The 288,358-nt window shown below is 48.4% G+C and overlaps 1 protein-coding gene across 1 annotated transcript; it reads left to right on the plus strand.

The window, feature by feature from the left end:
• Positions 1 to 50,103: 50,103 nt before the first annotated feature.
• On the plus strand, positions 50,104 to 166,655 carry GRIK3 (glutamate ionotropic receptor kainate type subunit 3). Its single transcript, XM_033080564.1, has 16 exons — positions 50,104 to 50,292; positions 114,095 to 114,271; positions 115,030 to 115,287; positions 117,290 to 117,471; positions 121,252 to 121,305; positions 126,337 to 126,510; positions 128,284 to 128,427; positions 130,635 to 130,742; positions 134,322 to 134,435; positions 137,842 to 138,045; positions 147,180 to 147,403; positions 153,262 to 153,380; positions 155,900 to 156,117; positions 162,603 to 162,825; positions 163,936 to 164,186; positions 166,348 to 166,655. Exons 1-16 carry the CDS (start codon positions 50,178 to 50,180, stop codon positions 166,540 to 166,542), a joined length of 2,760 nt encoding a protein of 919 aa, XP_032936455.1. The 5' UTR covers positions 50,104 to 50,177; the 3' UTR covers positions 166,543 to 166,655.
• The last annotated feature ends 121,703 nt before the right edge of the window (positions 166,656 to 288,358 follow it).

Raw genomic sequence — 288,358 nt, forward strand, 5'->3', positions numbered from 1 at the left:
CCTACACAGGAATGTGTCTGAAATCAGCTATACAGGAATGTGTCTGAAATCACCCATACAGGAATGTGTCTGGAATCACCTATACAAGAATGTGTCCAAAATCAGCTATACAGGAATGTGTCTGAAATCACCTAGACAGGAATGTGTCTGAAATCACCCATACAGGAATGTGTCTGAAATCACCCATACAGGAATGTGTCTGAAATCACCTATAGGGGAATGTGTCTGAAATCACCCATACAGGAATGTGTCTGAAATCACCCATACAGGAATGTGTCTGAAATCACCCATACAGGAATGTGTCTGAAATCACCCATACAGAAATGTGTCTGAAATCACCCATACAGGAATGTGTCCGAAATCATCCATACAGGAATGTGTCCGAAATCACCCATACAGGAATGTGTCTGAAATCACCCATACAGGAATGTGTCTGAAATCACCTATACAAGAATGTGTCCGAAATCATCCATACAGGAATGTGTCCGAAATCACCAAACCTTTGCTTTTGGGGCTCTGGGAAACACCTCTGTGCGAATTTCTCTCAGTTGCTCTGAAGGATTTCCCTGTTCCAAATGCATCTATCTCCAGCTGTTTCCTTTCAGCTCAGCCTCTACACCCCTCTCTCATTCTTTATTTCTTCTACCCGCAATAATGGCACATTGCATTCACGCTAATGCCGAGTTAATTCCTCACTATCGGTATCCAGAGATTTAATGATTGGTTACTTGCATTAAAATGATTATTTTTATTGTCAATCACGCAAATGGATAAGGAGAGACTCAATGACATTTTTTCTGTAGCTCGCAGGCTGGCTGTGAGATGATCACCTCTGCAGCAGCTCCCTGCGAGCTCAGCTCTGCAGAAGGGATTGGAGCTGGGCAGGTTCAAGGGGAAACCCAAGCAGAGCCAATCTGCCTCCTCTGCCTCAAAAGGTTTGTGGTTTCTTTTAAAAAAACCCGTGGTCTTGGTAAAACGACCAGGCAACATAAAGTGCCCACAAAATCAAACCAGCCTGCAGGTCCATGTGTTCCCAACCAACCACTCCAGTCCCTCTGGGTGCTGGGATTGCAAGGCTGAAGTTTTGTGCAGTCAGAACACGGCAAGAACAAAGCAAGTGATGCTGGAGCTTAATGAAGAGCCGAGTGCTGCGTTAGGATCATTCACCGAGCGCTCAGCTCAGCCTGCGCTCTGGGAAATTAGCCACAGATTTCATTTTCTCTGGGAATGTCGCTTCAAATCTTTTCCCCTTTTCTGAGAAACAGTTTAATGTCCCACGGTGCCACTTAGAAGAAGCGGAGAACATTATTCCTTGAAAGCAGATGACAGGTCTGTGTGTGGCTCGTGTTAACAGCACCCAGAGGTGCCTGGGGATCCATCCCAGCCCTGGGGGAGCTGCTGAACCACTGTGCCCCATCCTAAAGCCCCATCCTGCACCCCTCAGCATGGCCAGGCACCCCCCTGTGCCCCCCACCCCTCTGTGCCCCCCACCCCACCATGCTCTTCACCTCTCCGTGCCCTCCACCCCGAAAGAAATTGGGGATTTGTCTTTACAAACTGTGGGGCTGCTGGTGGATAAAACTAGAACTGAGATAAAAGAAACACTGGGAAGGATTGCACTGACTGGTGAAGGGAATGAGAGGGATCTGTAGGTCTGCTGATAAATAAAATTGGATAAGGAGAGAAGAAAGAAGAGATGGAAAGAACTATAAATTCCATAGGAATTCCAGTGATTGACACAAGAAAAAAGGGAGGCAGGCATTCAAAGGGGGTCTGTATTGGGTGTTTGTGGAAGTCTCTACCTCTCAAGTACCTCAGTCAATGGGGAAAGAGAGGGGGACATGTCACCAGGAAATTGGGATAAAAAGCAGGCTGTGTCCTCCAAAAATTGGAAAGAACCCATGGCGAATGCCCCACGGCCTCTCCCTTCATTCCAATGAAATTACAGGGCTCCTCTGTCTCCTTTTTGGACACAAACCTCTGGTGTTAGTGGATGAATTCTCCTGACAACACCATGCCCTTCACCCCTCCATGCCCCCAGCACCATCCCACACATCCCCAGCTCCTCTCTGCTCAACAGCTCCAGCCTGTTCTAACCCTGCCACCCTCCAGCCCCGCTCCTTAAAGAGAGAAATTTCACTGCAAGGATCCTGACAGCCCCTTCCTCCCAGCCTGAAAGGGGGAGGAATCGCTGACCCTGACAGTAAAATGCTTAAATTCATTAGGCACTGCTCTGGTGGCAGCCGATTACACGCAAATTTCTGCTGGGTGATTAATTTAATGCAGTAAATGGTTCCGCTCTTCACTTTGGGGGAGCTGATGAAACAAGAGAATTCCGTTCTTTGCTGAGTTACATTCTTGAAAAGCAAATCTTTGGCTCAAAGTGAAAGTTTAATTTAATTACAAGATTAAATTCCCTTGTACTGGAAGAAGCAGGGCTTCCTTAAAAGTGTCAGGAGAGCAGGCATGGCAGAGAAACAGCCCTGTGGCTCCCTGGCTGCCAGTCCCAGAACCCAGCCCAGAATGGCAAGCACTGAATAAAATAAAAACCCTGCAGTCTGCTCCTGCTCTTTACTCATCAGCTTAATGTGACTGAACAAAGGAGTAAATTACCCCTTCCTTCTTAGAAATCTCTGTGGAGGAAAACTTCAATTTGCTGGATGAACTACACCTTACAGATTGCTGCTCTTTTAAATACTGGTTTGGATGCTCCTCTGGCATTTCTGAGGGTGGAGAGCAGATCTCAACACAGAAAGATCTCTGGCAGAAAATGGGTGAGGACAGCAGAATCAGCAGCTCATGGGTATTTTATGGGCACCTTTGCCTGTGGTTCCTGTCACTGCTGTGCTCTGGGGCTGGTAAGAGATTTTTTGGTTTTCTTTAAGGCTCCTCCTGTTCACATTAACCAGCCAGATAATGTGATGGATTTCAGGCCAAGCAAGCTGCACTCCTTCCCAAAATGCCTCAAAGCTACATAAAACCATCATCAGAAAATGGAAAAAAAAAGTCACAAATAATTATTTATTGACTTACAGTTTAAGAAAATGTTGTTTCCTCTCACTACCAGAATAGAACGAGATCCAGGCTCTAATGCTATTGCTCCCACTCTTCAATCAATAACTTCCACAAGAACTCAGCCTCACTCACCCCAGCCCACATTTCCAGCCTCATTTCTCAGTGCTTTTGATGAGACCTGGAGAATAAAAGGATGCAGAATTACCCTGACTGTATTATACACAAACGATGTGAAAAACGCCTCAGCCCCTGGCACCCAGCTGCTCACACAGTCAGTAAATCCAGCAGTGGTTTCTGTGGCTTCTGGGGGCCATGTAACACCTGGAAAGCCCCAGTGCCTTCCCCAGGGCAGGTGTCTGGTGGGAGGTGATGCCAGGAGAGCCCAGCTCCACCTGAGGAGGGTCCTCACCTCTAAATGCCACCCTTGGTGATTTCCTTCTCTCTTCTGTTTTCAAGCTCTTCACATTGCAGCAGGTCCTTGACTCACAGTGACATTTGCAGTTCTGCAGTGTCCCATCCTATCACACCTTCATTAATTTTTACTCTGAGCTGATCAGTGCTGGGATTCATTATTCCTCTGATAACCAAGATGCTGGCAGGAGAAATTCCCCTCCTGCCCCACTGCTCATTTTTGGAGTTCTGTCCAAACAGAACTCACCAGGGGTAATGTGGAAGCCTGTAATTAATAAGTTATTCCAATAATTTAGATTTTTTAAAAACACTTAACTCTGATTCTGGAAGTCTCCCAGGCCACACCAGAGTCAGACCTCATTGTACCCCCTGATCAAAGCCCATCATCACTGCCCTGGGTTTGGCTTACCAAAAAATGCATCCTCTCCTCTATGAATGTCATTAATAATTATGGAAAAAAATGCACCTCAGCTTGGGATAAAATAAATATGTGAATAAAAGACAGATCTGATAAACCTGGACAGAATTTATGATTTTCTCAGCCGTTGCTTTGCCAGAGATAATGTTGCGCAGTAAAGCTGATTTGCTGGATGAGAACCATATAATTTATCCTGTCAGGGAACATAAGAAATCTTGTCTATGAAGGGAGTGACTGATGGGCTCATGGAAACTGGCAGGGAAGCAAATAAAATAATTTTGTCTGTAAAAAATATCTAATTATAATGTCCTTGTTTATGACAACGCACGCGGGTGAGGACTGTGTCAATACCTATAAGAGAGATTTCTGCTTTATGCTAAAACTTTCTTTTCATTTCAAAGTTTGAGAATTTTTAAAGCTAATAATTACAGCTGTTAGCTCTTTGTGCTGATGTAAGAGCTCATCCCCAAGAAAAAGCTCTGGTACCTGAGCTGACACCACGTCCCTCTGCCAGCTCTGCTGGGAATTTGCTGTGTGAAAAGCACAAGTTCAGGTCAGCTCCTGTGGGAACCCAGCACATCCCTCTGGGTGCCCTGGGTGGTTCCAGACCCAGGCAGGGGCTCAGGAGCCTTGGCACAGTGCCCAGAACCCCTGTGCCTTGGATTTCTCTCCCTGGGAAAAATTACCACCCTTACATGAAGAATTACAAATGACAAAAAATAAGTAGAGTGTAAGTTAGATTATTATAAGGTGAAAAAGTAGGTTTTTAGGATTGTTTATAACAAGGGTCTGGGGTCAACATGGAGGAACCTGGGCGTGTTCTGTCCTTCTTTCTCCTTCTTCCTGCATCCATCTTCTGGGTGATGTTGGCACTTTTGGATTGGTTTAGAGCAGAACCAGACTGTACAATATAAGTGATAGGTATTGGAAGATAATTGTAAATAATGTTGATGTAGTTTATAGTATAAAAAGATAATCCCACCCCAGGGTGGGCAGTGTGCCTGGGGCTGAGCTGCTGAACAGACCTGGGCTGGGCAGGGAAAGAACTTTTAGATGAGATAAAATAAACAACTCTGGGAACAACAGAAGAGTCTCCTGACTCTTTCTCTGGTGCTCAGGCTGGGACACAGAGACTCTAAAACAACACAGATGGTCAGCTCAGGTTCTAGAGACACCACTGAGCACAAGCTCCAACCAGTCAAAGGCCATGGAGCAGCCTGTGCTCTGCTGGGGCTGGGCTGGCTGTGTCACACACACACACACAGGGCTGCTTGGCCATTCCCATCTCAGCACCTCCCAAAAGGCTTTCCCATTGTGGCTGCTTGTTTTGGCACCTCTGTCTGCTTGCTCTGCTGACCTGGAGTGAGCCACAGCACTGCCAGCACTCAAAGCTCCCCTGGGAAGGCGAGGATGTGTCCCTGAGCTTCAGGGTTCCCCTCTCCCTGCTCCTGTCCCCACTGCTCTGCTCCAGCTCACATGCTGCCCATGGTGCCACAAGAGCTGTGAGCAAGAGGGAGAGGAGAAGCAAACAGAAACAGAGAAGTAGAAAAATGATAACCTGATGAGAATAGCTGTAAAAATCAGGTTTTTTTGAATTCTGTGAAGAGAAATAAAAAATATGTCTTAAAAGCCGCTGCAGCTGAGAGCTGGAAAGGTCACAGGTTTGCATTTCCCTGCGCTGGGATCACTGCTAATCGCTGTTTAAAGGGGTACACTGGTGAGGAATGGTTTCAGTGGCAGGGCTCACTCCTCACTGGGAAGAGCAGATATGGGTTAATAACACCTCATCCTGCACGAACTTCCACTTCACTGGAGCATGTGTGAAAGGGGCTTTGATTTGAACGAGGATTGATACCAGTCCTGCAAGGCAGGGCTCCTGACCAGCCACTGGCCGAGGCATTTGTACCAAACTGTCTCCAGCTGAGGGCTAACTGCAGCTCTCACCAGGCTGATCATTCTGCAATAATCTGGGGGAGAGGGCTGGGCTCCTCTGCCACGTCCTAAAGCCTGCCTGAAGCTGGGGCCTCATGTGGGGGCTAATTGCAATGATGATGTTTGATGAGCTGCTCAGCTCAGAGCCACCTCTGTGCTCCAGGGGAGGATCCAGAGCATTCTGCTGCTGGGAGAGGGGGGGCTGGATGGGACAGAGGGCAGAACTCCTGGCTGGTGTCCTGGGGCGGCACTGGGGCACTCTGTACAGCTCTTGGCAGCCCCCCCTCACTGCCCTGTGGCTCCACCCTGGGGGAAGAGAGCTCAGTCCCAGGCAGGGCTGGGGGAGATGCTGCTGGCTCAGCTGATGCCTTGGAGTGGCTACCTAGAGCAGAGGCTGCACAAGATTAAGAGAATAAAGCAGGTATTTGTTAAAGGTCTCCAAACAGGTACAGCTTGGGCAGCCAAAGCCTTCCAGAAGCTACACCCCAAATGGACAAGGGTTATGAATTTTTCAGACAGATCTAAGTTTGGTCCATTTACTTATCTGGGGTTAATTTTCCAGTTACAGCTTCAGGTAATGAAGTCAGATACCCCCAGTTTGCTCCCCCCAATTCACTTTTGTTTACACTTTTTGGGACCTGAGGCTGTCGGGTGTCCTTGGATCTCAGGCCTGGAGGGATTGTTTTGTCTGACCACACTGTGAAGACACTTAACACCTCTTTATGTGGAATTTAGAGCTATACACGCAGTACAGCATTTGAAAAATATAAAAGCTAAAATCCTAAGGTACCACAGCCCTGGCCTGGGACCATGGGCACACACAGGCAGTGAGGGGGAGCCCATGCTGGCACTGACCTTGTGGGTCAGGGCAGGGCTGGTGGCTGCCCCCAGAGTCCTCCCTGCCAGCACTGTGAGGAGCTGTGGCACTATTTTTGGAAGGTGCATTTATTTTGGCTTCTATTTTCTGTGTGTTCCCTCTGCTGCTCTCACATCCAAGCTGAGAATGACACGGTGGTGCTGTGCTGCCCTCACCCAGATGTCCTGATAGGACAAAACACTGCAGCTGCCACGAGGTAAAATGCCAGAAGAGAAACTGAAAATCATAAACAGGTACAATGGTGCAATAAATAAAAGGAATTAAATCCAAGCAAAATCAGGTGGCATTTATGTAGAGCATCTTCTTTGCAGATTACTCATGTAGAAAATGTGTCCACATCAGCACAGACCTCAGTTTAGCTCCAAGATTAGATAATACTGAGGCAAACAACTCTCATAATTCTGTGTTATGTGCTCCAGAGTGAATTCTGTTGGCTTCCAGAGACACTTCTGCACACAGCTGCATGCAAGGACAGAAATAACTGCGTCCCCCCAGGTGGAGTCTGGGGTGGGCAGGAGCAGAGCACGCACAGCCCAGGTGTGGACATGGCCCAGAGTCCCCTGCCCAGCCCCAGGAGGGGAGGTGATCTCACCCCAGGTTATTTTACTCTGCTGAACACTCATTAGGGTTCAGTTTGTGCTAATTACTGAAGCACCACTTTCCAGTTTGGTGATGTCACCTCCCATGGCATCAGCACCCATCCCATCAGTCTGTCCTGGGCCTGGAGCCAAGCTCAGCTCAAGGTCAGGGCATGGACTTTCCCAGGGATTTTTTTAGTTATAATAATTTCACGATTATAAGCCGCACCATTTTGACTAAAATTTTGGTCCGAACCCGAAGTGCGGCTTATAATCAGGTGTGGCTGATATATGGACAAAGAATGAGAAGTTACTGTTTTAGTTTGGAGGACAGGTGTCTGCTGAGAAAGGCAGGAGCTTCTCTTTGAAATGGAGAATGTAAACCCCCTCCCTCCAAATTATTATAATTTTGAAATCAAGGGGCTTTCAGGCAAAAATATGGGAATAGGAATAACAGTTCTTTACTAGGGAAATTAAAATAGAAATACAGCACTACAAAGAACAAACCCCAAACCCTGACACAGTCAGAGTACAACCTGACACCCGTCAGTCAGGCAGGGTGTTGGCAGCAGTCCCATCCCATGGTGGCTGCATCCTCCTGCAGTGACAGATGTGGCTCAGCTGGAGCAGTGCTCCTGTACAAGGTGCAGTTTCCTCCCAAGCTCCAGTGGTGATGTGGAGGAATCCCGTTTCCCTCTGGAGTCCAGTGGAGAAAGGGCTCCCTTAGTGTCCCAAAACCTCTGTTTTTATCTTGGTAAGAAATGTTGGGCTCTTCCCCCTGGCTGGAGCAACTCCCAATGGGATGCAGTAATTTTATCAGTCCCACAGTGGGACTCAATGGCCATGAGCAGAAAATGACTGGCTGGAGGAAGGATGGGTTGTGAAAAGATAAAGAACACTGCCCCAGCTGGTTTATAAACCATGGCCATGAACAGGAGATATCCCATGAGATAAAGAACACTGCCCCAGCTGGTTTCAATGGATGCCCATTAGCAGAATATCTCCCACAGAGATCAGGATCACTGCCCCACCCTCAACAGATGCTGATAGAACAGACACCTTTTATCACACCCTGTATTGTAACGTGTGGCTTATAATCATGAAATTACTGTACATGGCTGCAGGGTTTAATGAGGCTGGAGCCTCATCAGGGTCTCCAAGCACCACCACGATGCTGAAGGTCTGGACGCTCTCTGAGCACAAACATCACCCCATCATGGCTGTCTGGCTCACAGCAACACAGTCCAGGCTATTCTTCTTGGGAATCTCTTTGGGAAGTGTACTTTGTGGTGATAAGGGCCATAACTGCTTCATTTCCCCCCTCTCCCTGCTGGTTTTGTCTCACACCCTGTGTGGTTCTTTGTGTCATTTTTATAGTGACTTCTAACAGCCTTAGTGGGGGGAGTGTGATTTACTGCTAGAGACAGGCTGGCTTTTGTCAGAGCTGAAGTGGAAATGTTCCCATTGTTGAGACTTGATGGCACTTAGCTAAATAAAATCATGTGGAAAACGAGGAAAACACAGATAGTCGCTTTGTATTAAATGATTATTTCTTCCTCAGAACACTGTTGCTGCTCAGCATTTATATCCTCCTGTGGTGGCTTGTGTGAGGGCTTCAAACCCTGCTGCACGTCCAGAGCCTCTGCTGGGGACACACCACCCTTGCTAAATGACAGACACACTCTGGCTGCACATCCCTGCTGCTTCCAGACAAATTCTGGGGACCAGCCCTCCCCTGCTGTGGGGGTCCCACCTGCCTGGGCCCCCTGAGCTCAGCCCTGCAGGACCTGGCCAGGCTCCAGCCTGGACCTTTGCCCCCAGTGTCAGAGCAGGGTGAGCTCTGGGGATGCTCATGTTGATGCCTTAGGATTTCAGCTTTTATATCTTCATCTATTTGTAACCCTGTAATTCTTTAGTGTGTAACTCTAAACCCCATATCCAGTGTGAGCTGCTGCTCTCCCATTTTGGGCAGACACAACAATTCCTCTCCAGGCTGGGAATCAAGGACACCTCACTGCCTCAGGCCCCCAGAGATGGAAACAAAAGTGAGTTGGGGGAGCAAACTTGGGGTAAATGACTTCATTACCTGGAGCTGTGATTGGAACATTAACCCCCAATGTGCAAATGGACCAAACTTATAAAAGTGTAAAAACCTGTGACCCATTGTCCATTTTGGGTGTAGCCCCTGGGGGGCTTTGTCTGCCTGAAATGTACCTGAAGGCCCTTCAATAAATAGAACTGCTTTTTTCCCTCTTAATTCTGTCTGGTCTGCTTTTAGGTAACCCAAAAAGGCACCAGTTCCCCCTTTTTGCACAGCCTGGGATGCTCCAGCAATCAGGACCCACTGACCCATCCCCTGTGGAACACAGCACGGGCTGGAGTCAGGGACCCAGGACAAGGAGAAAGAAAATCCAATTAAAAGATCCACTTGCAGGCAGACACTGAATCAGAGTTCCATAAATAAAATCTCCATTTCCCCTCCTGACCTGGCCTTGTGCCCCAGCTTAGCCATGACCCCTCAAGGCAGAGGCAAAGGCACATCTCCCTTTTGGCTGAGCTGGGCTGTCCCTGTCCCCTGGTTAGAGCTGGAGCTGTGTGTCAGAGGTGGCAGCTCCCTGCTGCTCAGTCCAGCCCTTGAGCACAGTTCCCCACCTGGTGATCCCTGTTCCTTTGCAAAGTCTCTGCAGCTCTCAGCAAATGCAAATGCCAGCTCTGCAAGAGATGAGGGGAAGATGGGGAAGATACCACCATCACACCCTGTTTAAAAATTGATAAAAATAAGATTAACAGATGCCTCTGGCTGTGAGGCTCCATGCTGGAGCATCATGCTCAGCACATCTCCATGGCAACTCGCAAATGTGGCCTGAATAGATGTGTCAGGAAATTCGGGGTTCTCCCGGACCTCCAGGGTGATGGGGTTTGCTCAGACCTTGCCCCCACAGCTGTGGGGATGGGGAGGTGGGCAGGGGAGCTGCCAGCATGGCCTCAAAGAGCAGTGTGGGTTTGAACACCACTGTTTGTGCTGGAATCAGCCGAGTAAATCAGGTTTGCAGGCTGGGAGCAGGGAGGTGTGTTGGGGAAGTGGCTTGGGGGTGGGATGGGGCAGGCAGGAGCAGCATGGTCAAATCCCAGACACAAACTGCAGTTCAGGGCTGGATAAATGAGAAGGGGATCCAAAGGAGCAGGGAGCCCAGAGCCCCAGGGTCCCTGCAGGGCTGTGGGTGCACCAAGGACCCTCCTCCCTCCCACCTCCATCCCCCAGCCAGCAGAGCCTGGCTGACTGCTGCTCTGCACCTGCACATGGCACAGCATGGACCCACCTGGCTGGAAATATTCCATTTGATGCTCCACATCCCCTTTTTAACATTTCATCTGCCTCCCTCCTGCTGCTCCCTGTGACTGGAGCAGTCCCCCACCTTCTCCAGCCCACACCAGCCCCTTCCCTTGGCTTGGCCCTGCACAGCCCTTGTTTTGAGATGCCTTTACCCCACAGGAACCCACGGCAGCACCTCAGGTGTGTTCCCTGCCATGAGCCCTCTGTCTCCAGCTCTGTCCACAGCAGGGATTTCTTTCCAGCTCCTTTTCCTGATGATGTTGTAGCTCTGCACCTGTGGCACAAGTGCAACAGCTCCTCTTTGGAGGGATATTTAGGGTCCAGATATTGAAGCAAGAACACTGGAAATTAGAGGAGCCACTTAATCCCCATGAAATTTCAAGTGCAAGACCAAATTTTTTGTCCCCAAGTGACAGAGCAAAGCTGTGGGAAAGCTTCCAAAATTACCCTCCCAGCTCAAACCAAGATTATTTCCTTCATCCCAGCCTTGGCCAGCACTATTTCCTTTGTTTAACATTCATGTCCCTCCAAACAGCCCTTTCCTCTGGAGGCTTTTCCTTCCTCCTGGTGATGATTCCTGCTCAGCTCAGCACATGCTAACGAGCTCAGATCCTGCTTCCACCCCCAGAGCTCAGACACTGACAGTGACCAAAGAGCAGAGCCACAGCTGAGCAAGCCAAGTTAATTCTGTTACAGAGAACAACATTGATTTGTTGTCACAAAACATTTGTTACCTGCACAGCGTTTCCAGCTGAAATGGGAGGACGGAAAAACCCTGCTGAAGTTTAAAGTTTTTGCAAATTAGCCAAACTTTGGTTTACAACTGAGAACAGGCTCTCCAGCAGAGAGAGACAGAATCTGCTGATGTTGGTGCATATTCCCCTGGTAATGAGGCATCCTTTGGTGAGGATGAGCACAGCAAAGCCAGTGTTCTCACACCAGGTGGTTTTCTTTTCCCTCTTTGCAGAGCCCTCACCAGTTTCTGTGTGTGGTCCCAGAGCAGTGAAAGGCACAGTAACCTGGCACTCTCTTACAGGAACAAGAAGGAGCATTATTCAAGGAAATCACGAGTTTAAATAGTATTCATTGTGCAAAACAATTTAGAGAAAGTTCATTGGGCAGAGGAGTGACACCCCTTTAGAAACACACTGTGTGAGTAGTGTCAGGTGTGTAATCTTTGTTTTGGGTTCCTGTTCTTGAGCAGCCTGAGAGCAAAGCTTGTCCAGCCTGAGAAGAATCCTGGCTGGACTTTCCTAAGCCTCAGACACTTACCCACAAGTTTCTGCCTGCCCATGGTGCTGATGGCACTGGGATGCCCCGGCCATGCCAGCAGCACTGACCATGCCCTGGGAAGGAGTCCCTGAGTGCCTTCTTGTGGGTGATACAATTCCTCCAAAGCCATCTTCCCCTGGCCCCTGGAACTTGCTATAATAGATAAGGTCTCCTATATACCAAGGCTGAGCCAAATTCCTTAAGAATTTGGTCACTCTCTAACACCTTGGAAGATAATTGGTTAGAAATTAGTTTGTGTAATTGGTCAGTTCACCTTTAGAACTTCTCACTCAGATTGAATGCTGTTCTTTGTATAAACTTTTTATTGGCTGTAGTTTGAATCCCCCCATAACCTATAAATGTGACTGACTGCCCTTTGTCTCTGAGAGAATCCTGCTGGACCACCCTTGGCATGAAATAAAGATTCTTGTGGAACACAAGCAAGGCTCCGGTCTTTCTCTGCTGGCTGATGTGAGCTCCTGAGAGATGGCTGATGGATATCAGCACTCTCAGCTCCTGGTAAAACAACTACCAGAGACAAAAAGAAAACTTACACCTTCTCCCCTCCCAGCAGGGACTGGCAGCAGAGCAAACTGCTCCTTTCAGACCAAGGGGCTGGGGAGGGGTGCAGAGCCCAGCACAGGGCACAGACTGTGAGAGCCTCCTTGGGAGAGGGGGAAATGCTGCCCCACTCCTGGCCCCGTGGTCCCCTGTGTTCTGCAGAGAAGTTACTTTTGCTTTTAAGTTACATTTATTTGAATGTAAAATCCTCAGCTTAAATTGCAGCAGGTTTTGTGATATTTAATATCCAAAGCTGGGAAAGGTCATGTCTGTCTGAAAATAAAATGAGGTTTAATCTGGAGATTTTGTGTGGCAGGTTTTTTATGAAAATTTGGTTTAGAAATAGATCTTAAATCCATAAGGTCACTGAGAGGATGGTTTTTCTTTCTCAAAGACTTATCACTCCCATGTCTCAGAGGAGCAGAGGATAATGCAAAGAGGAAAACAAAATCCTGTGACTTCCCTTCTCTTTACTTCTGCACCTGCACCCAGAACTCTTCCCTCCACATCCGTTCATCATACTCCTCCTCTCCTGTTTATTTGGGTATCTGTGTTTAGGGTGTGCCAGATATGACACTTTGGTTGCATTTCTCCAGGATTTTCATGCAATTTGCCAGTACCTTCAGGTTGAGTTCACGACAGCACATACCACAAAGCAACCTTAAGAGAACCCAAAGAGATTTTTTTCTAAAACCTCAAATGCTAAACTGCATTTTTTATCCTCAGTTGTACCCTGAATCCTCCTGCCTCCTGTCCCTCTCCAGAGGATCCATGTCCAGCAATTCCACGCTCTGCTCATGGCCATGGCATGGAAATGCTTCCACAGCTGCCAGCTCCACGCTGCTCTGCCTGCACGAGAGCTGAACTCTGCTCTAACTCTGCTTGCCTCACAGAATAACAGATATTTATGTATTTAACCACTGGTGTTTTCAACAGCAGAACCAGAGGAACATCAGGGTAAATCACAGGGCAGCATGAGGGTTCCCTGATACTTTAGGATTTTAGCCTTTCTATTTTTCAAATCCTGTACTGCTTCAGAGCATAGCTCTAAACTCCACATAAAGTGGAGTTAACTGATTTAACATTTAGGTCAGACACAACAATCCTCCAAGGAGATCCAAGGACACCCTGCAGCCTCAGGTCCCAAAAAATGTAAACAAATGGGAATTGGGGGGAGCAAACTGGGAATATCTGACTTCATCACCTGAAGGTATAATTGGAGAATTAACCCCTGATATGTAAATGGACCAAACTTATAATTGTTTGAAAAACTCATGACCACCATTTGTGGTGGGTGTAGCCCCTTGGGGAGGCTTTCACTGCCCAAAAAGTACCTGAAGGCCCTTCATTAGATAGATCTGATTTTATTCTTTTAACTTTGCCTGCCCTCTGTTTTAGGTAAGCCCTAAAAAGGCTCCCAGAGCACAGCTGGATGTGGGACCCCACTGTGCCAGCACCCATCACCTGTCCCAGCCTGGGGTCCCCAAAAGACAGACTGTGCCCAGGCCAGCCCTGGGTCACCTCCTGGGCTCTGCTGAGCCAGCAGCTGCCCCAGCTTTGCTGTGCACATGAGTGCACAGAATGCTGAAAGTTTTGAGTTTTCTGTGCATTCAGTCCTGACTCTGAGTGAAGGCAGAGGAAAAAAGAAGCAAGCCACTAATATGTGGAGCCACTAACACACCCTGACCCACCCAAAGCACTTGGGGAAGGAACCCTGCTCTGCTCTGCCCAAATTCGTGTTGGGGCTGCAGCCTCTCCTTTCCCACAGAGCATCCCCTTCAGCAGGCACAAATCTGCTCCCATAGCTGAGCACTTCATCAAACCTTCTCCTGGTGTTTCTGTCATTCCGTTTGATCTTGTTAAGAATCAAAGAAAGCAATTACATCCTTAATCTTGTTCTGTAAAACTGTAGCTACAGATAAAAACCACCGTGGGTAACACGTACCAGAGCACGAACGCAAACAAGAGAGTAAAAATGACAACTGATCTTTGATGCTTGACTCAAGACTCCTAGAAAGGAGCTTCAGAACTCCCAGGAACTTCAGATCCCTCTAAGACAGCTCGAGTGCAAGCTGCAGACTCACTGCCTTTTTTCTGGCAGTTGTGTACCAAGAACAGAAAGGATCAGCAAGGCCTGAAGATAAGGTTTGCTTCTGATTCTGGATACACTTACTAAGACAAGTAGAGATCTGTGAGATTTCAGGGCCCTAAGGGAAAGGAAAACAGAAGAAAAGCAAAAGCTAGGAAAGGAATCCCAGCTTCACAAGTACAGGGAAGAGATGAAGCTCAAGGAGTTATGTGCACAGCATTTGGTCTGCTGAAAAAAGCATTGTTCTCACCTTGGGAGAAATCCAGCACACTGGAAGCTCTGCCTGGGACTCAAAAATCTCACTTTAGCATTGCAAGTCCTATTCCAGTCCCACAGCAGAACTTGTTTGGCATCTATGTTGTTCTTTGGGGCTTGTGTGAAGTGGCTCCTGACACAGCCCCAGTGGGATCCAGGTGAGCAGCATCCATGATATTTACTTTCTACTGAGCATCTGAATCCTTGCAAAAATCTGCTCTAAAACAAGAATTACTGAAAAATAGGAACTCATTGCTGCAGGTGATTGCAGAGTCCCAGAGTCCTGGGAAGGGCATGTCCATGGGGAGGCACCAGTGCAGCCCTGTGCAGCCCTCTGGGTGCTCCTGTCCCTGCTGGGCTGACAGAGCAGGCACAAAGCCACAGCTGGACTGTTACAGGGGGAGGAAAGTGGGGCAGGTGTCCCCTTAAAAACAACCAGTGCAGATAGCTTCAACCCATTGCTGTTCCCAAGAGATCATGCATAATTCAGTGATAGTGGAGGCTACAGAGGACTTAAAACCAAATGTGCTCAGCCCTCAGATCTCAGAAATCACAGAGGGGCTGCTCCCCTCCAAGGAAGCCTTTGCCATGAGGAGCTGAGGCTGTTGGCACATGGACCAGGTCCAGGGAAGCCTGAGAGGCTTCAGAGCCTCCCCCGTCAGCTCTGTGTCCCTGGGACTGTGGGGATCAGGTCTGGCAGCACCACATCCAGCTCAGGGCTGCAATCCCATCCCTGGAGCCTCCTGACCCACACAGCCCCCCAGACCCCTTCTCCTCCTGGATCCTGCAGGGCAGAAGGGCAGCAGGAGGACCCCGTGCCATGGCTGAGCCAGGGAAGCATTAAAATCAGATTTGGAGAGGAAATGTGACACCTGGTTATTACACGACGTAATGGAACCAGCCAAGTGGTAAATGTAGCTTTTAAATAGGTTTTGTGCTCCCCATTAGCTGGTCTGATGCTGATTAGTTCTGACAGGGAAAGGGCTGGGCTGCAGCTTTCCCTGTTGCTGCTGCTGGGGAAGGTGTGGGGAGGTGTGGGGGACTCACCTGCACAGCCAAGGAGCTCCAGCAGCTCCAGAGCTGCCCCAGCTGCAGAGCTGCCTCCAGAACCCCCAATCCAGGCACAGCTCAGCACTCAGCACAGCAGGCACCAAAAGGGAGCAGCAGCAAACAGCAGACACAGTTCAGGAAAAACTTGTGGGGCTGTGTCATTTCAGTTAAGGGAAAGCACATGACAGGGAGCAGCAAACACCCAGCAGCAGCTCTGGAGGTTCCAGCCACCCACCACAAGTGATTAGTCTCAAATCACGAGTTTGTTTCATTTAAACAACTAAATATTATTTGTTAGTGTTTACAAAACACGAGCAGGTGGGAGGGAGCACATGGCAGCCTCAGAGATCCTGTCTACCCCCCCAGCCCTGCTGCTCACTCCCATCCTGGCCATCGTGTTTAGGATTTCAGCTTTTATATTTCTCATCTGTTTGTAACCCTGCAATTCTTTAGTGTGTAACTCCAAACTCCATATCCAGTGTGAGCTGCTGCTCTCCCATTTTGGGCAGACACAACAATTCCTCTCCAGGCTGGGAATCAAGGACACCTCACTGCCTCAGGCCCCCAGAGATGGAAACGAAAGTGAGTTGGGGGAGCAAACCTGGGGTAAATGACTTCATTACCTGGAGCTGTGATTGGAACATTAACCCCCAATGTGCAAATGGACGAAAATTATAAAAGTATTAAATCCCTGACCCATTGTCCATTTTGGGTGTAGCCCCTGGGGGGCTTTGTGTGCCCTAAATGTACCTGAAGACCCTTCAATAAATATAAATATAGCTGCTTTTTTTTTATCCTTAATTTTGTCTGGCCTCATTTTTAGGTAACCCAACAAGGCATCAAACAGGGGCTCACCCCTCGCCACAGCTCTGGGCTCCAGCCCATGGGTGCACAGCCTGGTGGGGAGGGGATGGGTGGGCTCAGACTCCCCAGAACCTTCTCTGCTCTGCTCCCAGTAACTCCCTGCCGTGCTCCCAGCACCCCCAGAGCACAGACTGGAGACAAACCCATCTGCTGGCCACCCTGGGCCCATCTGTGCTCCTTCAAGGAGAGCAGAAATGTAAATGGTGCATTCTGGAATCATCATCTCCATCACTGCTCTCTCCTTAAACATCTGGGTTTGGGGGGGATTTCTCCTCCCCTCCTCCTCAGGGGGGGATCAGCCAGTCCCAAACTCAGAGCTCTGAGATTTAGGGAGAGAATAAGGGCACTGAGGTCTCCTGGTGTTGATTCTGCTATCTGCACACATGTGAGCCCTGTCACAGGTTTATCTACTGCTGGTACTCTGCATTTTTTTTTTTCCTTCAGCTGAACAGAATTTGTGGAAGGTTTTATCTCCATTCACAGTTTCTAATAAAACCAGAGCTCAGATTTCCTCATTGCTTTACTTTGCCCCCCAATCTTCCCAGCACTCCTCAGATTTTCAGAGTGACCCAGCAACTGCTTTTATTCTTTTCACTTGCAGTCTGTGCTCTCATGTTTTCCTGGGATAAAGCTCATTAAAAATGCATAAAGAATAGAGGCTTATGGAGAAAAAAGGCAAAGCAAAATAATCTAGTTAATTGGAATTTGGAAAGTGTTGTACTATTACAGGTTTGAAATCCAAACCAGAATTCCAAACCCAAGCTGGTTCCCTTTGCTTTGGCCCAAGCCTTGTTTTTAAGAAAAGTGTTTAACAAAAGTGTGAAAGGAAACATCAAGTTTGAGTTTCTTAAAATTCTGCAGTAAAGATGTTCAAAATGAAAAAGCCATTTTGATTCAATTTGTCTGACTTCCAGGCTCAAGAATAAATCTTTATTTTCCATTTCCAGTGCAGGGACAGCTTTGTGCCTTCCCTGGAAAGGAGAATCCTCAAATGACAACAGTGGCAAGCTTGATATTTCCTTTATTCCATAAACAGTCCTTTGTTTCCCAGTAAGATTACACAAACCCCAATATTTTAATTGTGCTGTAAGATAATTCAAAATAATAATAAAAATTCATGGATTTATTTCTTTTTAAAATGAGAACATTTATTCAGAGCAAGTAAAAGCCCCGTTTGCCTAGCAGGGGGCTGAGCACAGAAATTGCTTTTTTAGGAGAGTAACTCCTGCTCTTTATGCAAACACTGATTATGGCTGAGGCACTGGCTATTTCCATTGTCTGTTTACGAACTTACAAACCTCAAATCTTTCTGTTCAATCCACTACAAGGCTCTGCCCTACAGGTGGGAACAGGATTTTAACTGGCTGCTAAACCAGCTCAGAGGAGAAATTCCAGCAATGCCCTGAGAGAGACCAGCCCTCAGAGCCAGATGTGCATTAACTCCTTTAGAGCCAGATGTGCACACACAGCCCTCAGAGCCAGATGTGCATTCACTCCTTTAGAGCCAGATGTGCCCACATCAACCTTCAGAGCCAGATGTGCATGCACAGCCTTCAGTGCCAGATGTGCACACATCAACTCTCAGAGCCAGATGTGCACACACACCCCCCTCAGAGCCAGATGTGCACACATCAACCCTCAGAGCCAGATGTGCACACACCCCCCCTCAGTGCCAGATGTGCACACCTCAACCCCAGTGCCAGATGTGCACACACCCCCTCACAGCCAGATATGCACATCAGCCCTCTGTGCCAGATGTGTCCACCCCAGCCCTCACAGCCAGATGTGCACACACAGCCTTCAGAGCCAGTTGTGCACACACCCCTCTCAGTGCCAGATGTGCACATCAACCCTCACAGCCAGATGTGCCCATCCCAGCCCTCAGTGCCAGATGTGCCCACCCCATCAGAACCAGATGTGCACATCCCAGGCACCCCAGCCAGAAGCCCCAAGTTCCCTGGGACGCTCTGGCTGATTTGCCAGTGCAGACAATTGTGAGACTTGAACAGAACAGAAGGAAATATCCAACAGTCCATGGGTTTTATTTCATTGTCCCTATAAACCATCTCTAGCAAAGCTCTGCAAGCAATAACCCCAAATTTCACAGATGTGCTGCACTTTTTAACCCTTGCTTACACAAACCAGAAAATGACACATGGTATTTATTACTCCCAAATTTATTCCTGAGCATCAAGATTCGCTCTGTGCTGACACAGGACCCTCTTCACTTCTACTCTAAATGTCACTTAGCTTCTGTGCTGGAGTTTCAAGTGCTCCCTGTAATTTATCATATTTGTGCACAATAATCACTGTTCCTACAGCACTTAGCAACACCCTTGGAGAATGAAGAAGCATAAGCCACTGTGTACTCACCAGAATAAATTTTTACCCAGGAATATTTGAGGTCTCCTGAAGTGCCAGTTGCTAAAACTCAGCCTAAATGTGCCAACACAGCAATCCCTGAGCAGAACTTACAGAAGCTGGAAATGCAAGGCTGCTGCAAGGAACACTGGGTTCAGCTGAGCAGCTCTGTTCCTTCTAGCTGCTTCCAGCAGCTTGTAGCACTGCACAAAAGAAATCAGAAGGACTGTTCCAGGCAGCGTGGCAGCCAGGAAACAATGGCATCCCAGGGAACAAACCCAAATCCTGCTTTGCAGGTGTGAGCAGAATTGCCTGAAGGGTTTCACACAATCAATAAAATTTCACTGCAGATGGATCCAAGCTGGAGCCTCTTCCTTCACTCCGAGTTCAGGTTATGTTTGGTGTTGAGGTTCTCACCAGGGCCTTGTTATTGGGGATTCCAGATGGGGCTCAGCCCCTGCTGCCCCAATCCTCCCCTGCCCCAATCCTCCCCTGCCCTTGCTCTGCCTTGGTGCAGTTTTCAAACTGGATCTTTAAAATGTCCCTTAAAAATCAAACCCTGCCACGGGAGGTGGATTTGGGATGGTTCATGGCCGTGTTCCCAGGGTGTCAGGAAGGACAGGGCAATCCTGGCTGTGCAGAGCCCCAGCAATCATCACACACATGGAAAACCATCGTGTCTCAAGCCTGAATTATTGAGCAGGGAGCCTTTTTATCGGAATAACAAACACAATTTTTCCAGGTCCCATGTTGCTTCAGAAGCCTGGAAGCATCACTGTGCCCTGGAGCCCTGAGTCTGAGCTGCACCAGGGTGAGCACCCAGAGGGGTCTGAGGCTCCTCTGGGTTGGTTCTGCTCTTCTGGAGGGATCTGCTCCCCCACCGTGCTGGCCCTGGCTCCTCTCCCTCCTTCCAGGACAGAAAATTTGGGGTCAGACAGCTCTGCCTTTGAACAAAGCCTGTGTCTCCATCCAGCTGCCAAACCCCAGGATTCTCCAGATAAAAAACAGCAGCCAAGTCTCTACTCTGACAAAATCCTCCTTTCCCAATGTGTTTATGTTAACCACAAATTGCCCCATTTTCTTTAATGTGGCAGCAGTCACCCTGACATGGCACATTTGGCTGAGGCTTCATGCTCTTAAAATCTGGAATCAGAAAGTTCTGGTTCCCACAGCAACCACAGGTAGCAATTATCCTGGTTCTGGAAATTTCTAGAATAGAAAGAATATTTGTTTTCTGCAGCTCTCTGTTAAGTGCAAAGGATATGTCTGTGTGCATCAAAATGAATTTATTTTTTCTTTTGCTGTGTTTGTAGCTCTGTTTACACTTTAGAAATCTTTTCTATATCAACATTTTTAGACAGTTTTTTATACCTGCTACAGAACACAGAACCTCCTAAAACACATCATGTGTAATTTATTTCCACTTAGCTCTAGTCATTGCAACAAATGCAATTCATTGCACTTTCTGCATCACGTTTTCCCTCTGTACATCACACATAATGAATATCACCACAATAAAATTCATAGTTTGTGACACCCCTGATTAATACCAGCTTTTCACGAAGAAGAAAGATTACTGCAGCCATTATGAATTTATACAGATCTTGCTTTTTCTATTAGAAGACACGCAGTGATGCAGGCTGCTCCCAGAAAGGGAAAACCCTTTCCTGCCTGCTGATGGAACAAAGACACAAACCCAGAGCACGAGGCCACTTTTGTCCCATCCCACACAGCTGGACAAGTGGCCACGGGTGTTTTCAGCAGATTAACACACTTTAAATGCCATGATCTCAACAAAGAAGGAAAGGAAGAGCAGTGTAGTGTTTCTGTTGGGATTTTTAAGGACTTGCACATCTCCCTGAATTCCTGAATTCCTCCCAGAATATTACTGTGATTAACAGACTGCTGCCTTGCTAGGGGTTTTGTGTTTTTTTAAAATTTTAATTAGCAAACCCTTCCTAATCAGTGTCATTCTTTATCTCCAGCACCTGATCTCCTGAGTGCAGAGCAGGAATTGCTGAGCTGCTCCCTGGCTCTGTTTGGCAGATGTGAACCACATCTTGCACCTGGAGAAGTTCAGTGATGCTGAACTGCCCTGAACACTCCCTGTCGCCTCCACTTCCCGCAGTTACACACTCACTCTGGGCTGCAAATTGCTTTTGGTTCCTCCCTCCCTGGCCTGCAGCACTGCTCAAATTACAAAGAAAATGACAAAGATGGAAGCCTGATTTCTAATCTACTTTTGCTTTTATCTTGGGTTACAGTACAGGATGTGATAAAAGGGATCTGTTCTGTCACCATCTGTTGAGGGTGGGGCAGTGATCCTGATCTCTGTGGGAGATATTCTGCTAATGGGCATCCATTGAAACCAGCTGGGGCAGTGTTCTTTATCTTTTCACAACCCATCCTTCCTCCAGCCAGTCATTTTCTGCTCATGGCCATTGAGTCCCACTGTGGGACTGATAAAATTACTGCATCCCATTGGGAGTTGCTCCAGCCAGGGGGAAGAGCCCAACATTTCTTACCAAGATAAAAACAGAGGTTTTGGGACACTAAGGGAGCCCCTTTCTCCACTGGACTCCAGAGGGAAACGGGATTGCTCCACATCACCCCTGGAGCTTGGGAGGAAACTGCACCTTGTACAGGAGCACTGCTCCAGCTGAGCCACATCTGTCACTGCAGGAGGATGCAGCCACCATGGGATGGGACTGCTGCCAACACCCTGCCTGACTGACGGGTGTCAGCTTGGATTCTGACTCTGTCAGGGTTTGGGGTTTGTTTCTTTGTAGTGCTGTATTTCTATTTTAATTTCCCTAGTAAAGAACTGTTATTCCTAATTCCCATATCTTTACCTGAGAGCTCCTTGATTTCAAAATGATAATAATTTGGAGGGAGGGGGTTTGCATTCTCCATTTCAAAGAGAAGCTCCTGCCTTTCTCAGCAGACATCTGTCCCCAAACCAGGACAGGTTTATGTTTGCAGCCAGGACTCTGCCAGCAGAGCAGCTCCAGTGCTGTGTCCATCGGGTCTGAGCCCTGAGCTGGTTCTGCCTTCCCAACCTCAGAGCTCGGCACAGCTGCTCCTCCCTGAAGCCTGGTGGGAGAAAAGGGATAATTTCTGCCTCCCACACAGCAGGCAGCCTACATCCAGTGAGTATCAGTGTTGCAAACTGTCCTGATCACTTTAGTGCGTTCATGATGTACTCGGCTCTCTCGGAGCCAAGATGCAGCACTTGATTTAAATTTTCGCTGTCAGATCCGATTAAAAATTAAGTTGAACACAGTTGTAGGAAAGCTAAATTAACATTCTTTTTGAGTAGCACCGTGTAATTTAATGCAACAACTCATACAATTGAGTCATGCAACTACTAATATATGTCTAGATGATCCAAAGGTTGGGAGCAGGCAGGGACACGGTGCTGGTTTTGCTCTCTGAAGGAGCTCAGGCAGAGATACAGATGTGACCAAAGGAGCATTTCACTACTCCAAACAGAGGAAAATAAACAGAATGTTGAGATTCCACAGGGTGGAGTTTCAAGAAGGCCATTCTAACTGGGCACTCCAGATGGAAATTTCCATCCTTACTTTTGATTTAGGATTTTTGGAGAATGCTTCCAGAATCTGTGTTGGAAAGGAGCACTGGGCTTTGCTGTTTGTTTTCAGCACAGCTCAGCTCTGTGGTGCCCTGTGGTGCCAGCCAGCCCCCAGCCTGTGACCCCTGTCAGAGTCAGGGAACACACTACACACACCTCATTTAACAACCCATTCCTAGTCCTGCTTTAATCTCAGCCTCCATATCTAAGAAATAGCCAAGAGGAGCCATGATCCAAGTGAAGAGAGGGGGGAACAGCCCATTTTCTGCCTAGGGCCATGCAGCTGCAGGGGCTGCACTCACCCACCATGGGCAGGTCCCACTCTGCACCCAGGGCAGCACCTGGACCCTGCCAGGGGAGCACACACCGACCCCACAGGGGTTACAGCTTGCACAGACAGTGCCCAAAGCCACCCAGGGCAGTGATGGAGCCAGAGGAAAAGCTCAATCCCCTCTGTCCCAACGTCATAAACATAAAACCATCACAGTTTCACAGAAAGGCAGTCACAGACATCCGCTGAGAAACACATCCCCTCTCCAGAGGCTGAGCAGTTCGGGACAGTTTCCATTTCTGTGCAGCTTTCACACTGAATGGAGACAGCTCTGACACTGGGATTCCAATTCAAGGGCCATTTAGGATTGAAAAATAGAGACAGGTTTATACACAAAATGGGAGCATTTCACAAAAACTCTGTCTCCTGCTCACTCTCTGAGAATTATTGTCCCTTATTATCCAGCAACAAAGGGAGGATTCGCTGCCTTGCCAAGGTGAGCACAATCAGTCCTCCTGTCATTCTGCAAAATGGAAAAGGAAAATAACATTGACCTGAAACCTGAGCTGCGGGGCTGAGGGTGCCATGGAGCTCTGCAGCTCTTTAGTGTGCTGCTCCGTGTCCCTCCCTTGGCAGATTTGTGCAGGGAGCAGGGAATGCACAGTGCCAGGGCCCAGCACCCAGCTCGGGGTCGTGAGGCTCAGGCAGGCAGGACAGGATGAGTCACTCTGTCACAGGGACTCTGCTCAATGTGGCAGCAATTTTTTGCCATTAGCGGCGTTCTGCGAATGTCACTCAAAGTGCCCATCATTCCTGCAGGTATTTTTGGCTCTGGGAGTGCTGAGGTTCATTGTATAAGCCACTCATGCCCTCAGCTCCGTGGCTATTTATACCCAGGGCAGGGCAGCAGCCAGCTGAGGGCTCAGCAGCTGCTGGTCAGCAGGATGCCCCTTCTTGCTGCCTGCTCCTTACCTTCACAGACTTGCTAGAAAGCAGCTTAACATCACAAATTCAGAGCCGTGGTCTGGGCCAGCAGCCTTGCTTTGATCCAGCTGTATGAGACAGAGGTTCAGGGATGGATCTGGGATGATTGATCTCGCTGTCCTGTTCCCCCCTGCAGTGCAGCTCTGTCAGTCCAGCCAGCCCATCTCCTTTCCTCTGCCAGATACAACTTCCCTTTGGGAAGTTCCAGGTTATGCCCTGCTGCCCCATCCATTTCTGCCCCCCCAGAAGGAGCCAGGTCCTGCCAGGCAGCTGCAGCCTCATGGGGCTGTGACAGAGATTCCAAAATTCTCCTGGGCATGGACACATCTCGTGGGAGGTGAGCACAAGAGTTACACCTGCACATGGGGAGTGGCACTGATGCCTTGGGATTTTAGGCATCACATTCTTCAAATCCTGTACTGCATTAGTGCATGACTCTAAACTCCTCATAAAGTGGAGTTAATTGTCTTCATGTTTTGGTCAGAAAAACAATCCCTCCAGGCCTGAGATTCAAGGACACCCTACAGCCTCAGGGCCAAAAAGTGTAAACAAATATGAACTGGGGAGAGAGGAGCAAACTGAGGATATCTGACCTCATTGCCTGAAGCTGTAAGTGGAGAATTAACCCCTGATATGCAAATAGACCAAATTTATCTCTGCCTGAAAAACTCGTGACCATTGTCCATCTTGGGTGCTGCCTCTGGAAAGCTTTTGTGTGTACTGTGTAGTGTACCTGTTTGAAGACCTTTAATTGAAGGCCTTCAATAAATATTTACTTTATTCTCTTATTCTTGTCTAGCCTGTGTTGCCACTCCAAGGCACCATCCCCAGTTTCTCTGCAGCCAGGGAGCTGAGTGGGGGTGACTGATGGGACTGGGGAGGAAACCTCCCACAGGCAGTGCCTGGGAGCAGCTGTTTGGGGCCCAGGTACCTGTCTCACACATTAGGGATGGTGATTTCTGTGCAGGTGAGTTATTACAGGTGTCAGCAATGCATTCCAGCCTCTGCTGAAGGGCACTGTGAGATCCTGTGCACTAATGCACAGAGACAAAGCAGAAACGATTTGGAATCACGACCCAAACCCTCAGCACAACTTTGGCACCGTCTCAGGACCACTGGACAGGAGAACAGAGGTGGTAAAACTGCAAATTTCTCCCCGTGCAGCAGCCCCACAGGGCTTTTCGTTCCATTTTCCACTGAATTGGCAATACCTGCATTAACAAACACACCTGGAGCTCACTGCTGTGGGCCAGCCCTGCCCCAGGGCAGCTGCAGAATGCCATGGCCAGAGGAGCAGCTCAGATCAGCTCTGCACCCAGTGCTGGGAGCCCTGGGAGGAGCAGACACTCGATATCCTGCTGCTCCAGCCCTGGGCATGCAGGCAGCCAGCAGAGCTGCCAGACTCTCTAAGTGCCTTATTAGGTTTTATTAATTCTTCTCTAGAAAGTGCTGCCAAGATAGGTGTTGGGCAATTATCTGCAGACAGAGCTGCCACCAGGAATCAGCATCTGCAGAGAGCCCTATTGAAGGAGCCCTCGTCCCTCTGGAAACGTTCAGTCAGGAGAATTTACAGTGAATGAAGGGGAAATGGGGAGGATTGCAGCATGAAGCAACTTTCTGTGCTCCCAGCAAACCGATGTGTTTGGAGCAGGGGGGAGTCCATGACCCCCACTCCACCAAGAGCCCCCAGCCCCAGAGGCTGCTCCCTGTGCACTGGGGCTGAGCACAGGGTGGGAATTACAGAGTTTCAACCCTAAGCCTGAAAAAGCAAAGAAATTCTGTCTCTTCACTGGGGTTTCAATGGGCATTTCTGCCAAACGAGGCTGAGGTGGGACACAGAGCTGCTAGCAGGTCACCTGCTAAAGAAAACACCTCACTCTGAATGCTTTCTACCTGTCAGCTCCAATTCTGACCCAGCTTCTCCCCTAATCCACAGGCTGCAAGGTTTTCGGATGAGAGGTGGCAGATTCTGTCTCCAGAAGCCTGGAGGATAATTTGGCTGGACTGGCCCCTCAAGACCTGTCACTGTCTGGACCCAAAAAGCAGCTCCTAAACAGGACTCCAGCCCTTCAATGCTGCAGCCACAGCCAGCTGCTCCCTCCCAGCTTCCCCAGTGCTGGAAGATGGATGCTGGGATGCTCAGGAATCATGAGCTGGAGTTCCTTGTGCCAGGGGCTGCAGCTTCACCCAGAGAATCCCCAGGGTGTGACCTGAGGAGCAGAACAGCTCATCCCACTGTAACAGGCATTACCCATTCACTGCTCAGCACAGACACTCAAATTCCTCATCCCTAAAATTAAAGCCTGGCTCTTTGAATCTTGCTCAAGGTGTCTTACCCTGTCTCCCTTCGCTCCCTGTGGTTCTCAGCTCCAGAATTCACACAGGCTGCACAGTTTTGCCTTAGGTCTTTAACAAGAGGAGTTTTGCCACTGCTTATTATTGCTGAAATTATGTGTCACCTTGGGTTTTCCTCGCTCGCTTTCGCGCATTCCGCTGCTGTCTCCTCCATCTATAAAAGGAAACTTTATGGCTCTTTGCTCTCCACTTCTTAAAAATTGCATGCAAAAAGAAAAATCTCTCTCTTCTTTTTTTTTTTCCTTCTTCTTTTTTTTTTTTTTGTTAATATGCAGAAATAGTTTGTGTTGCACATTCACTGCACAGTGACCTTGTGGCAGAACTGCACAACTGTTCATGGCCAGTGTGAACAAGGTTTTACAGTGGCAAGATAAATATTGGAGAAAAATGAAGATTGTGCATTGGCTTCTCACACCTCTGGGGTTTTGCTCCACTGCCTCATAAACAAAGGTTTTGACCTATAACATTCTGCACCCTGAGCTGCTTTTCATGCCTCAACCCCAAAATTAAAGACATGTTTGTCTGCAGTTGGGATGGAAGGGGGATCCCAGAGGTACCAGCTGAGCTCTGTAAGGACACAGGAATGTTGCCAGATGCAGATATTTAAACCCAAATTCCTTAACAGCTTTTCAGTGAGAAGTCTCATCCCACAAGACTGTTGAATTAACCTGACATGCCTCTTCTCTACTGGGGCAAGAAAAGCCACTAAATAACAGACCTACTCTTCCTTAAATCTAAGGGATACTCCAGGAAGAAAGCCAAGCCTAAATCCCAAAACAAGGAAGGAATGCAGAGAATCCCAGTCTCCATAACCCAATACAAAATTAATTTTTTTATTCTACTTGTTGGCTGCTCTGTCAAACCCCTAGTGGCCCAGCCTTGACTGATACAACATGGACTCTCCATAAACTCCTCCAGAATTTCCTTGTCTCTCATCATTAGTGCCATTTTCACAACTTTAATTAAAAAAAAAAAAATTGAGGTAAACTGAGTCCTGTCACTCCTGCTTGCAACAACAGCAAAAGTGAATGTATGGATTAAAACTAAAAGTATGTATGTGCAGACTGACATTTCCCACTTTCTGTACTTCCAGCTCTGGTGAGTGTCAGGAATTTCCTGGTTATCTGCCCCCCAAGGACCTGCCCCATCTCTTCCCCTCTACAGCATCCAGTACCAAATCCCTCCAATGCTCTGAAAACAGAATTTCCCTCTGTTTTACAGAGATGTCCATGGGTCCCTCCATGTGGGAGACACCAAACCCAAACCCTCTGCACACAACATTGCTGCTCCTACTCTCCTTCCCAGAGGCAACATCCAGCTCTGTGTGACCTCAGGGGCCACCCCCAAAATCCAGTGCCCATCCACGCTCCCCAAAATCCACCCCCAGATTCTCAGGCTGGCTCCAGGCAGGATCCCCAGGCAGCCTTCCCTGCACCTGGGACCAGGCCTGCCTTTAAACCACTCTCCAGTGGGTGCTTTCATCCTGAGAGAACACAGTTCCCTTCCCCTGGAGAAACTGGGAGACTTTTGAAGCTGTTTTGCCAGCACCCAGATCGAGCTGGGCTCGGTTTTAATGACATTGCCGTGCGCCTCTTACACAGCTACAAAGATTGTTTTGATACTTCAAGAATATTTGACTTGCTAGTCAAAGTAAAGTAGTAGAAATTGAATAAAAACTACCCTTGAATGCAGAAACAGCTGATTAACATGAGCTTGTTCTGTAGGATACGAGCTGGCCTGACTTCCCAATTAGCTCTGAACTGGAGTCTGCTCTTGGAGCCAACTGTGCGAGACACGGGGCTATTAATTAACTGCTGCCGTTTTCTTCAGCTTTTGTCAGCTCCTAAATAGATTTTTCCCTAAGTGACAGTCTAGAGTAAGGGCACGAGGAGCACTTCCTCACTCCAGAACCCAGCACATCCCCAGGGAGCAGCGTTATCACACAGCAGGGCTGGGAACCCCTGCCCAAGACCTTCCTCCAGCTCAGGGCTTTGGGACTTACCTGAACACAAAGCCCAAGGAGCTGCTACCAAGGGGACAAATTTTCCAAATAAAAAGAGGTGCAGCACCTTGATCCTACAGACTTGCAGCTGTTTTAACAGGCAGCCAAAAACTGGAGAACAGAGAGCATCCCATCCCTAGTGCAGCTCTGCACTGCCAAGCCAGCCTGTCTCATGCTATTTTTTATTATTACTATTATTGCTGAGATGCAGATGAATTAGTTCTCTCGGGGCTTTGCACAATTTTTTATTTTGCTAAGCTGCATTTTCTTTTCCAGAAACCTTATTTTGATGTAAATCTTGTAAACAGGGGACTGGTTCGTTGGAATGCCGAGCACAAAAACTCTTCCAAAGGAGTAGATCAAAAGTCTGCAGTTGGCTTAATGAAAGACAGACTGACAATTAGGCTGGGCAGAACTGCGTGCAAGCAGGGGAAAGACAGATTTAAGGGTTTAGTAACTGCCTGAGAGCACATGGAAGGATTGATGCAGAGCAGTGAGGAAGGGTGTGGAGGCTGAGCCTGTCTTCATTGTAGCTGCTCTAAATGCCCTCGATGTAAAATGTCCATTGTTAAGGCTCATACAAAACGGCTGTGTAGATGCTAAGTGCCGAGGCAGATAGAAAATTGAACAAAACTAAAAATATTGAACCATTTAGAAAAAATTGTTCAATATTTAAAGTGTTTTCTTTCAATCAGGTGTACCCATTGTGCTTTCTTTTCAAGCTGTTGCCATTCCCGAAATGACTACTGGGGGATAATTGTGGCACTTTTCGCAAATGAAGTGGAGATGACACAAGAAAAGCAGCAGAGCTGTCAATATCATGGCCAGAACACACAGCCATTGTTGTGCCCTGACACCAAAGGCATCGATCCTCCCTCTGCTGCCACTAAAAACAGGAAAGAGAAAGAGTGGAGGGATGAGCAGGGCTCCCTCTGGGAAAAGCTGGGCTGCCTGCACAGCTCAGGTGCAAGGGAATGCTCTTGGCTGGGGCTTGATGATTCCTGAAAGTTCTTCTTGCTTTGTTTTGAAGGATTCTACCATATAAAACATTGTCTTAGATTGGAGGACAGGTGTCTGCTGAGAAAGGCAGGAGCTTCTCTTTGAAATGGAGAATGTAAACCCCCTCCCTCCAAATTATTAGAATTTTGAAATCAAGGGGCTCTCTGGCAAAGATATGGGAATTAGGAATAACAGTTCTTTACTAGGGAAATTAAAATAGAAATACAGCACTACAAAGAACAAACCCCAAACCCTGACACAGTCAGAGTACAACCTGACACCTGTCAGTCAGGCAGGGTGTTGGCAGCAGTCCCATCCCATGGTGGCTGCATCCTCCTGCAGTGACAGATGTGGCTCAGTTGGAGCAGTGCTCCTGTACAAGGTGCAGTTTCCTCCCAAGCTCCAGTGGTGATGTGGAGCAATCCCGTTTCCCTCTGGAGTCCAGTGGAGAAAGGGCTCCCTTAGTGTCCCAAACCTCTGTTTTTATCTTGGTAAGAAATGTTGGGCTCTTCCCCCTGGCTGGAGCAACTCCCAATGGGATGCAGTAATTTTATCAGTCCCACAGTGGGACTCAATGGCCATGAGCAGAAAATGACTCCTGGAGGAAGGATGGGTTGTGAAAAGATAAAGAACACTGCCCCAGCTGGTTTATAAACCATGGCCATGAACAGGAGATATCCCATGAGATAAAGAACACTGCCCCAGCTGGTTTATAAACCATGGCCATGAACAGGAGATATCCCATGAGATAAAGAACACTGCCCCAGCTGGTTTCAATGGATGCCCATTAGCAGAGTATCTCCCACGGAGATCAGGATCACTGCCCCACCCTCAGCAGATGGTGATAGAACAGATACCTTTTATCACACCCTGGATTGTGACCCCAGACAAACATTCAAACAAAATTGGTAGATAAAGCCAGAATACAGGCAGAGCCCAGTTCATCATCACTGGAGCCCATCCTGGAGAAAGTTGGAAATGAATTGGTGCTGTCCCAAAGTTCCACAGTTCCTGTGGCCTGGAGGAGGTGCCCTATGTGGGAGCAGACTCACCAGCACTAAGTGTGTTCCAGGAGCTCCTGAAACAAGAAAGATTGCCATGGTATTAGAACCAAAAGTAGATTAAATGTAGGAAAAGAGAGGCCAGATCATATCAGTTTTACAGAAGTGTTTACTCCCTTTTGAGCCTGAGTAATTTGCAAAGAATTAAAAGCCTGATGAAACAAAATGGATTTTTAAAGATGCTTTGCACACTGCAAATGAGCTTTGCTGATGTTTGTGTGGAAGGCTCATTTGCACCCAGTGTGAGTAAATAAAAAGTTTTGGATGGAAACAGGCAGGGAGATGAAGCTGGGTGGCCCTTGGCCAGCAGCCTGGATCCCAGGAATGGGCTGGCCCAGGCAGCAGGGATGTGGCACACACCTCTTGCCACAAACATGATTGGGACCTGTTTATACCTTAGGATTTTAGCTTTTATATTTTTAGCTTTTATATTTTTCAAATCCTGTACTGCATTAGTGCATAGCTCTAAACTCCATATACAGTGGAGTTAAGTGTCTTCACATTTAGGTCAGACAAAACAATCCCTCCAGGCCTGAGATCCAAGGACACCCTGCAGCATCAGGACCCAAAAAGTTTAAACAAAAGTGAACTGTGGGGAGCAAACTGGGGGTATCTGACTCCATCACCTGAAGCTGTAACTGAGAAGTAAATGGACCAAACTTACATCTCTCTGAAGAACTCCTGACCCTTGTCCATCCTGGGTGTAGCTTCTGGAAGGATTTGACTGCCCAAGCTGTACCTGTATAAAGACCTTTAATAAATCCCCATTTTATTCCCTTAATCTCGTCTCTGCTCTAGATAGCCACTCCAAGGCATCAGCTGTGCCTGGATGATCCCTTGGGTCCCTTCCAACCCAAACCATCTCCTGATTCTACCAAGGCACCTTCCCAGCCCCCTGTCACATCACACAGGGACAACCATGAACAAAAAAAACAAACAACAAATCCCCCCCAAAAGTTTTATTTGAAAACAGGGCCCAGAGCATCCTGCATGTTCAATTCTGCAAGCTCATCTCTGGTAAAATCAAATGGTTAATGTCAGAAGGGAAAAAAGATCCTGCTTTGACTTTTATCTAATCTTAGCTGGACACAGCAGATTATGCAGAACACTACAGAAAGCAGCATAAGCATTTCCTTTGGTACTTGAAATTATTCACATTATCTTAAAAATAAATCATGCCTATTGCCCCTTTGAAGTTCTGTCACTATTTTTAATCGTGGAGCTGGGGCTTGGTTTTTGAGGTGAATTTGTCAGTAATTTATGCTAATAGGTTTCTGTGCTGATGCTGTGAGCATCTCTGGATCTGTGGAGATGCCAGAGCCACGATAACCACGGGAGCATCAGCACATCTGCACCAGCCTGAGACGGTGAGCAGAGCACTGCTGCTGCCAGGGTCTGTCCTGCCCCCACACAAACACCCTCCCTAGAGCCAAAAACATTGCACAAATGCATCAAAATCATAAATTTGTGGTTTTTTCCTGACAGATCTTTTCTGCCTGGGCTCCTGATATGAGTCTCACATCTTTAATTTTTTGGTTTTTAGCATCTGTAAATGCAACAGCTTTCATTGTCACTTGAATGTCACTGGCAGCCAACACAGATTTTCCACCTCTCATAATGCCCTGGCACAAGGCTGTGGCACACTCAGGGATCATTTGATCAGAGGCATAACACACTGATCTGCTCCACTCCAATTATTTAGCTGTATGATCTGTGTAAATCTTGCAGCTTGCAGCAGCTCCAGGTCTTGACGTGTTTGTGAGTAATTTTGATCCTGTGATTATTTTGCAGTTTTATATCTTTGCCATTAACAGGAGGGTGTGAATAACCAGCCCCTACAAACCAGGTGCTCCTGGAGAAGCTGCTGCTCCAAGGGCTGAGCTGAAGCACATCTGGTGCTCCAGGAAATCAGAAACACACAGATGTTATTCTAGACCTGGAATTTGATGCCCCAGCCAGACCTGCCAAGGACCATCCTGGCCCACAGAATTCTCTGATAGCCAGCACAATGGCAGATCAAGTGGCTCCCCTCCAGCAGGGCCACATCACCCTCCAGGTGATGCCAGGAGAGGAAAAATAACACTTGGTTTCCATCACATTGCCATGGGCAGCAGGGAAGTATTCCTCAAGGGAAAACATGAACACTTCAGAGCGACTCTGAACAAACCAGCTGCTTTGTTTTGGTTCACCAGAGCTGTGCAGGGCTCTGCAGCCTCACTCAGCCTTTGCAGGGAGCTCAAAAAGGGGCAATGCTCACCCACAGGTGCCTGGCTCAGCCCACCTGGCCAGACCTGTGGGAACCCAGCACATCCCTCTGGGTGCCCTGGATGGTTCAAGACCCAGCCTGGGCACAGAGCCCAGAACCCCTGTGCCTTGGATTTCTCTCCCTGGGAAAAATTACCACCCTTACATGAAGAATTACAAGTCACAAAAAATAAGTAGAGTATAAGTTAGATTATTATAAGGTGAAAAAGTAGAATTTTAAGATTGTTTATAATAAGGGTCTGGGGTCAAGGTGGAGGAACCTGGGCGTGTTCTGTCCTTCTTTCTCCTTCTTCCTGCATCCATCTTCTGGGTGATGTTGGCACTTTTAGATTGGTTTAGAGCAGAACCAGACTGTACAATATAAGTGATGGGTATTGGAAGATAATTGTAAATAATGTTGATGTAGTTTACAGTATAAAAAGATAATCCCAGCCCAGAGTGGGCAGTGTGCCTGGGGCTGAGCTGCTGAACGGACCTGGGCTGGGCAGGGAAAGAACTTTGAGATGAGATAAAATAAACAACTCTGGGAACAACAGAAGAGTCTCCTGACTCTTTCTCCAGTGCTTGGGCTGGAACAGAGACTCTAAAACAACACAGGTGGTTGGCTCAGGCTCCAGAGACACCACTGAGCACAAGACCCCACCTGGCCAGAGCCCACCTGGACACCCCCACTCCTCACAGCCAGCACAAAACACCTGCACTGAGCCAGCTTCATGTGGAATGGTGTGAACTGAATCCCCTCAGAACACCTCACCTGTGAAGGGTGATTACATCTCATTTTCATGTAAGAAGGACCTTAAATAACACTGGGTCTAACAGGCTTTGCCTGTGCCTCTGAGGAGGGAGGATGATGTGCAACCTTCATGGGTGAGGGGCTGTGTTTTTATTGTCATTGCAGTGGGGGAATGGAAGAGCAAATAGATCTGTTTAGAGGAAAGCAGGGGAGCTGAATCCCACACATAATTTTTGGCACTGGGAGGTGAACACCTCTGTGTGCCTCAGGAAGGAGCCCTGGTGTGCTGAGGACTCACAAACCCCCGTGAAACCAACACCTACAAACACAGGGCCTGTCACAAGGAAGGGCATTTTCACCTGAAAGCCTAATGATCATTTAGGAACTAGACATCTGAACTGTCTGTTTGCAAATACAACCTTCATATTTCAGAAATAAATGGTGTAATGGCAGTGCCTTTGCAGCAGAGGAAGGACAGTGAGGAGGAGCTGGTGATAATCCCAATATTTTGGCAGGGAAGCAGAAATCACAGAGCTGGCAGAAGCACATCCTGGAATCAGCACTCTCTGGTCTGTAAGCTTTATTTTGGACCCTGCATTTAATTTTTCACTCTCTACAGGACCAGTGAAATATCCAGTTTCAGTGGACTTTGTGTCCTATGGCACCAATTTTCCCCAAGTTCTAGTTCAGGTCCTGTTCCTTCAAACCTACAGCAACAGAGATGTGAAAGAGAAAAGAAAAGCATTCATAAATCCTACATTAATAACCAATATCAAATTGTACTAGAATTAGCTCAAAAGGAAAGAGAATCAATTGCAGTCTGTTCTCAGTTCTTTAAGGCAGCCTTATATTGTTTCTAACGAAACAAAAATCGATACGAAATTCTTCTTATGGTTCATTTTTTAAAGCTCAATACCAGCTGGGCAATTTGGCTGACAATTATGAGTGATCTGTTGTGTCACCAGCCCGGGCTCTGCGGCCCAGCCTGCAATCATGTGTTATTGCTTGCAGGTACATCTCTCACTATTGGTTTGCTTTCCACTTTTCTACAATGATCATTCAGAAATAAAGGGAATTTGCTAATCAATCCCATTGACTTGAAAGCAGCAGTTATTAATGCCTTCAGTTTGTTGCTGGCTTCTAAACTCTTTGAATCCATTTGCTATGAGCCCCCATTGATTACAAGCACACCCCCACACAGCATTGGCTTTCCAAGAAAAAAAACCAGAGCTTTTCAAGCCCTGTTCCACTGGAGGCTCAGCATGGTGGGAAAGCAGCACGAGATGAGCAGGTAATTTCACCACAATGACTTCCTTTGTGAATAAAAGTGACAAAGCTATTTTTGAAGTGCCTCATTAAAGATGACTTCATTTCATTTCCAAATAATGTGTTGTTCTCTTTCCCCTCCTGCCTGTGCTTCCACAGCTCGGATCATTACTTGGCTCCACAGCTCCTTTCTCCTCAAGGTTTCCAGAACCACCAGAGATTCTCCTGCCTCTGTGTCCTGGCAGACTGAGGTTCCAGTGCTGGCCAAGCCCTGAGCAAGCCAGGTTTGCTCAGGACCTGCCTTGGGCCCCATCCCAGCAGCTTTTGGCTGTGCTCCAGCTGCCCCTGGCACTGTGAATTAGGGGCTGCATGAGACAGCACCCACAGGGTCAGAGCATCCACCACCCTGAAGGCAGCCCAGGGAGACTGGGCTCAAAAAATCCCTTTTCTCCTTTCTGGGGAGCCCAGTGTCCCCAAAGCCATCCCAGCCACACTGGGAACTGTGCCAGAACAGCCTCTCCCACACTGGCATCACTGCATCTTCTGCTGTTCTGTGAAAAATGCATCATGGCCATTTTCACTTTCGGATACAGACACAGCTTCACTTGAAAAAATAAAAATTAGAGTTGTTTCCCCCAGTACAAACATCCTCCAACTCCCAATCTACCTCAGCCCTTTTGGATCAATAGGAAATCTGGAATACATCAATTTTGGAGCACCACATAATGAAATGCTACGTGTCACCACTGAGATGCTTGGTAAGCACAGTCCTGGTTCTGTCCCTGGTCAGGCAGATTTGTCCACATAAGATGAGGAGGGAGGGAGAGGAAACACTCTCCTTTTTCAGGCTGGAACAGAGGTTTGATGCCTGCCACTGTTAAAAGATGCTTTTCCTGTGAATTTGCCCCATTTACACGACACTGATTAATTTTTTTCCCCTAACAGGAAAATTACATTCAAGTGGTCTGCACTTAGAGAGACACTGTCAGTCAGCACAGTTATGGGATAAAATCCCCAGTCTGTGCTCTGAAGTAGGTCACAGCAACTGTCACAGAATCCCTTCAAACCCGTAAAAATCCAATAAGTCTAAGGAAAAAGACCCGTGGAAAAGTATCTAATTTGAAAATCACATTGGCTGGGTTCAAGTCTGCAAATCATCCAAACACGTTCTTAACTTGACACTAATGAATCAGCTCACAGAAGTCAAAGATACTTGAAGATCAGATCTGAAGTGCTCAGAATCTTGCACCATCACATCCCAGGAGAGGCCACGGTGGTGGCAGCAGCTCCAGAGGACACTGGTGGCACCAGTCACACCAGTTTACACCAGTCACACCAGTTTACACCAGTTTACACCAGTTTACACCAGTCACACCAGCACAGTTACACCCCACGCTCCCCCAGCTGTTTCAGCCTCTCAAGGTTCACCAGTGGCCAATTAAAAAATAAAAATTTAAGTCTCCAAATGGGGAACTTTGCCATTTTTCAAGTAGAATTTACATTTTGTGAGGAAGTAAAAAAAGCCAAAATCACTTTATAATTCTCTGGCATTCAGATGCCTGGAATATATCCAACCCTGCCAGGGAAATCTCTGAGCAAGTCTAACATTAGCTGCTTCTCCTTTCCACTGAAAATATTGCTAAAAACATCTGATTGATCCCAAAACAAGAGGATCATTCATTCTGCCCCAAAGGCTGCACTGAAGCAGCGCTGGGAGGGGGTGGAACGGGATCAGCACCGAGGGAAGGTGAACCTGCCTCCAGATCCAGATCCCACAGCACCATGTCCAAAGCCAGGAGAATCCTGGCACCCCTTCTATTCCCTCTGGTTTGCAGCACAGCACCCTGAGGATGTGCCCCCCATGCTCTGGGTTTCCTTGGGTGTCCTAGTTTGGAGGACAGGTGTCTGCTGAGAAAGGCAGGAGCTTCTCTTTGAAATGGAGAATGTAAACCCCCTCCCTACAAATTATTATCATTTTGAAATCAGGGGGCTCTCAGGCAAAGATATGGGAATTAGGAATAACAGTTCTTTACTAGGGAAATTAAAATAGAAATACAGCACTACAAAGAACAAACTACAAACCCTGACACAGAGTACAACCTGACACCCGTCAGTCAGGCAGGGTGTTGGCAGCAGTCCCATCCCATGGTGGCTGCATCCTCCTGCAGTGACAGATGTGGCTCAGTTGGAGCAGTGCTCCTGTACAAGGTGCAGTTTCCTCCCAAGCTCCAGTGGTGATGTGGAGCAATCCCGTTTCCCTCTGGAGTCCAGTGGAGAAAGGGCTCCCTTAGTGTCCCAAAACCTCTGTTTTTATCTTGGTAAGAAATGTTGGGCTCTTCCCCCTGGCTGGAGCAACTCCCAATGGGATGCAGTAATTTTATCAGTGCCACAGTGGGACTCAATGGCCATGAGCAGAAAATGACTGGCTGGAGGAAGGATGGGTTGTGAAAAGATAAAGAACACTGCCCCAGCTGGTTTATAAACCATGGCCATGAACAGGAGATATCCCATGAGATAAAGAACACTGCCCCAGCTGGTTTATAAACCATGGCCATGAACAGGAGATATCCCATGAGATAAAGAACACTGCCCCAGCTGGTTTATAAACCATGGCCATGAACAGGAGATATCCCATGAGATAAAGAACACTGCCCCAGCTGGTTTATAAACCATGGCCATGAACAGGAGATATCCCATGAGATAAAGAACACTGCCCCAGCTGGTTTCAATGGATGCCCATTAGCAGAATATCTCCCACAGAGATCAGGATCACTGCCCCACCCTCAACAGATGGTGATAGAACAGATACCTTTGATCACACCCTGTGTTGTAACCCAAGACATTGGGGTGTACAAAAAGAGATGAGGATTTGGAGAATAGCAGGTGGTGGTTTGGAGTGCTGCTGGATAGAGGTGAAGCTGATAGGACTTTGCTTAAGGGCTTTATAATTTCCAATAATTGCCAAAAAAGTGAGTGGTGAGGCCTTGGCCTCTGTGCTTTGCCAGGTGGAAAAAATACATTCTTGATGTGAATAAGGGAGGATGAGCAGAGCCCTGGAGGCTGCCTGCAGGCACCTGTGCACTCACAGGAACCTCAGCCAGGAGCAGCACAAACAAGGAGATGAGGGCGAGTTCAGGGAGCACGAAGGACTCCTCACTGAGGCAGGGCATGGAAAACCATGGCCCTAAGGAGAGGGAGAGCACGGATGCTGTGGGACAAAGCTCCTGCAGCACAACCCAATCCAGTTTTTGGGGTTTGAGTCACCCACAAAATTCCCCAGTCAGTCCTGCCCTGCTCCTGCTCCAACAGCAGAGATGATGAACTGTTTAGGAAAGTAGCTCAGGCCTTCACAAGAGCATCAGTGTTTTTCCTTATTAATGGCTTGTGATCTGGAGCATGTGATATGTGCATGCAGCGATGGGCTGGAGAGGGAACGAGAGAGAGAAATTCCTTGAAGCCATTTCTGCTTATCTTCCTCCTTGCTTTTGGAGCATCCTCAGGGATTGCCCTTCTCACAGAGGAGTAGCTCTGGAGGAGAAAGAGGGTGACACATTCTCAAGGAGCTTATTTACAAGTGCTCTTTTCTAAAGATCAATGTGTTGAGCCTGGTGAAGAATGATTTCAATTTTGCCTTGAAAACTTGGATCAAACAGTGCTGACGATGCAAACTTCCCTGCCATCCAGAGATTAAACTTGTTCTGCTGTTTTTAATGGGGGCCTGAGTGCTTTGCTTGCCAGCAGCTCTCAGCACCGTGCTCCTTCTTGGAGCAGATTCTGAGAGCACCCTGCAGAAATAATCCAGTTGTGGCTGCACGCTGCTCGGGAGGCGCCTGATGCGTCAGCACCGAGTTGGACCTGGGAGCTCCCCACAGGACACAACTGAAAAACATTCAGAGAGCTGGGGAAACTGTGGGCAAAGACAAGACAAAAAAAAAAATACAGCAGTCGAACAAATTTGATTTAATTCTAAATCACTCCAGGCTCTTTTTATGACCTTGAACAACAGGCAGTGATTGAGAGCGCGGTGGCAGAGCGAGGACACAAGCGTCCTGTGCGGTGTCTGAGTTTACAAGAGGTCTATATTCCAACATCCAAAGCAATTTATAGACAGAGGTCCCCTTGGCACACAGCATCTCCTGGGAGCTGGCTGTCTGGCTGAGGCTGATCACCCTTGACTTCACCTCAGCTGCTCAGTCCCCGAGCCAGCAATCAATCCCGCGGGCTGCTGCCCCCCGAGGCTCCCTTGTCAGAGGAACACAGGGAAAGCAAGAGGCTGCTGCTGGAGTGGATGGCCTGTCTTATCTCACTGCACCAGCTCAGGAGGGTCCATCTCCCACCAGAGTAATTGTGGGAACCCAGGACATTCCCTCTGGCTTCCCTGGATGGTTCAAGACTCAGCCTGGGCACAGAGCCCAGAACCCCTGTGCCTTTGATTTCTCTCCCTGGGAAAAATTACCACCCTTACATGAAGAATTACAAGTCACAAAAAATAAGTAGAGTGTAAGTTAGATTATTATAAAGTGAAAAAGTAGGTTTTTAGGATTGTTTATAATGAGGGTCTGGGGTCAAGATGGAGGAACCTGGGCGTGTTCTGTCCTTTCTCATTCTTCCTGCATCCATCTTTTGGGTGATGTTGGCACTTTTAGATTGGTTTAGAGCAGAACCAGACTGTACAATATAAGTGATAGGTATTGGAAGATAATTGTAAATAATGTTGGTGTAGTTTATAGTATAAAAAGATAATCCCAGCCCAGGGTGGGCAGTGTGCCTGGGGCTGAGCTGCTGAACAGACCTGGGCTGGGCAGGGAAAGAACTTTGAGATGAGATAAAATAAACAACTCTGGGAACAACAGAAGAGTCTCCTGACTCTTTCTCTGGTGCTTGGGCTGGAACACAGAGACTCTAAAACACACACAGGTGGTCAGCTCAGGTTCAACAGAGACACCCCTGAGCACAGGTAATGTGAGCTCCCCAAGCCTGTCCCCAGTGCAGATCAGGGCTTTTACCTGGGGACAGGGATGTCCCTTCACCCATAGCCCAGCACTGAAAGGCTGTCTGCGCTTTAGACAAGTCCTCATCAGCACTAACAACCAAAATATTGCAAGTAAAACATATCTCAGTGTCTTACTCCTCATGGAGGCTCCAAGCCCTCAGCAGCACAGGGGCTGCAGGAACTTGGGGCACTGCAGGGGACTCGCTGCTCCTTGCTGCAACATTTTATTATTTTATTTTATTTATTTATTATAAAAAATAAAAAAGTTCTTTTTTATTAAGAGCTTCCCCCTTAATCCCAGGTGCCTACAACATTCCTGTCCTTCACACAGGAGGTCCAGGCCAAGCCCAGTGCCCACATGATGGTGATGCCTTTTTGGAGCTACTTAAAAAGAGAGGCCAGACAAAGTTAAGGGAATAAAAAGCAGTTCTATTTATTGAAGGGACTTCAGGTACATTTAGGGCAGACAAAGCCCCCCAGGGGCTACACCCAAAATGGATGAGAAGTCATAAGTTTTCACACTCTTATAATTTTGGTCCATTTGCACATTATGGGTTCACCTTCCAATTAAATCTCCAGGTAATGAAGTAATTTACCCCAAGTTTGCTCCCCCAACTCACTTTTGTTTCCATCTCTCAGGCCTGAGGCAGTGAGGTGTCCTTGATTCCCAGCCTGGAGAGGAATTGTTGTGTCTGCCCCAAATGGGAGAGCAGCAGCTCACACTGGAGTTTAGAGTTACACACTAAAGAATTGCAGGGTTACAAATAGATGAAAATATAAAAGCTGAAATCTTAAGGCACCACTGGGGCCCTGGGGGTCACACACACCCCACCAAGGCTCCTGCCCCTTCCCCAGCTGCAGCCAGGTGGGCTCCTCTCTCTCTCTGCCTGCTCTTCATTTAGCCCCTGAAGTGTGAAGCCTTATTAAACTTGTCCTCAGTCACTGCAGAGTGGCAGGAGCTGCCACGCTCTGCCAGCGCTGATTTATTAGTCACTTCTGCAAGACTTTAATCTACTCGAGGGTTTTTCCTTCTCTTTTCCCAATTCATAAATGGGTATCTTTATATTTAATTTCTAGTCCAACTATTCTGTACTTGACCTTTCAACTGCTACATGAGGGTTTGTAATTGCCTCTCTCCAGGCCACATCTGCCCCCAGGGAGTGGTTGAGCCCCAGGAGGGCAGAGCTGGGAGATTTTGCTCACTGAAATATTATATGAGAATTGTGATGGCTTTCCTGGAAAGAGATATATTTGCTCCCAGTCAATGCAGAAAAGCTCCTGACTCCCCTGGTGTCCTAGCTGGGATGTAGAAATAAGTGCTAAAGGATCAATTACGTGTCATTTTGCCCTTCATTTATTAAAAAACAGCCCCAGTCCAGCACCAGCCTCCCCCCATCCTGGACAGAGTGGGCATCACACCCCCAGCCGAGCCTTGCATACAATGAAACCCTTTGGGGATAAAAAAATTAAATTAAAATTGTGCAGAACACATATAATTTTGGCAAGACCTTACTCTGTCTTCCCTCAGGGAATGCTTATAAACCAAAAATAGTTATGCAAAATTATGCAATTTTTTTTTTTGCTTTTATACTGTAAAAAGCCAACACAAAGTGCTTCTCTGTGTACAAATATTTTAAATATCAGATGTTTACTGGACACAGTTCTGGCTTCTCCTTTAAATTTGAAAAATGCAAACGCCTCCCATGGAAAAATTATGGAAATAAACTGGGAAGAGAGGCTTGTTATTTTTCCAAGGGATTTTCACACCAAGTTTCAATATGCAAGTCACGCTCCCACCATGGAGGGCTGTGCACAGATACAATCTAGTGAAGATTTTGTGTACACTGTGTAAAATAAAGCCACATCAACTTCATTTTGCTTGTGCTAAGAGCTGCTTAAATGTATTATTCTTCTGCCTCATCACCAAACAGAAACAACACAGAGAAACAACAGCAAAATTAGATTAAGGGATTTAGCTTCCAATTTAGAGCCACAAGAAGAAAATGTCCTGTACGAGGCAGCTCTGCTGGGGGATCTTTGAGCCCTGCATCTGCTGCACTGCCATAAGGAAACATCTGGAAATGGTTTCCTAAAAAAGCCACCCTCATCTTGGCCTGAGGCACGTCACCTTGCAGCCTGTGCTCCCAGGGATGTCAGCAGCTGGCCCAGGTGCTCGGTGGAAAGGTTTCTCCCATCAGCAGCAGCCACCCCTGGCAGCCTTTCAACCCCCAGCATCACTGGTGTGGCTTGGGAGAAGCAGGAAAACCAGAGTGCAGCACATTTTTAAAAACCAGTTTGTTTCCCATCTCTTGAAATTAATTTTCTCTGTTTTCCTAGCACCATGAAAATGCCAAATAAACATCAGATTAATAAAAAAAAATAAAAAGCAGCATTTATTTCTTCCTGTGAATAGTAATACACATGGGAAGCCTCCCACACTCCCCTTTCAAGCTACAAATCCCCATGTGCTGCAAAACCTCCTTCCCATGGGAAAGAACATGAACTGTTCATTGCTTGCTAAGCTGAAAAGTGTCAAAATTAACCTGGTGCCCAGATACTGGCAACTGGGAATAAAAGGGATTTAACTGATACAATGGCTTTAGGAGGAGTCTCAGAGCAGTTTAAAGCAGGGTCACTGGAAATCTGTGCTCCAGAGGTTTCTCACATCCCATGGTGTGAGCTGGGAGGGAAGAAGTGGTGGTGGCTGGTGGAGATGTTCTCCCTCTGCCAGACTGACCCCATGGTTTCACTGTTTGGCCACAAACAATCCTTGCTAACCAAACAGGGATGTGTTTGAGGGTGGTTTTCTGCACTCCCCCAGCCCTAGTGCCCATCAGACCTGCAGGCACTGTGCTTGTCACTGCAGCAGGGACACAGCCAGGACCAGGCACTGGGAATTGCTGTTTCATTATCCAGGCAGGACAGAGGGAAAAGTGAGCTCTGTGAATCTTACAGAGACTGGTGTTTGAAGCTGAAGCTGTGGGAGATGCTTGGGGGTGGTTGCAGGTGAGGACAGGGTGAGGCTGAGAACACAAGGATCATTCCAGACCCCTGAGGCACCTCAGGGCAGGACATTCCCCTCCTCCTGCTCTCTCTCACCCCTGCCCAAAGCTGGGATCCCTCCAGGATCCCTCCAGGAACATCAGGCTCAGGTCATTTTCCTCCAGCAGACACAGAATTTTTGCCTCCACACATTTAACACTCCTCAGGCTTGCACAGCATCTCCTGTGGCCAGCACCACCCTCTGCAGACCCCCACTCCCCAATCGAGGTAGGGATCCCCTTGTCCCCACACATCAGATTCTGTTCCCAGTAGGCACAGCCAGATCCATCCACAGCTTCTCACCCAACATTTAAACTTCCTCTGAACAGGCTGGAACAACCAAGAATTGGAAATGGGCCGGAATTTTCAGGGATTGGCCAAAACAACTGGCTGCAGCTGGCCAAATTAATTCCCAGCGTAATTCCACTGAAGTGGAATTTAACAGGCATCTGAAATAATGTGATCTTTTCTTGCCCTTTGCATGTGTAGAAGAGAAAAAAAAAAAAAAAAAGAGGTATTAACAACTCATTCCCAATCTTTGCATGGGTAATTAGCCATGTGGGGAGCACAGAGCCCTGTGCACTCCCGAGCTGGCAGGTGCCCAACCTTCTGCTGTGCCAGTTGGTACCTTTGTTCAGGAGAAAAAGGAGCTGCCCTGGCTGGGTCTGTACAATGGGCACGCGCTGGGGCTGACAGGCCACAAACCAGTCACGTGAAAGCTGAGCACAAACACCACAGGGCACACCAAGTTTCTTTGTAAACTGGTTCCATGCGAAGATAATAGCGAGCAGAGGCTAATTCTGCAGTCTCTAATTTTCTTGTCTGACTAAGCAGGCATAATTTACACCCATCAGTTGCAAATGGCTTCTCCCACCAATCCTAAAGATAGAGGACTTTTTTTTTTTAAAGGGGACTTTTTTTTTTAAGGGCAAAAAAAAAAGAAAAAAGATGATTTCCTACCTCTGCAGAAAGAAGATGAAAAACACATGCAAAGGCTGTCTGACACAAATATGTATTTTCACTCAGCTAGTTCAAAGAGATCATCTTGCAACCCAGAGACGGGAGACCTTGATGCAACCAACTCGCCAAAACAGCTTCTTCTGTCAGATGTGAACACAGGGGGTGATAAAGACAATAATTTAAACTGGTCTTACTTAGTCATTTGCTCCCTGTTGCCCTTTTCAGCCCATATGACACACTGCAATTGTACAAATTCAGCTGCTGCTCACGAGGCTGACAATCAGCCGGGATGCTCACGGCTCCGTTCCACCAGCCCCGGGGGATCTGTCACCGCTCAGGTGCCAGGACAGCTCAGCCCCTGCTCACAGCCCTGCATCACATCCAGGCAGGTCTCTGCACCCCCCATGCCTCCCTAGGGTGACTCTGATCATTGGGAAGTGTCTGGTCTGGACTCCCAGCCCATCTCCAGGTTCAGACCAAGACCCCTCCAAAGGAAGGGGGTGACAGAGGGGTCCTGCTGGGGGTGCCCAGTGAGTGTCTGGCTGCACAGAGCCCGTGCTGGGGGTGCCCAGTGAGTGTCTGGCTGCACAGAGCCCGTGCTGGGGGTGCCCAGTGAGTGTCTGGCTGCACAGAGCCCGTGCTGGGGGTGCCCAGTGAGTGTCTGGCTGCACAGAGCCCGTGCTGGGGGTGCCCAGTGAGTGTCTGGCTGCACAGAGCCCGTGCTGGGGGTGCCCAGTGACTGCACAGAGCCCGTGCTGGGGGTGCCCAATGAGTGTCTGACTGCACAGAGCCTGTGCTGGGGGTGCCCAGTGAGTGTCTGGTTGCACAGAGCCCGTGCTGGGGGTGCCCAGTGAGTGTCCGGCTGCACAGAGCCCGTGCTGGGAGTGCCCAGTGAGTGCACAGAGCCCGTGTTGGGGGTGCCCAGCGAGTGTCTGGTTGCACAGAGCCCGTGCTGGGGGTGCCCAGTGAGTGTCTGGCTGCACAGAGCCCGTGCTGGAGGTGCCCAGTGAGTGTCTGACTGCAAGTGCTGGGGGTGCCCAGTGAGTGTCTGGCTGCACAGAGCCCGTGCTGGGGGTGCCCAGTGAGTGTCTGGCTGCACAGAGCCCGTGCTGGGGGTGCCCAGTGAGTGTCTGGCTGCACAGAGCCCGTGTAATCACTGGCAGGGATGGAGCTGCTCCAGTGCCAGCGTGGCTGAATCATCCTCACAAACTCCCAGTGCCACCCAAGGGTGCCCCATCCTCCCTGAGCCCTGCCAGGGGAGCAGCCACACCTCCAAGGTCTGAGATTCCTGGTGGCTGGTGCAGAAACCCTGCAGGGTCTGTGCCAGGGGTGGGACACTCTGTGAGCCTGCAGGGCAATCTGCAGCAAAATTGATTAAAAATCATAACGGGGTTCACACCCTTTGTTATTGTCTCGTTCAAAGAGGCTGGGTACACCAGCTCCAGGCAGGAAAGTCTGGCAAACCTCTCTGGCCATTTTTTGAAGGGTTGTGCACACCCAGCACAGCCCTTGTCTCACCCCCGTATCTGCTTGGCTGGAAAGGGGCCGTGGAAATGCTGCAAATACCACTGGGGGAAGGAAGAGCCGATTCGCATCTCCTGCCAGCCTGGGGACATTCGGGACAAAACCCCGTGGCTGTTTCCCCCAGCTCTGCGGGCTCAGCTGACGGTGGCACCCGCTGGGTGGCTTTGCAGGGTGGGGATGGTGCCAGCGCTTCAGAGAGCGGGGACAGCGCCTCAAATTTGATGTGCTCAGGCACACGGGGCTCCGATCTGAGCTCCCTGCAGCCCCGGGCCCCCGCAGCCAGCCCAGCCAAGGACGGGAGCGCAGCTCTCGCTCCCGGCCCCCTTCCCACTCTGCCGTCGCTGCTCTCGCTTTGACAGGAGCTCGCGTTCTCCTGACTTTCACAATAATATATTCAGCAGAACTGGATACATTTCAAACCAGCTATTATACCACAGTATGTTCCAACACAAATCTATGCAGCGTGGTGCAGCAACAATTCCCGGCGAGGATCGCGCACGTTGCACACCCCGCATTTCCCTGCGCGCCCCGGACTGAGCAGCCACGGCGGCAATTCATCAGAGATTAAACTTCATAAAAATCCAAGTGGGAGACCGCTCCACCTTCACATTTTTATGTTTATTTGGCATGAGCTGCCCAGCAGCACAGCACAGGAGCGGTTTGCAGCAGCTCGCCCTGCCCTGGCCCCAGCGGAGCCTCCATCCCAACCCCAAAAACCCAAAATCCCTGCCCGTGCTGCAGGCAAGGCACGGACACACACAAAACCTCTCCATTCCAGATGGAACGCTGGGAATCTCTCCTCTTCCCTCCTCCCCACAACAAGCAAAATGTAACACAAATCGCAGTGAGTTTGCGGGGGCCAATGTGGGTATTGGGTGTTTGCTTTTACACGAGCTGCTGGAGCGTGGTGGTGGCGTCATCCCGGCTCATCCCGGCTCATCCCGGCTCATCCCGGTGCTGGCACGGAGTTAAAGGCTCTCCCAGGAGGAGGCACCGAGCAGACCCAAACTCCTCGGGCAAAGGCGGCTTCTCCCTGCAGCGCTGCCGTGCCCAGCGCAGCGCAGCCCGCAGCGCTCCTCAGTGCCATCACAGCTCCCAGGCGGTTACAGCCAAAGGAATCCTCCTTACAGGATCGGAACTTGCCGTTTAAACCGGGAAATCTGCTGTGGCAGAGCTGCAGGAGCCAGAATTAACCAGAGTGTTGGAGTGCGGGGTGAGAGAGGGGAGGAAGGAAAGGAGGAATTCTTCATAATGGATCTGAAATCGCAGCTTCAATTCAATTTAGCGACCCATCAATCAAGCTGTGGGTGTCACAGCGAAGGGCCGGAGCCGGGACGGTTTCAGTAGAGGGCACTCAAGCCCTAGAAATCTGCATTTCCCAGGTATATTCCCTCGGATGTTTTAGGAGCCGACTTGAGCACATGAATCTCGGTAATGCGAGCACTGAGCCTCATAACTCAGATTGATTGTGGTTCTATTAGACCTGATGCATATAAATCTAAACAAAACACATGTGGATGGAGCTAATTCCAACGAACTAGTTTAGATACCATTACAGAAATAAAGAGAAGGCTCTTTTTCTTCATTAGTATTGAAAAATGCTATAGCTGTAGAAATGCTTATGTCTCTTTCTGCCAGGTTCATAGCTCTGCTGCTGCTCTAAAGCATTAGTCTGATTTCAAAATGTCTCTCATCAATCAGCATTTTCCTCTAGATATTAATAATCTCAATACTATTTTCTATTTTTGCAAGTGGTTCCTTTCATACTCAAAAATAAGTCGTGCATCAGTGACTTGAGAACACCCACAAACCTACAGCTTTATTTGTAGGTGAGAGGACAGGATTTTTTTTGTATATAAAACCCCATAAGATGTACACAATTTTGAATCTGACCTGTGTAATACCTGGAGTTCTAAATACCACACATATTTATTGTAAAAACAGCAGCACAAAAAAAAAAATCCCAATACCTTCACAACAAACTCAAAATAAGAGATCTGCTTCTCCTCACTGGTACACCATGTTCACAAGTTATAAATACACCAGAGTTTGCATTAATTGATACACTCTTAAATGATGAATAACCACATTAAAGCTATTTTCACAGCACTTATGAACTGGGCAAATATCTTGTATTTTTAGCATTGCTGTAATAAGTCATCCAAAGCCAAAGCCCTTCTGCTACCTTTGCTCATCCTTCAAGGCACAGCCAAAGATTCCTGATGAGAGTCCTGACTCAGCTTGGTGTAAATCCCACTCCCAAGGCCAGCATCCCCCTGGGCAGCACTCACCTGAGCAGCAGCACCGAGTCATGAGGAGCTCTATCAACCTTCTTTTGTCCAGCCCTCCTGTCTGTGCTGTAATTGTCCATCACGACCTGGCTCCTGCTCCAGTGGGAGTCTGGAGCTGAAGGTCACTGCTCACAGTTCTGGGCCCATGCAGCCCCTCCCTGGGCATCAGGTGAAAGGGAGTCTTTGTATGGGGCAAAAAATCCCCAAGCAGCTGTGGTGCAGCACCTAAGAGAAGTTTCAGAAATGCCCTCTCTGTAATCCTGCCACAGAGCAGCCCAGGGTGCTGCCCAGACAGAGGAGCATTGCCCAGTCACACATGAGGGATGGAATCTGGGAATACAAAGGAAGGGAGACACTGGCATGGTGAGCTGTTCTGCTGAACACCTCAGGTTGCTCTGGGAAGGAGAAGCCATGCAAAGCCCAGCCATGGAGTGCTCCTCTGCCTGTGCCCAAACTCTGCTGTGTCATTTCTGGTACAGGACTGTTCCTGTCCTGCCCTCCCTCACCTACATGGCCAAGATCAGGACTGTCCATGACCTCCACACACCCATCTGTCACTAATCAAATAATTGAATACAAAATAAACTAATCGTGCTGGCCCTATACAAAATAAACTCTTTGTGCAATAGGATCCAGTGGCTGAAGCTGAGGTTGGACCTTTATCAGTGCCTGGTATCAACAGGAAGTTAGGGAGCAGCACCCCAAACTAACAGAATATTTCCTCCCAGCTACAGTTTAATTTAAACACTCTGCAAAATTAAACCTCTTCTCCATGTGCTGGAGTCTGCAAAGAGCAAAGAACAGCCACAGCTGAAACAGCCCTTTTTACCTACTCCCTCCCAATAGCTTTGTGGGGCTTTTTCATCTCCAGGTGCAAAGAGCCACCAGGTTGTGACATTTAATTTTCTAACAAGTTCACAGAAACATCTGTCCTTCGCTTAAGCAGTATGTAAAGAAATTTTCTTCCGTGCCCTTTTGCAAAATCTTATCCGTTTTGGTGTCAGGAGGGATAAAAATATCCCTAACACGAGCCACTCTTTTCTGTAACCATCTTTGGCACAGGCAGGAAGGTTCGGGTTGGGAGCTGGCCCTGCCCACAAGCAACACCAACACCCCCTCCCCTGAGCCCGAGCTGGTGCGCAGAGCCTGGAGCAGGCTGAGCAGCCCCTCTGCCTCTCTGGCTCCGTGCTCAGGTAGCAATAAGGTGTCCCCTGCACTGTGACACAGTGCTGAGACCCCAGCCACGCTCAGCAGCCCCTTCCCATCGCCCCAGCGAGGCACCAGTGACACCAGGGAGGCACCGCAGCATCCCTGGAGGGGCTGGTCCTGCCCCGGGCATGCAGATCTGCCAGAGACGCTTCCAGCTTCTCCTGATTCTGTGTTGATGACGGCTGTCACATTCCCCGGCCAATCCCTCACCGCTGCTGCTGTAGAAGCAGCCAGAGCTCAGACACCTCTGCAATGGGCACGCAGGGAATCCCTCGCGTGTCCCCGGCTCTGCAGCGGTCCCCGTACTCGCTGCCTGCTGCCAGAACTTCTGCCCCCAGCAACTTCTCTTTGAGTTGTAGATCAAGAATGACTTGCAGTGTTCCTCCTGCAGTCCACACACCCGGAGGCTGCTCCGGGATGGGTCTCTGGAGCAGAGTGCAGGACGGCGATCAGAATTTCTCACAGCACGCCCAGCTTGCTGCTGGGGAAGGTGACGGGCAAGGAAAATTAAAAAGATGAGCTGATACAGAGTAATAGTATGTTTGTAAGAAAATTAAAGATTTGCTCTTCAGCTGTTCCAGGCTGGAGTTAGCAGACAGCTGGCAAATGGGAACGATTGGAAATGATGGAATAGATAAAATCATTTAAATGAGGAAAAAAGAAATTCGCCCTAGCCTGGCCCAGCACGTTGACAAAGCAGCTCCCGGTCCGCGGCATGGGCAGCCCTTTGTCTCTGTCACCGAGGTCATTAAACTCCCAGCTGCGGAACGCGGGCCGGGCACCCCCGCGGTACCGCTGCTGCAGCGGCCCCGGCCCCGGCCCCGCCCGCCCCCGGGACCCCGAGCTCGGCCCCAGCCCCAAATTCCCCTGCCCCCCTCTCCCGGCACCTGCCGATGGGGGACACCGGGTCATAGGGGACCCCCGAGAGCTTGGGGGACACCGGGCACCCCGCCATCTGCGGGGCTGGGGTCCGTCGGTGCAGAGGGGACAGGAACATCCAGCCCTGCCGGGACCCCCGGGACCCCCTCGCCATCACTCCCCGCCCCTCGGTGCCCACCGAGGGTGGCCCTGGCCCCGCGCCCGCCGCCGGCGCTGCCCTCGCCCCGGGGGAGCGGGCGGGTGCCGGTGCGAGCCGGGCTGTGTGTCGGGTGTCAGCGGCGTGTCAGTGTGCCGGGCTGTGTGTCGGGGTGTCAACGGCGTGTCAGTGTGCCGGGCTGTGTGTCGGGGGTGTGTGTCGGGGGGTGTGAGTGTGTCGGAGTGTGCACGCTCCACTCCGGGGCTTTGCGCGAGCCGCGCATCAGCGGTAGGAGGGGACAGAGCCGTTCCTGGGGCGCACCGGCAGCCCCGGCTCCGCAGGTGCCGCCCGACCGGCACCGGCACCGCACGGCTCGGCCCGGAGCGGAACGGCCCGGCTCGGCTCGGCTCGGCACGGAAGGGAGCGGCCGGAGCTGTGGCTGCCGCGGGACGGGCCGGCGCGGCCGCTCTAAGATGTGCCATGAGCCGCCCGGCCCCGGCGCCGAGCGGCCGCTCCGCCTGAGCCCCGGGCAGCAGCCGCCCGAGTCCCCGCTGCCCCTGGGGCCGTAGGGCCGCCACGGCCCGCGCCCTCCCCAACGATGCCCCATCTCTGGCCGGCGCTCCGCCGCGTCCTCTGGGAATACTGGGCAGCGCTCCTGGTCGGCGGCTTCTGGGGACAGAGCTCGCACGGGATGCCGCATGTCATCCGGATCGGTAAGGGCCGCCGGCGGGGAGAACTTCGGGGCCGGGGCGGAGAAGGCGCTGCCCGGGGCCGCGGAGGGGGATGCGGTACCCGGGGCTGCGGGATGCGCTGTCCGATGCCGGGACGGAGGTTCCCCCGAGCAGGGTGCCCTGGCCGGGGCTGGGGACGCGCTGCCTGGTGCCGGGCGGGAGGTGCCAGGCGGGGGCTGTGTCCCAGAAGGAGCGGGCAGCGCTCTCGGTGCGAGCAGCAGCCCCGGGCGAGGTGCGATGGGGGTGCTGGGCACCTTGCGAAGAGGACAGGAGAATGCTGTCCTCTGGAGAGCGGGGTGCTGATTCCCCGGAGAAGGGGAGCGCTTTGCTCTCCGAGAGGACGAATGCTTTGCCTCTGGAGAGGGAGGACGCGGAGCCCCCAAAGACGGGGGATGCCGAGCACCCAGAGAGGGGGGATGTGGATTCCCTGGAGAAGGAGGATTTTTGCTCACAGAGATGGGGAATGCCGAGCTCCCGGAGAGGGGGGATGCTGAGCTTGTGACGAGGAGGGCTGCGGTACCCGGTGCCAGGAAGGCTGGTGAGCCTGCGGCAATGGGGTGCTGTGCAGAGGTGCTTTGACCCAGGGCTGGATGTGCCCAGAACAAGGGACAGACAGCCCGGAGGGGGCCCGCGGCACCGAGTCCCGCTGCCTGGAGGATGCCAGTGGACTGGCTCCGCTGCAGCTGCTGCTGAGGACCAGGCGTGTTTCATTAAATTGCGGAGGTTCTGGGGAAAATTAATTTTTAATAATGTTACATAAAGTAATTGCACAGATAACATCCTGGGAATGAGTCTGCGATCTTTCTTTTTCTAATTAAACGAGATAGTTGTTTTAATCATGTCATGTAAAGAACGGCGCTGGTTTCTGTTACATCCCATGCACTTTGCCATTGGTACACATTCCTAGGGATTTGCTGTCTGCCCACTAAAAATTACAAGGACGGGTTTACCTGCTTTTTGAGGGTTCAGATTTTAACTCAGAGAAACCAGTGAAAACTGAATAGATTTGTGAATAATTTTTTACTGGAAAAAAAAAGGGATGTTACTTATGCCAGTGCAACTGCACAGCAGCAATATGAAAGCCAGAAAAAGGAAAATGCTGGTCCTGAGGGACAGGTGCTTTCTGGAGTGAAACACTGTCACCTCCAGCACAGCTCGGAGTGACTGCATGGCCCAGATCGTCTCATGGACAAGGACTTGATTACTGCATGGTGAGCATCTGGTGTCGCCCAGACTTGTGTGAATGGGGACGCTCCAGGCAGATGTTATCCCGTGCACACTGTAGTGCCAGAAATATTGGTGGAAAAGGTTAATGGATCTGCCTTCAGGGCCCGGGGCCCTGGCGGCTGCTGAACTTTCACCAGAGCCAACTGTTTAGTATGCTCAGCCTGCTCCTGGAACAGCTGGAAATGTTTTGTGCCACACAAACCCACTCCCAGGAACGCTCCGCTGCTGCTGACAGGGCGCGCTGGGCTCCGCCAGTCCCGCTGCAGGAGCGGGGAGGAGGCGTCCTGCTCTGGGGGCTCCCCCCCGTCTGTCACCAGCCTGTCCCCACCGAGAACACCGCAGTGCCGTGGCGGAGTTTCCTCCCACGGGTCCCAGGGCTCAGATCCGCTTTGGGACCGTGACCGTGTGCGGGGGAGCTGTCGCAGCTGGGCTGCCGGGCTGCCTGCTCCTCCTGCTTTCGGCTTGGCAGCAGCGGGCCCGATTCTTGGTGCCCAGAGCCACCAGAGCCACCAGAGCCACCAGAGCCACCAGAGCCACCAGAGCCGGCTGCTGCCAGGCTGTGGCTCCGAGGAGGCGGGCGGGGGGCAGCTGCAGCTGTGGCAGATGCTCGCTGGGGCTGGCGGGTGCTGAGACTCCAGGGAATACTCGCCTGGCTCATGGGGGATGTTCAGGCTCAGGAGTATCCCTAGGGTCTCTGTGGAAATGTTTAGTCTCGACTCTCGGTGCCTCAGTTGTCCTGAAAATGGATTTTCTAGGCTCAAAGCAATCGCACAGAAGGACAGAGGAGGTTTCAATGCAGACACTGCTGCCAGCCCTCCACGAAAGCACTTGGGTCTGCTGCAGCTCTGCTTCCCTTCAGCGGGCAGGAGGGTGGGCAGCCAGCAAGGCAGGGAGGGAGGCAGGCAAGGAGGGATGGAGGAAGGCAGGGAGGGATGGAGGAAGGCAGGGAGGGATGGAGGAAGGCAGGGAGGCAGGCAAAGAGGGATGGAGGCAGGAAAAGAAGGATGGAGGTAAAGAGGGATGGAGGCAGGCAAAGAGGGATGGAGGTAAAGAGGGATGGAGGAAGGCAGGGAAGGATGGAAGCAGGAAGGGATGGAGGAAGGCAAGGAGGGATGGAAACAGGGAGGGATGGAGGCAGGAAAAGAAGGATGGAGGCAGGCAGGGAGGGAGGGATGGAGGAAGACATATAGGGAGAGACGGAGACAGGGAGGGATGGAGGAAGGCAGGTAGGCAGGGAGGGATGGAGAAAGGCAGGAAGGGAGGGATGGAGGGAGGAAGGGAGGGATGGAGCGAGGAAGGGAGGGATGGAGAAAGGCAGGGAGGGAGGGATGGAGGCAGTCGAGCAGGAAGGGAGGAAGATTGCCCGCTGCAGGAGCACAGCTGTGCCACTGCCAGCACTGCCGTGCCTTCCACAGGAACGGTCTCGCTTTACCTGCTGAGAAATCCCTCAACAGTCAGCTCCTCATGGAGCCACCTCCTTGATCAGTAAAAGAAGAAATTTAAAAGATCAGAAAAAGGCTTTAATCGGGGCTGCAGGGAGATCTGTGTTTACCTTCTCTCTCAGCTAAAACTGGCATCATTTTGTGACCTCTTTTTTAGCCCACTGGAAAACTGCAGCTTCTTGCCCTGCATTAATTTGTGCAAAGCTGCCCTGGCTTTCAAGTAATTATTTTAATTATTAGGTTATGCCAAGAAGTGAAGAACACTTAAATAACTATTGGTTTAGCACTGAAAATCAAACCAGAGAGAGAGAGAGCAGGTAACTTCTCAAAGCTCTCTTTTTTCCCTGTGAAGCTGACTACTGAAATAATACAGGGAGAGATATTTAAGAAAGGGAACGAAAAGCCAAAAGCGCTCTTTCTCTCACCAGTAAAATATAAATATTTAATCTACACATCTAAACATAATCTATACGTGCACCCGTACAAAGAAAATCTGTGCCTTGTTACCGGATGGGTTTTTCAAAGCAGGAGTTTCTATCTGAATCTTATTCAACAGCTGCTCGGTTATTACGCAATCTGTTAAATATTTGAAAATGCCGTATCAGAAAACACCACCCGGAGCTGCTGCAAGTGCTCAGTTCAGCTCCGAGTGGCTCTGGAGAGGCAGAGCAGGGTGGTGGTGAGAGGAGCTGCCCCGCGCTCACCCCGGGAGGGACCCTGCGCTGCTGCCAGCCCTCACTGCGGCTGAGCTCCGGAGATCACACCTGGCGTCAAGAGCTGACTGTTTGCAATATCGTGCCCCTCGTAGCTGAAAGGAGTCAGAGCGAGGTGCTCACGGCACGGCAGAGAGCCCATTTGTGTAACCTTTCACAGCGATGGTTTTAGCAGCACCCTTCCAGGCGACAGACGAGAGCCTGATGCCATTTTGCAGAGCTGATGGCACCATCCCTAACAAAGGGCTGGGATGGGTGGCGCAGCTCGGGCAGGACTGGTGGCTCCAGCAGATCCATTCCAGCCTCCTGCTTTGCTGAGGTGTCATCAGAAATGACTCTGAGTGATCGTTTTGAGGGATGATGTTGGTGAGACCCACGTGCGGGTAGGTGGGTTGAGGTCAGTAAATTGTGAAGAGCAGGCACTGGGCAGGCAGCAGCAGCTGGATTTGGGGGTTCCTGGCTGAGTTTGCACTCAGGTGCTGCTGAGAAGGTGACACTGTGAGCACGCTGCCCTGCTGCCATCATTGCAACCCACTCCTGCCAGGAGTGCAGCTGATGTGGCACCTGTCCCCTCTGTGGGCAAGGGGACAGGGCAGGGTCCCAGCCCACCCTGCCCGGGGGTCACCCCAACCCCTGCGTGCCCCTCTCAGGAGGAGTGTGCTGGGAACTGGGCTCATCGTCCTTGCTGCGTTTTAAAAGGCATCACCTCCGTGTCTGGGTCCTCATTTCTGTGCCAGTTTTTCACTAAGGTTCTGTTCCTGCTGATATTTGTGGCAATAATCCCAACTCAAGCATGTCTGACAGTCCTGCTCCTGTATCTCTGAAGTCGCTGTGAGCAGGATCAGTCTCCAGCAAAGCTGTTAAACAAACAACCCTGCATGAGGAATTTATCGGGTTTTATTTCTTGTAGTGTCTCTCTAAGCGGTGTTTGCATAGAGAAGGGGTCAGGGCATTGATTGTTTGTATGATTTGCAAGTAACACGGAAAATACAATCAAATTGGAGTCTGTGTGAGAAAAATATCATTGATTATTTTATACAAATACATAGAAAACAAATTCTGTGGATAATTATCCTGCTCTGTATGATTGGCTTTTTGGAGGCTTATTATGCCTGTCAGGAACTTTATTTTGAAACCACCTTCCCACACTCTGCAAACGAAGTTGTATTTTTAAAAATAAAGGCAGAAACAGGCTTTTCCAGGCTGAAAAGGCAGCGCTCAAGGGCTGGGAGCTGCACAGCCATAGGGGACATGAATGCTGGACTGGGAGTCCCCAGAAAGGCAGCTTGAGGGTTTTTCTGCTCAGCTTGTGCCTGCTGACCAGAGGGGCCAGGGCTCTTTGGGGAGGCTGGCAGGGGATGGCACCAGGGTGTTTTAAAATCACTTCTGCCTTTGTAGCTTCTTCTGCATTCTCTTGGGTATTTCTGTGACCGTGCACCCACTGCTCAAGCATTTAATGGTTGATAAAGTTATTTCAGGTCATGAGACGTTTTGTGTGTCAGATAACACATTCCGATAATTTCAGCAGGATAGGAGGGCGGCAGTGTAAATTGTTTGGTGGTAAATGACTTCTGAATACATTTGAATAACAATGTTAACTCTTTATCGAAGAATAGTCTAATTATTTGATCTTGGTATTCTCTTGAGAACTTCATACAGGAAATTAAGATCAAACCACATAGCAGAGAAGAATAGATTCTCATTTATCACGAGGCAGGAGAGACACCAGAGCAGACAGCTCGGTGCTGGGCTGCTGCCTCGGGGCAGAGCTCGGGCTGGAGGCAGCAGGGGCTGGGCACAGCTCAGGGGTGAAGGAGCCTGGCTGGGAGCTGAGAGAGGAGGATGAACATAACCTGAGCCCGGGACACAGTGACAGAGCCTGGGACAGAGTGACACAGCCCGGGACACAGTGACACAGCCTGGGACACAGTGACAGAGCCCGGGACAGAGTGACACAGCCTGGGACACAGTGACAGAGCCCGGGACACAGTGACACAGCCTGGGACACAGTGACACAGCCCGGGACACAGTGACACAGCCTGGGACACAGTGACAGAGCCCGGGACACAGTGACAGCGCCTGGGACACAGTGACAGAGCCCGGGACACAGTGACACACCCTGGGACACAGTGACAGAGCCCGGGACACACTGACACAGCCCGGGACACAGTGACACAGCCCGGGACACAGTGACACACCCTGGGATACAGTGACAGAGCCCAGGACACACTGACAGAGCCCGGGACACACAGACACACACCAGGACACAGTGACACACCCTGGGACACATTGTCACACACAGAGACACAGTGACACACCCTGGGATACAGTGACAGAGCCCGGGACACACGGGGACACAGTGACACACTCCGGGACACACAGACACACACCAGGACACAGTGACAACAGCCCAGGACACACTGACAGAGCCCGGGACACACTGGGACACACGGGGACACACAGACCCTGGGACACACAGACACACACAAGGACACAGTGACACACACTGGGACACACGCTCCTGTGCCATGGCAGGTCCGTCTCGTGCTGCAGTGTCACGTCTGGTTTTATCACCCGCAGGTGCAAATCCCCCTCCATGAACACAATCTCTCAATCTCTGATATTTTCATTAATGAACCCAAGCACAGGCTGGTTTGTGAGAAGGTCTCCTGCGAAGCCCGCACCAAGGAGCAGCACTAAAGTCACTGTGTCTCGGCACAGCCGGGTGCCATTCTCGCCGGGAATGAAGCGCTGGGTACGGAGCAGTTCCAGACACACATCACCTGAGATCTAGCGCTCCTGAGCAGCCCAGCTCCCCCGGCTGGGCCCGCATCGGCAGAGGGCAGTGCCCCGCCGCGCTCCCGCACCTCCTCCGCCCCGGCCCCGCTGGGATCGCGCAGCTCTGCCCGTGCCGGGAGGGCAGCGGTGCTGGAGGATCCCGGGGAGGAGAAGCGCTGTCAAACCCGGAGCGGTGCTCACAGCCGGCATCAAGCCTCCGAACCCAGTGTTGTTGTGCCGCTTTTGCCATCTCCTTCCTCTCTTTGCTGCAGCTTTAAGGCGGCTTTTCCCTTTGCACAGCAGAGGACGGGCGTGGAAGTCTCTGGGAAAAGCAGATAGGGGAGTTGAAAGCACCAGAACCGTGGGCGAGGGGGGGATAGAGGCAAATGTTGAAAGGAGCCGAGGGCTGAACGAGAGGATAAAAGTGCTCTACAGCAGCTGCTGGAGGGAATGGATGTGGAACTCAAGTGCTGTGCCCCTCAGAGAATCCAGCTTGGTTTGCCAGGCAGGGATTGTCACAGCATGGGCCGATGCAGAGGGGATTCAAATGGGATGGGGGTTCGTGCATTGATGCATTGATTCGTGTTCTTAACAGTGAAAACAGGGATGATGTGCTGCTATTTCCCACTGTAATAAAGACTAAAATAGATGCAGGTCCTCAGCACAAGCAGAGCTCTTAAAGAAGGTGGAGAGCTCAACTCATTGCTTTGTCTTTGCTCCTGCACCGGCTTTTCTTTGTGGTTGTATTTGTTAACCCCTTGTGCCTCCTCTCACCCGGGGAACCCACAGCTCCAGTGCTCAGGTTTGCACTGTGACACTCCCACCATGGCAGCATCACCTGGCTCCTTGTGCTTTAAATCTGCAGTGAGACACCGAGCACGGATACACAAATATGGATGTGACTGCTCTGTTATTTCTGGCAGGGAAGATCATCAGGAAAGCGTGGTTCAGCTGCAAACGGCTGAGAGAGCGTGGGGTACCCCTGCGTCAGAGGCAACCCCAGCGCTGCTCTGAGCTTCCCCCACACTGCTCAGCTCTGCAGCACTGCCAGGAAGAGAGGGAAGCAGACACCAGCCTTGGCCACCACACAGTGTCTGTATTATTTCATACTTTGGTCCAGTCCTCGTTAGACTTCAGCTTTATTGCTGTGTCCCAGCCAACAAGCAGCACGCCCCTGTGTGGGGTCAGAGTCAGAGAATAAAAATCAGAATTGGGAGCTGGTAAAGGAACAATTGGCACATTCTGTATCAGCTCGTTGTGCCTGGGACATTCAGCACAGCAGTGTGACCTGGAAAGCAGCAGGAAGGACTTTGGGCTTCCAAAGGCACGGGTGGTACGTTTGGAGAAGTTTTTCAGCAGACCAACTAATACCAAAGGCACTAATCAAAGATTTAAAATTATGTAAGAGTTCAGATAAATTATTGCACTTTGGAATCACTCTGGAAGCTGAGCACTGGGGATCCCCTCTAAGGGGTACCCAGCTCCCCTGGGACTGGAGCACTCAGTGCTGCACAGGCTTTTGAGACAGCTTCCAATTTCACCCTTGGCACCTGCAAGCAGCAGCTTCAGGAGCATCAGTGCAGCAGCTGGGTGGAAATGGTGGCTCCTGGCTCCAGTAGGAACTGGGATGAGGAGGCCACTGGGCACTCCTTAGCAGGTAATGACATCTCATGGAGATGTCCTTTGCTCACATGGGGACTTGGAGGTGAGCAGATCTCTGAACTCACCAGCTCCCAGGTGAGTAGGAATGCACAGCATTCCCAAAATAACAGGGAGGGTGCTGCAGATTCCAAACTCGATTAGAGACGTGGAAGTGCATGGGGAGAGAACCAGCACTGCCGTGGGCGGCCTCCCCCCACTCTAATGAATAGACGGCTGTCAGCTCGCACTTTTCTCCCAGGATGAAGCAGTAAATAAAATCTGGTATAACCCACAAATTTAGCTGAGTTACGGCTGTCTATTGGGACTGAAGTGTTAGACTTGTTGGTTAGTTTTGCAGTGAATTCAGAGCTCTCTGAGGGAAGTCACCGCAGTGATTTTAAATTCCACCCCCTGTGAGACACCGTGCCTGCCTGGGCACATGGGCTGAGGGGGATTTTTCCTGGCTGCAGCAGAAGTTTTGTGTTGGGAACAGGGTGGATTTTGTTCTGAATGGAACAAACATCTACAGCACCTGCTCAGCAGAGGACACAAGGCTGGGTGTCATAGAATCCCAGGATGGTTTGGTTTGGAAGGGACATCAAAGCTCATCTCGTTCCACCCCCCTGCCATGGGCACGGACACCTTCCACTGTCCCAGGCTGCTCCAAGCCTGTCCAGCCTGGCCTTGGACACTTCCAGGGGTGGGGCTGATGTCACTCCTGGGCTCTGTCAGATCACCCTGCCCACTGCTGGCACACAGGAGCAGCCCCTGAGCCACGCCAGGGAGGTTCCCTTCCTAGAGAGCCTTGGGACAGACACCAGTCCTTCAGCACTGCAGAACTCCACTATGAGATTTTTTTTATCATATGTGCAGCAAGAGGTACATCATGATTAACCTTAAAAGCTTAAGCTTTTTCTTTGCCTGTGCGAGACAGATTTATAATATTTCCCCTTTCTTTTTCAACACTGGATTCTTAGTGCAGACAGTGATTCATTGAATAATCAATTTCCTTATCTACGTAACACATTCAGGTGATCCATCAACGCCAGATAATCAATCCAGTTCGGGATTTTAAGTGTATATATGTATACTTGTATATATATTTTCCCGCTGTGCTGTTGTCAGGCCAAGTAATGTCTCCCTTCCTCTGCTCCTTTTGCAGTGACTTTTGTTTATGATGTGTAAAAGAAACCCCCGACGTTATATTACAGCTTGTAAGTTTTACGGTACTTGAGAGGTTTATGTGCTATGAATGTAAAGGGCAATGCAATAACGCAAAGGGCAGTGAGACATTTTTAAGCGCAGAAGGATATACACGGAGCTGAGGAGATAAATCTGGGAGGATAATCGTCCCACTGTGTCTCTCCTATTTATGAGAGGAAAAGACATTCACTGCAAATCATGCTTCAGGTCACTCGTGCCCTGGTCTCTGCTCTGTGCTGCATTATTGGCTGCTGTAAGTGCCCTTAATCTGCTTTGGGATCTCTGCCCTGCTCTGGAGCCGTGCCCAGGCCCACAGAGGGGCTCAGCCCAGGTGGGATGTGGTTCCCCATCTCTGGAGTGGTGCTTTGGTCTTGTGCAGCTCAAGGACTGGGGTGCGTGGAAGATGATGTGTCTGTCCTCCCTGAGTTGGGAAGGAACCGTAGGAGGAATTAAGAGGAGTCACAGCTGCCAAGTCTGGAGCTTATGGGTGGTTTAGCTGGGAAAGAGGAGCCTGGGCTCAGCCTCCCACGGTCTGGGAGTTTGCTGCTGGAGTTTGGGCTGGGCAGGAAACTGGAGAAAAGGTCTGGGAACTTCAGCAAACACTGCTCCTATGGGGAGAGGAACTTCTCAGGGGCACTCAGATTTCTGAAACAATCAAGCCATGAATCCCTCTCACATGTGAATATTCGGAATTCAGCATTTGCAATTAGCAGTAGAATTGGAGACAAATGCCATTACTTTCAGAGGTCAAGATAAATTATATATACAAAGGTCACTGTTCCATGTGCTTCATTCCAAATGCAATTTATTTTGTGGGCTTATGATGGCAGAAACTCTAATAATTTTGCTATTGCCACATGTTAGGTACTTTCTGTGCAGGAAAAGATTTTGCCTTTATAACTTTCTGTTTTAACAATCTGGCACAGAGAAAGGATTTTCCTGATTTGAACCATCTCATCAAAAGCTGGGAACTTAGCTGTCAGCTGAGACTGAAACTTGGTGCTGTGGCAGAGCTCTGTGGAGTTCCCAGGAGTAGGAGCTGATGGCCATGTCCTGCTTCTCATTGTGACAGCAGCTCCCCAGAATGTCCCAGGATGGGAGGAGGGGAAAAGAAGCTGCAGGAGAATCCTCTGAATCCCTCCCATCCAAACAGTTCTGCAGAGCCCAGCAGCTCCTGCAGCTCCAGGTGCCAACACTAGGGATGTTTGTTACAGCAGCAATGCCATTACCACTTTAAGCTGAACCAGGGACTTGTAAAAGGAAGTTCTTGTTTTAAATCTCTGCTCTATAAAATCTTAAGGACCTGCTCTTTCTTTATAGGGAAAGAAAACCATTTGCTTCCTCATTTTATGCACTTTTCTTCTTGAGATTTTTTTATTTCTGCAAAAGTAGTTTTTGTCATCTTTGCTTGGACAAAATTCAAAATGCGACCCCGGATGTTTTGCTTCAGGGTGGCATCTCAGCTTGGCTCTTAATATTTGAATGGAAATAGGATCTGTGGTTTTCTTTCCTATTCATCTACATCACAGTGAAAGGGCTGTCCAGAATGGGTGTTGCAAAATCTTAGATGAAGCCAATAATATTTTGTAAAACGTAGGGCTTGTCCCTGCACAGTTTACCAAATTCCCTTTAGGTTTAACTTACAAATGAAGTGTTAAATACAAGAAATTCTCAGTTCTTAGAGCAGTTACCTTCTACCCTGTGGTGTATTCCAATAGCCAGAACTGACTTTGGAACTGACTGCCCATCCATTTATAAAGAATCAGTAAGTAAAATAGTTAGAGCCATTTTTACTTAATTTTCTTAGACATTAATGCAGTGGTTTCTATTTGAGTGATTTTCTTTTCTGCAGTGTAACTTCATCTATGAAATGTGGCAATTTCAGTTGCTGGATCCATTTCCTCCAGCTGAAGGGAGAGCGGTGGCACATCCATCTTGAGCTGCAGATCCCCCTCTTTACACTTTGGATTTGCATTTACTTCTAAAATTTTCACTCCCTTTCCTTCTTTCTCTTACTCCAAGGATCGCACACACACACTTGGTGTGAAGAAACAACTCATCCTTAAGGATGAGTGTCTGGGGTTACAACACAGGGTGTGATAAAAGGTATCTGTTCTATCACCATCTGTTGAGGGTGGGGCAGTGATCCTGATCTCTGTGGGAGATATTCTGCTAATGGGCATCCATTGAAACCAGCTGGGGCAGTGTTCTTTATCTCATGGGATATCTCCTGTTCATGGCCATGGTTTATAAACCAGCTGGGGCAGTGTTCTTTATCTTTTCACAACCCATCCTTCCTGCTCATGGCCCATTGAGTCCCACTGTGGGACTGATAAAATTACTGCATCCCACTGGGAGTTGCTCCAGCCAGGGGGAAGAGCCCAACATTTCTTACCAAGATAAAAACAGAGGGTTTGGGACACTAAGGGAGCCCTTTCTCCACTGGACTCCAGAGGGAAACGGGATTGCTCCACATCACCACTGGAGCTTGGGAGGAAACTGCACCTTGTACAGGAGCACTGCTCCAGCTGAGCCACATCTGTCACTGCAGGAGGATGCAGCCACCATGGGATGGGACTGCTGCCAACACCCTGCCTTGACTGACGGCTGTCAGCTTGGATTCTGACTCTGGCAGGGGTTGGGTTTGTTCTTTGTAGCACTGTATTTCTATTTTAATTTCCCTAGTAAAGAACTGTTATTCCTATTCCCATATCTTTGCCTGAGAACCCCTTGATTTCAAAATCTAATAATTTGGAGGGACAGTCTCCATTTCAAAGAGAGACTCCTGCCTTTCTTAGCAGACACCTGTCCTCCAAACCAGGACAAGGAGCCACCACCAAACCCTGTGTCCCTTCCTCAGGACTGAACCTGGCAGGTGTGACCTGCCCTGGGCTCCCACCTAAACACACCCTGGGGCTCAGCCACTCCCTCTGTGGCTTCCACCTCAGGTTCTAAACTCCTCTCCTCATCCCTAGGTCTCAAAGTGGAGGGAAGAGATGCACACAGTTGAAATCCTGAACAAGCTGTACTTCCTGGTATTTTAAGAAAATGCTGAATTTAAAGAAAATGCAGAGTTTCCTCAGCAGCTGGATGGGATTTTTGCTTATCCCCAGTGCTTGGGAACAGAACCCTCAGCATGTTCCTGGCTTCCTGAAGATCCTGTGAGGTGCCACCAGCCTGGGTGACAGCACTGGTGACACTGAGCACCCATGCTGACCTCTCCAGCACATGCACATGAGTTAAATGGAAGTTTCCCCCAAGCCTGGTGACCATCAGTATTTAGGGCTGGCCCAGGCACGTGGTCTCTATATTCTGTGTTATTATGGTCATTCTGTGTGCTTACACAACTCTTTGTGCATTGTGGGGAAACCCATTTCCATATGAATTATGGAAGCTGATACCAACAGGGCTGTAATTCGTAAATTGTTCTGACAGCAACATTTTGTAACAGAACACAGAGAAACCAGGGTAATAAAACTTGCCATTAAGGGAGTGGACTTGTGAGTCCTAGAAAGAAATCTTGTCCAAGGATTATTTATGATCATTACACACCAGAATGTGTTTTTGCATTTTTATTGCTGGCAAATTACTTGTAAACCCACCAGGGAGCTAATGATTTTTCCTCTGAGGCCATGCAACTTCATTTTGGTTTATATATATCCATTTCTGTGACCAGTTATGCTGTCACTTTTGATTTATATTAACAATAATTATTTCAAACTACCCTGGGTGTTAAAGGGTTAACTGTCCTTTGACTCCAGCTGACAAAATCCACAGGACAGTGATTCCAAAGGAGAAAGGTGGTGCCTGGGCAGGTTTTCCCTGGATCACTGTAATGGTGCTAACTACCTCTAATGGGGAGCACGGATTATTTATGTTCTTCTGCAGCTTCTCATTAATTTTTCAGAGCTCCTGCTTTGAAGAGTTCCGACTTCTCGGCTCCTTCATTAGTGTTACCTTTTCACCAGAGCGGAGCAGAGGAGGTGACACTTCAGAAAGGAGCGTTTCAGTCCAGGCTGCTTCTCAGGGGGAGAGCAGGATGATGTGGGCAAGAAGGTGGGAGCAGGGCAAGATTTCAGCGAGGTTTTAGTCTCCTGGCTGGGGCAGGGGCTCAGTGGCCTGTCTGCCAGCTCCCATCGCCCAGGGCTGGCTGTCCGTGCTCAGCATCCCTGCACACCCAGGGCAGGGCAGGTCCCAGCCCCCGGGGGCTTTTCCAGCATCACTCAGGGGTCCCTGTGCCCAGAGCCATCGCTGCTCCTGCTCCCACCCTGTCAGCCAGGCTGAATTCGGCCGTGCCCCCCGGTGTGTCCTGTCCCCCTCTGTGCCACTTTTACAGCAGCTTTTACCCCTCTCTCCTCGGGATGCTCCATCATTCCCTGCAGGGAGCAGCTCAAGATCTGAGATCAAAATCAAGATCTAGCCTTACAGAGGTTAAGGGAGCACTAAATTATTCCTTGCCGTGGCTTCCAGGGTGATGACACCTCTGGTTTTTTGGACAGACTTCCCTGGTGCAGCAGATGCCAGAGCTGTCCCCAGGGATGGCTCAGTGGTGCCCATCCACTGCTGTCAGCCCAGCTGGCATCCCCTGGGCACACCAGCAAATGGATGGAGATGTTTGTCAGGTTTTGGGGGTCATGGGACATTTGCACATTCATTAACAAAGTCGGTAATGACTAATTGCATTTTTGATCGTAACAGAGCATTTTGTTGGAGCCACATTTCCTTCATGGATTTTTCAAAGCTTTATTTTTAGAGAAATGTTTTTTGATCTGTTGCTGGCTCCTTTTCTGCTCTATTACAGACTCCCTGCATGGCTTTGAACAAATGACTTTGCTCTTCTGTGCCTTAATTCTGTACTTGCAAAATAGGGCTGAGCACACCACCAGCTCCTCTGGGCTGTGGAAATGGGAAGGGTTTAAAGCCTGCAGATTCAATAGCCGAGCTCGCCACACCCAGCAGGATCTTTGAGGCAAAACAAACAGATATGAGCAGGCACAGCCCTATTACCAGTGAAATACTGAGATTATAACCCGGGAGTCTCTGGCTGGAGCAATTCTGGGGGAAAAAGGGAGTATCCTAAATACACTTAACTGCTTATTTAATGTAGATTTTGAAAGTTATTTATCAAAATTTAGCAACTGTTTACTCAATCTGAGACTGGAAAGCCTTTAAAGCATACTCTTAATAATCCCTTCGTATTTAACTAATGTACAATAGTGTGTGCTATTACATCGCAATTACATCCTATTTGAGACACTTAATTAAAAGGGAGGCTGTAATAAGCTCCCAATTGTTTGGCTCCTCAGCCAGACCCACATGATGGAGGATTCTGCCTGTCAGCAGGTGCCAAGCATTTTCTGGAATGATACAGGGGCAGCGTGGAGCTGGGTCTGTGTAAGGCTGGGTCTGTGTAAGGCTGGGTCTGTGTAAGGCTGGGTCTGTGTGGGACTGGGTTTATGTGGGGCTTGTTCTTGTAAGGCTGGGTCTGTGTGGGGTTGGATCTGTGTGGGACTGGGTCTGTGTAGAACTGGTCCATGTGGGACTGGGTCTGAGTGGGGCTGGTTTTGTGTAGGGCTGGGTCTGTGTAAGGCTGAGTCTGTGTGGGACTGGTTTTGTGTAGGACTGGGTCCATGTGGGGCTGGGTCTGAGTGGAGCTGGGTCTATGTGGGACTGGGTTTATGTGGGGCTTGTTTATGTAGGGCTGGGTCTGTGTGGGTCTGGTTTTGTGTAGAGCTGAGTCTGTGTGGAACTGGGTCTGTGTGGGGCTGGTCTTGTGTAGGGCTGGGTCTGTGTGGAACTGGGTCTGTGTGGGGTTGGTTTTGTGTAGGGCTGGGTCTGTGTGGAACTGGGTTTATGTAGAGCTGAGTTTATGTGGGGCTGGTTTTGTGTAGGGCTGGGTCTGTGTAGGACTGGGTCTGTGTGGGACTGGTTTTGTGTAGGGCTGGGTCTGTGTAGGGCTAGGTCTGTGTAAGGCTGGGTCTGTGTAAGGCTGGGTCTGTGTGGGGCTGGTTTTGTGTAGGGCTTGTTCATGTAGGGCTGGGTCTGTGTGAGGCTGGGTCTGTGTAGGACTGGGTCCATGTGGGACTGGTTCTGAATAGGGCTGGTCCATGTAGGGCTGGGTCTGTATGTGCCTGGGTCCGTGTGGTTCTGGTTTTGTGTAGGGCTGGGTCTGTGTAGGGCTGGATCAGCAGGGTCCTGCCCCCACAGCGCTCTCAGGCCATGGGGATCACTCTCCCTCCATCTGGGATGGCCTCAGTCCTGTGATGCTCTGAGGGAGAGGTTGCACCATGGATCCTTTATGGATTCCAGAGCTCCCAGGACTGGAATGTCCCAGGTCAGGGGTGCTCTTCAGCAGCAGCTGCTCACCCCTGCCATGGGAAACAGCACCAGGCCCTTCTCTGCAGGAGCCACAGAACTCTGGAGCTCCAGAACTTCTTCTGGCCAGAAGTTCTGATGTGGAAGAGCAGCCTTGGAAGGTGCACCAAGGCCAAAACGCTGCATGATGCTCATGGGGGCTCTTGAGAACCCTGCTCTGCCACCTCCCTGTGGGTGTGGGACCCTTTGGAGCCCTGCTCTGCCACCTCCCTGTGGGTGTGGGACCCTTGGGAGCCCTGCTCTGCCACCTCCCTGTGGGTGCCTGAGCAGCACAAGGTCTGCCCTGCTCTGCCCTGGCCTCTCCCACAGCTGGAAATCATAAACCTGGCACTCAGTGCCATGCTGCTGTGGTTATCCTGCCCCGTGCCAGGCTGACACAGACAGGATCCGTGGAAGAGCTCTCAGACATCTGTCTGCAGCCAGCTGCTTGCCATGCCACCAAGTGACTGCTCTGCTTCTCTTTAATAAGAAATAATAAGCCAAGCCCCCTTTAATTCAAGCCTGTTTGAAATCTGAAGTGACAGCAGCTTTGTGCTTGCTCCATAGTGGGGTAAGAAGTTAATTTGTATAAGTGATTCTTTTGCTTTTAATTTATCAGCCTGAGATTCAAAACACAGGGACCCCACGAGGCATGTCTGAATCTTTCAGGAGTGGAGCTTGTTTATTCAAGTGCTTAAATATAGCTCTTGATTGTGTGATCTCAGAGTACAGTGCAAGGAAGGCAGGATAAGAGATCCTTCTGTTTGTTGGGTCACTGTCCAGGCCCTCACTGGGGTTCTGTGCAGCCCCCCAGAGTGAACCAAACTCTTCTACAGAGAACTGATAAAAAAAACAAGCACAGAGGGATCTGTGTGTGGCAGCTCTTTGGGTTTTGCAGGGGATTTCGAGGCCAGCCCAGGTTTATGAGCTGCCCATGGACCCACTGCACAGTGCCTCATAAAAACCCCTTTTCCCCTGTCAGCTCTGCAGTTCTATTTTGTTTGCAGTCGAAATCTAATGAGAGATCAACAGAGGTGTTGGCAGGGAATGGTCCCAGTCCTGGGAGGGGTGACTGGTGCACACACATTGGAAATCCAGGACAGCAGCCCTTCCCTCCCAGGAATGGGCTGGAGGAGGCAGCTCCCTGGGGGTTTGGTTAGGAAAGGAAGGATGCTTCAAAGTGAGAGGGAAACAGAAACCTCCAGGTGTTTTCTGCTGTTCCAAGTGCTTTAAAATGATGTTTAGTTTTCATGTATCAGTAATTACACACACTTGGGTGGTATTTAATGCCAGCCACTGATGGATGCTCTATAATCCTATAGACAGACAACACGTTTGTTTTCTGAGGCTAACTGCACACAATCTGTTATTGTGTGATGTTGAATACTTTGAGGGTTGGTGCCTTTCAGTGCTGAGCATAAAAGCCAGGCCTCCCTGGCAATAACCTGCATTAATCAGGCTCCCCCCATCCTCAAGCCTCGGACACCTCCTCGTCCTCTTTGTACACCAGAGCTTGCCAGGATTCCACAGTGAAAAACCTCCCACCGGTCTCCCGCTCTTTCATTTTTGCTTTATTTGGTTTAAAAGGGAAAATAGCCTCCCAGTCCAGCTCCCACTGCTTTAGCTGCATCTCCACACATTTCTTTTAAACTAACCAGCAGCTTGTGGTGGGAAGGAGAAGCAGCTGCAACTTGCTGGGAGCGGGGGAACTTCACTTCCAGAGGATTCAGCTCCTTTTGTTTTCCACAAGAGCTGTTGAGTGCTCAGAGCTTTAAAAAATACGGCCACTCATTCAGGCTCCTGAAACATGGATTCAGGGGAGAGGTGCTCTGCAGGCTCTCCAGAGAGCTGGAAGCAGGAATGAAGATCCCTCAGAGCCCCACCGGCTGCTGTGCTTGGCTTCACTTCCACAAACTCCCATGGAAACTGAAAATTTGGTGCTTCAGCTCAAGTTTTCATCACTGTTGGAGTCCTCAGCTATGCTGTTTGATATGTCCCAAACTCCCCAGCTCCTCTGAGTGGATGGGAATGACAGGAGGAGAGGACAAAGCCTTAAGCTGCACCAAGAGAAGTTTAGGTTAGATGTAGGAAAAAAATTCTTCACTGAAAGAGAGCAGTGGAATTGTCTGCCCAGGGGGGGAGTGGAGTCACCACCTCTGGACATGGCACTCATCACAGCTGAGGAGGAGGTGTTAGGTCACAGGCTGGACTAGGTGATCCTAAAGGTCTGTTCCAACCTGGTTCATTCTGTCATTCTGTCATTCTGTGATGCAGGACTGTGGGAACCCAGGACATTCCCCTGGCTTCCCTGGAACCTGGGCAGGGGGCTCAGAAGCCTTGGCACAGTGCCCAAAACCCCTGTGGGTTTGATCTCAGTCCCTGGGGAAAATTACCATCCTTATATGAAGAATTACAAGCCACAAAAAATAAGTGGAGTATAAATTAGAGTGTTAGAAAGTAGAAAAGTGAAGTTTTAGAATTGTTTATATTAAGGGTCTGGAGATAAGGTGGAGGGATTTGGGAAAGACTGGTGTGTCTTTCTTCTTCATGGCATCCATCTTTTGGGTTAGGATGGCACTTCTGGATTGGTTTGGGAGAAAGCTGGACAGAGCAATGTAGGTGTCGTGTATTAGAAAGTAATTGTAAACAGTGTGTACGTAATTTATAGTACAAAAGTTAAGATCTGCCCAGAGGGCAGGCAGTGTGCCTTCAACTGACCTGCAGGACAGACCTCTGCAAGTCAGAGAGAAAATTCCATAAGTAAGAAAGGATAAACAACCTTGGAAACCTCGGAAAACGGCTTCTGACTCTTCCTTCTGTGCTCGAGCTGGAAAAACAGAGACTCTGAGCCCACCCCATCCTGTGCAGTGAGTGATCTCTGACTCCAAAAGAGACTCCACCGTTCACACAGGAGCAGCCCGAAGTGAGCCTGCTTTTTCTGAGGTGCTGAAGCATGCCAGGGCTTTCAGAGCCCTCCTGAATGGAATCACTGCAGGGCAGGGCTGAGCTGGGGCACTGGAGGGAATGGGAATTCTGGGAGCATGGCCATGGGGCTGGGGAAAGGATGGCAGGCACCTGGCTGAGGAAGGGGCTTTGAGGAGACAGGAGAACGTTCCAGGGAGGCTCATCCTTCTCCTCCAGCTCCAGTGGGGATGTGCAGTGTCCCAGCCTGGCCAGGGCAGCACAGCAGAGCTGCTGGGGTCAGCCAGGGCCAGAGGCTTTGTGCTGCTCCCTGCGGAGAAGGGCCCTCCACAACGACTTAAAGCACTTTGGAAAAAGCCAAAACATGCAAGAAAAGCCAACCAAACTTGGACTGCAGCTGGACACTTTGGTTTTGAGCAGCGTGCACCCTTGACCTCATCCAAGCTGTATTTTCCTCCTGAAGTCAGTCCCTGCCTGTCCTTGATGGGCAGTTTCTCAGTGGAGAAAAGACTCTTCTGAGCTGCCAGCCAAAATAAACCTAATTGTTGCATTGTGTCTGAGCAGCTCTGAAAGTTGCCAGTACCAGCTATCTCAGACCATCACAATCAACATAATTTTTTTCTTAATTGCTAAGTATTGCTGTAGAAAGACTGGTTGTCTTTCTGCTCCAAGTCCTTGCAGTTGCTCCCCCAGGTTTCAAGATGCAGCGAAAGTTTTTTGGGTTGTTTTTTTTTTCACACTACGTTTCAAATGCTTCATTGTCAAACTGGTTAAAAGCCCTTATTTATAAAACGTGTGCGTCTCTTTCAGCTTAACTGAAAAGGCATTAAAATAACTGCAGCTGTGGAAAGAATAATTACAGCGAGATTTTGTCAAGGACTCTCTTGTCTGATGTTGCCATCTGTGACATGGTGAATGCAAAGATCATTTGAAACATAGGCGGTTAATGTAGAGAATAATTTCAGAGCTTTCGATATTTATGGTAAATTATTTAACTTTATTGTTTGGTTTTATGGCCTCATTATTCTGTGTCGTAAGGATCTCTGCTTTTCGTGTTGTTCTGCACTTCGATTTCCACTTTGTGAAGAAAAGAACCCTGCAGTAAAAGTAACACTTCACACATTTCAGAAATGTTTCAAGGAGACATCATACTAATCAGATTATTTTCATGCACCTCAATATCATCCTTGATGCCTTTTAAAAAAAAAATCTGCAGAGAAAGATCTTCTTATTGACCAGGTGTTAATAGTCAGTCCTTCAGGCATGGGCAGTGACAGGAGCTGGTAAACATTAGAGTGTTGCATTAATTTTCTCTTGTCTCTAAGAATATTGTTTCTGAGCCTCCCTCTGAGAGGACATTGCTGCATTATTTCCTTCAACAACCCCTGACTGGCCAAATTAGGAACAGACTGTCGCACTGGAAATGAGTAATTGGCTGCCAGAGCCACAGAAAAGGGGACTTGGCTTCCCCAGGACTGGCTGCTCTGTATCAGGGCTCATGCTGGAGCCAAGTTCGTGTGCTCATTAATTAAATGAGGGCATGGCCAGGCTGTGGGGTGGGCACTGCCGGGCTCCCCGTGCTCCTCCAGCCCCAGCTGGGTGTGTCCCGTGTCACCTGCACGTCCTGGGATGCAGGACGGGGAGAACAGCCCTGGCAGTTCCCTTCACATGCCCAGGGTGCAGCTCCTCCCCTGGCTCTGAGCAGGGTGTGAGCAGCTCTCTGCAGGGAGCAGGGCTGGGATGGGCTGAGGGTCGATGCCTTTCTGGGACTACCTAAAAACAGAGGCCAGGCAAAATAAAGAGAATTAAAAGCAGTTCTATTTACTGAAGGTACATTTCAGGCAGATGAAGCCCTCCCAAAAAATGGATGACAAGTCACAGGTTTTCACACTTTTATAATTTTGGTCCATTTGCACATTGGGGGTTAATCTTCCAATCACAGCTCCAGGTAATGAAGTCATTTACCCCAAGTTTGCTCCCCCAACTCACTTCTGTTTCCATCTCTCAGGGCCTGAGGCAGTGAGGTGTCCTTGATTGCCAGCCTGGAGAGGAATTGTTGTGTCTGCCCAAAATGGGAGAGCAGCAGCTCACACTGGATATGGAGTTTAGAGTTATACACTAAAGAATTGCAGGATTACAACAATATATAAAAAATATAAAAGCTGAAATCCTAAGGCATCAGTGTCCCCCTGAGTGCAGCACACACTGCACCTGCTCCTCGCTGTGGCTGCTCACTGCAAACCACCCCCCAGCCTCCCTGTGCCCCTGGGGATGCTGCTTCCCTCAGAGGATCAGGTTTGCCCCTTCTGTGGCTCCATCTGCAAAGCATCCCTCAGCTCTTCCCTTGGAGGTGCTGCCCAGCACATCCTTACCAGAGGTGCATCAGGGGCCTCCACCAGCCTCCCCTGCTCCTGCAGCTCTCCCACAGCCCCAAGGAGAGCTGAGACAGCCCAGCACAAGTATTTTGTCTGATGTGAATTTTCAGTGGCATTGGGATTGTCCTGAGAGCTGAGGGCTGCAGCTCCATTGTGTGCTGGCAGTCCTGGGCAGCTGCTCTGGAGAACATAGAGCAGAATTTGGGAGGGATCAGGAGCCACCTGTGTGCCCTTGCATCTTCCCACCAGCCTGCCCTCTGCAGCTGCACAACATCTGGATCTCTGTCTGGCTCTGCTCGTGCTGAGGAGGCTCTGGACACCCAGAGCAGCTCCACCTTCTCCAGGGGTCACTGGGAAGGGGCACAGCTGCTCCAGCCTGAGCTCTGCCCTGCAGAGACAGGTTTGTCTCCTGGAGATGGCTGTGGGCAGTTCTGGAAACCTCCTGAGGGAGCTGAAATGCTGCAGGAGGTGGGAGGGGAAGGTCAGCAACCTGCAGTGCACAGATGTGCAGCAGCAAGTGTGCAGAAACCTGGGATCAGTGCAGGCAGCAGGGCAGAGGTGGCAAATCCAGCTGCTGTGGGCTTACTACAAGGGGAATTAAATTGGGAACATTTGTGTGGGTCAGGGACTGGTAGAGAAGAAACCAGGTAACTTTTATTTTCCAATCTATAATACAGCCCTGGGGCAATTCCCTGTTTGCCCTCAGCCATCCAGGAGTACAAGAATCCCTCAGGAGGTTCTCCTGAGCTTCACTTCCCACCTCAGGCTGTACAGGAGGCTTTGCCACATTTAGCTCCACCTTTCACATTTCTGTACCTAAAATTAGACACTGTGCTCCATCCCTGCACTCCTGGAGTTCCCAGCTCTAGGGAGGTCAATGTGCAAATGTCTGCAAGCACATGAAGAAATATTTAAAGAACAACATTTGCAAAGCCTTGGATGCCAGACACTGCCAGGTGTTCCTTTATTTAGAGGAAAAGTAAGTTTGTGTACGCAGGTGGTTTATGCTATTTAGTAAATTTTGGTAATTTGTCTATCCCTGGTAACTTACTTTGCAAAACAATGCAGCTCATTTTGGAAACAAATGAAGCAAACTGATTCAGAACTGTGCAGCTGATGAAACACAGTCAGGATAAAACAGTTCCCCAATAGCCATTTTCCCTTCCCTCTGAGCAGTGGGGCTTTCTGAGCAGCAGCATCTCAGGGAGTGAGAGCTCCCTGTCCAGCTCTGCCCTGGGTGGGGCAGGAACCTGATCCTGCAGGGCTCAGGTCTCACCAGGCTGGGGGTAGGAGCCAAAAAACACCAGTGGGAGCAGGAAAACACTGGAGCTCCAAGACAGCCTCAGGAACTGCCAGCAGGAGAATCATCTTTGGGTTTCCTGATCCCTCAAAGACTGACTGGTTTAGTGATGGGAATGTAAAGGTCCCAGAAATCTCTCCTTGCTCATCCAATTCGTATTTCTCTTGCTGTGCTTTGTTCAGGATATGTGAGGTGAAAGCCTTTCCCCTTTACAAGCAGTTCTTTGGACAGATGGACACAGAAGCCAGGAGCCACCCATGGCTCCTCACCCTGAGAGGTTCCTCCCTGCAGCCTCACAGTTTGTGTATGTAGGAAAACCCCTGTGCAGCATTTGCTTTGCTCAGAAACTTTCCTACACCCTCATTTTGCACCCTGCACTGAGGTTTGTGCACAGCCACTGTCCAACCCATGGCTGGTTTTGCCACAATGCAGGGTCAAAATAGCTTTAAACAAAAGCTCTGAGAGGCAAAGCCTTTCCCCAGGGATCCCAGAGCCTGGCCTGGGGGGTCTCTGCCAGCACCATCAACTCCCTTAGTCCATACAAAGGCTTTTCTTTTCATAAGGGCACAACTGGCCAAACCCTGGAGACAGGCACCCCAGCTTTGTGAGGCTGGTGTTTTCCCACAGGGAGTTTTTCAGCTCAAACTAAAACTGCAGCAGGTTCTGCCCAGAGTGCCAGACCTGGTGCTGACCCACAGGGAGTTTTCCAGCTCAGTACAGCTGCAGTGGAAATGGTGTGCAGAAGTCTCTGTATATGTAGCCAATACTTATCTCACTCTCTGAGGTCCTTAGACCTGAGGGACAGACAGGAGTCCCTGCTCTGCCATTCCTGGCTGGGGCTACACAAGGTCTGCTGACAGCACCACTGAAGGAAGTTAAAAATTTCAGGTATTTCTGTTCTGAGTGATGTTGGAGCTTGACACAATGGAGCTGGCAGGGCAGTGGGATCAGACAGCCCTGAAAGAGCCCTGAAACACCAGCTGGCTGAAGTGAGCTCTGCACACATCCATCTGAACAGGACAGTGGGACAGGAGGTGCAGGGGGACATTTGTGCCACCCATGGGCTCATGCTGTGCCCAGGGACATTTACAGCAGGAGCACAGGGGTGAGCAGGGCAGCAAGGTATGGACATGGAAATGTCAGAAACCTGAGTCACCTCTGCCTCCCTGCCCCAGCTGTGGACAGAATTCCCAGTGCTACACCACAGTCAGGGAATCCATGCCAGAAACAGGAGCTGCTGGCCCAGTTACCACAAAAACAGGCAGGAAAAGCCCTGCACTCACTTGTAAGCAAAGAGCCCTCATGCTCTTTGGTTTCCTTTCCTCTGGCTCTCACACTTGTTAACTCAAATTAACATTCATAATGCAGAAGCCATTGGAACATGCCTTCCAGACTCACAGACATTCCTGTTATGGTCAGGATTAATCACAAGGGATAATTAGAGTATTAAATGAAATAATTATAACATTATGACTCTAATAACCAAATTCATGGATATTAGCTTCTGAGAAAAGACAAATAGAGGAAGCAGAGAAGTTTTGATGGATGCCTCTAGCTGCATTTTCTTACTTTGCATTTTTGATTTAAAACTCCCAAGCATCTCCTACACTGAGACAACTCCCCATAATCTGAAAGGGCGAGGTAGGGTTGGAATGATGGGGCTGGTGGCTGGAGGGGCTCCTGCAGAATTTCCTGCAGCTGCAGAAAGCTGACACTCAGGACTGGGGACTGGAGAGGACCCTGATTTCCCCTGCACCAAAAAACCCCTGGCTGGGCATGGAGAGGAGACAGAGCTGCTGGAAGGGTGGGGCTGTACCCACAGAGTGATTTATTTGTGTGGCAGTGCTCTCTGCATCCAGCACCTCCTAGCAGCTGGGGAAAGCCTGGCAGGCCGGGCTGGAGGCCAGGTCCGAGCTCAGCCAGCTCAGCTCCGTGGGACACCAGGCTCTGGCAGCATCTCCTGGCCCCAGGCGTTACCTCCTCTGAGAAAATGGAGATTTTCTCTGCCTCCAGGATGTGATTATTGCATCTGACAGACCCCTGAGTGCAGCCAGGCTTAGCTGCTCCTACAGGACAGCTGAAGTTCTGCAGGGATGCAAACCCTGGTGGTCAGGGCTCCTCGGAGCCCAGGAGGTTTCTGTGGCACTGATGTATGCTCAGCCTCTCTCCTGTATTCTGTGTCATGCTACAGAGGAATAAATGAATTCATTAAAGAATTATGCAATTGCAAATGTTCAAAAATACCAAGTGCATGCATTTCTGGGAGCCTACACAGCACAGCCCTGTGAGGGGCTGGGTGGGGATTGGCACATGTTCTCAGGGAAGGGAACAGAAAGCACAGAAAATGCTGCTGGGAACACAAACTGAGGTGCTCAGTGCTCTGCACACACTCAGCACAGGCAGGGCACTAAAAATGCAATGAAATCTAAAATACACAGACTAAGCAATTTCATCTTTCCAACAAGCAATATTAATTCCAGATAATAAATTGGGATTTTTATCATATGATCCCTGGATGATTTAGAGAACAGCCAGATTTATATTAATATTGAATAGTTCCTCTCTCAGGCAACAAAAGAGAGAGTTCCTTTTGGTAGATGGAAGCATGATCTGGGGAAGGAACCATCTCAGTTCGAACTACTAATATGCCATACTGCAATATAACCTGCTATCTGCCCTTGTAGTCTATATATGCTAGTAGAAGCTTTAGTATCAGTCATTTCCAAAAAGAAACAAGACTTGGGGAGCAGTTCCACACCATGCTGCACATCTGGGCCCCCATGGACCACACACCCCCTGTCCCTGCACAGCCCTGCAGCAGCCTCAGCTTTGTGCTGATGTGCCATTCTCCAGTCCCCTGCCTGCAGAATACATTACACCACTTTAATTCCAGAATTTCTTCGCAATATTAAATGATAAGAATTTTTTTGCGGAGTTCTGACAAAGCAGTCAAAATCCAGTTGCAAATGCTCTGCTGTTTATTGATAGCTCCATAATACAGGCGAGGTAGGATGCCAGACAGCTGCATTTCCTGGCATTTAAAAAGAATTCACTGTAATGTATTGTAATGCATTAGCATAATAATTGGTAAGCATTCGCAGATGAATAGTTTACTGACTGATAGATTTTGTACAGAAACTGTGAAGGTTACACGGAGGGTGAAAACATTTCACTGTGTCAATGAACATACTTAATTTTTCTGGAAGTGCTATTTAAATTGTGCGGTGCTGGGACATTAGCATAACAAAGACACAAGGAGCGAGTTAGTGCGGTGATGGGGAGCAGTGCCCTGCCGGGCTCCGGCAGTGACCCGAGAGGGATGGGGATGGGAGCGCTCCGAGCCGGCCCGAACGGGCACAGAGAGCTCTGCAAGGCTGGAGAGGCGCCTCTGCTATCCCTGCTATGGTCCTCCTGTCCCTGAGAGGGTCCTCTGCTGTCCCTGCTCTCCTCTCTCCTGTCCCTGCTCTTCTCCTCCTGTCCCTGCTCCTCTCCTCCTGTCCCTGCTCTTCTCCTCCTGTCCCTGCCCTTTTCCTCCTGTCCCTGAGAGGGTCCTCTGCTGTCCCTGCTCCTCTCCTCCTGTCCCTGCTCTTGTCCTGTCCCTGAGAGGGTCCTCTGCTGTCCCTGCTTTTCTCTCTCCTGTCCTTGCTCTTGTCCTCCTGTCTCTGCTCTTCTCCCTCCTGTCCCTGCCCTCCTCTCTGCTGTTCCTGCTCTTCTCCTCCTGTCCCTGAGAGGGTCCTCTGCTGTCCCTGCCCTCCTTTCTCTGACCCTGCTCTTCTCCCCTGTCCATGAGAGGGTCCTCTGCTATCCCTGCTCTTCTCCTCCTGTCCCTGCCCTCCTCTCTGCTGTCCTGCTCTTCTGCGTCCTGTCTCTGCTCTTCTCCTCCTGTCCCTGCCTTTCCCTCTCTTGTCTCTGCTCTTCTCCCTTCTGTCCTTCCTCTTCTGCCTCCTGTCCCTGCTTTTCTCTCTCCTGTCTCTGCCCTTCTCCCTCCTGTCCCTGAGCGGGTCCTCTGCTGTCCTTTCCCTTCTCCCTCCCTTCCCTGCCCTCCTCTCTCCTGTCCCTGCACTTCTCCCTCCTGTCTCCACACTTCTCCTCCTGTCCCTTCCCCTCTCCCTCCTGTCCCTGCCCTTCTCCCTTCTCTCCTTGCCCTTCTCCCTCCTTTCCCCGCATTTCTGCCTCCCTTCCCTGCCCTTCTCCTCTTGTCCCTGCATTTTTCCCTCTTGTCCCAACCCTTCCCTGCCCTTCTCCTCCTGTCCCAGCCCTTCTCCTCCTATCCCTGCCTTTCTCCTCCTGTCCCTGCATTTCTCCTCTTGTCCCTGCATTTCTCCTCTTGTCCCTGCCCTTCTCTCTCCTGTCTCTGCCCATCTCCCTCCTGTCCCCGCATTTCTCCCTCCCTTCCCTGCCCATCTCCCTCCTGTCCTTGCCCTTCTCCTCCTGTCCCTGTTCTTCTCCTCCTGCCCCTGCCCTTGTCCCTCCTTGTCCCTCCTGTCCCTGCCCATCTCCCTCCTGTCCCTGCCCTTCTCCCTCCCTTCCCATCCCTTTTTCCCCAGCTCCCTGTGCAGTTCCTCTCCTGGCCAGCTCTGCTCTCCCGGGTGACGGGGTTTGGATCCTCTGGTTGCTCCAAATCTGATCAGCAGCGCCTGAGGGAGCTGGGGGGGCTCAGCCTGGAAAAAAAGAGTTTTGGGAGGACCTTCTGGCTCTCTAAAACTCCCTGGCAGGAGGGGGCAGGCAGGTGGGGATCAGCCTCTTCTCCCCTGGAACAAGGGACAGGCCAAGTGGAAACGGCCTCAGGCTGCTCCAGGGGAGGAGCAGGTTGGACATCAGGAAGAATTTCTTCATGGAAAGGGTGACCAAGCATTGAAAGGCACTTCCCAGGGAGGTTTGGAGTCCCCATCCCTGGAGATGCCCAAGAAATGACTGGACGTGGCACTCAGAGCTCTGGGCTGGGTGACAAAGTGGGGACAGGGCACAGCTTGGGCTGGACACTCTTGGACAGGGCACAGCTTGGGCTGGACACTCTTGGAGAGCTTTTCCAACCTCTGTGGCTCTGGGACTCTGTATGGCACATGGCAATGGGCTGGGCAGTGTTCTGTGCTTGGTGGCACCCCCTGGTCCTGCCCTGGGGGTCAGCACAGCTCCTGTCCCATGTCCCCAGAGCCACCAACACCCTAGAGCTCACCTGTGGGCAGGTGCAGGACAAAGTGAGCAGCACCACGAGGGTCTGAGCTCAGGGGAAGAGGAAAGATGCAGAGAAGCAGCTTTTAAATACACATGAATTGCTCTGTGTGTGTCTGTGCTGTTGCTGTCAGGGCACAGGTACAGGCACTGCCAATGGACAAAACATCTCACACTGGGAAATCTTGGAAAGCTTGCACTAACTCCCAAGTTTTCTCTGGGTCTTCTGAGGTCTTGGGAATGAACAGACATCACCTGAGTCCCCTAGAGAAATGCACATTTCTGAATAATTCACAGCCTTTGGCTGCTGCCTCAGTCTCCTCCCTGCTGTACCAGACTCCCACAGTGACAACTCTGCAATCACCTCAGAGAAAACCAAACAGCTAACTGGAAGGGACAGAGCTGGATTTTTTGGATAGAAAGTTTAAGAAAACATTTAAAATCATATTTTCACTTGGGATTATTTATGTTAATCCCACTGTCATCTAGAATAAATTGGGGAAAAGAGATGTGAGGAGGAATGAGATATTCCAGCATGGGAGAAGACACAGATTTCCTCTCCAGTGGCAGGTGGGGAGATATCAGACACACAGACAGACCTCCCCTGTTTGGGGATCCCAAACTGTTTTACCACACAGTTAATGTTCATCTCCAGAGCAGGAATGTGGGATTTTCTGAAAATCAAAGGAACTTTTTGTCCAGGTGATAAACCAAAAAAATCCTCATCATAACCACCTGAGCTGTAGTTTCTACCAGAAACAAACAGATTTTAAGTGGTTTAGGATTTCATCTGAAAATCTCATGGACAGGTACAGTTGTACTGTGGTACAGTTCAGTTCATTTCTTCCAGAAATGCTGGAAGGATAAATCAAACCTTATTTATAGGGATCTTTTATCTTAACATTTGTGGCTTTTATTTTTCCTTCCCTGGAAGTTCGTGTGGCATAAGTGGGGGAAGATGCAAACAGGATTTGTACTTAAATTCAACATTTGTCATCAACAAATGTAGGTTTTTAAAACCACTTTAAAACATGAAACACATGGGATATAAATAATGGATTAAGAAAATCTTCCTAGAGGTAAGAATATGTAATTTCTAGAAGAAGTTCCTTTTTTAAGAACAGGAATATTTAGGAATTTGGGGAAAGAAAGCCCCTGATGAGGAGTCCACAGACAGACAGCTGCATCCCAACCAGACCCTTCCATGTCTCCCCTTGAAAAAGGAACATTAAACAATTAAACAACTCTTCCTCCTGGTATTTTAACAGTGAATCTTCCTCTTGATGAGCTGTACACAAACATGACCTGTTCAACTACCTGAGTCTGACTGGAAATAAGGAAATGGAAATGCAGTTTATAGTAACAGATTTCTTCTGACTTTACAGCTGCAATGTGTTTCATTAACACTTCTGCAGCAATTTGCACTATTAGGGACACATTTGCTTCCAGGAAGATGAGAGAAAATGCACCAGTGTGGAGTGTGAGGATGGAGCCACCAGCCCCTGAGTCCCAGGGGAGCTGAGGAGGGTGGAGGTCTCTTGGCAGGCACTGTGGTCCCAATGATGCTTTTTTATTTTTCATCTATTTGTAACCCTGCAATTCTTTAGTGTGTAACTCTAAATTCCATATCCAGTGTCACTGCTGCTCTCCCATTCTGGGCAGACACAACAATTCCTCTCCAGGCTGGGAATCAAGGACACCTCACTGCCTCAGGCCCTGAGAGATGGAAACAGAAGTGAGTTGGGGGAGCAAACTTGGGGTAAATGACTTCATTACCTGGAGCTGTGATTGGAACATGAACCCCCAATGTGCAAATGGACCAAACTTATAAAAATGTGAAATCCTGTGACTCATTGTCCATTTTGGGGGCAGCCCCTGGGGGGCTTTGACTGCCCTAAATGTTACTGAAGACCCTTCAATAAATAAACTGGTTTTTATCCCCTTAATTTTGTCTGGCCTCTGTTTTTAGTTTGTTTGTAAAGGCAAATATCATTTTCCATTCATCAATCAGTGGAGTCCATCCCATTGTTTCTTTTATCTCTCAGTGCTGGTTTGATCTCCCAGCAGACCCAGAGCTCTGTAAAGACAAATCCAACGTTGCTCCCACCAGCACAGGGAATGATGGAAGCAACTGGAGCTCTCCCAGTCTGGGTTTGCTGAGGCTCTGGAGGGAACGGGGGCCTTCCCAAGGGGCAGGAGCTCCAGTTTGCTTGAATAGCTATAAAATGGCATTTTTTAGCTGAGGGCTGGCTTTGGAACAGGGCTTGGTGGCAAATGGAAAAGGAACAAAAGCGTGGGGCCAAAGGGAACCTCAGGGCGCTGGGCAGGAGCTCAGGATGGCCCAGGATGGCTGAGGATGGCTCAGGATGGTTCAGGATGGTTCAGGATAGCTCAGGATGGCTCAGGATGGCTCAGGATGGTTCAGGATGATTCAGGATGGCTCAGGATGGCTGAGGATGGTTCAGGATGGCTCAGGATGGCACAGGATGGCTGAGGATGGTTCAGGATGGCTCAGGATGGCACAGGATGGTTCAGGATGGTTCAGGATGGCTCAGGATGGCTCAGGATGGCTCAGGAGGGCTCAGGATGGCCCAGGATGGTTCAGGATGGTTCAGGATGGCTCAGGATGGCTCAGGATGGCTCAGGAGGGCTCAGGATGACTGAGGATGGCTGAGGATGGCTCAGGATGACTGAGGATGGCTCAGGATGGCTCAGGATGGCTGAGGATGGCTGAGGATGGCTCAGGATGGCTGAGGATGGCTCAGGATGGCTGAGGATGGTTCAGGATGGCTCAGGATGACTCAGGATGGCTGAGGATGACTGAGGATGGCTCAGGATGGCTCAGGACGGCTGAGGATGGTTCAGGATGGCTCAGCATGGCTCAGCATGGTTCAGGATGGCTCAGGATGGCCCAGGATGGCTCAGGATGCGTTAAGGGACTGCAACTCCAGAGGGAAAAACACATCCTGACACCAAACGCTCATTAAATTTTACTTCTGCTTCTTTAAAGGAAATCTATTATTTATCTCTGTTCAGATATATTTAATAATTAGCTGAAGAGAAAGCTAGCAGCAGATGGAGACATTCCTGGGGACAATTTCAGTGCTGAATGTTTCATGATGTACAAATGTAACTCGCAGCCCTTTGCTTCAGACAGAAGGGGGGTTGCAGAAAATGTGGGAGGTGGCAATATATTTTTTTTAAATGCTGTTTGTTTAGCAAATAAATTGTACTTTATTAAAACCACAAATTTCTAAGACGTCCTGAGGAGCGTGTTAAAATCCATGTTAACAGCTTTGTGTTTTACACTAGATGAAAGCAGATCATTCCCAGGAATGAAAATGATTCTAATCCCTGGATAATGCAGACAAAATCCTGAGTGCAGCTGGGAGTGGGTTTGCCTATGACAGCAGCACTTCCTCCTCGCAGGAAATCCCTGCAATTTCAGGAGAGCTGGCACTTCTTCCAATTTCAAACACCCAGCTCATGGTATTTTGCATTCAGATGAAGACCCCTGGTGGGGTGGTCTTTGCTCCAGGCTGGGCTCATCATGTCTGAACAGAAAATATGATTCCAAGAATTTTTTTTTTATTAGAGGAGGGCGGACCTTGCACAATCAAGCCTCAGAAAAGATGCAAGAATGGTCCCCAAACCGAGGAAAATACCCACTGTTTTCAGTCCTTTGCTTCAAAGTTACTGGTGATAAAAGTTACTGAATGATATGAGGAGGGAGCTCAGCCTCCTGCTATCCCCCCTCTGCAGTTTTTCATGAAATACATTCTTTCTCTCTCAAAACCTAACAGGCTTTCCTCCTTTCTCTGTGATTTACCAAGATAGGAGTATTGGTCTAACACCCATACTCAGCTGTGACAGACAAAAGACTCTCTAACAGTTTAAAGTTACAAAGTGAATGTTTATTCAGCACAGGGCAGCAGTGTGAGGTAACCCCCTAACACACACTGCAAATCACAGGTGGGCACAGGGTCTGTTTATTGACAAAAGGTTCAAACAAATAAATATTCATAATAACAGCAACTCCCATTCCTCACTTCCCATGGTAATTAGCTGGAATGGCAATTAAGCAGCGTGGTTGCTTCTTGAATTAAGTCTGGGGTCATTTTTGTGGGGAGGGGTCTTAAAAGGAGGAAGTAAGGTGAGTCTTCCTCACCCTGACCTTTTCTATCAATGACAATACAAATGGCTTTTGGGGCAGCTCCAGTTTTGCAAAGAATGAGTTTCTGGTTGCAATTGTTTGTGGTTTTGGACCCAACTACCAGTTTCATCCTTTCCCATTGCAAGCACAGCTAAGCAAACATAAATTGACAGCCAATCAATTATTGAAGTTTCAGGTAACTATCTCAAGATCAATTTCTTCTAACTTTTAACTAAAATCCTAATTTCTTTAATTTGTTTCATCTGCAGAATTAAAAATCCCCTCAATTTTGAATTTTTAAAGCTTGAATTCTGTCAATGTTGTAAATATAATTTGCCAAACCCACTGGTGGTCTGTAACTGCAGAGGATACAAACACCCCAGGATCTCTGAGCCCTGCCAGAGGTGCCACAGCTGGGGGAGGAGAGCAGGGCTGGGGATCCTGGGCATTCCAAAGGAGCTGTCTGGTGCTGGGAGCTCCCTGGCTGCACAGACTCCCAGGGTGGCACTGATGCCTTAAGATTTTAGATTTATATTTTTCAAATCCTGTACTGCATTAGTGCACAGCTCTAAACTCCATATAAAGTGTTAGTTACTGTCTTCACACTGGGTCAGACAAAACAATCTCTCCAGCCTGAGATCCAAAGACCCCCAAAAAGTATAAACAAAAGTGAATTGTGGAGGATGTGAAAAACTCGTTTTACTGTTTTGGTAAATTTAAAAGGTTTAATAAAAAGATAATAGGAGACAAACATAAAACAAAGAGTTAAAATGGTTGGGTGCTTGGCAAGTTGCTAAGAGCACACGGTTGTTTTGGGAATGCTTTTTTAAATACACTTTACAATGCATTAACTTGTTGCATATTTATAGTTTTTGCACAGTAAAAAGTTTTTGGGAAGTATTTAGCATGGCCACTCCTTGGCTTTGCTTTTTTAGAGCATGCGTGTTTTTTGGCTTGTGGTTTAAATTTTTTTTTTTAATCATTTTTTAATTTGGGTGGTGGTCCTGGTGTTTTGCAGCTGGTGAGTGTTGATAATTGTCGTGTTAGCTGCAGGGTGTTTATTACACATTTATGGGCTGTTATTTTAACTAGGTGCGTAGTTGAAGCATACTATTTTAAAAAAAATTATAACAGAGGAGCTGGGAGTATCTGACTTCATCACCTGAAGCTGTAATTGAAGAATTAACCCCTGAGATGTAAATGGACCAAACTTAGATCTGCCTGAAAAACTCATGACCACCATCTATCGTGGGGAGTTTTTGTCTGCCCTTAAAGTACCTGAAGGCCCTTCATTAAATAGATCTGCTTTTATCTTTTAGCTTTGTCTGGCCCAGAAAGGCACCAGCACCATCCTTTGTCCAACACGTGGCAGCGTCACTGCCCCATGCCACACAGGCTGGGGATGAGTTAGTGCCCTCAGCACTGAGAACACCCTAGGAAAGCAGAGTGTGGACTCTGGGAAGTCATTTTGACACTTGGCTGCCCCATATCCACTGGTTAATAAATGCCCCCTTGGTAGGAGGGGATGGTATTTCATTGCAAAAGTAAAAAATAATAACGAGGGAAAGTGCTATCTCAGCTTGCTGCATAAACAGCTCAAATAAGCAATATGCAGGCGTATCATTTGGAACCCAGATTAATAATTTCTGTTCTGAGTGGTGGTAGCTGGCCTGATTTATTGTGGTGATGGTGTTACGGCCTCAGACTTTATTGTCCTTTAAATTATACTGCAGTCTATACAGGAGGCAGACAGGGATCTAAATCAAGTGTTATTGCCTGTAAATTTGGAAACAAATAGTAGTTTTCCCCCCTTTAAATCACTGAGTTTGTGTGTTTTATAAGGTGAACGTTACGACTTTTTATGGGACCGAAGTTTTTGTTTCCCCACCTCTCTCCCCCAGGGCATGGAGCCCATCCCCAGCCCTGTGACTGCCTCATCTCCCCTTCCCTGCACAGCTCTGAGAGGGGCTGAGCTCTGCACCTTTGGCATTTCTGCTCAGGGAGGTGCTTTTCCCCCAGCTCAAAGCCACATGCCTGCTCTGGGGTCATCACTGTGGTTCTCCTCCTGAGGGTGGTAGAGAACCAACTCAGCAGCCACTAATATTAATGTACATTAATATTAACACTGATTTGGCATAAAGCAAACCCCCTCTGGTGCCTGCTGGCAGGATGGGCTCCAGGTGCTTGGGGATGGAGTAGCCCAGTGAGGGGGTCCCTGGGAAGCAGGAGGGGGAAGCTGTGCCCCTCCCAAGCCACCAGACCACAATTCACTGCTGGCTGCTTGTGGGTCTGCCAGCTCACACCTGGATGTCACATCAGACTGTTTCTGCCGTGCCTTTTTGTCCTGCTCAGTGTGTCCACAGTGTCCCTGTCTGTTTGCTCCCTGGGAGCATGGAGGACAGGGTGTCCTAGTTTGGAGGACAGGTGCCTGCTGAGAAAGGCAGGAGCTTCTCTTTGAAATGGAGAATGTAAACCCTCTCCCTCCAAATTATTGTAATTTTGAAATCAAGGGGCTCTCAGGCAAAGATATGGGAATAGGAATAACAGTTCTTTACTAGGGAAATGAAAATAGAAATACAGCACTACAAAGAACAAACCCCAAACCCTGACACAGTCAGAGTACAGCCTGACACCCGTCAGTCAGGCAGGGTGTTGGCAGCAGTCCCATCCCATGGTGGCTGCATCCTCCTGCAGTGACAGATGTGGCTCAGCTGGAGCAGTGCTCCTGTACAAGGTGCAGTTTCCTCCCAAGCTCCAGTGGTGATGTGGAGCAATCCCGTTTCCCTCTGGAGTCCAGTGCAGAAAGGGCTCCCTTAGTGTCCCAAAACCTCTGTTTTTATCTTGGTAAGAAATGTTGGGCTCTTCCCCCTGGCTGGAGCAACTCCCAATGGGATGCAGTAATTTTATCAGTGCCACAGTGGGACTCAATGGCCATGAGCAGAAAATGACTGGCTGGAGGGAGGATGGGTTGTGAAAAGATAAAGAACACTGCCCCAGCTGGTTTATAAACCATGGCCATGAACAGGAGATATCTCATGAGATAAAGAACACTGCCCCAGCTGGTTTCAGTGGATGCCCATTAGCAGAATATCTCCCATGGAGATCAGGATCACTGCCCCACCCTGAACAGATGGTGATAGAACAGACACCTTTTATCACACCCTGCACTGTAACCCCAGACACAGGGGAAGGACAGGGCCAGCCATGGCAGAGCCACCACAGGGACAGAGAGAGGCTCTGACAGCAAAAGGATCCTGTCACAGAGGGGTCCTACCAACCCAGGCACAAGGCAGCTGTGGCTGTGAACTGCTCCTGGGCTGTAAATAGCTGAGATGAAGAAAGGAGGGACAGGGAAGGAGAGGGAGGGTGGGAGCCCTGTGATGCAGATGGAGGGAAGAGTGGCTGGAGTGTGCTCACCAAGGGACAGCATATGGCACATTACAAATCCCTCCTTCTTCAGGCTCCCCAAAGCACAGCATTCCAGCTCAGCTCAGCACAGAGAACTGGGCAGATCCCTCCTCACTCCCCCAGGCACTGAGGGCTCTCTGCTCTGTCCTGCTTGGCAGGAGCCTTGGGCACTTACAGGGACAGGGCAGGGACACTCAAGTCCCCAGCCTGGGTTAGAGCCATGGGCAGGGGATTCAGAGCATTTTCACACACCAGTTATGGCTGTGGTGCTGCCTGCAGACCTGGTGATGATGTATTGGCCTGCCCTCCTCTCAGGCAACAAGAAAAATAGGGTAGGCAAAATGTTTCCGTGTCTGTAGGCTTGGAACAAATCACTTTTATGTTACCAGAGCAGCTGTACCCATTAGGGAATCCTGGTGGCCTGAGAGAGCTGCTAAAGAAAACTTTCCTGAGCTCCTGTGACACCTCAGTGGAGATGCTGGGGTGACCATGGGGCACTGGGGACCTGTGCCCATCCTGTGGGGTCACTGCCAGGACTGGCACTGCTGGGGCAGGAAGCGAGGGGAGAATCCTCCCTTTCCCACTGGTTCCATTAACAAACAGATTTGTAGTAATGCCTCTCCTGTCCAGCACAGCACAAGCCAAAGCCTTGCGTGTAAATAAACATGAGAAAAGACTTTCCTGTCACATCTGCATATTTTAGCTGAGCAAAGGTCTGAGTTACACACAGAATGAAATGCCCTTAAACTGTAAAATCCTGCTCAGTGCTTCATGCCCTCATGGAAGAGAAAAAGCTGTACCTTAACATGCAAAGTTCCTGAGACTTCTCCCGGTACTCATTGCTCCTGCCATACTTTCAGGAATTCAGCAGCTCTCAGCCATGCTGTGCTTTAGCTGAGGAGCAGCTCCAGAGCTGAGCAGCCCCCAGGAGCTGCAGAGGCAGCACAGGCAGCTGGCCTACACTAGGCTGTGTTCTGAAGCAGAGATCTGTACTCTAGAGCTGCAAAAAAGGTGTAAGAGGTGTCAGTGCCCTACGATGTCCTTACTCAGGTAACACCAAGGCTGAGAGGCCCCAGCTGGGGATGTGTCTGCCTGTGCCTCACCTCCCCTCACCTGCCTCTTTGTTCGGGCTCTCAGAACGATGACACAGACGCTATCAAGGCTGAACTTGAGATAACAGCTAAGTTTGGAGCCCCTGCTTTTTGAGTGGGCTCATAAATTCAGCATCTCATGATTTACTTTTCCCTTTTGAGGTCTATAAAAAGCAGAGTGCAGCGTGCCCCAGCGGGGCGTTGGCACCGGTGCGGTGCCATTGTGAGAGCAATGTCCCCTGGCTCCTATTTTTAAACAACCTCCTGGAGTCCCTCTGCCCACGCTCTGGTGAAAGCACTCCACAGCTTAACAGGTTTGACATTTTCATTTCTGTTTTCCTTGAAATCCTTAACATCATCTGATTGAGCATTACAGCTTGTTTGCGTCCTGTTGCCTGCGAATATCCATCACCAGCCTTCACACCGGGAGCACGAGTGTTGGGCTGTGGCAGAGATGTCCTGATGAAGTGAGTGATGGCAGATGAGCTGCTGCACCCCCTCTCAGGGCCCTGCTCTCCTCACAGACCATTCTGTAGATCATTTGCTCTCTGGCTAATGGCTCCTGGCAGGTAGCACAAGAGCCTGTTTTTATTTCATGAGCGCTCCGAGGCTGCTGCCAGGGCTCCTGGGCTCTGTTCTGCCAGGAACACAACTTTGCACTTTTCTTCCATCAGCTGCTGCTGCAAGGGCATTACAGAGCCTGTGCTGCTCTGTGTTACCCCCCAGCATCTCCTTGGTGGGTACAAGAGTCAGGAAGGGAACTCAGCTGAGCCGTGGCTGCAGTATCAGGGGATGGAGTCTGTGCCAGGCAGCCTGGCTGCTGGGAGCTGCTTTTCTGTTGTTAATACCCCCCACATCTGCATATTCACACATTAGCAACCTGCTCCTCACAGCTTGTCTCAGTTCTTGTCCCACAGCTCTGGAACATCCTGTTCCACAGGAGTGTGCAGATGTCACAGACCCAGCTGTGGATGAGGGGAGATCACTGGAGACTCATGTGGCAACCACAGCACTCCTCCTTCTCCTCCCCAGCCCAGCCCTGCCCACAGGATGGGGCCAGAACAGCCCCAGGTGCCCTCAGAGCTGCACCTTGTACCCCAGCCCTCATCTCCCCCATAAATCCTGTTCTGCTCCCCTTCTGCCTGTTCCTTCAGCAAATCCATCCCAGACAAAACCAGGGCCACAGAGTCCCTGGCAAGCAAGGAGCTTTTCCAAGCCCCATTATGTGTTCAAAGGCGCTGGACATCAGGACTGCCTGTCCCTTTCATTGCATAGCAACTAATCCTGACAAAATGATGATGGTGATTGCCACAATTTCAGAGCTGTGAGTGTTTCCCCTGGAACAGCAGCACAGCAGAGGAGCAAACAGAGGCTGTGTCACCAGGGACAGGCCAGTGCCCCCCTCGTGGGATGCCTGGTGTGTGTGCCAACACATCTGAGGGACCCATTCACCTTTGTCTGCATTTTAACTTCTCATCTTGCGAGCAGAGATCCAGCTCTGGGTGTTGTGCCAGCCTTGCCTCGGTGACACTGTGCCCTCAGTGCAGGGGTTTGCACCTGGGCAGCCCCAGCAGGGGTGGCACCTCCATGGCTGCACTCCCTTTTCCTCCCATTTCCTTGGGGGTCCAAAGCCTGGCAGGGTTCAAAGGACCCCCAGTGTCACAGCAGCACGCTATCATCTCTGGAAGCGTGATTATAGCCAGGACTGAAAATTGCACAAAATACCTCCCCAATGATGAAGATTGCAGGGAGGCTGGAAAATTACCTTTTTCATTATGTCTTAAAAACACTGCAATCTCAGCCTGTGTCTGAGATTCCAGGAACTGGTGTGTTGTTCAGAACAGCTCTGCCAGAGTTGGCTTGCAGAGAGCAAAGCAAATGGAGCCTTCTCTCAGCCAGCTACATCAGGACCCCTGTGACTGCTGGTTTTAAATCCCAGTACTCTGAATTTTCCATGGTTGTTGAAAGCTTTCTGCAGCTCCCACTAAATGGCAGGAAATGTTGGAGGAGGTTTAAAAGAGGGGAAATTGGAGCCCAGCAGATGTTTTTGCAGGCTCTCAGAGGTGCTGCACTGCCCTGGGCTAACCCAGGACTGGGGCTGGATGGGAAAGGAAGGGAGAAAGCACAGGGAGGGGAAGGGAAGGATCTCCCAGCTGGGGGGTTCCTTGTGGGTCTGTGTGCAGCAGTTCCTGCAGCAGTGCAGGTGACAGGACTCACAATTCCCTTAGCAAAAATCCTCCAAGTGGCAGGAGGACAAACACTGGGGTGGGAGCACTGTGCTGGGGTTCATGCACTGGCCCTGCTCACCTGAGTCAGGATGTGGCAGCAGCTCTGCCAGCTGCCTCCTCCCCATCCACAGGTTGGTGCCTTAGGATTTCAGCTTTTATATTTTTCATGTATTTATATTTTATTTATATTTTGATTTTATTTCTATTTATATTTTCCATCTATTTGTAACCCTGTAATTCTTTAGTGCATAACTCTAAGCTCCATACCCAGTGTGAGCTGCTACTCTCCCATTTTGGGCAGACACAACAATTCCTCTCCAGGCTGGGAATCAAAGACACCTCCCTGCCTCAGGCCCCCAGAGATGGAAACAAAAGTGAGTTGGGGGAGCAAACTTGGGGTAAATTACTTAATTACCTGAAGATTTGATTGGAAGATGAACCCCCAATGTGCAAATGGACCAAACCTACGAAAATGTGAAAACCCATGGCCTATTGTCCATTTTGGGTGTAGCCCCTGGGGGGCTTTGTCTGCCCTAAATGTACGTGAAGGCCCTTCAATAAATAGAACAAATTTTTATTCCCTCGATTTTGCCTGACCTCTGTTTTTAGATAGCTCCCAAAAAGGCACCAAGGGCTGCCTGCTCCATGGGCACAGCAAACGTGCTCTGTGTTCCCCACCCAGGCACAGGCAGAGCACGGGGATGGCTCCATCAGACTCCTGTGAGCACGGACAGGGCTCAGTCCCCGCCTGGCTGAAGGAAGAACCTGCTCAAATCTGTCTGGATAAGGTGCTTCAGAGGCACAGACACAGCTTCCTCTGTGTGCCAGCCAAAGAGCATCTCTGTGCTGCCCTGAGCTGTGGTTGGGCTCTGCAGTGAGGGAGGGCACACCAAAAAACTCCTGCCCCCAGGGAATTTGAAACCCTCTTCCCTGCAGTGCAGCAGCCAGATTCTGTCATTTGAACATCTCTGTGTCACCACAGAGGCTCTGGGTGCTGAGATGCAGCTCATCAAGCTGGGGAATCTTTCCCAGTAACTTTCTGGTCCTGCTCAGCTGCTCACACAGCACTGACACCACAGCTCCCAGACACTGCAGCCCCCCAGCCTCAGGGAACGTACCAGAATATGGAGAGACATTTTCTTCAGCAAATCAGAGAGGAAAAGAGCTTTGGCTGGGAGCCCACCCTGGCTCATGGCTGAATAGGACCCAGCAAGGAAATTAAAAGGCAGAAACAAACCACAAAAAGCATAGTTGAGGAAAAGGGAGAGTAAAAAATTGCTAACAATAAAGATAAATGAGAAGCAAAAGAATTGGTAAGAAAATCTCAAGACATCCTGATAGACTGTCCATGGCAGAATAAGTGAAGCCCTATGGAAGTCTATTGAACTGGTAGGACATTATTGGAGGAATATGATGTCATTGTTACCAGTGAAGAATATTCACACAGATTTCCTGATCTTTGCTTGGAAAGAAAAGTGCCATTGAGGGAAGCTGAAGTGCATCTCTCCCCATGGGAACTGGAGAGAGAGCCAGGCTGGGGTTTTAAGGAGAGACTAAAAACCCAACCCTGGGTGATGGCCAGGAGCAGCTCTGGGTGCAAGGGCTGATCCCAACAAAATGTGTAAAAACTCCAGGAGCTGGGAGAGTGAAGGAAGGGAGAGCAGGATGAACCTGTTAATGTGGGCTGGGCAGAGCTGACAGCAAAGTTAATTACTGAAGCATTTAGTAGCAGTGTAATGCTGCTGCACACATTTCCATGGAAAACAGTTGTCAGATAAATGTGACTTCGCTCCCTGATGAGGTTTGGGATTCAGGTGACACAGCTTCTTTTATCCAGTGCTGGAGTTTAGGGCTAGAATGAGCCTGGTGCAGGTGAGTGGCATAAATCAGTGTGAGAAGCTGTTGGTGAATGTCACAGAAACTGGTGAGGGTCTGTATGGCCAGGCTAGGGGTCTGAAGGGGCACACTGGCCCTTTTCCCCTAATTTCAGATGGAAAAAAAAAAAATCACTGTACCACTAACTCCAAACCCTCCTTAGAAATGACATCACCCTGGAGCAGTGCAGGAGAGCTCACACAATTCTGGGAGCAAGGGCTGATGTCTCTGGTTTTTAGAGTGGGAAGTGCCAGCACCGACCATGGCTTTGGACACCAGAACAAGAAATTGTATTGTGGCAGAAAAGGCACTCAAGGGCTGTTTTTCTCCCCTTTATGTGGTTTAATCATTCTTCCCCCACCCCAACCATTCCCATCACTGGGAAGCAACACGTGCTAGCCCTCCCTGCACCAAGAACTCCAAACAATGCACAGTCTTTAGTGGACTGTGAACAAAACAGGAGCAGCACATTTGTGAGGCACTTACTGGTGCTGCTATAAAAAGCATTCCCATGAAGTGTGCTAGTGTGGCACAGCTGCTCAGGTCACCACTGGTGCTCCAGACACACTTCCTCTGCCTGAATCAATTTTTTGTGTCATTTTTAGCATGCAGTGAATCTTATTTCTTGCAGGAGTATAACAGTAGGGCACTAAATAATCGCATTAGGGGAGGTGAGAACAGATGCATCTTGTTTTTGAAAACATTATTTCCAATTGAATCAGCCCAGTGAATTCATGCTCAGATATTCTGTGCTGTAGGGACACTTAATAATAAAAGTTCCTTTCACTTGCTTTCCAAGGCACAAATCTAATACACAACTCTCAAACTCTGGTCACTATTGAATTTACACTGGCTTTTGTCCTGCCTATCAAAAGCAAAGTGGCCCAGCTTGAGCAATTCATGGCTGTTCTGAGGAGCTGGAGTTCCCCTCTCAGCCAGACACAGCCATGCAATTCTGCACATAACTTAGAAGGCTTCAGTTTGGTTTATAGAAGCCAAGCTCTCTCAGAACAAGGGCAAGAACCCAGGAGATGGTTGCTGCAGAACTCCCAAGGGTCCTGGCTGGAGGCAGGAATGGTCAGTGGTGGCTCTGGGCTGGCAGGACCCAGCAGGACCTGGCTCTGCTGACCAGGCTGCTCCTGCCTGGGACCAGCCCCACTCCCTGCAGGGCAAAGTGGTTTTTCCTTCTGTCACAATGAAGTACAGGAATTTCACGATTATAAACTGCACCGGATTATAAATCACACGTCCGGGTGTTGGCAACTGTCTGGGGTTACAATACAGGGTGTGATAAGAGGTATCTGTTCTATCAGCATCTGTTGAGGGTGGGGGCAGTGATCCTGATCTCCATGGGAGATATTCTGCTAATGGGCATCCATTGAAACCAGCTGGGGCAGTGTTCTTTATCTCATGGGATATCTCCTGTTCATGGCCATGGTTTATAAACCAGCTGGGGCAGTGTTCTTTATCTCATGGGATATCTCCTGTTCATGGCCATGGTTTATAAACCAGGCAGGGCATTGTTCTTTATCTTTTCACAACCCATCCTTCTTCCAGCCAGTCATTTTCTGCTCATGGCCATTGAGTCCCACTGTGGCACTGATAAAATTACTGCATCCCATTGGGAGTTGCTCCAGCCAGGGGGAAGAGCCCAACATTTCTTACCAAGATAAAAACAGAGGTTTTGGGACACTAAGGGAGCCCCTTTCTCCACTGGACTCCAGAGGGAAACGGGATTGCTCCACATCACCACTGGAGCTTCAGAGGGAAACTGCACCTTGTCCAGGAGCACTGCTCCAACTGAGCCACATCTGTCACTGCAGGAGGATGCAGCCACCATGGGATGGGACTGCTGCCAACACCCTGCCTGACTGACGGGTGTCAGGCTGTACTCTGACTGTGTCAGGGTTTGGGGTTTGTTCTTTGTAGTGCTGTATTTCTATTTTAATTTCCCTAGTAAAGAACTGTTATTCCTATTCCCATATCTTTGCTGGAGAGCCCCTTGATTTCAAAATTATAATAATTTGGAGGGAGGGGGTTTGCATTCTCCATTTCAAAGAGAGGCTCCTGCCTTTCTCAGCAGACACCTGTCCTCCAAACTAAAACAGCAACTTTTCCTTCTTTGTCCATATATAAGCCGCACCTGATTATAAGCCGCACTTCCGGGTTCAGACCAAAATTTTAGTCAAAATGCTGTGACTTATAATCGTGAAATTACTGTAAATACCTCCCCTGGCTGAAGGCACAAGTGGAAAGTCTCAGACTAACATGCACAAAAAGCCTTTTTTAGCTGAGTTTTGGAGATGTGGCATTTGAAGTCGGCGTCTCCGATCAGTCCCGTGGCAGCTGAGCACCTGTGATTACGTGCTTTCATTAGATTTTTGTGTTAATTGAAAATGAGTTTGAAAGGCATGGAGTGTTGTTGTGCCACAGCCTCAGTGACCTCAGTGAGGTCTGAAAAAAGGAGCTCTTTCCTTTGAAGCACCCAGGGAAGAGAAGTCTGGCGCCAAGACGCTCAGAAAATTTGTTCTATTATTATTTTAGGAGCAGAACAAACAGATTTGGCACCGGCAGCACAGAGCCTGGCCTAGGTCAGTGTTTCTTTTTCCATTCCCACAGGATCCTGCACAGGCATCTCCCAGCACTGCCAAATGCTGAGGGGCTCCAGGTACCAGAGAGGCTGCCCCAGTTCAGGACAAGTTCTGCCTGGAGCTCAAAGAGCTTTACAAAGATTTCCTCCCTCCTTTTCCCTGGCTGCAGAGCTGCAGTGAGTCAAGCTTGCTGAGAGTGATTCAAGCCTGGGTTTTACCCTTTCAAACACCTGCATTTCTCACTTATTTAGCAGGATCCATCCAAAAAGAACTCAATGAAGACATGGGGTTTCATGCAGAAAGCAAGTAAAAGCTATCATACAATTTTGCTCTGATGGGAGGCAAATACAGAGTAATTTGAGCTGAATTTTCCTTTAAGTTTCTTCGGAAATGAAACCTGAAATGGCAAGGAGCACGAGGGAAATTGCTCCTCTATCCCTGGGAGCTGAAATTGCTGAGCACTGCAGAGCTTCACCAAATCCCCTTATTCAGGACACACTCCTGCAGCATTGGCAGACGGGACAGAGATTTGAGAATGTCACAAGCAGCACCAGGAGCAGACAGAGGCTCTTTTCTATCCACCGTGTGCATAACAACCTGGTAGACACAACATTCTCAAATATTCTCAATGTAAAACTCTTTTTTTTTTTTTTAATTAATCTGCCTGTCACCTATATGCCATGCAGACAGATAAGGGATAATGTGTCCAGCACAAGGTAATTCTTCATCATGTGAACTCCTGTCTCCACAGACAACCTGCAGCTGAGCAAAGTCTGTGCAGGCCCCAGAAATACCTATTGGTCATTCAGCAGAGCAGAGAACATGCACTGGGCAACTTCTGACGAGCTCAGCCTTCTGTATGTCTGAGATGACAGTCAGGGGTTGGTGACCATTCCTCCAGCACATTTGCCTAGCACAAAACTGGCTCTGAGTCAGCACAAAAAGCTTCTCCTTCCTTAGGATGATGTGGGAAGGGTGTGGTGGATCTCCAGATCAAGGCTGGGGTGGGATCTATTCTCTGATAGGGCTGGGAAGCAAAATTCCCCTGGCCTTTGGTCACTGCACTGTGCTGGGGCACAAGGTGACTCAAGCACACCCCACACAGTGTGCATCTGCTGGGCATTTTAAAGAATGCACTTTAAAAATTAAGGCATGAAAGTGCCTGCAAATCTAAGATAACCCACACCACGTACGTGTCGGTGGAGTTTGAGAACAGGCTCTACAAATAATGGAGCATCTGTTTGCAAAAAGCAGACAAAGGGAATAATCAGGCCTGTGCTTATTTTTATATCATAATTCACTGCTGGAGTGTGAGTGTCTGTGGCTGGACTCCTGATAAGCAGCAGCCAGGCAGGACGTGGTGACCAGCTGGTGCTGCTGGCACGGCTGCCTGCACTGCAGCAGGGCTGGAGGGGGGCAGGAGGGAAACCAGAGCAGTTCTGTGTGAGAGGAGGGAAGGGGAGGCTGAGACACAGCCCTGGAGCACAGCTGGTGACACTGTGACACTCCACAGGTGGTACAGGACCCCACAGTGCTGTACCCCACAAATCTATACCCCACAGTTCTGTACCCCACAGTTCTGCACCCCACAGTTCTGTACCCCACAGCTCTGAACCCCATAGTTCTGTACCCCACACTGCTGTGCCCCACATGAAGCCATGACCACTTTTTGCCTTTTCTTTAATGAATTCTCAGTGCCCCTAACATGCATACTTGTAATTCCTCAAGTCTGATAACTTAACATACTCCTAATATTCTGTTAGGCCATAAGACAAATATCCTAAAGGCCTTGCAGCTGGAGGCTGGAAAGCTCTACACTGTCTTGAAAAATCAAGTTCCCCTCTAAAATCCATCCTATAAGCTAGGATTAGGCCCATTGAGGGAAGAATACTTCAAAACAGGAGGATGTCACACTATTCATTCAAACCTCTCATTGGGGCATCTTTGTCAGATATGTTAATTCATAAAATTAATGATCTATTGTGTGTGTACATTTCAGCTCGCTCCACCTTGGTGAAGTGCTGCACCACAAAGATCCTTATTAAATACCAAGATAAAAACCCTTTATCCCTGAACCATAATTAATGTTATGACCAAGGAAAAGGCAGCACCCTCCCTGCTGTAGCCCACGCTGGGGCTGCTGTGCCAAGGCTCACGGCCCCTCCACACTGAGGGCACACAGGAAACTAAAGAGACAGAACAGCAAAGTACTGCCAGAGAGAAGAAAAACGACCCAAATGTAAGTGACAAGTGTTGTTTGAATAGGAAGCAGTGTCTCACTGAACTCTGCACATAAAATGAGTGGAGAGAGTGGAAAATGTCTGAAGCAATTTGCAGGAGTTTATTGAATCCCCACAGGGAGCTCCAGATGGTTTGTGTGGCCAGTGTGGCTTTTGTTGCTCATGCAAAAGCTGCCCTGAGTTTTCAGGAGTGTTTGTGATGGCAGCAGTGCTTGCTTTCCTCTCTCCCTCCCTGCACTGACAGGGGGATTCTCTTCCCACTGAAGCCCCTCTGTCCCCTCAGTGTCACCAGCACTGGACAAGGGGATGTGTTGTCCCTGTGCAGCACACTGGTGTTCCTCCCCCTTTTCCATGTTCAGACCTGCACTTCTGGTTTTTATGATGCTTAAAGATGTTTTTGTGGGCTCTATAATGGGACAATCTGTTGTCATCAGGCTGTTCCAGCGGGTTTGTAGGCACAGTAATGCTCTGGCACAGCATTTCCCCAGGGGGATGAGATCCACAGGGCTGCTCCTGACTCCTGCTCCAGCTCCTGTGGCAGCACCACTGCAGGTACAAACCTCCCCCTGTGCCCCAGCTGAATCTCCCACCAGTTTAAAGGCAGGTTTAGAGCTACAAGATTCCCACTCAGTGCTGTCATGTAGAGCCATTCCCTGCCAGCCCTTCCCTGGGCTGCATTTCCATGGCATCTTGAGCTCAGGTTGGAGCACCAGAACATGAATCCAGCTGCTGGAGAGCAAATTACTTCCAAAACCAGAGGAGGCAGCAGCTCTGAGCCATCCTGTGACCTTGCAAACCCCCTCCAAGAAACACAGAAGTCCTGCATCAATTTTACATCCAAGTATTCTTTCCTTGCAGTTTCTGATCAGCCCCTGCCATATGCTGTGCTCACACTGCATTCTACCTACAGTAGGAAGAAAAGTATTTGAGGTTTGTGTTTTTTTCAGTCTTGCATTTTTAATTGGGCTATAAATTCCACTTTGTTGTGTTCTAGAATGTTATTTTTATTTTCCAATAGAGCTGTCTCTTCTTTGATGAGGGCAGAGATTTATTACCCAATTTCCAGCTTTATGTCTCCCTTTTGGTCTGTTCTTTTAGCTCTTTCCTAGTTATACAGACAATCCCTTTCCCCCATCTTTTTATAGTTGAATTTCCTCAAGTCCTTGTTTCTGCACTCCTCATTAATACCCACTTCTTTTACTGAGTCTCCTGAGGATTCATCCTGGATCCATCCACATCCTACATTTCCATTTGATCTCTTCTTGAGGATGTCTCCAAGCTTTCCATAATTAGACAAGCTATTGTCATTGAGCAGTGAGATGTTACAGTGATTTTATGGCTATATTTATGCTCTGTCCCCCTGCCCAAACCCTGCACAGAATTACTGAAAGGCCACTGCATGTGTTTATTTTTATACACCCATGGAGAATGTCACACCACAACCTTCACTCTGGTTCTGGGTAGGTGAACCTGTTGCCCAGGACCCTGAGAGGAGGCTGCACAGTGCCTGGTGTTCTAACAGAGCTTGTGAAACGGAAGGAAAATGAGCCAAAGTTAATTTAAGCACAAATACCCTGTAACCTGCTAATTAAACCAACTCCCTGGTGCTCTGCCCTAAAATACCTCCTCATTAATAGGCACAGGCAGCAGGGACACAAGTAGGGCACAGCTGTGCCTTGGCAGAGGTGTCACAGCCCTTGGGTACCTGCCCTGCACACCTGGAGAGCTCAACTGCCCAAGTGCTGCTTCTGGGCTGAGAGCAGAGAAAAGGATGAGCAACAAACTTCCTTCTGGGCTAGGAGAGAAGGAAAAAACCCTTTATTAAAGAAACAAATCACACTTTTATAGGCTAGATGGTGGAACTGAAGATTGACTTGATTTGATTGGTGCAAGGAAGGAAACACCCTTTGTCACATCTCTCATGCACCCTGCAGGTGCTTGATCTTTATTATTAATTCTTTCTCTTGTGTTTTCTTTGAGCAGCTTGAGAAAATCCAAGGCTGCTTTTCCCTGGCTTTCACCAGCATCCCACGCTGCTCTGCTGCTCCTGAGAGCCACAGCAAAGCCCAGCAGCAGCAAAGCCCAGCAGATGTTGGTGCTGGCCACACTGCAGCCAAAACACAGCCAGGGCTGGGCTGGTGGGGTGAGGGGACAATTCAGGTTTTAATTCCTACCCCTGCATTGGCTGTGGGGCTCAGTTTCTGACCTTTCTGCACGGGATTGCTGTGTTTGTCTAAGCAAAGCCTTTTTTGCTTCTAAACTAAAGAACCAGCCCACATCCTTCACTATTATTTCAGTCTATTTATACAAAGTGTAGCTCTGTGCAGGCTTGAAAGGTCACAGGAAAACCCAGGGAGTGAGTTGGCACCATCAGTTCTAATACTGCTTTGACTTTGGGAAGATTCCTTGTACTAAGCCAGGAAAAGGCACAGTTATTACTGTCTGATTCCACTTTAAAAATGAAAATTTGCAGAAAGATTCAGAAGAGAGAAAAGTCTCCCACCTTCCTCTGGAAAAGTGCTTCCAGTGGGGGCGGCTGTGCAGCAAGGGGAGGAGAAAAGTTCAGAAAGGCATTTGTGTTTATCCCTTCAGCTCCACAGACAAGCCCCATGCTCCTCTGTGACCTTTCACTTGCACTCCTCCTGCACAGCCAGACCTTTGTGTATCTTTGTTTCAGCATTTCAAAGCAGGGATTATTTGAAGAACACCCAAGGAAAAAATAAGTTTCTAATATTCATGCAATATACCCTGTAAGAATATGTTTCAAAATATACTTGAGCAAGATGAACAATCCCTGCTTGGATGAGTCCTGGGAGCGAAAGCTAAAAATAAAATTATTAACAGTAAAATCTGTGAAGGACAAAGCAACACCTCAGCACACCCTGGCTGCAGTGATGAGTTTGGCCCTCCCTGCCCTCTGAGCAGAGCCACCAGCCCATGGGACATGAGCCAGGAGTGGGACAGGAGAGCCACAGCATCCTCAGCAGCCACAGCCACGAGTGTGACACAGCAGCTGTGGCACCAAAGCCACCTGTCCCCAAAGCCCTAGGTGTCAGGATGAGCTGGGGGTGCTGCCAGCCAGCCAAGGGAATGAGGGTGGGGTGACCAACTCCAGTATTCACACTGCCAGTGGATTCTATTGACCAGCTGCAGGTGCCAAAGAGACTAACCTGGCTGCCCCTGGGATTGGTGTCTGGATTGCTCTGCTGGAGGAAACAAAGAGTTCTGGGTTTCCTTAGGTGAGGGGAGAAGAGAAAGACAAAACTCAGCCTGAAACCCATTCAGTTGTTTTAGCAGCACATTAATGAATGGAGCTCAGAGCAGCTCCTGTGAGCAAAGGAAGCCCAGTCAGAATAAACAGTTCCACATGCTAATCCAGCCTGGGTTTGTGTCTCCGTCTCCAAGGGACTGCAGGATCATTACTGCATTAAGGCTCAGCTAAACAAAGCTGGAGGAACAGAGGTTGAAGCTGTGGGGTTTTTTGGTTTCATCAAGCCTGACATTTCTGAGATAGCACATCATTTTCATCTCCATTTGAAAGCATTAATAAAAATTTGTTAGTTCAGCATGAACGCTCTGGGAAGAACCTCCCAAATCCACTAAACTGAACAAAGAGCTTGAATGCACTGAAATTAACTCCTGTTTATTGGGATAGAAGCATTTTATTACTGCAGGATGGGAAAGGATCACACCTGGAGCTCCAACCAGCACTGGCTCCCTCATACTGATGCCTTATGTTTTAGCTTTCATATTTTTCAGATTCTGTATTGCCTTAGTGTGTAACTCTGAACTTCATATAAAGTGTTAGTTAGTTCTCTTCACAGGGTAGTTAGACAAAACAATCTTTTTGCAGCCTGAGAAACAAGGGCACCACTGCAGCTTCAGGCCCAAAAAGCATAATGGGCATAATGGATGGGACTGCAGAACCTGGAGCTGGAATTGGACAATGAACCCCAATATGGAAATGGAACAAAACTTATAAAAGTGTGAGACTCACGACCCACTGTCCATCCTGACTCCATCTAGGGTGTAGCTCTTCTATAGGCCAAGGTGTGTCCTTTAATAAATCCTTTTAATAAATACCACTTTATTCCTTTAGCATTGTCTAGCCTCTGCTCCAGGTCAGCCTCTCCCAGGAGGACACCTGCCAGGAAGGAGAGGATCCACACTGAGCCTCACTGCTGATCTTGAGCAGAATCATCTCCTGGGCCTTAATCCTACCTCCTGCAAGCTCCAAAAGTCACATCCCTTCTCCCCTTGCCTTCTAGCTGGAGTCTGGCTTTTCTTTTTGCTGAAGAAAGCAGGAAAAAAACCCATAGAAACCAGCTCTGGAGGATTCTCTTTCTACTACAAAGGCGAGCGAAGCACGGAGCGGGTTGGGTTATCCCAGCTCATTGTCTGGTGAGATGTGACCCAGGTCAGGCCTTGAAGTGTTTCCATAAACAGTGTTTAAGAAGTGGAATAATTCACATGGCACTTCTTGCAAGTGTTTGCCTGAGAGAGACCAGAGCAAAGCCTGGAGATGCCCAGTGCTCCCTGCTCTGTGAAGGCAAGGTCACCTCCACGGCTGGAGCTGCTGCTCTCCTGCTCCAAAGGCAGCAGAGAGGGCTGCAAGGACAGACCCCACCTCACTTCATGGTTTAGTTCAGATCTTTTCTGCATTGTTGCTGCATTTCAGCAGCAAGGCCCTCCACAGGAGCAGGAATACCACCACTGACTGCCAGTGCTAGCTCATATATCCTCCTTATTGCTGATGGCTTTTTGGGGCTCGCCTAAAATCAGAGGCCAGACAGAATTAAGAGAAGAAAAGCAGATCTATTTAATGAAGGGCTTTCAGGTACACTGAGGGCAGACAAAGGAGCTACACCCCAAATGGATCATGGTCATGAGTTTTTCAGACAGATATAGGTTTGGTCCATTTACATATCAAGGGTTAATCCTCCAATTACAGGTAATTAAGTAATTTACCCCAGTTTGCTCCCCCCCCAAATTGACTTTTGTTTATACGTTTTGGGACCTGAGGCTGTAGGGTATCCTTAGATCTCAGGCCTTGAAGGATTGCTTTATCTGACCAAAATGTGAAGACAGTAACTAACACTCTATATGGAGTTTAGAGTCATGCACTAATGCAGTACAGGATTTGAAAAACATAAAAGCTAAAATCTTAAAGCATCATTACAGCCCCAGGATGTTACCAGCAGATTTTAGCTAAGCAGGGGAGCTGCACACACTCACCCTGGCAGAGCAGCCAAGATCAATAGCAGCTGTAGGAGAGCACAGATCAGGGCAAGAAGATGCAACTTGAAAGCCCTGTGCCCCCTGCCCAGCCCCCTTGCTGGGGCTCACGTGTTTGCAGCAGCTTAATTGTGGATATTGCAGAGGACAAGTGGCAGTGACCCGACACTTCATCTAATCAGATTCACGTGCTGCTGCCCAGCACAGTCCCACTTACTGCTGGGCCAGAAGATGCTAGGAGCATCTTTTGCAAATAGCCTTTAAATATATTACACGCCTCAAGAAGAAAGTGCTGCATGAACCAGTGGCTTGGCACTGCAGCAGGGGCTGTCTGCAGCATCCTCTCCACATTTGCTTTCACATGGACAGCTCCACTTATTAATCTTGGTTTTTGTCACTTAACTCTGAAACTGAGGATATTACTCAAGTTCTGCAGCAGTTACCTGGAAATGAGAGGCAATTCAGGGATGCTGTCCCTGATTCCAGTCCATGGTGCAGGGAGCAGTGACCCCATGGGGCTGTTCCTGGCTGCTCATCCCACACACAGAACAAAGAGGAGGAGGATTGTTTTGCCCAACTTCATGTGCTTCCCCCCAGACAATCTGCTTACTGTACAGCCCTTGTGAGAGGAGGATGCCAGCTCATGTTTACTGATTTATAAATAGGGTGGGAAATAGGAACCCTTCACTCCTCAGTTTTCCTGTCAGAAATCTCTCCCTTCAATATGCTTTTTAATTAAAGTCAAATTCAGCTCAACTGCATGCTCAGCTCCTTTTGAAGCTCCCACTCAGCAGTATCCCTTTTTCTCAAGCTTCTTCAAACCATTTTTCCATTGAATTCATGCTACTTCCAGTTTACAGCTCCCAGCTTAAACCATTACAAAGGAAATACTGACACACCTAAAATGTAAGAAATGGCAGAAAAAAACCACTATTCCAGAAAAAAAAGTGTTTTATTTCAATCAGTAGATCTATTAACTCTTCCAGAGACCTGCCTGCTCCCTGGAGCAGTTTGCTCATTGGTGCTAACGAGGCATGAGTTATTGCACATGTTTATTATAGGTAGATGTATCCCATTAATTAGCTCGGCATGAAGCAATGGAAGCCACTGAATACATAATTCTTGATAATTCATAACACTGGAGAAGAGAAAAAGCATCCTTAGCATTAAGTGAACAGTGATCATGATGAATCTCAGAATTCCACAAAACATCTCAGCTCTGGGGTTGGTGTGAGCAGTCACAGGGTCAGGTCAGTGCTGAGCTGCCAGTGGCACAGTGACATCCACTGTCACGAGTGACAAAGGGCTGTGACAAGCCCTGCACAATGACTAACACTCAGTTTGAACTGCATTTGGATCTCTTAATAAAGCTTTCCTCTTCCACCTCCTCTAGAATTTGCATGTTTTTCTAATTCCCCCTTTTCTGATCTACCAACTAATAATTAATCCATTTTAATTTGTGATTCATTGTGTTTAGTCATAATAATGAATATTCAGCTTCATTAGCAGATACTTGGTTCAGTTCCCTATTGAGACATTCAGCTCTGCCAGTGTGGCAGCTGGATCAGCGGCAGAGCATCCCTCTGGCACTGGTGTCAGTGGCAGTGGGGTCACTGACAGTGGATCCTTTTGGTAATGGGGTCACTGGCAGTGGATCCCTCTGGCAGATGGGATCATTGGCAGTGGATCCTTCTGGCAGTGGATCCCTTTGCCAGTGGGATCAGTGGCAGTGGGGTCATTGGCAGTGGATCCCTTGGGTGGTGGATCCCTCTGGCGGATGGGGTCACTGGCAGTGGATCCCTCTGGCAGATGGGATCATTGGCAGTGGATCCTTCTGGCAGTGGATCCCTTTACCAGTGGGGTCAGTGGCAGTGGGGTCATTGGCAGTGGATCCCACTGGCAGTGGATCCCTTGGGTGGTGGATCCCTCTGGCAGATGGGATCACTGGCAGTGGATCCATTTGCCAGTGGATCCCTCTGGGAGATGGGATAATTGGCAGTGGGATGGTTGGCAGTGGATCCCTTTGGCAGTGGATCCCTCTGGCAATGGATCCCTCTGGCAATGGATCCCTTGGGTGGTGGATCCCTCTGGCAGATGGAATCACTGGCAGTGGATTCCTCTGGCAGTGGATCCCTCTGGCACTGGGGTCACTGGAGGTGGATCCCTGTGGCAGTGGATCCCCGTGGCAGCGGATCTCTAGCAGTGGATCCCTGTGGCACTGGAGTCACTGGCAGTGGATCCCTATGGCAGTGGATCCCCGTGGCAGTGGATCTCTGGCAGTGGATCTCTGGCAGTGCATCCCTATGGCAGTGGGATCTCTCTTTGGAGCCGTGGCCCCAGGTCTGTGTAGGGACACGCTGCCCATGGCACTGATGCGGTGCCAGTGGCACTTGGTGCCATCACCCCTCTGGAGCAGGGAACACAGTGGGGTCCTGCTCTCCCCAGAGCCCAGCATGGGGCAGCTGCAGCCCCGGGTGGGTTTGGGTCCAGTTCCCTCCCATGGCACAATCCAAGCCCTGTTCCCAGCGGAGCAGAGCTCAGCACAGACGGGGTCAGGACAGTTGTGCTGTGAATACTGTCCTAGTTTGGAGGACAGGTGTCTGCTGAGAAAGGCAGGAGCCTCTCTTTGAAATGGAGAATGTAAAACCCCCTCCCTCCAAATTATTATCATTTTGAAATCAAGGGACTCTCAGGCAAAAATATGGGAATTAGGAATAACAGTTCTTTACTAGGGAAATTAAAATAGAAATACAGTACTACAAAGAAACAAACTCCAAACCCTGACACAGTCAGAGTACAACCTGACACCCGTCAGTCAGGCAGGGTGTTGGCAGCAGTCCCATCCCATGGTGGCTGCATCCTCCTGCAGTGACAGATGTGGCTCAGTTGGAGCAGTGCTCCTGTACAAGGTGCAGTTTCCTCCCAAGCTCCAGTGGTGATGTGGAGCAATCCCGTTTCCCTCTGGAGTCCAGTGGAGAAAGGGCTCCCTTAGTGTCCCAAAACCTCTGTTTTTGTCTTGGTAAGAAATGTTGGGCAATAGAATAGATACCTCTGATCACATCCTGTATTGTAAGTCAGCTCTGGGAGGGCACCTGCCAAGCCCTGACCCTGGGCAGAGAGCCTGGAGCAGGATAAATCCAGGGCAGGCTGGCAGCGGGGCTGGGAGCAGCAGGGCACCCACCATGGGGACAGGGACACCTGGGCAGCAATGGCACCAGCACAGCCACTCCTCCATGGGAAACAGAAGAGGATTTTAAAATCTGGATTTGATCATTTAGGGAATGTGGAATTCCTTTGGAACCGTGCTGCCTGGCAGGTCCAGCACGTCCCTTTACATCCCCTGTTCTGTGTGTGGCTGTTTGCAAACCAAGAGTACAGATGACAGGGAAATAATGAAAGCATTTTTCAGAGCAGATCTTTTTGTAATTTCCTTTTTTTTTTTCTTTCTTTCATTCCCTGGAATAAAGTGCTGCTTTTAAGCCAGCAAATCTTTCAGCTGTAATTACTCTGGGCATTCAGAAGTGAAAATTAAGAAATGGGGGGGAGAGGGTTAAAACAAAGTGAGGGAAAATAACCATTCATAAAATACATTGAAGATTGTAGGTTTCAAAATGCCCTCCCCAGGCAGATTTTCCCACCATAAAATATTTCAGTCAAGGTAGATTGGGAAGGAATTTGTAAAAAACTGTGAGCTTTTATTGTCACAGGTCCCAGTGGGGACCCCCATGCTGCCCCGCACCTCCCATGCCCAGCAAGTGCCACATCCTGGCAAAGTCTGGTTTTTCCCTCTGCTTAACAACATTAAAACCTTAAAATAGGAAGAGAAAAAGGCAAAATCGGTCTCTGAATCTCCCAATTACACCTTTGGCTGCCCCAAGCACCAGCAGCAGGGGCAGGTCAATCCCGCAGAGCCTCACATCCCGCACTCCGGAGTCCTGTGGAAATCTATTACAGACCTTTGATCTCTTCCTACAAAAAGGATTTTCTGAGGAGAGAAGATGGGATTAAGCAGAAACAATTTTCCCAGGGCACTCTGTGGGTTTATTTTTTTTTCCCTTCTCTGCTTTCTTTTATACACAAGATGCCAACAGCAAAGATCCTCACAAGGGTTTGGGACTGTCAGCTCCTGAATGGAATCCTCACCATCAGTCAAATTTAGCAGCTATCAGGAGCAAATACTCAGCATGTGGCACAAAAATCTTGTAAAATGGAACTGTTAAATATTTAGGGCAGATGACAAACAATATGTCATAATATTTGCAGAACTGCATTTGCCATTCAATGCCTCATCTTAGTCAAGGTCCCAATTTTTGGAAGCATCAATGCAAGAGTGAGAAACAAGTTGACTGTCAGTGTTTGACTAAACTGTGGATGGAAAACAGGATTAATGTAGGTTTCTTAAGTCTAATATATGCTACATGCCAGGTGGGAATTAACATTTTGTAGCTGCACCGTAGCAATGAATATTGGAGAAGAATGTAATTAATATACAATAATAGGAATTTTAATTTAGTTTGGCAGGTCTGTGTGTGACCAATGGGCTCTCCCAGTGCAGAGCTCTAAGATTTGCAAAATCCACTTTACCTGGGAAGACATTTTTCCCCCAAAAAGGTTTGGTTTCCAACACCCTGTATTCAGTTTTACAGTGAATTTACTAATGAACCAGCAGGACCCAGTTTGCACTGGGGTAAATGGGAAGAGCAGTCACCTGCTCTGGGAGCTCTGCTGGGTGGGCAGCAGCAAACTGGGGAGTGTGTGCAGGGGGACACAGGGCCACCCTCAGCTCTCCAGCACACAGTAAAGACAAATCCAGAGTCTTTTATCAGCTTTGTCACTCCCTGCTCCGTACCCCGATGGACACCCCAGACCCCAGGCCACAAAACCCCAGACACAGGGCAATAAAACACCACAGAAAACACAGAAAATTAGAAAATTCACTTCCAGCTGTGCCACCTCAACCCTGTATTGCACATCTGCAATAATTTGAAGCTTTCAAACCCTTTTGTTTGCCCCGTATATTACAGTGTCACACGTGCTCTCAGTCCAAAGCATTGCCATAAAAGTCACATTTGAGTGTGCCTGATTCATTCATTGGTGATTCCCTGCTGAGTTTAGGCTGTTTCTGTGAGGTTTTGGGGAGGGGGGGGGACATCACTCAGAGCAGGAGGGCAGGGATGGGCATGGGGGGCTGGTGGCACAATTCAGTCCAGCTGCAGTGGGGTGGCAGAGACTGGGGGCTGGAACTGACACCGTGGTTTAATCCTGGGCAGCTCACACACAAATCTGAGCTGGTAAATAATCCCAGACACCTGGGGAGGTGTCCCATAGTGAGAACAAGGTAAGCACAAAGCTGCCACATCTCCTTTTTACAGAGAATCAGTCACTTAGAGCCTGTGGGAGCCTTTCCCAGCCACTGGTGAGACTGGGTGTCACTGGGAGATCAGCCCCTAGGGGAGTTCACAGGCTGCAACTCCACGGTCACTTTGGGAGATTTGCATTTCCTATGAGCTGAATATTGGGTAAATTAAAAGTTTCTTGGTATTTTCTTTGCCTTTATCTTGATGGTAATCTGTTCCTCTGAGATTATGATGCTGCTTTCTTTATTTTTTTTAATTAATTGAGCCTGCTTAGGGAAAAAAAAAAAAAAGCCCATTTTATTTTAATCATGTATTATGCAAATTAGAAATTTAAATATCATTAAGAAATCTGTTGCTAACTTAATTTATTTCTGCTGTAGCACCACGGAAGGCTTTTGATGTCAGATTAGCGCTTTGATCCGCTCCCTTGGTCGGGGTCGCGCTCTGCCGCTGCGCTGAACGCTCCTCCTCAGATGGCAAACGTGCAACACCACAACAGCTTGTTCAAAGCATGGCACAGGAAATGCTGCCAATTAGGCCAAACGAGGAGGGTTTGCAATGAGGAGAAGTTTGTTTCCAGGAGCCACAGCCTGTTCTGCTGTGTCCTGACCCGTGGGGATGAACAGGATGCAACAGGTCACCCCCAGGAGCAGTGACAAACCTTTCCAGACCTTCCCTATCTACTGCTCATTAAAAACACAACCTGCCATGTTCCATTAATTCCCCATTTAGTGTGAGTAAAGTGCTGATACATACATTTTAGCTCCAGTGGTTTTAATCAGTTAATTTAACCAGAAGCATTAATAATGTATTGCTTTGCCACTTGACTGCTCATCTGTTAAGGAGCTTATACATAGAAGAATGTCACCCCCTGTGACATGAAGTGCCTAATTCAGAGCAAATGAAATAGGATTTTGCATATTCAATACTAAAATAAGAAAAGAAGGAGACACTGTCTCCTGGGAATGGATCAACCTGCTGTGATGGGATTTCTGTCCTGGCAGGTGGGAAATCCCTCCTTGTGGGACACACTCTCTCCTTGCATATCTGATTTTCTGCTTGAATTCATTTCCTTGGCATTACTCAGCAAGTACCTGGCTCTGCCTCCTGCTGCACCATGTGGTGGAATCAGAGACTCTGGGAATGCCGCTCTGTCCATGAGCTCCTCCACCAGCCACCGTGGGGTCCCAGGGACACCCCCAGAGTGACCAGGGAGGTGACAGCAGGACTGCTCCCACTCGGGTTTGGCTCCATGATGCAGGCTCACAGCAGCTGGAATAGAAATATTCCTGGTCACGTTTGAGGGTGTTTGGGGACAGCAAGCTCCTGGTCATGGGGGGATCTTTCATCCCACTGTGCCTGTCTGTCCTCTGAGCTCGCAGGGGACTCAAGCTCCATGTGCTGCCTCTTCCCAAGGATGTCAGGCAGCAAATCCAGCCAGGTGTGCTGGGGAGCTCAGGAACACCCAAACCCAGGACCAGAGGGGCTGTGCTCAGCCCCTCCTTGGCTCCATTTCTCTGCAGGGTATTGTGGACACAGGAAAGGCTCCTGGATGAGCAGGTCTGTCATGAGCTTCATCAGCCCCATGAAACTGGGCAAAAGCAGGTGGATCTTGCATCTGAGAGGCAGGGAAGCTGCCAGGACGGGAGCAGCTCAGGGACAGGCTGGTGCCTTTTTAATTTATACAAAAAAAGATGCACAGTGAGCGCAGGCAGCATGAGCTGTGATCCACACACATCGGACTGAGGTTAATCCTGTCCCCGCATTCCAGGCAGATCCTGCTCCTGGGTTTTCAGCAATCAGCATCCAGAGTGAGGAGCTCCCGTGGGCAGGGCCAGCTCAGCCCCCGAGCCGCCCAGCCCTGCGCTGGGGCTCTGTGTGCGATGCGCCTTGATGAAGCCTGAAATTGCTTTGGATGTGTGGCTGTGCTGCATCACATCAGGCAGCAGCACGCTGAAGTGACAGGGCCAGTGCATGATCAGCAGCACTTGGAGGGGGTCAGGGACAGGCACTCAGATCCTGCCGCTCTGTCAAACCCAAAAACCCACTGACAGACCGCGGCAATTACAGTAATTTCACGACTATAAGGCGCACCGGATTATAGGACGCACTCCTGGGTGTTGGCAAATTTCCAAACTTTGTCCATATATACGGCACACCGGACTATAAGGCGCACTTTTTTTTTCAGTGAGGATCCACACACAACAAAGTAACGAATTAGTAACGGAATCCCACGATCACGGGGTTTACTGGCAGGTGCTCAGTTTGCAAACATTTTTCACAAATCGGCGCAGCCTTTAAATGCAGCCCCAGGCGCCCTCTCTGTGCCATGGTCCCTGGCATTCTCGCCCGCTCCCAGCGCTGACTGGTGCGGCTCAGCTCGCAGCTGGCACTTCCGGGTGTCGGCAAATTTCTGAACTTTGTCCATATATACGGCACACCGGACTATAAGGCGCACTTTTTTTTTGCAGCGAAGATCCGTGCGCAACAAAGTAATGAATTAGTAACAGAATCGCGTGATCGCGGGGTTTACTGGCAGGTGCTCAATGTGCAAACATTTTTCACAGATTGGCACAGCCTTTAAACGCAGCCCCAGGTGCCCTCCCTGTGTGCGGGCCCCGGCACTCCCACCTGCCCCCGGTGTTGGCTGGCACGTCTCAGCTCGCGGCTCGGCCACTGCAGTCACCGCCTGCACCCCTCGCAACTCGCACTTCCGGGTTGGCAAATTTCCCATCTTTGTCCATATTTAAGGCGCACCGGACTATAAGGCGCACTTCTGGGTTTTGATTAAAATTTTAGTCAGAAGGATGCGTCTTATACTCATGAAATGACTGTATTTCCAGCTCCTTCCCAGAAGGTTGGCTTCAATCGGTTTGCAAGTTGTGCTCACTCCTCAGGGCGCATCCAGGACGCTGCAGCTGACGCACAGGGCTGGGTGGGGCTGGGGCAGGGGATCCACTGCACCTCTGTGGCAGTGAGGGCTTCCCTGGAGTAACGAAGTTCTGCAAGGCTGGGAGCCCCCAGTGCTCCTGGCACTGCTTTCCTCCTTCATCAGTTCATAGTGTCAGGAAAATGAATCCACAAACACCAGAGGTTTGTGTCCAAAAAGGAGACAGAGGAGTCCCTTTTACTTTATTCCAATAATGGGAGAGGCCAGGGGGCATCCCCTGGGGTCTCTCAAATTTTTGGAGGACTCAGCCTCCTTTTTATCCCAATTTCCCTCTCTCTTTCCCCATTGCTAAGGTACTTGAGAGGTTCAGACTTCCCAAACACTGATACCTGAGATGCCCCTTTAATGCACAACCCTCCCTTTTCATTTTTAATTCTTATAGAATTCATGACTTTTCACTATTGTTTCTTTCGTCTTCCAGTTTCATTTATCAGCAAACCTACAGTTTGTTTGTAAAGGTAAATATCTTTTTCCATTCATCAATCAGTGGAATCCATCCCATTGTTTCTTTTATCTCTCAGTGCTGGTTTGATCTACCAGCAGACCCACAGCTTTGTAAAGACAAATCCAACATTCCTCTCAATAGGGTGGGTTTGTTATTGTTTGGGGACCAGCTCCCACCAACACCACACCTGGGGGCTCTGCTCCACACCGGGCTGAGCACAGGAGCAGCTCCTTGGAGCATCATGGAGAATTTTACAGTAGCAGCTCCTTGGGGGAAGGTGCAAGGAGAGATTTCTCGTGAATAAATCTGTCACTGCTTTCCCTTTTTGTTTTGCTGATATTTATTGCCTTCTGGAGTCCCTGCTCTCTCTGCATCCTTATTATAGCACCTGAAACCCCCAGGATGGGCAGGCTCTGGGAGTTCCAGTTCCCATTCCCAGCCACAACCTTGTGCTCCAGGGAACTTTCTTTCACTTCCCAGCAGTGTTAGCTCATTTCTCTATATAATGCTGCTGTATAAAAAGCAGCTCTCAGGGGACCTGGGCCATGACAGTGAGATTTTCCCCACTGGACTTGTCAGCCAAGCAGCAATGTCAGGTTCTCCAAGCCTTCTCAGGAAGGCAGCTCTGTGAGGAAGACTCTCCAGTCTCTGCCCCAGGGACCTGAGGAGCAGCATCCTGCAGGAAAAGGCACCAGATTCTGTGTACCTGTCCTCATCAGCCCATTTGCTAATACTGTCCCCAAAACAATGATTTGTCCTCACAAGAGGGAAAATCCCACACCTCAGAAGGCAACAGCAAAAACATTTTATAACCTCAGAGATAAAAACCACAAAAAACACAGCTCTGGGCAGGGAAGGGCTGTGAGAGGGAACAGGAGCTCCCGTGTCCCTGAGGAGCTCTGCTGGCTCCATCCTCAGTAAGAGCTATCTCAAACCAGGTATTTCTTCCCGGATGTCACATGGAAAGAGGCTGTCAGAGCTGTCTGAATGTGTGAACAACACTGTCAGCGGGGGAGAGAAAAGTGTTATCAGAAATAGTTGTTCTTCAAAGCTAAATAACTCCGTGATTTATAAGGAGTAGAAGATAAGAGATCACACCACACGCTGAGGGCTGCTGGAATTTTCTTTCTGAGAATGAAGCTGTTTGTTTTGGTAAAAAGCAAAAGAGGGGAGAAATGAAAACCTAAAATACTTTGACTTTCTTGACTTAGCTCTTGACAAAGCTAAAAATAACTGCACTGGCACTGAGCCCATGCTGCCATGTCCCAGGATCACTGGAGCAGTGGGGGAAGGTTCCCAGCCCATTGTCCAAGTGTCTTTCCAGCTCCATCTCGGGGCCATTCCTAAGCTCTTCCAGCTCCATCCCTGGGGATAGAAGGATGCAGTGCAGTTTTGCTGGATGCAGACAGATCTAGGCCTGTTCTGATTGCTATAAATGGGGTTTTAGGTGTTCTGTGGGATCCAGGTTTTACCCTGAAGAGAAGTTCTGCTGCTCCAAGTGAAACCCTCTGTGGTTTTCAGCCAAACTTCCCCTTGTGCCAGGCCAGGCTCCTTCTGACTGCCCAGCCCCACTGTTGCTCTTCTAGTCTAGACACAACGGGAGTTTCAGGCATTTGCTCAGGAATCTCATTTTGGATTTTGAAAACTCCTCACCTTAGCAGCAATGTCGAGGTCATAAAATAAAGTAACATAAAAGAGTCAGACATGAGGTTGATTGTAATTAGTGTGTTTTCCCATACGCTGGCTGATATTCTCCAGAGAGCAATTAGTCTGCTTTAAGAGTAAAAGACAACTGAATAATTATTTAACCTGCCTGGCATTGATTTTAAAATCCAAGAAGTCAGATACAATAATGGATGACTTCATCAAAAATTATGTTAAATAAGTGATAAGTGTTGAAAGCTTTCATCAACAGCTTGTGTGAGGAATCTTCTACAAGGCTGACTCCAGTCCCACATCCCACTGCACCAAAGGCCCCCCAACAGGGCATAAAAAGAAGCTTCCCAGGGGGAAATATCTGTGCAAACAAAGCCATCCTGAAGTGACAAACTCCAGTGTGTGTTGAACAGCACCTGGCTCTGTGGTGGGGAGCCCTCGGGCTCTATTGACTGGTCAAGGAACAGCACACATAAATCAGGCAGCAAATCTCCTCACAACCCTCAGGAGGATGTCACAAAGCATGGTAGACCTCCAGAGCCATCTTTCTTCTCTCTGCCAAGCCACAGGAGGGGAAGAAAGGAGGAATGAGAAGCTGAGAGCTGCACAGACAGGAAAGCACCACAGAGTCATCTCCAGGACATTGGAACTGGCTTCCAAAACAGGGCAGAGGTTTAGGGAGGGACAGCAACGCTGGAGAAGCTTCAGTTGCACTTTCTGGGTGGGATTTGTAGATATGTTGTGTATAAAAGCAGAGGCTGGTTTGTTGTGGACTTTTCACACCCATTGACTCTCGTTTGTGAGAGGTTTCTGCCCAAGGCCCTTGTGGCATCACTTGCAGTGGAGCTGCCTGCAATTGCCCAGCCCTGTTCCTTCATCTCTCCTGCTGAGGCCTGCAGGGGACCCCAGGGTCCCCCAGCCCAGATTTCACATCCCTTGTGCTCCCAATGCCACGAGCTGAGCGTCTCCATTTTGCTCAAATGGAAGAACTTCAACAATTATTTTCATAATTAGCTGGCTTTGCAAATTAATGCCAGTTATGCTGTGTAATCATGATGAAGATTATGCATTAATCAGCTGTTTCAAGCCAGTTATTAGGCTCTTTAAATAATGATGGGGATGAACATCTCTGAAGGAGCGGCGCACAGCCAAGAGGGATGTGAGGATCCAACGGGATGGATCCTGCACAAATCTGCCATCAGCTGCTCCCAGTCTCCTCAGTTTCTGAGCGAAAACCAGGCTGGGCCATGTGATGGCTCCTCAGCAACTGTGGGAGATTCCCAATGGCCCAGAGTGTTCCTGGTGTGGTCCCAGCAATGGGAATTCCATGGGAACCTTTCCCTGCTGCTTTCAGCTCTCTCATTGCCTGGCCCTGAACTCAAGGTGGCTGCACAGAAAAGTCTTTCCTGTCAAAAAGCCTGTTATATCCAGCTGGATGTCTGGAATGGGAATTTATTTAGGATCAAACACCAATAATCCACATATCCAGCCCTTCTATATTCTCTTATAGTAAGACATGCTCCAAAGCAATGCTGAAAGTGTTGGACTTGGGGAAAATCTAATGCCAGCTAGTGGATAAAAAATGTAACATTAACCAGTTGTCACTTCAGGATAATGCTAGAAAGCAAAAAAATCCGTGGCTAAACAGTCTGGACAGTGAAGCTTTGAACAGAAAGATGGGGTGAATCTCCCACTCACTTTAGTTTTATTTATTGTGTCTGATTTAATATTGTAGATGAACTTTCTTTTGTCCTAAGAAACTTATATTGAGCTGCCAGCATGTGCAAACTTTGATGTGGATGAATAATTTTCTTTGCACCAGTCAAAACCCAAATGTTTTGGCATAATCCAGTGAGAATGAGGCATGTGGACAATTCTGCTACACTCCTGCCTACGCTGCTCAGCATTCTGGATTGAAAACCTGCCCGTGAGTGACTGGCTGGAAATCACGTGAGACCGAAATGATGCTCCAGAATGAGCATTCAGCCTCTTTTTTCTTTATTCTTCTGCCTATTACCAAAATTAGCAATGACTTCAGTGGTTTTTTTCTAGCAGAGAACAGCTCAAACTTTTTTCAATGTCTGTGAATGCAAATTAATTCCCACACTCACTTCACAACTGGGGACACGGATGCACAAAGACTGCAGAGGAAGAGGAGGAAAGGGACTTGTCACAATCAAGGGGAGCAGAAAGTCAAAGCCCTTTTGTAAATCCTTCTGCTTCCTTGCTGAGAACACCTCCAGCCATCACTGCTGTGCTTCACCCAGGCCATGGCTGTGGTTCCAGGAGGACACCCAGAGCATGGCCATCAGCAGTGCTGTCAGCCTGGCACTCCTGGCTAACTCCAAACTGCCACAAAACTACAGAAAATGTGCTCTGGCTGCTGGAGAAGGATTCATGGCATTGCCTGAAAGCCAGGAGGGCTGAGCAGACATCTGTTGTCTACAACAAAATATTTGAGGACTATCTTAAATTGAAGAGGAAGATTTTCCTTCTGCTAATGAACGCTGAGACCATCTGTTACCAATTGTACTTGCTTATCTCGCTCATCCATTAATTATTTTGGTTTTCTTTTGAGTAAGATAGAGCAAGGTTTGTGTTTTTCCGTGGTTTTGTGAGGGGTGCAGGGTGGATCCTGCATCCCAGAGGCAAGGACACATGTTTGCATAACCCATGCCTGCTCCAAGTCACTCCAATTAGAGTGGCTGTCAGTGGGAACTGAGGACAAGGCTCACAGACACGGAGCCAAGAAACCCAGGGATGCTGTGACATGAGCTTGTTGCCCTTGGGGAGGTGTAATGGCATTAACAACTTTTGAACACGGGAAAGCTTCATCTGAGATGTGCATTACTGAGATGTGGATCTGAGATGAGCAGAGGAGCTGCAGGGTAGGCAAATCCAGAAGTCTCTGCTGGTCTAAATTACAAACACAGAGAACTAAACATGAGGAACAATAAAAACGGAGAAGGGTACTGGAAATGGCACTGAAAACAGCCAGCAGCAGCACTGCCCTGCTGTGTGAGGAGCAGAGGTGGCTGATGAGGCAGGAGGATTTCAAGAGGAGGGCAGTGCCAGTTTTGCACCCAGTAACTGCTCAGAGCACAGACCTGGAGCCTCCCTGCAGGTGGGCAGTAAGCCTGTCCACTTCCCATGGTCCAGTCCTAAACGTCTATGGGAAGCCACTAATCTGACACATAAAAATATTCCAAGACTTTAAACCACCTCTTATAGCCCCACAAAGCTGCCACCCTGAACATTCTCATAGAGCAGGATATAAGAAAAACCCAAGGCTTCACATCTTCATTTCAGTACAGGACAGGTCCTCAAGCACCTGCTCCACCTGCAAATGTTCCAAGAGTTTTCTCATCCTTGCTGTGTCAGTTTGTGAAACAAACTGTGGCTCAAAGGTGGAATTTTTTGTCTTGCAGGAGGAATTTTTGAGTATGCAGATGGCCCCAACACGCAGGTGATGAGTGCTGAGGAACAAGCCTTCCGATTCTCCGCCAACATCATTAACAGGAACAGAACTCTGCTGCCCAACACAACCCTAACCTATGACATCCAGAGGATACACTTCCACGACAGCTTTGAAGCAACTAAGAAAGGTAAGAGCAGAGCAAACTTCTGAGCAGCTTTGTGGACATTGATTCAGTGTGAGAAAGGTCTGGTTTCAAGACCAGCAGCTTGTTCTGTCCTGCTCTCACCAGTGATCTGGATGAGAGCTCCTGCTGGAGCTGACCTTCCTGAGGCATTTTATTACAAGGGAAACAAATACCTTTTTTCCCTCTGAAAACCTCACAAAACTCCTTTCAGCATTTGCTCTGATCCTGAGCAAAGGTCTGGAGGCCATGCCTGTGTTTGTGTCCCTGCATCCCTGGCAGCGTTCACATCCATCACATGGATGTTCTGTTCTCTTAATAACAGTCACTTTTGATTACTGGATAACAGCAGCACACTTGAATTGCTGAAGGGGAGGGACTGCACAGCAAAGGCTGTGTGCTGGTGACCTGTGGGCTCGTGGAGTTGGATTCTGGCTGGGGACAAAGGAAACCTGCTGATTGAGCTGGCAGCTATTGGAGGGACACCACCAGGAGGGAGCTAAGTGCTCCCAGCCAGCCCAGTGACCCCCTGTCCCTTTTCAGATTTTGTGGTGGAGGCTCCTCAGAGGAGCTTGGGACTCCTCTGTGCCTCTACCCACCTGGCATAACTCACCCTCTCTATCTGTGCCTCACCACTGCTGTAATCACTCAATATCAGTGCTGGGTCACTAATTACAGTGCCCAGAAGTGTCTGGGCTGTGCCCAGGGCTGGCCCTTGCTTAGCCCCCCCAGGCTTTGCTGACATCCCTCCCTTCCCCCTCCAGCCTGTGACCAGCTCGCCCTGGGGGTCGTTGCAATATTTGGACCTTCCCAAGGCTCCTGTACCAACGCTGTCCAGTCCATCTGCAACGCCCTGGAGGTCCCCCACATCCAGCTCCGGTGGAAGCATCACCCTTTGGATAACAAGGACACTTTCTATGTCAACCTGTACCCTGACTATGCTTCCCTGAGCCACGCCATCCTGGACCTCGTGCAGTATCTGAAGTGGAGGTCAGCCACGGTGGTGTACGACGACAGCACAGGTGGGTGAAGGAGGGGCTCAGAGAAGGAGTCCTGGGGATTTTCTGTCCTGGGTCAGGGGCTCAGAGAAAGAGTCCTGGAGATTTTCTGTCCTGGGTCAGGGGCTCAGAGAAGGAGTCCTGGGGATTTTCTGTCCTGGGTCAGGGGCTCAGAGAAGGAGTCCTGGGGATTTTCTGTCCTGGGTCAGGGGCTCAGAGAAGGAGTCCTGGAGATTTTCTGTCCTGGGTCAGGGGCTCAGAGAAGGAGTCCTGGGGATTTTCTGTCCTGGGTCAGGGGCTCAGAGAAGGAGTCCTGGGGATTTTCTGTGCTGAGTCTCTTTGGGAATTTTTCCAATGAACCCTCTCAAGATGATGCCCTGTGCAGTGAGGGGTTCCCAGGAGTTCTGGACAGTACTATGAGCAGTTCTGGGAGCTTTCTAAGCTTTTCATTCACAGAGCCCTCAGTGAGTGGGGCAGAGCTGGCAAAGGGTCATGGTGGGGTTCATTGACATGGGGTGACCATCTCAGCCTGGCTCTTTTGGCACCCTGCAACAGAAAAGCCCCTGTCCACAGCTGCCATGGAGGGAGCAGCTCCCAGATAAAACCAAAAGCAGTTCTGGAAAGTTTTTTGTTTTCTGGATAATTCTGTAACACAGAGCTGGCAAAGTTCTTCCTGTAAGGAAAGCTGTTGATGTTTAAACAAAGCAAAGCGCTGCACAGCTCTAGATATAGACCCCCCAAAAAAAACAAAAGCCACATTGGATAGCCTGTCCAACCTAATTTCACTAAACCAAATGGTTTCTTTAGGGGAGGGCTGATGAGAACACAGTTTGACATTCCTGTTTTGCAAATGTGGGTCACAGTATGTTCCCTTCGTGGCATATTCTAATGTGTTTCTTCTATGCAAAGGGACACACTTCTCTCTTCCCCCTTGCAATAGGCATCTGCTGAAATTCTCCTTGCAACACCAGATTCCAATAATTCCTGCTCAGCTGCATCCACCATGGTTCTTTGCCTTGTGCAGGAAACCGAAATGAATTCTGAGGGTAGCAGGAAGTTACGAGTTGTGATTAAGTGTTACGATCTACACGACTCATAAATCCAAGCATATATTCATTTTTGCCTTTTGCTGCTGTGCATGGTAAATATGCAGATTTTAATTTGTTGTGTAGCTGATTATCACATGCTGTCCTTTCTCAAGGGCACATCTGCTTAAGAAATTTTTTTGTGATCCCAGAGGTGTCTGAGGTTAGGACCAACCTGCTGTTCTCCCTTTCCCACCCAATGCAGGGACTCCATCCAGCTTTACTGGCTGCAGTGGTGGTGGGAAACCAGCAGGAAAAGCCATTCTGTCCTAGAACAGCTCCTCTGGGGTTAATGGCTGACATGTGCCACTGTTGTTCTGATAGCATTTAGCAATGGCTGGTTTTGGGAAGGATGGAGGGATGGATGGATGGATGGAGGGATGGATGATTGATGATGGATGATGGATGGATGGATGGAGGGATGATGGAGGGATGGATAGAGATGGTGGATGGATGATGGATGATTGATGATGGATGATGGATGGATGGATGGATGATGGATGGATGGATGGATGGATGGATGGATGGATGGAGGGATGGATGACTGATGATGGATGATGGATGGATGGATGGAGGGATGATGGATGGATGGATAGAGATGGTGGATGGATGATGGATGATTGATGATGGATGATGGATGGATGGATGGATGATGGATGGATGGATGGATGGATGGATGGATGGATGGATGGATGGAGGGATGGATGATGGAGGGATGGATAGAGATGATGGATGGATGAAGGGATGGATGATGGATGGATGGATGGATGGATGGATGGATGGATGGAGGATGGATGGAGGGATGAATGATGGATGGATGATGGATGGGTGGATGGAGGGATGGAAGTCAGTCCTGATCTCATTCTGTGGAGAAGAGGGGATGCCCTGAGAGGAAAGGCAGAACTGTAACCTGTGGGTTTGTCTCTGTGTGCCACCCTCAGGCCTCATCCGGCTGCAGGAGCTCATCATGGCCCCGTCCCGCTACAACATCCGCCTGAAGATCCGCCAGCTCCCGCTGGACACCGACGACGCGCGGCCGCTGCTCAAGGAGATGAAGCGGGGCAGGGAATTCCGCATCATCTTCGACTGCAGCCACCTGATGGCAGCTCAGATCCTCAAGCAGGTGAGCAGGAAAGCAAAAAGTGGCTGCTGAGGAGCCTGTGGGTGTAGGGTGGCCCTAATGAAAAGTGAGCCCGCCCTGGGGTGCAGCTTTCCCTTGGGCCACAGTCCATATCCATGCTAAAAGCTACAGCATGTCCATCCTTCAAGGACACTGCTGGATTTCTACAGACTATGGCATTGTCACTGAAAAAGTGGAAGTAGTGGCTGTGGGTGAGAAGAAACAAATGTTGCAGGAGGAGAAGGGGCTGTGGCAAATGCAGCGCCCAGGCTGGTCCTGGACAATTCTGCAGCTGCACAGCCCCAGCCTTCTTCCCTCTTGCCTCTTCCCTCTCCATCCAGACTGGTTTTCCCAGCCAGGAGGGATGGCATCCTCTGTCCATTTCCCAGCACTGTCTGCAATTCTTGGACTTTAAGCCAGATGTCAGTGATTTTCCATTCATCTGGGCTCCCTCCTTTCTTCCTCCACAAGTTCCTCCACGGGCGTCCTCGCTCCTCACCCCAGCTCCTCCTCCTCATTCCCGAGTGCCTTTGGGTTTCAGGGTCAATATGAGGCAGAGAAAAAGGCCCTCACAGAGACGCTAAAAACCAGCCCTGAAAGTGTTGCTGCTATCAGCCCAGCACAACATCACCATCCAGATTAAATAAATCCCCAAAGGGATGAGAAAAGCGAGCACAAGGCAAGAGCCTTCTCCTGCAGCCTGCTTGATGTAAAATGAAGGGAAGTGCTCAGAGAACTCAGAAAGCCTGGCAGGGATTATTATGGGAAGCAATAGAAGGGGCTTATTGTCTCCTGCCAGTTATTTTCCCGTGCTGGTTGTGTTTGGTGCTGCTCACTTATTATGCAGTTTATTATAGTTTATTGTGCCATCTGCTCAGCTCATCACTGCCATGCAGGGTGAGGAAGATGGAGGAGAGGGGGGACCAGGGGAGACAAGTCTCAATAAGTCCTTCTAGCTGGGTTTGTGTGTGTGTTGAGGTTTTGTCAGGACCTAAGGCCATGGATTTCAGCTTAGCAATATAAGCCAGTGTTTTTTTACTCAGGGAAATACCGGAGTATTTTCAGAGTCTGGGAAGTTTCACAAACCCAAACCAGAGCCTGACTGGTCTCTGCATGCCTGGCCACTCTGGTTTGTAACATTCAGAGCAGAGCACCACGACCTGCAGGTCACCCACATCTGCTGAAGATTAGGAGGCTTAGGAAACCTCATATTTTCCTCCCTTTTCTACCTGTAGCAAGAAATGCATGTCTAGAGGTGCCACCTACATTTGTGAAATAGCTCTTTTCCTCTGGAAATACAAGCTAGGTAAAGCCATCTCCTGGAGGAGGAGAATCTGCTTCCTGTCACAGCAGCAGAAGAACAATGCACAGAACAAATGATGGACCGAAAAGGAAAAAAAAACCAACAAAAACAAAACAAAACAAAATCAAAATGAAACCAAACTAAACAAAACTAAAAAAACAACAACAAAACAGGGAGGAAGGCCCAGCATTTTGATTCTGCCAGAATCAGTAATATTAATATTTTATTGCTATTCTATGCCTTTTGTAACATTTTGGGCGCTACACCAGTCAGCTCTGCAGACATTTGGCTGGATGCAGTCCCTGGAGTCTCTTGGCCCTGCTGCCGCCCCTGTGCAGCCTCGTCGGTGGCACCAAGGTTCTCACAAGGCTTGTGCTAAAATTTCTACTCCTTGACACTGATTTTCATTGCACATCTTCAGCAAACACAGAAGGCTTGAGCAGGTTCCAGCACAGGTTCCAGCCTGTGCTGGCTGAGGCAGGTCAGGCTGAGCAGTGCACACACCATCATCCAGTTGGGATCTTGCTGCCCAGAGATTCAAGGTTCCACAGCACAGCACTGATCATCTGGGCAGTGTTTTTTAAACTGGAGTAGTAAAAAACCCCATGGATTAGTAATCCATGGGTAACAGCACATGAGCCAGCACAGCTGTACAGATGAGACTGTCACCTACTGCTCCAGCCTGGCTCCCTTGGAGACACCAGACATTATTTGGAAAACAAACAATTGTAGAAACCTATCAGAGGGTGAGTCCTGCTTGTGAGGCTTTCCTGTTCTACCTCAGATTCCTTCCTCAGTTTTGTTATCACTGCAGGTCTGTTCCAGGCTGCCCTGCACTGTCCCAAGCAGCTCTGCAGGGCACAGCTGTGCCTGTCAGCTCTGACTGAGCTCCTGCTCTCATCGTGGCCACTGCCTGTGGCTTAACCACCAGGATGATCATTTATTCATTTCCCCACAAACCCAGATGCATGCTGCCCCAGGCTGCCAGTGCTGGGGAGCTGCAGCTTCCTTCTGACAGCAGGTCGGGGCTCCTCAGCTACAGCCAGAATGATCCAGCTGTAGAGCATGAGCTGGGATCTCATTATTTGCTCCAGCTCCCCATCACAAACTGATATTTCCCATACTGAGGTGCCATTCCCTGCCTCATCTCCATGAACCAGGGTGTGCAGGAGGGACAGGGCAGCCCCTGGATCCACTGACCAGGCAGGGATGGGGGACAGGACAGTGAATGGCCACAGGGACAGCCCCCAGACTTTCTAAAAGCTACTTCCAGAGCAGGAAACCTGAGGTGAAATCCCACTCTAGAGTCACAATATCTAGCCTTGCAATCCAGATCCTTTCCTTTCCCCTTGTTTTTTGACATCTCACTTCTTTTCAGATTGTCACTTCCTTCCTCGGAGGAAAATTCCGCCCTAGTAATTTTAGCAAAAACCAAGGGAAGCAAACATTTCCTGAGGGGACTTGAAGTCACTTTCCCATCAGTGGGGATTTTAAAGTGCTCTTGCATGTGTTTTCTCCAGAAAACATGCTCACACAGTCAGATCCCAGCCAAACCCACAGGAATCTTCCTCTCACCAGCCACCAGCTTCAAGGTGACCCTTCCCACAGACCGAAACGTGCTCTCCCCGTGTTGTGAAGGGCCTGGACATGGTCATCCAGCCAAGGCCCCTTCAGCCCATGGACGTCCTCTGGAAGAGCTTCCAGGACAGTCTGTTCTCTCCAGTGCTCAGTTATGCAAATCCCAGCAATCTGCAGGAGCCATCCTCCGTGTAGGGGCTGGCAGGGAATCTCAAGCTTTGCTGGCCAGGGGCCCTCAGGACCATGATCTCCAGAAGCTGAGGGACAGGGGGTATTCCCACTCCCCATCCTTGTGCCCACACCTTCACTGACCCATTTCCAAACCAGGTCCTGAATTAGGATCTGCTGTGGAGGGACAGAGGCGGGAGCTCCATGTACAGATGGGGCTGAAGGTGGGGATGCAGAGCCCCAGAATTACACGTGTCAGAAATCCAAACTCTCCCAGCTGGCTTCTCAGCCACTACATGGATGTGGCACCATAAGAACAGGTCATTTATGGCCACTCTGCAGAGGTTTAGGTGGGGTTTCTGTATTTGGTATTGCAGAAGGGAAGTGACCCCCTTTTCCACAGTTGTGCCAACAGAGTCTGTGGCCCTGGAGGACCCTGCACCCAAATGCCACAGTGCCCTGGCACACCCAGGGACACCCAGAAATGCCACCAGCCCTCATGGGAGCTGGACACTGAGGCTTTGCCATGGTTTAGAATGGTTTGAGGACTTGAACATGTGCCTCTTGGTGACTGAGCACAGCTTAACTGCTCCACAACCTCAGTCCTGAATCCAGCCCTGGTGCTTCCAGGTCTCTCCTGTCACATTTACCTACGAGCTCTGAGTTTTATGTTGCATGGCTGCTGTTATGTTCTTGAATCCCTTGACTAACCCCTTTTCCCTACTCTCTTTAAGGCTATGGCAATGGGGATGATGACAGAATATTACCACTTCATCTTCACCACTCTGGTAAAGTATCTGGCTGTGCACACCCTTGTACACTCGCTGGTGGGGGTGGGATGTGAGGGAGCAGGAGGGAGGGATGGGGGTCTGACCCTGGTGTGCCCTGCACTGCAATGGGGTGAGAAACAAGGAATTGGGAGATCTGGGACCCCAGGAGGAGAGGGCAGGGCTGGACCTGGCTGCAGGTCAGGGTCAGAGTGCAGTGACCTGGCTCTAACTCCTCTGCTCTGCAGCACTGCCAGGTGCTCAGCCTGAGACATGTCACTCCTTCCTTCCCCTGCCCTTAGGTCACTCCTCTGGAGTGCTCAGATCTGGGTTCTGGTTTTATTTTCCCTCCCAGTCATTTTGATTTCAGTGTGGCTCCCCACACACTAACAGTGAGCACAGGGGGAGTGCAAGGCTGCAGCCACCACCCTGGATTTGGTGGGACCCTGATCAGGAAGGGCTGGATAAGCACCCAGGAGCCCCTCTGGAGCCAGGAGCAGCCCTGCTGTGCCCAAGCTTCAGCCCTGCAGCTTTATTTTGCAGGAGGGGAGCTCAGCCTGACATTAACTCCCCTCTGTTACACACGGGCCAGTTCCTCTCTGACTCTGGGAGGCATTTGGCTTTCCTAGCAGGGTCACTTCTTTCTCCATTTAAGATGCTATTGTCTAGTCTACTGTTGAATTTTTGTGTGATTTTGGAAATCCAATTTATCTTTTTGCCTTTAGGAAAGAAACACACTAAACTAACCCTTAAAAACTACAAAATTTATTTTTCAAATGCAAATGACATTTTAATTACCCCTGCTGCCATTATCTATTCCAGGCAGCTTTAAGCATTTCCCAGATAACCTCCTATTAATCAGCCCCAGCTGAGCCTGGAGTACATTTCATGTGTAGGTACAGCCTGGAGGTGGGAAAAGAGGAATTATAATAAATTAATAGATAAGCAATCACAATTAATGCCACTTTCCTGAAATAACAGTTATATCATGGGAAAGATATTTTAATCTGTCATTCCTTAAGGCAATGTTTTCCTAGCTTGCAATGCCTGTGCTTCAGCTTCCCCAGTACGAGACCCATGGGGTGCTAATGAATTAGTCTATTATGTTATACTGAATGTTTCTAAAAGGTCCCCAGTCAATACTGAGCACAGTGTATCAACACTTGGCATGAAATGCTTCAACATTTTGCTAGGAAGCACGACTACAGTTCACTGACTCCAGCCCCACCAGCCTTTTCCACCACAGGAGGAGGAGGAGCAGGAGGAGGATCTCTGATGAGTGCCTGTCTCTGTCACACACAGATGTCACATCCACAGCCCCTGCAGGGAGAACCCAGAGCTCCACTCTTGTGGGGATGTCTCAGCAGTCTGGAAAATGGGGCTCTGCAGACATGGTCAAGCCCTGCCACAGCCCAGGGCACAGCTCTGGGAACTCCTCACCCATGGGCAGCAGAAGACAGGGATGCTGTCCTAGTTTGGAGGACAGGTGTCTGCTGAGAAAGGCAGGAGCTTCTCTTTGAAATGGAGAATGCAAACCCCCTCCCTCCAAATTATTAGAATTTTGAAATCAAGGGGCTCTCAGGCAAAGATATGGGAATTAGCAATAACAGTTCTTTACTAGGGAAATTAAAATAGAAATACAGCACTACAAAGAACAAACCCCAAACCCTGACACAGTCAGAGTACAACCTGACACCCGTCAGTCAGGCAGGGTGTTGGCAGCAGTCCCATCCCATGGTGGCTGCATCCTCCTGCAGTGACAGATGTGGCTCAGTTGGAGCAGTGCTCCTGTACAAGGTGCAGTTTCCTCCCAAGCTCCAGTGGTGATGTGGAGAAATCCCGTTTCCCTCTGGAGTCCAGTGGAGAAAGGGGCTCCCTTAGTGTCCCAAAACCTCTGTTTTTATCTTGGTAAGAAATGTTGGGCTCTTCCCCCCGGCTGGAGCAACTCCCAATGGGATGCAGTAATTTTATCAGTCCCACAGTGGGACTCAATGGCCATGAGCAGAAAATGACTGGCTGGAGGAAGGATGGGTTGTGAAAAGATAAAGAACACTGCCCCAGCTGGTTTATAAACCATGGCCATGAACAGGAGATATCCCATGAGATAAAGAACACTGCCCCAGCTGGTTTCAATGGATGCCCATTAGCAGAATATCTCCCACAGAGATCAGGATCACTGCCCCACCCTCAACAGATGGTGATAGAATAGATACTTTTGATCACATCCTGTATTGTAACCCAAGACAGATGCCCATCCTGGACCACCTTTCCTGCTGCCCACTGAGGGTTGGGATGCACTGAGATCAGTCCTCAGCATTGCTGCCACCAGCAAGGAGACCAGGCTGGGTGAACTGGAAAGGGGGAGAGCATCACAGGAACACTGAGAGTAAAATTAAGGGTGGAGGGGAGAATTAATCAGCAGTACAGAAAATAATGAGTGAAAGGGAATGTAGATGAGGTGGAAAATAGAACCAGATGTTTCAATTTCTGGCTGTGCAGGAGCAGAAAATCCAGAAGAAACTGATCTGATGATTCCCATCCACACCTCCCAGTGTCCTGACACTCAGCTGGTATTCTGAATTATCCTCTGATTCCAGGAGGTGATAAATCAGGCTGCAGCCGTGATTTAAACTGCAGCCAAGCAGGGCCTGATGGGAGGTTGGTTTCTATAAGAGCTTGGTGAAAGGAAGGGTCAGTGGGGAGCAGCAGGGCTGAGACAGCACCTAAAATACCTGTGGGATCTGAGAGGTGGCCAGGACTGGTGGTTTGAGAGATGGGCAACAGAGACCATGGGGACTGGAGCTCAGGGATCTGATTTGTCACATTCAGTCACATTCCGAGGAAGAAATCATCAGCTTTTGCAAAAAAAATCATTTCCTCACAACAATTTCTGGAATACAGACTGAAGTCTCTGATTAAAAATGAATCTTGAAGAAACAGACCCATTCCAGCAGGTCAGGCACAGAACTGCTGTCCCCCCTCCCAGCCAGAGACATGAGCGCCTGTCTGAGGTCAAACCTCTGTATGTGCCCTTAGCTCCCTGAAGTCATTTAAAAGTCACCATTGTGGCCTGGTTTTCACAGTGCACTTTAACAGAATGTGCAGGTTAGCACTTGCAATTTTTCAGGTTTAGAAAACAACCCAAAACCCCAAGTCCTGGTTGCCATTGTAGGGTGATTAATGATTTGCTCCCTGCTGCACCTGCAGATTTGAGCACTGCATCCATCAGCAGTGAGCCCTGGGGCTGCAGAGGTTGGGGCAAGGCTTACAGCAAAGATCAAACCCCCAAAGCTTATTAAAGCAAAACAGCCGCAAGAACCCTCACTCCCCCATGGAGAATGATGTCTCAGTTGCTGGCAAGTGTTGCTGCAGCCCTGCTTTGCTTAGGGCAGCACAGGAGGGACTCCAGCAGCCCCACAGTGTAGCTGTGTCCCACCAGCACAGCCCCTCACACAGCACAGAACAGCCCCAGCACCCATCCCATGCTGAAAATCCTTTTGATCAGCCCTTGTGAGAGCAGTGAATGTCACATATTCGCCCCCACCACCCATTGCAGACCACTTGTGGTGCTGCCTTTCCACCTCCCCACATTTATACTGCCACGAAACACTTGCAGACATTGTTCAGGACAAACACTGATGAAATATGTCCCATCCAACAAATGGCTCCCATTAACCAAGCCACCCCTGGCTGCCATCTCACCACATTCCCTGGGGTGAGTTTGGGGAGCAGATCAGCTGCCACACAGCCCTGATGTGCTGTCCAACCCCAAACTCATCCCTGAGCACTGATATTCAGACACGTGGACAGCCAAGAGCTGCCCCACAGCAGCTCCCCCAGTGCCCCCCAGTTTCCCCAGTGCCCCTCAGTTTCCCCAGTATCCCCAGAGCTCCATAGCAGCTCCCCCAGTTTCCCCAGTGCCCCACAGCAGCTACCCTAGTGCCCCCCAGTTTTCTCAGTGCCCCATAGCAGCTCCCCCAGTTCCCCAGTTTTCCCAGTGCCCCACAGCAGCTCCCCCAGTGCCCCCAGTGCCTCCCAGTTTTCCCAGTGCCCCCAATTTTCCCAGTGCCCCATAGCAGCTCCCCCAGTTCCCCAGTGCCCCCCAGTTTCCCCAGTGCCCCATAGCAGCTCCCCCAGTGCCCCCAGTGCCCCCCAGTTTCCCCAGTGCCACCAGTGCCTCCCAGTTTCCCCAGTGCCCCATAGCAGCTCCCCCAGTTTCCTCAGTGCCCCCAGTGCCCCCCAGTATCCCCAGTGTCCCCAGTATCCCCAGTACCCCATAGCAGCTCTCCCAGTGCCCCCCAGTTTCCCCAGTGCCCCCCAGTTTCCCCAGTTCCCCTTCCGGAGCGATGCTCGCAGGCCAGCAGCCAGCAGAGCTCAGCACTGCCTGGCTCTGGTTCTCACATCGTATAAAGGGCACCCTCATTCATCTGCAGACTGTGTGGGCTGGTTGGAATGTCAAGAAATGCGTCTGAGTTCCCCGTTGATAGTCTGCAAATTGGTGTTTTGCATTCAGAGTGACTCTGTCACCCGCAGCACCCTGTGGGCCTCAGCACTGCCAGCAAATCCTCCGTGGAAAGGCCCAGGGGAGCTTCAGACACACAAACTCTGCCTTGTCCCCCTCCCTGGGTCACAAGTCTCTTTTTTCAGAGTCACAGGCAGCGATTCTGCTTTTCTCCCCGCAATCCTCTCGCCTTTTTCATGCTGACAGCGAGTTCTTTGGTAGGAGTTCCCTTCTGCTGCGTGTGGGGAACCTGCACATACGGCACCCAAATTGCACCAACACCTCCAGGCCTCGGCAAGCAGCGACGGATGGCAGCAGACAGCACAATCCTCTAATTCCTGAGGGATCTGTGCTCCCTCCCACCTCCTGTGGGCTCTGCTGTCTCGCTCCAAACACAGACACACAATCCTTAATTCCTGAGGGATCCGTGCTCCCTCCCACCTCCTGTGGGCTCTGCTGTCTCGCTCCAAACACAGACACGCGCACCGACGCAGAAAACTCAAACACAACAAAGCTCAGCAAAACGTTGAAACCCATTTCTCTCTTTTAAGGATCTTTATGCATTAGACCTAGAGCCATACCGCTACTCTGGGGTGAACCTGACCGGCTTCCGGATCCTCAACGTGGAGAACCCCCACGTGTCCTCCATCATCGAGAAGTGGTCCATGGAGCGGCTGCAGTCGGCGCCCAAGGCAGAGCTGGGGCTCCTCGATGGTGTGATGATGGTATGGGCAGTTCAAACTGGGCACAGGGCTCTGCCAAGCAGGGCAGGGTGGTGAGGAAGGCGTTAATAGGCATTAAGGTCTAAATGTTACTTTTTTTTGGTTCTTGTACCGGTAGCAACTCATGGCAGGTATCTGCCCTGAGGTGCTTTCTTGTGTTCTTTAATAACTGTCCCTCAAAGTCTGGGGTGAAGTCCACACCCCAATGCTGTGGTAACGCTCCTGCTCAGGCCCAGCTGCCTGGAGATTTGCCACCAGACAAGGCAGGTGGCCAGGACGTGTCCCAAAGGGCTCCAGCTGCCCCTGAGAGCAGCAGGACACCGGCTCCAGGGCCGGGAGCACAGCACTGGGGCTGGGCCAGGCACTTTGCCGAGACTGAAGCAGGGGAAAAGTGCCAAAGCAATGCCCAGAGATGGGCTGTGCTGCAGCTTTGATGACTCCTTTAGGGTCTGATGGCAGCTCTGCTCCGCTGAGTTAGTGCTGGGAAGGTGCAGCACCTGCTCGCCCATCTGTCTTCCCTGCCAGGCTGTGTCTGACCCCCAGAACTGCTGACTGGCTCCCTCCTTCCCTCTCCCTTTAGATCTGCCAGAACAAGCCCTGCAAAGTGGCAAAGCCTCCCAGACTTTCACCTTGAAATGGCTCCTTAGGTCCCTGCTGTTGTGTTTGTTGTAAGGGGACAGAGTGTCACTGTCCTGCAGCTCCTGCCTGTCCCCACAGCTGAGCCCTGCTGTGCCTGCAGCAGCGCTCAGTCCCCAGCTCTGCCTCTCCTCCCAGCCCTTCTTTGCTTCCTCAGAGGGATCCTGCCTTTGATTCCTGTCTGCCAGGTGTCCATCCAGTGGGGCCCTGGGCTCAGCTGGGCATTACAGTCTGTAATTCACCATGAAATTGCATGGACATATCCTTGCCCCCCCTTTCCTCCAGCCCCAAACTCACCAACCTGTCCCTGCTGTGGTCCATACCCGCCCCCGGATGCAGGTGGGGCTCCTGCTCTTCATGCTTGGTTGCTGAGGGAAGGGAAGGTCACAGGGATGGCTGCCAAGGCTGGAGGATTTTCTCCATGGCTACGTCCTGTTAGATGTTTGCTCGGTTATTTGCTGTATTATTTTGTTTTATTGTGGTTTATTATGCTGCTGCTGCTACACTCACATCTGTTTTGTGGCTCTGTGAAGCCAGCAAATAATGTATTTTCACTAGGAGGTCTTACCACATCAGAGCAAAAAATAAATCTGATTCTCCTGATCAGTGTTTGGATGGGAGATGGGGCATCTCAAATTGAATCTAAAATCATCACATTATATGGGGGAAAAAAACATTCTCCCTAGTTCATATCACTGAAATGCTAGAATATGTTACAAAGCCATGAGGTCCTGATTTTGGTGACAGCTTGTGTCATTTTTGGAAAACTGTGTGCCCACAAACATCTCTGTTTCCTATTTTCCCATGTATAAAATAGTGTGAAAAATATGCTCTCGTACAGTTTTTTTTTTTTACACTCAAGACAAAACAGACTCAATAAGAAAACTCTGTTACTACCTTCTACATTTAGAAATCGTTGCCTCCCTCTTTGACACCACTGCAAGCAACACCCCGAGTAGTCCCTCACAGACAAACAACACTTCCAGAATCGCTGATTTTAGGCAGAACCCCACGCTTTCGGTCTGAGGGATGAACAAACAGAAACAGAACAACCCAGGGGCTGGCGGGGGTAACTCAGAGCGGGTTCCACGTTTCCCTACGAGTCCCCAGGGCCACCAACGCTGTCCCCGTTCCCTTTAGACAGACGCTGCCCTGCTGTACGACGCGGTGCACGTGGTGTCCGTGTGCTACCAGCGCGCCCCGCAGATGACCGTCAACTCCCTGCAGTGCCACCGCCACAAGGCCTGGAGGTTCGGCGGCCGCTTCATGAACTTCATAAAAGAGGTAAAAGAGTGATTTTTTTTTCCCACATAATTATTAGGTTGGAAGACTCCTTCAAGATTGAGTCCAACCTATGCCCTAACATCTCAACCAGACCACGGCACCTAGTGCCACATCCAGTCTTTTTTGGTGACTCCACCACCTCCCTGGGCAGACCATTCCAGTATTTTATCACTCTTTCAATGAAAACTTTTTCCTAATATCCAACCTGTATCTCCCCTGGTGCAGCTTGAGACTGTGTCCTCTGGTTCTGTCAGTTGTTTCCATAAACAGCTGTTTTACTGTGACTTTCTTTTTGGTCCCTGGTGGTATTTACCAGGACCAGAGAGTGCTAATATCAATTAGCTATCTCTCAGAAAGCTCACATTTAGCCAGCAGAGAAAGACCAGAGGCCTTACTTGACGAATTCCACAAGAATCTTTATTTCATGCCAAGGGTGATCAAGCAGGATTCTCTCAGAACAAAGGGCAGACAGTCACATTTATAGGTTCAAGGGGGATTCAAACTACAGCCAATAAAAAGTTTATACAAAGAACAGCATCCAATCTAAGTGAGAAGTTCTAAAGGTGAACTGACCAATTACACAAACTAATTTCTAACCAATTATCTTCCAAAGTGTTAGAGAGTGACCAAATTTTTAAGGAATTTGGCTCAACCTTGGTATCTAGGAGACCTTATCTATTATAGCAAGTTCCAGGGGAAGATGGTTTTGGAGGACTTGTATCATCCACATTTTACCATTAACACTCCCCATGAGGGGCTTCATGCCCAAAATGTACCTGAAACCCTTCAACAAATATAACTCCTTTTAATTCCCTTTATTTTGTCTGGCCTCTGTTTTTAGGCAGCCCAAAAAGACATCACAGGGCTCAGCACGCAGCTGTGTTTGCTCCAGCTGGCCAATACCAGACATTCCGTGTTTTCCCCAGCTCCCAGGGGGCTCCAAGGGCTGTGTGTCCCATAGGCAAACCACCTGCACGCCCAAATGAGCAAACACGAGCCTCCCCAGGACTCCAGGGTGGCGAGGCTGGGAGCAGGCTGTCACTGCTCCTCAGGAATTAATGAGGCAGAGCCAGAGGAGGGAATTTACTGGGAGAAACGCCAGTTATTCCCCCCTGAGAATACATTATGCCACCTTGATCACACTGGAATACTTCAAGCTCCCCCACCCATAAAGAAAACACGTTTCCCAGTGAGCAGCCTGCACGGAGCTGCTCAGGGGAGAGAGCCCAGGCACAGCTCCCCACTGCTGGGATGTGATTGCTGAGCAGCAAAGTGCAGCAGCAGCCTGGCACTCCTATGGGAGCATCCTCCCAGGATGTGCTGCAGCACAGCCAGCACTGTCCCCAGGCACCAGTCACCTCTCTGTCCCCCAGCTCCTGCTCTGCTGGCACAGAGCACCTGGCACTGGGGGTTCCATCTCCTCCTAAACCAGAGAGATTTGTTTCTAGGGCTGCTGCAAAGTGAACAGTGGGAAAGAACTAGAATTACAGGGGAATTTTGTGTGGAACTGAATTGAGGCATCTTTACCCCAGTCTCCTGGTCCCAGTCAGGCCAGGCTGTTCAGGACCTCAGTCAGCCAAGCACTGAGAAGTCTCTGGGAAGGGGATGTCCCCAGTCCCAGTGAGCACCTGCCCTGTCCTCACACTGACACAAACTGCAGCAAGGCACCAGCAGCACACGCCCCTGGACTCTGTGCCCGTTCCAACCTCAGATCTTGCTTACATGAACACATCCTTGGCCTCCCGTGCTCCACTTTCCCTTTGAAAGGACAGAGGGAAACATTCCCAACATTTAAGCTTCCACACACCTTGGAAGCAGCAGCAAGTTGGTGCACAAAGGGATTTCTTCTGGCTGGAGCAGTCCCAGAGCAGCTCCCTGCAGCCAGCGTTTATCAGCACTACAAGGATAAACGCAGCACACAAGGATGCTGTGATAAATGCAAGTCGTTTTCTACTGAGTCATCACGTCCTGCAACAGCTGGTGAACACAAAAGGTGCGAACAGAAATTGTAGCAAGGACTGCAAGAGAGTTAAGGAAATCTCCAGCTCCGTCTGCAGTCTGAGCAGTGACGGAGGGATTATTAATTAATCAGGCTCTTCAGGGAGAAAGAACCAGCATAAGGACTAATTAAAAGAACATATAGTGGAGGGCAAAAGATTATTTATGATACTAAGTAACAGCCCTGCTACTTTTTCTCCCTTGCACAGGCCCAGTGGGAAGGATTAACAGGACGCATTGTCTTTAATAAAACCAGCGGTTTACGGACAGATTTTGATTTGGATATCATCAGTCTCAAAGAAGACGGCCTTGAGAAGGTAGGCAGGGTTTGTTTTATCTGCATGTGGCTGAGGAGAACGCTGGTGCTCAGCAACAGAGAAATGGTTGGTGTTGTGTTGATTCCAGGTTTCTGGGGTTTATATAAAAGGATATTCACTTTGTGGGATTTCTCAGATCCTTTTCCATGCTCAACCATGACTCACTCGCCCTGAAGCCAGTGCGTGGGATTACAGCTTGCAGAAGTGCTTGTGGCACTTTCCTGGGATAGTGGAGGCAAAAGAAACTTTCTGAGCATCCATTAACCCCTCCCTGCCCTAAGCAGGCAGGAATGACGCCTGTCCCACTCCCTCTTGCTGGCCTGGCTCACAAACCCTCAGCTCTTCTCCGAGAATACCACAGCTCTGGAGATCATCATCTGCATGTGCATCATTTCCCACTATGAAATTGCCCGAGGCTGGGAACAGCCCCAGTTTATGACAGTCTGGAATTTGCAGGAGGATGCACTGGGTATTTTGTTTATTATGTAAGGGACAATGAGCCTGGCTGGGGGTGCCATGAGCATGAAGGCTGCAGCCTTGTGTCCTCCAAATTAGTGCAGATCTTCTCTGGGCACAGTAAAACCATGCTGATATGCAAATCTGATCCCAGGTGTGCCTGGGGACTTAATTTCCTTCTCAATTACTTAAAAAAACCGAAACTTAAAATAAAAAGGCAATGCACACAGCCTTAAATCCCTTAGAATGCAGGATTTAAGGTGAGATCAGTTGATGACAAACAGAGCAGGGCTCAGGGAGCTGGGATTTCCAAGAAATTCTAAGATTCTGCCTACTCTGCGAGCAGCTCTGTGTCCCTGCTCTGCTACAGGTGTCCATCACCTGTACAGGAGGAATTTGGCAGGGCAGCAAGGAGCTTTCTAGAGCAGAGTCTGCTTTGCGACAGGTAGCAGGTGCCCGTGGCAGCCGGGCACGGGGCTGGCTCTGTCCCTCTGGGCAGGGTGACAGCTTCTGAGCCCACGGGACACCCGGCTGGCAGCAGGGAGGGAATTCAATTACCTGAAATTGAAATCTCCTGCATGGCCCGAGAGCACAGGACTCATCCAGGGAATTAATCACTCGGCGCAGGGAGGCAGCCCCAGGGCTGGAGGCAGCCGTGGATCAATTCTGTGTTTGGAGGGGATGGATCCTGCACAGTGAGGCTCCCCAAACCCATCCCCCTTGCTCACTTTGTTTTTCCTGGGCTTTGAAATGAATGGCTGCCACTCTTACCCACCACAGCAGCAGCTCGGTGCCTCAGGTAACACAGCTCAAGGTCAGCACAGCCCTCTCCTGCTGGGGAGCTTTTGGTGTCAAATACAGAATAAAGAAAACATTTCAAATCAACCCAGTGACCTTCAGTCTCGCTGTGGTTGAGAAAGGCAGGACAGAGCTCAAGGTGCCATGCAAGAACTGAGCAGCAGCCGACCTTTGTAGCCTTAATTTTTTACAAAATATTTTGTTTACTGAGCCTAACCCGAAAATAACAACACGTCTTTTTGAAGTCCAGCAGCAGCGCCACGCTGCTGGAGAGATGTGTTGGGCAGGTAACAGAGAACGTGCCAGCCTTTGATACCACATGAATCCAAATGTTTAAGCACAGCCACAGTATCACCTGTCAAAGCAACACCCCTCAGGTGTGCTGAGCAGAGCTGGCACCAGCTGAGTTATTGCAGTTCTCTGTCACATCGAGCCCACTGGAAGCTGCCAAACCTCGACGCGTCCCCTGCACACCCCATCAACTTTTGTCTCCAATAATTCAGAGATTTCACAGCTCCCACCATTATTTTTCTGAAAGCTTCGTGTCAGCTCCAGAAGGGTTTTAAGGTATCGATGTCAGATCTCTGCTGAAGCCGGAATTCTGTCAATAGTTAATCTGAACTAACAAAATGCCAAACTACAAACAAATCCCAGCCGGATTGTGCATTATGTATCACAGCTTATGTTTGTTGAGCTTTAGGATTGAACCCCTTATCCTCATACCTCCTGGATGTTCCAGGGATTACAGGAGTATTACCAAATCCTAATTACATATGGCTTGACTATCTGACTCACACAGTTCTCTTAAAGCACGTTTTCCTTTTTATTCCTTTTTTAATATTTTAAACTGATTAATTCAGTCTTAAGTGCTATGCATTTAATTTTCTTGAAGAAAACATCGCAAGGCAGAAGTGATTGGGGCTGCAGTGCAGTAAACTGGGGCCTCTTGGACTTGCTTTTTTCCCATCCACAATAACAATAATAATAATTTTTGACATTGCAGCTGTTGTGTGATCCAAGGCAGAGATGGGGGATTGCTTCGGTTTTACCTGAAATATTTAAAACCTTTCACAAAGTTCATGGAAACTCTTCTAGAATTTATGACAATTTTTTTTTGCCAGGCAGCATTGCTCATTACAAAGTCTCTTTTTGGGGATGCAGTAAAACCAAGTTCTCCCCTTGGACTGCTGAAGAGGCTGAAGAATCTTAAAAACAGCAATAAATAAAAGATGGGAAACTGCTGGCTCCCTGGTGGATTGAGCTGGCTGCCTTTGGCTTTTCTCTGAGTCCCACCTTGCAGTTTGACCCTACAGATGGATCATTCTGTTCCCATTTCCAGGTGGGGTTTGTTTTTTTTCTCACTGTCAGGCTGGCTCTGTGGCCACCCTGCTCCATTTGCTGGCAGCACTCCCATTTTCCTCCAGCTTTCCTGACATTTTATCTCACTGTCACAGTCCTTTAGCCACTCCTGCCTTCAAAGTTTGTCCCAAAGCCTCCCCTGCTCCGTGGAGATCAGGTTAACAGGCTTAGCCTCGCCCAGATGACTTCCTTAAACAGAGACATGTTTTGCCATTTCTGGATCAATAGACTTCATTAAAGTCCAATAATTCATTACATTTGACAGCTTGAGAAAACAGAGCACCTGAAGTAGAGTTGATGTGCCTGTGCCATGCCTGGGGCAGGGCTGCTGCCACCCCCTCCTCCAGGTTTGCAGCCAGGACTGAGACCCCCCCATTGCAGGGATTTCCCAAAGGAGGGGCCAGGGCCCTGCCAAGAGATGTGTTAAAAACCTCCAGCTGATTTACCACGGCACAGAGAGCAGGAAAGGTCCCTATCAGGGATCTGCAGAGCTGGTCAAGCCATTTTTAATTTCCCCACCAAAGCAAATTGGTGGGGAAATGGAAAAGAAAGAAAATGGACTCCGATTTGTGGTTATTTTTTTTTTTTTGTTGTGCTTCATCCTTGCCCAGATTTGACTCTTTAGTGTGGTTTGATTGTTGCTCTATGCAGTGCCTTTGCAAATTGTTCATTCATGCAACCCCTAAATTCCAGTCCCCACAGTCTTGATGCACTGCAGCAGCACAGGGACTGTGGAACATGTGCCACTGGACTGGCCTGCAGCTGAAAGGCTATTCCATGGTTTTCATGGAATGTGGTAATTCCAGTTTTGCTGCTGTTTGCTGCAGACAAGAGAAGGAAATTCCCTTTTTCAGGCCAGCAGGATGCTGGGAGCAAGTGAGGAATGCAAGGCAGGGATTAAGGAATGCAGGTAGGGACTGAGGAATTTGGGATGGGAGTTCACTGTGTTGGTTTGCTCCCTTTCAGGTTGGAGCATGGAGCCCTTCGGATGGTTTGAACATCACAGAAATCTCCAAAGGACGAGGGCCCAATGTCACAGACTCGCTGAGCAACAGATCTCTGATTGTCACCACAGTGCTGGTAGGAGCCTGCAACCCTGTCACTGTCCTTCCCCATGGACCCCAGGGATTCCCCAGGGATATCCAGTGTCTCTGAAAGTTCACAGCACCTCTGTGCAGAGCTGCTGGAAGAGGCCCTGTCATGGTCAGGGCTCATGGGGCACCCAACGCCCGTGTGCCTGCAGGGTGACCCGCAACACCCCGATGGCACCGGCCCTGAGCAGGCTGCCAGCCCCCCCATGGTGACCAGTGAGGCTGGCACAGGCCAGTGGGAGCCACAGGTGCTGATCCTGGCCAGGCTCCTCCACTTGAGCTGCCCAATCCTGCCCCTGTGCCCCTCAAATTCTTCTCCTGCCCAGGAAGCTGCTGCTCATCCTGGCTGAGCTCTTCTGCTCAGGGTCCCATCAGGTCCCTGTCCCTTGTCAACCCCTGCATGCTGGAGACTCCTCTGCCCATCCCTGCATGCCAGAGGGCACATCCCTGCTGATCCCTGCGTGCTGGAGGGGTGGGCAGAGAACTCTCCCTGTTCCAAAGGGCACATGCTGAGCCCCAGGACAGTCCTGTGTCACCATGTCACCGTGTCACTGTGCACCCGGTGCCCAGGCAGGCAGAGGCACAGCAGTGGGCACTGGGCTGGCCAGCACTGCCCACCTCAGCTAGGAGTGCTCTTGGTACTGAAGAGAATACCAAGAGCAACCAGAGCCCCCTGGCTCAGCTGTGACACTGTCTGTCTGTCTGTCTGTCTGTCCCCCCTGCTGAAGTGGGGAGGACTGATGCTGTTACCAGCTCTGCTCCCAAGTGTTGTGCTGCATTTTGTTCCCCTGTTCACTCTTGGATCTGACAGCAGGTGTTGGATCTCCATGAGTTTTTATTGACTGGTTCATGAATCTGGTGGCATGGCTGTTAGACAGCATGGGCTTGGGGAAGCAACAAAACACCTCAGCCCTTGGCCAACCTGCCCAAAACTGAGTTATGGGTTTGCCTAGGGAAGTTTTCTGGCCCTTTTGTGTTACATGTTTTCAGGGAATGTAAAGGTGCAGATGGAAAAAGGGAACCCTTGTGATGTCCTTCCCTTCCCAAAAGGATGTGATTTAATATAGTGTGGATTTGTATCATAAAAGGAATGGGACCAAGGTGTCCAGAGTGGAACAGAGAAAGGGGACACTTGGTCTAGGGCAGAAGAGGGGCTGGAACCAAAGGTCTCATATCCCTCAGCAAGGAGTTAGCAGGGTGGAAGCAGAACATAACCCAAAGACAGATGCTGTGGCAGCTTTCCTTGCAAATCAGCCACTCCTCCTAACGAACTGCCCATCCACCACATGACATTTTTCCCATGAAACATTCCCATGGCTGTGGAATTGTCAGCCATTGAAGGCCATGGCATAATGCAAAACGATGGAGCCAGGAGGGGCCTGTCAGCCATCTGCCTCTGACAGGCTTCTGGAAGGCAACATTTCTGTCTCATGCTCTGCGAGCACGGACCAATTACATAAGGCACAGGGTGATATCAGTCCCCATTAACTGTGCCACTCCATGGGCCTGCACACATGCCATGGGGTTTCCACCTTGGAACCACGGCTGTCCTGGATCCCTGTGCAGGGAATGTGCTCAGACCTGAGTTCTGCAGTAATTGCCCTGTGTGTGTTGGAGTCCCAAACATAAAATACAGCCCTGGATGTTATTTGCATTTGCAACACCCCTCTGTAGTTCTGCACTGCTGTAAATGACGAGAGAAGAGCCATAGGAGGAGCCTTTAAAAGAAAAAGCATGAAAGGTTGTTTTTTCCCTTTTTGCTCATATTGCAGTGACTTGTTGGAAGAGAAATATTACCCCAGCAGCCAGTGCCGCTCTCCCCAAGCAATATGGGAACTGTGAAGTTATGAAATTGAGGGCACCTTCACTGAGAAATCGATTAGCAAACTGAGAGAGCTTGTGAATTGGATGTCTGGCTATTTTCAGTAATAAATTGTGAAATAGTCCGTGAATAAGTGGTTCACAGAGTTCAGAATTACCCCCTAGGAAATGTTTGAGACCTGGAGATACATTACTGAAGCGAGTGGCGTCCTAATGTTCAGTGCTTCGGCTGTTAAATATGTATGTAATCCCTACAGCGCTTCCCAAAATTAATAGTGCTTTATGGCTGCTCTGGAGCCGGCGTATTTATATCCAGATCCATAGATTGAGCTGATTCACAAACAAAGCACTAATTCCAGAGCAGAAAGCCGAGGAGGCGGCGGGGGAGCGCAGGATTGAGCCGAGCCGCGCGTGCCAAGTTAAACTCGCGGGCGTGATGGGCTTTGAAACCCTGCAAATGGGGCTTCGTGTGCTGCCACAGCCCCTCCTGACCCTGCTGCTGGGCCAAAGGAGCAGCCCCTGCCCCTCAGAGGGAGCACAGAGCCCCAGGGCAGGGCTGGGGGCTGGCAGGGGAGCAGAGATGAGCAGGGACAGCCCCACCTGAGCCCCCTCCTCAGAGCACCCATGCCCCACCAAACCACCAAACCAGGGCTCCAATGTGGGCTCCAGACCTGCCCTCCCACCTCTTCAAGCCTGAGCAAAATCACAGAGGGTGTTTACCCTCACCCTCCCTTGCTGACCCCACAGCCAGGACAGGAGCCCTGCACACACCCCCAGTTTGAGCCAGGGACTCGCTGTAGGTGCCTCACCCTCCTCTTGCCTTCCAGCTCTTGCCTGCTGCCCACCACCTTTTCCCATTTCCATCTGTCCTCCACACGTTTTTCCCTCAGGCTCCCCAGTGTTGCTTGTCCTTGGTGGCTGCCCAAGCCTGAGAGGCACCAAAGGATTTCTCTGTGTGACTTCACTTGCCAGCCCCTGCTCCAGGGAGGGATGCACAGGTCACTGCATTAATTCCTGTCCCCTGTGCTCAGCTCTGCTCTGTTTCAGACACCTCCATCTCTCCCAGGCAGCCAAAAGGGCAGCACACAGCACAAAGTTTCCCTGGGTTGTAGCAGGGCCCCATGTCCACCAGGTAGTACCAGCACAGAGGAGTGCCAGTGAGCTGAGTGGGGAGGTTTTGGGGTGGCACAGCTCCCTCACCCTGAATTTCACCCTGAGCTTCACCCAGCAGCTCACTGTGGTGAATGGCAGGTAATGGGTGCAGGGCTTGGGGGTGAGTTTGTCCTCCCCCTCCTTCACTGTTTCTAACACGTCATTTTCAGAGCATGAAATGGTTATTTTTCTCCCTGAAATCCTACCAAATGGAAAACAGTTGGCTGCTCAGAAGAGACAAAATTAAATTTTGTGGGGTAAACAAGGTTGCTAATTAGCTGATGCGCTGTGCAAAGTTAATTTATTCCCAACATGTCACAGTGCCAGCCCTGCCTGGAGAGCCTGGTGGCTCGGGCTGACCTGCAGAGGTGGCCCTGCCTCCAGCTGGCCCGGAGCACACACTTTTTGCTTTTCCTGTGCAGGAGGAGCCCTTTGTCATGTTCCGTAAGTCTGACACCGCCCTGTTCGGGAATGACCGCTTCGAGGGCTACTGCATCGACCTGCTGAAGGAGCTGGCCATCATCCTGGGCTTCTCCTACGAGATCCGCCTGGTGGAGGACGGCAAATACGGGGCCCAGGATGAGAAGGGCCAGTGGAATGGCATGATCAAGGAGCTCATCGACCATGTGAGTGAGCCCACGGGGGGCTGGGGAGGGTTGGCTGTGCCAGGCTGTGCCAGAATGTACCAGGCTGTGTCAGGCTCTGCCAGGCTGTGTCAGGCTGTGTCAGGCTGTGTCAGGCTGTGCCAGGCTGTGCCCAGGGTGTGCCAGGCTGTGCCAGGCTGTGCCCAGACTGTGTCAGGCTGTGTCAGGCTGTGTCAGGCTGTGCCCATCTGTGTCAGGCTGTGTCAGGCTGTGTCAGGCTGTGTCAGGCTGTGCCCAGGCTGTGTCAGGCTGTACCAGGCTGTGCCAGTCTGTACCAGGCTGGGTCAGGCTGTGCCAGACTGTGCCCAGGCTGTTCCAGGCTGTTCCAGGCTGTGTCAGGCTGTACCCAGCTGTGCCCAGGCTGTCCCAGGTTGTTCCAGACTGTGTCAGTCTGTACCAGACTGTGTCAGGCTGTGTCAGGCTGTGCCAGGCTGTGTCAGTCTGTGCCAGACTGTGTCAGGCTGTGTCAGGCTGTTCCAGGCTGTGTCAGGTTGTGCCAGGCTGTGTCAGGCTGTGCCAGGCTCTGCCCAGTCTGTGCCAGGCTGTGCCAGGCTGTTCCAGGCTGTGTCAGGCTGTGTTAGGCTGTATCAGTCTGTCCCAGGCTGTGTCAGAATGTGCCCAGGTTGTACCAGGCTGTGTCAGGCTGTGCCCAGTCTGTATCTGGCTGTGCCAGGCTGTGCCCAGGCTGTGTCAGGCTGTGTCAGGCTGTGCCAGGCTGTACCAGGCTGGGTCAGGCTGTATCAGTCTGTCCCATGCTGTGTCAGGTGGTGCCCAGTCTGTATCTGGCTGTGCCAGGCTGTGCCCAGGTTGTACCAGGCTGTGCCCAGGCTGTGTTAGGCTGTGTCAGGCTCTGCCCAGGCTGTGCCTGGAGCTGTCCCTGGCTGGCACAGGTGCCATTTCTCTCTGGCCCACAATACCCACAGCGAGCTCCTGACCCTGCCTGGCTCCTTGTCACACAGCTTGCCAGAAAAATATCTCTGTGTCGGACTCTCCCAAGTATTCATCTGAAATTCCTTGAAAACGGCTGTTCTTCCAGCCCAGAAATGGGCTCAGGCTCTAGGCACAGCCTCTGCCACAGTGGGACACAGGCTGGGCATGTGAGGAGGCAAGAGGGCTGGCAGAGTGAGCTGCTCTCACCCCCAAGGACAAACATGGGCAAGGGCACAGCACCAGTGTGCAGCTTGGGGAGCCCAGGCATTGCCCAGCGCAGAGGAGGATCCAGACTGCGGGAGCAGGCGTGCACCGGACAGTGTAATTTTTTATTTTCTAAAATCTGCCGGGACACAGAGCTCCCTGTGCCACACAGCAGCTGAGCCTCTCCTTCCACAGCCACTCCACAAGCCCATTAAACCCCAGGGAACCTGTTGCAGCAGCTTTGCTCCCGCAGCCACCAAAGCGTCACCGAGTCGGAAATTGCCGCTCACGGCGGCCAGGGGTTTCTGTTTCCTAATTAGATATCTTGCCTCCAGCACATCCTGTGATCCCAAGGGCCCAGTTATGGAGGTGAGGAAAGCTGGTGTTTTTATGAATATCAGATTCCCAGAGAAGGGCTCTGGAAGAAAAGCTAAGGACAAAAAGAATCCCTGCTCTCTGCAGCACAGGCCACAGTGCAGGCAATGCAGAGCGCTCTCCTCTTGAGCATCCTGCTCAAGTGGGGCTGCCCTTGACTGCCTCCAGGTCCTGGCTGCATCCTGAATCCATAAAAATAATCCCCTGTATAGCTATGATGCTCTTACCATTCATGGGAGAAGAATGAGTTTGCTGTGGTATGTGGAGAGTCAAGCACAGGCTGGGACTGATGAACGGTTCAGGAGCTGGGCTGGGCTTCCAGATCTGCCTTCTCTGCCCTAAATTACATTGGACAAGTAGCTTCTGTGCACTGCTTCCTCCATCTGTAAAATGCAGATTATAATGATTATGTCCCTTATAGGGACAAAGTGATGCTTAATCAGTTTGTGAGAGCGCTGCAGCCCTCAGCTGGCTTGGCCCAGGGAGCAGGAGAGCAGCAAGGGCAGGCAAGGACAGCCCTGGGGAGCAGGACACCACCTCATGGGGGAACATTCCACCAGCTCTGCAGACCTGCCTTGCTGCTTTTCCTCCTGGAAAACTCCATGCAGCTCAAAACACAGATTTTAGAGCCTCTTACACAACAACCTTGCCGAGTCAGGGGAGTGTCCCAGGGGAAGGCATTGGTGCTTTGCTGCTCCCAGTGATGTGTGTGACATAGATCAGAGCTGACACGAACAGTGGCTGTGCCCCTCAGCAGAGCCCCTGGGACACAGCTGCTCCTCTGTGCAGTCCTGCTGCTGGGAGCGAGCTCTGGAGCTCTCACTGCTGCTGGGAATGAGCCCTGGAGCTCTCATTGCTGCTGGGAATGAGCTCTGGAGCTCTCACTGCTGGGAGTGAGCTCTGGAGCTCTGACTGGTGTTGGGACTGAGCTCTGGAGCTCTCACTGCTGGGAGTGAGCTCTGGAGCTCTCACTGGTGTTGAGAGAGTGCTCTGGAGCTTTCACTGCTGCTGGGACTGAGCTCTGGAGCTCACAGTGCTGCTGGGAGTGAGCTTTGGAGCTGTCACTGCTGGGACTGAGCTCTGGAGCTCTCATTGCTGCTAGGACTGAGCTCTGGAACTCTCACTGGTGTTGGGACTGAGCTCTGGAACTCTCACTGCTGGGACTGAGCTCTGGAGCTCTCACTGCTGCTGGGACTGAGCTCTGGAGCTCTCACTGCTGGGAGTGAGCTCTGGAGCTCTCACTGCACTGCAGGGCTTGCAAGGAGCAAATCCCTCCCAAGAGAATAGAAGCCAGAAGGTCATTCCATCCAAACCATGTCACTTCCAGTGCCCTGCAAGACCCACAGGGCTCCCAGGAGGCTTCAGCCATTCCCAGAGCTGAGCTAACTGAGATAGATAAGAAGGAGGTTTGGAGAGCAACCTCCTTAAATAACACAAAATTCATGGTCAAACCTGCATTGTGGTGTTTCTTGGGTAACTATTTAAAAAGCAAATCGACACACAGCAGCAGGAAAGGGCCAAACCTCCTCTTCTTGCACGTTGTGCTCTTAACACTGAGATGCAGTTCTGTGCTCTGTCCTGCATGGCTCAGCTCAGGGACACTGCCCAGGCCCCACGTGAAGCCATTAGTTCCTTTATCTGCATGCCATTGCTTTTTATAGCAGTGTTTATGTCAAGCCTTAGAAAGTGAAATTGCAACCAGATGGGCCCTTCCCCAGCAGCCTCTTCCCATGGTGTGGGGAAAGGCACAACCCACGGACACTGCCCAGGTCAGACCAGGCTTATTTCCCACCCAGGAGGAAAAGTGCTCAGGACAGCATTCAAATCAAGTTGTAGTGATGAAAACAGGGCTGCCCACATCCAGGGTTTGCTATCTGTGCTCAGCATCTCCTTCTCACGAACAAATTGGAATCATTCAGGTGGGAGCATAAAGCAGGCAGGATTTTGTGAGGTCCAAATACCCAGGACAGGGTTAATTCAGTGCAGAAAGTCATTGCATTGCTGAAGACCCCCTTAGCTCGGGAGCTGGAGCCCCTGGACTGCTGTGACACAGGTGGGCTGAGCTGGTGTGGGCTCCCTGAACAACCTGTGCAGAGCAGGGAGTGCTCCTGGGGTGAAGTGAGGGGCTAAAATGGTGATTATTGCTGCTCTGGGAGCGGTGGAAGTGACAGATTCTGCAGACCAGGGATTGGCCAGCTCAGCCTGAGCTGAGGCTGAAATTTGGAGAGGAGGAGATGGGCAAAGCAAGGGGCACCTGTCCCTTGGGATTGGCTTCAGCGGGCTGGAGATGCCACTCAGAGGAGCTGGGTGAGGGTGGCCTGGGTAGGTGCATGACAGCAGTGTCTGGGGGACAAAAAGTGCCTGGGGATCCCCAAAAGTTGGCACCCCAGAGGTGAATCACATGCTGGGACAGGTGTTTACACGCTGAGCACTCCTGGCTTGATGCAGTCACGAATCCTCCCCCTCCTCTCTCCCTGATGCAGACTTGCCTGGCCACAGGCAGGGATGCCTGGGGCTATGATCCTTTGTAAAATCCCTGCGTTTCTAGTCTGGCCTTAAGCATAAACAGGAAAAGCAACAGCAATCAGAGCAGCCACAGCACGACCCTGTCCGACAGGTCCCCAGCAGCAGATGCAGAGACAACAGCCTCCTGCAGCTCAGTGCTCCAGCCCTGCCCCGCTGCCTTTCATCTGCTGCTCGTCCCCAGCACAAAAAGTGCCTGTTTGGAGCAGTTCAGTTCGCTCCCTGGAGAAGCAGCCTCTCTCCTCACCACAATCTAGTGCTTATTGTCACCCCTCTGGCCATTCCTGCAGAGGAGCCTTGATCAAAAGGGCCAAGAGAGCTGAACTCAGGTATTCAGGGAGGTCTGGGAAACCCAGGCAATGCAGAGGAGCTCCTGAGCCCTTTATTCATAGCAGAGAACCTGGCAACTGCCAAACCTCCTCCTTTCAGCAACAGTGAACTGCTATTGATGTTTATTCATAGAAATTATTACTGATACAAGCAAAGCTCCACTGCACACCGTGGCCCATCCGTTCTGATTTATAAATTCCAGTTGTCTGGCAAAGCAATGCCTGCAAATCTTCCCTATTGTTTGTGGGCAGAATCCCATAAAACCAGCAGAATGAGTTGTTCTGGACATTTTGCACAAACTTGTTCACAAATAAAACTTGCCTTCTGCTGCAACAGTGCACATCACGTTGCCATTCAATCTGAAACTTCAGGTGAGAATAAAAGAGATGTGGCAAATACTGGGGTTTCTAATGGAAATCCCTGCCAGTGTAACTGTAGAGGAGTTGTAATATCCATCCTTAGGGACAATTCCTGACAGCTGATTTAACAATTCCATAGTAAGTGGGCATTTACTGACAGTAAATTCTGGCAGAAATACATATTGCACCACACTGCCAGCTCCCCATTAATGCTCCTGCACTGCTGGATGTTTTCTCTCAAGGGTCATGAACTGGGGTTTCATTTGGATGTCACTGGGCCAGGGATGAACAACAAACAATTTCATTGGATGAAGTGTCCTCGACCCTTATTTAGACACTGCAGGACCTCAGTGTTAGGGACAGGATGGAAATAAGCCAGAACAGCTTTTCCTTTTGTGCCCAGATCATTTTTGGGTGGATTCATCGCTGGGTCATACTCAGGGATCCAGGTGAAGGATCTGTGTTTGGGGAGCCCTGAGTTCTCTGTGTGCCTCAGCAGGTGTCCCTGCCCCTTGCTGGCTGGTTCACCTGCCAGGAGCCCACAGGAGAGGGCTTGTCTCTCACCAGAATCCTCCAGCCTTCACATCCCTCAGGTACAATCAATGGCAGTTCCAACTCTGGATATCTTCCTTAAAGTGAAGTTTATAAAACCCCAACATGACTTTGTGGCCTTCATTCCTCCCCTTCAGCTCACAGCTAAGTTTTTCCTGCTGACATCTGTTCTTAATTCACCCCTGATATTGAATAAATCCATTGACAAAATTCTGTCTAAATTAGGACTGAGGCTGCAGGAGCAGCCATTAAAAGCTGAAGTCAGACTGACCCTGCTCTCCTTGAGCATCCCTGCTCCCAGGGAGTGCTCCCCCATCCCTGGGCAGGCACAGGGCTCTGCCAGAGAGCAGCAGCCCCTCCTCTCTGAGCCAGGAGCTGCAGGAGAGCCCTGCTGCCTCTGCTGAGCCTGTCCCTCCATCCCCCAGGACACCAGGGCTGCTCTGCTGCAGGGAAAGGTGCAGGGAGATGCAGTGTGAGCCCAGCAGGGACAGGAGCAGGAGCAGGAGCAGGAGCAGGAGCAGGAGCAGGAGCAGGAGCAGGAGCAGGAGCAGGGCTCAGCAGCCAAGCAAGGAGAGCAGGAAGCAGAGATGGGACCCAAGGCAGCAGCCACAGCACTGAGAGACCCAGGGATGACAGTGTTGGTGCTGCCAGACCTGGATAACAATTAAATCAGTAAAACACACACACGCTATTTCTGTCTCTCAGGCAACACACACATGATTAGTTTATGTAAATACCTAACACAGATTGGCAAAATAAGCACAGAGGCAGCTTCTTTTCCTGAATAAATATTTGTCTGGGTGCTTATGTTGTTGGTGGGCTCTACCATGACCATGGGTTGGCTCTGGCTGAGGTCAGGCACTGCAGGATTCCCTCAGTGACTGTGGCTGCACAAGAGCTGTCCTGACCCACAGGCCACATCTCCCTGATAAGTGAGAACTTGGAGATAAGACTTGGCATTTTCTGAAGAAAGCCAAATATCTCTGCAGCAAATCCCATCATCCCTGTGCTGAACACCCAGTGAACTCACAGCTGTTCCAGCCAAGTGAAATGCTGTAACTGGGTGAGTGAGAAGATCCAGACCCTTGGAGGTGTGTTGGAGAAATGTCTGCATTTGATGTGGAGCTGCCTTGGCAGAATTCATCTTTTTGGCCTCAATTCAGCAGAACACTTAAGAACAGGCACAAGACTTGGAAGATGTGTGAGCTCCAGTAAAACAGAGGTGTAGGCTTAAGTGGTTTTGCTGGACAAGGGTCTTTAAGCCACTGGCTCTTGCTGTAATTCTTCATCTTTAATAAAACCCACCTGAGTCTGTAACAGCACAAGAGTCAGGGCTGAGTAAAGGAAGCAGCCAGAGTCTGGTAATTGACTGCCCAGTTTGGAATGTCAGAGCACGACAAATCAAAGCTTCACCCTTGGTGGGTTTGATTTAGATCCTCTCTGTCAGCAAACCCTTAATTAGAGGCCACCTTCAGAAAAATCTGCATTGATAAAAAGGATATACAAGTGCAGCCCTGTGCTGCCTCTAATTGCTCAGGACACATCCCAGCCCAGGCTCCTGAATCCATGCTCTGTCCTGCCTGAATGTGACATTCCCTGCAAGGACACAGGGCTGGGAGCTCAGCACAGGAGCTGCTGGAGTGACACAGTAAAATTTTATGTCTCCACAAAAAGCAGTTGGATCCCTGGGCATCCATGCAGATTTCTCAAAGCACAAACTCCAGGCCATTCTTTAGCTCACTGTGTCATTCTGACAGATTTGGCTGAGGTGCCTCAGCCTGGCCATTGCCAGCCAGCTCTGACCACAGAACATTTGCTCCCTCCTTCAGAAAAACCCGCAGCCAAATCCTTCAACATCTTCCTCGCTTCTCCCTGGTGAGTCAGGACACCCACACACAAGTGATGGAGGAAGGAAAATGCTGCATTTTTTCTGCCATTTCTGCCTTGTGACTGTGGGGAGCACTAAGCCAAAATTTCCAGGTATGGTGTAAGGTGGTGGGAGCAGCCAAGCTCCAGACCTGCCAGGATGGTCCCAAGGACACAGAAAATCCCCACCTGAGGTTGGGCAGCCACCAATGCCCATCCTCTTCCAACCCCCTTCAGCTTCTGCCCATGTCACCACAACCACAGCTGGCACCATGGGCTCGCTGGGAAAATATTGCTCCCAATTTCCACAGGTTTTGACAAATACAAGTGACTGAAATGGGCTTTTCCTGTACCAGGCTGATGTAAAAATGTATTTCCATTTGGAAAGTGAGGAGGAAACCAGCCAGGGCGCAGCTGGAGAACCACGTTAGAACAAAAATACATCATTTTTGCTTGTGTTACATGGTTCCTGAAGCCTCTGTTCAGGAGCTCTAAGGCTGTACTCATTGGAGGGGAGTCCCTTACATGCTCACACACAAAAAAAAATGGTCAGAAGCTCATGTAGAGACTACTCCTAGAATAAAAACCCAGATTTCTCTATTCATAAATATTACACTGACTTTCATCACAGATTGGTCAAATGAAACCATCAGTACAACCTTTACCCCAGCACAAACCAGGGATCTGCTCTGCTTCCTACAGTGAACCCCAGTCTCTGCTGAAGCAAAGTATGTTCCAGCCAATATTGATTTAAAGTTCATGAATAATGACAGATCTACTGTATCTCTAGGTAATTATCACTCATGGGTAATTTAGAATTTTAATTTTCAGAACCAGATGTTAAATAAATCTCGCCCGGGCTCCTGGCATGGGGGGAGGTTTCAGAGCTGTGATTTATGTGTCTGTGTTTCCTCAGAAGTTCACAATCCCAAAGAATGATTTGCAAAGCTCAAGCAAGGCAGGTGATATTGAGGAAACCTTGGATGTATTTATTTGTGGCTTTTAAAGAACCTGGATGAATGTTTAGTGAGAGGCATGAGATCAGCTCTTGGCCAACAGAAAGAGGGTGTGTGTGGTCACTCACTGAACTAGCACAGAAATCAGTAAATAACAGAAATAATGGAAACAAACACAATTCATACAAGCTGTCCAGACAAAGAATGTGCTCAGCTGGAATTCTTCATGCAGCTCAGACCACTCCAGCAGGATGGGCTGAAGATTCCATCATTAAATAGAGTTTCCTCTGAGGGTCTCATCTCCCTCCCTCCCACCCAGCAGGCACCAAACATTCCTGCCTGAGACTGAGCCTCTCAAGTTGGATCAGAAATCACCAAGGGAAAAGAAATCGAGCCTTTTACCTCACACTGCCACAGTGTGCTTCCTGCAGCTCCATCCAGAGCAGCCTTCCTCCACACCCTCCTCTCCTCTTGCATCAGCATGAAAGGCAGGACAACAACAAATGAAAGAAGAACAACAACAAATGAAAGAACAACAAATGAAAGGAAAAACAACAACAGCAAACCAGTGCTGCCAGCTCAGGATCTGCACTCAGCCTGCTCATTGTTGTAGAGTCTTGGGACAAGGAGCAAGCATGGCAAGGGCCACTGACACTTTAGAACTCTGTAAAATCTGGTTTTTCAGAAGAGTTCATTGCTTTGGGGCAGAAGCTGCAGAGGCTGCAATGTCTTCATCTGGTTGTGCTGGATTTTACAGTGAACATGATACCCCCAACATCTGTATTTCACAGCAAACACTGTACCCCAAACATCTGTATTTCACAGCAAATGTGTGCCACATGTGCAACAGGAGGGGGAACCCCAGGGTTGCACTTTCAGGGTTTTGGGATTTTTTTTGGGGGGGGCGTTTTGGGGTTTTCTGTCTTGTGAGAGCTGTGGTGTCTCCAAGGGGATGGAACACTTCTATTTGTAACTCCTCCTTTCTCCCTGCCTGTGTCCCCTCCCTCTGTGCTGTTTGCAGAAAGCTGACCTGGCCGTGGCTCCTCTGACCATCACTCATGTCCGGGAGAAAGCCATCGACTTCTCCAAGCCCTTCATGACCCTGGGGGTCAGCATCCTGTACAGGAAGCCCAACGGGACCAACCCCAGCGTGTTCTCCTTCCTCAACCCTCTCTCTCCTGACATCTGGATGTACATCCTGCTCGCCTACCTGGGGGTCAGCTGTGTGCTCTTTGTCATAGCCAGGTAGGGGCTGGTCCCTGCTGGGAGCTGCAGCATCAAACCCTTGTCACCACTGGGATCCTCTCTGGTCCATCACCATGGCCTGCCTGCTTGCTTTCACACACTCACAGTATGAAAGAATTTTAGAATGGTGTCCTAGTTTGGAGGACGTGTCTGCTGAGAAAGGCAGGAGCTTCTCTTTGAAATGGAGAATGTAAACCCCCTCCCTCCAAATTATTATAAATTTGAAATCAAGGGGCTCTCAGGTAAAGATATGGGAATTAGGAATAACAGTTCTTTACTAGGGAAATTAAAATACAAATACAGCACTACAAAGAAACAAACCCCAACCCCTGCCAGAGTCAGAATCCAAGCTGACAGCCGTCAGTCAGGCAGGGTGTTGGCAGCAGTCCCATCCCATGGTGGCTGCATCCTCCTGCAGTGACAGATGTGGCTCAGTTGGAGCAGTGCTCCTGTACAAGGTGCAGTTTCCTCCCAAGCTCCAGGGATGATGTGGAGCAATCCCGTTTCCCTCTGGAGTCCAGTGGAGAAAGGGCTCCCTTAGTGTCCCAAACCTCTGTTTTTATCTTGGTAAGAAATGTTGGGCTCTTCCCCCTGGCTGGAGCAACTCCCAATGGGATGCAGTAATTTTATCAGTCCCACAGTGGGACTCAATGGCCATGAGCAGAAAATGACTGGCTGGAGGAAGGATGGGTTGTGAAAAGATAAAGAACACTGCCCCAGCTGGTTTATAAACCATGGCCATGAACAGGAGATATCCCATGAGATAAAGAACACTGCCCCAGCTGGTTTATAAACCATGGGCATTAACAGGAGATATCCCATGAGATAAAGAACACTGCCCCAGCTGGTTTCAATGGATGCCCATTAGCAGAATATCTCCCACGGAGATCAGTATCACTGCCCCACCCTCAACAGATGGTGATAGAACAGATACCTTTGATCACATCCTGTATTGTAACCCAAGACAAATGGACTCACTTTCACTGTTTCAGAAATTTTCCAGCCTTTCCACCAAGCACCTCCTGGTGCATGAAGAGTAGTTCTGCTCTGTATCATTGTCCATTCATGCAGTTTGGTCACTGCTCACATCTTCCCAGCCTCTCCAGGGCGCTGAGCTCCCATCTCCCACACCATTTTCCATTTCTGTCTCTGATCCCTCCACCAGTAAAGCTCAAACCCTTCCCTGTATCAAAAGAACGGAGAAGCCGTTGCTACAGATCAGACAATGTGTCTGTTTACAAAATTAATATGCATCTAATTATCATGTTTAAATCCTCTATGTTTAAAGGCAGAATTTGCATACATTTGCATGTCTTCTTAATTCCACAGGGCCTTTGATGAGACACAGTCCAGGGTTGCTCTCAATCCATGATCCCACCTTTTCAAATCAAAACAAAGCACTTGTCCCCTCCTGCAGGCAGCTGCCCTCCGTGACCACACACAGCCCTCAATGGAATATTCTGCATAAACACCACGACCAGGAGAGATTCCTCAGCCCATTCTGCAGTTTGATGCTCATTTCCCATTATTTCCAGTTGAATTTATACCAGTGGGGATTTCAGAACCCTGCTGCCTTGGTCTGGGGGTCCATGTAGACCCTCTTCTTCCCCAAGGTCTGCTGAGCTGCACCTTCCTGGGAGCATCCATCACCTTCCTCCCTCACCCACTGGTATCAGACAGCCAAAAAAATGATCAGATACAGAACTGGAGCAAGCAGATTCCATTAACCCTGGTGGTACAACAAATTACAATTTTCAGCATCCCTCAGACCCAGTGGGGCATTTAGAGCAGATTTCCTGTGTTCACTCTGTCATATCCTAATTACACAGAGCAGCAGAGTGAGCTGGGCGTGAGTGCTGTGAGCACCTGCAGTGCTCACATTAGGAGCTTGTATTTTTTCAGCTCATAATGCCCAGATCCAGCCTAAATTGTCCAGACCTCACTTTCAAAGCATGTTAAACGTGCATGGTGAGGCAAGTACATCCTCTGGTCCCTCCTCTGCACAGAGCTGGACTTTCCTCTGTGCTTTCCTCTCAGAGAGGATCCAGATTGCAGCTGCAATTGCCCTCCTCCCTTGTGCCATGCCTCCTCACCCAAGGGTGTCAGAGCCAGCCAGGTGCTCTCAGCACACAAGATTCTCCTCTGGGAAAGGAATGAGCAGGAAAATCCTGTGCTGGCTGATAGAAAGCTCTTGGCTGTCTGTCCCTGCCATCCAGGCAGGGCACAGCTGAGTGGGCTCTGCTCCCACAGCACCACTGGCTTTGATGGCACCAGGCACCAGACTGCTCCTGTGCCCTGCAGTGACAATTCTAACACAATTTTACATTTATGAGTTTATTTTTCCCTGCTTGTAATGGCCAGATCCAGCCCAAATTGCCCAGATCCCACTTTCAAAGCATGTTAAATGTGCAGATTGTATCTGCACATGAAGCACTGCAGGAAGGCTGCAGGAAATGCTGGGACAGGCCCTGATGTGAAATCCTTCACCACTTTGCACAAACAGGGATGTCTGAGCACAGCCTTGGCTTTTGGCTGATGCTGAGGGATGAAAACCTGAAGAGCTGTGGCTTTGTCTCAGGTTTTATTCTGAAATGAGCCTCAGCATCTCCCTACATCACAGCAGTTATGATGTAATAGAACAATTTTTCCCTATCAGGCTATTTTCTTTGCACTAAATTCAACACACAATATACTGCAATTACAGTTTCTTTTTCATGTTTTGCTCCTGACATTTCTTCTGTCATCCTATTCTTTCAAAGAACACCGAGTATTCAGAGTAATTAAAATTCTGCAGGAATGGTCTTTTAACACATAGAGATGGAAAGCAAGAGTTTTCACAGGGAAAATATTTATTGCGTTCAGTAGTAATGGAAACAAAATCTGCTTTTGACCCCAGCAAGGCCTCTGAAATCCAATTCTCAGAAGAAAACCACAATCATAATAGAAAAGCCTTAATTCAGGAACATGAGTCTTCTGAACTAGGCACCAGAGCCCTGTGCTCCTGCCATAACCATAGGTCAATGCCACTTAAAACAGACTCAGGGACTATTTAGAGGCAGGCAAAGGATGGATTTGGTCCATCTGTCATTTTAATCAGTCTTTCTTCGCTATTGATGGAACCCCTGCTCCCAACCCCCGGCCCCAGAGAGCCTTCAGCACTGGGTGTCCCCACAGCTCTGTGGGATGATGAGGCTGTGCCTGAACTGCCACCTGTCCTGTGGCTCGCACAGCCTCCAAATGACACCAAACCCCTCTGGCTGTGTGGCAGGGAGGGTGGGTTTAATCTTCATGCAAATTGCAGTGAGGGCTGGCTCGTCCATTGAAAATTTCTCTGGAGACGCAATTTAGACTTAAAACTATTTTGTGTCAGATCTTTTAGACATCTTCAGAATGCTTCCATTTCCCTGCCAAAAAAAAAAAAAGCCGAAAGAGACAGGAGAATGATCCTAGTTTTTGATGAAATATTTCTCAGAGCCCCCTGTGCATGTGAGGATGAGGGAAGGCAGAAACAGAGAATCCTGAGCTCCCCCACTGATTGAGCTCTGGCTGCACGGGGTCAATGAGCTCCTCTCCCTCCTTCCTTCATTTCCTCTTGCTTCCACTAATGGTTTCTCTGCTCAAGCACTGGAGGCTGTTGCTGCTTTGCAGATTTCTGAATATTTCTCTGTCATTTGAGCTGCTCCAGTCGGTTTCCACTCAGACCTTGAAGTTCTCCAGCATGTCATCTTGCCAGGCTCATTGATCTTACCCATTCCCTTTCTTTTTCACAGTCTTTCATTGCCCAAGAAAGTTTTAATCTAATTCCTAAACTCTGGCTTTATCTGACACCAAGACACCATCCTTTATCCACTTCAGGTGTGAATCTATAGCAAGTTCCAAGGAATAAGCAGCATATAGAGCCAGGTCTGAGTTCAGCCTGGTTCTTGTTTCCTTGCTGATTCCTCTGATTTAGAGAGCAGAGGAGGGTGAGCAGCAAGCACAGCCCAACCATTACCTGGATGAACGAGCAGCAGTGCCAGGGTGCAGCCTGAGGTTCCACACCCCAAACCAGCCCAGGGAACAGTCCCAGCTGCAGGAAGGTGAGATAAACCAGGGAGGAAAGGAGAGGTCACTGGACTGTACCTTGAAGGTGGAAAGCAGAAGCAAAAAGTGGCACAGCTGTGCCCAGTAATCTTTTTTAAAGCCACCAGAGCTGTGGGCTGTGCCTTGTCCATCCTCAGGGATGGTTTTCCCCATGGACCCCTCCCAGGCCTGGAGCTGCTCCAGTTGGAGCACTGACATGTGCCCAGGGCAGGTTTCAGTGCCAGGAGGTTCCTGGCAGAGCTGGGGCCCTTCCCCAAACACATCCAACTGTTTGAGAGAGGGGAATTGAGCCACACACCATCTCCTTGGGGGGTGGCACATCTGGTGGGGAATTACATAGGGAAGCATCTCCTGATACAGGCTGTGGGCTGGGCTTTGAGAAGGGGCTGTTGTGACTCTCCAGGGATTCCAGAAGGAAGAAGAGATGATAATTAATGCCTGGTTCAAAAGCAATTATACCAATCATGTTTTTAATTTAATCTCTGCAAAATTTGGGACTCTCAGAAAATGTAAATAAACAGCTCTAAAAATATTAACATCTCTCCTGTTGAGCATCCTCCCCAGATCCTGCCTAAGCGAGCTCATTCCCAGCAGTGCTTGCCTGCCAATCTGGGGCAGAATTTGCCGAGATATTCCTAGGAAATCCCCTCAGTCTTGCTCAAGAGCTGCAGGGCTCTCCATGGAAATACATCCCCACAGGGAATAAGATTCTCCCGCTGGCCACCACAGGGCCAAGTGACACAGCAATCCACAGGGAACTGTCACCACATTCCAGTGCTCTGCCAGTGCCCTGACTGGGCCAAGTTCCTGTTTGTCAGGATGGTGGAAGATTCCACTTCTCAGTACCTAAATCCCACCCTGATTCCCATGTGCATTGGTGGGACAATCTCCTGAAATACCAATTTGTCCCTGCTCTTGCTGCAGAATCACCGAGGCTTCTCCCCTCAGTCAACCAAAAATGCCATTTTTCTCCATGTTTTTGAATTGTTACATACAGGAGGTTATGTATCTGGATCCCATCCCATCCCTCCCATCCTCACGTGCCCTGGGTGCTGTTGTAGGACACAATATTGAAGAGATGACCCAAAGGCTTTGGGGAAGCCACCTGAGACACCTGAGAAGGACTTGGCTTCCCAGGTCTCTTCTTTCCAGAATGCAGGACACAGACCTACAGCTGTGTGGGTGACTTGGGCTGAATTTGCCTTTTTCCCTATAAAGCTGTGCACCAGAGGGTCAGCAGCCCCTGCACAGCAGCACCTGAGGCATTGAGACTCCCTTTTTTCCAGTTCCTTTAGGGTCATGTCTTGCCATATCCCAATTAACTGATGGCTTGAGATTTTAGACATTATATTTTTTAAATCCTGTATTGCATGAATGCATGACTCTAAACTCCGTAGAAAGTGCAGTTAACTGTCTTCACATTGTGGTCAGGCAAAACAATTTCTCCAGGCCTGAGATCCAAGGACACCCTACAGCCTCAGGTCCCAAAAAGTGTAAACAAAAGAGTTTGGGGGGAGAAAGATGGGGGGATAGGACATCATTACCTGAAGCTGTAATTGGAGGATTAACCCCTGATATGTAAATGGACCAAACTTTGATCTGTCTGAAAAACTCGTGACCATTTCCCATCTTGGTTGTAGCTTTTGACTTCCCAAGGTGTATCTATTGAAGACCTTTAATAAATACCTGCTTTTATTCTCTTAATTGTGTCTAGCCTGCTTTAGGTAGCCACTCCAAGGCATCCTAACAAGCTCCTGTTTCCCTGTGTGCTCCAGGTTCAGCCCATACGAGTGGTACGACGCCCACCCCTGCAACCCGGGCTCGGACATCGTGGAGAACAACTTCACCCTCCTGAACAGCTTCTGGTTCGGGATGGGAGCGCTGATGCAGCAAGGTAGGGGGGCACTCACCTGCTGTTAGGGCTCTTTAAATTTAGAATTTATTTTGGCTGCAACCTCCCAGCACTGGTTTGGAGGACAGGTGTCTGCTGAGAAAGGCAGGAGCCTCTCTTTGGAATGGAGAATGTAAACCCCCTCCATTCAAATTATTATAATTTTGAAATCAAGGGTCTCTCAGGCAAAGATATGGGAATAGACATAAGAGTTCTTTACTAGGGAAATTAAAATAGAAATACAGCACTACAAAGAACAAACCCAAGCCCTGCCAGAGTCAGAATCCAAGCTGACACCCGTCAGTCAGGCAGGGTGTTGGCAGCAGTCCCATCCCATGGTGGCTGCATCCTCCTGCAGTGACAGATGTGGCTCAGTTGGAGCAGTGCTCCTGTACAAGGTGTAGTTTCCTCCCAAGCTCCAGTGGTGATGTGGAAGGGTCTGGTTTTCCTCTGGAATCCAGTGGGAAAGGCTGCTCTGATGTTCCAAATCTCAGTTTTTATCCGGGTAGGAAATATTTGGCTCCTCCCCCTGGCTGGAGCATCTCCCCATGGGATGATGAAATTTTATCAGCCATGCCCTGGGACTCAGTGGCCATGAACAGGAGAGATCTCCTGGAGGGAGGATGGGCTGTGGAGAGATAAAGAACACTGCCCCAGCTGGTTTAACAGCTGCCCATTAACAGGAGATATCCCACAGAGATCAGGATCACTGCCCCAGCTGGTTTAACAGCTGGTGGTAGAATACACATTTCTGGTCACATCCTGTATTGCAACCCAAGACAAACTCCTGTGGCACTGAGCACACCCAGGGTGCTCCAAGGAGGAGCAGTGCCTTCCTCTCCCTCAGCTACTTCATTCACCCACACCCACAGACTGCAAATTCCTATTTCTGTTAATTCAAACCACTTGTCCACTTTCAGGATTTCTTACCTGGCTCTCTCTCTGCTCTAAATCCACTTTTCCAGGAGACAGGGTGTCTTGCCCTCTGCTCCATCCCCATTTTCCCCCTCCCCTGATCATTCTGAGCAGGGTGAGATGCCCTGAAGCTCCCCTAGCCCAGCACAAAGGAGCTGCCCTGGGAGCCTCTGCCCAGCAGCCCCTCAGCAGAGCTGTCAGTGGCACTGGTGAGAGCCACCACGGTCACAGGGACCTCAGAAATGGGATATGGATGGGATTACATTCCTCTGTGTGAATGGAATATAGAGATGGAATGAATAGAATAAATCTGTTCAGAAGGCAGCAGTGGGGGGGAGCTTGGGAGCAGCTCTGAGTAAGGAACGAAATTCAGCTGTGATCTAATTGCAGAAAATCCAGGAATAGAAATAAGTGGAAAATGTCAAACATTTGTCACACTTTAATTTACCGTGTATTGGTGGTTGTACCCAGACAGCAAAAGAGGCACAGCCTGGGCTCAGTGGCAGGCACAGAGCTCCTGCTCTGAGCTCCACTGCTGCCTGTAATAGAGATTCCTCCTGGATCTCAGCTGCCCTCGTGGACAGTGACAGTTCCCAGCAAGAGGGTTTAGCAGGATGAATCATCCCTCTTATCAGATGCTGATAAATGAAAAGAGCTATATTCTTTTTAACTCAATTCTGCATCTGAGAAGAAAAATATTTCAAAGCCAGACTGATGTCACAGCATCCAATGCATCAAAGGGCCGGAGATGGAAGAGGGAAGAAGCAGAATCTTGAGGAGAACCAAAGCACCCTCAATATCCAGGACTCCTCCTCTTCCTGGTGTCTCCTTGCTGCACTCTGAAGGGAGGAAAACTATACCCCATGCTCTGCTTTGATGCCACACTGCCTAAAATTGCTTTGCAAAGCCCAATCTTTGTTGCACATTCCAGGCTGATAAATCCTCTGAGCACAGCTGTTTCAAACCCAAAAGCTCTTGCCTGGCTTTAAAAGGTGTTTTGGGTGATTACAAAAATAGCACAACCCATTTAGCCCTTCATGTCTGCTCAATAAAAGTCATTTCAGACCCACTACACCTTTTATGCTGTAACATCTCCTGCTTCCCCACTTCTGACTGGCATTCAAAGCCCTGGACCCTGATAGTTCCTTTCTCTCAGTGTTTGATTTTTTTAAAAACCTTGTGTATTTGAACACACTCCCCAGAGTGAGTCTTTTGAAAATAATCTGTATAAAAGCAAAGCCCTTTTTAAATGGCAGAACAAAACACTCATAAAAGTTCATAAATAACTTGCTATTTAAATCTCATAAAAGCAGCCCAGTTAATTACTTCAGTTTGGATGTTTCCTGTAAATTGGGCACTGTACCAGAGGTCAGTAATCAAGGAAGAGGGTTTCTCTGCAAATGCTACAAAAACCCCACTGATGTCCTCGCATGCAAGATGTCTGGATAATTTGCCTCAAAACCAGTTGGCTTTAATTGCATAGCTGCAACAGTTTTGACAGTGAAACCTGATCATATATATATATGTATATAAAATGTACATATGGATAGATAAAATGGGTTCTTTCCCTGTATTTTCTCTCCCTGCCTTCCCCTCTCCCACCCCAGGCTCGGAGCTGATGCCTAAAGCCCTGTCTACACGGATCATTGGTGGCATATGGTGGTTCTTCACCCTAATTATCATCTCGTCCTACACGGCCAACCTTGCAGCCTTCCTGACAGTGGAGAGGATGGAATCCCCCATCGACTCTGCAGATGACTTGGCAAAGCAGACAAAAATAGAGTATGGAGCAGTGAAGGATGGAGCTACCATGACCTTCTTCAAGGTGAGACCAGGCAGAGGCTTTCTACCTTCCAGGCAGAGATGCCAGTGGGAGCCAGGACAAAGATCCAAAAACAAAAACACTCCCAAGCCACCCCTGCTGCTCCTTCCATGCAGCTTCTTGCAGTCTCACATCTTGCCCAGACTGAGATTGTCACTCACCTGAGCCTCACCAAGGCTAAATCCCCCTCCCTGTTGTTAACTGAAGTCACAGTTACAAAATTTAACTGATTTTACAGTTTTGCAAGCTCTACCTAATCTTGGCTCAAACACCCTAAAACGTAGCATGTGCCAAGGTGCAGCTTGTATTAAAAGCCCTGCAGAAAAATCTTACATTCCCTAAAGCATCTTCCCAATTTCCACACCTGACCCATCCAGCTTCTCCCTTGCCTCTGCCAGCACAGCCCCATGGAGCCCCCAGGCTGATCCAGCCAGCCTTCAAGGACAGAGGAGAGCCCAAATGAAACCCACAGCTGGACAGATGTTGCAAAGTTCCCTCCCTGACTAGTATTTTTTATAGCTCAAATATCTTTCTTGTCCTTCAGGTATTCATATCAATGTAATCCAGTTTTATTAACCTCTGAGATCCAGGGCAAGGTAACGCTACCAGTGCATCACAATCCAATTGCATTAATTTCTTCTATTTAAAGTATAATTAAATTCAGAAGTCAGTCAGATTCCACCGTGGCTTCAAAAATAGAAAGAAACTGAGAGATGTAAAATGACCTTTAAAACCACAGCTGGCCTGTAAAAACCCAGTTTAAAAAGAGAGAGAATAAAGGGATAGAAATGAGGGGTGATTAAGGAATTATCACCCTGGCAAGGAAAGAGCCCAAAAGAAGATTCCAGGCTTTGGGTCAGGAATGGGAGCTGCTCCCCCCCACCTCTGGCTCCTTCCCCCTCCACCACCCTAATGCAGAATGAAATACAAGTGACTTACAGAGTTCAGGCTCCACCAAGCAGGTTGTGCCTGCTGCTGCAAGATTTGAGCAGGCACAGGGTGATGGCAGCTTGACAAGACCCCAGTGGTTTAATTGGCAAGACTCATTAAAGGAATCCAATATGCTGGATTTTAATAACAGAGAGAGCATTGCTCCTGTGCAACTTCTCTTGGCTCTGCTCTGGCTGAGCCACTGTCCTCCCCAGATCTGTGTCCTGACTCTGACAGGCAGCAGCAGAGATTGATAAAGAACCACAGAGGGGTTGGTTTGATCTTTAATGAGTCTGGGAATGCCCAGTTTGCCTCCTGCCATGGAGCTGGTCCATGGCACAGCCAGATGCGTGGTGGTGTCTTCCAAAGCCATATAAACCTGGAACAGCCAGGGAAAGGCAGGCTGTAACTGAGCTTTAACTGCTCTTTCCAATACGAGTTTTATATGGGAATAAAAGGAAACTGTCTCTTTTAACAATCATCAGGACACAGTATATTTATTGCTTCATATCATTATCCATCAGAATCGTACTTCAGGCTTCTAACGGCCTTGGCATGGTTTATTGATGCAGCGTATTTTCCTTTTCCTTTTTATTATCATGTTGTATGGAGATGAATTCTCAGGAATGTCCCCTCTGACAAGCATTTCCATTACTGGAGCAGTGGGAGCACCCACGTGGGAGGTCTACTCACTTGTCCTTTGTGCACAGAGGGACGTGGCACAGACAGGATTTCTCCCAGCTCCCAGCAAGGTCCTTGCAGGGTAATTCCTGTGGTGGTTTTGGTTTTGGTTCAGCTGCTCTGTCCACGCCACCTCCATGGGGACACCTGTGACAGCCCAGAGCTCCAGGTGTCAGCTGGGGATCCACACTCCCTCGGATGGGTGGCACTGGAAGAACAGCACATGGCTTCCCTCCCCTTCCTCTGCTCTGCTCTGGGGGCACCAGCAGAGACAGCCACAGCTCCAGAAGCATTCCTGCAGCTCTGAACACGCTGTCACTGCTGGGACAGAAGGCTGATGGCAGCACACAAACCAGGATCTCACCTGTTCCATGGATTTCCTGCCATGCTTGGCCCAAATTGCTGCCTGGCTCCCTGTGTGGCTGCTCCCCAAAGTCATTCCCTCCCAGCAGGGGCTCACTCCTTCATCTCTCCCTGTTAAATCTGCAAGCTGCACACACCAAACAAGGCTGAGCACACCCTGCAGCCCCTCTGCCAGTGCCCATCCTGGTCCAAGCTGGATCCCCAGGAATGCAGGAGGGGAGCAGCACCCTGGGGCTGATCTGAGAGAGCAATGGACAGTGGGAGGAAGAGGAAGAGGAAGAGGAAGAGGAAGGTTACACAGTTCCATGAGATTGTTCCCAATGCACTGATCAGCTCTGTCTGTGCTCAGGCTGCCTGAGAGCTTGTGCACAGCTCACCAGGGACACTGCACAAGGTCCCAGTGGAGCCAAGACCCCTCTGGAACAGCCCCATAGCAATGGATGCTGCTCCCACAAATTTTGGCCCCACGCAGCAGAGCAAACCAGCCCCAGCAAATGGGAAGAAGAGAGAGTTTTACCAACCATACTGGCAGATTCTGACTTCATGAAAAGAACTTTTGAGAAGTTGTTTACTCCCTGGCAATGCACATTGAGTTACAGGAATAAACACAGGTCAATTAATTAAGGAACAGCATCTAGAGTTCATTACAAGTCATAAATCCTTCCCATCCTGCAGAGGATGCTGCCTCTCTGAATGGAAGTTCAGGTCCCACGTGCAGTTTGGAGTCTGGGTGTGAGTGTGTGAATGTGTGTACACAGATACCCACTCATACAGAAATGTTAAATCCTCAAGACTAAGTATCTTCAGTTGGTGGAAATCAATTTATTTTTTTCATACAGGCTGGAATTGAAAATCTTAAGCCTGAAAGTTCCTTTCTTGCCAATTTGGCTGATAAAAAAGCGTATATGTCTTGGCAAGATGCCTCGTAGGGGCTCCTCTAAACGATTCCATTAATTGATTTGGGTGGCTGGCCCTGCAGAACTGCTTATTAAAGGTGCCTTCTGAGCTGTGACTCTGAAGAATGAACTCGGAGGCGTTCTCGGTGTCGCTGCCTTTGGAGGGGCTGGCACTCAGCTTTCACACACACATCTCATTTAGCCCTAACACGGGGTGATTAAGATGCAGAGCACAGCAGAGCAGATTCTGGTGTTATTTATCCTGAACAAATCAAGGAGAAGCTCCACTCGCGTGAGTCGGAGGCAGAGATGTGGGCAGGAGTGAGACTCGACCCTGTGTGAGCCACAGCAGCAGCAAATATTGATAATTAGCAATATCTCCGTCATTCCTGATGTCTTGGAGCTCCTGACATGGGAAATTCTCTGCCAGGAAGAAGCCAGTGTCATTTATCTTCATGCTTCAGAGCTCCTCCTCATCTACCTCTGGCAGCAGAGTTGTCACCAAGGGGGACCTGGGCACCCTCTGGAGGATGTGGGGGACAGGAGGGTCCCTTTACCCACAACCAAATGAGATATGGTTTTTCTAAGAAGCCCATGAAAGTAAATGGTGAATGTCTTGAGAAGAAATTTGCACCCAGCCACAGCACAGCAAATACCAGATCAGACCAGTAACTAACCCCAGCAAGGATTTTCTAAGGTAAACTATGGTGAAATCAGGTGTGCAGCAAAATAAAAATACACACAAATAGAGAACACAAAAAAAAATCAGGCAAATAAACACACTATAAGGCATTCTTTATTACTAAATTACTACTAAGATGGTGGTACTTATTTCTTTGGTGTGGTCCTGGCTGACAACATCCAAATTCCCATCAATAAGCAACACCTTTGCAATGTGGCCCAAGTATTTGAGAGGAGGAAAGGGAGAAATGAACTTTGACTACAAAACATGTTCTGTGGCTTAATTGAGTGTGATCTGGGGCAGGGATGCTCCTGCCCTCGCTGCTGCTGCTGCAATTTGGGATCATGACTGACATCACTCTCACAGCTGCTTCCAGGATTTTAGCCTGTGAGGGTTGTACTGGGAATTACAGCTGGGAATTTTCCCTTGGAAAAGTAGTGTTCTTATTAGGTTTTAGAGCTGAGACTGCCCTGACCTGGTCTGGGTGCGAACTGCCCTGCCCTTCCTCCTGGAGGGAGCCCCCAGCTCATCTCCCCTGCCCTGTGCCCTGATTTCTGTTCTGCTGTTCATCAGTGACCTGCAGCTCCATCCTCCTGGTCAGCCCTTGCCCAGATGTGCCCCAGCTGGAGCAGGGCTGGACCCCTGGCAGGGCCAGGGCTGGGCTCACAGCAGCACTGACAAATCTGGGCTCTTCCTGGCACCCCAAACACAATTCAGTGCTTTCAAGCTGGTCAGGAGGAGTGATTGAAGAGAAGAGAAATGTGGTTTTTCTCTTCTGTGGAGCTCTGTCTCGTGTAATTTCAGTTGTCTGAAGAGGTCCAGTGCCTCATGCAAGTCCCATTTGCTTCACTAAATGCAGCCCATTGATTTTTTGCCAGTTTATTTTGCTCTGTGCTCTAAACTGGGAGAGCACTGATGTTAAAAACTCTGTGTCAACACCCAAGGAGAATTAAATGCAGGAAGAGAAGAAGAGAGAGGGAGAGCCAAGGAACCCAGAGGCCTCTGATGTGAACTATATAAATGTTAAACAAGTCCTTATCAGCCAGCTGAGCACACGATTCATTTCAATTACCCATTGTAATATACAGATATTTAATAATCCTTTTGGAAGCTACATTTCTTGCTGCTCTTTGAGGTTTGATAGATGCCACAAATCTACCTTACAGGCACTGGTCCAGATTTTCAAGCGAGGGAGATAATCCTGCCTCTTGAATGAAGTTTGCTCCTGCACATCCACTGCTGAGCATTCATCAAGTGGATTATAACGAGCACGAGGTTTAATGGAGAAGAAATGAATCCCTGAGTGTTTCAGTGAGGAGAAGGGGCCCACAGGGTTAAAGGCAGAGGAACAGCCTTTGTTTGAACAGCACTGCATTACCCAGCTTTGGGGTGATGAGCTTTTGTTTGACTTTTGCTAAACATGCTGGAATGAAGGAAGTGGATGGGCAAAGCGTTTGGAATATGAAGCATTACAAGGGACTTCCAGCTCCCTCACCGTAATTTCTCAGGGTTTTATCAGAAGAAGCTGTGCTGGCACCTTTTGGGTGATACTGAAAAAATGAGGGGGAGCTGTGGCAGCAGCAGTTGGGCTGGGCTGGGGCTCCATCTCCTGCTTCCTCATGGAAGGACAGAGACCTGTGGAGAGATAAACGACTGAGCTGAAGTCACAGCTCTGCTGCAGCGACTCCTCCTGCAGCAGCTGCTGGAGGCCACCCTTGCTCCAGGCACAGCACAGGACCTGGCTGCCCTCTGACTTACCAAGCTCCAGGCTTGCAGAGGAGCACGGTGGAGGAGGAGGTTTGGCTGGATAAGCTGCCTCTTACCAAATAAGAAGGCAAAAACAGATCTAGTAAAAACAGGAAATTGGGCAGAAAAGAAGAATGGTGAATAAAGGAGCTGGCAGCAGTGGAACACAAGCCTCAATTTCAAAGTGCTGTTCCAGGGCTGCTCTGAGAGAGAAGCACTGACCCACAGGACCAGCAAAGAGGCAAGAGGACACAGCTCTGCCAGTCTGAGAAATCATCCTAAACTAAAGCCAGTTCTGACCAGCAGTCCAGTGCAAGTCCCTTCCCATGGCAGGGGGAGGAACAGGATGAACTTCAAGGTCTTTCCCAACCCAAACCACTCTGGGATTCTCTAATTCTGTAATTTTTGTGATGATTGACAGAGACAACTCAGAAGGTGCTCGTAGATAAATGGTACTTTTCAAATGTTATGGCAAGACATAAAATAACCATATTTCTTCTCACTCAACACATTTTCTAGAAGAAAAAACAACATTCACATGAATAACAAGCTGGAAAACATATTCCTTCCTTTGCAACAGAATGTCTGCTGATAGTGAAGAATATCCATGTTTATTTTTAGCCTTAAGACAATCTTCTTGAATATCTCTGTGCTTCTGTTTACGTGGGTACGTTAAATCTGTTTGGCAATTGCACATATCTCAGAGGAGACATGTTTCCTTGCCATGCTTGAGGAAAGACAAAAATATCATAGAGTGTGTGTAGAGAAAACCACATCCTCCAAAACTCTCTTTGTTCTCTCTGCGTGTAGAAACATTACAGGGTAAACAAATCCTGGTTAGGAAGTGAAACATTTAAGCAGATTTACCAATGGCCTGGGAGATGGGGGGGCCTGCAGGGCTTTGGGCAGGGTCTCAGTTCCACCTCAGGACCTGAAGCACGTGCACAGTGGGATGTTTGCTGCAACCCTTGTCTCTCTTTAAGGCAAAATAAATCCAAACAATGTTGGGCAGTGAAGGCCTTTAAGACATAGTTGAATTCACGGTTGCTCCATTGTGTGATGTGTTCTCAACTATTATTATTATTATTATTATTATTATTATTATTATTATTATTATTATTATTACTATTATTATTTCAAATGGAGAATTCATTCTTATTTTGGGGCTGGGGGGGCATCGCTTTTTCCAGAAATCCAAAATCTCCACGTTTGAAAAAATGTGGGCATTCATGAGCAGCAAACCCACGGCGCTGGTTAAGAACAATGAGGAGGGGATCCAGCGAACCCTGACGGCCGATTATGCGCTGCTGATGGAGTCCACCACCATCGAGTACATCACCCAGAGGAACTGCAACCTCACCCAGATCGGGGGGCTCATCGACACCAAAGGCTACGGCATCGGGACACCCATGGGTGAGTGACTGTGGCATGAGCAGCTTGGGAGGTTAGTGCACAAGGCAATCTTTCCCAGTGCTGATTGCTGATGTGGGAATACAGCTGGAGAGCAGAACTGCTGGTACTGCTCAGCTTGTCACAGCCGATGTGGATCTGTCAGCTGTAGCAGGCCGCAAGGCTCGGCAGGAGGGCGTGGGCCCAAGCCTTGGCAGAAGAAAGCGGGATTTTGGGGAAGGAATGCAAAAGATAAGAAGGTGCTTGGTACAGAGTGCTTAGCCTGCAGTTTCTATGGGGATTTACGGGAAATATTTTATCTACCTGCCTAGCTTAGATGAGGGCTAGATTGAGCAATGTTGTCTAGTTACAAGTGAGCAATATACCTTAGTTACACGAATATTATTGGTGTGCTATTTTTAGTAACAATAGAAAAAGTATATAAACTTTGCTTTGTGGATCAATAAATGGCTTCATGGCTCATTGCTAATCATGAAGACCCCGTCCCTTCTTTTCCACCGCCGTCAGCTGAGGAGTGCAAACAGCCTTGCCTGCCCAGTGAGGATGGGAGTTATAAAAGTGTGGGCTAGCTGGCCACAAGCTGTAGTTGGAGCTTGAGACCCAGAGATTGCTGCAGTTTGGGATGGTGTGTGCTGGCTGTGCTGTGGGGAGGAAGGGATGTGCAGCTGTGCAAGGGACAGGCAGGGTTAGGTAGCTGGGAAAGGGACAGGTTGGGGTTTAGCCAGTGCAGAAGGAAGAAGGAAACTTGCAGAGAGGAGAGAGGAGAGGAGAGAAGGAGTCAGTGCTGTGTGGAGCAGCTAATGAGGGAATGAGTCACAGTTGCCTGAAAGAAGGCATGAAAAGCTTTTAGTAAAAGACTGGTATTGATGCCAGTTGTGTCCATCTTGACATATTTACTAAAGTGACAGTTCAACAGGTACCCTGAGCAGGGCTGGTTACCCCAAACACAACAGAGTCTATTAATAATCCACTCCCAGCAGCAAATTTCCAAATACCAAACTTTACACTGTCTGCCCTTTAAAAAGAGGTCTGAACTGCTCAGCCCAACACAGGCACCTTCTCTGCTTGGTGGGATTTTTGTCCCTCTGTGTATAACAGTGTTCCCTTCCCCAGGGTCACCGTACAGGGACAAGATCACCATCGCCATCCTGCAGCTGCAGGAGGAGGACAAGCTGCACGTCATGAAGGAGAAGTGGTGGCGGGGGAACGGCTGCCCTGAGGATGAGAACAAGGAGGCCAGTGCTCTGGGCATCCAGAACATCGGAGGGATCTTCATCGTGCTGGCAGCAGGCCTGGTGCTGTCTGTCTTCGTGGCCATGGTGGAGTTCATCTACAAGCTGCGCAAAACGGCCGAGCGCGAGCAGGTACGGAGTGATTCCCTCTGATTCTCTGCACTCCCCTGAGCCCGGCCTTGAGGGCTTTGCTGACCCTAGAGACAGGCAGGGGGCAGAGGGATCCTGGCCCTAAAACACATCCCCAGAGGCTCACTGGTCTGTCCCTCTGGCGGCCTCCACTCGGGGGAATGTCATGTCTGCTCTGATCAGGGTCTGCTGCTGCTGCAGCAGGCAGGACAGGGCACATTGGCAGGGTAGTTTAGAGCAAGCTGACAAATAAATCATTAAAATATAGACAGAAATTCCTAGGAGGGGGTCTTTCTCAACTGTTGCATCCACCTGAAATCACCTTGCACGTGCCAGCTGTGACTTTCTGTGCCTTCTCCCCAGTCCCATTCAAAGAGGAACAGCAGGAAGCCTCTCACTGTGTTGTCAGCTCTGCCACACTCACACACGCTGCCCATCAGTGGCTGAGCAGTGCTCAGGAAACAGCAGAACTGCTTTTATCTGCTTCCTCTTCCGTGGGTGTCCCGGTGCAGTAAGTGGAACATGCACTTGTGTGCATGGTCAGAAATCAAAGCCAGCTGCCCTCGTGATGCACTAGACAGAGAAAGGAAAGGAAAGTAGCAGGAGGGTCAGACCTGTCCGAGCCCCTGCAGGGATCACAGCACAGACCTCCGGCAGCCACCTCCAGCTCTGCCTTTGTGCAGGATTTAGCGTGTCACAGGTACAGGAGAGGGGTCAGCCAGGTGCCCACACAGCCCTGCAGAGCACAGCCAAATCCTGAAACAGCCCCAAACCTCGTGCTCACCCTCTGCTGAGCCCTTCCAGCCCCACTGTTCCCCCCTGGGGCAGCAGAACACTGCAGGAGTAACGCAGCATTTTGTCCCTGATGCCTTGGAGTGGCTGCCTAAACCAAAGGCTTGATAAGATTAAGAGAATAAAAGCAGATATTTATTGAAGGCCTTCAATAGATACACCTTGGCAGTCAAAAACCTCTGAGGGGCTACACCCAAGATGGAACATGGTGAGAAGTTTTTCAGGCAGATATAAGTTTGTTCCATTTACATATCAGGGGTTAATCCTCCAATTACAGCTTCAGGCAATGCAGTAATATACCCCCAGTTTGCCCCCCACCCCAATTAACTTTTGTTTGTACTTTTTTGGGACCTGAGACAGCGAGTTGTCCTCAAGTCCCAGGCTTGGAGAGGAATTATCTTGTCTGAACAAAAGGGGAGAACAGCAGCTGACAGGCTATGGAGCTTTACAGTGACACACTAAAGAATTGCAGGATTACAAACAGATGAAAACCACAAAAGCTGCAATCCTAAGTATCCTAGTTTGGAGGACAGGTGTCTGCTGAGAAAGGCAGGAGCCTCTCTTTGAAATGGAGAATGGAAACCCCCTCCCTCCAAATTATTATAATTTTGAAATCAAGGGGCTTTCAGGCAAAGATATGGGAATTAGGAATAACAGTTCTTTACTAGGGAAATTAAAATAGAAATACAGCACTACAAAGAACAAACCCCAAACCCTGACACAGAGTACAACCTGACACCCATCAGTCAGGCAGGGTGTTGGCAGCAGTCCCATCCCATGGTGGCTGCATCCTCCTGCAGTGACAGATGTGGCTCAGCTGGAGCAGTGCTCCTGTACAAGGTGCAGTTTCCTCCCAAGCTCCAGTGGTGATGTGGAGCAATCCCGTTTCCCTCTGGAGTCCAGTGGAGAAAGGGCTCCCTTAGTGTCCCAAAACCTCTGTTTTTATCTTGGTAAGAAATGTTGGGCTCTTCCCCCTCGCTGGAGCAGCTCCCAATGGATGCAGTAATTTTATCAGTGCCACAGTGGGACTCAATGGCCATGAGCAGAAAATGACTGGCTGGAGGAAGGATGGGTTGTGAAAAGATAAAGAACACTGCCCCAGCTGGTTTATAAACCATGGCCATGAACAGGAGATATCCCATGAGATAAAGAACACTGCCCCAGCTGGTTTATAAACCATGGCCATGAACAGGAGATATCCCATGAGATAAAGAACACTGCCCCAGCTGGTTTCAATGGATGCCCATTAGCAGAATATCTCCCACAGAGATCAGGATCACTGTCCCCACCCTCAACAGATGGTGATAGAACAGATACCTTTGATCACATCCTGTAACCCAAGACACTAAGGCATCATCCCCTCTGTCCCCAGCGCTCCTTCTGCAGTGCCATGGCCGACGAGATCCGGCTGTCGCTCACCTGCCAGCGCCGGGTCAAGCACAAGCCCCAGCCCCCCGTGCTGGTGAAGACGGACGCCGTGATCAACATGCACACCTTCAACGACCGCCGGCTGCCCGGCAAGGACAGCATGACCTGCAGCACCGGATTGGCACCTGTGTTCCCCTAGGGAATGGCAGAGGGGGGGTGGGAGGGAAGGAATTGCGGCAGACGAGGCTGGATGCACCCTTAACTAGGGAAGAATAGATTAAAAAACAAGAAAAAAAACAAGAAATTTTTTTTTAAAAAGCCTGGTTTGTTCATTTCAAGAACAAGGCCTTTGCAATGCAGCTGCATCCATCACCGCAGAGGAGCCAGAACTTCCAAGCACGGACAGTAACGTGGGTCTTGGGGCTTTTTGCGTTTGTTTTGTTACTTTTCATTCCTTTTTTTTTTTTAATGCTTCGATCCTCCAGGCCTCATGGAGTCCAACCACCATCCAGGAGTCTGATGTTTACACACAGAAAACAGGCGGAGGTGAAGCAGGATTGAGCCAGCCCTGAGCGGGTGAGGAGGAGCCCCGAGCGCGGCTCCATCAGCACGGCAATAAACAGGAACACCCAGCCAGGTGCAGCACTGCCCCTCCCCAGCACACACAGCACATTTTGGATGCACTGTCCAGGAAAGGGAGAGGCATCTGGGGTGGTTGAGGCTGTGCCTGCCCCCACAGCAGCTCGCGGTGGCCCTCGCCTCGCGGCTGTGCTGGCCGCAGCCTCCGGAGCAGGACAGCCACGTGGGAGCCTGGTGCCACAGGGTGCCACAAGGTGCCACAAGGTGCCACACCTTCCTCAGCACATCCAGGGCAGCCAGCTGGCAAGGGCATGCTGAGCCTGAAATGGACCCGAGCTCCAGGCCAGGGAGGGCACAGCGTGGCAGGCACAGGACCTTCTGCACCTCCAAGGGACAGCACCCACCAAACTCCAGCCCAAGCCCAGGGTGACACCGTGGTCTCTAGGTTCTCTGCTCTGCCTGCAAAGCTCAGCCTCTCCTGCAGAGAAGCATGAGAAGCAGCCATGTCTACAGGCTCCAGCAGCAGCAGGAGCAGAGCTGCTTCTGAGAGGCAGAAGTAGCGATTTCCATGAAATTCAGCAGTGGGACTGGGGGCCTGGTTTAGGACTGAGTGCTCTCCATGGCATCAAGGACCTGAAAGATGAATCTCAGCCAGGGCTGACCTGGGAGGAGCAGAGCCAAGCCTGGGATCCCTCCTGCTCTGACCACGAACTGCCACCCCTCAGGCAGCTTCTCCATGGGATTTAAGCAAACACACACTAAAATGTTTTTCGGAAATCTTCCATGAATTGTCTTCTATTTTCAGGTTGTTTAACGCAGAAGGTTGGTCCTGCAGATGAATTTAGGCAGAATTACCAAAGACCCCTCTGCTGACCTAAGGTAACACTTGAGTAACATCCCACAAGCAGCCAGTGGGACACTGTGGATTCATTCACAAAATGAAACAAATGGAAATTCCTCTGCCCACTGTAACCCAGAATGTCACACACGTGATGCAAAGGTGCTTCAAATCTCTGATTTAAACACTTGATGGTATAGAAAACAAGAACACCCTTCCCCTGCAGGGTAAGAGGGACAGTGACCTGCTGCAGGACCCCAGCTGTGCCCACTTGGAGGGCAGGGATGGAGCACAGAGCCCCAGCTCTGCACCCAGAGCCTCTCTCTGTGCCATGGGTGCAGCGAGTGCTGAGGCCACCACAGGAACTGAACTGACCCCGTTCACCCTCCTGAGCTGCACGGACATTCTGGGAAGTTTATCCTCACCCAAAGGAACAAACCTCTCTGTAGCTGATTTTGGATTTTTTCCCCACCTGTTCCTCTCTGTGCTCAGCTGGGAAGGTTCTCTCAAACTGAGCAGAATTAGCAGATTAGCCCAGGGGAGAAGATCTGCTCCCCCACCCCATCATGGAGCACAGTTTGTCCTTCTTTTGCTTTTTCTATGATGTAAAGAAACAACAGAGTGACCCCAAACAAAATCAAGTGATTTCTCACACTTTGACTCAAGTAAAGATATGCAAAGAATTTACATTCATTTTCACCTTTTCTTAAAAACCCTGAAAAATCAGGGATGAAAGCTGCCAATCCAATGGCCACCAGATTCTTAATAGTTTGCTGCTCAAATACCTTGAGCAGAGGACAGACTAAAGTGTGGGGCAGCTTCCCAAAACTAATGACATGCTTTCTGTATTCCTCTGCAAATCCTTAGGCTTGTCAGAGTAGTAGATTTTATGTTTTCCTTGCAGATCTCTAAGCTCTAAAAAACCCAGCAGAGATGAAAACAAAGCCTGAAATTGGTTTTAAACATCCAGAGAGTAAAATACCACAGAAATCAGCATTCATTTTGCTTCTTGGCAAAGTTTTTTTTTAAAAAAATATTGCTAATACCACAAACCTAATTAAGTTATTGACACCAGCCTGATTTGATTTTACTCACAAATGTGACAGGTGAGCATCTGGAACTACTGCTGTACTGCCAGCCAGATCAAACCCTGCAGATGAACCTTCTCCTTCCTACACCCCTAAATCAGCCACGAGCTGCAGCCCAATCCCTGCATCTACTTGATGGCTTTGTGTTGGAGTTTTTGATCACTGGAGCTTGACATCCAATAAGGGAATGTTCTGCAGAGCCCAGAACAAGGCAGAGGAGCTGCTGGGAGCCAGCCTGGTGCAGACCCTTCCCCCTGGCCCCGCTCACTGTGACCTGAGGGGACGTGGACAATCCCAGCCCTCAGCCTTCCTGGGGACCCAGGGCAGCTCACCCAGGACCCAAAGCCATGTGTGTTCATGCCAGAGGAGGAGCAGCCAGCCCAATGCCTCACGTGGTGGGAGATTTGGGAAGGGACAGACCATGCCTCAAAGCCTTCTGTGAGATCCCTGACCTGGTTGGGACTAGCAACAACTCACATCTGAAATCATCTGACTCCCAACGCTTTTAAACTCGGTTCCTTTCTTCACTGGGGCAGAGGGACTGGAAAACTGAGGAGGAAATACAGAAAAAGCAGGTTTGGGTTATTAAACTGTTAAATCTAAACTGTTGTCACCTTGGCTCACCATCCCCTTATCACTTGCTTTTTCACTCCAACTCTCCTGTGAGCCAGAGCAGGGACAGCCAGCAGCTTCCCTGGGGAGGATTTCCTGTTTGGAGTCACCCAACAGCAGGTGCCAGGTGTGATTTGGGGGGGACACACCCACAGAGAGATGGAATATGCAAAGGGGAAGCAGCTCCAGCTCTGGGCACCCACTGCTCCACCTGGGTGCTGGAGCAGGACTGGGCTGGGTGCTGGCCCAGGGGTTCTCTGGACAGGTCACAGCAAAGGGATGTGGTGGGTCCTGCTGGATCAGCCCATGTTCACCCCAGCACCAAGTGGTTGTGGGGTGCCACAGACCCCAGAGTGCTCGGGGCTGGCAGGGCAGGGGCATTCCCAGCACTGGCATCACAAACCCTCTGCTCTGTACCTTACTTTGACATGTTTCTCAAAAAAACATTAAAAAAAAAAAGAAAAAAAAACAAAATAGAAAAGAGTGGGAAAAAGGAAAAATAGTCTCCGTGACATTCAGGGGATTTTCCTTTGTGGACATGCAGAATTTCTATGAATATAGTTTTTTGTAAACATTTTGTAACAATTTTGGTTTCATAGTAACTGTGTTACTTGCTGATCATTCTAGGCCAATGTAAATACAATTTCCAAAAAATAAAAAAAAAAGAAAAAAAAGAAAAAATTCTGATTATTTTCCTTTTTAAGACACTGTGATATATCAAAGTGCACAGTTTGCTGTATGAAGTAATATGGTTTTAAATTTTAAATAAATAATTTCTAGAAAAGAATTAAGTTTATGCCTGTTTATACTCAACATCCCCTTGTTCAGATTCTGTCCCAAACTCACATTGTTTAACAACACCTCAACTTTACCAGCCATACAGCCAGTGATGATAAACTGAACCCAAACACCTGGGAAATGCCGCTGGTGCTACTCACCAAGAGGGTTGAGCACGTTTGGGGCAACGTTTGATGATCTCAAGCACAAGGAGAGGAAGAAAAGGCTCCAATTTTGGCCAGAGAGAGGGAAGAGACAATGAGGCTCAGACAGTGCAGCCCTCCCACAGCTTGGTATCAGACAGGTACAGTAATGTCACGATTATAAGCCGCACCATTTTGACTAAAATTTTGGTCTGAACCTGGAAGTGTGGCTTATAATCAGGTGTGGCCGATATATGGATGAAGTTCAGAATTTTGCCAACCCAGAAGTGCGAGCCCGCAGCAGCCCCGAGCCGAGCCAGAGCCCATGAAAGCTGGAGCCATGGCAGCACTCCCCAGCCCCACAGGGCCCCTCTGAGTGGCTCTGCCGGGCTCCAAGCCCCCGAAAACACCGGCGGGCCCGGGCTCCATGCTCCTGCCTGCACCGGGGCGGGCGGTGTGGTGCTCAGGGGGGCTCCAGCACTCGCCAGGAATCCTTCCCGCCTGCAGCCCCCACCGCCTCCGACAGCCCAGAGCAGCAGGTCCCCAGCCTGCTCAGCCCCGCTGCCCTCAACCCCCTGGGCTGCGCCCTCCCCTCACCTGGGCAAGAGCGGAGCCAGCAGGTTTAATAAAAGTGAGTGATTTTTCTCTGTATTTTTTTAGTTTTTAGGTTGCGTTTAAAGGCTACCCTGATCTGTGAAAAATGTTTGCAAATTGAGCACCTGCCAGTAAAACCCGCAATGGCGCTATTGTTACTCATTCTTTACTTTGTTGCACGCGGGTCCTCGCTGTGAACCAAAGTGCGGCTTATAATCCAGTGTGGCTTATATATGGCCAAAGAACGAAAAGTTGCCAACACCTGGAAGTGCAGCTTATAATCAGGTGCGGTTTATAATCATGAAATTATTGTAATTAAGCCTGGATATTCCATGAAGAGTATCCACAGGAGCTCTCTCCCATCGTGGTTTGCCTGAGGCTGCCTGAGATTTTCATCACAGAGAGCCCCGCCAAGGCCGCCAGGTTCACAACAGCTCTGTTTGCCTCTTCCCTCCTGTGTAAGGCAAAAATCTTATTAGCCTGATAAAAGCTGAGAGCACCCTAAAGGCCAGTGTTTATTAGTCTAAATCTCTGTGACTCTGCTTTATTATATGGAGGCAGGGAGGAAAGCTCTGCATGTTCTGGGGCGGGAGCAGCGAGCGCGGATGGAGCTGAGCCCTTCCTGAGATAAAACAAACCCCAAAAGTGGAGGCACAGCCCTGGAAGTGCCTCTGGGCTTCAGGGGCACAGCCCACCCTGCACACTGAGAAATAAAGACAATTCCTTCCCATTTTCATCCTTTTTAAGGGTCACCCTCAAAAATCTTTCACATCTCTATTTGCTTGAGCCCCCAGAAAAACCAAAGCTTTGACGCTGGCGCCAAGGGGCAGAGCCAAGCCCAGCCTCAGTTTTATGCTCTGAACCCTGATCAATATGCAGAGAACATAGCAAAAGGAAGAAGGAAAAAAGGTAAAAGCAACGGATGCCTTTGCAAAGCTGCTTCTGCATCACTTAGCATGAGAGACCTTCTGTGGGAACAAAATCCCTTCCCACGTGCCGAGGCTGCCAGGACAGCAGGGGCAGGACAGGGCTGACCCTGCATGACAAACCCCCGGCTGAGCCAGGAACACCAGGAATTGTCAACATAAATCGTTATCAGCAATAACGGCAGGCAGCAATTAACCTTGTCAGTCACAGCTCACCCTTTACTGCCTGGGACCCACCGCCTCGGAGCTGCCAATCACCTCCCAATGAATAATGAATGAGACAACAGATTTCACTCATAAAGCAGCAGTTCAGTTCCCTTTAAGCACCAATTAATCCCTCCGGGCAAAATATGGAGGAAATTGGGAAATGGTGAGAGGTGTCTGCCCACCCTCCCACCTCCCGGTCCCAGCCAGGCACCTTCAGACATTTTAAGTTTTCAGCTCAGCAGAGACCAATTTTTAACCTGGATTTCTTCCAGCAAAATCCCATTTCAAAGCTGTAATTGTACATCTGCAAGCAAGTGTTTTGCTGACCCTGGGTGTCAGTGCTCTGACACATCCCTGTGCCCTCTCTCAGGGACAGGCAGCTGACAATGACCACCCTGACCCCTCTGTCCACTCTGGCTCTCCACGAACACCAACTCCTTCCTTCTCCCCAAACCAAACCAGAAAACATCTCTGCCGCTTGGGGAGGACTCAGGCCGGTTTGGACCTGAATGTTTTCATGGGTGAAATACACTTGATTTCCTTAATGGAAATTTGGGGGTGGAACAAAGGGAATGATGGCAGCAGGAAATCCATTGTCTCCTCTAGTGTCTGCCAGGGCTGGGTTGGACAGACCCTGCATGATACAAGATCTGTGTTTGCATCACTATTACAATGCCCAAACAACCACGGAAATGGGGAGCAGCACCTGCATATAATAACTTTACATTTAATAACACTCTTGTCTGTCCAGCATCCTTTCAGGACCTTCCTGAGATTTTCACCAGCAGCATTATCTCATCCCAACCCAGCTTACTGAGCATGACAGGTTGATCCCAGCTCATGTCATCTCCAACTCTGGATCCACAGATGAGAAATTGAAATGATTTACAGCACAACCAGGAGCTGTGGAGCTTCCCCCAGAGGTGCCTCCATGATTCCACTTTCCAGGAGGAACAGAATGGGAGCAGGGTCAGCTGGGCCCTGCAGAGCCAGTGAGAATGGAGCCCAGCAGAAAGGTGAAGAGCACAAATAGAAACCTGCCCTGAGCCTCCAGACACACAGCCTGGACCCAAACTGGATTGTGACATTTGGAAGGATCTGGGGACATTTCCCTTCAAGAATTTCTGTGCAACTTCTGCATCTGATATTTTCTACCAGAAACTGAAATACCTGACCAACCATGGGATGGGAGTTGTGCCCTAATTTTATGTTTAACTAGAAAAAAACAGAGCCTCTGGCTTAGACAGCTGTGCTTAGGTAAACAGGGAAAGAAACAAAACAGAAAGCACCAAAATGCTGAAAGATGGGGGCAAGAAGAGGAAGGAGAGCAGGAGCCTGGTCCATCAGCTCCTGTGAGCTCAGAGCTGTGCTGGAGCATCCCAGGGATGCAGCTGCAGTGGGTGACAGGGACAGGCTCTTCCCTTGAGGACCCCAGGCATTTAGAGCATTAAAATTGTGATATATGTTATGTAGTAATTCGTGTTAATTTAGGATTTGTGTGAATGAAATGGTCATATAAATAAAGAAATAAAGAAACTTGTTAGCCACAGCCAGGAAAGGAGGATTGCTTCACAGAATTCCAGTGCCACAACAGTAGATTAACATGCTCATAGACCTGGTTCCAGCAGAGGTGGCTCCTTAGAAGACAGTCCAGGAAATAAGTGCACGATATGTCCATCAGGATAGCCAGAGTCCTCGAGAAAAACTACATTTCAATACAGGTTCCCTAAACCAGAATCTCATCCTGGGAAAAATTACATTTCAATACCCAGTTCCAGTCAACCAAAATCTGCACACGTCAAAATTCATCGCTGCACCAAAACTGGTTTTGTCCAGTGCATGGTGGAGAGAGGAAACTGCATAAATGTGGGAATCCATGGCAGAAACAAAGGGATTTTGCCCCAGGCCAGAAAAACTGTATAAAAATGGACTGCCGAGGATGGCATTTGTGAACACAGGGGGATCTGATGCAATCGAGGTCAGATCAGTGTGTGTGTTCACCCAGCACCAAACCCGGGCTCGGTGTTGTCCTTTCCGTTTGTGGCTTCCCAGTTCCGTAATTTCGGTCGCAAAAATAAAAATTATTGTTTTGCTATTTAATTCAGCTTAATTCGTTTATTGTCTATAACAAAACCACTAAAAGTGTGTCATCCTGCCCCAAACCTTCGTGCCACAGCCCCGGGAAGCGCTCGTGGGGAGCTGCAGGGATGGGTCAGGAGCAGCATCAGGCAGGAGCTGTCGGTGCTCGGGGACATTTCAGAGCTGAGAGCCTGAGCAATCCGCAGGGCCAGACAAGGTGCTGACACCTTTTATTTTAAGTAGTATGGATGGTGCTATTTAGCACACTCTGAGCGCGCTGAAAGCATCAGCTTAGTAAACAAGAACTCTTTTGGCAGCGGTGAGGTGACATATGGGCTCTGGATATAATGTGCCTTGAAATGGTTGTCGTAAATTAGCAAAGTGCCTGTGACACAGGTAACACCTCGGAGCCTGCACGGGCACAGGGGAGGAGCAGGTCTGGAGAGGTTTCTTTTCATGGGCTTGAAAGGGAGGCAGGAGGAAGCAGAGCACGGTCCAGAGAAGGGAAAAGGGCACCATTAGAGGAGGGAAGGGGGCACAGAGCACAGCACAGGGCTGCAGAATCACTGCAGAAATTACAAAAACACGCTGCAGAAAGATTTCAGGCACAGACCATCCCAGTCTCTCAGGCTTTTTACCCTTCAGCACTAGTTGTCTTATTTCCATCCTCCCCTGCTGCCCAGAATCTCTCCTGTTCTCCATGCACGCTGTGTGCTCACATAATGGCTTTTTTTCCATTAATGTGTTTATCTTGCTCCCCGTGCTTTGTTGGATGCACCATTTGCTGCTCCTTTATAGCAAAGTGTCTGCAGCACCTCGGGAGCCAGTTTTGCTGGGGGAAGTTGAGGCTGGTGCTGACACTGGCACTGAGGGGCTGTGAACCGTGCAGATTGGCACCATTTTTACAATTCCCATTCCACAGCACAAGGAAATGACGTTCCCAACACCCCAAGGCACACAGCACACACCATCCCACCGTGGGGAGGGTGACCTGGCTGGCAGCACTCACCTGTCCCCTCTCAGCACCCAAAACAGGCAAGCCCTGAGCCAGGAAAAAGCCAAATATTTCATTTGAACAGAGGGGCAAAGTTGTCACTCGGAGATGTTGTGGAAAGGGAATGAGTTTTATTCCAGGTATTTCGGGAATACTGCTCTCCCTTTTTGTGGCCTTGCTAAAAGAGCTCTGAGAGATATAATTGAAGTGTTTAAGAAGCATCTGTCATTATTAAAACAAAGTTGCTCTGCAATTTTACTATTTCACTGCAGTTTCATTATCTCATGTAAATGAGCTGCTCTTCCCCTCTGTGGCTGGGCTGGAGGGAGAGGAGCCCCAGTGAGGGAATTTATTACCAGTTCTCACTCTTGAGATTATCAATTGCAAATGAAGGAGCATAAATACATCTTCTTTAGCTGCTTATGCCACATTAAGGAATGTGCTCCAAGCTAATGGCTTTGCCACTCTTGTCTCCCCAGACAGGAGCAGAGTGGGGACACACACGGCTCCTTTGGCTCACAGCAGCATGAGAGAGGCTGGAGGAGCCAGGGCTTGCTCAGCAGGCTGTTACTACAGCACTAATCCCCATCCATCCTGCAGGTCGTGCAGCTACAATAGGTAACACAGCTGGGATAGTTCATCTTTTAGCAGGAATTCTGGCCCCCTGTTGATCAGCAACATAACCACCCCTCCAGCCCTGCTTACCCCTCAGGCTTCATAGCCTGCCCACATGTGCACACATGGCTAATTTCCAGTTTGCCAGTGCTTCCATGGCACAGAACTCTACCCCAAACCTCCCTGAGGGTGTCCCTGGATGGGGAGAGACTCACAAGCCCTGCTCCCCTCCTGGCTGGCAGTGTCCATGGGGCTGGCAGAGCCCAGCAGCTCTGGCCAGGACTCCTGAGCCCCAGGGATCATCCCCCAGCTGCTGCTGGCTGAGCAGCCCTGGGAAGCTGGAGCAGAGAGGTGCTGCTGCTGCAGTGTTCATCCCACACAGAGCTACACAAGAGCACAAATCACCCAATTTGGGGATCCTTCAGCAGGACTGGGCTTAGCCACACCTGCACTTACACCTACACAGCACAGCCCCTGCTGGTCGTTCCCCAGCCTCCCCTGGAGCAGCAGCCCCTGAGGTGCTCCACAAGCCATCCCAGGTGCTCCTGTTCCTGTCACCACAGCTCCAGCAATCCCCATCACTGCCACCAGTGTCACCACTGTCACCAGAGGGTTTTGGCCAGGGCCCATAGACACTGAGGGTGCCAGGCTGTCCCTGTCACCACCATGGCACAGGTGCACAGGTCTCCACCAATGCTGGAATTGCATTTCCATCAGAGAGGAATAGTGGCTGATCCCGTGCAATCCAGAGCTGGCAGCCTGCACTCAGCCATCCATCAGGAGTGGGTAATTGATGCTATCAAGGGCCAGTTTATTCCAAGCCACGCAGCACTCGGCACATCGGCATTCACCGCAGCCCGCGGTGCCAGAGGGTGAGAAAACCTTATTATCTGCACAAACCCCTAATTCCAGCAAATTCGATTACCCAGGCAAATGGAAATAACACAAACAAAAGCGGCTGAGGTTCTGAGGGCTGAATCACTGGTCTGTGGGCTCAGTTATTTATTTCCAACAGGATTTACAGCGCTGGGTTAGGGGCAGTTTGGACAGAGCAGCCTTTGGCACCTGCTCACGCAAACACAAACCCCAATTATCCTAAAGCCTGAGCTCCAAATGCTCCTCGGAGGACCTGTCCCTTCCAGACTGGCTGCAGAGGCTTTTCCTCTCACTCTCATCTCCTCCAGCTCAGCTGCAAAGACAGGGCTGTTCTGCAGGTCTGAGTGCACCAGCTGGGACTTAAAGAACTATTAAAATGGTCATGAATGTTAAATACGAGATTTGGAAACCTTCTGAGTTTATTCTTGAGGATTTTTCCCCAGGAGATGCTGATCACTAGAAAGGCCCTGTAAACAAGTGCAATCCTGAATGTTTTCCATCAGTGTGATTGAGGTGAATGCTGCAGAACAGTCTCAGAAAATAAAGTGGAATTTTTATTCCCCTGAAAGCTGAGGTCTGATGAGACAGTCTGGACCAACTCATCGATGGACACAGGCCAGGTGACTTCTGTAGACAAGGACAAGAACTGAAATTTCAATTTTCAAACCCAAGCAAGCAGTCAGGGCACTCCTATGGATTGAGCTCCCGAGCAAGGATGATGGATGAAGTAAACAACAGAGCTGTGTGGAAAGGGCAATGTTCTTGCTTGGGGGGGAATCACTTTCATTACAAACCCTCCAAAGAAAATTTAAAAACAATCTCAAATTGTTTAGATTTTCTCCAAATGTAGTAGTGAGAGAAGTGCCACTTTCCCTGGCAGGGCTGTGGGAGCAGCTCAACCTCCCCATGCAATCTCCTACCCCAAAAAGGCACAGATCCCACAGGAAACCATGGAACAGCATTCCTGCCATCCAGCTGGGGCTCAGCACGCTGCCTCTGCCCTCTGGCTTTCCCTGCACTCCCAGTTCCATCTCCCCAGGCTCCCTGGCTGAGCTCCTGCAGTCCCAGCTGGCAATCCCAGCCACCAGGGCTCCCAGCCTTTCAGCAGGATCATCTGGAAATGCCAGTTTATGTTCCACACTGGAATCTGCACAAAGTCCCTCCTGGGCCAGTGGCAGTGCTCTAATGAGCCCATCAATAAACCAGAGCAGCTGCTCTGAAAGAATTCAGCTGTTCCAAGATGGAAAAGTCCATTAAGTTTATTACACGAAATGCTGGACAGGGTTTAGACAGAGAATCACTGCCAGGTTATATAAACTCCCAAAGACCTGCCAAATTAAGGAAGTGGAGGGAGGAGAGGGAGTTTCAAACCATCATTACCCCTGGAGGGAAGGGAACATCCATTTACCTCCAGTTACTACCAAGAAGCAACAAGCTGGTGATGTTTGTGGAGCCAGTGCTGCTGTTCTTTGGCTGGGCTGGAAGAATGGAGCTTTGAGAGGAGAAGGGCTGGAGCAAAGACTTCTTAAAAGGTCACCCATGTGGGCAAAGGGACCTCAGAGGGCAGCCCCACAGGGCTCTGAAAGTGTTCAGAGAAAAATTGGAGTTAATTTACCATATGACATGAAAATACATAAAGTAAAGCAGGACTAGAAAACAACACAGAGTTACCTCGTACCACAGGGATATCCATTAATTACTGACTGCTTTGGTGACTGGGAAGTTTGAAATGTGATGATTTAACAAGCCACACAAAAGGCTTAAATGTTCTCAAGGCATCGATGAGGAAAAGTTCTACTTCATCTGCTCATAAACATGAGAAACCATACAGAGGATTAATTAGCAGCAATTAGGAATTAATGAGTTCCTCTGTTGATGCTTCAGGAAAGGAACACGTGCATTTAAAGGATAGCTGGGCTGGAACAGCCCAAACCACTGTCCCAGGAACAATTCCCATGGCCTGCATCAATGCCTCATTGCTTCAGGAGAGCAGTGGGCAGGAGACACGCTGAGAGATGCTCAAGTAAATAAAAAAAAACAAGAGGAAAATTCAGTGATGCACACTCCAAGCTCAGAGACAGAGCCCAGCATGGAGCTGACCCAGCAGTGGGGCACCCAGACACCCCAGAATGGATCTGGAGCAGGAGCCCAGCATGTCCTGGACAGTGTCTGCTCACAGCTCCAGCCCCCCCAGCATCACCCAGGCACCAGGCAATTCCTGCTCCCTGAAATCATCACAGGGAATAGGAAGCAGTGAGCCAAGAGAGCACTGCAGGCAAGGAAGAGGAGGAGGGTAAAAAGGAGGAGTGTGAAGAGGGGATTGTTCCAGCCACTGAGGCACTTCATCCATCTGCAGGACAGAGGATCCAAGGCAAGGCAGCTGCAGGGAATTACCCTGCACACAACTCGGCATAAAGGCAGGAAAAAAGGAAAAAAGCTTAAACCACCTCAAGTCCTATTTTTAGGAGAAGCTCAGCACTCACCCTTGGAGCTGCCTGCCTGGTGGTGCCAGGCTGAGCTCTCAGAACACTGGGTGTTTGAGTCCAGAGCAGCCCTTCCTGTGCTGGGAAATCCTGCCCTGGCAGCTCCAGCACTGCTGCAGGGAGGAGCTGGGCATTTTCAGCAACTAGTTTTTATAACTAGCAAGATTCATCCATGGGGTAAAGATTCCCATCAAAACTAATAAATAAAAATCAAGCCTACATCTTATCAAAAAATCCTTTTCTTTCCACTCTGGGCCTGTAAATTCCCACAAAGCCAAGAAAAGAGAGAGCAATTTTTAAATGCTGCTCTGGCAATAAAATCCTGATCTCTCGCAAATGGAATTCGGAGCACACAACATGGGGCTATACATTATCCTGCCCGAAAACTCCCTCAGGGGAAATGAGGTTATCAAAATTTGGAGAACCTAATGCAAACGCTGATCCTTCTCCAGTGCAAATGAACACCACTGCAGGTATTGGAATGGTATTTTCCTCTGCTGAAAGGAGGTTGGTTGGAATTTGAACTTGCTGAAATAGCCCCATCGCCTCTGATTTTTCATTCCTGCTGCAGGTGCTCCCCAGCACTCAGCATTTATTTATGGAAAGGTTCTTTCCGTGCTGGGCTGCCCTTCCCATTACAATACAAATTACTGCAGAGTTCACGGGCAAGGTTCACGGAAACACTCGAGTTAAATTTGAAAATAATTCATAATACTGCAGGGGATCGGGAAGGATAATCCAAAACCTGGAGACTTGCAAATGAAATTCCCTCTCAAGGGGGATGTGTTTTCAGGAGCGTGGTGGGGAGGGCAGGTGGATCCAGATCCAGTGGAGGATGAGCTGGCACTGCATGGGCAGGATGCTCTCAAGAGCCACCACTGCAGGAGAGTGTAGGAGTGATGGTGGGCAGGACGGACAGATGGACAGATCTCTTTAGGCAGGTTTTGAAACTTGTGGTTTATTGCAAAAGGGCCCTGCCTGGAGCTGCCAGGCACAGCTCAGAGCAGGGCAGTGAGAGAATGGGGAGTGGTAAGAGAGAGAGCTAAGAGAGAGTTTAGAGGGCTGAGAGTTCTAAGAGCTCAAAGAGTGAGGTTCCCGTTACAATACAATAAACTTTCTGTGTTGAATATTCTAATTTCCACTAACCAATCTAATACAAGACACAAATCCTATAGCAGGGCACTGAGAGAGTGGGGAGTGAGAGAAAAAGTGAGAGGGTGGTAAAAGAGAGAGAGCTCAGAGAGCCAAGGGCATGGTAAGAGGAAAAGCTCAGAGAGAGTTCAGAGGGCTCAGAGAGCGAGGTTCCCATTACAACACCATAAAGCTTCTGTGTTGAATATTCTCATTTCCACAACCAATCTAACACAAGATACAAATCCTTCAGCATTTACATCCAGCCTATAAGAATCATTACATTACCATACTGTGTTACACTTTAAACCCTACAAACTTCTCTTTGGACCCCTTCTGCCAAGCTGGCAGGGTCTTCTCTGACCCTTGGACCTGCTTGCCAGCAGAAGCAATTATTCAGTCAAGGGGGGATTACTTTCAGCTGGCCATTCTATTGTTTTCTAGTTATTTAGTAACTCGGTTTGGTATCTCAAAGCTGGCTTTAATTTCAATCTCACTTATGGTTTCCATATTCTCAAAATCTTTTGCCAGGTAATCATAAGGTTTTCCTGATTCATCTTTCCCAACATACAGCCAGTCCAGGCAACACTGCAAAGTGACAACTTCATAAAATTTAGGGTGAGAATTTAGAATTATGCTTCTTCTGCAGGTTTTTATCTGGCTTCCCACTGGAGGCTGACCTTGGTCTGACCAGAATCCCTCCCGAGGACACCCAAGCCCTGTCCTGTACCATCACTGCTGCCTCTGCATTTCCACATCTCCAGAACCACATCAGGACCATCCTTACCCAGCTGTGTTTTCAGTCAGGGTTTGTTTTGCCTCTCCCTGCTCAGATATCTGCTGGAAATGCCATGTCTCTCTCCGGGGTGCCAGGGCAGACTGACACAGCGCTGCAGTTTCATTTTCATCAGCCCTGACACGATTTACCACCCTCAGCAGAAGGAAACTCAGAGAAAATGAGCAGAACTCGAGCTGTAATTCCACAAGGACGTTTCACCTCACAATCCACCCAGGATTTCACTGACAGGGGTGCTGGATTTGCACAAATCACCCAGAACCTCCCTGAGCTCTGCCTTGTGCAAAGGGAAAGATCCAGCAATCAGAAGTGCTTATTTTCAGATAATTGTCATCAAAAACATCACTTATAAGACACTCAAATCATTTTTCTTTTTCTGTTAAAAAACGCTGAGGAGAAAACTGGAGAATGCTGCAAACACTAAAAAAATGAGAAAGAATGAAAAGTACTTATCAAAGGGAATTATTCAATCCTTGTGTTCTACAGCAAAAGGAGACCCAAGAGTTGTCTGATATGACATTTTTAGACTGAAACATTATCAGGATGTTTCCCAGGCTCAAAGACTGATTTCAGCATTAAACCTGTCTGGATTTAATCAGAGAAAACTGAGAACCCCCCCATAAAGGGGGTCCCATAAGCAAAGGGGTTCAGTAACTCCTCCACCCCCAGGAATGACTTACTTTGTAGATTTATTTGTCAACAGTTTGTAACTCAACCAAAAACCTGGAAAGTATTTACCTTCCCTTCCCCAGAAGCTCGTGAAAGAGATTTTATAGACATACTAAATATCTCCTTTAAATTATTATGAAGTGCAGTAAAGCACCATAAAACCATCAGTCACCAGTGGGAAATGAACTAAATTAAAGCTGCTTATGATTTACAGTCCAAGTTCCTGTCCAACTGTTTAGGGTTTGTTGTATCCCAAAATTATCTGTGCAGAGAAGCCAAATTTCAGGTGTGAGACAAGGAACACCAGGAAGGAATGAGAAGGAATACGATTTCTTGGGCAACAGAAACAGCACAAGGGAGTCCCCATGATAGTGCCAGGGGGAGAAAATGCAGATTAGGGAGGTTTTAAGGATCCTGGTTAAAAGCCAGTCCATTCCTAAACCTTTCTTGGATTTATTTTAGCCAGGAAACATACACAGATTTCAGAGGAAATTAATAACAAATTACATTTGTCAGGCTTTACTTCTTCTCCTTGTTCACAATTAACGAGGCTTCATGTTAGCCCTAAAATATGGAATGATTTCTTCTGAAATCTCATGAGACACATGAGACTTTTGGAATATCAATCCAATTCCTGCCTTCCTGAGACTTTAAATTAATCACACTGATTACAGCTTTATTTACTCACCAAGGCCCTCCTTTGTTGCTGTAAAAAGCTGGTTACTCTCTTTAATTGAGCTGCTTTAGTAAACCACAAGCATTCACACTAATTATTTTCCTTGATGAGAGTGGAGTTCCTAATTACTAAAGCTCCCTGAAATCTGTCATCTGACAAGGAACATTACAGTGGCACATGGGACAGTTCTGGGGTAGGAGACAGAGCAGATGGTGGAGAAGGGAATGAGGAGCCAGCCCAGGGCTACATGGAACCAGGAATGAGAATTCCACCAAACCCTGCATTTCCAGAATACACAAATGAGAATGTTACTGTATTTATAGTCTTCAAATGAGAGATTAATGTGATAAAGTGTTTCATGTACATTGAAATTATTCAATCGCTTGCGTTGCTTTGTTGAAGACATTTGCCTTTTAAATTTAAAGTGAAAACTTTTTCAATTAACATTTTTTATTTCAATTAGATACTTTGTAGCTCATTTCTCTCAATCCAATTCTAATGCAGCATTTAAAGAAAAAACAGAAACATTTGTTTTAACTAACGGAAAATAAAGTTCCATTTGGTCAAAAAGTCTGGGTTGCCATTTGGGCTAAAAATAAGTGGTTTCAGTGGAACATTCCAAGTGGACACACATCGTTTTTAAGTTCAACCAGTAAAATAGAAACACTTATTTGCATGGAAATAATGGTATTAAAACCAGAATAAACAGAAATCTGTTTCCCGTTGGACATCCCACAGCCCGAGAAGGAGGTAAAGGACAGACAGGAGGACATCAGGAAGAAGCCTGGGCATGGAGGTACAAAAAAAATCCCCAGTTGTTTGTAAATCAAAGTGGCAAAAACTAAACCCAGGGAGCAGAGGGAAGGTGACCTGGGACCCAAAATGACAGCGATGCAGGCAGGGCAAGAGTCAGGAGTGTGGGAACCCAGCACATCCCTCTGGGTGCCCTGGGTGGTTCCAGACCCAGGCAGGGGCTCAGGAGCCTTGGCACAGTGCCCAAAACCCCTGTGCCTTGGATTTCTCTCCCTGGGAAAAATTACCACCCTTACATGAAGAATTAAAAGCCACAAAAAATAAGTAGAGTGTAAGTTAGATTATTATAAAGTGAAAAAGTAGGTTTTTAGGGTTGTTTATAATGAGGGTCTGGGGTCAGGATGGAGGAATTTGGGCGTGTTCTGTCCTTCTTTCTCCTTCTTCCTGCATCCATCTTCTGGGTGATGTTGGCACTTTTAGATTGGTTTAGAGCAGAACCAGACTGTACAATATAAGTGATAGGTATTGGAAGATAATTGTAAATAATGTTTATGTAGTTTATAGTATAAAAAGATAATGCCAGCCCAGGGTGGGCAGTGTGCCTGGGGCTGAGCTGCTGAACGGACCTGGGCTGGGCAGGGAAAGAACTTTAAATGAGATAAAATAAACAACTCTGGGAACAACAGAAGAGTCTCCTGACTCTTTCTCCAGTGCTCAGGCTGGAACACAGAGACTCTAAAACAACACAGGTGGTCGGCTCAGGTTCAACAGAGACACCCCTGAGCACATTCCAGGAGCTCCGGGATTTCTCACCCAGGTACAGACTCAGCCCTGTTCAACTCAGAACAGGCAAGTTCCCAGGTTGCAGCGACTCGGAGGCACAGTCAGGAGCTGGAAATATGTTGTACTTGCTTGTTCACATTATTTGTGTGTTTATTCTTCTTCCTGGCAGTTACACGGGTTTGGGTCAGTCCGAGTGCTGTAAGCGCTTGGTGCAAGGGATGAAACAGCTCTGTCGCTAGTCACACGCATAAAACACCAGCATCTCATCTGTAGCTGAACACATTAGCCAGGTCTCTTGCAGAATGGATCTGCTAACCAGATTAGATGCCATTTGAAATCTCTGGAGAGCACTCCTAAATACATTACGGGATTTGCATAACAACAGCCAGCTTAAGTAGCACACAGAAGGAACAGATGATGATCCACAAAACAAATCTGCATGTCTGAAAACTCCCTGCTCGCCGGTTTTCATCCTGCACAGCATCACCCTCTGGTGTGTGTTCTGCACGACGCCATCCCACATCCCAGCAGGCCAACAGCATCCTCTGACTTCATCTCCGTGGTGCAACAATAATCTTAAATAATGTCTCTTCCGGATTAATCAGCAGGGATGGGAGCCCAGAGCTCCTCGCACAGCCCAGGCTGACACCACAGGCGTGTGCACTGTTAGGTTCTGTGTTGGGAAGGATGAGGATTGGCAGGAAGGTCTCACAGATGTGGTCTTTGAATGTAGAATCTGAAGAAAGAATATAAATGATAGCAAGTTTTGATACAGAGGAAAAGAATTGCTGAGCCAGTCTTACTGGGTAACTAAGAAGGCAAAGGGCAAATGAGTTGGAAGGGGTTTTTATGACTCAACAAATGATAAATCCACCTCAAACAAAGATGATTTTACCAAGCAAAAGGATGTTCACAGGCAAACAAAAATGCCATGTTGCAAGTAGAGAAAAGATCTCAGAATTTTCCACTGCAAGAAAACTGAAAAACAACTTCTAGTTTAAACTGTAACACAGTGACCTTTTGTGATTGGAAAACAGTAACGAACAGTAATAACGAATAGTAATGAATATGGTAATGGTAGTAGTTGGGATAGGCTATAGGGAATAGTAAAGGTATTGATTGGTTGTCATGTATTGAGATGATCTACAATAAAAAGTATATCATGTATTGTAACCAGAACTAGAGGAGCTTTCAGGCTGTGGGCTGGGCTCTTGTCACCCACCACCCATGAATTGCTGCATCATTTGGATACAATAAACAGTATTTTAAATAATAAATAAATAAATTGCTGCATCATTTGGATACAATAAACAGAATTCTGAAGAGCTTTGCCCTTGGGGGATCCCAGGACAGCTGGCATGACCAGGCTGTGAGACTGGAGACTCAGGAGGAACACATCGTGCAAGAGGTGCAGAGATGCACCAGGTCCATTCTGCATCTCCCCTCGGTGCTGGATGTTTTTAAGAGACTTAGGGAAGGCTCATTTTGTTTCAGAGAATGCCTGACAGCACTTCCATAAAGCTTGTGTTGGTTCTGGAGGCACACCCTGAGCGTTGTGCCATGGACAAGCTCCAAGGTTCAGAAGTCCCGAGCCAGCAGCAGGTCCCGGCACAGAGCAGCGGGTGAGCAGCACATCTGGGCACAGCAACAGCTGGAGAACCCATGGGGGAGCAAGGGTCAGGATGAGACAGGGGCGAGGGGCCCCAGAGCAGCTGCACGGGTGCCAGGTTGAGGATGAGCAGAATTTTAATAGAGCTGGGGAAAGTGCCCCAGATTTTATCTGACTGTCGCTCAATTCCACAAACACTACAATTATCTCCTCATCCTAAGGTGCAGCCTTCTTTTCAAGGATAATCCTACTAGAAAAGACAGTTTCACCGTGACAAATGACCATTTACATGCAATTACACATCTGCCTCTTTCCAGATGTGCCCGGAAAATTATACACTGAGCTCAGGGGCACAGCAGGGTGGCATCTCCAGCCCCACACCCTCCAGGACTAACGAAGAACGAGGCTTTGATGGCTCAGCACATCCCACAAAGAGGCTCAGGTCATGCCTGGAGCCGGGAACATTTAAATGAGACGATTCCCGTTTCGGTGTGCGGCTGCCTAAGTGCGGAGCTGCTATTTTGGGTAGACCCAGAGGAGTCCCTGGTGTATTGAGAGCTTTAAAGGACTGTCGTGACGGGCAGTTCTGAGGAAGCCTCAGCTGCAGAGCTCTTTACACAGATGTTTCAGCAGCACACAGAGCTGCAGGCTCCACATCAGGACCTTCTGATGGATCCAGGCCCAATTATCCGCCGAATGTTCTTCAGCTTTCCTCTGACCAGCGCTAATGGACCCACTTACGGCTACACATAAAAACTGGTCAGCGTTAAATTGGGAAAAATACTTCTCGCTGCATCCGTGGGTGGGGGCAGGGCTGGGCTGGAACAGCAGAGGGACAAAAGGAGCAGCAGGACTCGGCTGGATTGGCAGAGCACAAAGGAATGAAATGTGAGAACACTGCAAAAGCCACACTTGAAGTGACTATCAAACCGTGTTTACCGGGAAAACTGTGCAAGGGCTCCGGAACGCCCTTCCCCAACAAGCACCCACGCAGCGCTGCAGGCGAACAAAGCAGAGACAGAAAACAGATGGAGAAATCAGCAATGAAAGGGAACGCTTCCATCTCCCCTCCCCATGAATAAGCACGTACAGGGGACACGCTTCTTTGTGCCAAACAGCCCAAACCGAAGCTAACGCCTGCTAGTGCTCTCTGTGGTTATTCTAGCACTGCCTGGGGCTAGAACAGCGAGCAGAGTTGTTGGATGACGTGGGATGCATTCACAGCCCTCTGCGGGAAGGTTCTGCTGGCAGCCTGCAGCTCGCAGGTATTTGCGTTGGTGTCCAGGAGAACTCCGCGTCCGCCCACGCATCCCGAGTGCAGCCCCCCAGTGAACCTGCGTTTCTCTTTCTCTGAATTTTGCTTGGGATCTTCTTTGTGAATGTTTTGTTCAGGTCTGATTTTCCATAAAGTGTTCAGTGTTTTCTGTTCCACCTCTGGCTCTGCCATTCCCTTTGGGTGCTGCAATTCTTTGCATCCAACCCTTCGCTCCCGCACGATGCTCTGAAGTTTCAGATTTCCCTGCTTGCCTCCTCATCCACATGACTGGAACACTTCCACGACAGCACGTCAAACTCTACAAAATCATCAGGATTTTGTGCACGTTATTCCTCCAGTGCCGGCCCAAAGGGGCCGAGTCTGTTCCAGCCCCTGCAGGAGCTGTAATGGTGAGGAAAGAGGCTGCTGAAGAGAAAGTGCTTATTCTGACAGTGCTTTAGACAACTGCCTCCTGCCAAATAATCCCACGTTGTTTTCCTCAAGTGCTTTTAAAACTGAAATAGCATTGAGTTAGAAAGCTCACAAATGGTATTTGAGACGTAAAGGGATGGAAATTAGCAGCTGATATGAATTTCCTGTGAGCAGTTCACGGAATCAGGTTTGACAGAACTTCTAATTCGTAAGATAAGTGTGTTCATGAACATTTCAGCTGCCAGGTCATGTCACAGCAGAGAAATAGGAATGCAGCAGGATTTGAAACGAGCCAACTTTTGTTCAGGAGTCGGGGCAAGTGCACTAGGCAGACAGAGCTGAGTGAATAATGAATCCTTTACTCGGGAGCTGTCAGTTCACTTTCTTCTCCAAATTGTCCTGGCTTCCTCCAGTTTATTCCTTACCAGAATAATGTGTGTGATGAAATATCAGCTGTAATTCACTGGAGAGCAGTCCCCTGACTCACAAACAGCTGCAGCTGGGTCCAGAGGCCATGAGATCCATCATGTCTCTGGCTGAATGAACACTTTGGTTTCAAGCCCAGGAGTTGTCCCCTGCTCTGGGTGGGAGGAGGATCTCACTCATTCACCCCTGGTGACATCCCTGGAGCCCCAGGGGGCAGGAGGAGCAGAGGAACCACTCCTCAAAAAGCCAATTCACCACCACGCCTGTTCAGGGCAACCACAGAATCCCAGGACCACTGAGGTTGGAGGAGACCTCCAGGTCATTGAGTCCAACCTGTGCCTGATGCCCACTTGTCACCCAGAGCACAGCACTGAGTGCCATGTCCAGTCACCTCCAGGGATGAGGACTCCAAACCTCGCTGGACAGTCCATTCCAACGCCTGACAACCCTTTCTGTGAAGAAATGCTGGCAAGGACCCTCCCAGGGAAGTGATCTCCCAGTAAGAGCCTTGCTCCAGACTCACCCACAGCTTGGAGCCCAGAGGGGCTGAGCCATGACCTGCCATTAACTGCAAAATCTTTCTCCCACCACTGCTGCTGTGCCCAAGGTGCTCACTGATCTGATCACTTTATTATCATCTCCGGGTGCCCTACCAGTGCAATGCAGAATTCCACCCCACGTATTTATAGCTGGCTAATCACAGCTTAATTACCAAGGCTCAGCAGGCTCTTGTATGAACACCGAGGCTGAGGCAGTTCCACCAGGAAACTTTTTATGAGATAAGCAGAAGCATCAAATTATTCAAGATGTGTGAGAAAAACCTATTTAGTGTTAATTGGGACAATTACCTTTTTCCCTAATTTGCATGTGTCATGAATATTAAAACCATGATAAAAAGAAACCCCTGGCCCTGGCTAACTGCTGCCCAAGGAGGCTGTGGGGAGGAGGGGATGGTGCCAGGCTGAGGGGAGGGCAGAGGGGCAGTGATGCCCTTACTGCAGCTGCCAGCAGCCTCAGGGCATCACTGCTGGGCAGGTAAAGAGAAAAACTCATGAGAACAGAAAAAAACAGGGAAAAACAGCAGCACTCACAATGTGTTGGGGATGTTGATGGGACCAGAGGGTCTCCACTGGACCAACTGGTCTAGTGGAAAAGCATTAGGACAAGATGGCCTTTAGGTCCCTTCCAGCCAAAGCCATTCTGTGATTCCATCCTGTGCATCTTCTGTGCCAGATGGAGCCCCATGAACCCCAGCAGCTCACACAGAAAGGGACAGATGCCTCGAGAAGCTGCTGCTTGAGCTGCAGCCCTGCCTGGTGACTGTGCCATGCACCAGGGACAGGCTCATCCCCTGAAATCCAGCTCCCTGTTCCCTGCACAGCCCCAGGAACCCATTCTGGGTTAGCAGGAGCCCCTCACAGCCCTCACCTGTCAGCACAGCTGGGGTATTTCCCCACCACTGTGGCTCCTCAGCCAGGAACCCCTCCCCACAGAACCAGGCAGCTCCTGCACTTGCAAGAACTTGGCTGACATTCGGCAGATATTAAGTTCTGTTAAGCCAAACATCAAGCTGTATTGACCCAGAGTTAAATATTGACAGAGGTGATGCTGGCAGGATCCCACTGGCTGCAGCAGGACTTCAGGGAAAACTCTTTATCAGCTTCTGTGAGCCCTCAGATGCTGGAGTTTGCACATGTGATTGGACTGAGCAATGCCTGCCTGACCTTCAAGGAACGATGCAGAGCAGGATTTCCTAATTCCTTCTGACTTCCAAGCAAAAAACCCTGCAATATTATTTTCTTCTCACCAACAGTGATTTCTGTTGCTGCTGGAAGCACAGCAGTACTCCAGTAACCCCAACCCAGACCTCAGGCCTTTCCAGAAATTGGGGGAAATACCAGTGTTTTCCAAATTAATGCATGCTAGAAAGAACTTCTCCTGCAGATAATTGCATTCAATGACATGGGAATAAACCATAAATATGACAGGTATTTAAACAGTTTTAAAAGCCCCATTTATAAGCCTCAGTGATGTTTCTAAAACATGTCTTACAAAAGGAGAAGGGGAGAAGACACGAGGCACTGCCACAGGTTGCCCAGAAAAGTTATGGATGCCACATCCCTTGGGCATCTCTGCTCCCATCCCTGCTCCAGTCTGGGTTGGATGGGGCTTGGAACAACCTGGGAAAGTGGAAAGTGTCCCTGCATGTGGCATCTGTGATTCTACTAAACTCTTTCCCATGAATCCATGAGCTAAGATATCACAGAATCATAGGATGGCTTGGGTTGGAAAACACCTTAGGGCCCGTCCTATTCCACCCCCTTCCATGGGGAGGGACACCTGCCACTATCTCACCTTCCCAACTAACCAGGCCTTGGGCATCCAGGGGCAGCCCCATCTTCTCAGGGCAGCTGTGCCAGGGCCTCCCCACACATACAGGAACAAATTTCTTCCCAATGTCCCATCAAAGCCTGCCTGCCCTCTGGCAGTGGGAAGCTGTCTCAGCTTGCAATACAGGCTGTGACCAAAAGTTTGTGTTCTATCATCAGCTGTCAAACCAGCTGGGGCAGTGATCCTGATCTCTGTGGGATATCTCCTGTTAATGGGCAGCTGTTAAACCAGCTGGGGCAGTGTTCTTTATCTTTCCACAGCCCATCCTCCCTCCAGGAGATCTCTCCTGTTCATGGCCACTGAGTCCCAGGGCATGGCTGATAAAATTCCATCATCCCATGGGGAGTTGCTCCAGCCAGGGGAGGAGCCAAACATTTCCTACCCAGATAAAAACTGAGATTTGGAACATCAGAGCAGCCTTTCCCACTGGATCCCAGAGGAAAACCAGACCCTTCCACATCATCCCTGGAGCTTGGGAGGAAACTGCACCTTGTACAGGAGCACTGCTCCAACTGAGCCACATCTGTCACTGCAGGAGGATGCAGCCACCATGGGATGGGACTGCTGCCAACACCCTGCCTGACTGACGGGTGTCAGGCTGTACTCTGACTGTGTCAGGGTTTGGGGTTTGTTCTTTGTAGTGCTGTATTTCTATTTTAATTTCCCTAGTAAAGAACTGTTATTCCTAATTCCCATATCTTTGCCTGAGAGCTCCTTAATTTCAGAATTATAATAATTTGGAGGGAGGGGGTTTACATTCTCCATTTCAAAGAGAGGCTCCTGCCTTTCTCAGCAGACACCTGTCCTCCAAACCAGGACAGAATCCATCCCCCCTGTTCTGTCACAGCTCCTGTCAGCTCCCCCAGGTCCAGGTGGGGCTCTGGGCTGCAGGTGAGCCCACCCCCCTTGCCCCTCCCCAGCCCATGCCATAATTCACTGCTACTAAAGAATCATAACAGAGCTATTTACAGCAGCCATTAAGTAAGACAATATTTCAGCATTGATTTTGTGTCCTTCCCACTAGTGCACACAGCTTTTGATAACTCAAACCTTATGGATTTTTCTATAAACAAAAAATTATCCCCTGCAGCAGGCGGGAGTGTTGGGCTGGTTCCAGCAGGGACAGCCCTGCCCAGGGGGCTCGGTGGGGACACAACTCCTGCACTTGTGGCTTTTCTGTCTGGGGATTTACAAGAAGACAGAAAAGAATGTTTGAGAATCAGCAATGACACTGTGTGACCTCTGCTGACCTTTCAGCTGCCCATAAAACACTCTTTACTTACTTTATTTATTTCTATTAATTTTTTTTACAAGAGAACGCAGTGCCAGGACAAGGAGGAATGGATTCACAGTGACAGAGGGCAGGGTTAGATGGGATATTAGGAAGAAATTCTTCCCTATGAGGGTGGGGAGACCCTGGCACAGGTTGCCCAGAGAAGCTGTGGCTGCCCCATCCCTGGAAGTGTCCAAGGCCAGGTTGGACAGGGCTTGGAGCAACCTGGGATAGTGGGAGCTGTCCCTGCCATGAACAAACTGAGCTTTAAGGTCCTTCCAACCCAAGGCATTCCATGATTCTGTGGTTCTATGAAATTCTGACTCCACACAGGGGACAGCAGCTCAGTGTCCAAGGGCCCAGGCATTCCAGGGGCTTTGTTTGTGCAGGAGCAGCCTGTGAAGAGGGAAGCAAAGATCCTCATTTAATGGGAAATGTCCTCCCTCCTGCATCCCTCCCCTGCCGTGAGCCACAATGTGCCAACACCTATTTTCAGTGTTCAGCAGCCTTGTTCTGACTTCCTACACAAAACACCCCAGGAGTCCCCACAAATACACAACCACAGCATGAAAAAAGGGGGTGCAAAATCAGAAACTCAAGTACTAAAGCCAAGAGGGGAGAAGCTGTTTTTTGTTTGTAGTGGGGGTGTCTGGGGCTCAGCTTTGCCATGACCCCATGTGGTGACAGAACCAAAGAGTGGTGGCACCTGAAGTCACCCTCCATCCCTCTGCATCAGCACACATTCCCTCAGCTTTTTGCTGCATTAAACCAAGAGCACACATGAGAAAATGCCCTTTTCTGTGCCTAGCTGGAGTCTGCCCATTTTAATCACCTGAGCCCCTGAGCAGCATCATTCACTTCAGGGGGGGCAGGAACCAGCTCCCAGTCCATGGGCACTGGTGCAGGAAATTAAGACGAATTCAGTGGCTGCACACAGGGAGTGGGAAGAAAATTATACAGCTTGGTCTCATCTCATGTGTCTGTGGAATATTAAATAAATAAAGAAATCTGAACACACACACCCTCCAGCCAGAAATGTTAGAGAAACTCTCGATGCACAGAGTGAGGGGAGGACTGGCAGGAGGGGCAGCAATTTTGTTATGCTGGGAGTGGGTTCCTTCCCTCTCTTCCCAAAGGCAGCATTCCCCAACCTCATGGGACCCTTTATGTCTCACCCCCAGTAAATCAGAGGCTCTGAGGGGTAACTGAACCATGTCCAGGACCCTCAGCACCCAAGGGTGTTCCCCCACCATGGGGCTGGCAGCAGTGTTGACACCAACAATGCACGTCCAGCACTGAGCTCTGTTAATGTTCCTGTCTGGGTGTTTGCAAACTGGTTTGGGATTCTGGCTGGCTGGCTTGGATCACAAATCCCTGACTGTGACAGGAATGATTGCTGAAAGAACAGTGAGATAAAATTAATAAAACAATAGTAAATTATAAAGCAGCCTTGCTGGGTGATTTTATAAAGACAAAGGGGTCAGGGAAGTGATTGTGCTGGCCACAGTAAATATTTTTCTGGGTGATTACACTTGTGTACTGAATTTATTCCTAAACAAAAAATGATGGGTTTTTTCAGCAAAGAAACCAGCTCATGAATCAGTCACTGAAAGAACAAACCTTTAAACCTGCTCAGGCTTCCTGTTCCTTAACAAGGCCCAGTACAGGTAACACAGGCTTCTACAGCCCCTCAAATTCAGTGTCAGTTTGTCTGATTCCTTGTCATTTTGTGTTAGTCCAATTCCATTAGGAGTTCCAGGACTCAGCCCCCTATTTCAGGCAGCTTGGAAGGAAAGTTTCATACAGGTCACTCCCAAAAAACCTCTCCAGAAAAGCAAAAGTCACCCCCAATTTCAGCTGCCCTCTTGATCCAAATAATACAAATTTCCTTTTCAACATGGAGAGGAATCTGGGAAACTGCTCAGAGATCTGCAAGACCTGTGCAGCACTTGGATTAGTAGTTCATGCCTTTGTGAAAGGATTAGCAGGATTGCACTGAGCTGAGGGTTAATATGAAAATAAATTTGCATTTCTAAGAATGTGGAGCCCGTGATGCACATCCCGCAGCTTCCCGGCTCCCTCTGTCAGTGCTTCAAGCACTGCAAAACATCGGGGATTACCTCCATCAGGGCCTTGTTCCAACAATACAGAGCTCTCAAAATTACAGATTTCAATCTTCACACCACTGTGGGCTTCAGGAAACAAAGGGATCCAGCCCAGACAGCATCAGCTGGAAAAGCTCCTCTCTGATCTCTCTCTGTGGAGTCCAGCCCCTGCCTGCTGTGACCACACTCACTGAAAACCACCCCAAACTTGCCCTGAGCAAAGCCCTTTGCAGCAGCAGTGGCACGAGTGACAGCATGCTGCTCCTCCTGCTCACACCCATATGCAAACCCAGCAAAGTGTATAAATAAATAGCCAGTGTCACACGATTTATCTCCATTTGTCAGGAGTGACAGGATAACTCACTCGTGACTCCCCTGCTCCATCCTCTCCTCATTCACGAAGATTGATGCTCCTACAGATATTCCCCATCATGGATTTTATAGCCTGCAGGATGCAGGATTTCCCTCTTTGCTGGGGCTGTGGCAGCTGCTGGGGACTCAGAGCAGCCAGAGCAGGAGCACCCACAGGGTCCCACCTGCACCTCTCAGGGCTTGCTTTATTCTCCCTCTGCATTACAGTGATTTTATCCTGCAGATCAGCTCATGTTCTTCATGCTGCTGTCCTGCCTCCCCCAGCCCAGCCCCTGATGAGGTGCTGGGATAGAACTGCCAGGGATGCTGAGGGCAGGACAGAGCTGCCAAGGATGCTGAAAGCAGGGCAGGACTGCCAGGGATTGCTCAGGGCAGGGCAGGACTGCCAGGGATTGCTCAGGACAGGGCAGGTTTCATTCAGAGCTCCCACTGCTGTCCCAGCCAGGGGCACAAACTCTGTCCCAGTCCCCCCAGTTAACACACACGGCTTCACTGGATCAAGAACCAGCACTGCCAATGTTCCTCCAGCTGTCCTGGCTCTGCAGGGTCTCACCCTGATCTGCTTGCTCCAGTGGGTTTGGAAATTTCTCACAAAAACTCCTTATTTCACACGCAGCCAGTGGTAAGGAAGCTCATTTATGGCCTGGCCATACCCCTGGTGATTTCTGTGCCCCGAGGGATTCTCAGGGACACAAAGGAATTAAACCAGCCTAACACACACCTGTGGAGCACCAGGAGCAGCTGCTGGGTGGCACAAGGGGCACAGCACCTTCCCCAGGCTCTCAGGGGCTCTGAATTCCCCCTGATTTCCCCCAGGGCTCTGTGCCAGGGAACACAGAGTTCCTGACAAGAAACATCTGAAACTCCCTGGAGAACAGAATGATCTTAAGGCTGGCATAAAGGATAATGACAAGATTACAATTCATGTAGTGAAAATAATAATGAATTAAGGTGATGGTATTTCCCAATCTTATTTCCAGCCTGAATAAATTGAGTTGGTGCTGATTTCTTTCCCTGCTGCTGGTGGATGGGATCCTGCTGGGGATGGAGAGTGCTGCCTGCAGCTCTGAAATGGGACAAGGTGCAATATTTGTATTACTAAGTTGGATACAGGATCCTTGGAATTATAAATAAACCAGAGTTCATATGTCAGTGTGTAAATGCCACCAGGAAATTCACCTAAATATTGATTTATTCATGACAATTAAAAAACTAGCAAACAGAACTTTCTTTTGGTGCCTTGAAAATTTTCTCCAGGCTTCAAAACACGGCATCATCTCTTATTGTGGTTTTTGTGGGTTTTTTTAAAGAGATAAATATTTTTAATGCCACATAAATAGAGATTGGCACAGTTACTGGATTTTGTCAGGTTCATGAGCTGCTCCCACTGCTCAGTCTGGAGTTACACCCATTCTCTGTTTCACCTTTCCCCTCCTCCTCCTCAATATTTTAGATTCACATTTTCTCTGTTGCCAGATCAGTACACTCAGCACACTCGCTCTTTTTTGGAGATGATGGATTTGGATGACAGTGATGGGTGCAAAGTCAGGACAACCCCCTCCAAGGGAAAACCAGAACTGGGAAAATTCTCATTTCCAGTAAGATTGCTGGAGCCTGGGTAATAAACATCCCCAGTGCAAATGTTGGGTGTTAATTTGGCAGTGAGGATTGATGGACGTTAACCCAGGCTGGAGTGCTGTGAGCAGCTGGAGCTGCTACCCTGAGCTGGCTCACCCAGGCCTGGCTTCACACTCCTGCTAACAGCAAAATATCTTAAATATTTTCAAAAATATCCTACAGCTCGTTTTATTTAAAGACTCATTCAGAATCAATCCTAAACCATGTTACAAAATGGATGATAACTATTGATTTATCTTTGCTGCAAACCTGGAGATACCATTTCCACCCAAAAAAATAACATCCCAGTGATGCCCTTTTTGGGCTTACCTAAAACAGAGGCCAGACAAAATTAAGATAAGAAAAAGCAGTGATATTTATTGAGGGTCTTCAGGTATATTTTGGGCAGAATCTCTCCAGGGGCTACACCAAAAATGGAAAATGGGTGACAAGTTTTCACATTTTTATAATTTTGGTCTATTTGCACATTGGGGGTTAATGTTCCAATCACAGCTCCAGGTAATGAAGTCATTTACCCCAAGTTTGCTCCCCCAACTCACTTTTGTTTCCATCTCTGGGGCCTGAGGCAGTGAGGTGTCCTTGATTCCCAGCCTGGAGAGGAATTGTTGTGTCTGCCCAAAATGGGAGAGCAGCAGCTCACACTGGGTATGGAGTTTGGAGTTATGCACTAAAGAATTGCAGGGTTACAAATAGATGGAAAATATAAAAGCTGAAATCCTAAGGCACCAACACAACACAGGATCGTGTGTGGTTAAATTTCAGTGTGAACCCTCAGGAGCTGGGGGCATGATGAGCTATCAGATCTCTCCTCAGTGCCACTGCCTGGAACTCTGAGAGTATTTTCCCAGCTCCTGGGCCAGGGATTCAATCCAAGTGATGTCAAGGAGGACAAGCTGCTCTCCTGAGCCCCCACTCAGCCTCCCCTCACACAGGCTGCTCTGTGATTCTTTTGCAAATGACATAATTCTCTGAATAACCATATAATAACATTGTTCTTTATTGCCAACAGCCACCCACAAATGGAAAAGACCTTGAGCTGTGAGAGGTGGGAGGCAGCCAGAGCTCCCTCCTAAAGAAAATAAGGCATTTAGCTTATAAATATAAAATGATCAAATAAAGCAATTAGTGCAGAATTGCACATATAGAGAGTGATTCACCTCTAATTGGGTTGTTCTCAAAGCAAATTAACTTTGAAATGAGGAATGTTGAAAAGATTTTTAAAAAAATATGGAATCCTAATTACTGCAGGGGAAGGAGCTGGGGGAAGTTTAGCCCAACAGGAACACAAAAGAGCAAGGAAAGGCGACACAAGGCCCTCACCCTCACTGCTCTGTGGTTAAAAACAGGATGATCAGAGGGCTGGAGCATCTCTGCCATGATCAGCCTGGAGAAGAGAAGCTTTGGAATAACCCAAATGTGGCTGAAGGGAGCTGCAGGAAAGACAGAGAATGTTTCCAAGAGCCTGGGAAAGTGTCTTCACACTGCCAGAGGGCAGGGTTGGATGGGATACTGGGGTGAAATTCTTGGCTCTGAGGGTGGGGAGACCCCACAGGGTGCCCAGAGCAGCTGTGGCTGCCCCACCCCTGGAAGTGTCCAAGGCCAGGCTGGGCAGGGCTTGGAGCAGTCTGGAATAGTGGAAGGGTCCCATGGATGATCCCAAACCAATCTGGGATTCTCTCTATCAGTCTGTGCTCAGGCCTGGGTGGTTGTGAAGGACAAAGTCAGCTCTGGGGATGCTGGGGGTCAGCCAGGATGGGAGCATGGCTGGGGGATCTCACACACCTGCTCCAGGTCGATGGGAAAGTTGTTTGATGGTTTTATGGAAGGTGCCCCAGGTTTTATGGCAGGGGTGGCACTGGATGATCTTTGAGGAGCCTTTCAACCCAAACCATTCCATGATTCTGCAGCTCTGGGAATGACTCAAAACCAGCAGCTGCCTCTTGCTGCACCTGCCTCGTTCCCAGCAATTTCTGGCTCACATTTTGAAGTCCGAAGCTGGACACCCCTCGTGCCCTGTGGGGTCCCTGAGATGTGTCCAGCAGCCCCCAGGTGACCTCAGAGGATGCCAGGAGGAGGACACAGCTGAGCCACACCACCCAAACCCCCAGTGCCACATCCACTCACATTCCCCAGCACCAGTGCCAGGTATTGGAGTTGATCCAATCCATACCTGCAGCAATTCTGTTCCCACTGCAGTTTATTCCTCTGCTCGCTGCTGAAATTACGTTGCCTACGGCCCTTTATTGATGGACTGGAGAGGTAATTAAAAAGGAGGCTTTTCAGAAAAATCCTGTCTAAACATTGGGAGAAAAATCCATATGAATACTCTTTCAACTCGGAGAAGGACAGAGGAGAACATCCTCACGGTTACAATGATGTTCTAAAAAAATCTATTAAACCAGGTAGTGCCACATATCTGATGTATTATGAATGTATTAATATGGAATTGGTTTTTTATAAATATTAATAAGAGCTAACATCTAAAGAAGGAGCCTGGGACTTACATTCTTAATTAATCCAAAATTCACATCACCTCTAAAAATACATATGCATTTCATTATGTTAGACCAGGAGCAGACAGTTGTAAAAACACCCACCAGAAATGAAGGCACAGAGACTCCCCCCAAATTCCTTTAGTCCCTGTCTCAATCTTTGCCATCATTGCTCCAAGGAGAGAGACAAGCAAGTTTGGCTCTGGGGAAAAACAACTCTCATGAGAGAAGAGGAAAATTACTCTGCTTTTGTTTTTATCATTGTCCCAATTCCTGTTTCATTCCTTCCACTGAAGTTTTCTTCAGGTAGCTCATCCCCTAATGAAGCTTGAGGAAGGTTCAAATCTCTCTTTGCGAATATTTTCCAGACATTTTCCTGCCAGATGAATGCTGGCCATTGTCTAGAATCTGTGCTCATTTCTCAAGGATGCTTTTAAAAACCTCGTGAGGATGAGTTGCTCTGGATAACGCAGAAGCCCAAGCACAATGGCAAAAATTCCACCTTTAGTCACCAGCTGCAATTTAGAATTCTGCAGCTCGGAAGAGCTGTTCTCATTAAATCAGGGCATGGCTTCATGGGGATATTTTATACTCTCTTTAAAATGGGATGATGTGGGCTTAACTCGGCTCAGCTGGGACCAAAAAATAAAAAGGCACTTGGTGTGTGACCAAAAGTGGAGCATGCTGCCTCCAGTGCACGCTGGTTTGGAGCAGCTCACCCTGACAAAGGGCTCTGGGCACTCCCAGCCTTCCCTTCCCCAGCCCAGACCCTCTGTAACCAGAAAATGCAGCTGGTAAAATTAAAAATAACACTATTGAAAAAATTCCGCTCTACAAAAAATTTACAGGCATGAAACAGGATATTTTTTCCACTACCACAAAAAGTGTAGCAGATAAAAGAAGACAGAAGGGCTAAATATTCTAAATTAGTGGTTTATCAGCATTTATTAAATTCTCTGAGCCTTGGCTGCACACAGCTCAGGTCTGGGACTCCAAAACTGCAGCCTGTAACCACACTGATCCTCAAGGAATTTCCCTCTCATTAACATAAATCCAGTGTGGACACCTCAGAAGAAATAATAACTTCTTTGTGTCATTATTAAAGGGATTACAGAGACACTATTATTGCACAGTGTTTTACTGCTAAATGATTTTAAGACTGGCCTTATAGATCTTTCTCCATTAATCAATAAGATAAAATAGTAATTCCAGCAGGGAGGGGTTCGAGTGAATGGAGGAACAGCAAGGTGTTAAATTATGGGCTGCTCATGGAGGGCAAATGTGAATTCTGTCACTTCACTCACACTTTATACAGACCTGGAGTTATGTAAAGGATGCACCAACAGCAGCTGCTTTCTCCAAGATCTGGTGTCTCATGCTTTTCATACCCACACATACATTTTTATATTATTTCTGAGAACAGACAGTGCACAAAGAACTTGAATTTATCAACTTCTCATAACATGAGTGCAAGTAATGCACAGCTCTATCCCTGCACCACCCCAACAACCACCTGGTTCAATGGAGCAGAGCTGCAGGAACAGCAACACAAAGGAGTCACACCTAATCAACACTTAATGTTAAAAGTTATTAAATCACTACATAAGTAAATTTAATAAAAACAGAACGCAGCAGAAGGAAACATTTTTTTTTTTTTTTTTTTTTTTTTTTTATTGAGCCGGCTGCTAAATTTTTAGATCGGTTTTATTTCAGGCAAATGCAGGGTTTGGTGTTTAAAAATTAAATTCTCCTCTGTGTGAGGCAGTGCCTCGTTAACGGGTGACCTACTTCGCCGGCAGCCCCGCATTGTTTCGCTCCCCGCTCCCCATTGATCACATTTTTGCTGCAAGCACAATCTTCAAGACCTTCCTCCTGGGTTCACATTTAACTCATCTCCTGCATTTTTCACGGGTTATTCTAAAAGGCACTTTCACACTCTGGCCCCACACAGAAGCTGATGCCTTTTAGATGCCGATTGAAACGTTCTCCCCGTGCTGTCCCTGTCCTATTATGCCTAATCCAGTCCCTTGTTAGAAGTGCATTCAAAGCCATTTATGAGGCAGGAATACATAAAGATCAGTTCATCAAACCGGATGCTTGGAATTTACAGACACTTAAACATTGTACTTGCTATCACAACCTGTCACATAATTAAACATCACATCAGAGGTGGAACGAGCTCCGTGGCAGCGTTTTAATTCATTATCTGCCTAGATCCTGGCACTTCCTGAGCACTTGAAGGTGCATTTGCCTTTGTATCACATTGCCCACATCAAACAAGGCAACGAGGAGAGCTGGAGGAACTGGGGAAAAAATCCTCTTAACAAGCTTTCCTCCCAGCCAGGCAGAACATCAGCACCAGGAAAAATCCCCCCTGCACAGAGAGCCTGGACCCGGGATGGGGTGGGGGTATTCATGCTAAAATTATAATTTAAAAAAAAAAAAAACCAAAAAAAAAAAAACCACACCAAACAAAAAAAACCCCTAAATGCCTTCTAAATTCCTTTAATTACCTGTTTGGCTTCTTTACAAAAACTTCAAGAGTGAGATTATTCTGAAAGCAAATAAAACCCAAATCTCCATTCTTCCAGGAGCTGCCTGGAAGGATTTTTCAAGGCCAGGTTGGAGGGTTCTGTCCCTGCCCACATCAGGACTGGAATTACATGAACTTTAATTTCCTTTCCAACCCAGGTCACTGCACAGTTCAGTGATTCCACTGCAGGCAATGTCCAGCCTTTCATTCTTTCTGAGACTGCCCAAAAATGAGCTGGGACATGCAACATGTTGGTGTTTGCAATTCCTGTTGTAACTTCAAGGAGATCACTTACTCAGCCATCCTGTGCTGCTTTCTGCTCCACTCCACCAACAGTCCCTTAGTAAAGTCTTAGTAAACCAGACTGGGATCATTTCTGTGAGATTCCCCTGAAAACCCTTCCTGAGCCACAATTAGTGTGAAGGTGGCCCTGCAGCCACCACATCTGCTAAATGCCACTTTCTTAATTTTTTCTAATGACCTTTCTGTGTCTTTCTGCCTTTCTCTCCTTGGTATTTCAACAGGATGCCCAGAGTCTCTTAGGAGAAAAGAGAACTGAATGCTCATTCTGTGGCACTTCAGAGAAGTGGTCTCCAGAACCCCTCACCTCTGGAGGCAGAACTAAAATGTCACCAAGGAATCTCTCATCTCCTGAGGCAAATTAAACAGAGTTTGGCCTCAGCTGCACATTGACAGCTGCCATTCAAACTTCCAAGGGATCTTTTATCCCCAATTTCATCTGACAGTTCTCACTGTGCTGAGCTCCCCACGGGTCAGTGCCACCCACTGCTGTGGCACCAACAGCAAAGGAGAGGAAAGGTCCCAGATCCTAAAGGAATGTCACAGTCAGGCCAGGAGCAGACCCTGCATGGGCAGGACAGGACCTGCTGCTGCCCAGTTCATCAGCTCACAGCTGCTGATTCTTGTACAAAATTCCATTTCCGTTACCACACAAAAAGTTTAGCTTCTCTTAAATACTAATTTCCCCAAAAAATCACTTTCCAAAGTGATCCTTTTAAAGTTATAATTGCTATTTACAATTTTCTAACTCTGCATATGTTAAAAATGTTGTTTAACTCTTTCTGAGTTTTTTTTCCTTCTCTTTTATTGCATGGAGAGATTGCAAGGCAGAACAAGAGGCTCCCTGTCCCCCACTGGATGTGTCCTGTTCACTCTGTACCGTGCCTGTTCTTACCAAAGGAAGTTACTTCACACTTAAAGCCCTTGAAATTCAGGATGCTCAGCCCTAGGGCTTTTTCCTGCTTGACTTGTGCACAAGACAGCACCGAGAACATGCAGCTCCTCCAGCAAAACCAAGGAGGCAGCTTCATCTCCTGCCCACATTTACTCTGGAACAGAAGCTACACTTAGCACCTGATTGGCACTAATTGATAGGGCCTTGCTCTCCTGCCTGCTGTCATTAGGAATTATCCATGTCCTGAATAAAGTGATTGAATTTGCCATGCTCTGTCCCACTTCTGCAATGTATCTTCATCTCTTTTTTTTTGCATTCATTTCCAAAAATTAATTTAAAGAAAAATTATGAAACGCAGCCTGTGTCACATTCCTCATGTCCTTCCTGTGTGTCCTGACAGATCTGTTGAAATCGTATCAGCAGAGGTTTTTAACCAGCTGCTTGGTAGCACCTCTGAAAAGTGAATGCCCACTGAAGATGTAGAGGGATGTGACTGAGGCTGGAAGCTGCAGGAATCTCTTCTCTGGGCTCTGAGCTTGTCCTTGAAACCAGTTTCTGTTAGGGACATTCTGTGCCTGTTAGTATACAAACCAAATTCATATATTTGCAAATGATGCAAAGGTTTCTTCTGGTGATTACTCCATCCTAGGAGTGTCCTTGGCAATCTCCCCTAGCAGAATATATAGCTCAGCCTGCAAGTGCCAGGGTGACAAAGCTGGAGCTCACACTAATGTGGCAGATCAATCACTTGACTGAAAGATACACAGACACAGAAAAGGTGGTTTATATCTGTCATATTCAAGGGTAAACCTGCAGCACTTGAGAAGACTGCTCAGATAACTCTGCACAGCAGACAGTGTTGCTGGCCTCGGTGTCTAATCAAAAGAAAAATATGTTGTCTGTTTAACAATACCAACAGTTTTGAGACTCCTCAGAGCAGTTAACCCATGGGCAGCGATCAAAGGCATTTGAAGTTTGGCTAAGAACTAACTCAGATGATTGAAACCCCACCATGTAAATTTTAGTCATTGAAAAGTCAAGCTGAGCCATCAAACAAAACATAGTGTCTCTATCCTGACATATCAGGGAACAGACATTGTACTTTCCAGGTGATAAACTACTGGAGAGCACAAGGCTCCGAGCAGGAGAAAGCTCCAGGCTTTATCCTGCAGCCTGCATACATCAGTGGGGAAGTTCAGACAAGCTTTATTTTAGGGTGTTCAGAGTTGAAGGTCAAGCTGCCTATCACCAAGATGAAAAATTCTTATTTCTCCTGGAAAGTTCCCAAATAACATCTTGTGAGTGATGCTGCAATTGCCTGCCCTGAAATAAAGGCACAACACAGGGTGTGAAATGGCTGAGACGAGCACCCAGCTCTACAGCAAGGACTAAGAACCTGTTGAACAGAAACCAATGGAAATGGCTCCATCAGCATCTTTCTTGCAAACAAAAGATGTTTTCAATGGTAGCACTAACAGAAATTCTCTTTGTATGGATATTTCCATTTTTTTTCCCCCAAACTTCAGGCCATTTGCAGTGTCAGCAGCAGAGAGGAGAGCCAGGGCTGGGTGGCTCCTTGCAGGGTCCTCTGCACTATTTCTGCTAAGGGAACAAGAGATCACTGCCTCGTGGGAGTCTGTTTTTATTCCCTCCTCCTGCAGTAACCCTTTCATTTCCTGGCCTGTTCCTGCCACATCTGGCAGAGTGCAGATGTCCAACTCTTGTCCCAACCAATTCCTCGAGAAGAGTCGGGAGAGAGAGCAGCAGTTCTACAGGGTGGAAGCCTTTAGCTTGTGCTCTGAGCTTCCAGCAAACACCAGAGAACCCCCAGGGACAGGGACTGGGGAAGGAGGGGTGGGGACAAGGTAGGAGGGGTGGGGACAAGGTAGGAGGGATGCAGGATGGGGTCAGGAGGGATGTGGGATGCAGGATTGGATAAGGAGGGATGGGGACAAGGTAGGAGGGATGTGGGATGGGGTAAGGAGGGATGTGGGATGCAGTGAGGAGGAATGTGAGTGGCTTCTACTCCTCCTCTATTGTTGAAGCTCTTTTTGACCACTTTGCAGTTTAGAGAAGCAGAATTCTGAGAGTTTTGGGCTCTTTCTTGGTTTGGTGCATATCACCAAAAAAAAAAAAAAAACAAACCCAAAAAAACCCCACAAAAAAACCCACCAGCTGTTACATTCCACTGCAATTTTCACCTTTATTATTCATTATGTAACAAAACCTTTTTGCTTAATTAAAAAGAACGAGCTGATACCCCCAGTGGTGGAACATGACCTGCTGGACATGTGATTAGGTGCTACTTGACTTAATTTGCCTTAAAACTATTCTCATTTAAAACTGTGTCTTTTAAGAAACCCATGTTGCAGCGTAAAGAACATTAAATTACCTCAAACCCTCCTCACACCTCAGTGAGAGCCCAGAGTTTTGGGGGGTCCACACAGATCAGCAGGATGTGGAGTGCCAGGTTCAATCTTCCATTCCTGACCAGTGAGAAATTCTTCAAACTGGGAAGGCACAGCAGGCAATGATTGCTGTAGGTAACAGGAAGGGCAGACAGCAAAATCAAAACCTTGCAGGATCAAGAACTTTCCACAGATAAATCAATTTTATTTATTTATTAAAACACTTATATTAATTGATCAGTTTTCACACATGCATACGCTGTAACAAAAAAAAAACCTTCGAGAGCAAACAGTCAAATAAAAACCTTAAAAACCTCTTCCAGTATCTGTATTTTTCTTTGTTATAGTGACCTCCAGAGGTACCAGGTAACAACTGAACTTCCCGAGTGGAAACAAGAGTTCACTCCCCCAATTTCCTCCCTGCAGCTCGGGGCTGTAGGAGATAATGGGTTTTATATGCGAAGTGCAAGGTGGAAATTCCACTGGGGAGAGAGAACCATCAGAACCATCTGCCTGCAATTCGTGCTGGATTTAATCAACACCTGGAGGTTCCTCCCTGAGGGTCAGGGAGCTCTGCTCATGCTCTGACCTTGCTCCCCACAGCAGCACCAGTGCCTTGTGAGCCATTTTCTCTGCTCCTCAGACAAATCTGGGCTGTGCCATCCCCTCTCCCTCCAGCCTGGATCCTCAGCAGCTTCACAGGCAGCACAAGCAGCCCAACCCCTGAGTGTGCTGTGTGAGACAACAACAGCCCAGGCTCTGTCTCTGCAGCACCCTCCCAGCCAAGACCCTTTTCTGACAACTCTGCACAAAATTCTTGCAGTGTTTTAGGACAAACTTCCCACAAGGGATGGAGTTATCTGCTTTTCTCTGTCAAGGAGCTGCCCTGACCCCACGGGTGCCTTCCAGTGATGCTCCACACACAACAATCCCAAGAGATCCTCCCTCCAGCCCCTCCACAGCCTCACAATCCCATCCACGATAACTGAACAGCCTCTGTGGGCAGGAGGGGATGGCAGGCTGGCTTTGGGTGCACTCACTAACCCAGTTTTATTTCCTAATCAAATTCCCCATCCAGGATGGTGTTTATGCAACAACTCATTAAATCCTTCGTAACTGCATTACTTTATTCCAGTTTAAATTGCAGACATAGCCTGGCTTTATGCAAACAAATAGTTTCTGAGTAACTTCGAGCTCCCAAGTACACTAATTAAATCTGTCACATGCACAGTGGAATTTTAAATTATATTTGCTCAATCCTTTAGCAGTAAATGGTGCTTTGAACTGAGTATACTATGAATGAAATCACATTCCTTGGTCTGTTCAGGGGAAAGGAATTGGGAATTCTGAATCATCAATTCTCTGCTGTGTTTTGTTGAATCATAGTCAGCATGCTGGACCAGCACCACCCAGGCTGAGTGTCTGCAGAGAATGTTCTGCTTCATGTGGCCATTCCAGAGTGAGCTGGTGACAGATGGAGGCTGGAGAGGACAGATATCGTGCAGGACAAGCTTTGTCTTCTTCTGCTCAAGGTGGGCAGAGGGTTCAGCAGGTATTCCTGCAGCAATCCCACTATTTCTATTCCCAAGATGCCACTTCTCCAAAATCCATACAGACCTGTTCCATGTGCTTCAGCTGACTGAAAAGCTACAGCAGGGTGGATTTTGTGTCACAGGCTGCAAAATCAGGGAATCACAGAACCCATTTAGGCTGGAAAGGACCTCCAAGATCACCAAGTCCAGATTTAGTTGAACTTTGTTCGACACAGACAAAAACAAGAGGAGTGAAGCAGAGGCAGAGGGGTGAGCACACACAGATCCTCCCCTGGGATTGATCCCCATTCCCTGCCAGCCTGGCTGAGCATGGGGGACTCAGGGAGTTCCTTGGTTGTACAGTTAATTTGCTCTGTGAATGAGCCCTCAGGGGAGGAGCTCTCCAGGGAACCCCAGCAGGTCCCTGTAGTGGCTCCAAACCCTGCAGCCAGAGGAAGAACCATCCCACAGTCTGATCCAGCAGCCTTTCCTCTGCATGCAGGAGCTCTCACTCACTCTAAACACTTTATTAGTGCTTGGGGAATAGCAAAGCATTGGACTTAAAGTGGTGGCTGAGTGGGAAAACACTGCACATTTCTTAGCTTTAATAGTAAGAGTGGCTGGGAATGGTCTTTAGCTCTATTACAGCAACATGCATCGTGTTTACCACGGGCACAGTGTATTCCTGATTACCCCGTGTTTCTGGGAGGCCAGCATGCATAATTCATGGGGGAGACTCACTCAGGACAGAAATATCCCTTCAGTTTATCACTGAGCTGCAAAAGACTTTTCCCTCCTGGTGCTGGTGCTGCTCTCTAAACCTCTCACATGCTTGGCTGTGTGCTCTCTGCAAAGCACTTGGCACGGTTTGCTCAAAATAAATAATAAATACCAGTACTCGTGTTGGACAGGACCTCCCTCCCTCCTCTTCCCCACCATGTGTTATCTCCTCCTGGCAGGGAGCAGCCAAAGCCAGGCTCAGACTTCCTCCTCCCCTCCTCCTCCTTCCCAGCCTGAGCACCATCCTGGAGATGGGGGAGCAGGAGAGATGTGGAACAGCCACACTGAGTTTGCTTCAAGGTCCTCAAAGACACCACAACAGGCACAACCAGGCCTTAAATTCTGATTTTAAATTTCCTCGCTCAGAATCCCATTCCTGCACTCAGCAGAACAGCAAGGCAGAGCTGGGTCAGGGGTGAGCTGCGCCAGCAGGGTCCCAGGGCACCCTCAGCTCCTGATTCTTCTCCAGGACAGCAGGGGAAAAAGCCATTGCCTTACTGAGACTCATCAGTCTCTTGCAGGATTTGTGTCCTTCAGTGCATTATTGAGGGAGCTGAAGGATCACACAATCCTAGAATGGTCTGGGGTGATGGAACCTTAAAGCCCATCCCATTCCACCCTGCCATGGCAGGGTCACCTTCCACTGTCCCAGGTTGCTCCAAACCCATCCAACCCGGCCTGGAACATTTCCAGGGATCCAGGGGCTTCTCTGGGAACCTGTGTCAGGGCTCCCCATGCTCTGAGGGAAGGATTTCTGCCACAGTCCTGTCTTGGGTTACAGGATGTGATCAAAAGTATCTGTTCTATCACCATCTGTTGAGGGTGAGGGCAGTGATCCTGATCTCCGTGGGAGATATTCTGCTAATGGGCATCCATTGAAACCAGCTGGGGCAGTGTTCTTTATCTCATGGGATATCTCCTGTTCATGGCCATGGTTTATAAACCAGCTGGGGCAGTGTTCTTTATCTTTTCACAACCCATCCTTCCTCCAGCCAGTCATTTTCTGCTCATGGCCATTGAGTCCCACTGTGGGACTGATAAAATTACTGCATCCCATTGGGAGTTGCTCCAGCCAGGGGGAAGAGCCCAACATTTCTTACCAAGATAAAAACAGAGGTTTTGGGACACTAAGGGAGCCCTTTCTCCACTGGACTCCAGAGGGAAACGGGATTGCTCCACATCACCACTGGAGCTTGGGAGGAAACTGCACCTTGTACAGGAGCACTGCTCCAACTGAGCCACATCTGTCACTGCAGGAGGATGCAGCCACCATGGGATGGGACTGCTGCCAACACCCTGCCTGACGGGTGTCAGCTTGGATTCTGACTGTGGCAGGGTTTGGGGTTTGTTCTTTGTAGTGCTGTATTTCTATTTTAATTTCCCTAGTAAAGAACTGTTATTCCTAATTCCCATAGTTTTGCCTGAGAGCCGTTTGATTTCAAAATTACAATAATTTGGAGGGAGGGGGTTTACATTCTCCATTTCCTGCCTTTCTTAGCAGACATCTCTCCTCCAAACCAGGACAGTCCAGCTCTGCACACAGCCCTGGCTCTCCCAGACCCCATTCCTGTGCAGGGGACACAGCCAGAGCTGCCTCATCCAGCAGCAATCCCAAGGAGCTGCTGATGCTCAAACACAGCTTTCCCCTCTAGGCCTTGGAACTCCGCAATCCCGTATCCAAATAATCCTTTCAGCTCATAACATATTTTTAGACATCCCATTAATATTTAACGAGACAGCCCACAGCAAGTTAGATAGCACAGCAATTAATTTTTAAATGCTGACATTTATTACAGCATGTAAGCGCTACCTAACTTGCTGTGGGCTATCTGGATAAATGTCAGTTAAATAGCTAATAATTCCTTACAATTTAATCTGAACACTGAAAAAAAAAAAAGGCCCTGTAATTATCCATTATTTTTAAAATTTGATTGAGATTTTAATTTCTGCATTCAGGTTTCTCTCTCACACCCATCCCTGCTTCAGCCTCTAAGGCGAAGTCACTTTTGGTAATTAATTTATACATTGATTAATTTAGTTTCATCTAATGTTTAAATCCACGCTTAGAAGGCCCATGATACAGCAGAAGAAAAACTGATTAATGTTGCAACAGGCTGGCAGGACAGCCAGCAGCCCGGGAGATGGACCTGGCATTCCCAAAGGGAAGGGACAGAAAGGATCAATTGAGCAGGAATGAGCCTTGGGAACCACCCCAGCATGGACAGGCTGAGCCTGCCCCACATCCAGGTAAATCCAGCTGCCATTCCAGGTAAATTCCTCACACCTTCACAACAGAGGGGTTGAGAATTCGTTAACAGCTTTGGCAAGCAAAGGAATTCTGAACAAAAGATTTCTGCTTTGACAGAATAATTTAAAGTTATTTAAAATAGAAGGAAGAAAAACTTCAAATCTGTAACTCTGAAAACCTCCCTTCACAGCAGTTCAGGCAGCTTCTGTACAAAGGGGTTTCCCTGTCACAGAATGTAATTTTTGCACAGAAATTACAGTTCAGGAGCAGCATCTTTTCCTCCCTGAATGCTTCTGTGATTTCATGACCAGCACTTGCCCCATCCCAGTGCTCCCCAAGCCTGATCCTTGTCCCACCACAGCCCAGGTGTGAGGAGCCACTGAGGAAAACACTGCTCTGCAAACAGCTCTGCTTGTACCTCATACATTTCCCTGTCATTTTTATTCCCTGGGTGTTTTATTACTGAGGGATATTTGCATGAAAATAGAATCTTTGTTTCATAAGAATTCATCTGCTCTTGTAATGCAGTCCTGGAGGAACTGACAGTGAATGAACACGCTGCATTGCTCATGTTCTCACATACACACCAAAAATTGCCAATTACTTAAATTATTGTATCTTTTGGAGGCTTAATTTTCCTCCATGAATTTCCTGTTCAATCAATGCCACAGCAATCCTGAGCCCTGAATGGGAGGAAGGTGCCAAGCCTGAACCTGACAGGAGATTTTCCAGGGGGCTCTGGGCTTGGGGAATTGCTGTGTTTGCATTCTGCACGGCAGCTGTGACAGGACAGGGGTGACAGGAACAGCAGGAGCTTCAAGATGGGACAGAAAGAAGAGAAATTCAGGGGTTGAGTTTCCTCTCTGCATCAAAACCTCTGGAAATATTCTTCCCCCCCTCCCAAGAGAGGTCTGTGCCCTCAGGGCAATGGGTGTAAATGAGCACATTCCAGTTTTTCATAAAAATAGATTACTTTGGGGAGGCTGCCCATAACAACACACTTCTCACATGCTTCAGTTTGCAGGGTTTTAATCAAAATTTCCTTTGAGATGCTTCCCAAAACCTTCACAGAAATATTGTGTTTTCCAAAGGCTGCAGGAAAAACACGTGTAATTGGAAAAAAAGCAATACCAGCTTTGGAAATGAACCTGGCAAAGTTCCCAATTAAAATTTGTTGTAAAAACCAAAGAAAACTTTACAGAGAAGAAAACAAGCATTGTAGCAAAGGGGAAGGTTCAGATTCACTAAAAACAACTTATCAGAAGGGTTTTCCATGTCACCTTGGTTTCCCATCCCTTCTCAAGGACATGGGAGGGAGGCTTTAACCAGCACCAGGGACTTTCCACCACTCCCATTAATTGTTCTTCCAGGAATCAGAGTAAATAAGATGAAAACCTCTGTCTGTGGTGCTTCTGAACAGGTATTCTGTTCCCTTACCCTTATTTAATTGGAACAAATGTACCCATTTAGGTCTACATATCTTCCAAATTTCCAGTGTCTCCTGCAATTCACACCAGTCTTTTATCACTTGATAAACAATCAGGTTCTTTACCTGCCTAATTCTGCCTCGCTGGCTCCCGGGTTCTCCAGCTCCTGATCCATCCAGCTTGTGCACGAGTTCATCAGCTCCATCCATCTCAGCTGTACGACCCAATGGAGCTGAAAAAGCTGCAGGAATGTTCCCTCCCAGTGCAGAGGGAACCTGCAGAATTCCCTGCTGCACACACAGCTCACCAGGGACGTGGGGCAGTGACAGAGCCCAGCTGCCCTCCCTGGATGAGGCTGCAAATTCTGGGCTTTCCTGCTCAGGTTTCCCCTTGTGTCAGCTGCTGGGAGGTTTTAGTTCTCCTGATTTGAAAGGAAACCAAGTGCATGGAAGCAGGAACAAACAGAATTAATCAAAAAACACAGACTAAAAGCAGTTTTGCAGTTCTGGTGAAATGGAGGCACTTGGGAGCAGCAATAATGAAGATATTAAGTGTACAATGCTGGAATATAAAATTTCAATAGCTAAATATCAGCTCCTGTTATTCCTTCCAGTTGCCCAAAATAGGTCTGTGCCCTGTTTCACTTCCAAATGCAGAATTATGCATATCCAGGAAGGATTTCTCCATGGAAAGGGTGGTCAGGCATTGGAAGGGGCTGCCCAGGGTGGAGTCCCCACCCCTGGAGGTGCCCAAGCAAGGGCTGAAGGTGGCACTGAGTGCTCTGGGCTGGGTGACAAGGTGGGAATTGGCCACCAGTTGGAATCGATGGCCTTGGAGGCCTTTTCCAACCTCGATGATTCTGTGATTTTCTGCATTAAAAAAAAAAAAATGAAACCAAGTACAGCCACAGGCATGAGCAGAGCATTTGGCTGGTGGGTTACCAACAGGGCAGAACCAAAATCATCAGCACCCCATGGTGCTGGGGGTGCTGGAGAAGCTCCTGCCACAATGATTTGTATTCCCTCCCCAGGACGCTGCTGAGAGCTGGAAGGCAGCAGTGACAGTGGCAGGGTTCATCTGATCCCCCTCATCCTGATGCCCTTTCTGGCTTCCTAAAAACAGAGGCCAGACAAAATTAAGGGAATAAAAAGCAGTTTATTTATATTTATTGAAGGGCCTTCAGGTACATTTAGGGCAGACAAAGATCCCCCAGGAGTTAAACCCAAAATGATGGGTCAGAGGTTCTCACACTTTTTTAACTTTGGTTCATTTGTATATTGGGGGTTAATGTTCCAATCACAGCTCCAGGTGATGAAGTCATTTACCCCGAGTTTGCTCCCCCAACTCACTTTTGTTTCCATCTCTGGGGGCCTGAGGCAGTGAGGTGTCCTTGATTCCCAGCCTGGAGAGGAATTGTTGTGTCTGCCCAAAATGGGAGAGCAGCAGCTCACACTGGATATGGAGTTTAGAGTTACACACTAAAGAATTACAGGGTTACAAATAGATGAGAAATGCAAAAGCCCAAATCCTAAAGCATCCATCCAAATTCCACACATGCACTGCCGTGCCTGGGCTCACTCTGGCAGCAGAGCTCCTCTGCCTCCCTCTGATTTCCCTGATTTCCCACCGGCTCCTCCCTGCTCACAGGCTTAACCTTTTCCAAAGGGCATCCCCCTCATCATGCACCATTTCCAGCACTTCACAGAGCACGTCCCACAGGGTTGGGAGACGAGGCTGTGTGAGCAATAACCTTTGAAAGCCTCTGAGTCTGTCGGGCCCACAAATTACTAAATTAATGGTTGGCCTTACCTTTGGAAAAGGCAAACAGAGGAAGCAAGGGATGTGAGCAGTCAGCTTAAAGGGAATGAGAGCCATTTCTGCATCTCTCCTGTCACTGGACTGTTTAATCAAGCAAAGGATTCACTGAGCTCTGACCGAAGAGCAGCAGCTGCCTTGGGATTCACAAGATGGATCTGACACAGGAAAACATGTTTCCTGCTGTAATCCAGATTAATCACCCTGCCCATGTCTGATCTGCCACTTGCTGACAAAGACTCCACAGTCCTCCTCCTGGGAGAGCCTTCCTCGCACTCCAGAGGGGACCAGTAACCACAGGTAGGTGTTGGCATGGCCTGAAAGCTTTAATAATGAAACTCCAGCCCAACAAAAATTACTGCATGTGCTGCACCTGCTCACCCACTGCCTTTGGCAAACACAGAACACGTGGAATAGGAAGAGGAAACAGTCTGGAGTCTGTATCTTACTTGCTTCAAGGTCCTCAAAAAGGGTGCAACAGGCACAGTCAGGCCTTAACTTTTAAATTTTTTTTGTATTTCCTCCTTCAGAATGTCATTCCTGCACTCAGTGGAACCACAGCAAGGCAGAGCTGGGCCAGGTGTGAACTGCTCGGCTCTTCATGCACAACTCCTGGTTCTTGGAGCAGGCAGAGCATGACCAGGAAAAACCTCCTCCCACCTCAGCCACCCAGAGAGGAAAACTCCTGGTGAGGTATCAAGGAATCCCAGGGGACACCCCCAGCCAGCATTGTCTCAGTGGGCTGCAGGTACGAGGGGAAATGGCCCCAATTTGAGGAGCAGGAGAGGTTTAGATTAGAGATTAGAAAACATTTTTTCACAGAAAGGGTCATAAAACACTGGCACAGGCTGCTCAGGGCAGTGGTAGAGTGTCCATCCCTGGAAGAGTTCAAAAAACGTATGGACTTGAGGATTTGGTTTTGTGGTGAATATGGGTTGATAGTTGGCTCTGATGTCTTAAAGGTCTTTTCCAGGATTTTAAGATTGCACCTCTGGATGTTCACTGACCGACCCCTGTGCTGCCAGCCCAGCTTTGGGAATGTGTTAAAAAGCTTCATGGTGGCACAGGGTAAAAGAATAAGCACAGATCAAGGTATTTCTCATTGATTTCAAGTTATTCTGTTATTTTCAGTGATTCTGAAGGCTGCCCACATCACCTGGCTCAAAGGAAACCTGTCCCTCTCCTCTGCCTGCAATGGTAATTCATCAATATGTATCTCCAAAGAAAACACAGCACCATGGGAATGGATACATCCACGAACATCTGAAAAATGGATGTTGCAATTCACCAACAGATCCAAATCATTGCCAGCAGCCTCTTGGTTCCAGCAGTGCTCCCCTGAGGCTGTGCAATTACAGTAATTTCACCATTATAAGCTGCACTATTTTGACTAAAATTTTGGTCTGAACCGGAAGTGCGGCTTATAATCAGGTGTGGCTGATATATGGACAAAGAATGAAAAGTTGCTGTTTTAGTTTGGAGGACAGGTGTCTGCTGAGAAAGGCAGGAGCCTCTCTTTGAAATGGAGAATGTAAACCCCCTCCCTCCAAATTATTAGAATTTTGAAATCAAGGGGCTCTCAGGCAAAGATATGGGAATTAGGAATTAGTTCTTTACTAGGGAAATTAAAATAGAAATACAGTGCTACAATGAAACAAACCCCAAACCCTGACACAGTCAGAGTACAGCCTGACACCCGTCAGTCAGGCAGGGTGTTGGCAGCAGTCCCATCCCATGGTGGCTGCATCCTCCTGCAGTGACAGATGTGGCTCAGTTGGAGCAGTGCTCCTGTACAAGGTGCAGTTTCCTCCCAAGCTCCAGTGGTGATGTGGAGAAATCCCGTTTCCCTCTGGAGTCCAGTGGAGAAAGGGCTCCCTTAGTGTCCCAAAACCTCTGTTTTTATCTTGGTAAGAAATGTTGGGCTCTTCCCCCTGGCTGGAGCAACTCCCAATGGGATGCAGTAATTTTATCAGTGCCACAGTGGGACTCAATGGCCATGAGCAGAAAATGACTGGCTGGAGGAAGGATGGGTTGTGAAAAGATAAAGAACACTGCCCCAGCTGGTTTATAAACCATGGCCATGAACAGGAGATATCCCATGAGATAAAGAACACTGCCCCAGCTGGTTTATAAACCATGGCCATGAACAGGAGATATCCCATGAGATAAAGAACACTGCCCCAGCTGGTTTCAATGGATGCCCATTAGCAGAATATCTCCCACAGAGATCAGGATCACTGCCCCACCCTCAACAGATGGTGATAGAACAGATACCTTTGATCACATCCTGTACTGTAACCCCAGACAGTTGCCAACACCCGGATCTGTGGCTTATAATCAGGTGTGGCTTATAATAGTGAAATTACTGTACACACCATGAGCTACCACGAAAATCCTGAGCCTGAGAGGCTCAGAAAGGGCCCCAGAGCTGCAGCTCCAACACTGCACCTGCACACTGTGGCTGCAGCAGGAGCTCTGAAGGTGAGGCCAGGGCAGGAGCTGTGGCAGAGCTGCGTGGGAGGCACTGTCACATCACCTGGCACAGCAGGGATGGGTACAACCAGCTCCTGCAGGGCTCTGCTGGGAGCTGAGCCACATGAAATATTCACCAGCGTGTTAGAGGCTTCTAGTCAAAGAGCAGGCAGTGGAAAGCCAATATAAACAGCAAAAAGAGGAGAAGTATCTTTAAAGAATATATTTTTAGGAAGTGTTTTGGGACTTGTGGAACTTTCTGAGCTTTTCTCAGGGGTACATGCAAAGACAGGTACCTGTGAGTAGCTCGTGTGAGTCACTTGGCCACCCCAGATTCCCTGAGTGATGACCTGGTGCCATAGCTGGGGTATTTTTTCCCAGATTCATCCTATCCTACCCTTGTTTCCAGCACTGGTTCCCCCCAGTCTGGGGGACAACCAAGTGCCAAGGCTCTTCTCACACCACACACAGGAATCTTTGGTTTCAAACTAAACTTTCTCTGCCCAAATCCAGTGCCAGTGCTTCCCTGCACTTGATTAATTGGGATCATCACTTCACCTGGTGCTAATCAGAGCAGTGAAATGTTCCTCATTGTTAAACAGAGTGATTAATTACCAGGATTGCCAGGGAAGTCTGCCACCAGCAGCATAAATTCACAGAGCATGTTTGGAAGCATTTGCCAGTGGCAGAGCCTGAGGAGTAAAATATTGCCTCATTATTTGTCTTCCCCCATCACATGGCAAGAGCAGCAGCCACTGGAGAGGGAGCTCAGGCCTTTGTTGATTTAAATTATTGTGGAACCAGCAGTCTAACACAAGGATTTATATTTATGGATTTGATTCAATGAGAACATGCCAAAAGCTGTCCCCAGGGCCACTGTAACCTGTGGTGACTCCTCAGGCCCAGCACTGTGTGATGGAGCAGCCAAGTGTGCAAAAGATTTGAAACACAAGTAAGGCTCAGAGGGCAGCTACAACACAGTCCCCAGTGAGGAAAACCCCTGCAAAAGCTGATGTTTGAGCCCATTTCTTTGCCTTGGTTTGAGAATCAAGTAAAGAAATCAATGAGGAAAATATTTTTTTTAATCTCTATATAACAGAAACGTTTCCTTAAATTTGAATTCTGTTATTTCATTTGAAGTGGCAAATTTGCCTTTGCTCATCCTTGGTTACTTTTTGCCTACAACAGGGTAAAATCCTTGTTTCATGAGCAGATACCCTAAGAGGAGGAGGAGGTGTCTGCTGGCAGCTGCTGGAGCATCTGGTCCTTTTTAACCAACAGGCACCTTCTCATTCCGTGAGATGGTGGAGACAACAACTCGTGTCTCTGGCTGCTGCCTCTGAACTTCTGCATAAAACCATCAAACAACTTTCCCATCGACCTGGAGCAGGTGTGTGAGATCCTCCAGCCATGCTCCCATCCTGGCTGACCCCCAGCATCCCCAGAGCTGACTCTGTCCTTCACAACCACCCAGGCCTGAGCACAGACTGATAGAGAATCCCAGAATGGTTTGGGTCAGGAGGAACCTTAAAGATCATCCAGTGCCACCCCTGCCATGGGCAGGGACACTTCCACTGGCCCAGGTTATCCAAGCCCCATCCAACCTGGCCTTGGACACTTCCAGGGGTGGGACAACCACAGCTGCTCTGGGCAACCTGTGCCAGGGCCTGCCCACCCTCACAGGGAAGAATTTCTTCATAATATTTTATCTAAACCTACTCTCTGTCAGTTTGCAATGCCTGCTTTTCCATAGAGCCCAAAAACCTGTCACCAGCAGTGCCCACATGGCAATTCTTGGGCACAGCAGTGAAGCTGAGCCCCCACAGTGACAGTCCCAGAAGCACCAAGGAATTCCCCAGATGATATTTCCACCAAAAACCAGTGTGGAAAGACTAACCCTGCCTGTAAGAGCAGGCTCACAGTTCCCCAAGAAAAGCTCAATTCCAGCATTGTCCCTGAGGGAGCAGTGTCCAGCAAACACATTTCTGAGCCTGAGTGTGCTCTGAGCAAACAGCTGCCTCGTGCCCAGCTGCCTCTGCCTGCCGAGATGATGCACTGCTGCTTGCACACTTGAGGGAACACTGCTCATCCATCACCTGCCTGTCCCCACCAGAGCTGTGTCTGGCTAAAAAAAATAAAAAATAAAAAAGCCAGCAGGCTCTGAGAGCCTTCTTGGGGGAATGACAGGTCCCACAGGCTGGGAGAAACCAGCCAAGGTTGTTTTGCTGCCTGTGTCAGGAAAATTATGGAAGGCGCTGCAGTCTGAGCAGCTGGAGCCCAGCAGAGCTGCCAAGCGTCCAGCTAGGCAGCAGTAACAGATTTATTAAAACCCAGGCAGGAAAGCTGAAGTCCAGAGACCCAGTAAGATCTCCAGAAACTTCCTGGGACAGTGCCAGAGAGGCATCTTCAGGACCAGCTGGAAGCAGAAATGACATCTGGTGTGAGCTCAGCCCTTAGAGGAGCTCTGTGTGCCCAAGGATGCAGTGCCTGCTGTGGAGAGCTGGTGTGGCTGCTGGACAACTGCCCCAAAGCCCCAGAGCCAGAGCAGCCTGGAGCAGCCCAGGTCCAGCCCTGCACCTTGGACAGGAGGGCAGCAGGCTGGAATTCACTGTGAAGCTTTAGGGAGGAGCTGTCTTGCAGACAACTCGTTTGAGGATTTCAAGAATTCACAGATAAAATGGCTGTGACTATGAATAAACACAAAATATTGCTTCCTTCTGCAGTTAGATGGGAATTTGCTTGTACACCAGAGCCAGGAATCTGTGGTAATTAAGTGGTTGTTGGGCTGGAGCTCACCCAAGCCACGAGCAGGGTTTTTGGAGAGAACCTGCCCATTTTCCCAAAGCACCCTAAGGATGGGAACAGCCCAAGACAGAGGGAACCCCATGCTCTTCACAGGCTGCAGAGCTGCCCCACTGGGATGGGTCCAAGAAGGAGCAGGAACTGATGACACTGATGGCCTTGGAGGATCTGGATTATTTAAATGCAGGATGGCAGGACTGCTGCTTGTGAGAATGAGGAGCCATTTAAATATTGCCATGCCTCAACAGTACAGTGCAAAGCTCAAGCCATCTAAGTATTTCCCCGAACATTCATTTTTATCTCATCTCAGAAATCTGAGGAGCCTGAACATGCTACAGGGGCAGGCATAGCAGGAGGGACATCCCCAACCAGACCTTTAATGGGGAAGCAGATCCCTTCCTGACTGTTCTGCAGAGGCTGAGCTCACCACTTGCACAACACAATTCATGGTTGGACTCGATCATCCTCAAGGTTTTTGGTTCCATGAGGACTTCAGGCTGGGCACTCATAGTGGGGTGTCTAGGTTTGAAAGACAGGTGTCTGCTGAGAAAGGCAGGAGCTTCTCTTTGAAATGGAGAATGTAAAGCCCCTCCTTCCAAATTATTACAATTTTGAAATTAAGGAGCTCTCAGGCAAAGATATGGAAAATAGGAATAACAGTTCTTTATTAGGGAAATTAAAATAGAAATACAGCACTACAAAGAACAAACCCAAACCCTGCCAGAGTCAGAATCCAAGCTGACAGCCGTCAGTCAGGCAGGGTGTTGGCAGCAGTCCCGTCCCATGGTGGCTGCATCCTCCTGCAGTGACAGATGTGGCTCAGTTGGAGCAGTGCTCCTGTACAAGGTGCAGTTTCCCTCCGGAGCTCCAGTGGTGATGTGGAAGGGTCTGGTTTTCCTCTGGGATCCAGTGGGAAAGGCTGCTCTGATGTTCCAAATCTCAGTTTTTATCTGGGTAGGAAATGTTTGGCTCCTCCTCCTGGCTGGAGCAGCTCCCCATGGGATGATGGAATTTTATCAGCCATGCACTGGGACTCAGTGGCCATGAACAGGAGAGATCTCCTGGAGGGAGGATGGGTTGTGAAAAGATAAAGAACACTGCCCCAGCTGGTTTAACAGCTGCCCATTAACAGGAGATATCCCACAGAGATCAGGATCACTGCCCCAGCTGGTTTAACAGCTGGTGGTAGAACACAAACTTTTGGTCACATCCTGTACTCCAACCTAAGACATGGGGCTATGTCCTGAACAACTGTCACAGTAAAAAGGAGCGTGGTTTCATAGGTTACCAAGTAACAGTAATTCAGATTTGTCCAAATCAGGCTTGTCAAATCTCCTGGGGTCAGAAAAATCAGGATATGTTTTCTACATATTCTACATATTTCTCTCATCACCAGGGATGCTGCTCTGGTTGAGCAAGTCTGTTTCAGCAGACTGGGACTCCCCTCGTTCATCCCAGGATCCAGCAAGTCCCATGTGAGGAAGATCAAAGCTTCCAGAGGTGGTCAGTCCCTCCTGTGGGACAGAGCCTGATCTGACACAGATGGAACAAGTTTTAGATGACATTTGCATCTTTCTTTCTTTTGCTTGTGACAGCAAAAGGACCTCCTGCTGTCAAAAAGCATTTCAAGTCATTTAAATCCACAGAAGAATTGAGGATTAAAAGATAGAAGTTGTCAGCCTGGTGTTTTAAGCTCATCCTGCCTCCCCGCTCCAGAACCTCCCGTGCAGCGCCTGAAATGCCTCCAGTGATTATGTTTGTAAGCACGGAAGACACAGAAAAAAAAAATTGATTACACAGTGATAATAGGAATATGCTAGATGTTTAGGTGTCAAATGAAACATAATTCTGAAGAATATTTTTGCCTTTAGAATAATACATCATCTTCCCAAACCGCCACAAGCTCCCCTGTTATTAATACTCTCCTGAACGACTACAATTGAAATGATAATGTGTTTCTAAATTAATATTGCATCTTCCCATTTCAGTATCTGATGAGCTGTATCAAAACTTCATTAAATCACTCCCTGTTTTGCCAGCTCCAGCTCGTACTCGGGCCTGTGAAACACATCTGCCTCCACACCAGCCCCTGCTCCGAGCCACAAACGCCGTGAGATCAACGGCGCTAATGGGACAAATAACAGGGCTAATGAGGTGGCTTCCAGGAAGTGACAAAAACATTTTAGGCTGCTAAATAAATAGCAGATGCAAAATTAGGAGGTGTATCAACAAATGACTTCATGATTAGCTAAGAGTTCTCTTCAGGAAGCTCCGTGGTGTTCCCCCAACAATTTCATGTTAGGAGCAGGAAAATTAAATTGTTCTTGTAGCTTTGTCATTAGGGGTACATTCCCTTTCTTTTAGGGGTGCAGTACATTTAAAAACATTTCCAATGCACTTATTTTTATGCTGACTCCCACTGTCCCAGCCACTCCACCCTGCCCCATGACAGAGACAGCCATTCCCAGATCCCACCCTGCCCAAGCCTGCTGCCATCCCAGCCCTCCTGCCACCCCTCCCTGGGGGAAATGCCAACTCTTACACCCCAAATCAGCACCAGGACAGCCTCCCCCACAGCAGCGAGTTCTGCAGCCTCTCAGAATCAGCCAGGTTGGAGAAGACCCCAAAGATCATTGAGTCCAACCTGTGACTGAACCCCACCTTGTCAACCAGAGCAGCCTTGCCCTGATGGCTCAGATTTGAGAGGTAAATGACAACCCAGCTGTGGCATCAAGTGAACACCCTTCAACAGGCAAACCATTAGGTCAGGGTTAATTAATTAGAGAGCAATTTCAATAGATGTAAGAAACTTCAAACCCCAGCACTACCTCAGCCAGGCTCTGCTCTCCCCTTGTTTTTGTTTGTTGGTAGAAGTGACTGCAGTTAAGCTCTGTGTGCCAAGCCAGGACTATACCTGGAGTTTAAATTAAACCAGCACCTGCCAAGAGATGCAGCTAATTCATTTAAATTCTCATTTCAAGGAAGACATTTCATTTCAGGTTTGAAACGTAATTACTTGGTCAGAACCCAGGAGACCACACCACCTCCAAGTGAAATGATTGTGATTTCCTACCTCCAGTTCAGAATTCTTGTCACTGAGATAATCATCAAGGAAGTAACCAAACAAGTCACTAACGTGAACCTTTTTACTCTAACACTTCAGGGAAACGATTGCAGAGTATCCAAACATCACCCCACAAATCCTTACCTGCTTTTTGCACATCTGGGTATTTAGAAACATTTCTTCATCCAAAGGGCTGTCCAGGGCAGTGGTGGAGTCCCCATCCCTGGGGAGGAAGTTAAAATTAAATTAAATTCCTGGCAGGGAATTAAAACCCATGTGGATGTGGCACTTGGGACCATGGGTCAGTTGTGGCACTGCTGGGGGAACAGCTGGACTCGATGGCCTTAGAGGGCTTTTCCAACCCTGTGATTCTGTAGGATTTTACACACCCTTTCAGAAAGAGCTCTCAAGTCTAATTTTTCCTTTTAGACACACTTTCCCCATGCCAGTGCTCCCCCTCTGCCCCTTGGTGGTGCAGCCTGGCTGATCAGGGCTCGAGGCCCCAGCAGCTCCAGGCAGAAAAATCCATAAATCAGTTTGTAGTAAGGACTAAAAATTGTTTTTTTCTGAAGTTGCTGTGTAGTGTAAGTTCAAGTGATGGGACTGAGACTCTGCAAAAACAGATCATCTGGTAATTTGCAGTAATGAGGCTTAACAGTGTTTGTCAGAGAGGGATTAAGGACCTGTGCACCAGTCCCCACCTCCAGAGCAGCACTGATGTGTTATTGGGGTGCTCAAAGGCAGCAGGGCACCCACACAGCACCCACCCCCCTCCAGCCTTCTGGGGGGCAGCACACAATAATTCCAAGGTTTGTGCCTTTCGAGATCCCACCCAAAGAGCCACAGCCATCAGTTTTCCATCCAAATCCCTGTTTAGGAGACATGGCCTTTGGTTTCCCATTCAAAAATCTCTCCCAAAGTGCCATGGCCACCACTTTCCCATGCAACAGTGCAAAGCTAAACCCATTCCTTTCAATAAACAGGTTGTGGCAACTTTTATGGGCTTGCTGGGGAATGCTGTGCTGAATGTTTTCCTTTTGACAGTTTTCTTATTGCTCAGGTTCTCAGGGCTGGCAACAAACACTGCTTTTTTATTTTCTGGGATGGAATTGTGCTGCTAAAACCAGAACTTGCCTTCAGAAGAAATGAGACATTTCATTTACCCCTTATTAAGCTGTTGAACTGTGATTTTCCCTTTTATAAATTGAAAGGACAAAAAGAAGAATTATTAAAATACGTGAAACCATCGAACGAAATGCACAATGAGGAAATCTTCAGCAATGTGTGGCTGCAGCAATGTTACATAAAGAGGTTTAATGGGCTCTGTGGGAACAACATCAGAACGTCAGCAATTCCACTGTAGTGTATTTCAGCTCAGTTGCTCATTAAATGGGTTGCTCTGGGACTTTAACTTATTTTGGAAGTTATTATGAATTGTGGCCCTACATTCTCTGGGTTTTTTTCTCTCCATTTCACACATGACTCTCCATGACTGCAGGGTTGGGGATTGTGGTGGGTGATGAGACCTCCCAGTGCAGATGTCAGACACTGTCAGAGCATCCTCCCAGGAAGTCCCAGGATGGTTGGTCTTTAAGCATTTTTAAGTGTTGTTCACATTTTGGCTCAAGCACCCCCAGAGACCTTTTTTTACTCTGAGCAATCTAATGTTCAACAATTGATACCAGTTCTTAGCCACTGGATGCTATGGAAAGTGGAGCTAAACAACTTGGAAAACAACTTGGAAATCAACGGAAAAGATATTAAGCAGAACTGTATTTTTTTTAAAACATTAATTTTTACATGCCACTGAAATGAAAAGGAAAAATGCAGTAATATCAAAATTTACACATTTCTGAAATGAGAAATACTGTTATAAAAATGCCAAAATTACTTATTAAAAATAATTTTTCAAAAAAAGCAAAATGGTTCGACCCTTAAGGCAGTCCACACTTTTGAGGGCAACTTTTAGCCAAATTAAACTTCGTTTTCCTTTTGCCTGGAAAGTTAGCCTGATATTAACTGAAGACAAAGTGTATTGCTCAGCTCTGAACAGAGATCAGAAGATCCATTTTCCTCTTCTCTCCAATGAATAACAGCGATTTTACTGCTTTGGAGCACATAACATCTGCTGAGATGACAAAGTTTTCACTCGGATAAAAATCTAAATTTAATCCTCGCCCTGAGCATTTCCCTTCAGCTCCGTGGGTCGTGTGTGGGGGAAGCAGAGGCAGCACCATGCACAGCTCTGGGCACAGCAGTGACCAGCACCAGAGCACAGCTCAGACCTGCTGCCAGAGAGCAAAGGAATTCTCATCACAAGCATGAACCATTCTGGGCTGTCAGGAGCAGAATCAAGGACAAGGGACAGAGGAGTGTGAAGCCAGGCAATGCAAACCCCCTGAGGTTCAGCTGTCAGCAGCCCCACCGAGGCTGTGATTTGAGGACAAAGGGAGTGGCACTTTTCCCCCCGAGGTATCCAGATTATAGCTTTTACACATCCAGAATAATCCTCCCCAGCTGCAGGGAGCCTGGTCAGGGGGCTGCCAGGGGAGCCCTGCATTTGCATGGAAATGTGCCTGGGCTGAGCTGCTGTGCTCTGCTGAGCCCAGCACAGTCCAGCTCTGCTCCTGCTTGCCCCAGGGCTGCTCCTCTAAACCTGCCTGCCCAGGGACACCGTGGTTTAGGGGCAGGGCAGGAGCAGGGCACCCTGCAGCAGGGGCTGCCTGCGCTCCTTACCCATCTTGTGGCACCTCTGAGCCTCCCAAAGATTTGTGGTGAGGTTCCACAGGGTCCTGTGTTGGAGGACAGGTGTCTGCTAAGAAAGGCAGGAGCTTCTCTTTGAAATGGAGAATGTAAACCCCTTCCCTCCAAATCATTATAATTTTGAAATCAAGGGGCTCTCAGGCAAAGATATGGGAATAGGAATAACAGTTCTTTACTAGGGAAATTAAAATAGAAATACAGCACTACAAAGAAACAAACCCAAGCCCTGCCAGAGTCAGAATCCAAGCTGACAGCCGTCAGTCAGGCAGGGTGTTGGCAGCAGTCCCATCCCATGGTGGCTGCATCCTCCTGCAGTGACAGATGTGGCTCAGTTGGAGCAGTGCTCCTGTACAAGGTGCAGTTTCCTCCCAAGCTCCAGTGGTGATGTGGAAGGGTCTGGTTTTCCTCTGGGATCCAGTGGGAAAGGCTGCTCTGATGTTCCAAATCTCAGTTTTTATCTGGGTAGGAAATGTTTGGCTCTTCCCACTGGCTGGAGCAACTCCCCGTGGGATGATGGAATTTTATCAGCCATGCCCTGGGACTCAGTGGCCATGAACAGGAGAGATCTCCTGGAGGGAGGATGGGCTGTGCAAAGATAAAGAACACTGCCCCAGCTGGTTTAACAGCTGTGCCATTAACAGGAGATATCCCACAGAGATCAGGATCACTGCCCCAGCTGGTTTAACAGATGGTGATAGAATACACATTTCTGATCACATTCTGTATCCAAGACACAGTGCCACACCTGTGACAGCAGAGCTGGGGTGTGGGCAGGAATTCCAAATTAAGTTCATGAGCAGTAGAACTAGAGAAATCTTAAAAAATCACAAGAATGACAATAGTGCCACAGAATAAATCATTATGTAAACATGGGCAGAGCTCGAGGGCTCAGCCTGGAGAAAAGGAGGCTCAGTGGGAACCTTCTGGCTCTGCACAATCCCCTGACAGGAGGGGACAGCCAGGGGGAAGCTGGGCTCTGCTGCCAGGGAACAAGGGACTGGACACGAGCAAATGGCCTCACGCTGTACCTTTGGCAGTTCAGATTGGATATTGGGGACAATTTATTCACCCAAAGGATTGTTAAGCCCCGGCACAGATTGCCCAGGGCAGTGATGGACTCCCCATCCCTTGAGGGATTTATGACACGTGGATATGGCACCTGGGGACATGTTTGTGGTGGCCTTGGCAGTGCAGAGGGAATGATTGGACTCAATCTTGGATGTTTTTTCCAACCAAGCAACCTTCTGTCAGATCTACACTGTGGAGAGCTACGGCTCAGGCTGCTCCACTGAGTTTTCCTGGGCAGCCAGCTGGAAGGTGCTGCTCTAGCAGCCACAAGCAATGGCCCAGAAGACAGCTCCCTGGAACCAGAGCTCCAGCAGAGTCACACACCGAGCTGCAGAGCTCCCACCCAGGAGCACTGGCCAGGATTGCTGCACCAGGCAGCCGAGGCCTGTGGAGCTGCACAGCCAGGCTTTGTTCAGTGATTCATTATTCTGAAGTGCTGAATAATTCAGCACGCAGGATTAACAGCATATGCCACTGAAACATTCCATATGGAGCACGGCTCCCTCGGGAGCTGCTCTCTCCAAAGGCAGCAGCACACCTCCCCGTGCTCTCAGCCTGGGCTGTGGGCAGGGGCTCCTTGGCAGCATCACAGCCCAGACACCGTGGGCTCGCTGGGCTCCTCTGCCATCCCAGGCTGGAGCTCTAGAAATAAGGGAATACAAAGGGATGGAGGAAAAGAAATCTCCTCTCCCATCCCTCCTGCCCAAAACACCAGACAGGTGCCAGCCAGCAAAGCTCCAGCCTCACCACCCTGAAGCTCTGGCCAGGGCAGCGCTCACAGCCTCACACAAGACACACTCAAACAAATTTGTCTCCTCATGACTTCAGTTTCCTGCAGCCTTTTTGAGGAGGCGACTTTGTTCTCCTCACTCCTTTCTACAGACAGATTCCCGCCCACAAGCCAGAAAACTTGTATGAGCAGAGGCAGCTCTGGCCACACTGTTCTCACAGCTGTCCAAAGGCAGCCACACATCAGTGACACACTCACGAACCGCAGCCCAAAAACGTCTACGTGGGCAGCTCCTGTGACAATCTGAACATTGCATCAGCCCTTCCTTGTCCTGGAGGAATTTTTGCCATCAGTGGAAAGAAAAAGGCTGTCTCCTGGAAGACAGAGTGAGAACAGCACACAGCTCTTGCTCCTAGGCACACTGAGCAGCCAGGGCTGCACTGACCTATCAACTCAGACAGAACCAGCTCTGGCATTCTCCCATGTTTCAATCAATAACTGAACAGAAGGTGATACCCAATCCAGAAGATAAAAATCTCAGTAGATTAAATTAACTTGTACAGTGTAATCAACATTCATTAAGCCAATTTAGTCAAGCAATGACCTCAGCAGCTTTCACTAAATCATATCCTTAAATGTCACATCCACATGAAGATCTTGCATAAGTCCTTTCCAATTACATCTTATTAAAATTTTTTAATAAATGCATGTAGCTGGAGTGGTCTGTGTGCAGTGAGCATCAACACTCACAGGTGTGAGGGCCAGTGCCACCCCCCTGTGTGGCATTACCTGCACAGGGTAATTACAGGCACCCATGTACCCAGCTCACAGACTGTCCTGGTTTGGAGGACAGGTGTCTGCTGAGAAAGGCAGGAGCCTCTCTTTGGAATGGAGAATGTAAACCCCCTCCCTCCAAATTATTATAATTTTGAAATCAAGGGCCTTTCCGGCAAAGATATGGGAATTAGGAATAACAGTTCTTTACTAGGGAAATTAAAATAGAAATACAGTACTACAAAGAACAAACCCCAAACCCTGACACAGTCAGAGTACAGCCTGACACCCTGTCAGGCAGGGTGTTGGCAGCAGTCCCATCCCATGGTGGCTGCATCCTCCTGCAGTGACAGATGTGGCTCAGTTGGAGCAGTGCTCCTGTACAAGGTGCAGTTTCCTCCCAAGCTCCAGTGGTGATGTGGAGCAATCCCGTTTCCCTCTGGAGTCCAGTGGAGAAAGGGGCTCCCTTAGTGTCCCAAAACCTCTGTTTTTATCTTGGTAAGAAATGTTGGGCTCTTCCCCCTGGCTGGAGCAACTCCCAATGGGATGCAGTAATTTTATCAGTCCCACAGTGGGACTCAATGGCCATGAGCAGAAAATGACTGGCTGGAGGAAGGATGGGTTGTGAAAAGATAAAGAACACTGCCCCAGCTGGTTTATAAACCATGGCCATGAACAGGAGATATCCCATGAGATAAAGAACACTGCCCCAGCTGGTTTCAATGGATGGCCCATTAGCAGAATATCTCCCACAGAGATCAGGATCACTGCCCCACCCTCAACAGATGGTGATAGAACAGATAACCTTTTATCACATCCTGTATTGTATCCCAAGACAGTCATTTCTCCCTCTGGAATCACACAGAAATAGTTGCAAAGATTTTCCATGACCTGCTGCTTGGTTGCCTCCTTAACTTTTCCACTGTCACACGCCTGCCAGCTCTCCTTAGTGACACTTGTCACTGTGCTCAGAATTGCACCATCCTGTTTCCTTCTGCCACAGCACCTGTGAATCTCACCCAGAGGGCTGTGAAAACCCCTCATAGAAGTAGAATTTATTGTCTGTGTAAGAAACACAGTTTTCAGCTGCATGAAGCCCAGTGCAGCTGGGGATTCCCACTGGGCTCTCTCTGCACACAGCAATTCCACACCACAGTTCTGCCCTGCCAGTGGCACAGGACAGCCACCCTCCTGCAAGGTCCATGCCAGCACAGAGGGCACAGAACAGCCACTTCACTCCTCCTGACCCTTTATTTCAGGTGCTTGCAGGGCTGAAGAGGCTGACAGGTGAACACTGGAGCTGTCTCTATGGTTTCACACCAGAGATCAGCAGCACAGCTGAGATGGGCTTGGCCTGACCCCAGCTGCTGGACACTGAACCCCTGTGACCCCATCTGCACCACACCAGGAGAAACCTGGCAAAGGGCACAAGGGCCCAGGAAGGCTAAGAGAGAGAAAAATTGTAATAAAGAAGAAAATCTGTAATAACAGCGAGGGAAAGAAGAGAACCAAAAAGGTGGAAATCCAGAAAGCCCAGTGGCTTTTAGGAAGATGAGCAGAAATTCACTGGTGTCACCAGTCCTTTGCATTCTCTGCTGCCCCATTGTGCCAGTCCTGGTGCCAAGTCTGCCTGGCTGTGAGGCCTTAGGATTTTAGCTTTGTAATCTCTAGTCCTGCATTTCTTTAGTGTGTTACTCTAAACTCCATATCCAGTGTGAGCTGCTGCTCTCCCATTTTGGGCAGACACAACAATTCCTCTCCAGGCTGGGAATCAAGGACACCTCACTGCCTCAGGCCCCCAGAGATGGAAACAAAAGTGAGTTGGGGGAGCAAACTTGGGGTAAATGACTTCATTACCTGGAGCTGTAATTGGAAGATGAACCCCCAATATGCAAATGGACCAAATTTATAAAAGCGTGAAAACCTGTGACTTGTCATCCATTTTTTGGGTGTAGCCCCTGGGGGGCTTTGTCTGCCCTAAATGTACCTGAAGGCCCTTCATTAAATATCACTGCTTTTTATTATCTTGATTTTTAGCCAGAAAAGGCATCAGTGTCCCCACAGGAGCAGCAGGACTGGGCTGGCAGTGGGGACCCACCCACACATGGGCTGGCACTGCACCAGGACACCCAGGGCAGCACCAGGGCAAGGTCACACCTGCTCCCTGCAGCACAGCTCACAGCTCTGGCACACCTGGCACCTTCCCTGCCTCCACACAGGCTCCTGGAAGCAGGGGCAGGGCTGTGGAAGCACCAGGGATCCAGAATGAATTGCTCTACCAGTGCCAAGCAGCCTGAGCAGATGTTCCTGGTGTCAGCAGGATGCTCCAGACCCACATTTTTATTCCTGGAATGAAAACTGGGAACACATCCTTGCAGTTTCACCTTCTTACAACCTCACACATCTTCAAGAATAAATTCCCTGGCCATGCCACTGCAGAAAAGTATTGGTAATGTTATGGCTAATTTTATTTGTGGAGCACTCCCTCAAACACAGCAAGCAGATGAAAAAGCCAAACGAGGGTAGTGGGTCAGCAGGTGAGCTGTGCTCTGTACCAGAAATCTCTGTGCTTAATTTATCAGATTTCTCATAAAAATCTCCCTCACGTGGGGAGTAAATCTGCTTTAATGTATCACACCTATTGCTAACTCACAGAACTGAAAATCTCATTTCATGGGCCCCAGGTTTACCCGATTACAATTCCACTGTGGAGAGTTTCTTAAAGCAATACAAGCTGATAATGAAATACTTGCTGGTAGAACAGCATTGCTGTAGCTGCCCCTGGCTGTGGGATGGGGACAATCCCCACCAGCCTGGCCCTGCAGAGCCCAGGGAAGGGGCACAGGGGCAGACACAGCCACCCTCCTGCAGCTCAGATTTCCACTGCCATGCTTACCTAAAGGGAAAAGCATTTCCTTCAGCCATAGCTCTGAATTTATGATCGAGCTGAGATGTCAAGATCGCTGAGACACCCTTTTAAGGCAGCTGTAAATTGTTTAGACAATAGGAAACGACAGCTTCTGCTCCAGCTTACAGGGGGAATCCAGGCTGGAGAGCAGATTTATGACTTTGCAGGTAGGAGACCACTGAATGCATATTCTTCACGGGGAAGTGAGCATCTCCAAAGCCACACATTTGGTTGTTCTTTGTACTCATACTTCAATTTACTTAAAAGCAGGAATTTAGGTCTCTGCTGTAGCAGGAATTCAGGTTCTTTCTATACTGCTCTTGCTTCAGGGCTGCTCAGAGGCACTGCTGGCCGAGTTACTGCAGGAGAGGGACCTGGCACATCCATGGAATTCACAGCCCCTTGCTCGTACCCACCTCTCAGCCTCACCCTCTTGCTCCCAGGGCTCTCCTTCCCTGCTCAAGGCTTGTGCAGAGTGAGATCCTGCACCTCTGGGCACTGGCACAAAGGGAGCACTTGTCCTGCCCAGAAGTAGCTGTGGATGAGAGCCCCAATTCCCCCCTGTGGGACTGAACAGGAGCTCAGGTGTGTTTTATAATGGGTGCTGTCTAGAAATACTTGGAAATACAGGATCTGACCTTCCAAAGGTAAATGCACCCAAACTGAGCTGAAAGAAGCGGAGCAAACACAATCACAGAATGGTTGGGGTTGGAAGAAACCCCTGGAGATCATTCAATCCAATCCAATCCAATCCCCTGCCAAGACACGAGCACAGGGACCCAGAGCAGTGTCCAGGTGGGGCTGGAATGTCTGTGGAAAGGGACACTCCCTGTCCTCCCTGGACACCTGTTCCAGTGCTCAGCCACACCCCATGGAAAGTTCTTCCTGGTGTTGAGATGAAACACTGTGTTTTCATTTATGGCCATTGCTCCTCATCCTGGCACTGGCACCACTGCAAAGTCTGGCACCATCCTCTTGGCACCCCTTGGAGGTATTTGTATGGATTGATGAGATTCCCTCATTTCTGAAAACACAGCCCTGAGTGCACGTTCTGAAATCCAGCTGGGTTGTCTGAAAACCTCCCTGTGCAATGTTGCTCACAGCCCAATTTTTCAATTTCTACTCACACACAAAACCTGAAGCCTCTGCCTTGCCTGTACCCAAACTCACTTTATTTAGAGCCAGGCAACCAAAACAGAATCAAATTTATCAACCAGATCTCATCATGTGGAAAGCAGAGTGATAAAGCCTCAACTGCAATTGACTGAATTTTAAATTAAGCAATCAACTGATTAATTACTTGACTTTTGTCTAATAAAGCAAAATGTAAATGACACTGGCACAAGAGTTACATTCCATCACTGTAGCTGCTGCTTTCCTTTGTTGCAGGATATGGGAATTCACTGGAATTACAGATGACTGAAGAGATGTGTGAGTCTGTCAGAAAATGCCCAGTTATCCCTGACTGCCATTAGTTTTTCTTGCTGTGCAGTATGTTGCAAAAGAGGGAAGAGATGTTCATGTATACAAGCAAGCATTCTGCATCCCTACACAATAAATAGCAAGTGCCAGGTTATTCTGTCAGTTCTGGCATCCTCTATCAACAGTTAAGTAGATACAATCCATTGTACCTTTCAGATTGATTTCACACTGATGAATGTGAGATTGTCAGGTTGATCAGTCCTCCCAAATATATTAATCCACTCTGAGGTCATCCTGAGCTCATTTAAAATATTCCTTCTCTGTCCTGTGATACTTCTGATAAATGGCCAGTGGAAGACAGAGTCTCCTCTGCAGGATGTCAGGGCCAAATGTGAAGGCTGTCAAAAAATCAGCATTAAAACCTGCTCAATGTGCTGTTTTCCAAAAATCCTTTAAATGGCACAGCGTGTTTGCTGACATTAATCACGGGTGACATTCTAGGGAGGGCTGAGTGTGCATGTCAAGAGAAACTTCTCCAGATCCCAAAGACATGAATCACCTGGAAAGCAACTGTGTTTTTATCTCTAACTGCTAAACTCCATCACTTCTGTGCCTTTTAGTGCCTCCCAACCCTTCAATCCTTCACTTCCCTGCAGTGACCTGGGAGAGTGAGCAGCAGAGAACATTTCCAAGGATCCAGTGATTCCCACTGCCAGGAAATGCCCCAAGAGCAGCCCCTGCCCTGGCCAGCAGCTACAGCCAGAGGGGAAACACAGCCCAACAATCCCATAAGAAAAAAAAGAGTTCTAATTTTAGAAATCAGAAAAATAAATGGCTGCAGGCCTCTATAATCTCCACATCAGCACAACAAGATGCTTAGTCAATAAAATAGTTCAGCTAAGTGATCTCAGCATGTAATTCCATACGGATTTTTTTTCAGGAGGAAATGCTATCATTTTCCATTTCAGTTTAATGAATCATGTGAATTATAGTAACATTACAAATGGTTCTCTCTGCAGCCTATTAGTTTGTTTCTGTATGGTTCTAATGGAAGACATGCTTCATTTCCATCCTAGCTTGCCCTCAAGCCATTACGAATAAATTGTATTATCATAAGCAGTTACCTTTTAAAATGATCTTATCAAAAGAAAGTCTTTTGCATTGTTGAGGAGTGTTTATTACCATTTTAGGCAAAGTGCTGCAGGCACTTCACTCTTTTTATAAATATAAATAATTGTAGCAAAGAGACCAAGGGGCTGGAACTGCCTGGGCAGCCTCCAGGCGCAGGGATGAACATCTCCAGAGCACTGGGGCTCCCATCAGCAGCAAATTGAATCCTTCACAGGTTCAGAGTTTAAGGCCATGAGATAGTTCAATTCTTCACTCTGAACTCCTGCACACCACGGGCTGCTGCAGCTCACCCAGCTGTCCCTGCACTGGAGCAGTCACCAGTGCCCAGAGGGGCTCCTGGGGAGCCTGGACTCAGACACTCGGGACCCCTCCAGATGGTGCTCACCCAAGTGAGGGATCACACTCTGTGGGTGATACAATCCCTCCAAAGCATCTTCCCCTGGTCCCTGGAACTTGCTATAATAGATAAGGTCTCCTAGATACCAAGGTTGAGCCAAATTCCTTAAGAATTTGGTCACTCTCTAACACTTTGGAAGATAATTGGTTAGAAATTAGTTTGTGTAATTGGTCAGTTCACCTTTAGAACTTCTCACTTAGATTGGATGCTGTTCTTTGTATAAACTGTTATTGGCTGTAGTTTGAAGCCCCCTGAACCTATAAATGTGACTGTCTGCCCTTTGTCTCTGAGAGAATCCTGCTTGACCACCCTTGGCATGAAATAAAGATTCTTGTGGAACACAAGCAAGGCTCTGGTCTTTCTCTGCTGGCTGATGTGAGCTCCTGAGAGATGGCTGATGGATATCAGCACTCTCAGCTCCTGGTAAAACAACTACCAGAGACAAAAAGAAAGTTTACATTGTGGTGCCCAACTAGTTTTCCAGACTTTTCTCTCCATGCAGCCCTGAAGCATCACAAGTTTTTTCTATTTTTACTGACTCCCGTCACAATTTCACAGGAGGACAGACATTATGGCTATAAATAACTACACAGCTATACATATCCATGTAGGAAAGAGTAACTACCCTCACAGGGAAGAATTTCGAGCAAATCTGTGTTCAACTTTCTTAAAGAGCCCCCAGTGTCAGGCACCCTGTGCTCCTCAGCCATGACCTCATGCATCACTTGGTTCATCTAGTCCAATCTAGAACATACAAGAGAATTTTTTCCCCTCTGTAGTTTGAGGAGTTTCTTTGGGTTTGCTTGGGGGGGTTTTTGTACATTTGAAGAACATTCCAATCAAACTTGTCTAGACTGAGCAACAGCAATATCCTTGACCTTTATATATAAATCAGCATTATGTCCCTCTGTGGGAAGGGGTCAGAGAACATCAGATACCTTAGGAACTTTTAATGTTAGCTGAATCTAAAGAGGAAAAGTAAAATCCCTGAGTTTTCTGAAGCCTAACAGGACACTTGGCTGGAGAATGCCAGAAAAACACCAGAATCTTGGTGGTTTTCAATGCAGCATCTTTGATTTCAATAACCCATATCAGCACAAGCCTGTAGCTCAAACACAGCCTAAACTCCAAAACAGAAAATAATGGTCTGGGCAAGAATGTCAACAACAGAAGAATCACTTCTAGGTGACAATGAATGCCTTGATGGAGTGTTCCACTTCAAAACACTTCATTTTGCCCTCTGCTCTCCAGGTCACTGACTGCAGGAAGCCTCCATCTATTCAGCATCCTGTACCAAAAATTTGTCATATGAATAAATGACACATATTCGTAGTCCAGCTGCTACTTGGATGGTCAGAGCAGCACTGACAAAACCACCAGGTAGCTCAGTCACCGTGCTTCTCAGTAATAAAAATGCAAATAAAATAGGAAATAAGAATTCTTGCTGCTACCATGAAAAATTAAAGTCCTGTCAATTTAATGCAGTTTTGCTTTTTCAGTAAAATAGCATCTGTTCTCCCACACTGAACAGTAATAATACCCTGCAAGGCACAAGGTCTAAAGCTTCTAATGACACATTTTAAGCCCACTTTTGCTGTGCCCACCTTGGGAATGACATTCTTTTATAAAAAGGGAAAGAAAAGAAATACATCTGGGAAAGAAATACATTAATTACAGAGCTCTCTCTCATAAGCTCTGACACTGGGGAGGGATGGCAGAATTTACAGTGTTATTTCTCTCCAAGGTGCATGAAATCACAGAATCATTAAGGTTGGAAAAGCCCTCCAAGAGCAGCGAGTCCAGCCCAGATCTCCAGCCCAGGGCACTGAGTGTCGTGTCCAGAGTTCCTTGGGCACCTCCAGGTGTTCCTTGGGCACCTCCAGATGTGGGGACTCCAAACCTCCCTGGGCAGCTCCAATGTCTGACATCCCTTTCCATGGGGAAATTCCTGCTGGTGACTCTCCCCTGGCACAGATTGAGGCTGTTCCCTCTCCTCCTGTCCCTGTTCCCTGGTGAAGCTTTTTCAGGACTACCTAAAAATAGAGGGCAGAGATAACTAAGGAAATAAAAAGGAGTTTATTTATATTTATTGGAAGGCCTTCAGGTACATTGTGGACAGACTAAGCGCCCCAGGGGCTAAACCCAAAATGGACAATGGGTCACAGGTTTTCACACTTTGATAAGTTTGGTCCATTTGCACATTGCAGGTGAATCCTCCAGGTAATGAAGTCATTTACCCCAAGTTTGCTCCCCCAGCTCATTTTTGTTTCCATCTCTGGGGGCCTGAGGCAGTGAGGTGTCCTTGATTGCCAGCCTGGAGAGGAATTGTTGTGTCTGCCCAAAATGGGAGAGCAGCAGCTCACACTGGGTATGGAGTTTAGAGTTACACACTAAAGAATTGCAGGGTTACGAATAGATGAAAAATATAAAAGCTGAAATCCTAAGGCATCACTGGGAGCAGAATCCCCTGGCTGAGAATCCCCTCCTGAGCTGTGCAGAGCCACAAGGTCCCCTCTGAGCCCCCTTTTCTCCAGGCTGAGCCCCTTCCCAGCCCCCTCAGCCACTCCCCATGGGACAGACTTTTGATATTGATGATGTATAAACGTGTCCCTGATCAGACACTAACTGTAATTATTTGCAGCTTAAAGATTTAACAATTGTGTCAACCTGAAGTTGTCAGAAGGTGGGAGCAGACACTGGGGCGCTGCAAATTAAACCATGCTGGCAACCACTTAAAAGTGCTCCTAATAGGTTTGGCTGTAGGAGCTTATTAACTGACAGGAGAAGTCCTGCCATGGGGAAAGGAGCTTCCTTTTATGAGCTACAGAAAATAAATTAGATTTTTTTTTCCTCTACTCTGTGTAGGTAGAAAAAGCTCTTTGATATCCAGAAACATGAAACAGTAAATTGCTATAAAACCCAGACAATAATTTAATTTTGAAAATGGAACCTGCTCTGTTATTTCAAGTTTCTGGCTCCCATCAGCAAGGTCAAAATACACATGTATATATGTGTGTGTATATATATAGAGAGAGATATATATAGATAAATATATCTATAGATAGGTAATGACAGGAGACAGGGAATGGCTTCACACTGCCAGAGGGCAGGGTTAGAGGGGAAGAAGTTTTTTCCTGTGAGGGTGGGCAGGCCCTGGCACAGGGTGCCCAGAGAAGCTGTGGCTGCCCCTGGATCCCTGGAAGTGTCCAAGGCCAGGCTGGACAGGGCTTGGAGCAACCTGGGACAGTGGGAGGTGTCCCTGCCATGGCAGGAGGTGGAATTGCATGAGCTTTAATGCCCATTCCAACCCAAACAGGGTTTTGGGATTCTATATACACAATACATTTTTTCTTTGGGGTTTTTTGTCTGTTTGTTTTGATTTGGGGTTTTTTTTGTTGTTTTTTTAGTGGGTTTTTTTTGGTGTTGCTGTTCAAGCTTTGTTCCTTTTAAACAATAATTGGACAGAGACAAGAATTCCAGTTCAGGCAGTCACAGCCTGACTCTCCTGCCCTTCCCCAGGGTCCAGAGCTCAGCCTTTGGGCTGAGATTCACCTGGGATTGCACCTGCAGCTCAGGGGAGCAGCTCAGCCTCCTGGGGCTCTTCAGGGGAAGAGTTTTCAGATTTGGGCTGTAATTTCTCTGCAGATAAAGGCCAGGATTAACCATCAGCCGTGTCCTCAGCAGAGCACACTCAGTCAGAGAGGCAGCTCTGCCAAGGACTGACCCGGCCCTGTCCTCACTCCAAAAGCCACTCCAGGATGCAAAACAGACAACCAGATAAATTAAGTGATACTAAATAAACAAACAGCAACTCCAAGTTTGCATTCAGACCACAATCAAGGAAAAAAATTTTCCTGTGCTTATCTCTGCACACAGCTCCCATCCACTGATGCCGGAGGCACAAGTCTTTCCAGGAGCAAACCACGATCAGTTAATAATTGCAAAAATCTCCCAAGCACCAGGCTTTTAATTGTTTCTCTAAGATTTGCCTAAGAGCTATTTTAATTCCAAGCAGCTGTCTCAAAGAACAACAAGAAAACAACTTAATATGTAGGGCTTGACTGGGATAGCTCATTATTGATTGAGTAGAAATAATGAAGTTCCTGAAAAATAACATTTTGTGACTACTTTGAGGAGAGTTTCAGAGACCAAATGAAGGATTTGGAGGGAGTTTGTGTATTTTGGCATAGCAAGAGCCTTGAACAAGCCCTGCTAGAGCTGCAGGGACCTGAGGCTGGTTCTGTGCTGGTCCATGGCAATGGGACAGACTTGCTGCTCTTGTTATTTACCCTTTGCAGCTGTGTCCAGCCCCCCAGCACCCTGGAGAGGAGCCTTCCCCATGAGCACAGCCTGAGACAAGCCAGCCTCAGTGTCCACCTGGCCAGGTGTGCTCAGCCCCTCCCTGGACCAGCTCTGGCTATCAGAGCTACACAGATCTCTGCAATCCTTAAAAAAACATTCCCCCTCCCCTCCCTCCTGTAAGTTATGTAGAACCTCTCCTACTTAGAGGCACTTTTCATCAATTATATCAACCCATCTGGCTTTGTCTCCAAGTGGCATTGATTATGAGCATCCTGTGCCCTAGAGATAAACACACCAGCCCCATTTCCCCCCTGTGCCTTCTCCATATTGGCTCCCAACGTGATCAGCCTGGTGATGATCAGCCTGCTGGGAAATCAATAAGAGCACAGACATGTCACAGCCCCAAGATTAATGGAAGTGACTTGGCACAGAAAACTTCCCTGCGCTCACACAGCCAGCCCACAGTGCTTGTCAGTTCGAGTTTCCTTAACCACGGGCACGGATCCAGCTCCGTGGCCATCCTCAGAGCTGGAGCTCACCCACTTCCACTTCTGGCTGCAGAGCCACCACTGGAACAGCCCACGCCAACTTCTGTCAGCAGAGGATGTAAAGACCAAAAAAATTACAGTAATTTCACAATTATAAGCCGCACTATTTTGACTAAAATTTTGGTCCGAACCCGAAGTGCAGCTTATAATCAGGTATGGCTTATATATGGACAAAGAATGAAAAGTTGCTGTTTGAGTTTGGAGGACAGGTGTCTGCTAAGAAAGGCAGGAGCCTCTCTTTGAAATGGAGAATGTAAACCCCCTCCCTCCAAATTATTATAATTTTGAAATCAAGGAGTTCTCAGGCAAAGATGTGGGAATAGGAATAACAGTTCTTTACTAGGGAAATTAAAATAGAAATACAATACTACAAAGAAACAAACCCCAAACCCTGACACAGTCAGAGTACAACCTGACACCCGTCAGTCAGGCAGGGTGTTGGCAGCAGTCCCATCCCATGGTGGCTGCATCCTCCTGCAGTGACAGATGTGGCTCAGCTGGAGCAGTGCTCCTGTACAAGGTGCAGTTTCCTCCCAAGCTCCAGTGGTGATGTGGAGCAATCCCGTTTCCCTCTGGAGTCCAGTGGAGAAAGGGCTCCCTTAGTGTCCCAAAACCTCTGTTTTTATCTTGGTAAGAAATGTTGGGCTCTTCCCCCTGGCTGGAGCAACTCCCAATGGGATGCAGTAATTTTATCAGTCCCACAGTGGGACTCAGTGGCCATGAGCAGAAAATGACTGGCTGGAGGAAGGATGGGTTGTGAAAAGATAAAGAACACTGCCCCAGCTGGTTTATAAACCATGGCCATGAACAGGAGATATCCCATGGGATAAAGAACACTGCCCCAGCTGGTTTCAATGGATGCCCATTAGCAGAATATCTCCCACAGAGATCAGGATCACTGCCCCCACTCTCAACAGACGGTGATAGAACAGATACTTTTGATCACATCCTGTATTTTAACGTGTGGCTTGTAATCGTGAAATTACTGTACCTTTATCCCAAGTACTCATGAGCAGAATGAAAACCAGCCTCACAAAAAGCCCCAAACCCTGTCTTCACAGATTGGTTCTGGCAGGTTAGCAGCTGCATTTTGTTAATGACAATTATTCTGGGGAAGGCCAATTAACTTTTCTATTAATCCATCAAATCAGCCCCTCATCTTGCTTTGGTTTTGCATTTAATATCTCTCAGAATCACTCTCTCTCCAGTGTGGCTGCTGCAAATCCCATGCAGGAGTGACTGCTGGATCACCTTTTCCACACCCCTCAGTTTGCAGAGCCCTGGCACTCAGGTCTCCCATTGCAGAAATCCCTCTGCAATCTCTAGTGGAAGTGTGGGAATGGGCTTCCCCATGGTACTGGTGGGTGAAGCCATGAGCAAGTGTTGCAGAGATCAAGAAAAGAAGCAGGAAGGCAGAGACAAGAGGGTCCTACAAATCTTACGACTTATAGAATGTGTAATATGCACCCCAGAGATAGATAATTCAAAGTGCTTTGATGAGCTATTAGCAGTAAGTAATAGCTGCCATTAGCTCCAGCAGAGCAAGGTCATGCAACTCCCAGATTCTGTTCTGCTGGGGATTTTCAGCTCAGCATTTTCTCTCCATTTGCCATGAGGCAGTGCAGGCTGAGATTGCATTCCCATTTCCTTACAGCCAAGTCAAACCCACCACACATCGATTCCCCAGAGCTGGATCCCTCTCCCACAGCTCAGGGAAGGAGCTCTGGAGACATTTCAGGACAAACAGCCCATTGCAGGCAGAGCTTCACTCTTAATGCTACCGATTACAAAGCACAGGAATTAAGTAATTTAATTTTCAACTTGGATCTATAGGGCTGAGAACCAAAGGATACAAAGCTGTCCCCATTGTTTGCAAACTAACAGCAGCTCTAAGAGCCAGCCTGGATCCTGGAAAAGAGGGAGAGAGAGGGAAATGAAAGAGCATGTGTGGAAAATATAGATAAGAAAGCAAATCCCAGCTGTCGTCCCTATCAGCCCTTCCTATTTCTCTGGCAAGAACATGTAATTTTGTGCCGTAATAGCAAAGGTTGGAGTGACTGCTGTCACATTTGAATGATACTGCTATAGCTCCCCTCTTTATATGTATCTGAAATGGGAATCTTGGAATCTGGTCACTGGGTGCTGGTGGTTTTTTCCAACACTTGTCTTGGTCCCTTCTTTTCTATATAAAATGCCCCCGTTCTGAGGCACAGATCAGAGATAAACAACAATATGTGCCTTGCATGTTCAGAGACTTCCTGAAACATCCTACCATTTCTCCTTTCAGGGAACTGTAATTTGTGCTCCCACAAACCTACAAAGAGTCAGATTTACCCATGCCCGAAGCAAATCCCTTTTGAAACAAAGTTCCCTCTGCCCAGGACTGAAATGAATGTTTAATTCCTGCCTTGAGGACAGGACCGAAGAATAAGCTCCCTTAGAACAAAGGGAGCAGCCCAATTTTAGTACATCAATGGAAGAAGCACAAATGACTTCAAGCAGCAGCTCCAGGTGTAAATGGGTGGGTGAGTGGGAGTAGGAACATTCAGGGAGGCTCCAGATTTGGGGACGCTGCCTAAAACACGAGCTGAGAGCCAGCACCTCACGTCTGCAGGCTGTCACAGCTCCAGCCCACAAGTTTCCTCTCAAAACTTTGAGAAGAATCTGTTCAACACTTCCATGTTGCAGCCTCAAAACACACACTTCGTTCCCATTCAGCTCAAGATTTTACTTCTCTGATCATAAGTGTTAGCACTATACATAGAATGAATTACACATGGTCAAATTCACATGAGCAAGAAACATGAGTTTCCAGATAGTCAACAGTTTTGCAATGCAACTGTAAGCAAGAGTTGAATTAATCTTATATTTCAAACCTTAAATCTTTACTTAATGTGTTCCTAAGGACAGAACTTAAGTTTTGCATATGCACACTTGTCAGGTTTTTTGCTAAATTAATGTGGTAAATGGGTGAGGAAAAAAAGATTAGGTGAAATAAATTCAGAGAGTCGTGAAATTAGAGGTGCTTGGTTCTTACCTCCCCAGAATTATGGAATGGAAAAATAGCTTCCCATTCCAAGCCCCTGGAATAGACTTTAGAATTCAGATCCGCTTCCCTTGTTCTGCAGGGAGAAACATTACAGTGATTTTTTTTTTTTTTTTTTTTTTTTAATGTACTGATATTTCATTAAAAGTGGGCCCAAGCCACGAGCCCCTCTCACCTGCCCTGGCAGCGCTGCCTGCTCTGTGCACGCTCCATTTCCCACCTGAAAAACACCTCCCAGCCCCCCTTCCCCAGCCCTGCCACTTCTGACTGATAGCACAAAATTGAACTGCACTAAGCACACATCCGAAAATCTGATAAATATTGTTTGGAAATATAATTGAGGTTTAACTGAAGCATGAATTTTTCACTTTGAAGCAAAGATTTCTGCACTTATTTATGGGGAAGATTTAGTGTTGCAAATAGCGATGACAGCTGAGATAAATGTTAACCCAAGTTATGCTTTTCCTCATAAGCTGCAGAGCCTCTCTGCAGTGTCACCAGGACACACATCACCGGGCAGGGCTGCAGAAACCCCCAGACATCCCAGCCCTGCTCTCTCCAGGCTCAGCAGAAGAGATCAGAAGCATCCAACACATTTGGGGTGCAAAATCCTGCGGAGGGTTGGAGCTGCACATCGAGGCTGAGCCTTGGCTTACCCTTGGATCAGGTTTTGTGTCAACACTGCTCTTGGCACATCAGTTGATGGCTTGGTCATGAATATTTACGAGCAAAGTGCTCCCCAAAGTTGTTTTACAACACCAGAACTCATCTCCCACGGCAGTTATTCTTTTTTTCAGTCCCTGCAGAGGAATCTGTACCAATTTGTACCCAATAGCTTGGCCATTACCGAGACTCTTGGAGATAACAGGAAGGGGCTATCAGGTTTTAATCTAAAGCTCTGTGTTTTAATATCCTAGGAAATCTCTTACCCAGTGCTGAGAGCTGCAGGAGCAGCTGTTTGTCAGAGCACTCCTTGTGCAAACACCCAAAACAAACCTCACACCCCCAAAACCTTACGGGCTTGTTAAACAGAACATCTTCTGACAGAATGCACAAAAGCTAATTCCATTTTCATATTATCAGAGCAGTTGATATTAAACTGCATTCCTCCACTTTCATCTGTGTTTTCATAGGTTTATCTCTGAATTTGAATGCAGCAAACGCTCAAACTGCCGGAACATGCCGCTCTAATCAGAGCTCCACTAACAAGGAGCCACTGGTATCAAACAATGTTGTATTAAATCAAGGATGAGCATTTAGAATTCCTGCCCAGCGCCCGGTCAGAGCCGGGGTTGGACTGGAATTTTAAAGCCGAGCCCCTCGCTCCATCCTCCCATTAACACTCGTTTTCAACTGTGCAAACAAGATAGTAACAACACTCCAAACGCTGCAAACGCTAAATTCAGATCCCAGCTCCGTGCCTCATAAATTTTCATCCTGGCATCACTTCTTGTTCTTTTTACAGCATTTTAAAAATGTAGGTTAGCCTTTGCATTTTAAGCAGCCACGATTGTATCAAATGCCTGGATTTTACAGCAGCCAAGATGTTCCCAAGTTTGATGAACTGATCTCAAGTGAGATAAATTATGTCAGTTGTCGGCTTTGTCAGTAAATCACGAGTTGACATTTCCCTGATTTGTAAAGGTATAATGTAGCAGTGGAGAGAAGAGAGCTCTTGAAAACCTGCACGGAAGGTGAGATTAATAAGCAGTTCAAAGAAAATGTCCCAATGTAATGGGCTTGGAACATCCACACTCAATTCCAGTTCATTTGCTATTTCTCAGATTTTCTTTTTTAGGAATTCAAAAAATGCTGTATAAAACATTTTATGGAATATTCCATCTATGTGCTTCTTTGCTTTACAATAATTGACAACATTTACATATATTTCCATGTTACATTATGCCATAAATTTGCATAGATCCAGGTAAAATTGTTCAGCTTTAGACCTGATGCTTCAATGAATTTCAGGAGCTGAATCACAGCTCCAATCCGAAATGCACTGCTCCCAGAATTATCTCTCCTGGGCAGCACTGGAAAATTTATCCCTGGTTAATAACCCTGGTGGTGTCTGTCTGTCTGTCTGTCTGTCCTACAGCTCTAGGGATGAAACCACCCAGTGTGGCTCAGTCCCTCCTGCCTTCCCCTCCCTCTGTGCTCACCTGGAGGGAGCAGGGTTTGGGTTTGGATCACCCAGCACTGCACACATTTCTCTTCCAGGCAGCACTGAAGAGAGGAATTCTAGCAGTTTTTATATTGAAGCTAATTTAACCCGATTTAGCCCACTTTGTACGTTCGCTCTGCTTTCTGGGGTTATTTTTATTGCACTGGAGCTGTGCTTGCAGGCACAGATGGTTCCCAAAATGAACAAAAGCAAACCCCACTCCAGCCGGCCTGGGAGCAGTTATATTAAAGTGTTACAATTTGGTTAAGAAGTAATTTGGGGCTGTGTTTTGATTTACACGAACTAAAATGTGCTGGTTCACCACGGAGATGCCATGAATTTCTATGTGGCATTTGGCACACATACCAACCATCTGGCCCCCGTGAAGAGTGCAGGGGCATCACAGCCTCGGGGGCAATGTCTGAGCTACGCTTTGATCACCACCAGGAATTTTTTTATAGGACCAGTCCATCAGCAAATCTCATTGAGCAGAGGCTTTTGCATTGGTGGATAAAGCATAAAGTAGAAAACACGGGTAGTAAAGCAACGGGAGGTTACACATGCTATTGCTAATATCCTCTTGAACACAGCCAAGAGGCTGATGAACCATAACTTGCATGTTTTAGACAAGATATTCTTTCCATAGATGCACTTTTTGACCTCATTTAGTTGCTGCTTTTAAGGTAGAATTCCTCTGAAAGCAAAACTTCACAGTGGGGACAAAGAGGATGGAAATAATTACACGAATAGAAGAAGTCAAAGATTAAAAGCAAGATTTTAAGGATGCTAAAGGCCAACCCCTCACAGCAATACTGCATAAAAAAGAAATTGAGAAATAGCAACAGGGTATCACGGCCCTGCAGGATTATCTGGTGGAAACAAAATTCATCCGAGCCTGGTGCCAACAGCTCTTTACCTTCTCATTCCCTTGTGTTATTGGTATTTGCATCACAATAGCACCGAGACCGCACCGCAGCCAGCACGGCTCAGCATCCAGCCAGCAGCAGGGACACAATTCCTGCCCTGCGAGCTGAGTTCACACTCAAAAAAAGAGGAAAGGTAATTTACTGTTCACTAGAGGAACGCTGAAGTGTGTTTGGGGAGTGCACTGGAGCCCGCAGCGCCCAGCTCAGTGCTGGCACCAGGTTTGCTCTGCAGGCTCTGGGCTCTCCCCAGGCTCCTGCAGCTGGAAGTACAGTAATTTCACGACCATAAGGCACACCGGACTATAAGGCACACTTTTTTTTTGCAGCAAGGTTCCGTCCCCAGCTCACCCCACACGGTTGCTGGCCAAGGCCCTGCCTCAACCCGGCAGCCATTGGCCCCCGGGCCCGCCTTCACCCGGCAGCCATGGGCCCCCTGGGCCCACCTCCAGCCGGGTGCCATGGCACTTCCGGCTCCCCCCACGGCTCACAGCTCACACTTCCGGGTAGGCAAATGTCGCAACTTTGTCCATCAGATAAGGCGCATCGGACTATAAGGCGCACTTCCGGGTTCGAGGGAAAATTTTAGTCAAAAGGGTGCGCCTTATAGTCGTGAAATTACTGTAAAGGCTGGGGTCTCTGCATCCCTCTGGAAGGCAGGGCTGCCCCCCCCAAGCTGGCCCCAAGGCTCCCTGCCAGCTGCAAACATCTCAAGAAACTCCATTTCATCCCTCAGCCTCGCTGGATGCTTGGCCAGGGCCAGGCAGCAACAGGACACAGCAGGACACAGCAGGACACTACAGGACACTGCAGGACACAGCAGGACACAGCAGGGCAGAGCAGGACGCTGCAGGACACAGAAGAACACTACAGGACACTGCAGGACACTGCAGGAAGCAGCAGGACACTGCAGGACACTGTCCCCTTCCAGCCCAGAGGCTGTCCCTAAGCTCACCTTGCTCCCAGTGAGCAGCCAGCACTCACCTGACACTTTTTCTCTCCCCTCCACAGCAGCAAAGCTGCCACCAACCCCCCTCACTCAGGGATGTGGCCAAGAGGAGCCCTGGGCACAGTGAGAGGATGGAGGGCTGGGTGACACCAAAGACCCAACAGCCCCAGCCTGTCAGCACCCAGGACAGCTTCTCTGAGCAGCTCTTGGATTCCTGTGCATCCCATTTCCTGGCCAGGAGGGCCAGAACATGGACAGCCCACCCAGGTGGCCAACACATGGCAGCTCCGTGCCCAGAGCTGCTCAGGGAGTGAGGGAGTGCAGATCCCTTCCAAAGTAACAGGGAATGTCACTGCTCATCTTTTGGACTGGATTGGAGACCAAGCTGAACTCTGCTGGCTTAATTAGCTAACCATAAATAAACATCATTTACAAGACCTAAACATTTTAAAACACCCTGTTAAGCATCTGAAACATAAATGCTTTAATTATAGACTAGCTGAAGACTGAAGTAACACTGGGATAAATGCTATAGAGCAGCTGTCTATGAATATTTTACAATGAGATTGCTCTTCGTTCTCTAGGTCCACAGAGACCCAGGATTGGAAAGAACACATTCATTCTCTAAAATGCCTCTTCTCCTTTCCCTGGAGGTGCCACTGCCCCCCAGTCACCCCCAGCTCTGCTGGTTTGCCAAAAGCTTTGTCCTCAGCCAGGTGCCCACAGTGAGCTCAGAATCTGGGGTTCTCTGCTGCTGTGCCAAGTTCTGCTCTTCTGTGGCTCTACCTGGTGCCCAGCTCAATCACTTCAAGGACTCCCTTGACTGCAGCTCTGGACCAGACCCCAAAATCCACATGGTCATCTTTAAAATCTACAGAGAAAGTGCAATTTTCATTTTCTCTTTAGAACCTAGTTTCATTAACAGTTCTATAAAGGGACCAACACCCTTGGAAATAAGGCCACAAATGCCCAAGGGAGACAAATTACAAGAGACAACCCACAAGACACTGGTATAAATCATTTATCCATGTGCCCCAGCTCCAGCCCAGTATCATTCTGGTCACTAAATTTGCCTCCAGCTGGAGTCAAATTTCTACTGAGCAGATGCAGCCCCAAGGTAGGGAACAATCAGCATTTTCCTGGCTTTGTCTGGCTGATTCCAAGACTGGCATCTCAGGGCAGCCTGGATTCTGTGTGCTGGTGTAAGAGCAACTCAGGAAAGCCCAGCCAGGAGCACTCCTGCAGCTCATGCTGTACCAAAACAATATTAAAAATATATCCTACTCCAAAGAGATGCAACAGAACAGCCATTGGTGCTTTGTCCAAGTTTATCTCCTGAGCTCCAACCTGCTCCTGGATGTCAGGCTTTGATATTGAGAAAATGGCAAAAGAGACTTACACGTTCCTTCTGCTGACATTCCTATTTCATCAGGAAAATTCAAAATGTCTCTTAATTCGAGTCAGTATAATTTACTCTAAAGATAAAAGCACTCAAAGGCTTTTATTCTAAGTATTAATATGATGGTCACAGGTCTCTAATTTACTGTAAAATATGAGCAAACAGACAAACTGAATCAGCCCCCAGAGAGCAGAAGGCAGGCAGCCAATTCCACCCTCAGACAAGGAGTGCTCCATCCCCGGGATCTGTTGAACACCTGCAATACATTGATTGCACTTAAGCAGCCACCATTAGAATGTTAATGCCATCCCTGCCTCCAAAACACAGCATTTTACACACACAAAGCACGAGCTCTTCAGCGTTCTGGGCTTGGGTTTTTGTTGGGTTTTTTTGTTTTTTGTTTTTTTCTACATGAAGCAAATGGAGCAAGTGATTTTTTTTCTTTAACTACAGGCTGGAAACTCCGTTCCTGTTACACTGAGCAATCTATTAGTTAAGGAAATCAAGTTTTTACTCACTACAGGTGGGGAAAAAGACACTTAAGCTTTTATGTCAATTCATTCTCTATTAATGATAAACATTGGGAGCCTGGCTAGAACAGATCATTGCAGTGAGTATATTGAGAACTAACAACAGCAGTAATTAAACACTAAATTCCTGTGCCCACTTCATACCTGGGCTGGGCAGGAGCAGGGGAAGCCCAGTGCCCCCAGAAGATGCCAACAAGTCTGGGAACCCTTCAGCCTCCCCTGAATCCCCTCAAGCAGCATCCCAGGAGATCAGCCTCCATGAAAAACAACTGCTGTTCTTTCACTGCTCCTAGTGCTGGAATTCAATTTTAACTTTTCCATTCTGCCATTATTGTGGGTTTTTTCCTACTGGTTTCTCTTACCAGTTATTGCCTCGAATTCAGGCTCCAACACTCCAAACATTTATTTATGCTGCCACAAAAAATGCTAAGTGTATTCTGTTTGTATCATGTTTTCCTCTTCCCCCCTTACTCAATGCTTCCACATTTATTAAATACAAGTGCCCTAAAGCATACCAGGCTTGTTATCCCTTTGGAAAACCTCAGGACATATTTGGTTTATTAACCATCTCAGATCAAAGCAGTTAATTTATATTAGTGTAAATAAAATACACAGATGACCTTAATGAGAATCTAAAACTTAATTTGATTCTGTGTAATACATCATCTGAAAACACTTGAGTTCAGCCCAAATTTTCGACTCAGGCTCAACCATGCCCATGAATTCCCTTATCATCCAAAATATTAGAAGACAACAAAGAATTTTTTAAAATAAAATGCATATTTCCATTCTAAGATTACTCTTCCTCCCAAAAGAGCTTTTCTAAGCAACTTTCCACAGCTTAAAGTTTTGTTCAGTGTAAATAAGTGTCCACACATTCTGATGATTATCTGAAGTTCCTCCAAACTGCTGTGGGGAAAAAAAATAAATCAGATTGAGCCCAATGTACATCGTGTCTCTTAAAAGATCCAGCCCCCAGGCCCTGGAGGAAAGCTTAAAAAGAGATTTTCAAAATTTCAATTCTTTTGCCAAAATGCAGCCAACACACTGGGCTTTGATCCCTGTTTAGTGCCCACCACCCACCTCTGGAGCTCCAGCCTGACTGCTCACATCATGCCAAAACCTCCAGAGTCCCAGCCAAAAACTCTACTTAGTCTGATGCCAAAACCAGTTTAGAATTTTATTATGTCACACGCTCAGGAGAACTTAAATGCATTTTTTTTGGCGTTGCTTACAGAAATCAGTTGTTTCCAGAAGATTTCTGTGTAGGACCCTCTCCAGAGAGGTGACAGCAGCCCCTGGGGAAGGTGCCACGTGCTAACACACACAGGGACAAGCTGATAAAGCAGAACTGAGAAGCTCTGGAACAAAAGATAAGGCTGCTCCAGGTAGCCCAGCCCCAGCCCAGCGTGCCAGGTTTGCTCTGAGAGCTGCTGGATGTGCCACAAACACCTCCCTGCTCCCACCCTCCCTGCAGGGCTTCTCCCACTGCTGCCCGCTCTGGCAGGGAGCAGGTTGGTGCTTTGTTTGGTTCCTCTTTCTCTGAGCAAAGATGATGCAGATTTTCTCTAAGAGAAGAGAACTCTGCTGCACCAAGTCCAGCTCTCCTGGGTGCACCCTGCAGAGGAGCAGCATCTGCCAGTTGTGGTCATTGCAAAAAGCAAACTGCCCTAAGAAAAGAGAATCACATCACTGATGCTGGGCTCCATCCAGCCTGCAGCAGTTTCACTTGACTCCTGTGAGATTTGGGTTCAGATCTGGGGGTGAAAAGAAGCAGAGGAATGTTCACCTGGCTCACACTCTCAGACAGGTGTTCTTGGAAATTCCACCCTGATCTGCACATTATTTGCTTTATGAAACACTCTGAAAGAAATCAACTTTGGAAGGACTTCTATCAAATATACATATTAGCAGTTTTCGTTGTGACCTATTTCTCAGGCATTCTCATGTCAGAGTATTTATAGCAGTTCTGCAGAAAGGACTGAAATTAGAAAAACTCCCTGAATAGAGCAGCAGGCACATTGTGGTTCTTTTTATTATTTAAATGTGTTCCTTTCACTCCAAACAGCAAAATTAAATAAGGAGGGAAAAGAAATATTCTAGTAGTCAGAACATTTCAAGTGACTTGCATTCCTATCAGTGTCCACATCTCTATATTCATGCACAGAGGCAATGGCAATGCAGCAATTCTATCTGGCAAACCAAGTTAACTCTCATCTATAAAATGTGCCATTTAAATTCCAGAAGGGCTAATGAACAGCACAGGAGAAGAGACCACAAGAAAAGAAAAAAATCAAAATACAATAAGCAATTGGAAGCAGTTTTCAATGACTGCAATGTGCTTCTCTTCCCAAACCTGCTCTGTGGGTTTTCATTTGCTGAAGGTGTGGACACCTGCCAGTTTGCTGGAGCAGGTAAAGTCAGAGGAACCCATCAGCCATCTGTTCTCATCCCACACACAGCCCAAAAAACATCATAAATATGCAAAGAGCCACAGACCCCTCCAGGGAGCGGCTGGATAACAATAGTTTTAATTTTTCATTTGTTTATTTGATTTGCTGTAATGAAGGAGCTACTGGAGCAACATCTGAAACAAGTGAAATGCAACAAATGAAACTTTAGGGCAAAATGCATCTCTTAGAAGCAAATCTGCTTCAGTTTGATTTGGTGCTGGTTTGGGTTGTTTGAGCTCCCACTCCTTGCTCAGTCATCAGCATCTCTGTGTCATGGACAGGCTCTGGCTTTGTTTAACTCCTCACTCAGCTCATCTGCAAGGAGACATTTCCATGGCTCTGTCACTCACCATCAAAATATCTGATTTAGTGCTCGGAGCGAGCTGGAGGAGCCACTGCCCCAGTGATGGATCACATTCTGCTATCAAAGATGTTGAAAGCATTTTCCCCAGATCTTTGCAATCCAATGGCATCAAAAAGCATAATTACAACTGGAGGGCAGGGATGGATGGATTGATGCAAAATCACTTGAACAAAACCATCATAATTATAAATGACAGGAAGCCTGGGGTAGCCAGCACTGTCACAGAGAAGAGAAACAACCACAGAAAAACTCCAGAACAACTTCAAAAACTCCATTTTTTCATAGAAACAAGGGACAGAAAAGAGCCCCCACACCCCTCAGCCACCCCCAGGAGCTCCTCACTCTTACAGCAAACATTTATTACAGAAATGACCCTTGAGATGATCTTCTTTGATAATTGCTGCAGGACACTGAAGCCAATGGATTATTTTAATGTTGCCTGTATTTTGCAAGAATAAAAATTTTGCAGCTTTTGGGGAACAGAGCAGTGCCAGGATCCCCCTGCTGAGAGGAGACTCAAGACAAAAACCTCCTCCCAACACTCCCAGTGCTTCCAACGGAGCTTTAATGCATCTTACTTCAAGCAGCAATTCTGGAGAGGAAATAGCAATCTTCATTAAGGATTAGGCAAACAATTAACTTATTATGTTCAATCTTTTTAATGTGTGTCTGGGTACACAGGAACAAAAATAAACACAGTTTAAGCACACTACAAGGGGAAAACCTGGGTTTGTTTCCTCATTCCAAATGAGCTCTTAGTTTTGCCTTTGTCTCCAACTTAAAACTCTGGAATCATTTATATCATTTAAACTCAGCTGAACCAGGCTGATTAATTGGGAAATTATAGAAGGCACAAGTGTTTGCAGTAGGTTTAAGGGGGCAAGGATTTAGTTCTTCATCACTATCCTTTGGTCTGCAGATGCTCAGAGTACTCCCCACCCTCACCCCAGGCCAGATGGGCCAGACCAGGCTGAAGCAGCTTCTTAATTGTGCTTAGGTCATTACCATGTTTATCTGTTCATATATCTGGTTTCCAAGGAGCAGGTACCACACTGCAATGCTGCTTATGAGGCATCAACTTGAGCATAAAACACAAGAGCCACCTTCAAGCACCCCCCTCCTCCTCATTCCTTGCTTCTCTGTGTAAAATAAAAGCACTAAAGCAGCAGCAAATGCTTGATGTTTTCAACAAAACTTTGTCACATTCTAAGATTCTGCTCTAAGCTTTTTTTGTCTGTTTTATTTTATGGCACTTTTAATGAGAGGTTTCAACAACCCCGTCATTAAATGAAAAGGAAAGAAATAGGAAAAAGAAAAAGAATAATTAAATTTTTTAAGATTCTTTCTGAAGGAAAATGGTACTATATCATTTTAAATGCTCAAAATCCAGCTGACTCCAGCATTTCTGCTGATGACTTCAGCAACTCACAGAGCAATTTAAAGAAATTAAGGCAGCTGGGAAATACAGTCTATAGTAAAACTACATAGATTATCCTATTTCAGGGGAGAAACAGCACAACAGATGTTCTTAACGTCTGAGAATCTTCCATAAGTCACACATTTGGATGGAGTTTGACACCAATCTTCACCATTGTGTCCCACAGGACAGAGACACCAACACCTGGCACTCATCCACCTGTGGAAACCAGGCAGGAAGAGGGGGAAGGAATCTCAGTGCAGGAAATGCATCCAAGGAAGGTGCAGCTCCCAAATGCATCCAAGGAAGGTGCAGCTCCCACTGAGAAGTGCAGCTGCTGCAAACACCAAAGCCCCCGAGTGCTTTGCTCTTACAGAACCACTCCCCTGTCCATGTGCTGTTCCCATGAGCCAGGACACAGGGGATGCCCCCAATCACTAGAAATGCACATCTGGAAATGCACATCTGGAAATGCACATTTCTGTCTGCCTGTCCATCTCTGAGAGCATGGGAAGCACCAACCCCACCTGAACTCCAGCCATGCATCCATGGCTCTCACTCCAAGTCACTCCACAGGGGACACAGTCTAAGTTTGGGTTGGATATTAGAAAGAAATTCCTCACTGAATGGTGATTGGGTACTGGGATGGAGTCACCATCTCTAAATGTGTTTTAAAAAAGACTGGACATGGCACTCAGTGCCTGGTTTAGTTGGTGAGGAGGTGTTAGGTCATAGGTTGATCATAAAGGTGTTTTCCAACCTGGTTTATCTGTGATTCTGACGAGGGACCCCAGAATGATCAGTTCACAGCTCCCAAGCTTATCCTGTCTGAGTTTTCTCCAGGCACTGCCGTGCCAGTCCTTTGTGGCTTTTTAAATTCCCGTTTGGAAGGCACCCAAGTCTGGAGAGGAGCCCCCGACCAAGGAAATGGTGCACCAGACCTGTTTTAGCAGCTAACAACAGTGGGTGTGGCTGCCAAACAAAACTGGCGTGGTAAACTGTAAACTCCTGAAAAGTGCTGAAGTGCATCACTGCCCAGGGAATGCTCCATATCCTAAATTTACCCCTCCATTCTGGAGGGATTTTCTGCAGAAAGATGTCTGCAAAGTGGTCCAAGTTAAGAGTAAATTATGAATGTGGAGAGTAAATTACCAAGGAGGATGATAATAACTTATGGTTTTATCCCAAAGGGGACTCTGGGAAGAGGCCCCAGGATTGGAGGGATTCAGGCACTCACTCTTGCTCCACAGTAAGAATTTAGCTTGTTTATCTCCCACTGAATATCCCAGTACTGCTGCTTTCCAAGGAGGAAAGCCCTGTAAGAACTTGTGGGATTTTGGGGCAGGTGCACAGCTGTGGGCAGGGTGAGCTCTGCTGGACCTGCTGCTGCTCCCTGAGAGCTTTGTCTCATTCTCCCCACCACAGCTCAGATTTGTAACTTGTAAATATTGCTAATTCAGCTTTGGAACTCACTGTGGAAGGTGAGGGAAGCTCACAGAGCCCAAATCACATGGAGGGCACAGGCAGGATCGAGTAGGGGTGGTGGGATTGTGTCTGTTTGGGTTTCTCCCACCTGTTTTGCTTAGAGGATGCCCTGATGCTTCTGGGACTCAGCTGATATTTATTCCCATTAACCCTGCAAAAATGCTGTGGAAAGTTTAACAACACAAAGCACTTTTCCCTTTTCTTCCAGTCTGAGTTTTTTTGGCACTAATCCACACTTTATTTATGGTTCTGAGGCCAATAAAGTGGAAATATTCCCAGTTGCTGGCGATGGAAATGGAGATCCTCACACAACAAGATTCCCTGGTGTTTTGAGCAAACCTGAAACACAAGTGAAGAGTCTGATGGTAAAGCTGAGGGTTGGCTCTGGGCAACCCTGGTTTCACCAGCCAGGAGAGAGGGGAGGGGAAGAGGGGCAGCTTGCTTAGCAGAGGAGATGAAGCAATTAAGTTATGCCAGGCTGAAGCTATGAGAACTGAAGCAAGGTGCTTAGCCTTGATGCTTTTTGGGCTTTGATGCATTTAAGTCAAGAAAGAAGTCTGGGCTAGGGTAGAGAGGAGGGAGGAGCAGAGAGAAGGGAAAATAAAAGAAATGTGGAAGCTAATCCTAAGCACTGTGAAAAGGTCATGTGCTTCGATATGAGTAATTAATTTTCTTAGAGCAATGTTGAAAAGGTTAACCTGATTTATGGAATGCAATTTAATTTAAAATGTGTTGTGTACCTTGTTAAAAGGGTCCAATTATGGCTGCTAATTCTGTGGACTGACACAGGACGACGTGGTCTGGTAACACCCCGGTGTGAGGGGAACACATGTCAGTCAATAATTAGACATGGCTTATTGAAATTTGAGGGGGAAGGAGAATTGGTAGAAATGCTGAGAGAACAACTGTTCTCTCTGCCCAGGGCTCACAGTGTCCCCTTGCAATTTCCTGCTCTGTGGAGCACTCAGTGATTCATGTGGAGGTAAGTTTGTGTTCAGAGTGGTTTGTCATGGGGCTTTGAGACAGGAGTAAAAATGCCAGATCTGTACAGGTCAGCCCACGCTGCTCCTTGACCTTCATTCTGTCAATTCTTCTTGCAAAAATCAAACTAAACACCACCCTCCTTCCTTGATGACTTGGTAAAGCAAGGGGCTGAAAAAACTGTCCCAATGGTGCTTGTACACAGAACTTAGTAATAACTAAATAACACAGGCTCTAGGGATCCTCAGCAAGAAGGGCTTGTGGTCAAAATTGCCAGTCTGAAAACTTTTGTGATCCATTCCTTGCTCAGCTGCTCCTCCTCCCTGGGCTCTGTGGTGTCCCTGTTCCTGCCAGTCCTGCCCAGCATCCCCCTCCACAGCAGGAAAGCATCCCATGGGGATGCAGCCCTGGAGCCACTGCCTGCCCAGGCTGCAGGGAAATATTTCATTTCATTTCCACTTTCTTTCAGTCTCCAAGGCCAGCAGCCAGAGTTACTCCCTGAATATTTTGTAGCCACTCCTTTAGTGAGCAATCAATGGTGTGTGGATGCAGTAACAGCTGTGGGGGTATTCCTCAGTGCCACATTCCCCAAAATGTGTGTGCAATGTTCCCACAATGAGCCCCTGCTCAGTTTGGTACACTGAGATTAACAGAGGAACTATTGCAATCCTAAAACTGGTTGACAGGATGAATATTCCTACAAGGAGCAGAATAAATCGATTAATTGAAAGGTGTCCAAGGTACCTCTGGTTCCTAAATCAGTTTGGTGAATTGGCTGCCAGAACTGTGTGGCTACAAAGAGTGGTTTTGGCAGTGGTAGCTCCTGCTGCATGGAACCAGGATCTGTGTTATTGGGAGAGCTCACCTGGCCCCAGGTGAGCAGGAGCAGGAGATCTGCTGCTGAAATGCAGTTGTGTTTTCACCAAGAAGTCAGAAATATGCCCTGTGCTCAGTGTGGAGTTTGCCATCAATACCAAGAGAGTTCCTACTGCCAAACACAGCAAGCTCTGGACTTTCAGGTTATTGTAGACTCAGGCTGTGGTTATTGTATTGTCAGTGCTCAGCAATTGCTGCATGACAGGCACTGTGTCTGCATCCTTCCAGGACCTCTCATTTGTCTACAAATGGAGGGAAATCAGCTGAGCTGTACCTCAGAAGGGTTATTGGATGATGAGCACAGCATTCAGCCCCTGGTCTAGTGAAAAGTGCTCCTGCCCATGGAAGGGGGGCTGGAAGGAGAGGAGCTTTAAGGTTCTTTCAAACTCAAACCATCCTGTGATTCTCATTCTTTTGGTGTTACTGCTGCTGAGAAAAAGAACATGTGTGTATTGAGCTTTCCTGCAAGACCTTATCAGAGTTCCTGGGGAAATGGAACAAACTTTTGTTTAACACATTGAATGGACAGAGGCAAGAGCAGCTTGTAGTTATATTGATCTTTCAGGTTCCTGTTGCTGTGACATTGAGGACTAAAACTTCCCTGGCATTTTATAAAAAAGGGAGAGGAGGATGGCAGAAACTCCTGCCTGTCCTCTATAACCCCATCTATTCTCCTGTTCCCTTCTGCAAACAAAGTTCTTCCCCACCTTTACTCAGAGCTGGTTTATATTGCCATCACCAAATTAGCTCAGGAAGCTGCATCTTGTGATAACTTCATTATGTTCTATTGACTTCTCAGGGAGCTGAAAGGAATATAATGGCAATTTCCCATAATGGATAACTGGCTGGGGAAGCCAGGCCAGGGAAATGGCCCTTCCCTCCTCTGCCCTTATGCAGTCAAATCACTGTCAGACATTTCATTTTCTGATGTGCATGTTGGCCTCTTATCAAGCTTTTTTCACCCAAAGAGGATTCCTCCTCAGAGAGGCATGAGGATTAGCATCAGATGGGAAAAATGCAGTTAGTATTACCAGAATATTAAAGGGGCAATTGTAATTTCTCAGCTGCAAGGGACACTTAAAGTAAATTACCTCAATTAAGAGAATAAGATTTAGGGAACTGCTTTAAATTGAAAAAACATTCAGATAGGATGTGTGTGTCTGTTCCTCATCGGGGGCTTAATATTTACTTCTGCTGATGAGACTTTGTCATGCTCTATTACAATTCATGGACTCGTGTTCCCAAATTTTATGCACCAAAATGCTTTGATTTATAGGGTATAAGTCCCTTTTCTCTGTGAATTCCTTCAATATTGTCATAAATGTGGTCAGTGATGCTTATCTCACGATATTAATGTGCCTCATTTAATTATATTGTCTTGCTCAAAAAGTGCACTTAGTTTGAAGGAAACTACAAATTGTTAACTTTTGGTGAACGCACATTTCTCACTGGAGAATGGTGCTGGAGCCTTCTGCAGCCAGCAGTGGGAAGGGTCAGTCGACAGAAGCACACAGAAGGCTCTTGGGTCAGTAATAAATCAGCTCCTTTCAGGTGAGAGCCCCAATTCCTGGTCTGCCCATCACTTCTGTGCTTTGTCCCTGCTCTGAGGCTGCTCCTGGGTTCTCATTCCCCTATTTTAGGCTCAGGAAGGTGTGATTCTCTATTGATTATTTGATCTGTGTAATTACAATCAAACCCACAGGGATTTCAAGCCTGATTGACTGCAAAATAGAAATCTATTGGCTTGGCTGGACTCCTAATGACCAGGATTAGGAGAGAACAAGGTTTGGGGCTGCTCTTTCTCTGCAGGATTGGTTTTTGGGTAGCTGGGGATTAATGAGGTTTGTGAAGGAAGGCACTGATCCCATCAGAGCAGGCTGGGAGGGTTTATCTCCTTCATCCCTGCCTGTGGCTGTGCTTGTGGCATCCTGATTTTGTGACCCTTCTGCAGTAGCCTGCTCTCAACAGGGGTCAGGAACAGAGCCTGGGGAGAACTGCAAGGCAAGCCAAGGAGCTGCAACAGGGAGAAATTCAGCTGAAAGCCCCTCTCCCAGGTGTTCTTGGCATCCTTGTCCCACTGCATGTCCCCTTGGCCAGCGTGTGAGCTCCTAAAATAAGTCTGGGCCCTGGAGCTTTGTCTGTCCCCACCCTCAGGAGCTGAGCAAAGGAGCAGCAGCAGGCAGGGAAAGGGCCTTTTTCTTTTTTAAAATAGGTTTTCATTTAAAAGATGCCAGAGCCAGCAGATTAGTGTCTTGACTATATAGGTTTCCTACAGATAAGGCAGAGAAATTGATTTCAATTACCAAAGTGGATAGACAGGCTGCTCTGCTCTCCTGAGGATTGTTAACCCTCAAGAGGCAGGAACTGAAAACCAGGAGGGGGTTTGGAACCTCGAGCCATTTCCTCAGGAGCAGCTGTGCCTCTTGCAGCATAAATCCTCACAAAGGGAGAGAGCTAAAGAAAGGAGGTTTATTTAAGGATGTACAATGATCCTTGTGATACTCTGGGATTTCAGCAAGCTTTCAGAGCCTTCAGCGAGGCTCTGGAGGCCAAGGGTTAAAGTGGCTGCAAGGATTAAAGGATTCAGTGCCTTTCAAGCACCAGGTTCACCTTTTCCAAGAGCAGTCTGGCTGCTGGGAAGTTTTCCTGGGAGGTTCTAGGGCTGGGATAGGGCAAGGCTGTGCAGTGCTGGATCCCAGCTGGATGAGGAGCAGAATCCCAGAGTGTTGGTGGGCTCATGCCCTGCTGCTGGGCACCTCCAACACCTGGGGCACAGCACAGCACGAGGGGATGGAGGGGATGGAGCTGCCAGGGTGTGGGAGAGGCAGAGGAGTTGCTGGGACAGGAGCAGGAGCAGGAGCTGGACATTCCCTTGGCACACATGGGATTTCCAGTGCATCCTCAGACCTCTCCCGTCTGCTGCTCCTGCATTTACACACCCTGCAATTCCTGAGCTGGCTCTGTAATTGTGCCTGCAGGGTGCCTGCTTCCCTTCCCTCCTCAAATCCAATTTGCCACTTTTTGCAGCTTTGCTGCTGCCTGATAATGGGCACCTTGCGATAGATTTTTCCACTATTCACTTGCTGGGTGTCTTTTGTCCTACCACAGGGAAGTTTGCCCCTGTGGGTCTCACAGTTGGCTTCTCAGCTGGGTTTCACACAGGCTTTTATTGCCAGCAGCATCTGCTCTCCCCTCCAATTACTCCAGCACTTGTCTTTGATTCTTTGCTTTACTGGGCTCACCAGCAGCTTCTGCCCTGGCTGAACTCCCCAGCAGACTCTCCCCAGGTGTTTGGGGGGTCTGGCTGTGGTTGGAAATCAGATATTGCACCTTGGGCAGACTCTCCCCACTGCCTTGAGGTATTTGGGAGGTCTGGCTGTGGCTGGAAATCAGATATTGCACCTTGGGCAGATTCTCCCCAGTGCCTCCAGGTATTTTGGGGGGTCTGGCTGTGGTTAGAAATCAGATATTGCACCTTGGGCAGACTCTCCCCAGTGCTCCAGGTATTTTGGGGGTCTGGCTGTGGCTGGAAATCAGATATCACACATTGTCATGTCAGAACAGAAGGAATTCAGTGGCCTTGCATGGCAAGAAGACCATGATAAGCATAATTAAGCAATCACAGGAAAATAAGGTTTTTGTGTCCTTTCAAACACAGTCACTCATTTCAGAGGAACACCCCTGGTCTGTACTTTGCATTCGTGTTCACGTGGACAGGGCTGTTCCTCTGTGCACACAGCAACCTCTTCCCTTCCCTTTTGCTTTTCCCAGAGCTTGGCATGCTCCCAGGATGGGGGATGCTCCTGCCATGCCCCTGTGGCACAGCTACACCCACCCAGGTGTGGCCTCAGGCAGGTTCCCAGCGAGGCTGCAGCACAGCAAACATTGCTGGGGAATTTTCCCTCTAATGAAAAATTATTTCTGACATTCTGGAAATGTGAATATACATCTACATAGAGAAATGTTTAGTTTTGCTCAAAATGAATGTTTTCTCTGCCCAGAAGTGTTTTCTGTAAGGAAAACCCCATCATTCCCCTCATGGCAGTTCAGTTATTTCCCAGCTCACTCTGGGGACAGCTCCTGGATTTCAGATAAGGATCTCCTGCTTCAATGCTGAGGGAGGAGGTGGCAAAGAAAATGTCAGTGGCAAACACCCTCCTACCTGCCCAGCTTCCTCCTCTGCTCTTTGGGGGAACACGATGGCACCTCAGGGATATTGGAATGAACTTTCTGGAAGAACCAGAAGTAAATTATACTGAGGTCAAGATCTTTTGAGAGGGGAGCTGGTTAAATCTGGGTTTCATTCACAACCCAGGATTTCCAATGCACTTGCAGATTTTTCTCCCTTTCCTCTTGGCTGCTGGCATCATTAATGCCAGGATTTAAGATGACAGAACTTTAATTGTACAGGACAAAGGTTCCCTGCTTCACTGATCAATTCCAGACCATAAATTGTAGCAGGAACAAAACTCTTTAGAAATGCTGACATGGCCTGGGCAGGTTTAATCCTGGTCCTGCACACAAACACCCAGCAAGGTCCTGCTGGAGGAGCAGTGCACCTGCCAACAGGTGAGCACCACCAGGTTCTGAAGGGTTCAAGGCTCCACCAAGAATAAAACCCACAGTGGAGTCAGAGGGAGAATCAATCAAATAGGTGGAAGTGTGAGAGTGGAGTTTAGGTTAATTTGAAATCTTATTTTTAATTAAATTGGGGGAAGTTTTTGACTGATAAAAACATCTTTAGTTGGACTTAATGGCATTTAGCTGCTTTAATTGGGATGTCTATATTTGGTGTTTGTAGACAGAAACAGATAATAAGGCAACAAAAACAGATCACAGGGGCTTAAAATCCTGGCATTTGCATAACCCAATTGTTCACATTATGAAACGGAAACCCTGTTATCAGCTTGCATAAAACAGCTTGTTTTGGTAGATTGCAAATACTGTGTTTAATTAACCAAGCTTCAGGGACAGTGAATCTTATTGTTACAAGATACCACTCTGTGGAAATAAAGGCATTTTCATTTAAATAAAACAAAAGGGGATGTTTATCAGGATGTTACTTAATTGTCAGCATTTCTAAAGAGTTTTGTTCCTGCTACAATTTATGATCTGGAATTGATCAGTGAAGCAGGGAACCAGACGCCTTTGTCCTGTACAATTAAAGTTCTGTCATCTTAAATCCTGGCATTAATGATGCCAGCAGCCAAGAGGAAAGGGAGAAAAATCTGCAAGTGCATTGGAGATCCTGGGTTGTGCATGAAACCCAGATTTAACCAGCTCCTCTCTCAAAAGATCTTGACCTCGGTATAATTTACCTCTGGCTCTTCCAGAAAGTTCATTCCAATATCCCTGAGGTGCCATCGTGTTCCCCCCAAAGAGCAGAGGAGGAAGCTGGGCAGGTAGGAGGGTGTTTGCCACTGACATTTTCTTTGCCACCTCCTCCCTCAGCACTGAAGCAGGAGATCCTTATCTGAAATCCAGGAGCTGTCCCCAGAGCGAGCTGGGAAATAACTGAACTGCCATGAGGGGAATGATGGGGTTTTCCTTGCAGAAAACACTTCTGGGAAGAGAAAACATTCATTTTGAGCTTAAGACATGATAAAAACTAAACATTTCTCCATCTAGATGCCATCCCACAGGCACAGGGAAGCAGCAGGAAGATAATATCACATGGAATAGAGGGGAATAAAGAGAGCAGAGGCATCCTGGTGCAGGGGTTGGTTTGTGGGGAGTTTGTGCTCAGTGAGATCCCCAGCCCAGCTCGCTCTGAGTTTGCACAGCCCACTGGGGAAGTTCCCATCCCTGTGAGCTGGGCTGTGCCCACCAGGGCTGGCTGTGGGAGCCTTTTTGTTCCTTCCAGAGATCTGGAGGAGCCCCTTGCTCCCTGCCTGGGGCTCGATGCTCTCACCTGCACCGGTGTGTGCAAGGCTTTTTGTGATGGGAGCAGCTCTCAGCTTTCCCCCCGAGGATGTGACAGATCCCCCAGCGATGCTCAAAGCTCTGCACTGCTTGCAAAGTGCAGTAATTTAACTTTATATCAGCCATGTTTGCAGCAGCTGTCAGTCACCATGACAACAATATTAACACTCGTGATGGCTTTGTTGTGAGCACCACAGAATGTCATATTCTGGAGGGAAGAAGCAGCAATTGCTCGAGCAGTTGCTCGCAGCCCAAGTGACTCTATTGAACTGGGAGAGGTTCAAACTGTATTTTAAACATACAAGAAAAGACTCGCTTTTGGAGTATAAAATGACTTGAATTAACTTCAGTCTGACAAGAGGAAGCAAAGGGAATCACTGGAATAAATATCTGTGAGACTGGAAGATTAGAAAGACACATTCCAAAATCTCACAGAAATGCAAACTCCCTCTTTTTGAAGGCACTGCCTCTGGAATGGCAATTTACATTTCTTTAAACTTGGGGAGGGGGAGGAGGGTGATCTAAAGGGGGTTTGCCAGCCTTGTGGTTCTTGTCTTACACATTAAACAGCTACTCAGAGAATACTAAGGGTAGCTCTTAGTCTGTATCTTCTCCAAGAATTAAAACAGGGAAAAAGTGTCCTGGGTTTCAAACACTGGAGTTTGCCTCTTAATCCATTTCCTTTTATGGGGAAAAGCAAATCATTCTCTCTCTCAATATATAGTATCCTTACAGTTTCTAACCTCCCTCCTTCCCCTCCAGAGATACCCAGCATTAAGATAAGGCATTGATTGTCTGCACTGGGAAATGCATTCTAGTTAATTAGTTCATTATTCCTTTTTTAACATAAGATTGATGACTTATTAAGCTATGGTTAATTACAGAGTTTATTACTTTGAAAATAAGGACAACTCCAGAGCTTCAGCTGATTGTGCTCTTGGCTGATGTGGATTTCTGGCACTGCTGTGTCCTGGAGGTCTGTGCCTTCCTTTCTGCACCCTGTTCATTGAAATCCACTTTTGGGGTGTGCAGCTTCACACCTCCAAGGCCTGGTTGAGAAGAAGTGCCAGTGGCCTTGCAGCTTCTGGTTTTCCCTGCACATGCAGAGCTGGGATCCCCCAAAACTTCAGCAGTGTGTTCTAGAAGCCTCTGTAGCTCCAGGCCCCAGTGAGGACAGAGCTGGAGCATCACCCCAGCTCCACCAGGAGCCCCAGCCTGATCCATCAGAGCAGAGAGCACCAAGCTCCAAGTGAGGGAAGGAGTCTTGTACATCCTCAGCACACATCAAACATCCATCTCCCTGCTCCCAAAGGCGTCCCCTGGCACCAGAGTGCCCCGAGCCCCTGGTGCTCCCTGACAGCCAGGGCAGGGATGGGCAGTGGGGCTGCCCACAGCCTCACCCAGCACACAAAAACTGACTTTGCCAGTAGCAGAAATAGCCTCAACTTTATCTAATAATCCATCCAGACTAGCAGGGAGTGCAGCACCAAGGTGCTGGGATTTTGGGGGGAGCTGTGAGACAAAGCTGGCAGTACAGCAGCAGTGCACACAGGGATGCTGCTGCCTCCTGCCCAGGGAGGGCACAGCAACAGTTGTTAGCCACGTTATCAGCTGCATTTTCAGCTCCAAAATAGGAACTTTGGAATCTAAAATTAACACTGAGCAGGCTGAAATGCAGGGAAGTGCAACGTGGATCTCCTGACTCCTGTGGGGGCATGGGCAGGGTTATCTCTGCTGGGCTGTCAGCTCACACCACTGCTCACACCACTGCTGCCACCGCTGCTGTGTGGGGTCTGTGAGAGCAGCACAGAAAATTAAAATGCAATCAAACACAAAGTGCTGCATGGGAGAGCCTGCAGAGAGGCAGAGGGACAAGCAGGGAGCTGAGGGCAGGTTTCTCTCCCAGCACATTTCTGGAGCAGTGGTGCTCCCTCCAGGCTGTGTGGTGGCTGAGACGAGGGACAGGCTGCAAAGCAATCACTTCCTGAGAAATGTGTGAAAGAAGCCAAGAGGACAAAGTTGTACTGAGCTCTGAGGTTTAGGGCAAATTTGGGAGGAAACCTCTGAATGGGATCCCTCCAGGAAACAGATTCAAGATGGTTTGGGGAAAAAATATTTCCTCAGAGAGAAGTGGAAAAACACAGTCCAGGGAACTCCTTTGCCTCAGCTAGCCAGAAAAACTAACCAAGAGCAAGAAGAATCTCTCTCTGCTGTCCAGTGCAGACAGCACAGTCTGTGTGAAGGATACAAGGACCAAGGGCAGTCCCTGATAACAAACCCTGCATCTCCTCTGTCCCTCTCACTCCTGGAACCAGTCTGAAAGCTGCAGAACTCAATACCCAGCACCAACAGAACAGAGGATTGGGGGATACAAGCATCATAAAGTCACCCCAAGGCAGCCTGTATTTTCTCACTGTCAGCACTCCAGGTGGTGGAGGAGCTATGAAGGAGATGCTGCAGCCTCCAAATGTTTCCTTTGGATCCTCTGCTGGTTCACTATCAGGACCACAATTAGCCATGAACCCCATTCCTGCCTTGTGAAAATGTCAGCTTCCCAACGTCCCTGAGAGAGCAGATTTTCAAGAAAAACACAGATGTTAAATCAATTCCTGCATCTTTCCACCCTCCCATTTTTTCAGGCTGCTAACATTGTCCTTTTGGGAATGTACTCATGAACCACAAACATCTGTTGGTTTGCTGCAAACAATTCCCAGCCTTTAGCTGAACAGCTCCTGTCTCTCTTTCCTCACTCCCAGCAGCCAGGCTGGTCACACTGGGATCGTGTGGGATGAGGGACAGGCAGGGGCTGACTGACATTTTGCCTTTAGACATGAGACAGGTTGCCTGTGGCTTGTTTTTCCCCTCAAGAGGCAACAATTTAGGAGAAAAAAAAAAGAAATTAAAAGTGTAGAGATGGGAGCAGAAATTGCTCCAATGGCAGCTCATGAGAGTGGATTAGAGGATGCAAAAGTTGTGGAAATGTCAGTAAGTGAGCAATGGGTAAAAGTTTTAGTGTCCCCTGCTCTGTGGGCATTGCCACACATGTCCCATGTCACTGCACAAGAAGATTCCACCCCTGGCCTGTGCCAGGCACCAGCACAGAAGCAGAGACAGTGACACCACTAAAACAGAGCCAGGTTTAGTGGTGCCAGCCCAGCTGAGTGGGCACCATGCTCTGAGAACCTCCTGGACACATTGGGATTCTCCAGTGACCTTCCATCTTCATTTAAATAAACAGAATTTGAAATTTCCACCCCCAAGCTCTAAAACCAATTAAATTTTCATATTTTGGGGCCAGGAACCACCATTTTTTATTTCACAGAGCTTGGTACATCCTTCAGAAAAGCAGCAGGAGGAGCAGGGAGAAAGTTTCCCTCCAGCTTGGGAATTCAAAGGAGTGTGTTTGAGCAGGGGGTATCAGGTCTTGGTTTCCAGCTGTAAAACCAGAAGCCTCTGGGGTTTTCTGGATGTTTTCCAGCTGCCACCTGCTTTCCTCTTTTGTGTATCCTTTGTCCCTGATGAAAAATAACTCAGCTGTGTGGCTTTTCTTAGTTTTATGAAGAGTATTGTTGTTGGTTTATTTTCTCTTATTTTCCAGAAACATTCAGGTTGGAGGATAAAGTGCCATTCACGTAGGAAGATTTAGTCCCTCTTCATAAAGTTATATATTATAAGTGAAAGGGAAACAAGCATGGGCTGGCAGCAGAAAATTGAATTAGCTCAGCAGTACACTGCACAAAATAAGACAAATTTTGTACAGAAATATAATTGAAGCTGCATTATTTATCCTCCCTTTTTGGGTTATTTGTCAAAGTGAGCTGCAAGTTGCAAATTAAAAGAGCTATTGATTCTAAAGTTGTTTTTAAAGTATTTTCTTTATTCAGACCCTTGGAAACAATTATCTCAAGATGGTGCCAAACAGCCAAATCCTTATTGGTGTTGGGTTCAGAGAGATAACAGTCCAGCTTCTCTCCATTGTTTGAAGACATTCAGATGACTCTTTTTGGCAGAATCATAGCAACATGAATCACTGAAATTAGAAAGGATTCCCAAGGCCATTCAGTCCCAGCTGTGCCCAATCCCCACCCTGTCCCCAGCCCAGGGCACTCAGTGCCACCTCCAGGAATTCCTTGGGCACCTCCAGGGGTGGGCATCCAAACCTCCCTGGGCAGTTCCAAGGTCTGACCACCCTTTCCATGCAGAAATTCCTGCTGGTGTCCAACCTGAGCCTCCCCTGGTGCATTTTGAGGCTGTTCCCTCTGCTCCTGTCCCTGTTCCCTGGGAGCAGAGCCCAAATCCCCCCTGTCCCCTTCTGTCAGGGAGTTGTGCACAACCAGAAGGTTCCCCCTGAGCCTCCTTTTCTCCTGGCTAAACAACAGAGATTTCTGTCTCTGGGAAGCAATGGGTGGAAGATGGGATCAGAAGGGTTTTTGTCGTTGTGCTGTTGAGCACAGCAGCAGCAGCAGGAAGAGCTCTGGCTGTCTGGGAATGTCACCCCAAGAGAGCACCTGCTCCTGCCATGGCTCCAGCACAGCCCTGGCACAGCTCATCCCAGGGTCAAGGCTTTACCGCAGTCAAATTGCACTTTTACATTCCTGTAAACTTCCCTGCTGCATTGAGAGGCAAATATCCCATCGAATAACATCAATCATTCTTTTCACAAGTCCCTGCTGAGGACAAGCACCAGGAAAGGTTGTCCCCACCTGAGTCTGGGTGGATGACAAGGTGCTGGCACACCGTTCCTTCCTTGCCTGTGCTCGTGGCACAAAAGATTGGGGGACACTTTGGGGAGGGGGTATTGCTTTTGTTTTGCAAAATAAACAGAAAACAGCCCTTGTGACTGCAATAGCAAAAAACAAAACGCATTAAAAAATCCATCCACAGCAGCATTTGAGCCATTCTCCATAGGCCCTAGGAGCCTCTTACTGTTTGAGTTAAGGCTCCTTATATAAAGTTTATGGGTCCCACCGGGGTGTTTTGAGTAGATTACATTCACACCAGCTCATGCAACGCAGGCGTGAGCAGTCAGTAAATCAGCCAGCTTAGCTTGTAAGCTGCTGCTGGCGCTGGCGATGGGTCTCAGGGCTGGGATAACACCTCCTGTTATTAGCTGACAGCTGGTAAACAAAGATCCTGCTCTGATACACATTGTCAGGGCTTTTACAGCCTGGGCACACGCACAGAGCTGGGCAAAAGTGCTGTTTCCATAAGGAAGTGTCCCTGAAATGGCAAAGGGTGCCTGATGGTGGGAGAGCTGAGCTGGTTTCACCAGTTCTGATTTACCAAAATATGGGTATTGGTCTAACACCCATACTCGACTGTGACAGACAAAAGACTCTCTAACAATTTAAAGTTACAAAGTGTGTGTTTATTCAGCAGTGTAAGGTAATCTCCTAACACACACTGCAAAATCTCAGGTGATCACAGAGTCAATTTATTGACAAAGCCTCAAACAAATACATATTCATAATAACAGCAACTCCCACCCCTGCTTCCTATGGTAATTAGCTTGAATGGCAATTAAGCAGAGTGGGTGGCTTCTTGAATTAAGTCTGGGGTCGTTTTTGTGGGGAGGGGTCTTAAAAGGAGGAAGTAAGGTGAGTCTTCCTCGCCCTGACCTTTTCTATCAATGACAATACAAATGGCTTTTGGGGCAACTCCACTTTTGCAAAGAATGAGTTTCTGGTTGCAATTGTTTGTGTTCTTTGTACCTACCTACCAGTTTCATCCTTTCCCATTGCAAGCACAGCTGAGCAAACATAAATTAACAGGCAATCAATTATTTAAGTTTCAGGTAACTATCTCAAGCCCAGTTTCTTCTAACTTTTAACTAAAATCCTAATTTCTTTAAGATTAGGGTTTCACAGCCACACAGACAACAGGCTCCTTCTGCCCTGTGAGGTTCAGGAGGTCAAACCAGCAGGGAGGTGGCTCAGGAGAGCTCAGATCTCCTGCAGTTCTTGCCACCATATGGTCAGTGACAGAGATGCTTCAACTTTCAACTTTGCAACTTTTTAGGGCTGTGTATTGCACCGACCTAGAGCCCGTGGTTCAGAGGGATAACAGGCTGGTGTGGATTCCACACACTCCAGACTGGGACAGCTGATGAGTGCCCCTGAGGAGGATCTGGTCCAGCTGGCCAGAAATCAGGCAAAGGATTCAATTATTGGGGTTTATTCTGGCTCTCTTTCTGCCAGTCACTTAGACACCAATGTCTCGTTTTCAAACCAATGTCCCCACTCTGAATTCAGGCATTTATGGCTCTCAGATTTGAACACCAGCACCCTGAGCACCTCACGTCTTACACCTCCCTCCAACAATGTCCCTGTCCTGTCCAGGAGCAGGAAAGGATGGGAATCTGCCAGCTGGGAGAAATGCCTTTAACATGAAGAAACAAAAAACAATTTCCTTGATATGTGGCAGCAGTAGGGATGTGATTGGCCAGGGAAGTCATCAGCAAGCAATTCTTCCAGTGGCAGATTGTTTAAGTCAACTGCACACTGATTTATTTGCTGTGTTCTAATTACTGAATGAAATGAGGGGAAGTCTGGTATTAGCAAAATCCCTCAGCTTATAATTACCCCATTCACGGGGTTCGGGTTTCACCACAACACAATCCCACCACTACACACAAGCACTTCAGCATTTAATTAAGGGCAGATAAAACTGGAGTCATTGCAGTTTTCCATTCCAGCTCTCACACAAAGCCAGCTTAGGAGAGGCAGGAGAGGCTGAACGCTCTGAAAAGCTGAGGAAACCTAACACAGAGCAGTTCTCTATCTGTTTCACCCACTTTCTATGGCCAGAACTGAATTTGCTGGGTAAGTCTGGTGTGTCAGATGAAGACAGCAGCACGTCAGCAGGAGCATCCCTGGGGTGGAGGTACCCACAGGGCTCCTGCCCTGCAGCACCCTGAGGAAAACAAAATATTCTTTGCTCTTCTGGAGCCTGAAACATCTTTCCTTTTTTAAGAAGTCAGGAATTTGAAAGATCCAGCCTCTGGAACAGAATAAAAACAAACTGAATATTTCTACATTTAAAAATGGTTTTGAAGTTCTGAATTTTTAGAAGCAAAGCCCTGAAATGCTCAGCAAAAAGCCTTTTCTGTGGGGAAAATCTGCCGGAACAGGCAGTTCTGAGCAACGCTGTAATTGCCATGAAATAAATAAACAGGTCTTGCTTATCAGTGTCTGAAATAAATTTTGAGAAAAATAACATTTTAAGATACAGAAGCATATCTCTGTTTTGATAAACACCTCTAGAAGTGGCACATTCTTCCTCCCTCAGGGTCTGTCCTTCCCCACTCGTTGTGTTCCACATTCATCACCAGAGAGTGAATCTCCTCATAATTTAGATCCTGCAGCCGATAGTTTATGTGCAGCAGCGTCGCAAATGGAAGCTCCACTTTGATTTCCATTATGCATTGCCTTGTCTGACTCCCTTTTATTGTGCACTGGAGTAAATGACCTCCCAGATATTCAGGTTCAGATGTGGATGTGATGGTAAATTTAAGTCCTGAAATTTCCATCCAGTGATAAAATTGTATAATAAAAAAAAAAACCACTTACTTCTGCTAATATCTACTTTTGGCTGTCACATCAGTGTTATGGCTGGATTGTATTTTGTAATATATCAGCATAGAATCCAATTGTTGTGTGCTGGTTGCTCTTTTGAAAATAATACAGCATAAGCTGAAAAAATCAGTATATGAGTTGTTCTGCTTTTTTTATTATTATCGGGTTTTTATGAGCTTGACAGATGATTGTTGGTATCAGATTTGTCGAGTACAACATTTAATTAAATATCTTTCCTCTTAGCACTGAACACCACCTTGAATAAAATCACCCGTCTCAGAATCAGGCTTGGGAAGGTGTTTTGGGAAAGAAACAAAACCAAAACAACACAACTTTGGGTGGTCACACAGCCAAGAGTGGTGGAATCCTGATCCCTGGAGTTGTCCAAGGAACTGGATGTGGCTTGAGACCAGGTGGGGGCAGTGATCCTGATCTCCATGGGAGATATTCCGCTAATGGGCCATCCATTGAAACCAGCTGGGGCAGTGTTCTTTATCTCATGGGATATCTCCTGTTCATGGCCATGGTTTATAAACCAGCTGGGGCAGTGTTCTTTATCTCATGGGATATCTCCTGTTCATGGCCATGGTTTATAAACCAGCTGGGGCAGTGTTCTTTGTCTTTTCACAACCCATCCTTCCTCCAGCCAGTCATTTTCTGCTCATGGCCATTGAGTCCCACTGTGGCACTGATAAAATTACTGCATCCCATTGGGAGTTGCTCCAGCCAGGGGGAAGAGCCCAACATTTCTTACCAAGATAAAAACAGAGGTTTTGGGACACTAAGGGAGCCCTTTCTCCACTGGACTCCAGAGGGAAACGGGATTGCTCCACATCACTGGAGCTTGGGAGGAAACTGCACCTTGTACAGGAGCACTGCTCCAACTGAGCCACATCTGTCACTGCAGGAGGATGCAGCCACCATGGGATGGGACTGCTGCCAACACCCTGCCTGACTGACGGCTGTCAGGTTGTACTCTGACTGTGTCAGGGTTTGGGGTTTGTTCTTTGTAGTGCTGTATTTCTATTTTAATTTACCTAGTAAAGAACTGCTATTCCTGTTTTCCATATCTTTGCCTGAGACTCCCTTGATTTCAAAATGATAATAATTTGGAGGGAGGGGATTTACATTCTCCATTTTAAAGAGAGGCTCCTGCCTTTCTCAGCAGACACCTGTCCTCCAAACCAGGACACACAGGGTTATCACAGAGCATCCTCAGTGTGTTTGTCAGAACACACACCAACGCACACAGCATTTTTCAGTGCCTTTTGCGGGTTAATTAATTAATGGCCCTGGTTCCTGAGCTTTGTATTAGTGTATAAACAGCGTGGGAGCTGCTCAGTGGGGGCTGCCCAGGAGCCCTTGATGCTGCATTAGAGAGCCCAGAGCTCTGTTATTACACGGATAAATGTTATCGTGTTCATCTCATGTAGAAATTTATCCGGTTTGCGCTGCAACCGAGAAACATCAGTCCTGTAAACTCAAGTAATCTTTCTTCAGAGAACAACTACCCAATTACTAACATTACTTACTGAACTGGTTGCTTTCTCTATTAAATGGGACACGGTGCCAATCAAATCAGATAATTCAGCCACAAAATCAATGGCACCACATTTACTCAATCAAATACATTGCTCAGTATCTTATATCCATATGAAATTAAAGAGATGGATGTGCCAGCTGAACACTAGAATTGGGCTTCAGAACTTTGGCACATGCAGGTTAAAAATAAGGAAATCGATGAGCAAGAGAGAATGTATTTGACATCAGTCACTGCTTTTAATACATTAATTTCTTCACTAGATTAATCAACTATTGATCATCCTTCAGCTTTCCGAGAAGCCAAGCATGTGATCTCTGCTGAGCAATCCCTGTCCAAAACCTCTGGACACAGGGATGGAGCATCCTGCCCAGCCTCTCCAGAGGGTCTCAGGGTGCTGTGGATTAGAGATGTGGCTCTGGAGCAGCAAGGTCAGATCCCAGCTGTCCCATGTCCTGAGCTGGGCCTGGATTGAGCCTGGTTTATTGGTCCAGGAATTTTCTTGGGCCCTTCAGTGGCCCTGGTAGCCTGTGCAGAGCTCTCTGAAGTGCTAAGTTGACATCTCTAGGTTTGGCCCAGCACCCACTTGGAGACTTCTGGTGGCCAGCACAGGGTGAGTGGGGCAGGTTTGCTGCCTCAGCCTTGCTTTGGTGATGGCATCAGGGGTGTGTCTGTATGCTGTGCCTGCACTGAGAACAGAACCAGGCTCTGTCCTTCTGCAGACGAGTGGAGACTTGATCCTTGCCTTTCCCACTCCAGAATGAAGTGCTCAGAAACCATCTGAATGGAAAATCAAAGTGCCTGCACATACGGGGAGGGCAAGAAATCATCACTTATTTGTAGGCAAGCAACAATTTCTAATCTCAGCTTTGTGGAGGATCTGATTTACACCAGAACTGCTTATCTCCGTGCCCCTGCTGACCCCCTGCTTCCCTTTCTCAGCACTGTGCCAACAACACAGCTGCTGTTTGTCTCCGAGAAAAGAAAAGAGATGGGAGGGGAAGGAAAAAGACATTATAAAAATACATTGTAAGTTACCAGAATAGAAACAGTCCAAGCACTGTGTCCTACTTTAGAACATGCTGATGCAAATAGCAGGGAGCAAGTGCTTTGGATTTGTAACTGGAGTGGCTTTGTAAGATGCAAATACCCCTCCTTTGCCCTGAAATCAATTCTACAAGGCTGAGGATTGCCTGGGTTTAAACAGAAGATAAAATTAATTAGCAAAGCAAGTGGCAGTGCTCGAGCTGGTTTGACTGGCCCAGTGTGTTAGACATCAACAGCAGCTTTATCAGCCCCAGGGGCCCTGCAGGGATTATCACAGGGGACCTGACAGCCACAATTGCTGCCATGTGGAGACTGTGCACCACAGAGCCAGGCAGGTTGTTGAAACAGTGATTTTGCTTTGAACACCTGCTGCCAGCCAAGGGAATTAGGACATGGCCACATCCTGAACTTGTGAATTCACTGTGGACTAAAACCACAGGTGAATTAGAGCAGCCTCCTTGCTCTCTCCCCTGGCTCCTCATCCATCCTGGGGCAAAAAAAAATTGTGTCCAGGGAGAAGTTACCCATCTCCAGCTCAGCCACACTGAGGCAGTGTAAAACCAGCTCAGGGAAGTTACCTGGCAAAGGGGACTGTCCCTGAACTTCTTACAGAGTCACACCCTGTAAGCTTTCTTTTTGTCCCTGGTAGTTGTTATCCGGGAGCTGAGAGTGCTGATATCCATCAGCCATCTCTCAGGAGCTCACATCAGCCAGCACAGAAAGACCGGAGCCTTGGTTGTGTTCCACAAGAATCTTTATTTCATGCCAAGGGTGGTCAAGCAGGATTCTCTCAGAGCAAAGGGCAGACAGTCACATTTATAGGTTCAGGGGGGATTTAAACTACAGCCAATAAAAGTTTATACAAAGAACAGCATCCAATCTAAGTGAGAAGTTCTAAAGGTGAACTGACCAATTACACAAACTAATTTCTAACCAATTATCTTCCCAGGTGTTAGAGAGTGACCAAATTCTTAAGGAATTCAGCTCAGCCTTGGTATCTAGGAAATCTTATCTATTATAGCAAGTTCCAGGGGCCAGGGGAAGATGGCTTTGGAGGAATTATATCACCCACAGCACCCCAGCTGTAAAGCTCTGCTCTGCCCTGTAGGACACCAGCAAGCACCTGCAGGCAAAGACTTTCCTCCTCTGGCCTTTTACAAAGGTCTGGGCTCGGTGGGGACTCTGCAGGTGCTGGGTTCTGCCCATTCATTAATGTCAGAGCTTTGACCCAGCTCCTCAATCGATCTCCTGAGCACTCATCAATAGCAGCACTGTCACACCAGGCCTCTGTGAGGAGAGCAGGGAAATGAACACAGACAGATCTCTAATAATCACAGCTCTTCTTGGAGGAAACAAAGCATCTTTTTCTTTTTTTTTTTTTTTTCCCAAAAGCAAAGGCAATAAGCCCAAAGAAGCAGTTTCCTGATTTCGGTTTTCCTGTAGATGGGTTTGACTGGGAGAAAAGGTTCCCTTGCAGAGCTCCAGGATGGGCAGGCTCTGAGTAAATGAGCCCTTTTCTTGGACCTCCAGGTGGGATTCTGGGAGGTGAGGTGACTCTGTAAACTAATATTTCACGATGAAAAAGTGAGGTTGCAATCCCACACTGGAGACAAACTGAGATACACGTCTAGTGGGAACTTCTCTACAAAATATAATCCTCACTTGACTGGGTAAATCATCTTTTGTTCTGTCTGTGTGTGTAAATATCACCAGAAATACAGGGATGGGAGGTCAGAACACTCAGCAAAGCACAGAGCTGGGACAGACCCGGCTTTGGGAGCAGGAGGGGGTGAGGACAGGGATCAGCACGGACATCCCCACTCATCCAATCTCATTTGTAAATAGGAATGGAGCTTAAGGATTGCAATTCTTCAGGGAGAACTTCTCTGCTAATTGCCACAGTTTTGTTCAATTGACTCTTTGGCAAAATGCCCTGTGCTTATCAAAACAATTAAATCCCAAATATCCACTGCTGATATGAGGATTTTTACAGGAATTAGGGTAACTGTGTCACCAGGCAGTTCTGGTGGCTTTCACTGAGTGTCCCCCCTATCTTCCCTGGACTGAAGCCTAAACCAGGGCTGGCAAACAACCTGTAGAGCAATTTACATCATTGTTGGAAATTATAAAAAACAAAAAAAACCCACCAACATACTCATAAGGAATATTCCTGAAGGGACACAGGCATGGGTGACCAAGTAATTTAAACATCCCTGCTGCCAATGTGCAGGTTCTGCTTTGGGTAACACTACCCAAGTTATTCTAGTTCAATTATTTAAAATAAAACTTCTTTCTGCAGTTCCAGTCACTCAGCAGAACTGTTTGGTTTCCAGAGCTGAGGATCACATCTGCTCCCAAGAGAATTGAGTTATTTGAGTTACATCAGTTAAGCAAGGACCCATCTCTGGACTCAAACTGTGTCCTCAGGCAGTGCTTACGAAATGGGAGCTTTATCTTTTGGTCAAATTTAACTACTCACTAGAAATTGCAAGTACTGGCAGAAGACAAGAGGAAGAGTGCCAGGACAGATCCAGGATTGCTGGAAGGGATAAGAGCTTCTTACATGGAGAACAGAGATTGTTTCCTAAAATGCAGCTCCAGTCTCATGCTGATATTGGGCTGCTATTACACAGGATTTGGTAAAACACAGCTTTTTCACTTCTGCTGCTCTCGTTTGTGCTGTGCAGGGCACATTGCTTCCTTCTGCTTCTCCAGTTATCCAAGTGTCAGGTTTTGAAACAAGGAATATGCAAGTGATGCCTTCGGATTTTAGCTTTTATATTTTCATCTATTTGTAACCCTGCAATTCTTTAGTGTGTAACTCTAAACTCCATACCCAGTGTCACTGCTGCTCTCCCATGTTGGGCAGACACAACAATTCCTCTCCAGGCTGGGAATCAAGGACACCTCACTGCCTCAGGCCTGAGAGATGGAAACAAAAGTGAGTTGGGGGAGCAAACCTGGGGTAAATGACTTCATTACCTGGAGCTGTGATTGGAAGGTGAACCCCCAACATGCAAAAGGACCAAACTTATAAAAGTGTGAAAATCTGTGACCCATCATTTTGGGTGTAACTCCTGGGGGGCTTTGTCTGCCCTAAATGTACCTGAAAGCCCTTCAATAAATATAAATAAACTGCTTTTTATTCCTTTAGTTTTGTCTGGCCTCTGTTTTCAGGTGGTCCTGAGAAGGCATCACAAGGAGCAGCAATGGCTCAGGGCTTTGGGCTGATGCTCAGGGGCTCAGCAGAGGAGCTGCAGCTCTGACCCCGCACTCACAGCTGGCCCTGGGTTCTGGGGAGGTGCCAGGGGCTGCCGGTGCCACTCGGGGGTTTGGTGCTGTCACCCCGGTGCTGTCACCCCTGTGCTGTCACCCCGGTGCTGTCACCCCGGTGCTGTCACCCCGGTATTGTCACTCCCCCTGTTCACCCCCGGGTCCCCCAGGAGGCTCCTGCTTTGAGAGCCAGCAGCAATAAGGGAATAGAAAACATCCAAGGTGCTTCCCGACAGCTTTTACAATGCTTAATGAGGTAAACTAATTGTAAATTGTGGCAAAACGGGAGACTTAACGACACTTCAGCTCTTGAAAGGAGTTTAAATACTGAGGAATTGGCTGACACTTGTAGGTGTTGGGAGCAGTGGTCCTGACCTGGGACCAAAAGTGCCACCAAAATTGGAAGCATCTTCTTCTCTGGCTGATCCCAAGGAAGAGGAGCCTTTTCTCACTTTCTCTCTTCTGTTGAAATTTAACTGGTTGCCTGTCAAATCACTGAATGAGAATAAAATCACAGCTAAGAATCCTGAAATCTGGAACAAATTCATGTCATATGTTCCTGCTGAACCACTGCTACCCCTCGGTTACACATCACCACCCGGCCCCATCTGGGAGGCATGAGCAAACTTTTGATATTGTGTGATATGAAATATTCACACTGGCTTTGCAGCAGATGTCAATGGCTGCAGCAGCTCCTCTGCTCTGGGTTCATTCTTCTGCTTCAGTGAAATTTGCTTCTTTTCCCACAAAATCCGTGAAAGCTGCAGCTGCTGTGATCCTGCAAACAAGGAATAACATTCCCTGGCATTGCAATTCAGAGATGAGTTTGCTTTCCAGCTTTGCTTTCCATATCTGCAGTTTGGCAGAGGAAGCTGTGAGATGTCACCTGCCCAGTACAAGCCATCAGCACTCACAAAGTGCTCCCAGCCTGGCCAGTGAATGCTCCTCCCAATCCACTGGGAATGTCCTGGTTCTGCAGCAGCTCCTGGTAGGAACTTGGCCTGTAGAGCAACAGGCACTGAGAGAGGGAATAGAGATCCCAGGGGTTTTGTCACACTGGGGCAGACTTTGTTCCTTCTGTTCTTTTCTGCAGGACAACAGAGAATGGGAATTCTTGGAGCTGCTGGTGCCCAGCTGACCAGAGCCAGCACCAATGGAGCCATGGAGAGTTTTTCCAGCTGCTCTCCTACTCCAGTGGAAATTTGGCTGATTTTCAGTGAGCTGATGCAGAATCTCTCCCCATGCTCTGATAGACTTAGTAAGTTTTGCACATTCAAATATTGACCTTTCGTAAATCCTTCTCAGCCTCCCACTGGGGCAGCTGCTGCTGTGAGGGGAAGCAGGAGCTGGCAGGGCCTGAGCAAGCTGAATATCACTCTTCTTAAACAGCTCTGAGGTGTTCAGGGGCATAAAACCTTTAAGAGCTGCAAATGGCATTTTTCAACACTCTGCCTCCTTCTCGAAAGGTCAGGTGGGAGTTAAACCGGAGGCTCCTCTTCTCTCCATCTTAATCAGCCATTGCAGGCGCTTATCAAATTTCCCTCCTGTCTCCTGACTCTGATGGAATTGATAACCTGCTCTGAATTCTCCCAGAGCTTTGCTGATGGCAGATCAGCTGCACAGAGCGTGGCAGTGCCACTCATGGCAAGAGCCACGTGAAATTGGGATGCCTCAGCTGGTTCAGCACCCAGGAGTTTCTGCGTTTGTTCTGCTTCCTGCACCTGCTGTGATCCTACCCCATTCCATCCAGGAGTTTTCCAAATCTGCCACAGTGACCCCACTGCCCTTCTCTGAGCTGTCACAGGGCACAGAGGTGACCAGGCAAGTCACCATGATCTGCCTCTGCTCCTGCAACACCGAGAGCTTCATTAACATCCTGCTAATGAGTCACTTCCCGAGTTTCCTCGCCTCCCTCCTCCTTTCCCCAGTTACTCACAGACAGCATCACCAGTGACAATGATATTTAGATCATCTTTCCAGGAGGGACTTTTCCTGCCACCCTGCCTGACTCAAAAACACAATTTAGGACGAGGGGAGCCCCTGGCAGCTCCAAGCACTGGGCACATGTTGGAGTCCGTAAATCAAAAGTCTCTCTGAATTCTTCAGGGAGAAATCAGAATGCAGGGATTGAATTAAAACCTTTGGATGGATTGAAGCCTGTTAAGCCACTCACACATAAAGTAGAGGTGTAAGTTTAGTTTTTAATGTGTTTTTAGAATAAGCAAGTAAGTAAGTAAGTAAGTAAGAATAAGTTTTAAGAGCTTTTAGAGAGTAAAGGTCTCAGATACCAGTATGGAATTGTAAGTTCTAGTGGAGGTTGAAAAACATAGTCCTAGGTACTGTTTTTTCCATAGAGGCCCCAGGAACACAGTTTTAGACATAATAAAACAATAGTAAGAATATTGCTTGTATTTTTCAGACAGGACAAGACAGACCACGTGTGTAGTTCATACGTAACCTGTGTGATGAGAAACTGGAATTCTAATAGGTTAAGAAGAAATGGTTGGAGTTTGTGTCTTTAGCTTGTTGGGAAGTTTGTATATAAGAATCTATGCACTGGAAAGAGCTGGGTGATTTTTGCCTTTTTCCTTTTTGCTTTGCTTTTGTTCCTGCTCCCCTCACCACCATCATCATCACCAAAGAAGAGAGGAGCTGCCACAGCAACCTCAGCCCTGCTGGGACCTTCAGGAGCAGCTTCTGCTTCTGTCTGGGACTCTGTACCAAAACTCAGCATGGACTTTGATGCTTGTGACTCTTTGCCTTTCGAGACTGATGTGCCTTTGCAATAAACAACTTTATAGCAACTATTAGCTGCATGGCTCTTTAAATAAAACAACCACAGCCCTGAGCACCAGAGCAATAACCCACAGGCACAGGCTCCAGCAGCACCCAGCAGGGAGCCCGGGAGAGCAGAACCTGGCTGTGATCTGAGCCTCCCCAAGGAGCCAGCATCCTTTCCCTGAGCAGCACTTCCAGCTCCTCCCTGCAGGAAGAGGAGCCAGAGGCTGCCTGGAGGCATCCCCGGGGATGTCTTAGAGGCATCCCTGGGGCTGTCCCAGAGAAATCCTTGGGGATCTCCCAGAGGAGGCTCCTGGGGCTCAGAGGAGGGAGAAGGCGGTGAGAACACGACACGGATCTTCCCTCTGTGCTGTCTGGAAGATGCTGAACTTGAGGGGAAAAGATTCTTCCCAAGAGGAGAAGCACTGCCTTCCTCTCTGCTGAGCTTTCATGAGTTTGAACTCATGGTCCTGCTGCAGATCCTCATCACCAGCTCTGCAAGTGCCACAAACCCTCCCTGGCTCCTGTCACTGCCACCAGGACAGTCCTGGCACTGCCAGTGGAGACTGAAACCCCCCAAACCCAGGTCACCACCGACCTGCTGGGGTCTGGGGTGTGCTGTCTCCTTCCTTGCAGATGGAGATGGCAAGGCTCAGAAGCTTTGGGCAGAGCTGATTTTTAAAGAAATTTTTAAAACTATTCCTTTTGAGGTCAAAATCTGGCAAAGACATTTCATGTAACTGGTTCACCAGCCACAAATGAACTACAGAACTTGTTTCATAGCAGCATTTGCTGGGAAAATGGAAAGTGGAAAAGTTGAACAAAAAAACCCTAATATTCCAGCAAGGCAGTCACAGAAATGCTTTATCCAGCCCAAATCCCAATCTTCTGCAGAGGACAGTGGGACAGCAGCATCTGGGAACAGGCTGGGTGACCCTGCCTGGCCATATGTGCATTGTCATGAAGGACACGGCACCAAGGACAGATTTCCCTGGTTATCCACGTGCCCCTGCCCTTGCCAGCTGGGGAAAGCATTTGTTATGCCTCCTGAAGCTGCCACCTTTGCAGAAAAGTCTTTCCAATTCCTGGACATCCTGGCTGTGTTCCTGGGGCAGGATGTGTCGTGCTGCTCCCCCCGGTCGGTGCCAATCTGCTCCACTTGCAGCTCCACTTGCTGAAAGCAGATGCCATGCCCAGATTTCTTCTGCTGCTGAATCTCAGCTGTAGTTTGGCAGTTCCACGGTGATGTAGTGTTTTCCTCTCTCTCCCTGTCATGCCATCCCTCCTCCGAGGTGAGCTGGCCGCGTTTTCCATCAGCTGTTAATTCACCCTGATGTTTGCATTCCTCTCTCCTTCCAAAGCACCACAAATCACTCTGCTTCTCCCTCCTGCACACGCCCGAGGGGAGAGGGAGGCTGCAGGAAAACATCCTGCGAAAGGAGCTTTGGTTCTCTGCCTGCTCCAAATGGAAATAATTTTAAAACGGGAAAATCTCGCACGATGTTAATCAGTTCTTTCAATATTTGCTGTGCTTGAAGCACTGACTTGCTTTTCAGAGTTTAGAGGGCAGGAAATACCACACTGATTTTGAATGGGGAAATTACACACACACCCCTATCACATCCCCACACACCCCTCAAACCCCCCAGCCACTGCGGTGTCCCTGTGCTGTCCCTGAGCATCCTCCTTCCAGAGAATCCTTATCCTGGCACATGGCTGAAATATTCTAAAAGTCAAAGAGTAACATTATGTGTCAGAAGTGGCCAAATTAAGTTAATTTGACCTTTAAACTCCATTTTTAATCCCTTTCTTTGGCATCCAGCATGATTTGCATTCCGCTATACTGACACTCGGCCTAACAAATGACTTTCTTTCCAAACTGCCTTTGAAGTATCTGAACTTAATGGACTATAACATTTATGAACATCTGAGTTCTTCTCTCAGCAGCTGCACTGGGTTATTGATGATCTAATTGAAATGCTGGCAAATATATCCCAGCAGTATACGGGGAGCAGCAGCCGACTCGGCACGACCCCAGAGCCTTGGAAGCGTATGGTTTCTGTGCTATTCATTAGCAGCAGACAGTATATTTTCAGCTATGTTAAAACAACAACAAAGAGTAAAGACAGCAGAAAAGACAAAATAAATAAATAAATAAAATTCACATGCAGGAAAAAGGCTGATTTGTTTCTCCTCTGTGGATCCCCCGGCAGCTCCACTGCAGGGATCACTGGGGGCAGCTGCTGCAAATTGGGCACCTCTTGGAGCCTGGGATTTATTCACAGAAATAGCCAAGGGCAAGGCAGGTTATGCAGGGCATGCTGACCTTCCTGACTGAACAGGCAAAAATACATGGACCAGCTGAAAACTGGACAAAATATGGGGGTTCATTATTGGATCCAAAAATCGACACACTCTCTTCCAAGTCCAAGTTGGAAATCTCCAAATTGTCCATGGCAAACCATGAGCTGCTCCCCAGAGCACAGCTGGCACACATTTCCACCAGGACTTCAACAATGTGAGGTTTGGAAATGCCCATTTCCGTAGTAATGGCTGGAATTACACTGCACTCAATATTTATCCAGCAACCAGCTGAGAGCACGCTCTGCTCTCCACTGATTGGCACGTAATTAAGCAAAGGAAAGAAAGTCATAATGTTTAGCAGCAGCAGCACTTGAGTGTTCAACAGTAACAGGAAAGATAGGGATGGTATGCTGCTAAAAATAAATTGGGAATGGCTTATTAGGAGGTGTAGTGAGTTCCCGTGCCGTGAATAGCTTCAGGCAGTCCATTCCCTTCCATTTCATTTCATTTGATAGTCAGGATTTACACCAGGGATAAAGGAGGAAGAAAAAGGATATTGAAAAAGTGGAGAAAATTTTTGACATGAAAATAAAGATGAGGGCGAAATCAAATTTGTATCTTTGAGCAGATGGAGGCTGAGCTGTTTCTGGCATCCTCCACACAGCTGGATTCGCCCTCCTGGTCCAGGCTGGCTAAAAGACGCCGATAAAAATGAAAAATGCAAATGAATTCTCTACACCTTACTGGACACACCGCAATGGAGGGTGCCACTCAAAAGGCAATCTCTCCAAAACATTTAAAAACATTGTGCAATTTATATCTTGTGCTTGACAGAGCATCCAAAAGTAATTTCAGCAGCGTGTCCCGGTGCCACCGCGCTCCGCCGAGGGTGCCAGTCACCGTGCCGTGCCTGCAGCCCCCTGGATCATTTCCCTTCCCTCTCCAAGCTGCACAGCTTTAAAATGCAATACAAGCTGGCTGCTGGCCTCTCATTTCTGCTGGAAAATCTGGCTGTGCCAGCGTGTGTAAGGTCAACAGCACAAAGCCTGCTTATTAACTGGAAATTTGGGGGATCTGGTGCCAGGAAATAGCTTTCAGCCTTTGTGAGAAGGAATAAAGAGGTTTCAGGGCAGTGGTTTGCTACAGAGGAAAATCAGGTTTGAGCATATTTCATGGTCCAGATTTGCCTCTGTTCCAGGGCACCAGAAGCTGTGTCTTATCCTACCAGGACACTCAATTAGGCCTTTTTAATCCAAGCATAAAGCTCTTCTGAATCACATTACACTGCCCACGGCATCCCTGTGCCCCAGAGCACAGGGGACAGAGTCCCGCGGCCCCATGACACACTGGGGTGCAGCACCCCCCTCTCTGCCTCACTCCTGGCTGTCCTGACTCCAGATGTTTTGTTGTTCAGGGATAAAAAAAATACCTTGGGCTGAGCTGCACAGGAGACATTCCCAGCTGCCTTCATGAAAAATCCTGTTCACAGCTGTGCTGGATGGACACTCAGGCTTTCCCACTGGCGCTTCCTGCCCCTGCTTTGCCAAGCAGGGATTTGCTGCTGAGAAGAAGCAGCCAAAGCAGGGAGCAGTGGGAGTGTTTTCCCTTTTTTTTTTAATTAACTGGAAATTCACAGTGAGATTTTTGAGCATGAGAAATCTTAGCACCCGGGCTGCAGTGCAGGAAGGGATTTAGAGTTATCTGGGAGCTCTTTTCCAACCTTAATGATTCCTTGGTTCCAAGGGCACCCCAAACACAGGAGCATCCTTAGCTCCACTGAATTCCATGCTGACACTCACCTGCTCAGATTTATGTGGGGTAGTTTTGCTTTTGGGCCAACAGAGTGAAAAGCAATGAGGTTTGTAATAAGAGAGATGGGAGAAAATATTTCCACTCATTCACCATTTCACTTGGAAACTGTTTCAGAAAAGGTTCTGTGGGTGCTCATGACCTGATGGATTCTGAGGGAATTCTATGGATTCTGATGGACAAACCCACCTTGGTTTGCCCATGCCCAGCCCTGTTTCCAGGGACAAGCAGAGCCAGTGTCAAACCTCAGGTTTCTCTGCGCTCACGTTCCAGATCCAGATGGAGCAGCAGCAGGACAGAACACCGGTTGTTTCTCTGGCACTCGCTGTGTGAGCACTTCTCAAAGGCTAAAAATGCCTCCTTTTTTTTGCAACTTTCATCATTTTTAACCTTGAAGCCTCAGCTCCCGTTGCAGTGTGATTTGGGGAATGGACAGTAGTTCACAAATTTAATTTCTCTGGTTCCCAGCAAAGGGGAGAGGATTTTTACTGTTGGTGACAAGAAAAAGGCATTAAAGCAACAGCATTCCACTAATTTTGCAAACAGATTTTGGATAGAAAGATGAGCTTTCCTACTCGTGGCTAATGTAAGATGTAAATTCTGCTGATAACACAGCTCCCCTCTCACCAGAGCTGGTAAATGATTTCCTGAGGCTCCTCACTGAATATCTGCTTCATTTAAATCTCCTCTCTTCTCTCTTTCGCAAACAATGGATACCAGATTCATTCCACGGATTTGTCACTTAAAATTTCTATTAAGAAAGGGAATTCTGATTTAAAAGCAGAGTTTGGGAGCAGTTAGCACGAGCTGTGACAGTGCTCCAATGGTTCTGTTGTCACACTAAGCAGATACGGAGACTCCGGGCATAATGAGCTTTCCTTTGTCGGAACAGACAGAGCCTGGAAACAATGGAACCCCTGATTTGGGATTTGGAAGCATTTGGGCTGGGAAATGAGCACTCAGGAGAGATAAGGCAGATGAATCATCCAGAAGGGATTGCTGTAGACCAGGCTGTCAGTCTTTGCATGGTTTTGTGGACTCAAATTTTATTCTGATTTGAAATTACGCAAAAAAACCCACACATTATAAATCAAGGGATAAATCAAGGCTGGAGCGGTGTCCGGGTCAAAGGCAGAGGGAGCCTGGGAGCCTGGTCCCTTTCCAAACATATAAATCATCCTAAAGTGATTCCAAACTCGCTGGAATGTTTCATGAACCTTGGGAATGTTTCCAGAAGACCTGGCATCAATCCCAGTGTAGAATAAAAGCGCCTTGAAAATTAGATGAATTTCACCTGAAATTGCACCCGTTTTCAAGGGTTTAGCTTCAAACTTCTTGGCCATTTTTGAGTGTGATGCAGTGCTCCCACAGAAAAGGTAGAAATACTCAAATTTTCCAGGATCCTCTTTAGGAGAATGTGTCCTAGTGGTTCATACTGGGATGCTGACAAACCTCCATCCAACAGGAGCTCAGGGAAATGTTCAACAGCCATCAGTAATGCTAAAAACAATGTTAAATTCTTCTGATTTGGAGAGCTGGTCATCAATGGCTGAAGGCCTGGCCAAAGAGGGCTCTACATGGATCACATAGATTTTTTTACTTTTTTGTATGAATCTTAGAGGACTGGCTAAAGTTCAGACGCTTGGAGTGAGATGGATGCCAGGTCTGGGCTGGAAAAGGGAAGGAATAGAGCTGGGCTGTGTCTATTAATGCATCATCCAAGCAGTGCAAGGAGTGGAAAGGTCTGGATTAGTGAAAAACCAAGAAGTGATGACAAGATTTTGAGGAGCTCTGGGGTGGGCTGAAGCAGCTTCTCCCTGCAGTTACCTGTGGCTCTCAGTCTTGGGTTACAATACAGAGTGTGATAAAAGGTATCTGTTCTATCACCAGCTGTTGAGGGTGGGGGCAGTGATCCTGATCTCTGTGGGAGATATTCTGCTAATGGGCATCCATTGAAACCAGCTGGGGCAGTGTTCTTTATCTCATGGGATATCTCCTGTTCATGGCCATGGTTTATAAACCAGCTGGGGCAGTGTTCTTTATCTCATGGGATATCTCCTGTTCATGGCCATGGTTTATAAACCAGCTGGGGCAGTGTTCTTTATCTCATGGGATATCTCCTGTTCATGGCCATGGTTTATAAACCAGCTGGGGCAGTGTTCTTTATCTTTTCACAACCCATCCTTCCTCCAGCCAGTCATTTTCTGCTCATGGCCATTGAGTCCCACTGTGGGACTGATAAAATTACTGCATCCCATTGGGAGTTGCTCCAGCCAGGGGGAAGAGCCCAACATTTCTTACCCAGATAAAAACAGAGGGTTTGGGACACTAAGGGAGCCCCTTTCTCTCTCCACTGGACTCCAGAGGGAAACGGGATTGCTCCACATCACCACTGGAGCTTGGGAGGAAACTGCACCTTGTACAGGAGCACTGCTCCAGCTGAGCCACATCTGTCACTGCAGGAGGATGCAGCCACCATGGGATGGGACTGCTGCCAACACCCTGCCTGACTGACGGCTGTCAGCTTGGATTCTGACTCTGGCAGGGCTTGGGTTTGTTCTTTGTAGTGCTGTATTTCTATTTTAATTTCCCTAGTAAAGAACTGTTATTCCTATTCCCATATCTTTGCCTGAGAGCCCCTTGATTTCAAAATTACAATAATTTGGAGGGAGGGGGTTTACATTCTCCATTTCAAAGAGAGGCTCCTGCCTTTCTCAGCACACACCTGTCCTCCAAACAGGACACTCTTACCGGGGGGATGTGAGGTGCTGGGGATGGGTGCACAGGGGATGTGCCCAAGGCCCTGTGGGCAGTGACAGAGGTTGGATCACCCCAGACCCTGCCCTGTGGGGCATCCCCCACCCTCACACCCATCCCCACCAAGGAGCTTTGTCCAAACATCAGCCCCAGCAGCAGCATCTCCAAACCCAACAGCAGCTGCTCCCGAGTCCCCCCTCGCTGCTGGGGGCCTGGTATTGTCTCATGTACCAGAATATCAGACAATTTTATTTTTTTTTAACACCATTTTTCGTTCCTAAGTGAACACAGCGTGTTTTCTGATCTGCATTTCCCTGCTTTGATCATCCGTTCTGCAGATCAGTTTTCCTGTTTAGAGGTACAGCAGGACACGTAATGAATGCAAATGCGATGCAGTCAGAGATAAATGTCTAGACTTCAGAGCCTAATCCTCCCAAATCTTACACCCTGATACAATGTTTTCATATTTAATACATTCTGAAGGATTTTGCTTTTATAAATAATGAACTAATCTCAACTTCAAGGCATCACTTTGCAGTTTAGGTGTTTAAAAAAAAAATAAATAAAAAAAAGCAATAGTCTGTCCTCAGACAAAGCTGTTTTAACCAATATTAACTGAGACCTCCTTCAGATAAGGGCTTTGGCAGGTTTGTTGGGTGATGACTTTAGGAATAAAAACACTAGGAAATGACACTGTGTGAGGCAGGAAAAGAACTGGGATGAGGAGACATGGAAGGGACCCTTTGTCCAGAATTCCAGGTGCCCCCACTCCACAGATGGAGCTCTGTGGAGCAGTGTTGGTGTCAGGACAGGGGGAAAGCAGGGCACAGACTCCTGAGTAAATCCGTATTCCCACAGCTGCCCTGTGGTGTGTCCTGCCAGCTGAGCAAACAGGAGCAAGTGTCCTGAATTATTATTACAAAATAATCATGTGCTGTCTGCCCTGTGGATGGATGAGCAGCAGCAGCTCTGAGTTCCTGAGCTGGAATCACCCTCCAGCCTGGAAAAGAAATGAGGCAGAAAGTGGCCTGGGCTGCTGGAATCCACGACTCCACACACTCACAGAGCAAGGAGAAGGTGCAAAAGCAGGATGGATGTTGGGGGAATCCACCTGCAGCTCCAGAGATGCAGGAAACAACATTGGAATAACAACAGGAATAATGGCAGAGAATCTACGTGGGAGCACTGCCCCAAAAAAGTTTTAGTACTTCTTGTTTACCCAGGAAAGAACAACATCAATATTGTTTAGAAACTTCTTTGCATAACTAATATTTTAAATTTATGAGTGTCTTATAATTAGCTTTGCCAGGGGGGTTGGAATCCCATGGCTGAGATTTTGTTCCCAGCAAAAACAGGTAGCAGAGATAATTTGCTCTGAGCACATTATTGGTGCAATTCTGTTTCTCTGGCACCATCAGAGGGGTTTACATTTCCTCCCAGACTAATGGCATTTCAAAATAAATGGAATTGAGCCTGCATGAGGAGGGTTGGAACAGGCTGTCCAGGGAGGTGGGGGAGTCCCCATCCCTGGAGGTGTCCAAGGACAGAGTGGATGTGGCTCTCAGTGCTCTGGGCTGGGTGAAAAGCTGGGGATCAGTCACAGGCTGGAGGCTGTTCCAACCTCAGTGACTGATTCTGTGAGAACTCCTGGGATTTTGGGTACTCAGGGCTGGGTAAGGGCACGGCAGAGCCTGGATGTGATGCAGGGAGATGTGGCTCTTTTGGAACAAGAATGTCTGGTTAGGTATTTGTCATCTAATTGGCATAATTAAAGCCTCCCTTTAGCACAGCAAGCCCCAAAATCCACCCAGAGGAGTGGAGAGGAGCGTGGCTGTGGAGAAAACTGCTGACAGCAGAGCTGCTGCATTTCCATCCCCAACACAAATCCCACCTAATGGCATCCCCAGAGAGGAGGCAGAGCTGTCCCTCCCTGTTTCCCCATGCAGACACACACACAGCTCCTGCAGCACAGCACAGTCCAGGGCAGGATTTTAAATGATTGACCGTGGCAAGAGAATGGATTTAAATTGGGAGCAGAAGCAAACCTGGAGCCTTTCCAGGTCAGAGAGAAAAATCAGTTTCTCTCAAGGATGGGTCTGACTTTCTGGCAAGATTTTCTCTTGCTGCCTCACCCCTGCAGGGTGGGGTCTGCATTTCAGAGGAAAAGGCATCTTGTCCTGGCCTTCTGCAAAGCTCATGGACAGCAAAGCAGCAGAAGGCACCAAGGCTCCCAAAATCGTGTGTCTCTTGCAGGGAGGTTTTGGCAACCAGCCACAGTCCCCAGCTGTCCTCAGAAATCCCCTAATTCCCTTTTCTAGGCTTCAAGGTACTCTTAACCAGCATTCAACAAATTGAGTTCAAAGGGACCAAGGCTCCTATTTAAGCACTTTTCCTGGGTGGAAGTGTTCTAACTCATATTTTATTCCTGTGAGTAGCCCCTGCACACTGCCAGGCTGCTCCCTGGAGTCCCTGTTTGCACAGTTTAGCCATAATTACTTTCTCCTCTTTCTCCAGCCAGCCTCCAAGCATTTCTTTGCAAGGGGAATTGCTATTCCCTTGTCAGGAGATGGGATGCTGGTGTAATTGAGAGAGAACACCAGCCTGTTCCTGACTGAGGCTCTTTTCTCCCTCCCTCCCACTCACTACTTATTGTATGGGAAGGAGAAGCCCTCAAGATATGCTGGACAGACTCTTGGAAATAACCTTTTTCATCTCAAAGATCCTGCTGAATTTTAGATTAAAAAGGAAGCTTTTCTTTCAATAATGTATTTCCCCCTTGGCTCTGTGGCTATCAAGTAACTTTCCCTGAACAGAAAGCTCAAAAGATGAAGCTACCCCAAATTCAGATTCATGAACTGAATCTCTTACCTCCCAGAAGCCTGGCTGGAGAGAAAAAAGGCAATCAGGGCATGAATTTCATATTAAGAAGAATAAATAAAGCAGAGCCTCTTTTATTTCATTCCTTCTGGCTGAGCAGGTGAGCAGGGGTTATTAACCACTGCTTAAATCAGCACATCTGGAAGGAGAGGGTCACCCAGCCCTGGCTCTCCACAGACCCTGAGCAGCTGCAGCCACCAGCAAAGGGAGAGCTGAGCCCCTGGAAGGGGGTGCTGGGCCTTGGGGGGAGCTTAAACACAGCACTGCACACAAAATAACCCGTGCAGTCCTTCCCTGCAGCGCTGCCCTCTCCTGATGGTTAAATCTGCAGAGCATCAGCTGGAGTGGTGGGAGGAGTGATGGCCCAGCCAAGGGAGCCTGTGCCAGGGCTGTGGTGCTCTGACACCTCTGCAGGGGACACAACAGTGACAACACACACAGGACAGGGCACAGGGTCATCCTCAGAACCCTTCAGAATCTCAGGAAATACAAAACTGCAGTTTCCCAAACACTGCTCTTCACAGTCACAGTTTTAGCAAAGGAGTTGCAGGTTTTTTGGGGAACCTCAGGCATTGACCCTCCCTTGTGTGAGCTGAGAAAAGGCAGGAGTGGAACAATCTTTAGGTCACCTTGGCAACAGCAAAAATCCCACCCAAAGGCACAGGGGCCTGTACTGAGCAGGGCAGGTCTGTGTGTAACAGATGTGCTGCAGGAGCACATCCCCACAGCTGGAGCACATCCCAAAGCCTGTGTCCAACAGGAACTGTGGGTCTGGGCTCTGCTGGGGGCTCAGAAGGAGGAGGAGGAGGAGGAAGGCAGAGGCTGGCAGAGCTCATTGCTGCAGGACAGGCTTCACCTGGGATTGACTCACCTGCTGCTGATTTTGATGCTCCTGGAAATCCAGGCTGAAGCCTCAGCCCAGCTGCACATCAGCAAGCCTTGTCAGGGTTAATGATGCCAGCATTTGGCTAAACCAGCTCCTGCTGTCATTTCCCCCCAGACCAATTGTTTTCCTGCCACTGGGGCTGTATAATAATCACCTGGGAAGCCCAGGTAACCCCAGAACCTCTCATTTCCCTGTTAGCAGCATGCAGGCAGTGGCTGTCAGGCAGTGTTCTCTCCTCTTGGGCTGAGAAATAATGGGAAACTCCTCGGGAGGTGATGTGACCTGCAATAAGGAGCACAGCAGCAGGCACACCTGGGGAGAATATTGATGGCTGGATCTCATTTCAGGGCTGCATTCCCACACGTGGGCACAGATAACACAGAGCTGTGATCGATAGATGGATGGGGTTGGTTTTCAGGGCACCGGCAGAGGATCCATTCCACAGCTGCACACCCTGTTACCATGCAAACATGCTGATTGCTTTGTTTGTACATGCAGCACAAAAAAACAGGCACCAATATCTGCTCTCTGTGACAGAGACAGGGCCCAAGGGAGTGGCTGTGTCGGTGGGGAGGGGTTTAGATTAGATTTTAAGAGAAGGTTCTTCCCCCAGAGCATGTTTGGGCACTGAGGTGGCTCCCCATGGAATGGTCACTACCCCAGGGCTGCCAGAGCTCCAGGAGTGCTTGGACATCGCTCTCAGGGACAGGGTGGGATTGTTGGGGTGTCTGCAGGGCCATGGGTTGAGCTGCATGATCCTTGTGGGTCCCTTCCCACTCAGGACATTCCATGATTCTATGTTGTTCTATGAAATTAAACAAAGGGCTTGAATTCCTTTTGCTTTTCATCCTGCCTAACCCTAAACTGCCGAGGGCAGGCAGCCCAGACAACAACCATGATTCATTGCTGGCACAGCCTATTTTTGACACAACAGCAGCAGCCAACAATTTGCAACTCCATAAACCGGATGCACGATTCTAATTTATGTGTGAGCTAATGGATCGTTGCTCCTGTAATAAACTGCTTGGAGTGGGCTGGATTTATCAGCAAGCGGATTGCCCTTTACACATTTTTATTTAATTTTGCTTTATTTCGTGAGGTGCCAAGTCAACAAATGATTAAATATGAGCAAATATTTTTCCACTGGAGTTTTATCATGGTACCTAATCCAGTTAAGAGATGGAATGTAATTGTTTCTGGAAGCAAAGCTTGTTTTCCACCGGGGTTCTCAATTAAAATAAATAAATAAATAAAGGGGGCTTCCCTTCTGAGTAAAACAGGAGGTTACAGAGTGTGATGTGCCTGGAAAATAAATAGGGAACTTGTTGAGATAACGGAGGCTTTGGATGGGATTTTGCACAGCCCTGTTCTCACAGTCAATTCCCTCAGGAGGAACTGGCTTCCCTTACCCATTTTGGGAAGCTGTCCCTGCCTGTTGATGCTCAGCCTCCCCCTATGGGGCACAGATCAGTCCCTGATCCCCAAAGAGTCACTGGTCTCTCTCTGCCCCCTTTTCCCTTCCAAGAGCGTGAGGAACCAAGGAACCTGCCCTGCCCTGCTGGGCACATCCCAGCTCGCCTGACCACAACCATGGAAGTGCCACCTAACGAGCCCATTGCCTGCCCAGCTGCTCCTGCTGCCTGCCAGAAGGGTGGTAATTATAGGAGAACATTTTAGAAAGCTCGGGGAAGGGGCAGGCACTTGCAGAGGAGGGGCATGAGCGTTAATGGTGCTGCTGGCAGCACCGGGCAGTTCATTAAACGCTCCCGGAGCTGCAGCCGGGCGCTGTTTATGGTGGCGAGGGCAGAGGTTAAAGTTAAAATCTGCTTCACTTGGCAGATCTGTGTGATTGAGGACTTCAGGTTCATCAGGTCTGACCACAAACGGTACTTGAGTTACGGTCAGTCACTATAAATACTGGATTCACGAGGGCTTGGGAAAACCTTGCTCTCCATTGCTCCGCACAGCATCTCTTCGTGCAGGGAAGGATTTTGGGTGGGAAAAGCTTCCTGCGGGAGGTGACAGTGACCCAAACCTCCGAGGAGCAGGAGCATCCCAGGAGCCTCCCAGGAGAATCCCAGGAGCCTCAGTTCTCAGCTGCTGCTGATGGAAAGCCCAGCCTTGAGAGCAGCTCAGCTCCGGGATGTGCAGCTCCAGCGAGGGCATTTTTGTGCTCGGGATTACAGTAATTTCACGAGTATAAGGCACACCAGGGTATAAGGCGCACTTCCAGGTGTCGGCAAATTTCCGAACATTGTCCATATATAAGGTGCTCTGGGGTATAGGGTGCACTTTCATTCGCAGCGAGGATGCTCACGCAACAGAGTAACCAATTTGTAACAATTGCGCGATCGCGGGTTTTACTGGCAGGTGCTCAATTCATGAGCTCCGCTTTCCTCGCGGTGCCGGTGGGAGGGAGCCCAGCCCACTTTCCCCGCGGTGCCAGTGGGAGGGAGCCCAGCCCACTTTTCCCCCGCAGTGCTGGCGGGAGTCCTCGCTTTCCCCCACAGCACAGGCAGGAACCCACTCCCCCCACCACTAAACAGAGTAACCAATTTGTAACAATTGTGCAATCACGGGTTTTACTGGCAGGAGCTCAATTTGTGAGCTCGGCTCGGCCTGCAGCTCGCACTTCCAGGTTGGCAAATTTTCAGAACTTTGTCCATGTATAAGGCGCTCCGGAGTATAAGGCGCGCTTCTGGGTTGGGACCAAAATTTTAGTCAAAAGGG

The sequence above is a fragment of the Catharus ustulatus genome, chromosome 26 (genome assembly GCF_009819885.2).
Source record: "Catharus ustulatus isolate bCatUst1 chromosome 26, bCatUst1.pri.v2, whole genome shotgun sequence".
Taxonomy (NCBI): domain Eukaryota; kingdom Metazoa; phylum Chordata; class Aves; order Passeriformes; family Turdidae; genus Catharus; species Catharus ustulatus.

Excerpts from the sequence above, each read along its gene's own strand:
- GRIK3 (XM_033080564.1), top strand. The coding sequence starts at position 50,178 with ATGCCCCATCTCTGGCCGGCGCTCCGCCGCGTCCTCTGGGAATACTGG. Across the intron at positions 115,288-117,289 it reads GGTGTACGACGACAGCACAG|GCCTCATCCGGCTGCAGGAG; the intron begins GTGGGTGAAGGA and ends TGCCACCCTCAG. Across the intron at positions 138,046-147,179 it reads TCAAGGAGCTCATCGACCAT|AAAGCTGACCTGGCCGTGGC; the intron begins GTGAGTGAGCCC and ends TGCTGTTTGCAG.